We start from the raw sequence: 243793 nt of genomic DNA on the forward strand, positions 1-243793 counted from the left end.
TAGACTGTATTAATCATTTGTCAGCAGCACAATCATCTAATATCCATTAAGTTGAAGCCGGAAGTATAACCTTTATGATCGGCAAAAAAACTTGTCTTGGGTTGCCGCTCTGTGTGACTACGGTTGGAAAGTCGGCGGAAGTGAAAGAACTTTCTAAGAGGTAATAACAAGTTGCGAGTCAAGTTGAGTTTTCACAGCACGCATAGGCGGAACAATTAAGTATTTGTTGGGCATCATGATATCTCACACCATTCACAAGAATCGGCCTTGAAAGGTTGTTTCTTCTATGTTTAGTTCAGCTTTAGAATTCAGTAGAATGGAAATAGGTCGATTGCAAAACCTTACTGCGAAATTATACATAGATGCGAGAGAGAGAGAGAGAGAGAGAGAGAGATGTCAACTTATAAATGCAGTAGTATTAAAAATCTTTGCGGTCTGGCAGATTTTACTTGCACTCTTCTCCCTTGAACTTGCAGAACTGCTAAAAAATTTTTTAAAAAAATTCTTCGTCATTCTTTGAGGAGTAGTTGACTCTCCATGACTAAGCCATCGCATTTACCACTACTTTAATTCCATAATACGTTTGAAATGCCACTAGGATTGTGTAATCCTGAATTGTAGGATCCCATTATTATCGTATTTTTGTGTTCTTTGAAATAAATTTACTCAATTCTTTCAACCAATGTTGAATCCGAATGAGGTTTTTTTATCTGTTGATAATAATTTATGATAATAATTTTCGATTCACATGTTTAATTACCTCGAACACATAAATTTCGCTATTAGGATGACAGTGGACATTTACCTTGTTACAATTTCGTTGTATTATTTATGCATAATATGACAACACGCATTCCAATAATTCTTGTTTTATTAATTAAATGCATTTTTCAATTACCGTTTGACTAAAGCTTTTTTTTTTTTTTTTTAATAAAACTCGAGATTCTGCAGTGAGACATCTAGAAGAGCGAAATCTTGAGATAGCAATCCTTGATCGCTGCTGTTATATATTATTTATTTATCGTGTGCGTATGTGCGTCATCTCCGTCACTTTTATCACCTTTTTTGCATAACATGTAATAATAATGAATAATTAATGGTAATGAATGATTAATAATAAGAATAATCCATTCATCATGGAAAATCAGCTTGGATATTCTAAATACGTTTTAACTTTATTTATTTTTGTTTGTCCACATTCGTTGAGTTGTTCTTCGGCTAGCCATTTCATTTTCCGGCAGGTGCACCCATCCAGAAATAATCTGCTGTCTCCGGGAGGTTGTGAAATGGAGACCAGAAAGCCTGTCAGGGTAATAAAGTCATTGGAAACTAGTTTTCTAAATAGCTTCTTTAACACCTTGAATTTGAATTGGTACGTCGGTCACAAGCTACAGAGAATTTCATGTTTCTCTTAAAATGGCTTCTTAAAGTAAATTAGCGCGATACAAGGTTATTTAAAAGTAGCTTCGCAATTTGCAAGGTAGGTAACACTCTTAGTATTACGTTTGCTAAGTATTACAAAGTAGCATTGAGAGACAGGAAGAAAGTTTCATAGTCCGGTTTTTTATTATTATTATTTTTTTTTATGTGAATCTCACTTACGGAAGGCTAAAAGCCTATAGTACATTAGTACCGGTGATTACCTTCCAATAGAGTGGATGCAACACTGGGCGACGAATTCGTGTTTTACCTAAGGACTTTCGCAAGCATCCATGCGACATTAGGATTCGAACGTAGAGCTTGTTGTTGTTGGAGAGTGGGTGTTCTGTGGACTCAGCCAACCTGGACCGCTAAAGTCGCGATAGGAATTTGAGATTATTAGCATTCATTTGACAGACATTCCAACACACATTGATTTCATGACATATAACTGAAAAACACGTAACTTGAATTGTATTTCAGCATAACATTCGAATGTCTTGGATAATGTAAAGGTAAAACCGTTTTCATTTTTAGTTTCGTAAACTTGTTTTAGAAACATTTGATACTTTCCCAAATGCCAGTATTTTTCGATCACTTTTTCATTCGCATAATATCTGCCCTCATCGTTAATATAATACTTTCACGTTACACGAGAGATCCTCTTTGTATTTAAGAACTAACAGCATTGCATGAAGTCACACATCGTCTCTAATCGTTATTAGTAGCATTTGAGATATTGGCAATTTGTACGACTTTAGATGCAATCCATCTTCAACATTCTAATAGTGAGTACAAAGTTTAATAATATCATTCATTTTTGCTAACTCAGAGTAACTATATTCTCACACTTTTAACTGCTTTGCCACTCACGCGACTCTGAAGGTGACTCAGCTTATCTGATATTGAAGTGGCGGGGTTTTTCCTCTCGGAAATATCGGGTTCTTCATCCCGCAAAAGCAGACATACCGGAACATACAAAAACAGAACGCACGCTGTTTGCAGACATAAGACACTGGCTTCTTAGCCTTAGCTGCTTTCACTGTAATATTTCAAACAACAACAACAACAACAACAAATCACTCGGCCTGCCACTTTCCTTATCTAAGGAACCGTGTGCGAGGCCTGATAATAAAGGGGGAGGGGAGTTGAAGGTGCGTTTTTTGACATTATATTGTAAATGATATTAAAGTACAACTATTTAAAGAATATCATAAATACAATATGAAACCCTCGTTGTCATATATTATCAACGGCTATACTGCCAGGCTATTCATCTGCATATCGTTCTAGAATTTTCTGCCACGCATCGATCTCCCGCGATCCATGCTGACAGAATACTTGTCAATAAGTTATTTACTGTACTGTGTGGAATTGCTGAAAATGCAGATTCAAACATAGATTCCCTAAACCGAACTGCATTCTCTCTCTCTCTCTTTTTTTATTCTCTCTCTCTCTCTCTCTCTCTCTCTTTTCTTTTCTTTCTTTTTCGCTCTGCTTGCATCGCTAAATTTCGCGACAAAAATTTTAAGTTAATGACCTCCAGTCAGTGGTATCATTCCAAGCTAACTGGCGGGATGATGACTGAATCTGTGTCTGTTTTTCAGTATAGTTAAAGTTTCTGCAAAGCATAATGAAGCTATTCTTTGCAGAGACATGTTGAAATTTTAGGTCTAAATAGGTATAGCCTAGAAATTACTTAATCAGTAACCTGCTTTTTCACTTAAGATAAAGTGTATACGCATCTATAAATTCCATTCTTTAAAATATATGTAGTTTTATTCCTTTATCACCATAGCAGTAAACAGCCACTAGTGATCAGAAATGTTTGCATTTCCTGATTGAAAGAGAAATATGGACTAACGGAGTTGTTCTTGGAATACTTTTTCCCCCATTCCTGTTCGGCATGGATTTTATTTCAAACGTTTTATCGATAACTGTAAGGTGCGTATATTTTTGTCAAAAAATTATGCATTTGGTGCCATGATTTTTTTTTTTTTTAAAGAAACAGGCGAAATATATATATATATTTCGCCCTCTGATACAGCAGAGAGTGAAAGAAATGATAGTCGTGGCGGGAACGAATGATTTGAAAGGAGATAAATTTGATATGAGAGAGGACTTGAAGGAATTATTAGAGGCAGCGAAAGAAAAGAGTGACAGAGTTAGGATAGTAAGTCTTTTGCCGCGGTATGGCAGAGAAGAGTTTAGAAGGAGGGCCATAATCACAAATGACTTTATGCGCAGGTTATGCAGACGGTGTGGTGTGGAGTTTGTAGACGTGTGGAGTGAGTTGGATGGGCGAAAGGATTTGTACAAGATGGATGGCTTGCATTTGAATGGATCTGGTGTGCGAAGACTGGAAAAATTGTTGCTGAATGAAATGAAAGTGGATGTGCAAAATCAGGGAAACTAGAACTATTAAGGAGGGAGGGGGGAAGTGGATATTCAGACATCGGTGAAGCAGTTGAGTGTAAGAATATATATAATATGCCCGAGCCAGTAGAAGGACAAGAAATCAGAATGGGATAGTTAGAATAACGCATCAAGATAGGGGTGGGACAAATAGACCTCTGCATTTCATGTATACTAATGCCAGGAGTATTAGGAACAAGGAAGAATTTTTGGCCTTGGTCGGCTTTTCCTAGCCACAGGTTATTGGCATTAGTGAAACATGGCTGACAGAAGATGACACAGCTAGTGGGAATGAATGAGAGGGGTATGATGTGTTCAGGAGTGACAGGGAGAATAAAATGGGGGAGGGGTGTTATTGATGATAGCTGATGACTGCAGCCAAGGAGAATAGAAGTTGTATTGCAGGATAGTGAAAAGAGCTCATTTGAGGCTATTTGGTGTGAGATTCAGAATGGCAGAACAAAATATACAGTTGGGTGCTGCTATAGACCAGGTGATTGAAAATAGATGGTGGAGATAGTATGCATAAACAAATGATGAAATGAGTGGAAGGAGGGTAATTATCATGGGGGATTTCAACTATGGTAATATTGATTGGAAGGAGGACAGGACACATGTGAGGAAGGAACTGGATTTCATTCAGTTATTAAGGGATAACTATCTGAGACAGCATGTAATGGAAAATACTAGGGGGTTAGAGAGTGCTTGACCTGGTAATAGCATCTCAGAATTTGACTGTAATGAATATGACCATGTTGCCACCTATTCGTGAGAATGATCATAAGGTATTGACCTGGGAGGTGGATAATTGTGTGAAATTTTCGATTAAGACAGGGTACATGTGGAATTACCGTGCTGGCAAATATGACAAGCTTAGGAGATTGCTTAGTTCAGTGCCATGGCATGTAAAACTGCAAGGGCTGGATGTTGATAATGCATGGGAAGTGGCCAAGGAGCATTTGCAGGAGGATATGGCTGACTGTATACCTAGAGTCCGAATAGTAAATCAAGTAGGGGTTAAATGGATGAATAACACCATTAAGCTTGAGTTGCAAAAAAAAAGAAACAATTGGAGAGGGAATTAAAGGAGAAAGGTGACCTGCAAGCACATGAACTGTATAAAGCGCAGGTTAGAAGAGTAACGAGTGTGGTAAGAAAAGCAAAAGCGGATTATGAAAGGAAATTAGCCATGCAAGCTAAAGAGAATCCCAAACAGTTCTTTCAATATGCTGCAAGTAAAAGAAAAACAGTACACGGCAGAATGATTTTAAGGAATGCCGATGGTAGGGAGGTCACTGAATCAGTCGATATAGTGGAATTACTTAGTGAACACTTTGCAAGAGTATATCATCCAGGTGGTGACATTGAAGGAATGAAGGAACCATTAGTTTATACGGGAATTGTGGTGAATGAAGTGGAGGTGAATAGTCTATTACAGAACCTTAATGTGAATACATCTGTGAGATTAGATGGTATACCAGCACGGGTCTTACGTGAAGCGGCTAAAGAATTGTCAGTGCCCTTGACCATATTGTTTAATCTGAGTTCTGGTTTAGTCCCGAAGGGGTGGAAAGAGGGGGAAAATAGTTCCACTGCATAAAGGAGGATCCAAGACTACTGTTGCAAATTACCGACCGATCAGCATATCAGGAGTCGTTGTCAAGGTCTTGGAGGAAAGTAATGACGGGAAAAATACAGGAGTGGTTTGATGAAAATGAGATACTGTATGGGGGGGAGCATGGTTTTGTGAAGGGTAGATCATGCCTCAGTAACTTGCTCAGGTTTTATAACACAGTTACGGCTGGACCTGGCTAAGGCGTTTGACAGGATACCACATGGAATTCTAATCCGTAAACTGCAACATATGGGAATGGATATAGGGTTGGTGAGATGGATAGGAGGGTGGTTGATGGAGAGATATCAGAGAGTAGTTACTCAGGAGTAGAGTCCAAAAGACGGCCTGGGACTAGTGGTGCGCCGCATGGTTCTGTTCTTGGACCACTGCTGTTTAATTTGGTCATTAACGAGATAGGGAAGGATCTGAGAAGAACGGTTCATTTGTTCGCTGATGATGCAAAGTTGGGTAGGGCAATAGTGAATGCAGAATATGTCAAAATTTTGCAGGATGATTTGGATAGATTGGAGGTCTGGGCTAAGGAGAATGGATGTCGATTTAATGTGGCAAAATGTAAGGTTATGCATTTTGGGGTGAAAAGATTAGCAGCAGTATACCACATTGGTGGAACTGTGCTCCAGGAGATTGATGAGGCCAGGGATTTGGGAGTGTTGGTGGATAGGGAGTTGAAGTTTAGGGGGCACATTGCAAAAGCGGCTAAATCAGCTCATCAAATCACTTGGATGCTGAAGAATACTTTGACGAGCAGAGACACGCAAGTTATTGTTTCTCTGTATCGAGCCTTGATAAGACCCCATCTCGACTACTGTGTCCAGATTTGGTCACCTAGGTTTCTTCTTGATGGAGAGGAGGAGGTTGAAAGGATCCAGCGACGAGTGACCAAGATGATAGCAGGTCTATGGAATGAACCTTATGAGAACAGGTTGAAGAGTTGTGAGTTGCAAAAATTGGTTGATAAGCGGAAAAGGGGTGATATGATTGATACATTCAAATTACTGAAGGTTTCTATAGGATTAATTCAGAGGATATTTTTGAGAACAGGACTAGTGGTGGGAGGACTAGGGAACATCCTTGGAAGCTGGGCAAGAGTGTGGTTAGGAAGGGTGTTAGAGCTAGGTTTTTTACTCTTGGAGTGGTGAATGAGTGGAATAAGTTGCCAGATCTGTTGTGGGTGCTATGATAGTGAATGAGTTCAAGGCAAAGTATGATAGATACTGTGTGAATGTCGAATAGTTGTGATGGACCTGATGTTTAGGACCTCCCTCGATGAGTCTAAGTACTCCTTGGAGTCGCCTGTGGTAATAATAATAATAATATATTATATGTATTTTGCCAAATATGCGTTATGAACCAAGATTCGAATTTCGCATTATGAAATGTATGTTAATACAATTATTAGATTACTGAAAGTTCACCGTTTTTTTTTTTTCTCCTTAATTTACACTCAAATATGATAAAGCGAAAGCATAATTTCACAGTCTTCCTTTGCCGAGCTATTGTGTATTGTGTGTACTGGTATACAATTCAGTATAGGTATTGTATACGTTTACATTTTGAATTACAAGATAAATATAGATCATTTTAGCATTGTTCAGTCTGCGCGGTTAGCCTAGTGGCTTTGCGCTTCGCAACCATATGCCTGGGGAAGGAGTGTCCTAGGTTCGATTCCCGTCCACGACGTGAGGAGCTTAAGGATCTTCCTCAGCCATAGCCAAGTTAGCCGGTCTTGCTGCGTGGGCAGCAGGGTTTTTTCCGCCAGTTTATCTGGGGTTTTTCATCCCGCAAGCAGGCAAACCGGCCCCGTGGACACACAGGTTACAGTCATAAATACTTACGGCAAGGAAGGCAACGGGAAACCACCTTGCTCATAATCATCTCTCCCTAGAATGGTAGCATATAGCTACCCTCCCGCGGCCGTATGGCAGATGGGAACCAGAAGAAGCATTGTTCACAAAGTATCATTGGTCGTTTTATTATATTTTATTCAAAATTAGAATAAGCCACGTATGTATCGAAAAAACGAATAAACCAGCAAAACGAACAAACAAAAGCAAACATGCAAACTATGTTCACTTGTCAGTGAACATAGTTTGCATAAGTTGCCAGATCATGAATTTACTGTTTAAGAATATTTACCGTTATCATTATTTCGACAATATAACAGTTGTGGAAAATTAATCCCTGAAGTATCTTATTTAATGTGTAACTGTATTGTTCATGGCATGAACTAGCTATTTTATATATTATATACCTTAAATTCTTATTTTTCTTTAATAACAGCTAGGGAATCTTACCTTCCTCCAACGTGTTTTACAACACAGTGCTTATTTTCTTTGGCTATTTAATTGCTGTTTTTGTAGTTTTATTATATCTTAGGCTCCTATCTCATCTCACCTCACCTTAATCTTTTTAATTCGTGTTTTTCAATTCCGGGAAAGCCATTTACTCTCTTATCCTTTTCCACTTTAAAGCAAGAGGTCTCTTATCAAGATCACCAAGCCCTTCTTAAGGGAGACATCGTGGAGTCTCTTCCGCTTCCTAAAGTTTCATTTGTTTTATCTTTGTATTCTAAACTCTTCAACAGACGATGACCTTTTTAGTTACTTCCGTTAGGTTCTCTTCGTCTTATGCAGTAGAGAAAAATAAAACAACTGACTTCTCCTTCACGACACGATATCTCACACAACAGGTGACCGGAAAACACATCATACATTTCTCGGCGGATAAACCTGCTTTTGCACACATTGCAAATGCTTTCTGATGACAAGAAGGTTGATAAGTAGCAAACACTGCATAATCCGCGTTCCCCTGTTCACAGAAAAGGACTTCATTTTTCCTGGCGAGAAGTGATTTCAGCAGAAGCAACAATTTGCATTCACCTTTATTCAACCATGAACAGATTTAAATGTAAACAGCAGGATGTCTGTTTGTAACTAATGCACAAAGAACCTGAGGGTTAAGCTGTAATCTTTAGCCCGGTGAATGGATGCTAACGAGTTCTTCTGAATAATCAAGTATCTAAACGTTTATGAAGAAAAGATTGCATTTTGTTATCCCAATAGCTGAACATTTCATTCTTTTTTTTTTTTTTTCAGTTTGATTAAAATTTGTTTGAAATTATTTTTTTTTTCTGAATTATTCTTGTATTTACATCTTTAACATGTTTTTTTTTATTATCGATAACATATTACATCTATACATGACATGGATAGCATATAACGTGGACCATAAAAAAGAAGAAAAAAAAAAGAATGAAAAGCGAATTCAAACACCAGAAATGAAATTTCTCTGAAAAAACAAACAAACAAACAAAAAAAAAAAACAGTTGGATATACCAAGTGCGCCATAAAGCAAATGAAATTTTACAATATCTTAATTTTTTTTTTTTTTTATGGTCCCACTTGGTATATCCAACTTTTTTTTTTTTTTTTTCAGAGAAATTTCATTTCTAGTATTTGAATTCGCTTTTCATTCTTTTTTTTTTTTTTTTTTTTCATTCGAATGGACAACATCAGACTACCAAAAAATATTATACAAATATAAATTAAGTGGAAAAAGAAGAATTGGAAGATCAAGAAAGAGATGGCATGAGACCGGAACATGCCACCTGATCTAAAATCCATGTTAGGAAGAAGAAGAAGACAATCTCTTAATATAAAACCAATTAACCACTATATAATTAAATATAAACAAAAATGGCTAGAACATCTAAATTGAATGGAAATAGTAGACTGCAAAAAATCCTGTATGGATATAAAATAAATGGGAAAAAAAAGGAGAATTAGAAGACCAAGAAAGCGATGGCATGAAATGGGAACGAGCCACTTGGCCTAAAATCTATGATAGGAAGAAGAAGAAATGTTTTTCCCCTCCTTAATTTCGCATGTTTTCGACTTCACAATGAGTACGATCTAGTCCCAAAAGTAAAGACATTCTGTTTCTATATTCTTTTTATTTAATTTTTTAATTATTATTTTTTTTTTAGTATTTTTTCATGCAAAATAATGCAGTTCAGCGTTAACCTACGTTATTCACTTGGTCTAACTTCTGCTTTCCGTTAAAGATAATGGTGCTTAGTCTTAACATTCTCCATATCTAAAAATACTATCTGACAACATTTTCAGGGTCGTTCAAAGGCGATTTTCTATGTATACTTTTCGCAGATTATGTTTCTTCTACATTGTGTTGATTGTATATACTTTTCCTCCTGTTTTTTTCAGTTTGCATAAAATGAAAATTGCCTCACAACTACTTCACCATATGAAACTGATTGCATAAGATAAGCACGTTCAAAATATTACACTTGAAATTTTATTATGGCCTTTTTTATGTACTTTACCGCTCTTGCATATTCTAAAAAACCAGTATCAGTGCTCTCCCCTTCCCCATGTATCCTTCTCTCTCATGAAGAATTCTACATCTGTACATGATTTTTGCAAAACTTGATGGATTCTCAGTGCAGGTTCTCGGTTTCACACTGGGAACTGCAGTCATTCCTTACGTTTCGATAGAAACGTAGGGAATAAACTACCAAAAAAAATTTTAGCTATGTAATTTACATTTTTTTCAGGTTATAGAATGGTGATGAAGCATTCTATAACCTGACATTGTATCATCTCTCTATGGCTATAACAAGACGGAAAAGAGAGATACGAGTGTATATATATATATATATACACCAGCAGAATATTGGAAGTTCAGAATAGAAGTTTATATCTTGAAGAAGTTTATACTGAAAGAATCTTTTTTTTTTTTTTTTTTCAGTTATTGCATGTTAACGCTTCTCAAGTACAAGACATGAGTGTAGACGGCGATGGTTAATGTTAAAGAAAATACGGTAAGAAAAAAAACTTTTTCACGCATAAGAAAAAATAAATATTACATATCAAGAATATGATAACAAAGAATTGAAATGAAAATAACAGTTATAACCATTACTACAAACATAGCAACACCCGTTTTCATTACTATTTATAATTATTGTGTTATATGCAATAGAGAAAAAAATCCTTCGACCACTCATGGTGCTAATGTACTGTTAGGTTTACAGAGAAACTTTCGTGGGTGGAAGACCCACGAAAATGCATTATATAATAATTAGATAATTTTAACACCTTTTGAATATTTCTGAAATCCTTTCCGATCTTATCATCAATCCATAAATCAAAGCAATTTCTATTCGACAGGTGTTGCTTATTCCTTTCAAAGGCGACTAAATGGAAAACGAACTTGACACAAAACCAGATACTATCATAATTTAAATCTCTGTTGAGTTCCGTTCTTAACCCGTCACGGAATTAAGTGTTTAATTCCGTAAGCTGTTTGCGACCTTTCAGCTTCAGAATACCACGGGGGGGGGGGGGGGGAATCGAAAATAGCCACCAACTGAGTCTTTGTTCCTGCTGCATGGAACATTAATCACTACCATCCATATAAGCAGTGTAATGATTCCCTGTGGACATTTGCAGGAATTCATTGCGTAGTTGACAAGCGTGTGCTTCAATCTGACCTAGCATTATAGGTGCGCAAAATCATACACGGCATGCATTTTAAGGTTTGTTGGCGCCACGTTCTTACGGATGTTGTAATTTGAAGTTTTGAGTCTTCTTCCTTAGGTGAGGTCGAGGTTTCGTTCGAAAACAGTTAAGGAGGAGAGTGGAATGAACTACCGCCGCCGTTCCAAACCCATTCGAAGTAAAGATGATTTAATATTAAAAGGGTGATGTTTTCTTTCCAGATATGCGTACAGTTATTTATAGAAATAAGCAACGATTATTAACAGCACTTTCGTTAAACCAGGAATCAGTAATAGAAAAAATTAAAAAAATATAAACATAAATGGATGGAACACGTTGAAAGAATGAAAACAGATTACCAAAACAAGCCTTAAATTGCAAACCATTAAGGAAAAGAAAACCAGGGCGACCTCTTAAGAAATTCAACGATGACTTCTAAGGCCGGAACAGGCCACTCTAGGCTTAAATCCTTGATGAGCATGATGATGATCGTTAAGACACATTTCTTCTTTCAATAAAAATCTGTTTTCACATCTTGTATTCTTTGCAAACATTTCTGTGTGTATTAGTATTTTGCACACTTTTATATGTTTTTAATATTTTATATATTTTTAAAAAATATAGTTCATATTTTTTTTTAAAGAAAGGAGCAGAAAATCTTAGGCCCTCCGTAAATTAGTTGCAAGGAGATCGCAACGTTTGTCCTTTGATTGGAAATATTCGGTTCGAATCCCGTCGGTGACACGAGAAGCCTTTAAGAGGGCTTTTCACCTAAGCTTTAAACTTTCTCCCAGAACTCGGATTTTTCCTCCGGTAAGCAGACAAACCGTCCATTGAACGCACATCATACCTGCATCGGTTTAATATACCAGTCTGTAGGGAACTGAGGGACTCGATCCATTACGGACGCAGGAGATAGAAGAAGATGGTGATGAAAAAAGCTTTCTATATTTGAAATCAGAACACTTTTAGTATTATCATAATGTATATAGCATTTTGACATCATACTTCCCCTTGCTTAAGAAAAAATAAACACACTTCTAATGTTGCTGTACTGATTCTACTTAACATATTTTTCTATTTGCGCTGTAGATCATACACGGCAGTCAATAATGTAATAATTAATTTATATTAATTTAAATTCTGTTGTTAAAAAATAATCACCAGGGACGTTTTTCATATACATTCTCTGTTAAAGTTTCAGATAGCTGCAAGAATGGTTTACTATGCTTATGATGCTAGTTTTCCGCCATCTTCTTTTGTTGTGATAAATGTCATCCGAATATATGCAATCCAAAAACTGAGCCAGTTTTCTGATATACTGTATTCTTATTATATTATCTTTTTCAGCCCATTTCCGGGTTATTATATATATAGTCACAAATACTGTACTTTATAAACTTGATTGCAAAATCATAATTCTCTCATTTAAAGAAACTGAAGTATATTATGTTTTTGATATATACAGATCTTTCAAAAAATAATAGAGAATGTCATTAACTTCTTCATCACCTAGATACTCCACAATTCAGTATGGATTCCGCCAATAAATAAATAAATAAATTCGACAATGGCGCATACATACGTTTACTTTGTAATTGTATAGACTGTTTCCTTTCCAGTTGTTCGCTGCCTATCACAGTGGGTTATTTCTTTATGTTTCAGATTTCTTCACTAATGCTAGATTATTCCAGGCTCCGTACTTGTTTTTTTTTTTTCATTTATTATTAGTCCCATAAATTTCTTAGTAAATTTCTTATTATAATTTATTATAAATTTCTTAGTCCCGTAAGTATGCGAAAAAATAGGGGTAATCTAGGAACTCCAGAGAACTCTAGAGAGCAAACATAGAACTTCCTTCTTCAAAGCTCCAATAAGTGGATATTTCACAGCGAGCAATCTAACACTTTAAACCGTCTCCTGCCCTCTTTTCTACAGATCTCTCGCTGACCTCTTATCCTAACCATGGTGCACTCTGTTCCTCCTCTTCATTTGCTAATTTCATAGTTCTCAAATATTCCAAGTTTAAAATTCTTCATAAACAAAGCTCTAAATACTGAATTTTTTGTCATTCTTCGATGGGTAAGCACATCTTAGTGAACTTCAATTCTACTAAAACAGTTCTGTTATTTTTTTCTCACAAGAATGAATCACGATTCTCCTCCCTTTCATAATACTCAGGTCAGCTTTTCCGCTTTTGGATTGACAAACACATCATATCTTCCCGAGGCACTGAAAACGTTCTCTCTCGTTTACTGAAGACGACGTTTCTTCTCATCTCTTTCCAGCTGCTAACTTTGTACAAATCCTAAATCTGCTCCATCATAAGATATTGTTCTCGCATTTGGGAAAATGCGCTAGCTAAAATCTTTACTAAAAAAAAATTCCTGATGTAATCTGGAAGAGGACAGGCCGGTTAACACACACACACACACACACACACACACACACACACACACACACACACACACACACACACACACACACACACACACACACACACACACACACACACACACACACACACACACACACACACACACACACACACAATCTCCTTCTCACAAATGCTCTGTTTCTGCATTATGCCTTTCCTATAGGTATTTGCATGAACGCTGTTCTACTGAATTGGCTTCAGCCGTGTTTCCCCCACTTTCTTTTGGGCCCATAATGCGTATCTGTTGTCGCCAACATCCCTTTTATAGAGAAAAGTCTTCCGCACATAGTGTCCCTCGCTGCAACGGCTGCGACCTCCAGGTGTAATTTACACACCATACTACACATACCACTAGATTGGTGTGTGAATTACACTTTCAAAAATAAATTAAAATAGAATAACTAAAATAAAAAAATATCTCCTCTCTTTTTCAAAGTGTAATTCACACACCACACTGGTCCGCTAAGTTCTGCAACCCCTCGTGTGTGTGGGATCAATTAAAAAAAAAAGAAATATAATTGGAAAAAGGATAGAAAAAAAAAGATTTGTCAGTACGCCTAGAAAGAAGAAATGATAGTTAATAAAAACTATTACCCTAGTGTAAAGGAAATTAATCTTATGATAATTCATAAGATTAATTTCCTTTATATTTCCTGGAAGAATGATATTTAAAAATAAAATAAAGGAGAAAGTAAAATTCGTATACTCTGAACAACTTTCTCTTTGTCACGCGCATGCGCGGCCTCCAAAAATCGCAAAAGGGACCCAACTGCCTCTAACTCTCTCAAAGACTGTCGTCTTTGAGAGAGTTAGAGGCGCTAACGAAGTGTGATTTTGTTATCATAGTAGTAGATCAGCAGTATGCGATTTTAAAAGATTTAAGTTGTCAAAGCATGCAGTGCAATATGTAAACATATATTTTAGGTCGAAATATATCTTCATTTGAATAAAAATCTGCAACTTCTAAAATTTTTTCCTATAATTTTGGGAGAGCTTATAAATGCAAAGTATGTTATGCACTTTTTTTTTTTTTTTAATCCTCGTTCCTACCCCAGCCAAGGGTTGTGCAAGAAGATATCTGCTCAGGAGATATCTTGACGCGCATTTGCTTCCCTGGCTCAGAGGGAACATTGACCCTGAAACTGAGATAGAATTCCTAAGTTTAGTAACAACCATCTTGTCAACAAATGTTTGTTATAACTTTCCGAATATGCAGAAATACAATTCTATATATAGCGAATGTTTTCATTCAATTATTTATTTCACCATGCGCATTCTTTATTCTAAATGCTTATTTTAAAAAGCTCGCAGTTATTTGCTTACATAGCTAAATATTAGAATTTTAACTTAGGTCAACCTGACGTTTGCCTCTACCATCTTTTCTCTGCTGGAAAACCCATTAGTAAAATTCTATAGTTTCAAAGATCAGGGTTCGAATCCGTCAAGAACGTGAACATTTATAAGACATTCGAAAATGAAAGTGAGTTTGTTTTGTCTGGGGGATGACAGTCATTTTTTTTTTTAATTTATCGCAAAACCAACTGGTTTGAGAACACCCATTTACAAACATAATACACTCGCTTCATTACTTTATTTGCTATAGCACGTGGAAAGAACTAATCTGACAAGCATCCCATTCGGTTTTGAAGAAAGAAAGAAATATTTCATTTTTATTGCAGAATACTTTGCGTTAAGTCGGTATTAATTGTTACCTAATTATTTATTCTTTTTATCTATTCATTATATGTCATAATGAATGCGAATAAGATAGATTCATCAAGATGAAATCTGGTGTTTACTAAACATAGAATTACATGCAATTATTTCGATATTCTCTATCGAGAGAGAGAGAGAGAGAGAGAGAGAGAGAGAGAAAATAACTAAACCAGTAACACGACTAGAACTGATTAGTGCTACGTCGTGCTGCCATCTATTGACAATGAAACAACTTAACATTATCGTAAATATTAAATAGCTGTATAGTTAGTGGATTTAAATTTTTCTTATGAAATAAATTCATTCACTTTTGATGTATTAACATCTGCTATAAGGCATACATAATTTTCCCCATTAAATTCACATTTAATCCACATTAAATTTAGATATGTATAATCTAATGACTACGTCCGATATGCAGATATTTTAATGAATTAACGTGATAAGGTCTCCAAAATTTTACTTCGAACCTGAAGATTTTACTTATTCAATAGTATAACAAGGGCACATAAGGAAAACTCGAAAAATGCTTCCCCACCTGGAATTATTATAAAACTAATTCCAGTTTTATAAAACAAAATCTGTATTGTAAAAATAATACGGATTTCTTCATAATAAACCAAACAAATATAAACATGGCAAACAAATATGGTTTAATAAAATTAAACCATATTATCTTTCATAATATAATTTGTGTTATCGTTATAATATAATAACGATAATAATATAATATAAAGTGTGTTAATGAAGCAGTAGTTTCATGTAAAGGTTCTTATTCATTTCAGTCACAGAACAAAAAACTAATGTATTGTACTATACCAATGCAGTTAGTATATTACTATAGTACAATTGGTATAGTACCAAAAGGATGCGAATGAGGTAAAAGATGACTTCTGACTAAATAACACTTACTCGCCTATCAGATTAAAAAAGCAACTTTTTGGTTGTGTTATGATATTATCCTCACATGCTGCTGTAGAAAACAGAGGAGTTCTGAGAATTTGCAATAGTCATCGTGACTGATCTGGTGTCAAAATCAAGTTTAAAAGTCATCCTCCTCCCCACCTCCGATCTTCACCAGCTGAAATTTTAACAAACTATTCGGCAGCGGCCAGATCGGTTTCAAAGTACCAGTTTTCATCTGATCACTAAGTTAAACAAACCTGAGTCCACTTAGTACTTGGGAGGACGACACTTGGGACCTTTAGGTATTTCAAATGTCTGGTTTTTAAGTTTATCGTTAGTTAAAGAATACGCCTTCTTTTTCTTTGACTAGACAGAACTGTATTCGCATTTTTCCGCAAAATGCACGGTAAATGCACGCAATTTGAAGACATGATATATTCTCCTTATATGTACGTTAATTGCCGTATTTTTTTCCCTTTTTTTAACAAAAAAAAACTCCATAATAAACGGTTGAGGTGAATACAACACAACTCTCCCGAAGAGTTCTCGAACACATTGCTTAGGCGGTATGTTAAAAAAGAATACGGATTCAATGTACGCACATTTAAAAAAAACTGTATTTCGTGAACAACATGAATAATTTTAATATTTTTTTATATTTTAAAACTAAACCATACCAATACCACAGATATCAATAGATAGAATGGAAAATACTCAATTTTCCATCCTAAATTTCTTGAACAATAGATAGGTCGCAGAGAGTGCTTCTGAACAGCCTCCAAGATCTCCGAATTGCATGCTTTTTGGATTTATTTTGCATAGGGTTACTTGAAAAATCAAGTTTACCGTCGAGCAATAAAGAAAATATGGACAGTACATCAAGAAAAAGTGCTCAAAAGATTTCACCTTACAATCTGCAGAACTGCTTAAAGAGAGAGAGAGAGATGTCGCTCATGTATCCATGTTGAAGGTGGACTTGAACACATTAAACTTATTTATATTATTTAAAATTTCCAACTAACAGATTAGCGTATCCTCTTTCCATTCAACGTACTGCGGGTTTTGAACCTCGTCGTAGGCATGCATATTAGTGAATATCTTTAAGTGGGAGATGAAGTTCATCGCCTGGTGTGAGACCACCTTCATTATTGGAAGCCCGAAGTGGTTCGAAAAAGTCCCATGTTTGGTCCCTAGACCAAGGTTTCCAGATTATGAACACAAAGTTAATAAAACGATATTTCAAAATAATAAAAATGTAAATATATTTTAAGCATAATAATGATATTTATTATGAAACTGTAAACGTTTCGTTAATAAAAAAAACCCATTATGAATGCTCTTTATGCGAAAAAAAATAAAAATAATGACGAGTTTGTTTTGTTTTATTTTCTCACATAAAACAGCTCGTCGTTATGACGGTGCAGAAGTAAGCAATAACATCAAGTCGTTGTTGCATCAGTTCTGTTGATGCAAGCCAATAATATTCAACGTGTTTTGTTTCCTAGTGAATTTTACGATTTATCAAAGGAAAACTTCGTTCTCTTATATTGTGTTTTAAAAGTTACAAAATAGTGAAACCCTCTTTACTGAAAATAGCATCCTGTGTGAAACGTAGGACGACTGTGAGTGACTCCATCGATTTAAAGAGGAAAGAATTTCAAATATAAGCGATCCGCGCTGTGGACAACTATTACCTTCGAAAAATGATTGAACAGTTAACTCCTTAGTTCGAAACATCAACAGTTAATTTTACGTAAATAGTGGAAAAGGCTGGACTTTCGACTGACTCGTGCGACTCAATTTTAATCGCAGATCTGAACACGAAGCTTTTCAGCACGGTTCGGACCCTGTTTGGTTCCATACGATTCTTATTCTTAATGCTTAAAATAAAAATAAAAGCCATAGATCAGTTGTTGTCAAGACCAATAAACAAATTCGATGAAGAGATTGTTAGATAATACCCAGAACATAATTTCGATAACTGTTTCTAGCAGTTTCAGAAACTTTGAAACATGAAAATGAGTTGGCTGCATAAATTTTTGAGGTCTCTTATTTCTTACGTAAGAGAGTTCAAATTTTTGGTCTCCTATTCGGATACTTTTTGAATAAATCATCAAGCCACTAAACTGGATATGTCTTGAGCATGTCTGTGGAGATGGCAAGCAACGCTTCCATCTTTCTTCTTCTTTAAAGAAAAAAAAAAAATGGCGTTACAGAGGAGCAAGCAAAATAATCCCTTTCAGTGTCAATTTTGCAACATACCATTTAAAAAGGATGATAAAGAAAATTTCATTACTGGGTTTTACCATTTCGATAACGTCATAGCTCGTTTATTCAACACAGTAAATATTTAGGTAATCGCTCTATTACTCAACTGTTTATTGTTATGGATTAGAATAAAACCTTACGTTTTTTTTTTTTTTTTACTTTATCTGACTCACTAGTCACTGTCAAAGAACAGCTATCTAATTTTCTAATTTATCCAAAATAAGCTTACCACAAGTTTCAACGTTTCAACATTCTAGAGCCCATCCTTTCGTGTAATAAAAATGTACAGTATTTCACGTATACTAATTTACTTTTTTTTTTTGATGCTTCTTTTATTGGATTTTTAAATAATGTACTAAATTTCACGATAGAACTGCAAAAAAAAAAGTTAATATTATATGTACATCCAGTTAACAAAGTTCACGGTGCAAGAGTATGAAAAAATAAAATAATAATGATAATCACATCTTTGACTGGCAAGTGTGTCCAATTCGGACCTTTTCCGAAGGACTGAGAATTGAATAGATATCTCTGTAAAATGTGACATATCCCTAACAGTGTCACGTCGCTTTCGGGAGTTGAGCTGGAGTTTTGTCGAAGAGGTTCAGTTTTCCTAAGCGGTTCATAAACTGTCTTCATATTTCTGCCAGCGCTTCTCTTCAGATCTATATTTTGTCAATTTTTTATATACCTTTTCTCTAAATGTCAATAAACTATGCAAACACGCTTGTTTTATTAAATTAATGTTCAGCATATTGCATTCTTTTTTTATTGTTTATTCCTATGTTTGCTTGACTTGTAAGACTCCACGTCCTCCACTTTTTTTGAACAGATATAATAAATGTACATCATTGTGTGGTGCAAAACAAAGTTTGGTTCATTGTCATTAATTTTCGTGTTTTTCGGTCAAGTGCGTCCAAATCGGCTCGACTTGTATGTAGTCAATTCAATTATTCCTGTCATATCTGATTATAATGATGATCCAATGTATCATCATCATTATAATCAAATTCCTGATATATATACAGGATATGATAGTACTACATGAAAAATTACATCATTACTAACTTCCTCCAAATCAGTCTGTTAGCTGTCAAGATTCCAACATTATTAGATCTTATATTTCTATCTTCTAAGGCACTTTGTACCGTATCAATCTACCTATATCTTGGTCTTCCTCTTGGTCGTTTTCCTGCCAACCTGGCAGAGAACACTTGTTTGGCTAATCTTTCCTCTCCCATTCTATTTAAGTGACCATACCACCTGAGATTAGCTCTGCTAACGCATTCCTGGATGCTGGCAATGTCAAGTTCTTTCCTAATATCCTCGTTTTTAATATGATATTGCCATTGATGTCATCTGTTCAAACATTTTTAAGATTCAATGATTAAATCTTTTTTTTCTTTTTTTTTTTTCAGAAAGAAAAACTCACCTCTTTCCTGGGTTCTATTAATTCCTCTGCCGCGACATTTCTTTTTTATTTTATTTTATTCTGGGACCAAGATAATTATGTCCTCTTTGAAATCCTACATGCTGTTAACTCAAAAATTGAGCAATTCCTCTTCGCAAAGTTAAAAACATAAAGTTGGACATGCTAATCACCACTTACAAAATTAATTCGCTAATAATATGAGATCAGAAAAGTTTTTTTTTTTTCGTCTTTCTGGTGGACAATACTCTAAAAATATTTCCCACCATTTTTGCCAGGACATGAAACAAATCTGCTGATTTAATAACCTTCGGCGCATATTATTTCTTCAGTAGTGCATAGGACAGCTATCGAAAATATAACTGCTTAGCTCCTGACAATGCAAATGACATTCGTTTGGGGCCCGAGTGTAAAAAATTCTATCATTTGGACCATGGTACAAAAAATAAAAAGCAAAAAAATAAAAGGTTTATATTTCTTATATGTTTTTTTTTTGTTATTTTTTAATATTTTCTTAGAGTGGAATTACCAAGACTAAAAAGCAGATTTAAGATGTAACATAATTATAAAAGAAAAACTTTGTATTTATCAGTTTAATTTTTGGCTTACTATTTTTGAGCTAAGTATTATACTACTTTTTATAGAGTTCATTTCCTCCCCCAAATTTTTTGGAGGAAATGTGTTGGGAGAGATATATTCTTCCGCTATGAAAGTAAAAATGCTAAACACCCATTTTCGAACTACACTGTCGGATGCTCTTGAGATCTAATACTGCTGTTATCTTTTGTTTCACTCTTAGGACTTTCATCCGCCCTTACAAGCATAAACTTTGAACCACTCAGTTAATTCTCGTCACTGTTGGTTTCCCGCTGTATAACCAATCAGGTTTGGTCCTAAGTTCCAGGTTCATTTGCCGAAACATTCCTTTTCAAAATTCCGATATTCTACGTTCTCAATCCATAATCCCGAGAATATTTTTCGATCATAGAATTCATATGATCATGATCATAGATCATAGAATTCGATCATATTTCCGATATTTTCTCAGAATCCAGATCTTGTCCACTAGATCTGTTTCCAGTCATTTAGATTACCCGTAAAACAATATATCTTGTACTGAAGCCTCTTACAGCTTCATTGTTCACTTCAATGTTCTCTGTCTGAATTTCGCTATTTGTTTTGAGGCCGATTTGTTTCTTTGAGGAATTACCCCCCCCCCCCCCCCCCAAGTTTGTTAGGGAAAGCCTTGTCATCTCTTGAGACTAGCTAATTCACCGTTTATTTCAGACAGTTGCTACTCATCTAGTGATTGAATCCCTGTTATGCGGTTTGAACATAATATACTGACCTCATGGCCAGAGTTGCCTTTGTGCCTTTTCAACTTCAAGTCCGATTGCAACTTTGTTGATAACAGCGAAATTTTCATATGTTTTTGATTTTAGCCTTAGAAAACGCATAACTTTATGCTTTAAGTCATTTTATACTATTAAAAGTGCAAATTTTTAGCCTTTTTTTTATTAATATTTTTTTAGTAGTAGCAAATTAGGGTTATGTCTGTTCGTTAGTATTACAATTATTATTTTAAATATAAATAGTATTATAAAGTATAATACATATTTTATTATTATATTTTATTTTACAGTATTGTTATTGTAAAATAATGAACAGTACTTTGGTAAAAGCTTTTTTTTTTTTTTTTTTTTGAAACCTGAAAGATATATCTTATTTTATGATTCTTCTAGTTTTCTAGATCGGTGACCTGGGTAGTAATATTCATCTATTTTTTTTTCCCCATTTTTAGTTTTTTGCACTCTTTATTTTTACGTCATATTCATCAGTCTTCGGGCAGTGATGAATAATTATCCATCAGTGCCTGAAATGACATAAGGAGTTTGGCCCTGTTCAACATTTTAGTCGTGGTTAGGGACTTGTCTCGCCGTACCTCTTTTTATCCAACTTATTATGCCCGTCCGTATACGAAATGCGGTCTCCTCTGTTGATCAAGAGGAGGTAGAGTAACACGAGCAGAACAGATAGAAATTCTGTTGCTTTTAACTTTTGACAAGAATTTTTTTGCAGTCATAATAATCCGTGTCGAGTCAGGTCTTTCTTAAACAAACCGAGTTAGTCAGCCCCTCGCAAATCATTTCAAATAAATAGTTTTAAGATTTTTATGATAATCCATCCATGATAGATTGAGAACCTATGGTATATTAGCAAAGGAAGTTTAGTCTCCAGGAAGAGGAATAAAATTTGTTATTTGCTGATAGTTTTGATATTTATTTATTTTCTCCTTTTTTATTTAACATCAAGATTATCAGTTGTTGTTTTTTTCTCCTCACTGTAGGGGGAATTTCCTTATTTTAAACATTTAAAAAGTTTAGATAACTATTAATTTTGGATTACTAAATTCGTGGTCTTTCGCCATTTGCTACAAACATCCAGTGCCAACTTGTAGGATGCATGTGCTCTCGTGGCCTTCTCTAAAATGATAATAATAATCATATGACTATCCTAAGCTTGATCAAAGCGAGTACGTTTACCGCAGTGAAACTATACTAGCGACCCACCTGCATTGCTTCGGGTATAATTCTTGTTAGTGTTCATTAATTTACTTTATTAATTTATCCATAAAAAAAGGGACGTGAAATTAAGATAATTTATTAACGTTGCAATAAACTGCTTGATTCTTTTTTATTCGCCTCTGAATGCCAGCAGTTTTGAGGAAGCTTCTCTCATCTCCGCTAACTGATCCCCCCCCCCCCTTAGCACTTTTTTTTCTATCCGAACGGGAATGATAAATTGCCGTTATGGTAAATCACTGGATCTGTGTTTCTTCGCATTTATAGTGTGTTCTATTCTGGCATGATTGATTGTCTGTGCGAATTTTATAGTCTTGTGCGGATGAGAAATAGTACAAACAAAAGTGAAACTATTCCTTGGCATTTAGACAACATTGTATCTTCCTCTTGACTTCAAAGATGGATTAGTTTTCAAAGAATTGTTGATAAAAATTGTATTTTATCTTTCTTGGCTAATCGACTGGGAATTCTATGGCACCAGTTGTCAGCAGAAGAATGTAAGTAAGAAGCAGGATTGCGCAATTGGAAGCAAGCATTTTTGCCAGAGTATGTGTCGCCGAAAGATAGTTGTGTGTAATTTACATGCGTCGAGTGTAAGCAGTTATTAATCTTTTTTCGAACAAAGCTGGTCTGTATAATGAAATGCTTTTGTTTCGTTTCGTGCAAATAAGACAACTCCCATGTTCTCACAATAGCAACATGCTCTAAATGACAAAAGCAGTCATCTTTCGTTGTCAATAGAACGAGGTATTGTAGCACGCTTTTACTCTCAAATCTTCTGCGTTCGAGTTCAACTTACCAGAAATATTGCTATATTTGAGATCTTTAAGAAAGCAAAAAGGAACTAAATGAACTGTTTCATCGCATCAAAAAGCTACGTGTACATATGATACAATGCACTCTGAACTAGTCACTCAGCTTTCCCTCCCTTCCTCAAGTGTTACGTAAAATTTATGAATACCCCTTAGATATTAGAAGGGCAAATCAAGGGTTGGATAAAAACGAAAAATCTTTGTAATTTCTCTATCAAATAATGCAGTCACACAACTCAATGAAAATCATCTTATATTCAGTAAATTATTTTTAACAACCTCCTAACGGAGGTTGTTAAGAATAAATAGTTCACAAATAGTTTTATGGCGATAAAATATGAAATTAATGTAATAACTGTAAATAAACCGTCTTTAAACATCAAATATATTTTCAGTTGAATTTATTTTAACCAGTTATCACTTCTTACTGCAATGTGGTTCTAACCGTCCAGCACTGATCCTGCAATACAATAAGAAGTGTTAGTTAACGATTCGTGTTTGGTTACTTGTCATCTCGTTCATTCATAATTTCTTTGAGAATGCATATAAATTAGATATTAGAATATTAGTCACTTAGTAGACGTTTTTGTGGATCTGAATAAAATCGGATCGTCAGCAATGGCGGAGTGTTATTAGAGTTTGTCAACCATTTCACTAAAGTTGTTACTTTAGTTAGAAAAGAGGGAAGTATGGATGCTATGTTTTTCCTGTTTGTCCTCGAAGGAACATTTTGCTTTACCAGAGTCACTACATAATATTCATGCATTAATAATAATTATTTCAATTATAAAATATTATTTCGCAAGAGAAAGAAAATAGCACGCTTCCTTTTTCAGATATGAAAACTAAACCAGAATTCAGCCTACGATAACAATAGCAAACAAATGTGAATCGCTTACTTATTTCTGAAGCATCTCATCTGGAAGTTAAACAGCGTAATCTAATGTTTAAACAGTTTATTTGTCGAGATGAGTTCCGTGTAACGAACTGCTTCTCGATTTACCGAGAAGTGAACTGCTAGTCTGGTAAATATTGGCTTTTTATTGTGTTTAATGAAATGCAACCATTTTTATCTCCTGAGTGAGTATCTTACTTCCTTGCACGATGAGCGATAACCTTTACGTACCCCATTAATTTTCATGTGCAGTTCTTTACTGAAGACCAAATATAAAGTTCAAAATGGTGCACTTATTACTTTATAACCAGTAATATTCAGTGTTGCTTGCTAACATTTTTAATGTGGTCTTCAAGAGCATATCCAGAAATCAGTTTAACCGCCCAAAGAGCCACGCGGATAAAATATATAAAAAATATACGCTTCATAGCCATATTATTTCTATAATATCCAAATGTTATATTCATTTGAATGGATACTTCCCATCCGTGTAATTATGGACGTATGCATGCCAAAGCCGATACAGTAGTTAAAATTAGTTATATATAAAAGTCATACTATCAGTAATAAGTACGCATTCATTCGCGCACCCAGTACTTATGAATTTTATGCAATTTGTTTATTGTTTAAGCTGGGGTAGGTTGAATATGAGCTACTTATATACTGTATATAATACTACTCTTCCATTTAATAATTTCCGGTATAAAAAAGTTACACACCATGAGAATGGTCACGTTATTTGCATTGAGAACATTCGCGAGAAAAGTTTTTCTTTAAAAAACGCAACAAATCTAAAACTAGAATTTGGATATCAGACATACCACTTATTATTGAGAACTGGCGTGAAACCTGCGGAACCTCAGTTTAAAAAATGGAGATGTACAGCTCAGAGTATCTCATTGATATGTGTGTTTTTTGAAATTTTTAATTAAAATTTATTAATAAACCGAAGGACATGCTGATTTCCTGTGTAACTGTTCATTTTTATTACCAGTTGGTAATAAAACTGTTCAGTTTTATTACCATCGGATACGCCTCCTTTACAAGTTTTAGATATATTTAATTCCTTGGGTTTTAAAGCAATCTCTTTTAATAAGTTATAAATATCAAATTATTTCCATGTTAGGTAATCGCCTGATTAAATAATAGGGAATAATTATTTCCATTTTGGGTAATCTGGTTAATGAATATGCTTATCAATTCCTGTATATATTTTGCTATTAGTTTTACATGAACGTTTCTTTAAAAAGCAAGGTTATAAGCAGGTCTCGACAAATTATGCAACATCCTATTCGCCACGTAACAAATGTCCCCATTTTTTAAAAATGATTGTCTCAATAACTTAGTAGACGTTCCAGAAATTTTTATTGCATAAAAATATGTAATATTTTTAATAAATAAATAATCTACTTGAAAGGTGATAATTCATTAATATTTCGTTAGCATGCATGCTTTTAATTATGATAACAATTACCTAATCCCTTCAAGATATTTATAATACTTTTTTTAAAATGACTAATCCTTAGATAATCCTTAAATAATCAAGCTAATTTCCATATTTCATAAGAAAGATGATCTCGCACCACGCAATGAAAATTCATGAACCTCCATTTGCGAATCTCAGTGGCAGTAGGACTCGAATCCAAAACACTGTTGATCCTGCCATTCAGCCAGCGGTTTTAATATTATCATTATAGAGTAAAGAGAACATATTAGTAGCACCATAAAATCTGTATACGGAGTGCTATAAGGAGCTTCTTTCTCACAGTTTATTCAATATACATTAACGACATAGTTCAACTTTTTCTTCAAAGGCTTGTGATTTCGGTAGACTGAAGATGCCGCGTAGTCTCGACCTACGCAGATTCACAACGCCAGCAAATAATGCTCAGCATGATTTCAACCGAATAGTAAAGTAGTTTCGAAAAAAAAACCTGATCTTACTTAATATAGAAAAACACAAATTGATATTAAGTCCCGGAAACACAGCATACCTGCTAAAACACAACCCTGTAATATAACATAGCCAAAAACAACTGATCAATAAATAACTTCTGCAAATCCGCATTTACACAAACCTGTGCGATCCGTCATTGTGTATAGCTCCTTTTCGATCGACAAACTCCACAAAATGAAGTCGTGGACCAGAATATCAATTATGATGTATACGATAGATGATAGAAACACTGACCGCAGTGACAAAAATATTTAGTCAGTATGGTCCAACACACACACACACACACACACACACACTACACGAATTACCCAAAGACAACTTTTAGTCTGAATATAGCATAGGGGCGGAAGTGTATTCTGTATACATGGCTGTCTTGAAAATCTTTGTGGTAGTTGATGAGGGTGTACTCCCATAAACTGCTTTCAAAGTGCATATATTTCACAGACAGCCATCCACCCAAAAAAAGAAAGCCATTTTTGACATAAAGTAATAGTAAGTTTTAGATAACAATGACTGATTAAAAAAATAATAATAATTTAGATGCAAGTAACAGCAGTTTGCTTAGTGCAGAAATAGACTTTAACATTGAACTAGTGAGTTGAACTTAAATTTATTTATTGTCCGCTAAGGTTGGCTTATTTATATCCCTAGCCCGCATTTCTCCAGGCTCTTCTGTATATATATATTCAGTGATCATTTATTGCTGATCAACCTATTCACTTCGCTAGCGGACTCATATATGTAATCCTCTGATTATGAAATTGGGGTAATTAGTAATTTTCAGTTGGAAAACAGAACACAAGAAATTATGTATAACTGTTTTATGATACGAATTAAGAAATTGAAATAAGTGGTATAAGTGAAAAATTGAAGTCAAATAATTTTTAAGGAGAAATAGTAAAATCCTGTATTGATCAAATAAACAAAGGTGTCTCTAAGAATATTTATAACGAAAATCTCTAAATGCCAGTCATCACACAATCTTCGAAAGGAAAAAAAAAATGATGAGAAGATAATCAACAGCTCCTTTCTTCTTTCACTCAAAAAAAAAGTCCTCTCTTGTGACGTCTGATTCCTTTTGCATAAGTTTTCTTATGAAAAGAAAGGAAATTAAAATTCGACGATAATCTCGAAGTATTTTGTAATTCGACATTATCGGCATTTTCACATACACACATAGAATCACTGAAAAAGAATCTCTTCCCTTGCCTCACCTTGTAATTTAATCTGTCTATTCCGTTCAGTGTTGCTCAGGATAACATGTTTGATCATAAAATGAGAAATGGCACCGTAGCGTAAGAGACTTTAGTTTAGCACACTTCACTAAAGCATGAAAACAGCACCAGGTATTACAAAAAAATACATAGACGGATTGTTTTATAGTAAATCCAGCAATTTCATGAATGCAGCACTGACATGTCCGAACAAGTCTGATCTTGTGTAAACAAGACTATATCTTTCCACCAGGCCCTCTCGGTCAATCAGTCAGAATATCGTAGCATCCGATCTCACTGCTTAGCATTACATGAAGAAGGCTTTTGTGAATTACGTTAGTGGCTTCCTCCCCCCTCTCATTTCAACGAAGAACGAATGGCTAGTGCATAGGAAAGCTCTTTTAATGTAAACGAAGTGAGTTCCTGTATTGGCTTCGTATATCGAGTGGTAATAAACTCCTGTTTATTACCAAAAAGGCTATGAAATTTCTCTTCAATTATAGAGTACCTGTGAAAGGATTGTGCGAGTGGCATGCTGTTATCCAGCATAAGATAAGACCATCGTGTTTCTTATAGAAACAACCGGCATAAAAGACATGTTTCATTGTTACATCGAAGGTCCTAGAGAATCTAACACTTGCTTATTCAAAATATTAATCTTCTGTAGGGTTCAAGATTAAACTCTGTAGGTTTCAATAGTGCATCTTTGTTAGTGCAACTAACAAAAAGGTATTATTCCCCCCCCCCCCCATATGTTCTCTCTCATTCAATTCATTAGAGGAAACGTACAATTAGTGAACTAGAATGACAACAGTTCAGCACAGTGAAATCCATTTGTGAGGTTTTTTTTTTGATTTTTTTTCCCTACCAATGTAAAGTCCGGATTTTCACCAAACCGGACTTTGTGTTAGTTTTTTTTTTCTTTTTAATGACAAAAAACGAAATTAAATCTATTGACCTTTAATATACAAAAATAACGGGGGAGAGGGGGTTCTGTTAGAATAGTTGTTAGTAGCGGCATAAAACGAAACAGTCTTACAAAATCAACTTAAATACTGTTAATTTCTCTCCCAACTTCGCACTTTTATCCTTTAACACCTATGAAAAAGCAACAAGAAAACACACCGATTTTTTGGCTAAAGAGGAATGTGTAACGCTCTGGCTCTACTAAGCCGGAAATAATAATGAAATATACCTATATAACACTACATTTATTTACTCAACAGTAACAAAATACATAAAGCATAGAGATGTCAGCAACTCCTTTACAAAGCATTCTTTAGTGCCTTCCAAACTCGACCAACAACTTGATTTTTGTGTTTTCGCTTTGTTTCTCCCTGACTCAATGGAGAGTCTCTCATGCCTCCTCCTTGCTTGTCCTTCGACTTTTTCTTGATACTGTTTTTCTTCAATAAGTAAGCAGATCGCATTCTTTCCCACAAATCGCTCGTTTCAACTCTTCTCAATCCCTTCGGCGTTATAATCCACTTTTCTGGTTCTGAAAGAAAAGGCATCCAATTGAAGCCATAGTCCTTCAGCTTGGCCTTCAACTTGCGACGGCGCTCGTTGTTCCGCTTAATTCTCTTATTTTCTTTGCGTCGTGCCTTTAAAACTTCTTTATCCGACCTGCAATGAAAAAACGACTGTTAAGTCATTCTGCAACATTGAAGACACAAAGTGATTCTCAGATGATTTATCAGAATATTTTTTTGAAGACTGCAACGCATAAATGCTTCTGATTTACTTACTTAAATACGGTTACTTTCTCCACTTCGGTACAAAAATGCACGTTTTCGGAAGCCTCAGAATTTTCTCCGCTGCATCTTACATCTCTTCTTTCGTCCAGAAATATCTCAGCAGACTCTTCGGTTGCTTTCGAATCTCCTTGAAACAAGATCTCTGATGACTCTATTCCTTTAACAGCATTTTCGTTTGATGTGTCTTCAACTAACTGTTTTGTGTCGTCTCTTTTCTTAAAAATATTACGTAGCGCAGTGTGAGGACGGTTGATGGTGAAGACCGACTTTGGTAAAGTTGGGGACGACCCTGCACAAGGACAGATTCCTACAGGAAACAAGAAGGTAAATGCTACAATAAAATTATTGATCTATGAAACATGTTTGGGAGAATATAATTAAAACACATCGTCATCATCATCTACTACCGATAACGAATTAATGACAATAAATCCCTATGTTTAACAGTCTAACAATCTGAGTCACAATATGTTGCCGACATTTTAAGCATTTCACTCATTTCTTTTATGTGACTCCCGCTTGCGAAAGGTTATAAACTTATAATACAGTAGTTGGGATAAGAATTTTTTATTTTATTAATGTTTTATATTTTTTTGTGTTTTGTATTCTTTTTTTTTACCTGGAAACCCTGCTCTAGAGAGAGACTAAACATGGAACTTTTTCAAGACACTTCAGTCCTCTAATAAACAGAGTGATAGTCTCACGCCGAACTACGAAATTCATCTACCACCTAAAGACAATCAGATATATCAGTATCCACGGTGAGATTCTAACCACAGTCTGTTGGTTGGAGAGCGCTTATCATTCGGCCAACGAGACCGGTAATAATTTCGCAAATATTTCTCTATAGGAAAAGCATGCTAGCATTTCAATTAACTTTCAAATAAAGAATATACTTACGTCCAAAAACTCGTATAATTCTTCCCATATTAAAGTTTCTCTTATTTCTTATTATTGTTAAGCTAAGTCCACCATCTCTTGTCAAATTATCTTAATATATATGAAATTATTTAGCAATGCAGCATCAAAAATAGCATCTATATCGCGCACAAGTAGCCAAAGAAACGCCACAGAGGTGTTGCTGCAGACAACAAACAAAAGAGACTTAAATCAAAAATTAAGTATTGATGAAGGTAAAACGAAACAGAAACATTAATAATAGGTTCACTAAATATTATCTGTTCCCAACGGAAAAATGCTGTAATTCTGCAGAGAAATATAATAGTTATATGCATGTTCCAACTTTCCCTCCACAATAGATTGTAAACTTTTCAGCTACAGTTTTTAGTATTTGCATTACAAAATTTTAACGTACTCCCCCCCCCCCCACACACACACATCAGACGGGACTTTCTGAAGCGATTCATCATAAACAAGCAGAAACGTGCACAGACATGTTGGTTAAAACATATCTCGATGTGTTGAAACATGGTTTATCTTCACAGTTATTTCTCACTGGATTGAAAAAAAAAAAAACCTCCAAGAATCTCGGGTCTCTCTCTCTCTCTCTCTCTCTCTCATTACAGAAATACTATCGCTATTTTTTTAAAGCAGTTTTAAAGATGAACTATACTTATACCTTATATATATCATATGGATTTTCATCCAAATAGAAATGGAAACAGCACATTAGAAGAATGGACAATAGTAGAATCACTAAACAAATCCTTGAATACAAACCGTGGGGAAGAGATCAGTTAGAAGACAATATAAAAGATGGAATGAGACCGTAATAATTCCCGAGGCCTAATACAAGATAGGAAGAAGAAGATGATGATGATATCATATGGATAAAGGTGCGATCAAATGAACAAGCTCTTGTGCCGTGAGTGAATAGTTTATTCCTATTTTACACACACGTACACAGAAAGAGTTGATAAATTATGCAAAGGGCTATTCGCTACAGAAAAATGTATGCTCTCCCAAGACTATTTTTTTTTAATTATATGTCCTAGCAGGTCAAAAGGAGTTGACTTACTAGGGCACTCATTAATCAAGTGAATAGTTCTGCTGCATTTGTGTTTTCTTAAAAATATTTTGTTTGGAGTTTTTTATTATTATTAAATAAAAAGCTTATATTTTGCCCAGTCTGACGCTACTCGTCAGGAGTAAGCGTATTTGTCGAACTCTGTGTGTGTGTGTGTGTGTGTGTGTGTGCGCGCGTCTAATACACATATATGCGTGTGACATATGGCATACCCCGATCATACGACACATTAGGTTCTAGAAGACCGTCGTATAATGAATCAGTTTTTTTTCCCACGCTTGTGAACGCATGTAATGATTACATAATTTTTTTAAGCAATCATAAATAATGTAAATAAAGCATTTATTTACGTCAAATACACGAACTAAAAATTTCGAATAATTTTCGTAAACGAAGTTTTTCTGAATAGCTTGGATTAAGGGAAGAACACGCCAACCAGTTTGATCATAAATCTACACCATTAAACGTTTTTACCATTTCGGTTATAAGATTGTCGCGTTTACGTATAACTGTAATGTTAACTAACGTAACCCTTTTCACTTAGCTTAGAATTTTATCTTCTTTTTTAACTTTTTTTTTTTCTTTGTAAGTTTCGCCTGCGGTCTCTCCAAATGTCCGATACACCATCGTCACTAAATTTAATAATGTTATTCGTAGTATCTAATGCAATGGATTCATGCGTCTTCTTTGTATACTGGAGCAACAACAGCACCCCTACTTTAAATTTTATCTGCCATCATTAACAACAAAAAATAAAAAAAGTTTATAATTCACAGCGAAACACCAAAACATCAGTGACGTAGCGAGCAACAACGTCTTAAATAAACGTTTCACGAAAGCTGCGCATAGATTGATTCACGGCAGGCATCATGTCGCTAAAACTGTCATATGAGCGGATGCAGCGTCGTATAAAGGCATTGTTCATAACTAAAAATCGTCGTAAGACGGGGTATTACTGTATATGTACGTACCACACACACACACACACACACACACAGATACACATGTGGTGTGCAGTTCTTTATTTTTAAAAATTATTTAAAGATCATGAAACTATTTCACAGCAAGCCTTTTTAATTTGTGCATCTTATGACAATTTTATTAATTCACAAAAGGTCTCTATAACAAGAATTCACAATGGTTGGCAATTCTGTATCTCGAGGAATTTATAACCGATTATATAGCTGAAACTTACACAGTATTTAATATACCATACGTTAGCAACCTTTTGTTTGGAGAGAGAGCCTAATAAATAAATGAAACGAAAGAAAGAAAAGTGTTAGCCTATTTGTCTGAGAAATACGTGTCACTACTCTAATCAGCATGCAGTGAATTCGTATTCCACTATGGATGATGCGAAAATATTTATGTGGGAATGATTTTCTTCGCCTGGTGTAGAATCAGTCAACCAATATTCTTTTCGTATTGATTGTCGATAACAGAGTATTAAGGTTTCTGTCTCATTTTCTTTTCCTTGTATTTTGGTTTAATTTCTAACGTTTCTTCGTGGTTTTCATTAACAATCGGCAATAATGAGAATCGACATCGCCTTGGATTACTTTTTATCTATTTTGTATGTCTCGTACACATATAGTGAATTCGACATCTTTTGCTCGATGAAATTGTGCATCTCGCCACTACCCACATAGAAACCACAGGGGGGGGGGGGATAGAAGTTCAAACTGCAAATAGAGACGTCCTTGAAAATATACTCTATATAACTCCAAACCAACAAATAATTACTTGAAGCAGACGAATCAAACAGAAGACCTGAACGTCAAGCACGTAGCCTGGACACCCTTAACGACTTTTCTGCAGCCGGGAACGTCATGATTCTAGGACTGCCAGAATCCATGTACGTACAACAACGTCGCAGGACTCCCTGATATCTTTGACTTAGCGATACCACAAAATATCGCTCACCAATATAAAATAAGTGCCATGGACTACCTCAGTTCTGACCACAAGCCAGTTTTGCTCTAAACTGGGCTCACAATACGAACATATCCCAGATCGGCTCCGAACTGTCAACTGGACTCATTGAAGCCCGCTCTACATGGATTGAATCTATTGTCCTAGTTCTTGCGAACGAAGAGGTGCTTAAACACTATTGTAATCAACAATCAACACGGGGTGTTAAAACTTCAGTCCTTAAACATATAGGATCAATCGCTCTGGAAAATGAACAAAGTTCTTTCTCTCTCTCTCTCTCTCTCTCTCTTTCTCTTCACAGTGAACCTGATCACGTTTACCGTGCGCATACAAAGTTAAAGTTTTTTCCAATAGCCTAGAGAAGAGTATGGCACAAACTATACCCATGTGCGGCCTACGAAAATCCATCCAACCGATGTCCCTCCCCCACCTCCGAGGTGCACGAAATCATTATCATCAAACTTAAGAATAAGAAAATACCAGGTCCAGATAGGATTTCTAACAAAAGCATCAAATGCCTGCCGTGATGAACATAGTGATATTAAGTATTAAGATATCACTACTACTCGTCACGATGGAAAGTAGCTGAATCTTAATCCCAGTACCAGGAAAAGCAGCACATTTCCTCTCCCCTTCTCCTAATTATCGCCCCAACAAACAGTTTTGATTCTGAGAGAATGACTGCTCTAACAATTTAGTATATTGAGTTAATAATTAACAATCTAGATGTCGCTGTCTTACATTATCATATTTAAAAATGATTTATCATATCAGTTCTCTTTATGTAGTACAACAACATTTTTCTTATGAAATTTACTTCCTCAGTTTTATCCATTTTGCATTATTATCACCTCCGTTAAACAATGTTTCCCACTTCATACTTTTAATTCTCTCGTCATGCTCTTAAAGTTAGTTATCCTCCTTGAAATTAAATTCAGCTCTTTTAAGCAGAGCTTACTAATAAACATAATATTATCTTCGCCACTTCCTTCGTGATTCATATGATCGGCATAACAATTATCACACGTTGTCAGTCCTGCCCACTCAATCAGTACTCTTCAGCTAATCTTTTTTTATGCGGTAATTTACAAAGTTGAATAATTTGAGCAATTGCGTCCCCTTACTTTCAGACACTTGCATGGTGTCATTTACAGAATTTTTCGTATGTAATAATATAGGTTAGAAATAATAGCGTCCGCGCGGTTAGCGGAGTGGCTGTGTTCTTTGCAACCATATGCCTGGGAAAGGAGTGTCCTGGGTTCGATTCCCGTCGCTGACGTGAGGAGCTTAAAGATCTTACTCAGACATAGTCAAGTGAGCCGGTCTTGGGCGTGGACCGCAGGGTTTTTCTGGGATTTTTCCTCCCGCAAGCAGGCAAACCGAAACTGTGAACACACTCATTTACAGACTTGGACAGGGATCCTCGGGACGGCTTGTAAGGGCTTAAGATAACTCCGTAACAGGCCAATAGGCCTAATAGGAAGAAGAAAAAGTAGAAATAATAATGGTTGCACCTGTTTGGAGAACTCGTTCGCAGAGTATATACAGGGTGTTCGGGATAAATTTGACAGTTTCGTAAGGAAAAAGAAAATCTTCTTTGTATCTATTAAATTTAATGAATTGACAAAAAAACATTACAGGCAGAGTTAATTACAATACTATCAACAAGATTTACTCAAAATAACCACCATTAGCATCGATCACAGCTTCAATTCTGCTTCGGAACCTCGAACAAGCTGATGCTACAGTCTCCCTGGGAAGGGCCGCAAAAACTGTTTTAATTTTATCCATTAACTGGGCTTTTGTATTACTGGAAGTGCGATTGGTGTCTTTTTCAACTGCGCCCCATACAAAATAATCCATGGGGTTAAGGTCTGGGGAGTTTGGAGGCCAAACATTTGGACTGGTGAAGTCGTAGAAATTTTCAGACAACCATTTTTGACTTTTCCCAGAGGTGTGGCAAGGGGCCGAATCCTGCTGCCATACATACGGCCTACCATTGGCTACCCTTGTTATCCAGGGCTTGACTACAGTTAGCAACTCCACGAACAAAGCCCGAATTCCAATGCCAGGGTTCTTCAACACCTGTTCCTGCAGATTTGCGAGGAATTCTGCTGTACGAACGCAATCAGATCGTCTGCTAGGGATCTTTCTTCTTGCTACATCCTCGTAGTCACCATTGCAAGTCTCTAGTTCATGCCTGATTGTCTTTACTGTATTCAGGGAGCATTGGGCAGCAGTCGTAATATCCTTATTTTGATGGCGGGCACGAATCATCATGATACAAGTTATTCTCTTCCATGATTCAGGTGGGTTCCAGCTATCCATCCTTTCTGACATCTTGTATATGAATGAAGAAGGGTCCAAACTTTTAAATGAAGAGAAGTGTGTGTTAATACATGTAACTTACGGAAAAATATAATTAATTATAAATATGTCAAATTTATCCCGAACACCCTGTAAGTTCTTTTCGCTATACACTTTGGTATTATTAGGTCTAGCTACTCACTGATGAAGCCTCAAAAAAGGCTGAAACCGGTCTGGGTAGTGACCTCCCTCCATAATGTAATAACAGCATATATTTCCTAGGAAATGTGTTTTTACATTATGGAAAATACCTAAGAATAGCGATCTGAATTTCTCCACTTTTGCAACGAGCTGCCCGGTATTGTACTACGTACTAGGATCACTTGCATTTGCTAACGTCGCCGATACTTTATAGTTTACTATATTCGCAAGAAACTCTCTGATTCCAATCTTTGAGTTTCTTATTCGGTTTTAAAACTATGTGGGATTTAATATCCCCTTAATTTAAGAAATAATAGCATTTCTAAAGCTATTTCAGGAATCGTGAATATTGTTCTTAAAGCACTTGAGCAAATAGTAGAATAGCATTTAGTAGAAACAAATATTAACTTGTTATATCAGTTGTTGCAATGATTCCATTTGTGTATCTGCCATATTACCTCTAGTAATATGGCAGATATTCAGTCTACATTATTAAAGTCTGGAATGTATATACTTATAGAAGAGCGGAGCAGACCTATATCCAGCTTGTTCCAAAAAAAGTGAGATAAAGAGTCATCGGACCTTCATCCATTGTCCTCGCCTCGGTACTCTGGAGGGCAGCTTCTTCACTACTGGAGACCCATCAATTAGTGATAATCAATATGAATTGCTCTGCTATTGCTCTACAGAGGATCTCCAAATCGGTCTTGGACAATCATTGGATTGTCCAAGCCTTGGAGGAGTTGGGGAAGCCGTATGGTTGCTACTGACATTTCCGAGACATTTGATCAGATTTGGAATGGAGGCCTTCTTATCGAGCTTATGATTTACTTCTGTTTCTTCCAATTACGTTGCGGTTTTCCTCTATAATCGTGACGATGGATGTTTTTCTCACTTTTTCCTTCAATTGCCTGAGTACCACCAGGCCTTTGCGCTTTCATCCACACGCTCCCTCCTGTGCATTGGTAGCCTTCGCTGGTGTCCGAGTCCTATCTATAACTTTACTAATAACTGTACATTCTGTTGTTCTTCATTTCACAAATATTACAATGCTTGAATAATTGAGGCTTCGAAATCTTCTATCGCCCGATAAACACTAATCTTATTTTCGTTTTTCAGTGGAGTGAAGGTTGTTTACAATTACGGCCAAAGCAACTGTTGAGTGTGTGTTTTGCTGGTGCTGGCCAGTTTGTCTATTTTGTTGGATGAAAATCCAGAATTTCGGTAATGAAAGTAAAGTTTTATATATATATATCCCATATGGCTAACTATGAAAAAAAATGTTTAGTTTCTCATAGATAGGATTGATTGGCCTCCTCTTCTAGGGAAAAAAAACAAACAAACTTAGTGTACACTCCCGTACAAGATACACACTACTTTTCATCTGTGCAATTCTTAAAGTTGTGGATCATGAATTTTTCCAGTCTTGGAGTACTATTCTCATTTTTGGACTCTTTTATGTGGATCACATAAAAATGCTTGATGCTATCCAGAATGATTCCTCTCTCACAGACTCAGTCCAACTTTCTTATAGATTTTCCGTTTTTGTATTACGCTTTTTCTATGGATATTTTAACAGGCATAGCTCTGCCGAACTAGCCACCAATATCCTTCCATTTTTCTCTGATAATAAAGTGGCGCGAGTGCTGCTATTCAACATTTATACACAGTTTCGACTTCAAACTTATCCTATTAATCGCGTCCTCTTTCATTCCAGATACGTTTATTGTAACAGCCCATCTTACCACCGTTTTTTTACGGACTACAACCTCCAGCTGTTTAAGAAGCACATCAGCAACTTCTTTTTTTCTTATCCTCGTGAGAAACGTATACCACTATTGTGTTATCAGTTTTGTAACCTCTCGTTGTGGGATTGATACATAAAAGAACTCTTGTCAGACCCTACGCAATGCATTCACAGATGCTATAACTTCTCGAATACAACACTTCAGTTCATTAAGCATTCTGAATAGTAGTGGGGTGTAAATACATTCTTTGATAGATTTTTGCATAAAGTTTGAAATGCAATTCAGAAGCCGAGGAACTGGTCATTTTTCTTGAATATTCCTTTTGCTTATCTCCCGAATGCGGCATTGATCTTCGAGAAGGACAAAAGCTATTTTAGAGTTAAACTTGAAATTTCCCTCTATTGTATGATGTTTGCTTTTTTACAAACAATTAAACTAAGCCATTTTATTATGTGGAGAGAGAATCTTTTTTTTCTTTTTATATGGCTCCCACCAACGAAAGGTTGCAAACCTACAGTACATGAGCACTGTGAGGATGGGCAAATATTTTTTTCTCTATTTTTCATAATTTCATATGTATATATTATTATTTTTATTATTTTTTATTTTTTTTGCCTGGTCCTAGAGATATATTGGAGACCTAAAGTGTGTTGAAAAAGCAACTCATGGTTAGCCGTTAGGAAATACCCTGTCATGTATGTTTATAGAAAAAAATTTTTTTCTCCCACTCAAAATCAGTGGATCACGCGTCTGGTATGTGAGATTTTTTCATTTGCATTCGTTCTATGTATCTCTTATTCTCTTTCTCCCCCCCCTTCCACTTCAGTACTTGAAGTATTGGTACTGATACTTAAATTTCTAAAATGCTGGCTTCGCGGATAAGATGAGAAACAAAACTATAAAAACTATATTTTTTATCTATTTCACTTTAAAGGGTTTCATTAATAATGAAAACCTTTAAATGATTGTGTTTCACTGTATATATTCCGCCTGTAATACAATACTCAGTTGAGTATATATGGATAGGAGGGTGGTTGATGGAGAGATATCAGAGAGTAGTTTATTCAGGGGTAGAGTCCAAAAGACGACATGTGACTAGTGGTGTGCCGCAGGGTTCTGTTCTTGGACCACTACTGTTTAATTTGTTCATTAACGATATAGGAAAGGATCTGAGAGGAACTGTTCATTTGTTTGCTGATGATGCAAAGTTGGGTAGGGCAATAGTGAATGCACATGATGTCAAAATTTTGCAGAATGATTTGGATAGATTGGAGGACTGGACTAAGGAGAATGGATGTCAATTTAATGTGGTAAAGTGTAAGGTTATGCATTTTGGGATGAAAAGATTAGCAGGTATATCACATTGGTGAAACCGTACTCCAGGAGATTGATGAGGTCAGGGATTTGGGAGTGTTGGTGGATAGGGAGTTGAAGTGTAGGGGGCACATTGCAAAAGTGGCTAAATCAGCTCATCAAATCACTTGGTTAGTGAAGAATACTTTGACGAGCAGAGACAAGCCAGTTATTTTTCCGCTGTATTGAGCCTTGATAAGGCCCCATCTTGACTACTGTGCCCAGATCTTGGCGCCAAGGTTTCTTCTTGATGGGGAGGAGGTGGAGAGGATCCAGAGACGAGTGACCAAGATGATAGCAGGTCTATGGAATGAACCTTATGAGAACAGGTTGAAGATTTGTGGGTTGCAGAAATTGGTTGATAGGCGGAAAAGGGGTGATATGATTGAGACATTCAAATTACTGAAGGTTTCTATAGGATTAATTCAGAGGATATTTTTGAGAACAGGACTAGTGGTGGGAGGACTAGGGTTATCCATGGAAACTGGGCAAGAGTGTGGTTAGTAAGGGTGTTAGAACTAGGTTTTTTACTTGGAGAGTGGTGAATGAGTGGAATAAGCTGCCAGAGTCTGTTGTAGGTGCCATGACTATAAATGAGTTCAAGGCAAAGTATGATAGATACTGTGTGGATGTTGAATAGTTGTTTTTGACATGATGTTTAGGACCTCCCTCGATGAGTTTAAGGACTCCTTGGAGTTGCCCGTAATAATAATAATAATAATAATAATAATAATAATAATAATAATAATGTAAATGATCTGTGTTTTCCGTATCATAATACCACAGCTAGCACGCTACGTAAGCTGAATATGTAGTTTGAAAATAAGGCATGTAACATGGTCAAGTCCCAATTTAATGTTACTTTGGAGGACAATTTGTGTGCACTAAATTGCCATCTTGATTTACATTTTCAATTTATTGTCACTTTGCAACGCTAAGTGCCGTTTTGTCCAGTTTCTTATTCTACAATTTTTAACGGTATCTTAAGCGCCTAGAAGATATCCTTGGATTTCGTAACCATGATTCCAGGATAAGTTGCCCTTGCCTATAAGTGTACTTTGTATTTCAATTGCGTGTATTCTTGTATCTCCGATTTGCCTTATGTAGGATGAAAAACCTGAGTCTCCAGAAGAAAAAATCTTGCAGTCCCGTATGAAACCGGATAACTCACCTTCACTTCAAAAGCCCTGATTAAGGTTTTTCGCATCCTAGCCGGGATTTAAACCCAGATCTTTCCAACCGAAGCGCATCGTTGAAATCGACTGAGTGACGAAGGCTCTGTCATGTCCAGTTTAGCTCTGTTAATATGATAACGTTTGTTTATATCCAACATGCAACGCTGTAACGAAAATCACAAGTGTGTGTGTGTGCGGGGGGGGGGGGGGGATCCAATATTTGCGATAAAAAAAAATACCACAGCTTTCCGTTTTTACTCTAATTTTGTAAAATAAGAGCATGTTGCTATGGAACAGTATATAAATGGGGACATCCTATATTCTAGAGCTGGTCCATGTTCAAAAAAAAAAAAAAAACCTCTTCAGACTAATTCAAAAGGATAATCAACATAGTTTTGATTGCAAACTAATACAGGTATAATATATTATATAGAACGGCATGTCAGTCATAGGCTGATGTAACAGACGGATATATTAGTTTATATAATGACCGCACCCGACTTGCTGAGATTACAGAAGTCACATTTTTTTATTTTTATTATTAATTTGCTAACAATAGTAGAACTTTGGCATTCTTATCAGGAATACTATCATGATTTATGTCTCCACAACTTTATTGATAAAGGCCTTCTTTTGTTTTTTAGCTATTGTATTCCGGATAGGCAGCTGTTAATACTTCATATCTCATTTTCAGTCAGTTAAAAAATAAATAATAAAAAAAATAAGCACGCGGAGATTTCGTCTGTGTCAAATACTCGCACTCATGTCTTTTTATCTTCGACTAAAGTCCAGAATGAAACTTCGCTAACTGAACTTTTATATAAAAAAAAATTAATAATAATAAAATATCAGTGATAACAAATCTGTTCATAGTATTCGATTTGACACCTAACTACCATCGGAAAATCGATTAACGCGAGGAATGAACCCTTATCAGCTTACTATAGCTCTCTTAATATTTTTGAAAATTCAATTAGTATTTTTTTCTTTAAGTAATATAAATATTTGTATACAGTATGTTATGAACTGCGTTATTCATATATCGAAACCAAGGATAAAAATATTAGGGAAGGTTGGTACTGTAGCACATTAAGTACCTTTCTCCAGGTGTGTATTCGCGAAAGAGAGAGAACCTTCTATGTAATAGTTATTTTTATTATGTTAGGTTTAATGCTTTTGCACATGCAGTGGATCGACGACAAAGTATTTGTCACTCAAGCAATTGGCTTGACAAATTTCTTGTGTCAGAAATGTTTCCAGAAACAATGCACCAATGTTCAGTTGTTCTTAACAATTTACTGCATAAGTGGCACATTTAACGAGTCGTTTCGATCATAGATTTTGCAGGTTCAGGGTCGTAGGACGATTATATTTTTTTTTATTTATCAAAGAATTACTTTTGTAAAATGCAGGTCATAACTGTTTAATGTTGCGATGTCACTATTTTCATAAAAATCAGATTTAATCGACAGAAATATAAAAGAAGCGGCGTACAGAATTCATGAAATGGAGCTTAACATGAAGTAAAGCTTATCATTCACTAGATCATTTATTACGTTCTAAAATTTTTTCAAACAGAATCAAATAGGCATAAAATAATCATTACATCTGTTATTTTATATGGAGCGGAAACTTGGAGTATAATAGACGAAGATTTAAAAAAAAAAATTGCAAAGCTCTGGAAATAAACCCCTTAGAAAAAAATCTTTCGATTTGTTAAAAAAAAAGCACAATAGAAGAATTGAGTAGAAGCAGTAATCAAAGGTTCTGTCAACTGTATAGATTCTCACTGCTAACTGGCGAAGTCAGAGTTTACAAATTGAGGTGGCTGATACACTTGGAAAGAATGGTTAAGTAGTCATTTAAGATGAGACCTGATGTGTAGGAATGCCACATCGACGCTGGGAGGATAACGTTGGAAAAGAAGGCTGTGATAGGAAGCCTGAAAGAAGAACATGGTATTTGCCGCAAAGAACTTGAGCATTTCATTAAACTAGGAGAAAGGAAGGAAACTATCGACATATTTCAAGTATCAGACAGTGAATTATTGTTTGTCTATCGTGCAGATGATGTATATTATTAAATGGACGAAATTGAGAAAATTCGTGTGGAAGTAACGAATTCCAAAACTTACAGATGATCCTTCGCGCTTAAAAAAAAAAAAATTTTATAAAATATTTCAGCCAAATTTTTAGTTCGAAATAATAATTTTGAGCATAATATATGACATCAAATAATTGGTGAGAAATAACAAGAAACGCGAGTATTCCCTAGAAACAGTCGTAGCATTTTACAGTTACTTGCTAGACTGAAGAGGCGGACATTATTGCAAAATATATTATATATTCAGGCCGAGTGAAGTTGCACACTGCAGTTTCTCTAACATTTATCGAATGCTATTGAAATTAACACAAATGAAATAACTATCAAAAACGGCGTCTTATACAATTTTTTTTTATTTCATTGATGTTGTTGTCGTCCATCGCTTGGATGTGAATTCACATTATGTAGGCTTTTTTTTTTTAGATAATTCCCTTCATACTTTTATGACAAAGTAAGTTGAATATTATTTCTGCGTTGATTCAAGTGTGAAACTTGTTGATAACCGACTTTTCAAATATACTTTATTACTATGAAGTGCTAAGCCTAGATATTGTTATCATTAACTCTCCAGAGATTCAGAGCATTCACTGTTCATCGTAATGCACCCAACTTTATGTGAAGTAATGTAATCATATTTAAATGAGCATTAATATTTTGAATAAATAAAATATTCTCTAATGCTTGCAATATACTGTCAGTTATTAACAGCTATGGAATTTCTGACAAATCTCTGAGAGTAATCAAAGAAATGTATAAAGGAAGTAAAGCTTGTGTTTTTGCACAGCAAACATTAGGATGGTTTGAGATAAGGACTGATGTAACATGTGTAGTGTCTAATTTCATGTTTAGCATACGTCATTGAATGAATTATGAGAAAAGGTACAGATGTAAGAAGAGGAATTAAATGGAATCCTGTGTCACAGTTGGAAGATCAAGATTATGCAGGCGACAGAGTCTTGATATAATCAAAATACGCTGATATACAAGCAAAATCGGAAGCATCATATAAAGCAGCCGAAAATGTTGGTAATAAGATAAATATAACTAAAACAAAAGTTCTTAAATTGAATAGCAAATACCGCAATTAAAATCAACCAACATGGAGTAGAAGTTAAGAATTTCACACACTTGGGAACAAATGTAGATACTGAAGGTGGAACTGACAAAAGCTAATACTGCTTTAGGAATCCTGAATAATATATGGAAATCATCAAAATATCATAATAAAACCGAAGTAAAGATCTCCATTAGGAATGTTAAGACCGTATTATTATATGGATCAGAGGTATGGAAACTGATCAAAAAAAAAAAAAAAAACAGGAAGCTAAATTAAAGTTTTCAAATAAGTTTTCAAATGTCTTCATAAAATATTTTGGTCCAAAATATAACGGCGACTTATATAAACTGATCCAGCAAAAATATTATCAGCAAAATACAAAAAAAGGACTTATGGAAATGATTGAACACGTAATGAGAATAGACAGCAAAAAGTTGCTTCGACATGCATTCCAGAGGAGTGGAAGGCCTAAATTAACTTGGTAGAGAATGACAGAAAGGGAAATAAAAATGTCTGGTTGGGGAAGCTGGAGAGAAGCTGAATTAGTGGAACAAAGTCAGATGGGTCTGGAAGAAGCGGATCTCTCGGCATTATGTGCCATGAGGCAAGAAAAGGATGAGTAAGTAATATACTGTCATGAGCTGCAACATGTCTTATTTTTGATGTGCCAAATATTAAGTTCATAAAACAGCATCGCTCAAGTTTTTCAAAATTTGAGCGATGCTGTTTTATGAACTTCTGTTGGAACAGCATTGTACTATACCTATAATTCTTAGATATGCAATTGCCCTTAAAATTCTAACAGTTGTGGATAGTTATCTTCTTTTTCTGCAGCTTTTCCCACTTAAGTAAGGTCGCTCTTTGTAGTGAGTCCTCCTCCACAACCTCCTGTCTTGGGCTGTAGCCACATCCAAGTTCTTCATCCTCAAGTCCTCCTCCACCATCTCCCTCCATCTCTTCTTTGGCCGCCCGCGCTTCCTCCTCCCCTGCACATCCATCTGCATGACCTTTCTTCCCACATACTCTTCCTCCCTCCTCATCACATGACCAAACCATCCCAACCTTGCCTCCTGTATCTTTGCTGCTAAGTTCGCAACTTTCACCGTTCCTCTTACATAGTCATTTCCCAGACGATCCTTTCTGGTCACACCGCACATCCACCTAAGCATTGTCATCTCCGCTACCTCCATCCTGCTGATGTTATTTTTCCTCAGGGGCACAGTTTCCATAGTATACGTCATGGCTGGTCTCACTGCTATCCTGTTGATTTTGCCTTTTAGATTGATCGGTACCCTCTTATCGCATAGAACTCCAGCCATCTCTCTCTCTCCAGTTCCTCCATCCTGCATCCCACTTCCTTCTCAGCCTCACCATCCTCTTTCATTGTTGAACCTAAGTATCTAAAGTCACTGACCTTCCTGATGGCATTTCCTTCCAGCTCCAGATCTGTCTCCTGGCTGCCATCCACTTTGCAACACATATACTCTGTCTTACTTCTGCTCAGTCTCATACCTCTCTCTCTTCCAGTACTTTCCTCCGACTTTCCAGTTTGGCTGCCACTTCTTCTCTTGATTCTGCACACAGGACAATGTCATCTGCATACAACATAGTCCAAGGCACGTCTTCTCTCATCTCCTCCGTCACCACCTCCATCACAATATTAAACAGGAACGGACTTAATGCTGACCCTTGCTGCAAGCCAACTGTCACTGGAAAACTTTCTGTCTCTCCCAGGCAGATCCGAATTCTTGTCTTCGCATTTCTGTACATCTCCTGCACCAGCCTGACATATTTCTCTGGTACCTTCTTCTCCCTCAGACACCTCCAGACTTCTTGCCTTGGCATTGTATCATACACTTTCTCCAGATCAACAAATACCAGATGTATATCCCTTTGCTTCTCTCGAAACTTTTCCATCATCTGCCTTAACCCAAAGATAACATCTATCGTCGATCGCCCAGGCATGAAGCCAAATTGCTCCTTTGCAATCTCTACCTCCTTCCTCAGTCTTCCATCAAGAACCCTTTCTAGGATTTTCATTGTGTGTGGGGCATCAACTTTATTCCTCTGTAATTCTTACAGTCTTGTGCATCCCCTTTACTCTTGTAGATTGGGACAAGAGTACTTTCCCTCCATTCCTCAGGTATATTTTCCTGTTGACAAACTTTTATTAACAGGTCCCACAACAGGTCAATTCCCTCTTCCTCCAGTGCCTTCCATGCCTCCACTGGGATCCTGTCAGGGCCCACCGATTTTCCATTCTTCATCCTCTTTATGGCCTCCTTCACTTTCACTCTACTAATGTTCTGCACCATCCCCTCATATGGCTCCCCATCTTCTCTGTGAGTCCTTGCATTTTCTTCATTCAGAAGCCCTTCAAAGATTATTCTCCATCTGTTTCTTATATCCACATCCCTCCTTAATAGCCTTCCTCCAGAGTCTTTGATCTGCCTCACATATACGATATCCTTTAATGCCTTATTTCTACATTTTGCCAATCGATAAATCTTTCTCTGTCCTTCCTTTGTTTGTAATTGATCATAAAGGTCTGGATATGCCATGGCCTTCGCCTGTGCAACAACTCTCTTGGCTTCTCGCTTTTTCTCTCTGTACTCTTCCAATCTTGACTCGTCCCACTTCTGCTTTGCCTTCCTCTTAACCGTCACTGCTTCTTGTACATTATTATTCCACTACCAACCCTACTTCTGCTCTCTAATCTTTCTGGATGTTTCACCAAGCACCTCAATTGCACAGCTTAGAATTGCTTTTGGATTATGTCTCCACCAGGGGCAGCTCGTGCATAGGCACTACGGAAGTGCAGCACCCCCAATTTTTCTCGATATATAAATATGTTTATTAATTTATTTATATTTGGTTATAATATTTAATTTTATCACCAACAATCCTATATAATTCTCTTATTTTGTATAAAAAATAATAAAAATCCATCTTGTAGCACTTAGGAGGGCGAAGGACGCTAGCAGCGCTGTGTTTACCACAGTGTCATATTGCTACGCGCGCAAGCATATGCACGTCATAATGTGATGCAAGCGATTAGCGTAATGCGGCACTTCCGTCGCACAAATCTTTCTCACAATGTTTATATGCAGTTTGCGCCAGTAGTAGAGTGTAATTGACTTGTTAAAATTTATAACAGAAAATAATTTAGATTGTGTTCTTAGTGAAATTACTGTATTGATAAAAATTCTCTTGACAATTCCTATGACTACATCAGAGCCTGAACGCTGTTTTTCAACATTAAAGAGAATAAAAACATTTCCGAGGAGCACTATGAATCAGAATAGGTTAAATGCACTTGCGATAATTTCAACGGAGAAAAAAATTCTTCAACAGTCATACAAACATCAAGGAAAAAGTTATTGACCTTTCGCTCGATACAAAACAAGAATGGATTTTATTTTTAAGTAATTTTGAACTATATATTAAACAGAATAATTTTATCGATAATAAACAATATTGTTTGATGTTTAATTTTTTTTAAATTTTTACCATAATTTTGATATTTTATCCAAACACGTATACACCGTACTTACAGTGTGCATGTCTATTTCGAAATTTGCAGGTCACCCCCCCCCCCCCCACAACGATTTCAAGCCACGAGTCGTCACCGGCTCCACCAATCTTGTACATTTTCTAGTCCATCCGAAATCCTCTCTAACACTTTCACCCTAAAACGGTTCCTCACACTCTCTTCTTTTAAGCGAGATCATTTAATTGTCTTCCTCCCATGCCTTCCAAAGGTTCTTATCTTCTACCTTATTTTAGAGTCTGCGCACAGCAGCTGGTATTGCTGCGCCACTTGATCAGTTGGGATTACCTTACAATTTGTTACTGCCTTAAGATGTTTTCTTCTAGTCAAAATGTAGTCAATCTGTGAACTGTTGTTGCCACTTCTAAATGTTATCAAATGCTCTTCCCTCTTACAGAAAAAGGAGTTCACAATTGCTAGATCAAACGCTACTGCGAAGTCCAAAATCCTCTCTCCTTCCTGGTTCATCATTCTCACTCCATGGCCGCCATGCACCCTTTCACGATCCCTATCCTGCCTCCCAATGTGTCCGTTGAAGTCTCCTCCGTCAATCACCATCTCGTTTTCTTCCAGTTCCCTCATTTCTTCATTTAGCACGTTCCAGAATTCATCTTTCTCTTCTGCTGTACAGCCAACTTGCGGGGCGTATACACATAAGACGACCAGTTGCTCTTCTCCAAGACCCAGTTTCATTCGCATGTTCCTATCGTTCCTCCTACCCACTTCCAGTACTTCGCCCTTCATTTTGCCACACACCACAATTCCGACACCATTTCTTCCCTCTTTATTCGCTCCAGAGTAGAACAATTTATACCCGTCTCCTAGTTCCTTCGTCTTGTCCCCCTTTCCACCTTATCTCCTGCACGCATAAAATGCCCAACTTCCTCTTCCTCATCATGTCTGTTACCTCTCTTCCACTTCCAGTCATGCTTCCAACATTCAACGTTCCCACTCGCAACATTCTCTTCACTTGCTGGGCTCGCTTCTTTAACCGCACCCGCCCTTGATGCGGTAGCCCTCGTCCACTTCTCCCAGCTGTAGGGCGATGTGGTTACGCGTCGCTTAAGGGGTACGCCCCAGCCCTTGTATCACTTTCTTTTCGACTCATTTGATCATAGCTAGAGCTGGCAGTGAAGTTTTACGAACGGATGCCCTTCCTGACGTCAACCCTCGCCATTTATCCGATCTTGGAACTGGTACCTATTGGGAGTAGCTTGCCCCCTTCGGTGGCTGCATAAGGCGAAATGACATAGCAAGATAGGAAAGATTCACCCCTAGTCCTCGAATAGCATTGGGGATAAGGAGCAAGAAGAGAAGAAAGAAGCAAAGAAAGAAGGGGAGGGAACAGTCTACAGATAATATAACAGATGCATATTACATGAAGTAAAGGCATGGTCCAGCATCAGGTACCTCGGGTTTGCCATGCCCTTACTCACTAAAGTGAACCCATGAGTTGCTGATAGTTATATTTTATGTAAATCACGTTAGTGTTTAAAGACAAGAATTTCCCCTTATGTACTTATAAAACCTTCTAGAAAAAAAAAGGCTAATTTCACTTACTATTTGTCGATCTTCTTAATATTTCATTATCACAACGAGTGCAGAATTATTTCTTTCGATCTTGTTAATGTAATAAAAAATCCTGTTTGCTATTGTCTCATTTAATAATATCTGCCAACGATATCATGGATTGCCCATGGGTTCTGAAGGTATCCTGTTTCACACCTTCTGAAAATTATATTTTTATTTTCATACAAATTGTATTATCATGAAAAATTATTCCATTGAAGTAACAAAAAGAAAAATTTACGGCCTAAATTTCCTGAAGCTAACAATGACGTGCAAAAAATTAGTAGTGTTTAAAAATATTCCAAACACTTACTAATATTAAAGCATTTCTCCACTACGAATCGTATCATTCACTTTCATTAAAAACAAAATATAACGCGCTATTTACATGATTATCAAAACGAAATTGCAGGTTTATTTAAGAAGCTACCTCCACCCCCATGCGCGCACACACTTAACTTTATGAATGTTAGACAAAGCGAAATTTAAATATAATAGTATGTTCGAAACAATCACTTAATATATATATATATATATACAAGGCAATTCAAAATTCCATGTACAGACTTTGAGGGGAGGTACAGAATATCAAAATCAACCATATTCACATAGGAAAGCATGACCGGAAACGCCACCGGAAGGTACTAACAGGGACACAAAGATGCAGAAATAACACAAGGCAGTAAGTAGTGTAAAAAAAACTTTATTAGGCGAAACTGAACAGTTCAATAGTAGTTGGATACATAACATGGTTTCACATCAGGTGCTCAAAGTTACGACCATTAGCAGTGATGCATGCCTGACACCGACGACGCACTGATTGCCGTACATTTTCGAAAATACCTGGAGTTTCCCGGATATTAGCAGCGGCGATGGCGATACTTGCCACGAGGTCCATGTCAGAGGCAATAGGCGTTTCGTACACCATGTCTTTAAGGGTCCCCCACAGAAGGAAATCAATGCTCGATAAATCAGGTGAGCGTGGGGGGCCATGCGACGGGTCCACCACACCCAATCCATCGAGCCCCAAAGGACCTGTCCAAATACTCCAGCCCATTTTGGCACAGAAATGCCAAAATGGGCTGGAGCCCCGTCGTGTTGGAACTACATCTGCCGACGCACAGTCATTGGAACATTGTTCAGTAAATCCGGCAGAACTTCTTCCAGAAAGGTCTGATACTTCTGGGAGTCCAGTCGGGGTGGGAACAGATATGGACCGACTAAACAGTCAGCGACGATACCTGCCCATACATTAATGGCAAAGCGTTGTTGTAAGTGTAAGTATTGTTCAGCATGTGGTGATTGAAGACCCCTTCGCGGGTAAATGAAGTTTCATCCTTGAACAAAACTCAAATTGGAAAATCCGCGTCTACGGCACTTTTCTGCAGAAACCACTCTGCGAATTCCACACGTCGAGGATAATCTTTTGCCATCAGTGACTGGACCCGTTGTAGATGAAATGGATGTAAGGACTCAGAGTGTAAAACGCACAATACACTGGATCGAGATATTCCTATAGTAGAGGCAACGGCACGTGTGCTTGTCTCTGGATTATTGTCCATCGCATGCAACACCTCCTCTTCCATGGCGGGATTTCGCGTCGATCGTGGCCGCCCACTATCACGCCATCGATCCCTGAATGATCCATAGTCACACAAATTCTGATGCAAATTCGCAAATATTTGGTGATGCGGTACACGTCTGTCTGGGTACCTTTCGCGATACATTCGTACAGCGGCTCGTCCATTACCGTCAGCTAACCCGTAAACGAGGTGCATGTCTGCCATCTCAGTGTTCGTAAAATGACGCATGTTCTTCGTATGACGTCGAAAGCTTGAATGAGGACGTTCCAATTGCTCACCTGGAGTGCTGGCGAACAGCGCCACCTATCACCAGGTGGCATTTCCGGTCATGCTTTCCTATGTGAATATGGTTGATTTTGTTGTTCTCTACCTCCCTTCAAAGTTTGTACGTGAAATTTTGATCCACCCTGTACACACTACTGCTATTAAATTTATATAATTGTACAATAAAGAGCCAAAAGGCTATTTTTTCGGCGACGTAAATTATTTAATTAAGGGGATAAAAAATCCCTCGTTATTTTAAAGCCGAATAAAAAACTCGAAGATCGAAATCTAAGAGTTTCATGCCGAAGAACGTTCGGCAAGTCCAAGCATGAGTCTACGCCTGGTGGTACAACACTAGGGCAACTCGGAGCAAAGGTGGAGCAAGATCCGTCACTATCCTTAATATTTTCTCATAATGTAAAACGCAGCTCCTAGGAGATGTATTACTGTTTTACATTATGAATTAAGGTCACTACCGAGACCGGGTTCGACCTTTATTGAGGTCTCATCAGTGAGTAGGTAAACCTGGATAATACCAAAGTTTTAGTGAACAGAGCTTACATACTTTCTATACTAATTGCCAGAAAGGTGTACCCATCGTGTACAGTACATCGGTGTACTATACTAATTGCCAGAAAGGTGTACCTTACATACAAAAGTATGTAAGCTCTGTTCACTAAAACCTTGGTATTATCCAGATCTACCTACTCACTGATGAGATCTCAATAAAGGTCGAAACCGATCTGGATAGTGACCTTCCCTCATAATGTAAAATAGTAATACATCTCCTAGGAGCTGCGTTTTACATTACGAGAAAATATTAAGGACAATGATAGTAGCTTGCTCCACCTTTGCTCTGATTTGCCCTAGTGTTGTACCACCAGGCGTAGACTCATGCTTGGACTTGCCGAACATTCTTCGGCATGAAACTCTTAGATTTCGATCTTCGAGTTTCTTATTCTGCTTTAAAATAACGAGGGATTTTTTTATCCCCTTAATTAAATAATTTATATAATTTTCTTATATAAATATTACAGATTTTTTTTTTTAATTTCTTCCTAAATATTTTTCTCTTAAATCAAAAAGCACAGACTTGAATTAAACAAAGCGATTGTTTTTTAGTAAAGGCCTTCTCCTTTGCTCGGACGATCTTCAGATCACCCAATCATTTTTTTCATACCATGTCAATTGACAATTGACAATTGACATTTATGTCTTTAAGGGTGAAGCAAGATGCTTTTCATATTCCCCGCTATCTGTCGTGGTTACAGTGAGGGTAAAATTTACGAGCAGTTTGCTCGCCCTGAATGGGCATGGAGATTATGCATCGTTATAGGAGGCTAATATAGTTTTTGGTCTTCTATATTTGAATATGTCCGTTGGCTCATATGCTGCAGCTTGTTGAATCAAATCATTGGGGTGTGTGGACGTCTTTAGAAAAAACTTGGAAGCTAAGGATTGTAGATAAGAGAGAATATATGGAATATTTGTGTCTCTATGGAGCTGGCTGTTTCTAACATACCACGGGGCGTTCAGAATCATTCTCAAGCACTTGTTCTGCACACGCTGAATCTTGATAATGTTAGCGTTAGAGGTGTGGCTCCAGGCTGGAGAGGCATAGGTGATTATGGGACGAATCGTCATCTGGTAAAGTTGCAATTTGATTCTGTTGCTGAGCTTGCTATTTCTATTAATTAGCGGGTAAATCTGAGCTATGGCTTTAGATGCTTTTGCACATGCAGACTTGATATGTTGGTTGAAAGATAGCTTTTTGTCGAGAATTACACCCAGGTAATTTGTTTCTGTCTGCCAGGGAATTTTAGTATTGAATAGTAACACATCTCCTGCAGGAGACATTGGCCTTTTTGAGAAAAGAACCGCTGAGCTTTTCAGGGGGTTGACTTCCAATCTCCACCTAGAGAACCAACCCTCCAGCTTTAGAATGTTTTCTTGAAGCTTTCTAGTAACGAAGTGGGGTCTGAGGGATCTGGTTAGTATTGCCGTATCGTCCGCATACAGCGCTAAAATGGAAGTCATCGGATTGTGAGGGATGTCTGACATGTATACAGAAAACAGCAATGGAGCCAGTAGAGATCCCTGTGGCACTCCAGCAAAGATATGGCGCTGGGACGATATAGAACCGTTAATTTTAACTTGCATTGATCTATTCTGAAGATATGAACGGATTAGATGAACCATTTTTAGTGAGATGCCGGCTGAGATAAGTTTGTGCAGGAGTCCAAAATGCCAGATTTTATCAAATGCTTTAGATAGGTCTAGGAAAACAGCTCCTGTGTACTGGCGCCAGTTGTAGCTGGTGATGATATATTCCACAATTCTATGGATTTGCTGGGTAGTACTATGGTGTTGCCGAAAACCAAACTGTTCTTTAGGGAGGATGTTTAGGTCATTTATTGAGGTTTGGAGTCGTGAGAGGATGACCTTCTCTGCAATCTTACCCAGGTTGGAGATGAGACTGATTGGACGATAATTCTGCGGTAAGTGTGGGTCTTTGCCTGGCTTATGTATAGGAATCACATCAGCCAGTTTCCAGGTGGAAGGAAAATAGTGAAGTCTTAAGATTGCATTTATTATACTGGTCAGATGCACTATAGCTTTTCGAGGCAGCAGCTTGATCACCCTGTTTGAGATGCTGTCTGGTCCAGGAGCTTTATTGTTCTTAAGTTTTTTAATAATATCATATAATTCAACAGGTGATGCGGGTGCAAGATGTTGCTTTTGTATTTATATGGATATATCAGCATTCGTTACCGCAACTAAGATTGTCCATTTCTCTTAAATCACTTCCGAATTCATTTTGCCACATGTAGCAAAAATATCCCCAATATATTTGTAGGTTGAAATGATTCCATTAAAAATAGAATCAAATGCTATAAATGTTAAACTTATTTGTATTTGTATCTTCTCCGATACGCTGACATTGACAAAAGTAAAGTTTCTTATTTTAAATTAAAGCAATCTTTCCTCGTCTTTACCTGCGTGACGGGTAATGGACTGATCTCCTTTACATATCGCATATATGACATGTGTGACGTGACTATGAACAAAGCGAAAAGGCTTTGTTGACTTTACTAGTATTCTATTACTGACTGACGTGTCCCCTTATTTTTCTGTTGAAATGTTTTTTTGACCCTTTAATTTTGAACATTTTTCATCTGTTAATAAGGCTCTTCAAGATTCGTAAAACTTAATTTTTTCTGAAGTATTCAAATCGAATGTCTTTTTATCCCCTTTCAGTTAAGTTAAAATGCAGAAAAAGAAGAGCGGTTAGCAAGAAGTATTCGAATATATTAATAAATCATCTTGTAAAGGCGAGAAAGTCCGAGGTAAGGGATCTCAGCAATGTAATATTTTTCTTGACCGTTTGTCCCCACACCCATAACACTCGTTTCCGGTGTTCACTTAAATGCCACCACTGCATCCTGCAAAAGAGAAAGTTGTAATTTTCATTCACTTATGCACTGAACATAACAATTGTTCACTCGAAACTTTTAAACTTTAACTGATATTTTGCTCTTTTCAGTTTATCAAAAATCGGATTTCAGAGTTATTCAAATTATTGAAAACATGACTTAGAAGTCATGAAAGAATTTTGATACATTTATTTTGAGTTATAGCAGTTCAACTTTGAATATTAATTTGCATCCATATACATTCAGTGTAGATGTATATAAAAATGTAATCATTAAAAACAAACTCTATTTCCTTATTTTCCGTGTATAGTCTGATTAAACCGGAATCGTATTTCCATTTCCTCATTATTCGCAATGTCACTAGCTGTCATTCATTTCTTGGAAACGTTCTCTGTCACAAAATCTGTGTCACGGCTGTAATTTAACTAGTTTTTGTCATCTGTTTGCATTCCATCATCAGAAATATTGTGCGCAAGTCCATTCCCAAAATGAAAACTTGATTCAAAGGCTTTCTGATAGACTATACTGAATCTGTCAACACATCGTTTTTCTTAACGTGTAATCGATTGATATCCCAGTAATCTTTCCACAACATTATATTCATCAGTAAAAGTTGCCGTTTTTACACGTTCTGATTTTTTTTTTTTTTATGGGGTGAATTACTTTAACCTTTTGATAGCTCCTTGCATCACGTTTCATCCTTACTATTTATTTCTTATCCATCTTATCCTTATCGAAAAAGAAAAGTTAAAGTGGATGCTGTATATGGTATTAAGTTCATAGAAAATGTCTTCAAAATTTTATTGTAAGCTTATCGCCAAACATCCGCTGTTGATTTCTTTTATTAAAGATATGAAAATTCATCGAGTTTTTTTTTTTTTTTTAATTTAAAGTTTAACTTAGTGGATTGCTGCAAATGTTATTTCAAACTGCAGACATTAAGGGAATGGTCCCATATGCAGTAGTAGAAACAGTACGAGAGCTGATAATCGCCCTCATCTCGCTTGGATATTTTACATTAGGAAGAGGAACTTTACCTGATCTAAGATCAAGGTCATATCTCCTTAGGCGTTTTGCGAGCCGCTACTTGAATGGCTGTCATCACTTTTATTATTTTTTTTTTATCAGTAGTGACTGATTTTTTTTAAGAAAATTACGATTAATTGCTTTATATCTTATATAACCAAAAGTGACTTTTGTACTTTAAGCAATTCTTTCTGAAGTTACTTAGAATCCAGCGTCCACGATCGCATCCTCAAGTTTGAACAAAACTTATTGCAGTAATAAATTCTTATATTCTGAATAAATTCTTATATTTCTAATAATTTTTATTCATTCCACACTTTTTTGCCGCATTTTAAAAACTCAAATACTGAAGTTCTGTTATTTAACGTTTTTTGTTCATATCAATTTGTCTAGCTTCATAATTTAATGAATTAAGGTGCATATTTTGAAAGCATAAGATGATTGAACACAAACTTGCATTCCACCATTTTTTTTTTTCTGGATTTCTGAATGACTTAGCAGAAGTAAGGTACTGCTTGTTAACTTCTTCGTGACCTGTCTTCTAGCTATCATTTTCCCATCACAAATGGCAATTTACCAACCTCTCTATTTGTACACACCTTATAAGTGTGATATTATGTAAATATAATACTTAAAAAAAAAACTTTTAGAAAGTATCTGCATAAGGGGAAAATTATGGGTATTTCAGGTTGCGATTTTCTCCTCGTTAGGCGTTTGAATGAATAAGTATTACTCTAAAGTTGAAATGATCCCTAGAGAGCGATCAAGTGTGACTTAGCAATAGCTTTTCATGAGTTGAAAGTCGGTCCACAGGTAATTAACCATTTGCTTGAGTGAAAAATATCACACAGAAAATAGATTCTTTGTATACTATAAAAAGCACTCTTTATAAAGATTATTCATATGACACAGATCTACATTTGCATATTTTCTATCTGTGGTGATATAGCAGTAATACCAGAACTTACATGGATTTTCAAATTGAGTATAAGGATGCTTTATTCTTTGCATATTATGTGTATACGTTTTCAAATATTTACATACAGTTCGTGCCTATGAGCGTTTGAATGTCACACTCATATCGTTGATTTTCAATAGTTAAAAACCCGCATCAGTGTACATTCTCGGTGTCTGGATAATTATCATTAGGTAGATCGCAGGTTGGATACCTGATTTTAGATGAGAAAAAATTTAGTGTAAGTTGCGTGTGTATGAGAAATTTTAACGTTAATTGAATATCCTCATTAACTTTAAATTCCTTCTTCTTGGGCCACCAATAGTTTTTCTACTGTTTTAAAAATATAAAGCAATAACCTAACAGGAATACTTCGATTCATTGTCCATAATACATAGCTTTTTAAATCTTAGCAATCAAAAGGGCTTGCTCCATATAATTCGGAGTAATTTATTTAGTTAGCAAATAAAACTCTTGTCAGTAACTCGCAGTTTTCATGGCAGCTGTTGTTGAATTGTTTAGATAAGCATAATGACTGCCGGCTTAACACGGTAAGCAGGCGATGCCACCTTCTTCTAGGGGGACGCTGGAGTGAGTAGAAAAAATAAAATAAAAACATTTCAATATTAGTGCTTATTAAATATGGACGATCAACTTAAAATTGCATCGAGGCGCCACGACCCTTAGAGCTGACAACGACAGTTTCCAAAATAACATCACTAGCTTATATGGTAAAATAAACTGCATTTATCTAAACATAATTGGTTTGTTTTTGAAGTTAAAATTCAATTCTAGATACAAGATTTTTAAATTTCTACTGTTCAAGAGAATTTGGGCTAGTTTCCATTATGTAGATCCAAGTAGTTAGCAGATAAACCGGGAAAGGCCAAATGTACAGACATTACAGTAGCCGAAGTTTGTCCAGAGGAAAGTCCTTTATTTCACAACTAAAGGCAACCTAATATTTACTCCTCAAACGAAGATTCAGTCATTGGTTGACTTTCCCACACCCCTTCCATTTGCTTTAGTAGATGCACTGAAGGTTTTCGATGTCATCATGAGAGCGCTTATCATCGACTGCAGGTCTACTTTAGAGTATGGTTGTTCCCTTCCCCCTAGTAAAAATAAACCAGATTAAGCCATTCAAGTGATCAGGTATTTCCTTTCTGAGAGATAATGTTTTTCTGCGAAATAATGGTATAACACGATGATGTCAAATAAGTAAATTAATACCATTTATTGAAACTTTTATAATCTGCATTATAAGTACCACTACGTGTGCCAAAGAGCTGAAAGGCAACAAAGCGATTCTCTCGCTAAAATACGATGAGAAACGCTAACGCTGCACGAGCCATATCATTCAATATTACAAACAACGTAATATATATATTTTTTCTCTCTCAATTAATTTGTTCTCGTTTGTGGCTTTTATTTACGTTTTAAATTAACTTTCTAATTATTCTGTTTCTTGAGTGGTCTCAAGACTTCATTATTACAATTCCAGTAATCTGTATCAGTACTTTCAAAAATGGTGGGTAGAATCAATAATTACTGACTACCTCTTCCCTATTTGTTCAATGCTACTTGAGTGGAAATGTATATGCCGTGCAAACCCCCCCCCCCCACTGATTTCTTGCAGGGAAGAGCATTTATCTTCTATTCGGAGATCCCCAAATTTGGGAATGACAGCGAACGATTTTCATGCAGGCAGTTTTTTTTTTTTTTCTGTTCTGAGATTCGAACTATTTAAACATTGAAATATTAATAATGGTAGATATGTAATACATTTAATATGAAACATGTATGCTACTTTGATCAAAGCATTCGGTTTTGTTTATACATGTGCTATGTAAATTCACCCCCCGTTCCAAACTCGTAAAGAGGGAAATTTCAATAGTGTATATGTATACATTCTCATTCTTTCAAGAATGAGAACAGTGATAAACCAAGCAATGAAAGTCTGTCTCCGTTTCTGTCTGGCGCTCTATCTCAGAACATCGAAGTGCGACAGTACATGTTACCCTAGCAACAGTGACACCTGACGTCACCAGACAGCTGCCAAAATATCCCATTATCCTCTTGTATCTGTTTGTAGCTATCAGCCGTACGGGAGTTACGTCATTGGGCTGACTCAGTGTGTGGTTATAGCACAGCTCACTCACCTTGCAGGATGTGAGTAGCGTAAAGCTCATTGCGAATCTTATGTGGGTGCAGGAACGTTTTCTATCTTCTCAGGCCACCAGGAAAACGTTCGATTTATCAGGGCAGTGAAATATTAAACGCTGGTGTTGATGTACTTACAGAGCATGCCGTATTCGTTTAGACAACTACGTCACTAACAAGCTGGTTAAGCTGATATATTCAATCGGGGTTTTCTGTCAATCACTTTTGAACAGTGTCAATATTTCGACACAGTCGCTTTCTCCCACTTAATGGAAATCTAGATGCGCGTATCGGAGTTGCTAACGAATTGAGGTCAAATATACGTGTATATAATTTGAACGCTAGTTTTTCTCCGCATGGTCTTTGCTTTTGATCCCCGGATTCTTACAATGATATCGAAAGACGATTTTCAGTCTAGCGAAAATCTGGACCAGATTAGTTGTCATATTATGCCCACCGAAACTTGTGTAGATAACAATCCATCCATCGCTTCCAGCACACTTTCTTTTCGCTACCAGCCCAGCGTTGATGGCAGTCACCCTGAAATAATGGAGATGGCTAATTGGACTAAAACTGAGGGTAAGTAACGTTATTTGAGATGCATTATTTTGATGTAAATATCACTTACGAAAATTTGAAATTGTAGAATATTAGTTTGTACATACTTAGAATACTTAAAGTGTGTTATGGCATAGGAAAAAATGTCCAGTATTTTCCGGTTTGTCTTGTCTTAGATTTTAGTCTTTCTCTTATCTTCAATTTTTTTTTTTCTGATTAGAGATTAGATTATATGATGGAGTTTGAACTATGCTTTATCTTTTAAGTGGTTCGTACTTCATTACATAATCCAGTGTTGGATTCTCTTTGAGATATCAGTGTTATGCATATTGATGAAGTAAGATCAATACACATAAAATGATCACTTTAAAACCAGATGGGATTTATCATTTCTTTTTCCAGGTTCGCATTATTACCTTATTGAACACTTTAAGTATGGAACTTCGTTCCAAGGAATGCTTTTAGTATGTTCTTTGGAAATGGATAACATATATTCGCAAATAGCATTGTTTTTTAGGATATCCAAGTTGATTAAAGAATTTCCCACACAGACTATACTGTACATACAACGTGCAAAACAGTACAGTGTATATTTGTTCTTTTTTTTTCTTTAGTAAACGAAGTATACGAAAAATGTCCTTATTTATGCTGTATAAGTATTAATATCATTACATAAACAAATCACTACGTACGTGCATATTGGAAGATGTTCATTCTGCCAACACGTGCAACTTTGGCGTCATGGCAACACTCGACATGTGATCCTGTCGCAGTTTAGTTCTCTATATCTTATGTAATTCCTGTCCGTTTATGAGAATTTCTGAAGTCTTTGAGTAGTCAACTAGTATATAAAAAAATTAGCTATTTTTCTCAATATAAAAATTAAAACCAAGTTATAAAACTTGATTTTTTTTGTGTGTGTTATAAAAAGCTGTCGACTTTCTTGTTCCCTTTCAGTTGTTTAGTAATTTTTACGTACAACTAATTCAGCACTTTTGGATGGAAATCGGTCGCTAAATAAAAACAATTTATTGGTTTCCGAAAGCAGCGTTATATATACCCTGATATACAACAAGTATAATCTGTAAATGAGTTAAACTCTTTCTACATTCACGTAAGAATACAATTTTGAAGGGGGTGGGAAAGATGCGACGTCCCCAATTTTTTTTTTTTTTTTTTTTTTTCAATAATAAAAATACTCCCCCTCCCTCGTTGGAGTACATCATTAATTTTATATTGTTATTAAAAAGGACGGATTCATCAACACTTGTAGAACACTAGATCCTGAAGGGGGGGGGGGGGGAAGAAATCTGCTGCGTAGTAGGAGCAGGCTGACTTATGCATACCTGCCGAGGTCGAGCTTAAATTTAGTTACGTTTATGCCAATAGAAAACAATCCAGCTTTTCACATATGGGCATAACATTACAGCTACGTGATAATCTTATTTCCATCATTCTCCACAGGCTTAAGTGGTATTTCATATGATAGGTTAACTTACTATGGAGTGCAGGTTCACCTGCAACGCGTGAAATCTTTTGAAGACTTTTCAGCTGAAAGTGAATTATCTGGCCTTTCTAAGGAGATGACAGGGTTATCCTGACAAATGGCCTCATAGCTTCATTGGCTGGAAGTATGGCCTCATAAGCCATACTTCCAGCCAAGCAAACTGGTCTTTAGATAACTTCTGTATTTATCGAATATAATACTGTACTTGATTCAAGGGTTTAGTTCTTTTTTTTTAGTAGTAATACTAACCGAGCATATCTGTGGCTGTTTTAAGTCTAATCCTCTGTGATTCATATAAGTCAAAAGTCATCAAGTTTGATAAGCAAGATGCCTTTTTATTTTGGTCAGATGTTGAAAAATTAGACTGCCAAATAGTGAACTTAAAGATATACCCGGTAAGATCGGGATTTTTATTCTTTTGTAAACATTGTGAAAATTTTTTTTTAGCATTTAATGTCCATTATCTAAAGTATAAGCATATTGCAGTTAAGATTTTTAGTTAAAAAAAAAAATTGCCCCAGACGCGAATTTCCTTCCACAAACAGATAAAACGACTAGTTGTTTGCACGAGATATCGAAGAACATTTTATAGTCACAGGAGGAGCGATCTCTGAGTAAACCTGCTAAATAAGGGATAAAATAATTACTGTATGAAAATAAATAGTGAATGTAACACTTCCCCAATGAAATGAAGATTTTTTTTTCCCATTTATTTACGTAGTTAGCTAATCTCCTAAATAATTTATCTTTTGTGCACATTTTGATGTGCTTATTTATCATATTTGATATTATTGTTCGACCAATGATTTAATAATAAGCGATTCTGCTCTAGAGATCGAATACAGTTTTTTTTCCCCCCCAAGCATCGTGATCTTAAAATAGTCTATCAGTGTACACACCAACCAATATAGCCAGTTGTTTGATTTCATTGTTATTTGAAAAATAGTCTTATCAAAGTCGAATTTTTCATACAGCATTACTAATATTAATAGATAATTCTACTGGTGTCATTATCGAATGTACAGACTGTTTCGAAAGGAAAACAAAAAAATAAACGCGAACATAAAATATTTTGTTTAAAATCTCATTTATCAAACATGGCACAGACCCTCGAAACTTCATTAAAAGATAAATTCCACTAACTTTGAGTTTTGATCATGGGAAAGGTGGTGTAAGCAAAAACAAAACTCCGCTTTGAGATACTAGGTTAGATAAGTGCACGGTGTTATTAATAGATTCGTGTGTTCCTTTGGTGGTTTTACAAGCGTTAGCAGTAATTTGAGTAGTCAAAACAGGAAGATGCAAGCAATCGCTCCTGAAAAAAAATTTTAAAGTCGTTTTTTTTTTTTTCCCCTAGGCATTTCTCTGCACATGACAAGACAACATGCATTCTTTCTATAGACACTGCCTGAAAGAATTTTTCCCCAAATCCAATAAAGTAAGTTGTCAAATAGCTTCCTTTAACAATAGAGGGAGATTAACTAACAGATATATATATATATATATATATATATATACACACACACACACACACACACACACACACAGTACTTACTACTTTTAGCGCTCCAGCACCCACCTATTAGTAACCCGTTGTCAGTCGGTAATAAGTCTGTGCTGTGTGCATCAGCCGTATCTCACAGAGAAATTTAAAACTTGGCAGCAGTTTTAGATTGATTAGAAGTGTAATATATTATGAAAGACTGTATGTATATAGATATTATTACGAGAATTCTTGAAGGAAAATCTCAAACTAGTTATGAAGGTTAGCGGTGAATTTATTCTGAAGATAAGACTCGCATAATTGGCGACGCCCAATTTTGCAGCTCTATAGTTATGTAATTTTATTTTTTATTAATGAAAACCTTAAACCTTCTTTAAGTAAGAACCCGAGCAATGATGGATGGGGTAATTCAACACGAAATTTATATCTAGCTTGATACTGAAATGTGTTATAACTTTACTAGTCTATTTGGCTTCGAAATTGTCCTTAATGGAGTCGTGCTAACTATCCGATTTCCAAAATGGGTGGCATTTCGGAAAATATTATATTTGAAGAAAAGCTCAAATTTAAGAAATCTAAATATTTTTAAGAATTTCAAGAAAAATCTTAAAAGGAAGCAGACATTTGCACCTGAAAGTAGACACTTTTATTAAATAATTGTTTTTGTCAGTTTATTTCATCATGTGATAATACTTATTCCAAATTTAAGTCCATAAACACCATTTAGAATAATATTCTAGGATATGAATTATTTCCCCTTTTACTTACCACTCAGTTTATTACTTTATATACTAATCCGTTCAGAGAAAAACATCAGCAGCGTTTTTTATAGCTCAGTTGTATTAGTGTAGATTCTGGTAATATTTTAAAGCAAATAATTTCTTAATGCTGTTGACAGCTGGCTACTTAAAATAGTACCCTCTCCTGTTTCATACCACATGTATTTGTCAATAGCTTTTAAACAGATCATCGTTCATAACTTGTGGGCGTCATTATCAGTGATAGCAGATATTTAAAAATATCCTAGCTCGTATAGAAGTTCGCAGGTTCCCTGTTAAGTAGATTGTACAGCAATTCGTGCTTGGCAAATTCCAAAACGTTATCATACAGTATTTCATATTCCCCGCCTCGAAATTTATTTTGTAGTGTTCTTTGGGTTTTTATTATCACATTGTTAACTTCAGCGCAGCAGTTCACTTAATATTGGAAAGGGGAAAAAAAAAAAAAAAAAAAAAAAAATATATATATATATATATATATATATATATAAAATACACACACACGTCGCGGGGGGGGGAGTGCATTAATATCAGGTCGAACTTCTTTCGTTAATTACTGAATCCTGTAAGGTAAGGCGAGACAGGCATCTGTAGTGATTTGTGCGTCAAACACTATCATATAGATATAGAAAATTATTTAAAAGATTGACAACTTCACTGATAGTGAAGTTTTAGATGATAGCAAACATTCTTGGTCAGAGGAACAAGAATAGGATATCGTCAGAACTGTTGGAGCCCCTAATATTAGTCCTGAACCACAATTCGTTGGCCTGTATGTATGGATCGGTTCCAGAGTATAACGTTGCTGAGTAATTATAAAATAGGTTACATTTAATGAGTAATATTTTCAGCTTCATTCCTCAGGAGGATAAGAAATAATTCTTCTTGAACAAAACATAGAATTTTGATATGCTGGAATTTGATTCGGGTCCTTTTTATTCTGATTTTTTCTGGACGCATTTCCGAACCCTCTTCTGCTGTACCTTTCTTACTGGAGTTTGTAGTCAGGTACAAGTTATCTAAATACGCAAATATGAAAGGCTGTTTTGACCAAATCTGAATAGTCTGTGCAGCAGTACTTGTGTAACTTAGAAGACCATGATTACTAAGACCCATATCCAGTTCTTCTCTGTTCATTCAGAAATGAATATTAAATTAGCTTGATGAATGCATACTTCGTAGACTATATGCAACATTCCTTTTATGTCGAGATAAGACATATTTACCACTAAAGGATAATACATACTATTATGCTCTTTTTCTTCAATAATGAGATTCTTTATTACACTGAACAACAAATTTTTTCCGCTGTAACTTTCTAAAATGAATTTAGTTCAGTAATATTGCGATGTGCTGAATCCAAATCCAGAAAAATACAACCCTGACAATTCTCTCAAGTAGGGAGTTATTTTTATCATTAATAATCATACTAAGTGTTTCACTTATTGTTACTTAATGTGTTGTTTTGTAACTGCTGTAACTCAAAGGCACGTCAGCTGTAGTTCAAAAATAGAGGAATGATTTGAACACTTCCTTTTTTCTTCTGATTTGATACGCAGTCATCGTCAACAAGTTACACCACTTTTTTAAGCTATCAACAACTTAATCTGACTTGAACAGAAGGAATTAAGCGAACGTTAGAAATTTGACTTTGGACAGCTTGGAACTCATCTTGAATTTTCTCTTTATTTTCAACAAAATGTTTTCTAATTGATTTTTTAAATTATTTAACCATAATTAAATTATGTTCTGGCATACTGATGTGCTGGATAAATTCCATTTTTAAATTCTAAATCCTAAAATACAGAATCCACTTGTTTCAATCCTAATTAGAAAATTATTGTTGAACTACATTAAACAGTTTTGCATATGGCAGCTAACTATTTCGAAGAGAGCCCAGCCAACCGACTTACATCTGATTGAATTACTTTTTTGTTGACAATGCTGAATTGTCATGAAACTTGGTCGTTCTTCAAAGATGGCATTACGGTTTGCAGCAATTATTCCATTTGACTGTGAAAGTGCTATTTTAATAACATTTCTATAACGGCTGTACATGGTATACTACCATCACCTTGCGATCATAGTACAAAGTGATTGGGGTAATGCTAGATAACGCGTTTGTCATTTGTAGTTTTCCATGACGTCATCTTGTTATCCTTCCATGTATATATGCCATATCGCGAAAGAAAATTACGCGTACCAGTATTTTTATAGGTGTATATTCCTATACTTAATTTTCAGTATGTATGATTGCAACTTTTGATTTTTTTTTTGAATGGTCTTTTTGCGATAGACAGGACGACAAATAAAACGGTATTAAATCAACGATCTCCACTCAACATCCCTACTCACATCACCTTTATCTTGCAAACAGCATTCGGTTAGAGTCGACTTATGCTTCGTGAGAGGTATAAGATAATAGCTAGAGGGATCTTCCTTTCAACCTTTGAGCTCTGTACACAAATTGAAGGATCGTTTTGGAAACCTTTTGAAGAATTCTGTGTAAAACATTATCTGTTCGAGTTATGTGATCGTAGTTCGGTCGCCTGCATCTTGTTTATCATTTCGAAATTTAGGACGTCCGGTCGACCTGATCCAAATAACTTGTACTGTCTGCAGAAACGTAAACACTATTTCGGAATATCGGATAATTGCAACAATCTGATTATGTAAACGTTAATTTCTGAGTGAAGACAGTTATGAATGATAGTTGTAATGTATGACATCGATCATACTATGCATATTTTTAATAGTATTATGTCTGGTGAGCATTACAGAATATTGCATCAGTGCTGACTTCAATGTGCGTTGCAGAACATTTCAAGTAAAATATGTCTTAAAGTGAATTTTGTTTCCCAGAAACAAAATTCACTTCAAGTAATGCCCCTCCTTCCTTCAAAGAATGTAGCCAACATTCATTCAGCCTGTTTTAAAAATCTATAGGCAACTAGCTCCACTTTTCACCATCGAAGTTGAATGCATTCCCACGGCGTGATAGATAAAAGCGATGTTCATAATTAGTATTTATATCTGTGTGCTTTTGTTGAGTTAATCCCGTAACTCAACAAATTCTGTTTCCCGAAACCAGTTCTTCCGGAGGACAAATCTACTTTACTTCCCAAAAATAATATAAAATCACAATTAAAAACATTATTATTAAGATATCAGTGGTGGTTCTACGGTCTTGATCTGCATCCAGACCGTAGACATGGTCTTGGACTGCAGGCAATTGGATGCAGTCCTCATAGAAAGTGGCACCTTCTGGACCAGCATGAGTGAGGAAGAAGATCCATTTCCAGCTCCTTCATTCTTTTATAACTTGCTTCCATAATTTTGTGATTCCGACATTTTTGTGAAAGTGTCATCGTATTGAGCGAGCACATGCTTTTAATAAACATTCATTTTCATTGTCCAAAACACAGAGGTTGGTGTTTATGTATTTTGGAAAACGAGATGAAAATTGAATATGCCCTCGCAATTACACTAAAACATTACGTTTCAACAAATCTCTTATCTGTCAAATACTACTTTACTTGGGTTGATCCATTAATTTTTTGTGTCCATATTGAACTAGATTTGCGTTTCCTTACAAAAAAAAAACAATTCGTTTGAATTGTTAATTTTGTGAAATTTCTTTAGGCGTATATAAATACAGTATGTCTGTATTAGCGAGTAATAGAACTATAACGAAACTCAATACATTACTTGCAATAGCAGTATACCCTATTACGGAAGAAAATCTTTAAAAGATTATATTGTTGATTTGATTGTTTTTAAATCCAGATTAACACATCTTTAGCAGGCGAACTGATGTTTGCTCTGAGGAATTTGAAATGAAGTTGCGAAAGTGAGATAATTATGACACTTTCGTGATATCTTCGATTAGTATTGCACTATTTAAGACAAGTCTGTAAAGAGTCCATGTATTATCTTTTTATCAGTACTTTCGTTCTGGTCGCGGGGAAGAATCAGAGGACTCGAAACAGTATCGGGTCAGTGGAGTGTTATAATCAAAAAATTAATAAAAAGGCGACATTACCAACTCTTCGAAGATCGTGTTTTTCTTAAATACTATAATACCAAGAATCATAATTTCTGTAACTGTCGCTTGTTTTCGAAAATTGTTTGTAATTACGTCCTAAGGAATTAAGGCTGAGGATGGTGTATTATCTGTTACGGTTTAATCGCATTTTCTTCTGATCGGGTCCCAGTTTTGGGGGGATGAAGTTTAAAAAGGGGGTTAGTATCTTGATTACCACACGCGCATTAAACGGTTCAGGGAGCGGGCAATTGCAGAAAAAACAAAATGATCCTGTTTCTCCGATAGCAGCAGTGGAATGGGCTCTTCCTCTAAACTGAAATAAAATCTGATTTCTTTCCTCGTGTTTATTGGTTTACTTAGTATTTCAGAGTTTCTCCTTGAGACGACATTCAGGAAAGATTGTTTTCAGCTTGAGTGAGAATACAAGCAACTGACCGCTCAAAAATTTCCAAGTGCTCAGTAGTTTAATTCAACAAGCATACGTAACGACGGTTTTTGTTAAAATATGGTGACTTTTGCGTTCGCTTCCTCAAAGATTAGAATGAAATGAAACCAAATAGTTTTCCTTATTAAACATGCCATATCGATAATAATGGAATTCCATCTTCTTAATTATTTTTTATGATCGTAGCTTTCTTTCCCGAAAGAGGGGGGGGGGGAAGCTTATTTGCCTGATGCCATGGCATCTGATAATTTCTCCATCGGTTGTGAGATCATGCTAGTCGTGTACTGTTCAGTGACCGAATTTCACAATTATAGCGGCTGAAGTCCAAACTTACTATTCTAAGCGTTAATGATTTTATTTTTTCTTTTGCTTTGGGTAGTTTGTTTTATTTCTAGTTTATTGTGCTGTAAAAAAATTATAGTTCTATTAATAACTTTTTTTTTTATCTAAAGTGGTTTTCAATTTCATTGAAAGTTTTATATATATATATATATATATATATATTTTTTTTTTTTATCGTGAATAACGTGTACTCGTGTTAGACTACACTCGCCTTATGGATTGCTTTTTGATGTTAGTTGTTTACTTATTAATAATGCACTAGTAGTTCGGTCTGCGCATGTATGAATTGGATAAGAATGGGAAGAATCATTTCAGTTAGAAATCACTTTGTTTGCAGTTGACTTGAATTTGTGTTTTGCTACTTTAGGCCTCCACCAAACAAGTTAATGTTAGAATTGAAAATCGCTTATCACTTATGTACTGTAATAAAATTTCCATCCTAGTACGGGGGATTGAAATATATATTCCATCTAGTAATAAAACATCCATTCCCAGTAATTAAAATACTGTTGCATGTAGTTTTTGTACTAATAATCATCTTTCCTTTGACAAGTTAATTCAAATTAGCTAAGTTTCCACTGAATAACAGAATATTTGAGAAATTGCATGTTTCCCTACTTATTCGTGGATCATGAAAAATTAAGCTCACTGAAATATTGCCCATTTCAATCCCCTGTCCTTTCACAAGAACCAGACCTTATTCTGCCATGGCGGAATTGTCACATCACCTTTAAAGCAAAATATTTCATACATAACGAGAGAGAGGCTTCATAGTAAAGCGATAAATATTTTTTGGCAGATTAATAATTTTTGTTTTGTTTGGTACTCTTTGCTATGAACTGTCGACTGACTTGTATATACTTGAGAACTGATATATTTAAGATAATAGAAAAGTATATTACTAGAGCATCAAGGAGAGGAGAGAGAGAGATTTTGATTGCGTTTCACTTTTTTCATTATCAGGCTACTCAAAGAACGGCTAGATAAGTCGGCATTTTTTCACAATTTTCATAGATATACTGGTAACATACACTTGTAAAAAAAAAAAAAAAAAAGAAATGCTAAACCGCTCTGTTTCCGCATTTTTTTTATTTTAATGCCTTGATGACAAAGTAATACCGCGATGCGCTGTATGCATGCACTTAGATTGGTGTATAGTAAGTCACAGTAATCGCCCTCAAGTATGCTTGCGAGACGTTAGTTACTCCGAATTTCACGAATCCTTACATCTAAAATTCGATAAATTCTGTTTTAAGTTGAAAAATATCGATCTGCTGCTTTTATTCAACACAGGCCATTCAATGGGATACGGCCTACCTTATTCGAAGCATTAAGTTCAATTAATTAAAAATCGCTTTGAATATCAATTAGCCACAAAGCAGTTTTCTTGTTTGCCCGTAGATCGCATCGTTCTGTTGATCTCGAACAAATTCGGAATATATCGGGGCAAGGTTATAAAAGCAGAACAAGAATGGAAACATACCTATATATAGGTAGCATCCTTCAATAAAGAAGCGACAATTTTATTAAGATTGTAATTGGAGAGAATGAATTCCCTTAAGAAATTCGAGCAATATTTACAAGAATATTGATAATTAATTTTAAGTCATTAAAGTCGCTCTTAAATTGCAGCTAACTTCCAATTTACTCCATTGTAATTTTCATATACGAGATAAAATTGTTACACAACCCGCATACCTTTTTTTTTTTTTTTTATTACTGGTATTAGATGTCTCAATCATGTTTTTCATTACGTGGAATCAAGTGTTTTTATCATTTTGGAAGACTATTTATTTCTTTACTATGTTTATACGTACTGATTCTACAGTTTAAAAAAAAAAAATCGTATATTTATCAGTCTTCAAGTTTTAAGATATCTGTTTTGAAGGTTAGAACTTAGTTCTTTTACTATCGTTTACTTGAACTAAATATTTGTATTCTGTTAAGAATTAGGCCATGCCGTCGGGAGATCTCAATTCCCGCATTCCAAGTACCAGTAGCAATGAGTTATTACCATGAAGGTTAACCTACCCATAAGCATTACTCAAGCCCAGTATTTCTAAAATAAATTGGGTAATCGATTTTAGGGAAGGTGTTTTCATATGTGAAATTCCTAAACAAAATGATAGATGCATTAACTAATCCAAAATGCACGTCTCATTTAAAAAAGAAATTTTTTTTTAACCTCCTCCGATATGTTTTATTCAATCTTTTTCTAAATGGGCAGAAGTTTGACACATCGAAGATGGTCATTGAATATGCAATCAGTGGGAGAGGGAAAAAAAAAAAAAAAAAAAAAAAAAAACCAAGGATGTTCCAGAACACAGCTATCTGTTATTTGTTATATTCAAGAAATATCTCGAGTGTGACAGCATTTCTTTTGATCTCAATACAACAAAAGCTTAAAAAAAAAACTTCGGAAAACATGATATCAGGATTATTACTTTGTGTGGTCTACACACACACACACACACACACGCATTCTTCCACGCGTGGACGCCAGCAAGTTTGACTCAGTCAATAGACGTGCTCGTTTCCCTGGCTTTTTTTATGAATTTTAATTGGAGCTCCCCATTATTAAGAAAAAAAGTAGGGTGATACTTGGGATACACGTGCACACCTGTTGGTGTTTCGCGTAGGATAGGAGACCATCTCGCTATTTTATCAGCACTTACTCTTCCTAGAAATGGATAATGGATGGTTTACTGTCATAAAGATACTCCATTCCGTTTTGGAAGGGAGTTGGAAAAAAAAAAAAAAAAAACTCGTTCAGGTATAGTGTTCAATTGGAATAGGCATAAGTTCGATTCTCGTCGCGATGGGAGGAATCTTTATCTGGACGATTTCAATCGAAGGTGAGTTAGCCGATCTCATACGGAGGTAGCGGGTTTTTTTTCTCCCGCATACAGACGAATCGGCCCTCCAGAACACACGCAATTTACAGACAAAAAACACTAGTTGTGGAGGTGGGCGGTAGATGGCGTTGATGGAGATGATCCGTAGTAGTAGAAGTTCGGTGTAGTGGTTGAGACAGTTGTAGGTGTCCTCCCGCGATGAGTCTTCGGACTCCTTGGAGGTATCAGGAATAATAATAATTTTCTGCTATTCGAATTTGACTTCTTGCAGTGATAATTCGTAACTTTCGAGTGTCACATGCTTTCTGCTGACTAAACGAAAATTAAGTAGTAATAATAATGTATAATAAAAAGAAAAACGCTTTGTTTGACAAATACTTAAAAAAATATATGTATATTTAAAAAAAAAAACTAGTGTTTTATTATTATGTATAATATGCGTCGAGTGCCATGTCGTTTGGTTGGGAAGTGGGTAAAACAAGAGAGAGATGATTGCTAAAATACTGCACTTCAAAAAAATTCACCACCTTCCATTTCTGTGAAGAAATGTCATTTCATGTCTTATCTGTTGAGGGAAGGATAGACTTGAGAAAAACATGTTCTACCAGGAATAGTTCGCAGAAGTAGATAGCAATCACTTCGCTGCCGCTACAGTTTTTCAATTAGAAAACCCAAGGAACAATCACTTAATGTGAAGCTTTAAGCAGTGATTTTTATCTTTCCCTTCACATTTCCTCAGCGTCACCGGAAGAGGCTGAAATAAGTAATAAAATGAATGTCATAGAAGTCAACGTGGCCATTGAGTAATTCTGGATATGTATCCAGGAACGAAATTTTGAAAAGAAATCCAGTCTAAACCCTTTTTTTTTTTACATGCGATTGCGTTTTCTGATTATTTCGGGGATATGAAGCGACAAATATGAACAGAATTCGCAAACTAATTAGCATCAGTTAATGATAGACTACTGCGAGAAGTGCATTGTATTCGGTTTCGTGCCCATCCAACTGAGCGCCGCCCTGTTGAGGGCACCTAAATTTCAGTCTAGAATGTAATTCTAAATTGTCTCGCTAGGATACGACGATGTCCTTTAAAAGTATTTAATTATGATACTTCTTACCGCAAAATCTAAAATGAATTACCCACTTCAAAATGTATTCCACAAGCAGTAGCAAATAATTTACTTTCTAAAGTACTTGCTAACCCAAATATATTTAAATTCAAAAGGTTTACATCAGAGGAGTAACTTAATATTCATAAACATATGTTCATATCTGAAGTGATCAACATAGAGGAACTTGAACTGGACTTTTCAACACGAACTGCTATTCATACATAAAAATGTCAGTTCACAAAATCGATGCATCTTGTGTAAATAGCTGGTAGCATATTTGTCAAAAAAAGTTTATTTTTATAAGTTAGAGGGAGTTTATTAATTCGTATCGGTCCCCCTCTTTCGTTCCTCCCTTTTTTGGGGGAGCAGGGGGGATGGCGGGTTGAGCCCACCTAATGTGGGATTAAGTATATGCATCTTATGACTAAGTCCATGTGTGTTCACGGGGCTGGTTTTCCTGTTCTGAGGGATGAAAAACCTATTTCCGGGTGGGGGGGGGAACCCTCTATCCCTCGTATGAGACTGGCCAACTCACCTTTAGTCAAAAGAGACCAGATAAAGGTTACTGACGTCATTGACGGGAATCGAAACCAGGTATTTCCGAACAAAAGGCTTCGTCTATACCGACTGAACTACGGATGTTCTAGTTTATTAATAATGACCATGGAATAAAACGACGTGGTCATTATAATGGTTATCCAAACATGTATGCTGGAGTTGACAGCTCGATATACGAGGCAGAACTTAATGGAACAGTAACAATTGTGCGAGTCAACGACTCGCATTACAAATCAATAGTTTAGAGAATTAATTAAAAGGAAAATGAAGAACAAGCTCAAACTATTTAAACATTTTAGGATAAAAATAAAAAAAATCCCACCGAAGTTTAAATTCAACATTTTTAATGTGTTTTTTATACTTTTACAAATAACTTTATTCCAGTATACATTAGAAGTGTGCTGAAAGCAATAAAATATAAAACTTTTTTTTTTTTCTAGTTTTTCTCCCCCTCAAATTCATTTTTCGGAACAAGTACTAGCCTTTAGATTATTATTACCCCAAGACCTCATGGAATCCAAGACTCATCTGGGAGGTCCTAATTGATGGCATTATCTGCTTCAACATAAACTATCAAGTCAGGCGGATCAAAACTTTCAATTTCTTTATAAACCCATACTGTTTTTTTTTTTTTATGAACATTGTTCAAGTTCAAGTTGCCTCTTTTCTATATCTTATCTGGTTTCTCCGCGTTTTCCGTAGTCGTCCTCCTTCCCCCTCAGTTTTCATATATTCTTAATGGATTCTTTGCTAGTCTTTCACACAAATATAATACAATGTTACTCGAGTTGGAAGCTCTTACACAAGCGCATTTACAATAATTGGATGTTCGTTTTATTTTCCTAATGTTGCAAAAGCTTGGTCTGCTCCCAACCCTTGCTGTAGTTGTTGAGAATGCATGTCGGCATTCTTTCTGGAACCAACTCCAGTAGGATTAAGTCCTCTAATTTCCACCAATGCTAAGTGTCCTACTTCTGGAACCGACCTGTTATCAGGACTACAAATTTTATGGAGGGACACAAACAACAAAATAAAGACTATCTCGGTTGGGCGGGGGGGTGAGCATCTTCTACCGACAGTATAGCTATACCTAGCTTGCCTTAGTATTGGTTCATGCTCGAACATTTTGACAGCTTCTTTTGACTTATCAACGCGGTGATGACGTAGCATAATTTACTTTGTCATCCAAGTTAGGCGACAAGTTAAGTGTTTTGACCAGTTCGTCTTCGACGGGACAACGCAGTATTGCTGAATCGATAGTGGACAATGTGAATGAGGTCCGTCTTCGAGAATGATATCGCCGGCCTTGAACTTTTTGAACCAGTCTGATGCAGTGATTTTCTTTAGGTACTCTGGCCTTTTGTTTTGCTGATGTTATTGGATTGCTTCGGCTGCAGTATGTCAAAGTTCAAACTTGTAAAGTTCTCTAATCAACTGCGTTGGCCACTCATTCTAAACAAAAGTATCACTTAAGCCTTCTTCATTACTCTGACTGCATTCCGCTAAATATTTTCTGCATTAGCTCTGTGGTAGAAAATATGTATGGAGGAATGCAATCATATGTAATATTAGAAAATTTTTATATTTTAAAGTAATCACTAAAGAGATTCAGGATATCCTTATTTTTACCTTCTCGGTATTTGTCTCATTTCAAAGTTTTTTTTTTTTTTTTTTTTTCAATAGCCTTCAGAAGATGAATATAATGAATGATCTTCGTTTTACCACATTCATAATATTTATCTTCTATAGCGAATTTCTTTTAGTGATACATCATCACTTTTCTGAACCGAAATTCAGCAGGCTCTTACTTTAATATTTAGTCCCACCATATTTCTATGTTTGTGATTAATTTTCTACTTAGTTCTAGTCTCTAACAAGAACAATATCTTCACTCTTTGTAAGCAGGTACATTCGCTGGGAATCAATCGTATTTTCCAATTTCTCATCTTGAAATCTGCCCACACCATGTGGCTTCTTTGCATGACAAGAAATTTTATTTTCGTGTTCAGCAGGCGATAACTATTGCCTGAATCAGTAGCGCATTCAGGATTTAATGTTGGGGGGGGGGGGTGAGTTGAGTAGACGATTTGAGAAACACACTAATGCATCGCATACGACCTATGATTGAGCATCTGTGATGATCGCTAATTCATAAGTAGTATAAAAATAGAAGACACAACAAAACATTAAAAAAAAGAATTTTTTAATTAGGAAAAGATTATTGGAAAATTTGAAAATTGGAGGATAGTCTTTAGACTATTTTGAGGTCTCTTCCCAGTTATATAACGTTGAAGCCTTAAATAACCCCCAACCAGATTCCTGTAATTAATATTTTTAAAATGGAATACTAAATTTTTAATTTTAAAACAATTAATTTTTAAATTGCTTTAAATTAATTAAAGCTTTATTTTTTATTATTTAATTAATTTATTAAAGATTAATTAAATAACATAAATTTTTGATAGTTTATTGTGAAATAACAAAACATTTCCAAAAGCATCCGCTTTACATTTATACGAAAATATATCCCAAAAATTGAAACTAAAAACACGGAACTTATTGATTGCATTGCAATAACTCTGTTCTAGCTGGATGGTATTTAATTAAATTTGGTATCTAAGATTTCTATTAAATTAATGTACATTTTGGTTTTTCTGTCAAATCAACAGCAATGGAAAATTAGGCACATAAAAATATTGGAGAAAAGAGTGGTCCCACAGATCCAGAAAGACAAAGAACTTGCTTCCAACAGGCTCTCACTTCATGCCACACTTCAAAAAAAAAAAAAAAAAGCGAGTTCCTCAAAAATCGCCACATCCAATTGCTTTAGCAGCCAGGTGACTCTCCTGACATTAGCACAATAGAAAATCTGTGGGTCATAGTGAAAAAGAGACTTGGAAAATTTAAATTGTGATACCAAGGATAATTTAATACAATCCATTATAAAAGTATGGATTCAAGATGCAGAAATAAATTTAATACAATCCATTATAAAAGTATGGATTCAAGATGCAGAAATAAATTTAATACAATCCATTATAAAAGTATGGATTCAAGATGCAGAAATAAATTTAATACAATCCATTATAAAAGTATGGATTCAAGATGCAGAAATAAATTTAATACAATCCATTATAAAAGTATGGATTCAAGATGCAGAAATAAATTTAATACAATCCATTATAAAAGTATGGATTCAAGATGCAGAAATAAATTTAAAAAGAAAGTGTTCTACATTGGTAGAGCCCATGCCTAAGTGAATTAATGAACTTTTCAGGAACAGAGGAGCACATGTAAATTATTAGGTAAAACTGGAGTTTTGTACTTATTTTCTTGCAAAATTAAAATTTTTCTTTTAAAATGTGTCTGGATTAATTTGTTTGCTACTATATTATGTAAATTTTGATAGTAGTTTCAATAACGTTAATTGTCACAGACATTGTGATTGTTCAAAATAGTAAAAATATCATAATCAGACTTCAATCGTGAATAATTTCGAATGATTTTTGTTATAATTTTTTCTGTTAATTCAGTTTTTATTGGCAAAAATATTGGACTATTTTAACAGCAAAATTATACAAAACAAGTATGTATGGTACCTATGTCCAAAATAGCTGTACATTCAGCTGATGTGATAATGTTACTATACAAGAATGTTTCTACAAAATACCTTTTTCTATGATTGTGATCATTTACTTACTTGTTGATACTTTTCTGTTATTGGCATTTGTTTAAGAAAATATATCATTGTACATTATCAATAGTAAATCTTTTAGATTTCTACAGACAAATCCTTTTTTTTAAATTTATTTAGTTCATGAAAGTGATGAAAATCTTCGCTATGTGGACCATATTGAACATGTAAAACAAGCTTTATTTCCTGGGGCATCAGCTCCACAAACTCTACCTTCTAGACTTCGGCTTTGTGTTAGATATGTGCAAAAGGAGTTGCTAGAACTGCAATTTCAGAAGAATCGCATTTTGCGACGTCAAAGTGAATTACTCTATATGTAAGTACTAATAGTCATATTTTCTTTTGGACTTCATAAGAGTTTGTTTCCAATTGATTAAATTATCATTATCAGTTGATACTCCCATGAAATATTACAGAAGCCACTTCAGTCCTCCAAATAAAGGTGATAGTGGTCTCATATCAGGCAGTGAAATTAATTTCCCACTTGAAGACAATTGCAAACATCCAAGCTTGCAGCAGCCTGAGCAGTTAACATACCTGCTTTTCAACCCATTGGTTTGAGAGTGGATATGGTAACTGCTCAGCCAGACCAGGCTGATAATCTTTTATGTAGCTTCCACAAACTTGTAAGCACATCCATATTTGTGAGCTAAGGATTTTTTTTTAATTTTTTTTATTACAACCAAACCAAATTTTTTTTTTTTTTCTTCACTTCAAAAATATTGGCATTACAGTACTCTATTGGACACATTTATCTTTGTGAAATATAACCACTATATAAGGTGCGTCAAAATTTGATGGGCTTGGAGGGGGGGGAATTGAATGCACATTCTGTTTAATATCTGTCACAGGTATAACATTGTGGGTTCACTACTTTACTCTTGAGTACAAATAGGTGGTATGAAATTTTGCTCCTTTAAACCAGTTTTTTTTTTTTTTTGCATGCTACAGGAAATTGCATTAAACTGGATTTGACTGAGGTGTTTTTAAGAAAAATCATTGTATTACAGTGAGTGGTATCATGGTCTAACTAATCAAGTGAAAAAAGAAATGGTAGAAAAAAAAGGAGAGGAAGAAAGGATGGGTTGACAATGGATGAAATCATAGCTGAATTTCAGCTACAAGAAGAAATAAGCTATAGGAAATGATTGTAGACAACTATCCGAATCATAAATTTCAGTAAGTTCTATATACTCGATATGGAATTATTAAGCAGTTAGAATAACCTTGCCAAAAAGAATAATGATAAATTAACTGAACTTCAAAGACATTTGAGGGTTTTTTTTAATATAAATCTCCTCGTGAATGGTAAATCTAAATATTGGATGAGCTGAGGATTAGATCATGTTGGGGAACTTTGCTCTGGAGACCAAACATGACTTTTCAAATGACTTCAGGCCTGTAATAAATAGAATTATGTTCTTGCACTAAACAGTAAAATTCATCTGCGACCTAAGATATTCACACACACACACACAACCATGCCCACAGAGGGATTCAAACTTGTATGTTGGTTGGAGAGGATACTTTCTACTTGGTCAGCCACATTTCAAAACAAGTAACCTTAAAAAAAAAAAAAAAAAAAAAAAAAAAAAAAAAAAATTGCCATCTTTATGTGTATATCATAAATGCTAATTTGTATTAAATTCCATTAGTATATAATTTCAGTGTTGTAACTTATTGTGCTTCTGTGAATGATGTGATGGAAGGAAAAACTTTAGATATATATTTTGACAGATTTTAGGGATTTCAAATATCAAATTTCTGTGAAATCCAGCCAGCCAGACTCCTTGAATAACCTGAATAATGTCCTTGCATGTAGAAGAATAAATTTACTAGGTGCTCGCATGTTACAAAGTATACTTGGCGGGGAAATTTTGGAGGAAGTTGAGGATACAAGTGATCTTAGAAGGGTTGTGGACAAGGACCTGAGGTTCAGAGGTCACATCACACAAGTTGTGGAGATGGCAGTGATTATATGGATTATGGCAGTGATATAGATGACCTCAATATGCAGAAATACAGGTTATGTTTCAATTGTATGAGGCCTTGATCATGCTTCATATCATGCACAATTTGGTCCCCTGGTTTTTCATGGCAATGAGGATATGTTCAAAAGGGTGCAGAGAAGACTAAGGTTGTAAAGAGAAGACTGGTCTTTGGGATGTGAGATATGAAGACACATTGAGGGAATGTGATTTTCCAAGCCTTGTTGAATAGGAGGAAGAGAAAGGGTGTGATTAAGACATTTATCTTGGTAAAAGGTTATTACAGAGTTAATGTGGAAGAAATTTTTCACAGAATGAGAGGGAAGTAGAACAAGGGAACATTCCTGAAAACTGTAAGGACTGTGCAAGCAAGGGCATCAGGAGCAGATTCTATGCATGGAGAGTGGAATGCATTACTTGACATTGTGGTGAATGTAGATACACTGAATGAGTTTAAAGCGCATTTGATGGGCTTTGTGTGTGCCTTTTGTGATGATTCTTTTGACTGTGTGTGTGTCGTGGGGGGGGGGGGTCTGGTGCTAATAAGTTATTTGAAGTTTCCTGGGATGGAGGTGGGGAATAATAGCTTAATTATCAGTGTAGTTCTGGTCATTACAGTTTTGCTGGGAATTTATTTCAGCCAGGGCGATTTTCCTATGATGACAACCTTGATTATCTTGGTGGTGGTGGTTGCTGGGAGAAACATTTTCTTCTTTTTTTCATGGATAAATGATTTGAAGTAGATTTTAAAGACATCTTTTATATTTTGGTATGAGGAGACTGCATATGAATGAATGCTTGGATTCTGTAGAACCCAAAATGCTCAACACACAAAAAAAGGCCACCTGCATTAATCGGATGCAAACAGACTGTACTGCAATTCTTCTGGCATTCATTTCTGTGTATTATTGTAATGAAGATTAAGTTTTAACTAAGGCAGTTGATCCACTACATGTTATAAAGGTTATTTAAAGGTTCTAGTTTTGGACAGAAAATGCTGCATCATTGTGGCTTCTGATTGCGTTTATTTTGAATAAATGTATGAGTACTAAGATTTTGTACCTGGTTCTTGAAAGCAAGTCCTTTTGTTGGAATGACCTGGGTTCAGATTAAATCAATGATGGGAAGAACCTTCAATGATGTTTTTACAATTAAAGGTGGGTTGGCCAGTCTCATATGAAGTAGTACATTTTCCTTCTCAGAAATGTTTTTTTGATTCTATAAAACAAGAAAACTGGCCAAAGAAGATATGTAGTTAAAAGACATAATATATTGGCCTCAGTTGTTTTAGCCATAATCCCACCCAAACCAAAATTGGGTAATGTCTCATTTTTTAATGAAATCTCGCCCACAAAAGGTAAATCTATACTATACTGATAACATGGTCTTATGTAATTTCCAGAGATGGCTTCTCATTCTTTTCCTTCATGTCCTTTTGAAAATCTTTTCATTATCCATCTAATAAATCTTTCAAAAACATTGCAAATGGTACTACAAAACTACTAAAACATAATCCTGTATAATTTCCTGGAAGAAAATCTCCTCTTATTTCTCTTTATATTTCAACACTTACATATCAAAACATGGTGAGGATTCTCTTCTTGGGACGACTTGTACCTCCAGCCTTACTTGGTGTGTGTACGTACACACACACACACACACACCATTTCAGCTGAAATTTGTTGACTAGGTGTACTTTATTTTTTTTGGGGGGGGGGGGGGGAAAACTTTTCACCTATAACTACTAACACTATAAATCCTAAATCTGTCCAAATATCAAATACTACTTGCATATTGATGGTGCACACAAAGCCTCACTAACACTGCTTGCTGCTATTCAGAATAGGATATCGGATTAATTGACACTTCTTTCTTCTTCATTCTCTATCGCAATCATTTGAATCCTTCTCTGTCATAGACATTGTTTCTGCCTTATGCTTCTTTTATAGGTACTTTCACGGTCAACTTTGCTGAATTCTTTATTTCTGCACTTTCTTCCAAAAATTGTAAGAATAAGAGTAGCTGCTAGTCAACAATTTATCTCCAAACTTATTACTTTATGCGACTCCTAAGAAAGGTTATAAACCTATGGTACATTAGTGTCATGGGAGGGCTAAGAATTTTTATTTTATTTTATTCATTTATCTGACCTGGAAAGCCTGCTCTAGAGACCAAACATGCAACTTTTTCATGCTATTTCAGGCTTCCAATGAGTAGGGCAGTGGTCTCACACAAGGCAATGAAATTCATCCACCACCTCAAGACAATTGCACACATCTATGCTTGCAGCAGGATTTTAACCTGCATCCTGTATTTTGAATATCAAATAAGCTAACTACTCGTTAGCCAGGCCAGTGAATTAACTTCTCCTTTTTTATTCTATTTACCTCTGTTTTCTGGAATTACTACTCTCTTACTGTCATTCACAAAGACTGCAACCTTCAACTAATCAAAAAAACATGTCAACAAATTTCTTCCTTCTTATCCTTTTACCCACACTCAGCACTGATTTGCTTTAGATCTTGCGACCTTTTGTCATCATCAACAGGAGTGGCGCTAGTACAAGTGCTGTGGACGTGTCTAAAAAGAGCTCCTGATTGAGATAAGTTATTCTAGGAATAATTAAGTATATATTAAGTATTATATAGTATTGTTTCCTTTAGTAGTTTAACATGTCTGGGTGATTTTGTGTGTTTATGAATATTTTAACAGTAAACAGATTATCTGTGCTCATGGCTCCCATAAAGAGGAACATAAAGATGGCGTCTAAGTCACCATATTTGTCTGATAATGTTAATTTAAAAGACTTGATTCAGTGTTCCGTTTGCGAAATATATGCATCGAGGAGAGCGGTTGGAGTCTGGTTAAACAAAGATTGTGGAGTGAATGTTTGCAAAAAGTGTAAAGAACGTGAGGATTTGAAGAATGTTTCGGGTCGTGTGAGTGATACTGTCGAAAGTGAGAATCTAAATAACAGCGATATTCAAGGTATGAACAAGGATATTTGTGAGGTAGTACCTGATAGCTGTGAGAGTGGTGTTGATAGAGTGAATGAAGTTAAGCATACAGAATGAGTGAATGAATCATCGGAAAATAAAAATGACCACACTGATGCAATGAGTGAAATAGCTTTATTATGCGAAATGATACATAGTGTAAACCAGCAACTGGAACGTTGGCAAAAATCTTTAACAAGCGTACCGACGAATAATCAGCAAAAGTATGATAGAAAAAATAAGGGTATGATAGTGAGTGTAAACAAAATGAAAGAGTGTGTATTGTATGGAGATTCCCTAGTAAGAGGTCTGTTAGTTGAGAGTTTAACAAAATTGTACCAACCCGGTGTGACAGTAAAGAATGCAAGTCGATTAGGATGCAAAAACAGCAGGTGAAGGAATTGGTAGTGGGTACAAATGATTTGAAAGGAAATAAAAAGGCTATGAGTGAGGATGTGAAGGAATTGCTTGAGGTAGCAAAAGAAAAGAGTAAGAGAGTTAAGATGGTGAGTCTGTTGCCACGGCATGACAGTGAAGAGTATAGAAGGAGGGCCATAATTGCTAATGACTTTATGCGTGAATTATGTTTGAGTGGTGTGGAATTTGTGGATGTGTGGAATGAGTTCGATGGGCGAAAGGATTTATATAAAATGAATGGATTAGATGTGCGGAGACTTGAAAAGGTGTTGTCGAATGTGGTGGAAGTGAAGTTACAGAACCAGGGAAACTAGAGTTATTAAGGGGGGGAAGTAGATTCAGATTTTAGGGAGACAGTTGAGTGTGTGAATGTGTGTAATATGCCCACGCGAGTAGGAAGGACCACGAAGCAGAATATGATAGTTAGTATAAGGCATCAAAATAGGGATGGGATAAATCGGCTTCTTCAATTCATGTATACAAATGCCATAAGTATTACAAACAAGAGGGAAGAATTTTGGGCTTTGGTTGGCACTTCCAGACCACAGGTTATTGGCATTAGTGAAACATAGCTGACAGAAGATGACACAGCTAGTGGGATTGAATGTGAGGGGTATGGTGTGTTCAGGAGTGATAGGGAGAATAAAATGGGGGGGGGATGTTATTGATGATAGCTGATGAGCTTCAGCCAAGAAGAATAGAAGTGGAACTGCAGGATAGAGAAAAGAGCACATTTGAGGCTATTTGGTATGAGATTGAAATTAGCAGAACTAAATATACAATTGGGTGCTGCTATAGACCAGGTGATGGAATAGATGGTGGAGATAGTATGCATAAGCAAATAGAAGAAACGAGTGGAAGAAGGGTAATTATTATGGGAGGTTTCAACTATGGTAACATTGATTGGAAGGAGGAGAGGACACATGGAAGGAAGGAATTGGATTTTATGCAGTAATTAAGGGATAACTATCTGCGACAGCATGTAATGGATAATACTAGGAGGTCAGAAAGTGCTTGACCTGGTAATTGCATCTGAGAATTTGACTGTAACAAATATATGACCACATTCCCACCAATTGGTGAGAGTGATCATAGGGTCTTGACTTGGGAGGTGGCTAAAGGTATGGAATTTACAATTAAGACGGGGTACATGTGGAATTATCGGGCTGGTGAGTATAACAAGCTTAGGAGATTGATTGGTTCAGTGCCATGCATGTACAACTGCAAGGGCTAGAAGTTGATAGTGCATGGGAGGCAGTAAAGAAGTGTTTGCATGAAGCAATGGCTGACTGTATACCTAGAGTCTGAATAATAAATCAATTAGGGGTTAAATGGATGAATAACACCATTAAGCTTGAGCTGCAAAAAAAGAAACACCTATGTAGGGAATTTAAAGAGAAAGGTGACCTGCAGCCACATGAACGGTATAAAGTGCAGGCCAGAAGGGCAATGAGTGTGGTAAGAAAAGCAAAAAAGGATTAAGAAAGAACATTGGCCATGCAGGCTAAAGAGAATCCTAAACAGTTTTTTCGATATGTTGCTAGTAAAAGAAAAAATGTATATGGCAGAATGATTTTAAAGAATGCCAATGGTAGGGAGGTAACCAAATCAGCTGATATAGTTGAATTACTGAGCAAGCACTTAGCAAGAATATATCTTCCAGGTGGTGACATTGCAGAAATGAATGAACCAATAGATTATACGGGAATTGTGGTGAATGAAGTGTAGGTGAGTAGTCTATTGCACAGTGACGGTTGAACTGGATAAGGGTAATGGGTTTACAGTGATTCTACTGGACCTTGCCAAGGCCTTTGACAGGATACCACATGTTACTCTAATCAGTAAACTGAAGCAGATGGGGATGGATATAGGGTTGGTGAGATGGATAGGAGGGTGGTTGATGGTAAAATACCAGAGAGTGGTTTATTCAGGAGTGGAGTCCAAAAGACGGCTCGTGACTAGTGGTGTGCTGCAGGGTTCTGTTCTTGGACCACTACTTTTCAATTCGTTCATTAACGATATAGGAAAGGATCTGAGAGGAAGTGTTCACTTGTTTGCTGATGATGCAAAGTTGGGTAGAGCAATTGTGAGTACACAGGATGTCAAAATTTTGCAGGATGATTTGGATAGTTTGGAGGACTGGGTTAGGGAAAATGGATGTCAATTTAATGTGGCAAAGTGTAAGGTTATGCATTTTGGAGTGAAAAGATTATCAGCAGTATATCACGTTGGTGGAACTGCACTCCAGGAGATTGAGGCCAGGGATGCGGGAGTATTGGTGGATAGGGAGTTGAAGTTTAGGGGGCACATTGCAAAAGTGGCCAAAACAGCTCATCAAATCACTTGGTTGCTGAAAAATACTTTAATATGCAGAGACAAATTATGTTCCTCTATATCGAGCCTTGAAAAGACCCCATCTAGACTATTGTGCCCAGATATGGGCACCAGGGTTTCTTCTTGATGGGGAGGGAAGTGGAGAGGATCCAGAGATGATTGACCAAGATGATAGCAGGTCTGTGGAATGAGCCTTATGAGAACAGGTTGAAGATTTGTGGGTTGCAAAAGTTGGTTGATAGGTAAAAAAGGGGTGATGTGATTGAGACATTGAAATTACTGAAGGGTTTCTATAGGATTAATCCAGAAGATATTTTTGAAAATAGGATTAGTGGTGGGAGACAGACTAGGTGCCATACATGGAAGCTGGGCAAGAGTGTGGTTAGCAGGAGTATTAGAACTAGGTTTTTTACTTGGAGAGTGGTGAATGAGAGGAATAAGCTTCCAGAGAAATGAAGAAATCATAATTTTTGTTTCTTTTGTGATCAAATAGGGTATACTTTTTCTTTTATTATTATTTTATTTTTACTCTGCTGTTATTAATCTTTTTGTTTTTATTGTCCAGATTTTGCTTCCATACATTAAGACTGGTAAGGTAATGTATTGTATACTTTTAGTCTGGTTTGTTTTTGAACTAGGTTTGGTTTAAATATAGAGTTGATTACACCTGTTATTTTTAAATATTCTGTAATTTTTACATTTATATATTTTTCATTTTCATATGTGATCATACATCCTAGGTAGTTAAATGAATTCACCTGTTCTAAGATCTTGTTATCTATTACTATTTTAGTTCTTGCTGGATCTTGTCCTTTAAAGGCCATCGTTTTTTATTTTTCTGTTGATATTATCATAGCATAGTCTTTGGATATCTCATTTAGATCTAAAATAGCTTTCTGTAAGTTATCTTCAGAATTTGTAATTATTTGGTCATCGGCAAAGAGGAGTGTGTTTAAGTTTACTGTAGGAGAAAGTGTAATTCCTTTTTGTTTGTAAGGCAGATATGTTTTAAAAAAAAAATGTGAAATAGGCAAGTTTTTTTAAAATTAAATATTGAATATCACGTATTTATTTTTGTACTAATGATATTTGGACAGCATTGCTTCTTTCTTTTTAATAGAACTTTAAGTTCTGCTTAGCTTCTTTGCTTTATTAGTATTCATAAATAAGACTGTCATCATAAGCCAAGAAGTGTGTGTGTGTGTGTGTATTCAGCCATAATAAAATTTATATAATTTTGAGGACTGACCTCTTCTCTTGTAAGCTAAAGAAATATATCGAATAAAATATTTTTGGATTAGGGGAAAAAGTTAGGCATTTTCAGGTTGTGTAATTCCTGCTTAGCTTATGTCACTTGGAAAATTTGGAAACAAATCACAGATAAGAAAGGGACATTCATCCATCTTGACTGTTAACTTCAACTCGAGCAGAAGCAAATTTTTGAAATGAGCTCATGCAAGCCTTTTTTCTTACTCTAATAATTTTAATTACAAAATAATCATAACATTATGATAATTATAAGATTATTATAATACACATACCGGCCATTGAATTAGAAACCTTTATGCAGATGTACACAAATATTACTTATATAGCTTGTATGCCAAATATTTGGTCATATGGTGACCCATGTGACCAAGTATTGATAAAGGGCTTATTGTGGGAGTCCGTATGGTTCCTATGATAAGCCCTTTATCGATTGAAAACAGCAGAACTGAATGGTTTCTCAAAAGGCAAGATATATCCTTGTGTTTAATGGAAAAATAAACCACATTACTTGTCTAAAAGGGCATGACTGGCCTAAGACAGGCTGCCAAAAACAAGATTGCCATTGTCTAAGAAGGCTTGTGTGGACAAACAGACAACTTGACCACACAAGTTGACTGAAGCATTTAATGAAGGCTGTTCCCGACCCATATCTCACTGAACTAACTTCATGGAATTGAAGAGAACGATATTGACATTTTGATGCCTATACAGAAACCACTGATTTCTGCAACGAACCAGAAAGTTTGCATACAGCGGTGTCAGGAACACTGACTGGACACTGGAAAAAAGTCATGGTCGGAAGAGTCACAGTACACGTTGTTCTCTACTGACGTTTGGCAGGAGTCTCATGAAGCAATGAACCCAACTCTCCTTATATACACAAATCAAAATTCTGGAGGTGGTGTCGGCATGTTCTCTTGGTATGGAACAGGTCTCCTAATATTGTTGGAAGGTCAGGTGTCCTCCAAGGAATATCTGAACATTGTTGCAGATCAAGTCCATCCTGCAGTGTTGACTTTTATCCAGCAGGCAATGGTTGTTTCATGGACAACGGTGGTATTGTCCATTGTCATGCAAGAATAATTCAGCAGTTTTTCAGTGAGCATGATAGACTTTCACCATGTTTTTCACATGTTCCCTGGCCACCCATAATACCTGGATCTGAACCTTATAGAGAATGTATGGATATTTTAGGAAAAGAGATCTATGAGCAGAGCCCTCTTCCATCAAATCTGAGCAAAATAAAGGACTGTTTGGTGGATGCTTGATATGCCGTAGAGACATGGATGCAATCCAACACATTGTATAATCTATACCAAATCATGTATGTGCTGTAATTCGGGCTAAAGTAGATCCAACACTGTATTAAATAAGTTTCTAATTAAAGCGGCCGATATGCATATAAGATAAAATTTAGAGCTTAAGATGTTCTCTTTCTTATTTTTAAATAGGCTAGAAGAAGCTTTACTGCAAGAGGAATGTGAGAGATTAAGAAATGAGGTTGATTATCTTTCGCAAATTCCAGGTGATAATTTATATATATATATATCATGACATGATTAAAAAATTTAATGACTAAAAGCCAAGAGATACCAAAATAGAAAAAATACTAATTATTATTTGAGCCACAACTAATTTCATCTTCTTAGAAGACATCACTGGGTGCATAACATGAAAAGAGAAATACAAAAAATATGATAGGGTACATCATATTACCAGCTATAAATTAACTTGCAAACATATTGCTGACATTTGAAGCCATTCTAAATGCAGTAGTAATTGGTGTGTGTGTGTGTGTGTGTGTGTGTGTGTGTGTGTGTGTATCAACATATAATTTATTCATTTATTTAAATACTTAAGAAGTGATGTTATAGCAGGCCTATGTCAGGGTAAACACCATACTACCACCATGGTATAAAGAATATCACCACTATGAAATCTGGAGAGAGAAAAACATATTATTGATTTAAAAAAAAAAAAAAAGAGGATGGTCTGAAAAGTTCTTGGCCTCAACAGAGATGGCAACATTATTGGCATGATTTTTTTCTCTGAGTTGTACATCTCTTATAAGCATCCATATGAAATTGCAAGTCATTCTATCAAGTAGTTTGTTTTATGCAGCTGTCTGAAGCAAAAGTATTATCTGTATCCCTTGAAATGGAAAAAATTGAGTATAGTGCAGTTATAAAATTCTTTGTAAAAGAAGGTTTAATGCCAAAAGAAATTCATTCGAAGTTCATAAAAGTTTATGGGCATTCTTCTCCTTTGTTTTTGACAATTAAGAAATCGACTGCAGAGTTTAAACGTGGCTGTACCAACCTTGAAGATGATCCATGTGAAGGATGTCCAAAAAGTGTAACACCAGAAATCATTGATCAAGTGCACGATATAGTACTGGATGACTGGCGAGTCAAAGTGCGTGAAATTGCTGAGACTATAGGCATTTCAAAAGAACGTGTAGGATATACTTTGCATGAAGAATTGCAAATGAAAAAGCTTTGCTCAAGATGGGTGTTGCGCTTGCTCACAGCAGATCAAAAACGCACTCGCATGAAAATCTCTGAATGGTGCTTGGAGCGTTTTTAACAAGAATAAATCTGATTTTGTGTGTCAACTTATTACTATGGATGAGACTTTGATTCACCATTACACATCAGAATCCAAACAGCAGTCAAAACAGTGGACAGAAGCCAGTTATGCAGCACCAAAGAAGACAGTCGGTTCCATCAGCAGGAAAGGTCATGGCATCGGTATTTTGGGATGCTAAAGGCATTTTGTTTATTAATTATCTTGAAAATGGTGAAACAATACCCAGGGAATATTATTCCAATCTTTTAACCAGACCAGACAAAAAAGTTTGTGAATAAAGACCCTGTTTGCAGAAGAAAAAAAAAAATCATTCTTTCATCAGGACAGTGCACCTGCTCACAAAGGTGTTTTTGCAATGGGAAAATTAAGGGATCTGCACTATGAATTGTTGGAACATCCACCCTGTTCCCCAGATTTGTCTCCCTCTGACTTCTATCTCTTCCCAAAACTAAAACTCTTGTTGCTGGTCAGCATTTTTCTTCGAATCAAGAGAGTATTTTGCAGATCTTGCTGAGAACCACTACAGGGACAGGATAATGGCAGTGGAGCATCTCTGGAATAAATGTATTAGTCTTAAGGGAGATTATGATGTAAAATAAAAATAATTTTGAAATTATAAATTCGTTTTTTCATTGTTAGGCCAAGAACCTTTCAGATCACCCTCGTGTTATTGTGTGTGTGTGTGTGTGTGTGTGTGTGTGTGTGTGTGTATAAACTTCAACTGTTATGAATGTGTGTAGAAGACCAATGTATAAAGCATAAATAGAAACATATGTTGTGTACATTTTGTTTTTGGAGGACTTCAGCTAGGGCAGCCAAAGTACTCATCAAATATAATCTTCATGCTGCTTTCAAACTGCACATTCAGCTAACTACATTAACCATTTTCCTAAGGATCAGCTTCATCCTCTTGCACATCTTGGAGTGTAAAGTTTCTTGTATCCTCAGTTTAGCCTCAACTTCACTATTAGTATTAGCAAATTCCAGCGAATGCACTGCTGGGGCATTTGTTCCTTCTTGGTTAGTTTGAATGCCATATTATTATGCAAGACCCCATGGAGTCAAAGACTCATCTGGGAGGTCTTTTTATCATACACACAGTCATCATACAGTGCTTTAAACACACTCAAATTCTCTGCAGACACCACACTCTCAGGGAAGGCATTCCAATCATTCACAACTCTGCATGAAAAAAAACCTGCTTCTCACTCTCCTACTCACACCCTCTTTATACAGTTTCCAGGGATGACCTCTGGTTCTCCCCTAATCTCCTACTATTTTCTGTAGAACTTCTCCAGCATTGATCCTATAACAACCACTTACTGTAGGTCTCCATCATATCTCCCCTCTTCCTCATGTCCATCAGACTGCAATTTGCATCTTCTCAATCTTTCCTCATACTCAACATTTCAGAGGTTAGAAACTACCTTAGTCAATCGCCTCTAGACCCTTTCCAACATCTCTTCGTCCTTCTGAAAACCAGGTGACCAAATCTGGGTGCAGCAGTCCATGTGTGACCTAATCAAAGCCTTATACAATGGAACAAGAATCGCCCTACTTCTACAAGTCAGTGTCCTATGCATCATTCCCAGAAGCCTTTCTGTTGTCTTCACGGTTTCGGTTATGTGTTCCCTAAATTTCAGATCATTATCCACTATCACAACCCCATCTGCTCTAGTTTGACTGTCAACTTATCATGAGGTACTCTATCAAAAGCCTTTGCGAAATCCAAGTATATTACTGTGTGTCCTTCTCCTCTGTCCAAGGAAGCACCCACTTTATTGTAGTAAGTAGATTACTAAAACATGACCTCCCTTTAGCAAATCCATGCTGTCCATCAAAGATAATACCATTGTTATCAACCCAACTCTGTATCCTAGTTCTCACAAGCTTCTCCAACAACTTAACCACAACACCTAACACAGATAAGCCTATAGTTTGATGCTTGAGTTCTATCACCTCCTTTATGAAGTGGCACAAGCTTGCCCTCCTTCCACTCCTTAGGAACTTGACCCAGTGCAAGACTTGTATTAAAAAATATGTTAAGGCCAGCATCAACTCCCTAGCACATTCCTTCAGAATACATGGAGATATATTATCAAGTCCCACAGACTTATTTACATCTAGTTTGCTCAACTCCCCATACACCTCTTGCTCACTTACAGTCAGTCTCTCAGCTTCTCTCAATCTCTGCATGAAGTCACGTTCACAAGATTGAAAGACCTTTATGAATTGTTCATTAAGTATCTCCACCACACCTTCTGCAACAGCTGTCTTTATAACATTTTCTCCAATCAATGTCATTTTTCCATAATCATTCTTTCTTTTCCTAGCTACATATTGAAAGAACTCCTTAGGATTCTTTTTGGCTTCATTAGCTAACTGCTGTTCATGCCTCACTTTAGCTACCTTCAAACCAAGTCACTCGCTTTGCCTGGTTTTTGTAGTCCTCGTGGAATTGGTTATTTCCGCTTCTCTTATGCTGCCTACATAATGCCTTTTTCTTTGTATTATGTGCTTAATCTCTTTATTCATCCATTTTACACCTACCTTATTTAACCTTCTCATCTTTGGAATACATTTAGACATTGCGTCTACTAGATAGTTTTGAAAATCCCCCAAGCTGCATTGATCTCTTATTCTGTGCATGGACAACTCCTCAATTCCATGCTACACCCGCAAGTTGTCTCCTGAGCCCTTCATAATTCCCCCCCCCCTCCATGTAGTTCCACATGCACTCGTTTCTCACAGAGGTCCTCACATTGCTGGCAACCACCCAGGTAATCACCTCATGGTCACTCTCACCAATTGGTGGATGATTTGACACCTCATTTATAATTATATCCTCTGATGAGATGACCAAATCCAAGGCCCTCAATCCTCATGTGCCCTCTGTTACATACTGTCTGAAGTAGATATTCCTCATAAACTCGCTCATTTTCTTTACTTCCAGTTGCTATCTCATTGTTCCAGTCTATATTGCCATAATTAAAATCTCCCATAATGATCACTCTTTTCTTATTTGCTTAGCTAATTTGATTATGCATTTCATAGTCACTACCATCCACATTACCTGGTCTATAACAACATCCAACTAAGTATTTCATTTCATTCACCTCTATCTCACACCATACTACCACAAAACCACTGGCACTATTTCCCTCTTGCACCTCTACTTTGTGTGGACATAACTCTTTTTCTATCATCAATAACATTTCCCCTTCCCTTTTTACCTCTTCTATCCTCAGGAAACACATCATACCCTTACATCTCTATTCCTGTCAGGATGTCATCCTCATCTAACCATGTCTCACTTATTCCAACAATTTTTGAGTCGACAGACTCAATTAGTGCAACCATTTCATCTGACTTGTTTCTTGCACTTCTAGCATTTGTATACAAACACAACAGCTCATTCTGGATCTACAGCTAGTTCCACTGATACCACTCATTCGATACGATCTCTCCATGCTCGACTGGGGGCCATTTCCCTTTCTGCTTATTCATTTTAGAACCCCTCTTCAAATCCACCTGTTTCCTCTTGATCCCAGGTCATCCCATTCCTTTCCTGTCTATACATGCTCTCGCATCCTCTTGGGGCATCCACCTTTCTCACGCTGTGTACCTGTCCACCCTGAGCCTTCCCGTTTCCCTGTTCCTCTTGCACACCCATTCTGTCATTTTCGATACTCATACCACTCACTTCCTCATTCATAACCACCTCTTCAATCTCTCCTGCTATTCCACATCACTACCCACTGGATCTGATTCATTCTCTGTACTCACTTCTCTACCTTCCAGCGGTAGTCTCTCCAAGTGATTCGCACTATAACCACTGAAATGCAGTCCATCTCTCTTATATAGTTCACTTTGTCCTTCACGCACATTAACAAACTGTATTCCACTCTCTTCACACATTTCAGCCAACATATCATTCGTAATCCTTGTGTTGGATTCTGAATATATAGAGATTGGAGTAATTATTATTTGCTTCAGAATCCAAAATGATCTTCCATCATAAAGGCTAGACTTGTAAATATTATTTAATGTAAACAACTTATTTTACAATTTAATATTCATATAACTACCTTAATTTTGTCTAATATTTAATTAATTAATCAAAGATATATGTATTAATAATGAAAAGACTGTATTAAATATTAAGCTATTTTATTTATTACTATATTAATATCATAAGAGTTTGTATTTGATAATTTAACTGCGCATTAATTGAAATGTAAATATTCTCTATTTATTCCTATTTGTAGAAGTTTAACGTTATGCAATAGTTCAATTTTATTATTTTGTTTTGTTGTCACGGAGACGCATGTAAGTAAGCGAGTGCGAGTTTTGGAACACCACGTGAGAAGGTTTATTGAAAAGAGTTTTGGAAAGAAATCACGAGAATAATTTAGGTGGGAAGAATGGATACAAAAAGGGAAGAACGCTGAAAATATAGAGAGATTAGATAGATTAAAAGAGAGAGAGAGAAAGGAGAGGATTGGCATTAGGTTGGAATCGGAGTATTCGGGAATCGCAGTGCGATAATAGCGAGTCGGCAAGTCACTCAAACAGCTAATAAAGTCTACTAGTCGAGAAGCAGTTAGCTAATAAGTTGTAGAATAACAATTATAGCTACGGAAAGCAGCTGAGAGACTATTAATTAGACTAGCGATACTTGAATTGAGATATAATTTCAGCGCTGACCTTTCAAGGACATAAAGAACCTTGAAGTAAGGCACAAAATTACTAGAGAATAGTAGAAGCTGTAAAGTTGAAGTTTACCGTTAGCTGTGTTTAGAATTATAGTGCCTAAAGAATTAATTGAATGCTGGAGGAATGAACAACTGTGTATATAAAACTTAAAGTTAAGGAATTATTGTGTTACTTTAATTCATGAGTGATTAGTGGTGCTTCATGTAAGAACGTCTGATTATGTGTATTGTGACCGTGAATTAATTCAGTTAATGCTTTGAAGATTTATTTTAATGAGTGCCGATTATTGTTAAAAGTGTTTACGGTTATAAAAAGTGTTTGTGTATAAGTTGATGAAGATAGAAGATTATCGGTAAGATTATTCCAACCATTAATATTCCTATACAGAGAAGTGTGAGAGTTTCATCCTAGAATTTCCTTGTTAACAGTAACTATTATGAAGATTAGCTGAAGTGTAAATTTAAAAGTGTTTGCTTGTAAAGTGGTGTTACTGCGATTTTATTGTATTTGGAACTTAAGGAACTGTGAGAAGAGTGTATTATAGAGATAACAGATTTACCATTGTCTGAGTTTGTATGATTGTACTTATCAGAGAAGCTAAAATCTTTTGTGATATCTTAATTACTGAATTGAAGTTAAGTGTAAAATTTGTGATTTTAAAATTAAATGTTTTTTTTTGTTAATCAAAAGTTGTATTTTGCCTGAATCTCTTTTACTGTACCATCCATAAAATATTCGAACCAAAGCAGGTGAATTAAGTTAGTTAAATATACTCGGCCAGTATATATATATATATATATATATATATATATAGGGTGTTCGGGATAAATTTGACATATTTATAATTAATTATATTTTTCCGTAAGTTACATGTATTAACACACACTTCTCTTCATTTAAAAGTTTGGACCCTTCTTCATTCATATACAAGATGTCAGAAAGGATGGATAGCTGGAACCCACCTGAATCATGGAAGAGAATAACTTGTATCATGATGATTCGTGCCCGCCATCAAAATAAGGATATTACGACTGCTGCCCAATGCTCCCTGAATACAGTAAAAACAATCAGGCATGAACTAGAGACTTGCAATGGTGACTACGAGGATGTAGCAAGAAGAAAGATCCCTAGCAGACGATCTGATTGCGTTCGTACAGCAGAATTCCTCGCAAATCTGCAGGAACAGGTGTTGAAGAACCCTGGCATTGGAATTCGGGCTTTGTTCGTGGAGTTGCTAACTGTAGTCAAGCCCTGGATAACAAGGGTAGCCAATGGTAGGCCGTATGTATGGCAGCAGGATTCGGCCCCTTGCCACACCTCTGGGAAAAGTCAAAAATGGTTGTCTGAAAATTTCTACGACTTCACCAGTCCAAATGTTTGGCCTCCAAACTCCCCAGACCTTAACCCCATGGATTATTTTGTATGGGGCGCAGTTGAAAAAGACACCAATCGCACTTCCAGTAATACAAAAGCCCAGTTAATGGATAAAATTAAAACAGTTTTTGCGGCCCTTCCCAGGGAGACTGTAGCATCAGCTTGTTCGAGGTTCCGAAGCAGAATTGAAGCTGTGATCGATGCTAATGGTGGTTATTTTGAGTAAATCTTGTTGATAGTATTGTAATTAACTCTGCCTGTAATGTTTTTTTGTCAATTCATTAAATTTAATAGATACAAAGAAGATTTTCTTTTTCCTTACGAAACTGTCAAATTTATCCCGAACACCCTGTGTGTGTGTGTGTATGTGTATATATATATATCTATATCAAGGAGAAATAGTTGAGGGTTGATTTATCTTCAATTCTTGAACTAATTCAGATATAGAGTGGCACAGTCTATAAATATAAATTTTCTCTATATTTGCATTAGAAATCAACTAGCAACTATTTTCTTAGTTATTACGATGTTCTTAACCTAAATGTCGGATCCAAAGTATAGATTGAGACGAAGTAGGATCCAACACTTGCTCTCTGCCTCATCTCACCAAGTCATACCTAGGCAACATGCTTACTACCCTTCCTGTCACACTATTCTCTTTTATTTGTCTAAGCAGCCTCCTGATATCCATTCTGACGTGCTCTTTGGCCTCTGTCAAGTCATTCGTACCGATTAAAACCAACTCCATTTGCTTGCTCCCTCCTAATATCCAATGTCTCGCTCTACTCATTTTACTGCCTAGAAAACACCTTGTGAACCCTCTCATCCAGCACATCTTTAATAATGGAGTCGGCATACAATGCTACTCGTCTTTCATACCTACTTGATTTGTTTTAATCATTTTCACCCGAATTTTCTTAATTTCACTCCACATCTATTTAATTTCTTGTCTCATCCAACCGAACTCAACTTTTGAATCTCGTGTCACATTCTCTCTATCATTCAATCTTTCTAATTTTCGAACTCTCGACCCCCCCCCCCCACTTCACTGTTTACCAGTTTTAATTTGTTTTCTGATACTATGGTTAAAACTAGCAACTACTATTACACCCTGATACCTTCACTATGTGGAATTTTCAGTTATCATGATGTAACATGAAGAGAAAATTAAATAAAACCCCTGTATAAGAGCTAATACATAAATTACTTGGATGCAAGAATATTTTTCTTTCTTTAAGTAAAATATATAACAAAGTATTTGTTGAACTAAATAATAAAAGAAGGAATATATTACATTTGTGATATAAAAAAAAAATTAGCTAAGTAAAACAGAAAAGATTAGTCATAATGAATTGTATGTGAGAGGCTAGAGATTAAAATATTAAGTAAATTCTTAGAAAATTTGGAAGAGGGATTAATTTAGAGGCTAGCAAAAGAAAAACAATAGACTACCGCTCGGGGTCAATTCCCGGATTTAGACATTGTCACGTGCTCGCCAACCTCAGGATGTTTGGCAGAAAAACGCCACCCTAATTGGTTGTTGAAGTCGAATCCAGTGAAGGGTGGAGAAAAGAAATTAAAGAAGGTGCTGGTAGGGGTCAAGGTATAAAAGGGTTAGAACCCCCTCCCCACACACACACGTGAGGCTTTTTCCCGAAGAGTTTTTCGTATAGGTTTCACATGGTTTTCCTGAGTGTCGGGATCGGAGTTATCTCCGTCACAACAAGGAAACAAAATTGAGCGGGATTTTGATTCTGTATTTCCTATGGTAAAAAACAAGGAATGCCATTTAGCTAAAGGAAAGAAGGTATTATTAATGTGTTTCATCATCCAGTGACAACTATGAGAAAAGGAAATCTGTAAAGAAGTCGGTGTCCATGTGGTGAGTTTTGCAGCCATTGTATAGATGATTCTAAGTGTGTCCTTAATTCAAGTACGAAAAGTTAAGATCAGCAAAGCTGGTATCGTGGGAAGTCAATTGAATAAATTCATATGGAATAAGAAAGAAATTAGTCGGAACACTAAATTAGCTGTATACAAGACTGTGTTCAAACCAATTTTAACTTATGGATCTGAGAGCTGGGTCAGAAGTAAAACACTTGACCAAAGACTAGAGACCGCAGATATGAGAGTCCTGAGAAAGATTAGAAGCGTGAACAGATGGCATCAATGGCAATATCATATTAAAAATGAGGATATTAGGAAAGAACTTGACATTGTCAGCATCCAGGAATGCGTTAGCAGAGCTAATCTCAGATGGTATGGTCACTTAAATAGAATGGGAGAGGAAAGATTAGCAAAACAAGTGTTCTCTGCCAGGTTGGCAGGAAGACGACCCAGAGGAAGACCAAGATATAGGTGGATTGATACGGTACAAAGTGCCTTAGACGATAGAAATATAAGATCTGATAATGTTGGAGTCTTGACAAGTAACAGACTGATTTGGAGGAAAATTGTAGATAGGAAGTTAGTAATGATGTAATTTTTTCATGTAGTACTGTCATATCCTGTACACCCCTTGAGGGTACATGGCAGGAATTTGATGATGATGATGAAAGTTAAGATCGCATAAGCACACTTTAATGCCAAAAGAACTTAGGAGTGACAGATTTTAGGAGAGATCGTACCAGGATAGTACAATAGGGAAAAAGGTAGAGGCCAATATAGAAAACTCAAGAGAAAAAGGTACTGTAAATATCTTATGTTAACTGAAAATCATCTGCAATTGCAATCATTATTCTATTACTGAACTGTCGAAGAGACTAAGGAAAATTATACTAGGACTTTAGTACATGACTGATTATAATGAAAGTATGCTTGTTAATATTATATAAGTAATTATGTGTCCTGAGATTTATGCATGTGTATTGTAACTTATAGGAAAGTTTTAAATGTCAAAGTTAAGTGTTAACACAGTGAAAGGATAATTTAATCTACATAGTTTTAGATAGTTAAATAGAGTGAGTTGATCACATATGTCCAGGTGCTACAGCATATATACGTGTTCAGACTAATATAGGGTTAACTAATGTGTTAATTAGATCTGGGATTATACATATGATTGTGAGTTGAATTTGTTATGGCGGCATGATTGCAATACCCATATAGGATCATAGCCAAATTACTTGTGATAAGCTAATGTTATTTTGTAAATGTTTTCTTAGTATTGAGTTGAATTATATTAGAAATTGAATTGTACCATGCTAATGAGGTTAATAAACCTTTGTGCATTGATAAAACAGTTGTCTGAAATTGTTGCCCAATGCACCACTTGAAAACGTACGAACCTAATCATGCGGGAGGGGAGAATATTTAAATGAGTAACGAGATAAAGTGTCACGACTGCAATATTGTTTCGCATTCAGACATTTTAGTAATTGCTCCTTGTTTTTGTATTTAATATCTCAAACTAAATGTCCCAAAAGGTGCAGTATAATATAAATATTAGGGACACTAAGGGGAGAAATAGCTTAAATATTTGTATTTTGGGGTGATATCTCGTACATGGATAAAAGTTGAATATAGATAAGCAGAATTTCACTAGAAAGAATAATAATCATAAATTGGGACACAACACTACTAAGTTTTTATTTTTATTTTTTTGCTGGTGTTTGTTTATACTGTGAAGATGTTACCACTCATTAAGGTTATCCTTCTCCTTCCATACACATAGTGCAAGAACTCTTTAAGATTTCCTCTCTTAATCTGATCTTGTCTTCTTACTATTCTGGTCACCTTTATTGGGTGTGCCTTGCACTGCTTGTGAGCTTGCTGATCACCTTTTTCCATATATACTCTCCCCAAGATTTTCTTTCTTTGCCGGTCCTGCTTAGTGATACTACTCATCTAACTCTACCCGATTTTTTTCTTCTTGACCTTGGATGTAGAGTTTGATATTGCTTCCTTCATACATCCCTTAACTCTCTCACATGCACTGCTAACCTCCTTCCCTTGCTGATTCTTATGCCATGGTACTGCTGCAAGCCGTCTCCTAAGCTTGTCATAATCATCTACCATGTAGTTCCACATGTCTCTTCTTAACTGATAAATTTCTCATGTTTGGCTACCTCCCAAGTCAATATTGCACAATACCAGCTAGGAGGCATTGTAGCTACTTTAGTTATGAATGGATCCTCTAATGCTATCACCAAATGCAGTGCATATTTGAACTCTGAGTCCCACTCCCTCACATGCCAAGTAATCATCTCTTAGAAAGTGAGGAAATTCTATTTCCTTCCTGCCATGTGATCATCTTTCATCTTCTAATCTGTGTCCATAGTTCTGCAAAATAACTACTCAGCATTGCACTTATTGTGCTAATGCATATTGTCTACATCTTCCCTTGGCCTGTAGGCTGCATGTGTATATTTTATCCTTTAGCTTCTATTTAACAGAAGATCCCCACTACCCTTGTGTGGGGACACCTGTAACCCCATCGGGCGCGTCCCCTGGTGGCGGATCGGGGAAGGCTCGTCATAGTTTACTATGAAGGGTAGGAGGGAAATAAAATACCTCCTGCAGACCAACAGGATAGCACTTCCCTCATAGGCCCGTCTGGGGGCCTCGAAGATGGCAGCTCCACCACCAGACTCAGGTGCTGAAGGCTAATCCCCTGCACACTTTAAAATTTCACTCATTAAAAGAAATAACAAAGAGATAGCCGAACTGCCTAAATGGTTAACGACAAAGCAAGGAAAAAGGTACATGAGATATGGAACATGGAACGTTAAAAGTCTACATGGAAAAGAAAACGAATTAATAGATGAATTTATAAAATCAAGATTGGATTTGCTAGCAGTCACAGAAACAAAAAAGAAAGGTCAAGGTTGCCAGAAAATGAAAGATGGGTATATACTTTTCTATTCAGGGGAAACCCAAGAGAGTGGGGAAAACAAGGGGTAGCTTGCATAATTAAACCAGATCTCAAAGAATATATTATTAAATGGCAACTAATAAACAAAAGGTTGTTGACAATTACTATAGATTTTAAATCAGACAACCAAGTATTCACTGTAATTGTTGCATATGGCCCAAACGATAATGCCAAGAAAGAAATTAAAGATGAATTCTTCGAACTCTTACAAAAAACTAAAAAACTACTGTTGAAAATTACCGGCCAATCAGCATAACAGGAATCATTATCAAGGTCTTAGAGAAAATAGTCAAGAGGAAAATACAAGATTGGACAGAAGAAAATGGGATACTGTATCGGGAACAGCATGGTTTTGTGAAGGGTAGGTCATGCCTCAGTAACTTGCTCACGTATTATAACACGGTGACGGCTGAACTGGATAAGGGTAATTGGTTTACAGTGATTCTACTGGACCTTGCCAAGGCCTTTGACAGGATACCACATGGCATTCTAATCAGTAAATTGCAGCATATGGGAATGGACATAGGATTGGTGAGATGGATAGGAGGGTGGTTGACGGAGAGATATCAGAGAGTGGTTTACTCAGGAATAGAGTCCACACGACGGCCTGTGACTAGTGGTGTGCCACAAGGATCTGTTCTTGGACCACTGCTGTTTAATTTGTTCATAAATGATATAGGAAAGGATCTGAAAGGAACAGTTCATTTGTTTGCAGATGATGCGAAGTTGGGTAGGGCAATAGTGAATGCAGATGACGTCAAAATTTTGCAGGATGATTTGGATAGATTGGAGGTCTGGGCTAAGGAGAATGGATGTCAGTTTAATGTGGCAAAATGTAAGGTTATGCATTTTGGGGTGAAAAGATTGGTGGCAGTTTACTGCATTGGTGGAACTGTGCTCCAGGAAATTGATGAGGCACGAGATTTAGGAGTGTTGGTGGATAAGGAATTGAAATTTAGGGGACACATTGCAAAAGTGGCCAAATCAGCTCATCAAATCACTTGGTTGCTGAAGAATACATTGACAAGCAGGTTATTGTTCCTCTGTATCGAGCCTTGATAAGACCCCATCTAGACTACTGTGCTCAGATTTGGTCACCTAGGTTTCTTCTTGATGGGGAGGAGGTGGAGAGGATCCAGAGGTGAGTGACCAAGATGATAGCAGGTCTGTGGAATGAACCGTATGAGAACAGGTTGAGGATTTGTGGGTTGCAAAAATTGGTTGATAGGCGGAGGAGGGGAGATATGATTGAGACATTCAAATTACTGAAGGGTCTCTATAAAATTAATTCAGAAGATATTTTTGAGAACAGGGCTGGTTGTGGGAGGACTAGGGGAACTGGGCAAAAGTGTGGTTAGTAAAGGCGTTAGAGCTGGGTTCTTTACTTTTAGAGTAGTGAATGAGTGGAATGCACTCCCTGAGTCTGTGGTGGATGCTGTGACAGTGAATGAGTTTAAGGCGAGGTATGATAGATACTGTATGAATGTCATAGTTGTGATGAATATGATTTGGGGCCTCCCTCGATGAGTCTAATGACTCCCTGGAGTTGCCCGTAATAATAGTAATAAAACAATTGAAGTTCAAGGGCATATCATACTACTAGGAGACCTTAATGGCCGGGTAGGGAATCAAGTAGATGAAGAAACGAAACAAGTGTTGGGATCACAAGGAGAAATAACCCGTAATAATAATGGAGAAAGAATAATAAATCTTTGCCTTACAAATAATTTAGTAATAGCGAATACTATGTTCAAGCATAAAGAAATCCATAAGTTTACCAGGGAAGAGCCCAATGGAAACGAAAAATCTATAATCGACTACGCCATCATAAGCAGATCGTACTGGAAGTATACAAAAAATGCAAGAGTCTACAGAGGTCCTGAAATAGGCAGTGACCACTACTTATTGGTATTGGAAACAATCCATAAAATAAAAGTTGAAAAATGTAGAAAAAGTAGCAAGGAAATAAATGTTAAGATAAAGAACTACAAACTAAAGAAAGAAGAAACAGCCATTGAGTATAAAAGTAAAGTAGAAGAGAAGATGAAAGTAGAAAAAGAGATATATGAAGACCAAGATGTAGAAAACCTATGGTACAGGATCAAAACACTTCTTCTAGAAACAAGCAAAGAAATTTGTGGTGTATCATTAAATAATAAACAGAAGAAACATAAAACACCCTGGTGGACTGAAGAACTAAAAGAAGAAATTAAAAAGAAAAAGCAATTATGGAAGAGATATATAACATCAAAGCTGCAGATTGATAGAGAACTATACAACAACCAAAGAAATAAAGTTAAAACCTTTGTGAAAGCAGAGAAAAGAAAATGCTGGGAAGACTTCAGACATACTTTAGAACAAAATTTTAAAGGAAACCAAAAACTCTTCTATAACGTTTTAAGAAGAATGAGGTCAGAGAAAGAATGCCCCATAAAGTTTATCAAAAATAAGGATGGAAAGTTACTCACAAATTCCGAACACATCATGGAAAGATAGAAACAGTACTTTCAAGAATTATTGGAAGATGCAGGATACGGAAAAAATAGCACCCTAAGAGCAAGACACAAAAGCAAAATAGAAGATCAGAGTGAAGAAATTCATGCAAATGAACTGTTAGCAGCAATAAATAAAATAAAACTGGGCAAATCAGCAGGCCATGACCAAATAACACCAGAAATTGTAAAGAATTTAGGAACGAAAGCCATAAAATTTCTTTTACACCTATTCAATGTTGTATGGAAAAAGAAAATTATTCCCAAAGACAACTGGGAAGTAGCTATAATAATCCCTATATTTAAGAAAGGAGACAACCGCAAATGTGAAAACCATAGAGGAATTTCGCTTTTAAGCGTTCCAGGAAAATTATATACCCGCATTTTAGAAGCGAGGCTTAGGAATCAAATAGAGGACACACTGGATGAAATGCAATATGGCTTTCGAAAAAATAGAAGCACACAGGATCTTATCTTCAGTCTTAGACAAATATCAGAGAAAACATTAGAATATGGAAAAGAACTACATTCATTTTTTATAGAATTTGAAAAGGCCTTCGACCGAGTTCCCAGACACTTAATATGGCAAACATTAAAGAAAAACAAGATACAAGATAACTTAATAGCAGCCATACAAAGCCTCTACAAAAGTAATAGAAATTATGTAAGAACCAGTAATAATAGATCAAAAGAATATGAAACAAATGTAGGAGTGAGGCAAGGCTGTATCCTCAGCCCTCTTCTCTTCATTTAAAGGCATGCCAAACAAAAACAAAAAAAAATTCCACTTAGGATACAGGAAACTGAAAGAAACCAGGATTTCACATATGGCTTTTGCAGATGATGTAGTGATTCTAGCAAATACAGCTGAAGATCTGCAGTACAATATCAATATTTGGTATGAAGAAACAAAGAAAAGGAATATGACCATAAATATAAACAAAACTAAAACAATGATCATATCTAGAAACCAACAAAAACACATAATAAAAATAGAGAATCGCCAACTGGAGCAAGTCCACTCCTTTAAATACTTGGGATCATATATACAAGAAGATGGTAGACTAGACACAGAAATTAACAACAGGATAAGAGGGGGAACAAAGCTATTCTATGCAATGAAAGGCCCACTCCTAGATAAGAAAGAAGTCACCCAAAATACCAAAATGGCAGTGTACCGTTCAGTGTTTCTACCAACATTAACATACAGTTGTGAGTCTTGGTGTTTAACAACAGGAAACGGAAATAAACTACAAACAATTGAAATGAAATATCTCGGGAAAGTGGCACAAAAAACAAGACTAGACCGAATAAGAAATCAAACCATAAGAGACAGCCTTCAAGTTGCACCTCTGAATCAATTCATGACACAAGCCCAAATGAGATGGTTTGGACATCTCAATCGAATGGAAGAATAGCAAAAACTGTACATGAAAGCCAGAAAATAGGAAAAAGAAACATAGGCAGACTCAGGAAAGGTTGGCAAAAAGAAATTAAAGAAAACTTGGAAAAGAAGGAAATTAACTGGAAAGAAGCTAAACAACAAACCTTGGACAGGATGGCATGGAAATCTCTTTGGCAAAATCTTGACACTTAAAAGCATAAGAGATCATAGACGAAGAAGAAGATTACCACTACCTTCCATATCTGTCTTCGTGGTGGTCTACTCTATTGGTTCTGGTTCATCTGCTGTCACCATCAGTATTATCTTCCCTTTCCTATTCTATGTTTTTCCCTGAAAATAATATACTCTTCTATGTTTTTCCCTGAAAATAATATACTCTTCTATGTTTTTCCCTGAAAATAATATACTCTTCTATTATATTATACTATTTTCCCTGAAAATAATATACTCTTCACATTCTCTCTCTTTAACTACATCACTTTAACTACAACTACATCCACTATCAACCAAGTCTCACTAATGCCTGTACACTTGGTGAGGTTGTACCAACCAATGACAAAATTCTCCCTCATATTGTCATTGCTGCTGGCATTAGTATACAAATGCTAGCAGCATCCTTTTAGGTCCACGACCGCCTTTACACCTTGTATTGACTATCCCGTTCAATTTTATTCTGAGAAACTAGATTCTGCATTTCTTGGTCATTATTGCATTTGCTTCTTCACTTACTCTCTCTTCATAGCATGCCCCCCCCTCCCCCACCAACTCAGCTGCATCCATCTCCAATAGCTCCTAGCATCTCTAATTTTGCATTTTCATTCTCTCTTGATGAACGATGCTTTTTTGAGATGCCTACATTCGAATCCATTTAAGTGATTTCCATCAGTATTAGTAAGTCCTTTCATTATCAGATAATCTTTATTTCATTATTATTGAAAGTTTTTATAGCCCATTTTATTAATGATAGATCAAAACAAAGCTCTGGTATTCTGCATGAGCTGAGAAAACAGTAAAAAATATTATATACTTCTAATGTTGTACGTTAATGATTTCTAGATGTAATTATGAGGAGGGTTAGTTTATTGAATCATTTGCTGAATATTGGAAAGAGGATTTCAGAGAACTTCATTATATGACTGTAAAATTATATATCATCTATTCACAATTAATTCAGATTATTGCATGTGGCAGTTTAGATGATTATTAAGAGAGACCACCAAGAAGTTAAGGACTCATCAAGGGAGGCCACATATCACACTACCTACATTCACCAGAGGAATCCATTACAATCATGCACCACTCAAAGAAATCTAGCTCTCACTCTATTCATTCTCAACTTTCACAGATGCTCCCTTGTCCTTTCCTTCACTCTCCTTAAAATGAAATTCCATTTACTGTTATCTGGTATGACCTTTTCAGAAGTTTAAGTCTTAATCATATCATCCCTCTTTGTTCTATTGGATAATGTCTGCAGTTTCACAAATTTTCAATCAGTCTTCATAACTTGTATTCTACAATTTGGGTATCTTCTTTAACACTCTTTTGTACTCCCTCTGCTGTATCAACATCACCATGGAAATCAGACCTGCACATAATAGCCCAAGTGAGGTGGTATCAAGGCCTTGTAAAGAGGAAAAATAACCTCATTATCTTTACATGCCAAAGTTTGTTTCAGCATTGTAGTTATCCTCAGTTCTAGTTGCAATCTTTGATATATGGCCCTTGAACTTCAGCTTCCTATCTACTAAAATTCCAAGATCCCTAGCCAGTTTCCACAAGCATAGTCCTGCCAATACAATGCGACATTTGATATTCAATTACCTTAAGTGCATGACATTTATACAATGTACTAGTATTGAACTAATAGTCATTTTCATATGCTCACAATTCTGGCCTATTCAATTATTCTACAAATACTGCATTCCTGCATACCCTGCCTATCTTTGCATCATCAACAGATGTATATCACCTGTCATATCCTTCCCAATGGCTTTATGTAAAGATTGAATAACAATTAACCAAGGACTGATCCTTATGGCACACCACTGGTCACTTTAAATGTTGCAGACTTGCATTCCCAATATATCACTTCTTTGATATCTATCAGTCAGTCATCCTCTTATCCATGCTAATATTTTTTAATACAATCTCATATTCTCTCAATTTATACAAATCTTCCCTGCTGCGTCCTTTCAAGTCTCACCAGAGTCTAAAACTATCATGGTGTATCCATTCCTCTTATCTAACTCAGTGGTAACATTATTATAAAATGCAATGAAATTGCTGAAATACGACTTTCCTTAGTAAACCCATGTTCATTGCTAAGTATAGATTCTCTGTCAACTCATTTCTGTATACAAGCTCATGCTAACTTTTCTGAAAATTTCACCACCACTCCAGACACATGAGGGGGAGGCCGAAAAGTTCTGATAATACCTCGAGCAAATTTGATATTAAAAAAGCAACTGATATAACCACAACAAAGAACATATCTTAAAACCCTTTAACCCCCCATGTTTCATCAAATTGTAATAATTTGTATCCTTTCTTTTAGGCTAAACTATGATCTGAATGCATTTTTGAAAATTATGGAGACAACTACTGTGTTTGAATAAAAACTTTAGTTTAATATAACTAAAATCTACATTCGACCTTTATGTCAATGTCATCTTCTGGAGCATACAACTATACACAGAAAACAAGCTACAATACAATCAAACTGGTTTGTTAAAGACACTGACCAATCGCTACAACAATTGTTGGCCTGACCTCTGGTGGAAAAAAAAAAATTATACATCAACGCTAGTCCTATTATTAGTGTTATCTGTTGGTTGTAAAAATACATTGGGCACAACAGGTATATCTATATACATATATTAACATAATGTACATTCCAGCCAGTTGGTATGGAACGATTTCTAATATTAGCTGAAGATTGGCTAGAGTCCTGACTTATGCTGGATCTTATATATTAGGTAGGCTGAATGTGTGCCATCCAGATCCTTGGAATTTACATGCCATCTTTGTTGTTGATATTTGGGTGGTTAATTAGGATTTCGCAGGCTTCCTTAAATTTTCTTTCATACCAGGTTTTTGTGCGGTGTAAAGAGCAGGTGCTTTTCCAGTTGATTTGGTGTAAGGTGTTGAGTGTGTGGTCTGAGAGGCCTTCTTCACCATAATGGTTATATTTAATGTGTCTAATGTGTTCTTTCTTGCGTATAGGGATTGTCCGTCCTGTTTCACCAATGTATGGTAAGTTACAGGTGCAGCAGATGCAACAGACTCCAGGATGTGCTAATGGGAGGAGAGGATCCTTAGAGGAGTTGAATATGTTTTAAGTTTAGTGGGTGGTTTAAAGGTGGCATTGAGGTTATAATGTTGTAGGATTCTGTTGATTTTATCTAATAATCCTTTAATGTATGGGATGGCTACAGTTTTACTGTAATCTAGATTTGTTTTTGTTGTAGTTTTATGGAGTATTTTATTAATAGTATTTTTGTTATAGCCATTATTTATGAGTGTGTTGCTGATGATTTTTAGTTCTTGTTTCAGGGCTTGCCAGTTAGAGCAAATTATTGTAGCTCTGTTTTTAAGGGTGTTAATGACCCCATATTAATGACCCCATATTTTTGTGTGGTGGTAAGAATTTTTGTGTATGTTTTGGCTTGTATGTGTAGGTTTGCAGTAAACTGAGAAGGAGAGACAGCTAGAGGAAGATGTGTGTCTAGGAAAGGAAGAGTTGTTTTTTTCCATTTCAATGGCGAATTGGATGCGTTTGTGTTGTTTGTTTAGGTGGCTAAGGAATGCATTTAAAGCTTCGCGGCTGTGGGGCCAAATGGCCAAAATATCGTAGACGTATCTGAGCCAAATTTTGGGCTTTAGACATACTGTTTCTAGAGCACGTTGCTCAAAGTCATCCATATAAAAGTTAGCTATTGGGGGGGGGGGGGGGAAGCGGTGAGCCCATTGCTGTACCTTCTTTTTGAAGGTAAAAATTGTTTTGCCACACGAAATATCTAGAGCGGAGTATGTGGGCAAAGAGGGCTGTGATGTTGTGTGGAAATATGTTCTCTAGGAGCAAGATAGTGTCATTGATTGGGACATTGGTGAAAAGGGAAGTTATGTCAAAGCTGACTAATAAATCTTGGTCGTTGAGTGTAATGTTTTTAATTTTATTAATGAAATGTGTATTTTTTATGTAGAAAGGGACCTGACCTACCAATTCCTTGAATGTGGCTGCTAATTTTTTGGCTAAGTAATAATTTGAGCTGTCAATTCTTTCAAACAATAGGACGTAGTGGTGTGCCTGGTTTGTGTATTTTTGGCAGGGCAGGCCATAAATTCTGGGCGCACGGGCATAATGAGGTATCAATTTTTTTGTTTCTTCAGGCCATGTGTGGACGGATTTGATTGATCCAGTTCCTAAGTCATTAAAGCAAGAACTTGGAACTCTCTCATCTCCAGTCTCTGATCAAATGTTTTATTTCTGATCAAGCTCTTGGATCCATAAGTTAAAATTGGTTTGAACACTGTCTTGTACACAGGATAGTTTAGTGTTTTGACTAATTTCTCTCTTATTCCATATAAACTTATTCAGTTGACTTCTTACCATACCAGCTTTGCAATTTCTGTCTATTTCCATACTTAATATGCCATTTTCACTAAAAACTATGCCTAAATAGCTGAAATAGCTGAAATATTCTAGAGGTTCTCCATTCAGGATGCAGTTGATGTTTTCAATGTTTGTCTATTTTCATTATTGCTGATTTTTATAGCAAATTTATCACAGTAGTCATTCAATTTAGTCAGAGAATCCTGCAGATTGTATTAGATTTACTTAGCAATATAACATCTGCATAAAGTAAAGAGCTGAGATTAATATTTTCAATTCTGATATCATGTTTAATGCAGCTTTTGTTTGTATTGTAATCCATATAGATGATAAATAACAGTGGAGATAATATATATTCTTGTCTTGCACCTGACATAGTCTTGTCTTTTACTGAAACTCTCCTTCAATTCTAACTGCTGTCTTACAACTCAAATATAGTCTAAGTACTGGTTGATATAATCTGTTTACACCACATAACTGTAGCATCTTGAATAGCTTTTCTTTTGACACCTTGTTATATGCCTTTTCCAGATATGCAACATTTAACCACCTAGTCAGCCATATAAATGAAATACATATTCTCATAGGCTTTGTATCCATCATATATTTCAATGTAATATTCAATGGTATTACAATTTTAATATGCACTTCACATCCATGATAACCTGGACGTCTATAGATGTCGTGGCTGGTTAAATACAGATGCAAAATGATGGTACAATATGATTATCTTGTCTATCCTTTCTTCCTAAAAATACTGTACCTTTTTTGTTCTTGATAAAAGTTAGTATATTTGCTTCTGATAGCCTGGTCTAATGCCTACAATCAGTGGCCCCAACATGTTCACAAAATCCACCCTTTCAGATTTTGATGTTTCTGGAGTTAGTATACAGATACAAGTTACCTGCATGCTTTTTTGTACACTTGCTTCTGTAGTCTGAGTGACCCAGTTGGACAACTTACAGAACTATATTCTAATCTAATGCTTTGTTTATGCTGACATTCTTGCACTTGATGTCTGAACACAGTAGTTTTTCCACATGGTGGGAGCAGAGAAGTGAGGAGTAGGTCTTTTGTGTGGCGAGTGGAATGCATTGAATGTTGTGAATGTAGACACACATTGAATCAGTTTAAAGCATGGTTGGATGAGCGTTGTGTGCAATAGTGTGTACCTCCCACAATGAATCTCCAACTCCATGGAGGTCAGATCTTAAAAAAATAATAACCTGGTACCATAAGCCAAGCATTTGCATCTTCTTGAACTTGTGAGGAATTCCTGTGTTTTAAACTCTACAGGTATAACCTGTAACTGCTTTTTGAATCATGATGACGTACATCAGGCCTTGCGTGATTTTCAGAAGAATTTGCAATGCAGGAGAGTAGAATAGTCATGCTTGCCATTTTTAGCAACAAATTACTGCATGGATAATGTGAATATTGGAAGCATTGTTATGGTATAGAAATTAATATCCATACAGTGTGTGTGCTTGCTATTATTAGGCTGAGCAGTGTAGTATTTAAATCTTTCACTTTGAGAATGAAAAACTGGTTCAGAATGAGATCTTAATGCATAATTCTGTGAAGCCAAAAAAATTATCCCAAATGTATGGGGTACATCTGTAAAGATAGGTGAAGTACTAAATAAATATAACTTTCACACAAAGTTCAAAACCACACTAAAAACTAGTGACTCTGATCTGCACACTAAAGGACATGCTCTGTCCACTATCACATCCAGGAATGTATGAAGTGTCCTATGACTAATGCTGTTTACTATTGATAGACAACAAGATCCACCTTAGAGCACAAGAAATCCATTCGCTATCATCATCATTATGGTAAGTCACGACTGGCAAGCTATGCTTTACACCTCTTCAAGCAGGATTAGATGGAAAAAAACTAACATGTTGTATAGAGAAGTCATTACAATTTTGAAAGGATGATTTTTAGTTTGCAGTGGCAATGAAATATTCTAACAAATATAGCTGTGTTAATCTGTCTAAAATTTGAGTCATTTTATGATATATCCAAAAGATGTAAGCATTTCTATTTATACAATGTTAGCAGATGTTAAGTAGAGCTTTATATCTCTTATTTAAAATCTGAATTGTTTCTTATGTTCAATGTTGCTTCTATATCATGGCAGCTGTGGCCTGATGATGCTGGTTAAAATAAGATATCTATTAACTAGTTGATATATCACTTTGTTTTGGGTATTAGATAGTACTATTAAAGTATAATGAACAAGAAGTAATTAGGTGTACAATCTATTTAATATATAGCCAAGTACAAAGTTGTTACTAACATTAAATTTCATCCAACTAGAAATATTTTGTGCATCAAATCATGGTCTTACAGATTATATATTTTTTATAAATTCCTAAAGAAAAATAATGATAATAGATACCCACTGCATAATTAATTTAAGAAAAATCATTTTGAGAGAGTTCTACAGGACACCTGAGAACTTAGGCTGTCCATTTCCTAAACAGTTGTATAGAAAGTCCAAATTCATGACCACTATATAGTTCTGACCTTATACTTAAAAAAATTTTCTCCCTAAGGAATTATTTATGGGATAAAGTGTACACATAAAAGTGACTTCACTGCAAAAGTTAAGACAAAATTAGAAACTTTGCACATACTGTGTTGGGAGTACACATGGCAAGAGATGAATTCCATGTTAGATGTATGCTAAGAGTTAATGTTAAAAGTGCTTACTATCTGAAAAACTTTGCATTGCAAACTCATTCATAATCCTTGTTACTGCTACATTATTTATGAATATTTCCTTTTTTTTTTTTAGTGTTGTATTTCTAAAAAATTTAAATTGTCCACATAAGAAATAAACCAATGTTAGAAAATTTATAATTAACATTTACTTGGACAGAGGAAGATCAAACACCTGATCATGCAGAGAAAGAAAGATATCTTGTTGAACAGATAATGAACACTGTGCTTAAAAGAAGCTGTATGCTTGAAGATTTACATTTTGAGAAGCTCAGGTAACCAATTAGTAAAAGTCCTAATTAGGCTGTATGATTTTTTAATTTTTATAATTTTATGAAATCATTTTTAAACCATAAATTCAAATATAAACAATACTAATGCATTTAGAGCTGGTAAGGCTAAATTAGATGAGAAAAATTGCTAAATTGAGATTTTTTTTGTAGTTTTATAAATCACTAGGGGGGCTACCCCACCTCCCTGGTGCCTACCCCCCCAATTTTTGGGCTGGTAGGTCATGACTGATTATATGCAGTTGCCCTTGTGTTGCACTACCTTTAGGGGAGAGAGCCACTTACCCAATGGTAGCGCAACACAAGGTTGACTCGCAGCAAAGGTGGAGGAAGCATCACACATTTCGTAGCCTTCCAAAAGTCATGACCAACCAAGGTGACGTCACATCTGTTTCGAATTTTATATCACATCCGTGGCATAAAAATGTTTCAAATTTCTGCTTATTTTAAATTCCTGGACGTCTCTAATTAAAGGAACTTTAATGGAAGATAGATAAATAAATACAGTAAGAAAAAATAAAGAGAAAAAATAATTTCATGAATATGTAGAGTAGATATTTATAATCCTGCATAATCATAAATAAACTATATAAACCCTCTATCACCTTTTTATTTTATATAGAGTAGATAACAAATAACGTGACATATAAAAACATTTCAAATTTCGTCTTATCTTTTTATAGATACAGAATAGATTTATAAAGAGAATAGCAGAGACTCATTAAGGAAGGCTATGTACTATACACACCGGCTATCATACTTATTCTTGAATTCATTCAAGATTGCACTCGCAACATTTAATGGTAATCCATTCCATTCATGCACTACCCTATGAGAGTAAAATCTAGCCCTCACCCCCTTCTTAGCGGCATTCATTCTCAGCTTCCAAGGACGCCCTCTTGTCCTTTCCCCACCTTCCATAAATTGAAATCCTGTATGACCCTTTCAGAAGTTTGTAAGTCTTAATAATATCATCTCTCTTTCTCCTGTTTGCTAGTGTCTGCAGTTTACAAATTCTCAATCTGTCTTCATAATCAATATTCCACAATCCTGAAATCATCGTTAACACTCTCCTTTGCACTCTTTCCAATATATATCAGAATCACAATGGAAACCAGGGGACCAGACCTGTGCACAATAGGTGTGAGGTCTATTGTGCAATAGTGCACAATAGACCTCGCCTCATCAAGTGAGGTCTTATCAAGGCCTTGTGAAGAGGCAAAATGACATCCTTATCTTTACACGTGAATGTTCATTTCAGCATTGCAATTATCTTCTGAGTTGTATTTGTTTGCAATCTTTGCTATATGGTCCCTGAATCTCAACTTCCTGTCTATTAACAGGAATTGACAGGAAAAGTGCAGTATAATCAGAAATTCAGGCCAAAAATTCAAGATCCATAGCCTCGGTTTCTTCTAGCATAATCCCACCAATATAATAAGACATTGGATATCTAATCACGCTGAAGTGAATAACTTTACATTTACTGACATCCATTTTCCCTTGCCCACAATTCCAGTCTATTCAAATCATTCTGCAAGTGTACTGCATATAAACAGCATTCCTGATTATCCTACCTAACTTTGCATCATCAGCAAATAGCTGTATATTGCTTGTCAAATCCTTCTCAATATGATTAATGTACAGATATGACAGTGGACCAAGTGTTAAATTGTGAATGAATAAAATTTACTAAGGAATGTTTCATTCATAATTTGACAAGTTAAAACCCTTGAAAAGGATATGCTTGTATTTTAGTATAAGTTGTATATAGCCTGACAAATATTGGATACCATAATTAGTGTAAAATACCTACTAAACTGTATGTTAGACAATGAATTTATATACATATTTTCTGTTAGAATTGATATAAAAGAATTGCCATGTAAATTGCATATAACCAACTGAGATTCTAAGGTCAAAGTACGTGGGCAAGACACCGGATTAGTAAGTTGCCTCAAGCGGTCACACGTGCATACAGCATGTGGAGACCTAAGTTTTCGGGGAAGACGCTATGAAAAGGCAAGACTCACGATTGCAAAGGAATAACGTGTCAGGTGAAAATTTAGGGTTACAAGGAGTCCTGGTAGGGGCTGATATAAAAGGGCTAGACCCCCCCCCCCATAAAACTTTCTGTCTGGAGTCTGTTCTCTCTCTTTCTCTCGGTGGCAGAAGTTGGAGGTGTCGGCTCGTGATTAGAGGGATCACGATTCCAAGCTCTATGATGAACGAATAGTGGATTTTTGAAGCAACGGGCAACTCACGGAAGAGATAGTGGTCAGATAGCATGCCTTATGGATGCAGAATCGCCTCGTGCTAAGAATATTCTAGGCATAGATGATCGGTATGCAGACTCCATGAGGACCAACCTAAGCTGACAGGAATTTTAGCCTTAACATAGAGGGAAGAAAATGTTTGGAAGGAAAGGAATCCAAGAATCGAAAGGACAAGCATGCAGAATCCTCGAGTTCAGTATAGTAAACCTTTAATCAAGTAATGTGAGAGAGGAAGGTAATTGTGACTTAAGAATTGAGACTCTATCTAAAATTAAGACAGAACTGTGATATTTTAATCATAGTCGGTGAGCAATATGTGCTATGTATTATATTATAATTGTACTTGTGTTGATTGCTAGCTATGTATAAGAGCTGTAGAGATGTCTAATCCAGACAGTTTGATTAACACCCAAAAGTCATTATTGATTTTATAATCTAAGAATGCTTTGAATCTTTGAACATAATGTTTTTGTAGTATCAATTACTGTGTGATGTATATTGATTAATTTAACTTTGTAATCTAGTAGTACAGAGATAATTGAGAGTTCTTTATTCTGTATGATGATTATTATATTAAATAAACCTTTTGCTCTTATTAATTTGGTTGCCTGTGTCTAAGAATCCGATGCACCGCTCTTAAATTATTCGGATCTAAGCGGGAGGTAATTGTTAATTAAGACCACGACTGAAAACATGGTTGAATTAAAGAAGGTATTGATAATTGTTAACTTAGTATAGAAATAGATTAGATTAACCACGTGCATATCTGAAGGTTCACTTCTTGACTGAGAAGTTTTTCCAATCTAAGGGTTCTGGGTAGCACAGCGGAACAAATAAATTTTCCCAGAACCTTAAGAGAAGTTAACTTCAGAAGCTTTGTTACTAAGAAGTTGGCTTAACCTTGAGACAATCTCTTTGTAGATCAGACTAGCGCATGTGATAATCTGAGGGGATGAAGGTATATAATAGTATTTTTATATATAGGTGCTGCTGAGATTGGACAAATTATTCAAGAGATAGTTAAGTAAAGGAGGTAAACCATAATAAGTAAATTTTACCTGCTACGACGACACATAACACAAACACTGATCCTTGTGGTACAACACTGGTTACCTTTTTTAAATCTTGCAGACTCGTATGCTCTGTATACCACTTTCTGATTCCTGTCAGTCAGCCATCCTCTTATCCATGCTAATATTCTATAGCCCAAATCCTTTTCTCCAGTTTATGCAACAGTCTACCATGCTATAATCTGTCAAAAGCCTTAGCAAAATCCAGAAGTATCATGGTGTATTACATTCCCCTTGTCTAGTTCAATTGTAACATTGTTATAGTAAGTTGCTAAAACATGACCTTCCCTTAGTAAACCCATGTTAGTCATTGCAAAGTGGAGATTCACTGTCAACCCATTTCTGAATTGATTGACAGTGAATCATTTTTTTTTTGCCTGAATTTCTGATTATACTGCACTTTTCCTGTCAACCCAACTGAATCAACTTCCTTTCTATCTTTACACTCCTCATGCAACTGATTGTTACAATTATTCATCTTTATGCTGCTTCCACAGTGCTTTCTTCCAAATTTCATGTTTAATTCATCCATTCACTACTTGACCTTATTCACCTTGCTGACCTTTTGGAATAAGTACGTTCACACATTGATGCTGTTAAATGTCTTGGTTAGTTCCCAAGCAACATTTTTCTCCTTCCTGCTTAGCTCTTCATTCCATGATGTAGCTCTAAGCTATCTGCTAAGCTTCTCATAATCAGTGGCTTTATAGTTCCATATATCACAGTAATCTTCACATTGTTGATCACCTGATGGTCACTCTTACCAACTGGGGTAGGAAATGTAACGCTCCATTTGCAATCACATCCTTTGATGAAATAATTAAATCTAACTCTACTGATCATCACATGTCTTCCCTTACATACTGCTTAAGATAGTTCTCTCTCGAGAATAATATTCTTTATATCCAAAAGCTATCTCTTCATTGTAATCTATATTACCATGATTAAAATCATGCATAACAATCATTCTTCCCTTATACATTTCTTCATCACTATCCTCCACATTCCCTGAACTGTAGCAACATGATTAAATATCTCTTCCCGCCATTCTTTACCTCCACCCTATACTGACTCGGAACTATTTGCCACTGTGTGCAGACATTCCCATGCCATCATCAACAGCACTCCCACTTTCTTCCTGTCCTTTCTATTCTAACAAAAATCATCCTTATCCAACCACGTTTCACTTATTTCAATAATTTTTAGGTGAATAAACTCAATCAGCAAAATCATTTCATCTCACTTTTGTTCCAACCACCACCACTAACTCTCTTGCTGAGCTGCTTCTCATATCCAACATATCAGTTATCCTGCCTCCTGGAAAACTGACCTTGTAGACCCTCTTATTTACCACAATCTAATAATGGAATATTCAAACATGGCTATTGTAGTTATTGGTCACCTCTGTTTTCTGCTTTCCTATATTCTATCTTTTGCACTCTTTCATTCCTATTCACCAAACTTCTAACCTCACTGTGCATCATTTTCATCTCATTCTGATTGACTTGTTTTTCAAGTCTTGCACTCTGACAGTCACACTGTTGCTCCTTCTCAATCTGTCTTTTTTTCATTTCATCATTTACTTTCCTTCGCTTCAGTCCTTTTTTTTTTTTGCACAACAGGTATGTTCTCTTTTCAGTGTTGCATTTACCAATAACAATGTCACTGACATACAATTTCCAACTCCCGTTCAGTCCCTCCACAATCTGCTATGTATATGTGCTGCACTCACAACAACGAACCATTCTCTAAAAAAAAACTGTGCTGCTAATTACATCTGATTTTTGTGCTGTGTGGCATGCAGATCTTGTTTGTACTGCTATTTTATTATTCACCACAAGCTTAAAAATTAGTAAAAGAAACATCTGTATCATACACACACAAAGCTCTATAATCTTGTAGTTACGCTAAGCCAGTGTTTCTAAAAGTGTGGTACACGAAAGGTCTTCAGGGGGTACGTGGCAATTTTTGGCTATGCATCATTAACTCATGGAATCATTATATTTCTCAACAAATAGTACAATTAGAGACAACTGGGATAAAAACTACACTAATGAATCACATCTCCCCTCTAACAGAAACTGCCATATAGACTTGAGCAAAAACCATATGTTGCACTGGCAACATATATTTTTGCTTGACACCACCCCGTCATGAACGTGTTAAAACTAAGAAATACATAGTGAATGTGTTTCAGATATTATGGAATTCAGTTGAAGAGAATTAGTTTTCAACTCAACTGTTGAAATGTTAATTTGTCTTTGGTTCGCACGATCTTTTGTTAATACCGCACCAATCATATGCACTTCTTCATAGCTACTCTATGTATCTCAAGTCAAGCAAAAGTCTTCTTTCCCATTATTTCAAACAAAAATTACTTGTAAATTACTGGTAATTTTTGCTTGAAATAATGGGAAAGAAGATGAAGCTATTTGGGTAGATGACTTTGACGATGCACACAAGGAAACTGTTCTTGATGCCTAAAGTAGCGATAGTGAGTAGGAGCTTCTTGGTAAGTCACACCATTTGCAGTTTTTTTTCTAAAAACTTTAGTTTCCGAAAATCCCCACGTATATCTTGCACCACGATTTTTTAGCTTTAATTTTTGGAAAAAAGCGAGTTATATTCAAGTAGATAAATTTACGATAATTTTTTTAGCTTTCAAATTCTTAAGCATAGATCATTGGTTAAAGATTGGATTTATAAACCACAAAAGAGAGCAATATAGCAAATACAAGTAGGTGCAAGCAACAAGAAAACGTTGATATTGTATCTGGATCAAATGAAATTGATAAGGGTGTGTCGTCTGACATCTGTAGAGAACCAACTAGGAAGAAGATGAAAATCTTCGTAAGTATGATATGAATTACATGAAATGTGGATTTTCATGGACCGGAAAAAAAATAAACCATTCTCATTCCTACAGAAATCTACTTTTTGATAGTAGATTCAACAGCCTGACACTAAGCAGCCCTCTAATAGTTTATTGATGAGTAAACACGTTAATCCTGGTTGGTGCTCAGGGATGTCAAGGGGAAGAGAGGATGACTTCATTTCATTCCCTCTGAAACAAATTTAAAATAAGGTAATGCCACTCTATATTACAGATTGATCTTGGCTAAGTAGAAAATGTCAATTGTTGGAAAGCAAATGATGACAACCTACAAGTTCTTAAAATTCAGTCAGTATCTGTTCATATTCTGTGATTTATCTAGCCACTTTTTATGAACTTTGGTTATGGCAGTCATATAAAATCCCATGGGTGGATAATTTGTTATGGATTCTCTTTTGTTGGCACTGACATAAGGTTTTCCTGGAAGTCTAGAGAAAGCTTTGTCCATCTCAAAGTCTCAAGTAATATTTTCTGCTGCTGTTTTTTAAGATCTTAAAGATACATGTTGCCATCTTGGATGAGCTTGTTACTTATATAATTTCTTTCAAAACATGAATGCAAATAGACTAGTACTGCATTGATTAGAAATATAAAAATGTCATGCTGTGTAACATCAAAGCTGCTTGCTGCTTGGATCAGATTTATAGAAATCTGGTAACACCATTGTAGCTGCACAAGTTATGGGAATTAAAAATATTTCCGACTATCCAGAGTGAATGCAACTGCATGGTGAACATGGCTAATTTTGAAGGAGAAAAAAAATTCTAAGGAGATTAAGCTTCTGCAGATAGTAGTACTGTATTTACCTTATTATCTTTACTGTATGTAGATAAGGCTTTATTTGAGTTTTTTTTTTTCCCCCCATCTAGGGTCCTTTCTAATTATTGTGAGGATTCTTCCTTCCTTTTGATATCAATTGCTAGGAGAATGGTATGTGAATGTGGTGTACCAACTGTGAAGGTTGGTGTAGGAGGTATTGCTGTTTTTCATGGTTTTGGATGGGTGGAATCTTAATACATTAATACATAATATTGCTTACAACTTTCTAGGAAATTCTTTGCTTCCAACTTTATGGCAACAGTTTAGTGAAGAAAATATACTTCCAAGCCTTTTCAGAAGATTGAAGGCTGCTATAGCAGCAAAGGGTGAACCAACTCCATATTAATACCTTTCATATTAGTGAGGGTTGGAATGAGCAGGAATCTGCATATTTTGAACAGATAGTGTACGTTTATTGGTTTAAATGCATAAAGACATTCTCAGTAATTATTCAGACAGGATTTTCATTGCTTTTCTCTTACTTTATTTAGTGGGGGAGGAATAAACCATCCTATTATGGATACTGCTGATTATCTCTTGTGGTTTAATAGATTACAGCATACATTTGTAGAATGGGTTAAAAGGTATTGTACCAATATTTTACTTTCGTAATAAAGGCATTTTTTTTTTGAGCCAGGAAATATAGTGGGAAAACAGTAAAGAGATACTGTTCGCTAAGTCCTTGGAGATCATCTGATTGAATAGCTAACTGATATTTGGAGACTAGTATGATCATGTTTAAGTTGAGGAAGCTTAAAACCATCCTCTTTTGTTTAGTGGTCACTGTCTTCTACTGTGTACAGTGCTAACAATCATAGTGAAGATTCATGTAATTTTTATATTCTACTCATTCCTATATATTAGTTGTTCTAATTATGTATAAGTTACTCATTATCCACTCAACCAAAATGTCTTTGGTTGAGTAGATAATGGCTTCTAGTTCAGTGATGTCTAAAAGAAGCCTGAAGGTCGTATCTTTAAGAATCTAATTTTTCAGTGACATGTTAGAAATGTTACGTGATTTAGTTCAATGGTGAAAAAGTAGTTAGGGTAGATAGTTCTAGCTCTACTAAGTAGTATTTTAAGCATGCTGAGTTGTTGGGAAGAATGTTGATGAGGTAGTGTAGATAATTCACAAGAAAGATAGGATTCCATCTGGTTGTCAATGAAGGAGAGAACAGTTGATTTTTCCATATGGATGATTCACATCCATATTGCCAGCTTGGTTGCTTGAATGGATAGCATGTCCTCCAACCTACATGATATAGGTTCAAATTGCTTTGTGACATTGCTAGTCTTAAGTCATAGGATATTTTCATTGCCCAGTATAAGACCATCACCTTGCTTATTGGATAAAATAGCTTTAAAGGTTGTCAGTGTCTTTTTAAAAATTTATTCAAAGGGTAGTAATTTCAAATGTTTGCAGCACATATTTTTAATATATAAGCAACAGAAAAAAAGTGAATACTGAATTTGTAGACATTTTCAGAAGAAATTTAGTTATTTTGAGATAAAAAGAAATATCTTGGTAAGAGAATTTCATAATCAGCAAACCAGCCCCCCCCCCATCCTCAAAATGTTAATTTAGGACACACAGCTGTAAATTACTTTGAATTTATGAAACAAATTTTTTATTTATTTATTTTTTTTGAAATCTGCTCAAAAAATTAAATACACACTCCTAGACATACATAAGTAGACTGTTTAGTAACTCCTTATGCAATAGACATTTTTGTGTAAGGAGTTGAAACAAATTTACAAACCAGAAACAATTTATGTAAGCTGCATCCCCCATTCTCCTTTCATATAACTTTGTTGTGTCAAACAGTTATGCAAAAAGTAAACATGTAATGCAATGCAGAAATACTAAATAGTAAAAAAATAAAATAAAATAAACATCCTATTTTAAATAACAGATACATTTTGCATTCATATTTGCATCAAGTATGAAAACTTTTGAACACTGAACACACCAAATACAGTATAATTTACAATTTGGCCACACATTATCTGCATATTACTGTTCATGTCATTCTATAAGTTCCTCCACATCATGTTCATGGATCTCTATTTCCGACTTTCATTTCAGACAAATTATGGAGACTACAACCATGTTAGAAATAATTACTTTAATTTCCCAACATTTCTACCTTCATATTTTAAGGTCATCACCTGGAGTATACACATGTATACAGAGACAAGCTATATTATATTTCAAACAGTATACCGAAGAGAGTGATTTATTCTACTGGCCTAATCTTTAATGAAAAAAACTACGTCAAAGCTATATGCTACTTATAACATTTTCAGAGAATGTAGTTTTATTACAGCAACTGTTGCTGTAGTAAAATTATCTATGAATTTGTGCTCTGATAATGTTATAAATAGTATAACTGATGTAGTTTTTTTTTTCTTTTTCTTTTTTTTTTTTTCAGTTATCAAAAACATCTAGTGTGTGTAATAATTGTTAATAGGTTTTTGTTGTGGTAAAACTTGGGTACCAGTACCTCTGATTATGTAAACTGTACGACTTACAAAACTTGTCAGGTTTTAATTGATTATTTTTATTTTTATTGAGACTGCAGTACATAATACTGCAGTCTCAATACTGAAAACTTCCCACAGATTACCACGTAATTATAAATTGTGGTAGACTGCTGTGTTTAATCCATATCTATCTGTGTGGTTCAACAAACACTCTGCACTCAGAAAGACATGTGAGGGACTTTCGCTATAGAGAAAGTTGGTTTTATTGGATCAGTCATTGCTTATTTTTGGAAGGAGAAAGCCAAGTAAATTTATCACTCTTCTGTTGTAAATACTGACAGTTAAACAAAAAAAAAAAAAAAAAAACCTAATCTAGAAGGGATAGATTCTTGACCACAGGAAGAAGTGAGTTATGTTCTTAAAGAATCTGTACCAGATTGTGACCATCTGTTTGATCTTAAAGATTTATTACTTTTCCATGCTATTGACAATTTGACTCATTTCCCCATGCTTTGTCACTGTTAGATGCAGCATTTCTTATGCTATACCTCTTTAAAGTTCATTTTAACATGGTTTTAATCAATGAGAGCTTTCCTTGCTAGACAAGGAAGGCTCTCAAGAAAGCAACTTTTTGTTGCTTTGGATCCTGGCAGCTTCTGTTTATCTTTCATATCCTCTTGAAAATCTTTTCCAGAAGAGATTGATGTTGTTGAAGTTAAACATTTGGGAAGATAAATAACCTTGGTAAATTCTTCATGATTTCTCATGAATTAATTGTAGCCTTATCTGCTGATCTTACAATTGTCATGTGTGATTTTATATATCTGGTTGTCAAGTAAGGATGTGGCTAGAAGGGTTCCTTCTTATCATTCTCTGAATGAGTCCATGCTTACTCTCTGTAGCCAATCCTACATAATATAGCTCATTAGTTCTCACGACAAATAGTTGAGAAAGCATGGGAATATAAATACAAAGATTTGTATTTAAGTTTTGTCGATCTGGAAAAGGCATATGACAAGGTGCCAAGAGAGAAGCTATTCAATACGCTACAGTTATATGGTTCAATGGGGCATTATATCAAGCAATACTTAGTCTTTATTTGAGTTGCAAGTCAGCAGTTAGAATTGAAGGATGTACATTATCCCCTCTGTTATTCATTATCTATATGGATCACATTATGAAGGAAAGTAGTATTAAAAATGATATCAGAATTGGAGATGTTAATGTATGCTCTTTGCTTTATGTGGACGATGTTATACTTCTAAATAAATTCCCTACAAGTTTGTAAGATTCCCTGACTAAATTGAATAACTGTTGTAATAGATATGGTTTGAAGGTCAGCAATAAAAAGACAGAGAATGAAAATACGTAGAATTGTTGAAAATGTCAATTGTGTTGTGAATGGAGAACCTGCGGAACAAGCAAAACATTTCAGCTACTTAGGCACGATTTTTAGTGAAGATGGTAAATTAAATATGGAAATAGACAACAGAATCAACAAAGCTGGTATGGTAGGAAGTGAACTGAATAAATTCATATGGAATAAGAGAGAAATTAGTCGGAACACTAAATTAGCTGTATACAAGAGTGTTCAAACCAGTTTTAACTTATGGATCTGAGAGCTGGGTCAGAAGTAAAACACTTGACCAAAGAATAGAGCCTGCAGATGAACAGATGGCATCAATGCAATATCATATTAAAAACGAGGATATTAGGAAAGAACTTGACGTTGTCAGCATCCAGGAATGTGTTAGCAGAGCTAATCTCAGGTGGTATGGTCACTTAAACAGAATGGGCGAGGAAAGAAAGGTTGGCAGGAAAACGACCCAGAGGAAGACCAAAATATAGGTGGATTGATATGGTACAGAGTGCCTTAGACGATAGAAATATAAGATCTGATAATGTTGGGGTCTCGACAAGTAACAGATTGATTTCGAGGAAAATTGTAGATAGGAAGTTAGTAATGATGCGAGTTTGTCATGTAGTACTATCATATCCTGTACACCCCCTTTGAGGGTACATGTCAGGAATTTGATTATCTGCTGATGCTACATAGTTGGTTTGATCCTAATTCTTTAATTAAAATGACTAAAGCACCCATAACCTGTTTTAAATCCAGTGTGCAACTTGAATCTTTAGATCAGAATATAATGATCTGCACCTTCTTACAAATTATTTGTGACATATGTTATTTAATGTTGCAAGAGTTGGAGAATGAGGGACATAGCTAATAAGAATGCAAGCTGATTTGAATAGGCAAATGAGTGAACACCAGTTCACTATGGTCAAGTGCAAGGTTATGCAAGGACACTGGCAGGCAAAGTATTATATTACAAGTATCTAAAAAGACCACATTTATTCAGTATGAGGAAATAGTCTTTTTAGTTTGAGAAATAGCAGATATGATAGACTTACAAGTTGGTAAGGGGATTTTACAATTATCATGTGTGATTTTATATCTCTTGTTGTCAAGTAAGGATGTGGTTAGAAGGGTTCCTTCTTATCACTCTATGAATGAGTCCATGCCTACACTCTCACTAGCCAATCCTACATAATGTAGCTCATGCAAAATATTGTTGATTAGTTCTCATGAAATGTTGCTGCTTTAAAATGATCTTATAGGAAACAAGTATCTATTGTGATATCTTGTGATTACTTTTTTTTTTCTTGTTATTAGGGAACAAGAAGAAGATAAAGAGCTAAACATGAAATATTATCATCACATGCAAGGTGAGTATATAAAACATTGAAATATTCTATTAATACACATTGCTTAGATACGCTGTTGGCCACTGAAATGCAATGCAACGAAACACTTGAGGATTTAAACATTGAGTTTTATAGTTAAGTTAGTATAACTCTTACGGGTAAATACAATGTGGAACTGTTTCAAGTTTCATTTATTTTAAGATTAGTGCAACATATCTTGACTAAACACATGAACCACTTCAGAAACAATGCATATTTTTTATACTGTCTGGGGTACTGATGTTCTAAAATAAAAAAAAAAATTCAAGCAATGCCTGCCAACAATATTTATTCTCTTATAATAGAGAAAATAACTTAATTGTTATTAAATATAATGATAAACTTCATTGGAGAGAAAATGTTGAAATGGATAATGATTGTGGGAGATATTTCATCATCAGGTGTGAGAACACCCTCCTACTTATAGGAGGCATGAAGCACTTGAAAAGTTCCATGTTTGGTCTAGAGCAGGATTTCCAGACTATATATAAAAAAGAAATAAAATAATAATGATCCTTCGCCTACCCACAATACAAATGTACTGTAAGCCGTTGAAAGTTTATTTTTCACTTGGTTAGAGTATAATAAATTTAGTTTAATCCTTTATCCAAGTGTGAGCAAACAAAGTTTGTGCCTGAAAGTATCTTCAGGACTGGGTTAAGGTGGTACAACACTAGGGCAACTCATTGCAAAGGTGGAGCAAGCTACCAACACTCCTATCTCAGTATCTCCTATAATGCAAAACACATCTCCTTGCGGATATGTCTAATGTTATGCATTAAGGGAAGGGCCACTACCCAGACTAGTTTAGACCTTTATTGAGGTCTCTTCAGAGGGAGCCAGGCCCAAGTGGAGATATCAGGCAGAAGCATTAGCAGGTCATCTCTACCTATAGGAATTGCCAATTGGTGTGCAACCCTTCGCAACGAGTTGCCCTAGTGGTGTACCACCTTAACCCAGTCCTGAAGATACTTTCAGGCGCAAACTTTGTTTGCTCACACTTCGATAAAGGATTAAACTAAATTTATTGTACTGTAAGCCATGTCACAAATCAACTGGTACTACTACTTCTGGCATAAGTTAAAAAAGAAAAATTATAAGATACTATGGTGATGAATCGTGCATTTCACTCTCCCACTTACTTATTTGCTAACTACATCTTTCATGATTATTGAATCAAAAGTTGGAAATGCAAACAAAAAATATCCTGTTAAGTTATATGAAATTAATTTAAGATATACACACACACGTATATATAATGATATAAAATTTATTTACTGTTATAGAATGGAACACTGCTGTAACAAAAGCAGGAAAATCAAAGATACGTCTGTTGGAAGAAACAATTGTCAAAAGTAAAGGTGGAAAAATTAAGGGCAAGCTACAAGGCTTATCAGAAATGTGTACCATAATTTAACAGTTCTGTTTGTGTATTTAAAAACTTCTTAGCCCACCAAACTACTAAGTGTATTAAATACACATTTGTTGGAGTTACTTGCAGGCCAAGAAACTCTGTACTTCATTAGTGAGAAACTTTTTGTCACAATATAGTATTAACTTCTTAATCATTTGTAAATATCATTAGAACAATAAAGTGTTGCACTAGTTTTGTAATAATTGAATTTCATAAGTATATTTACATTAGACATGAATCTTCTTCTAGTCAATAATTTAAGCTTTTCTCTTTCATTGTAATAATCTGTATCTCAAGAATAAGTCCTCCATCACTCAATCCTTCAAATGACCACTACTACACCAATGCCATTTACTGCTGACAACCACTAGTATTTCCACAGACAATCGCAAACATCCATGCCCATGGCAGCATTCGAACCCGCATCCTTTTGACTGGAGAGCAGATATGCACAACATTATTAAGAAAAGGGATATTCAAATAACTAAGATTAATAAGTTTTACTGCAGATGATTCTTAAATCAACAAAATGAAATATGAAAATAGGCAGGAATCAGAAAACAGTTTATCTAGAGAATAAATTTTGGCTACACTGGTATCGAAAACCTAAGGATGAACACTATTTCTAAAGATTACAACTGCAAATTCACACGAATCACGACGTGACTTTTCAAATCACACCCAAAGGGAGTGAAAAGTCACATGGTAGCAATCAACAGGATAAAAGGCAAAATGCTGTTTTAAGCAAAATGTATTTAAAGGAAGCTCTTTTCCTGAAGGAATAAAGTTGCAAACTTGGATGTCTTGTAATGTCTCAAAGCCATGAGCTAGATGATTTCATGCTGAGAAAAATTATTGGAAAACTTAGAGAAAGTTTGCAGCAATATTGATATTGCCGAAGAGTTTGGAATCTTGCATAGCATTGTATCCACGATCTGAGCAGCATTTCAAACCAATGGAATGTCCAGATGTTTGTTAAGATGCTGCTGTCTTTCTACCAGAGAGCATGAAGACAGATTTTTGGTTATAATAGCAAAACATACTCAACGCAACATGACAGATCAGCTTGCAAGTCAACTCCATTGTCGAAGCTGATATCTCAACAAACTGTAACAAGTAGGTCTATATGACTGAAGGCTTGTAGTTGGCAGCCCTTTATTCACAGTTCATCGTAGAGCACATTTTCAGTGGCAGTATTGTATTCATAAAAATTGGACAAGATACTAACTGGCTAATGTACTCTTTACAGACAACTTGTCTTACTCATCTGATTCTAGACAACACTTGATCTGGTGTGAAAGTGGTACTGTTTATCATCGCAAAAATGTTCTTGAAAGGGATAGATATGGCTGTGCTGGGGTCATGGTGTGGGGAAGGCATTATACTTGATGGATGCACTGAGCTACAAGTGCTGGAAAAAAAAAAAGACTGGCTAGTGAACAATATTATTATGTGACACCTCCAGGGAGTCCAAAGACTCAGAGGGAGAGTGTGCCAACAGCAATGAACGACTGCGCTCAAACTTGCTTAACTTTTTGCTGAGCCATTAGTAGCAGAGGTTTTACCAATCGACCAACTTTGCTGGCAATATTGCATTGAAATTGTTCAATATCATGTTCATTTGTGTGCTGTAAGGCAAAGAATTCATCTTTATGGATGAACTACTGTACCACATCTTACATGAGCAGTGGAGATACTGATGAAGACCAAGGATATTAATCGAATTGAGTGATCAGCACACTCCCAAGATCTCAACCCCATAGAACATGCTTTAGATGCAATGGAGAAATGCATTGCTGCTTGAAATTCTCCTCCAGAAAACAAATGCCTTCTCCTTTCTCTTAAGTAGAAGTGGGCCAGTTTACCTCAAGAACTCCTGAATCACTTGGTGCAAAGTATGGTATGACATTGTGAGAGCTGCATCACAGTTGAGGGTGGACATATTCCATACTGAAATGTCTCTCTACATAACATCCTTAGGAAATTTGTAACTTTTGCCAAAAACATACTGAATTTAATTTATACGAAATTTATAACACATTTTTGTGTAATATAATTTATTAGTATACTGGCAATAAATTTGTCTGCATTTGGCTGTAGTCGTGAAATTTTTTTCATATATAGGTAAAAATGTAGTTTGTTCTTAACTTTTGGATACCAGTGTATTTTAGTAAATAGGCTAAAATGATTTATTTTTTAGTGCAGATGACAGATTACATATAGGAAAAGATAACAGAACAAGAAAGTGTATGATTGGAAATCAGCTGAATACGTTTATATGGAACAAGATGTAAATTAAACAAAACATGGCTATATATAAGACTGTACAAACCACCTTTAAGTTGAATCTGAGAATTACATTAAAAATGAAACTGAAGACTTGGACCAGATGATAGTTCTGAAGTGATAACATTCAAAATAGACACCACTTTTATGATACAAAACTCTTTCAAAAGGTTGGACAGTATAGAACACTTATTGTAGAAAACTCAATTCAACTACCAGGTGAAAAATTATAATTTATAAACTATGATAAACTCATTTCAGCTGCTGCATCACCAATATCATACATATAAATTATGGTGTATAACATCTGCTTAACGATGCCATTGATACTGACTACAGAATTTAAATGCAAGGAACCTGCCATTTGTTCTGGTTAAATGAAACTAAAAAAAAAGTACCCAAATAGTATCTCTCAATATGCATTAAGAGATGCTATTTGGCCAGCAAATGCCAACTCAATATTCCACCAATGAACATATATAATTCAGTAAAGTCTTTTCTGAACAGTTTTGGAATTTAGGTTTACTAGTGCCCCTCTTTGCCAGTTCCTTAACTTGTCACTAATCAATAAACTCTAGACCTAAACTTCCAACAGCATTTGGGAATGTAGTCATCCTCAACCAATACAAGCATGACTCTTGAAATTAAATCAAAACTTTGACTGATATAACTTTTTAAAATTCTCACTAGGAGATGGGTGTGACTTACTCATGACATTTGTGTTTTGGCTGTATATATTTTCCTGAAGACTGCCTCAACTTGGAAGGTGAAACAATTTATTGTAGCCAATAAATTTTTATTTTCTATCTCCAAGTCTTACGATTTCAAAATATGAAGTCAGGAATTATCCGCATCTTATGTAAATATCTCACAAGTTAACTGGCTTAATTTCTCAAAATTTTACTGAGAATGATTAAAGAAATTCTGTATGGATAAACTCAGAATTAGGAGATTCTCATATAAAGACATTTGCAAGCATAATACAATTTTAAATGAAACAACAATTTAAAAATTAATTTTTATTTAAGAAATGCATGTACAGTAAAATCTATGTATAAAATTTACAGTGAATCAAATTTCATTTAAGTGTGACTCAAGCACTTAAATATATTTTTACAAAATACATCAGTAGTATTAGTCTAGCATATAGATTATTTTAGTGAAGATGGAAAATCACCTGGATTAGCAATATTAACAATACTAGGATCAAAGTCTTGGCCCTTGAAAGGAGATCCTTCTTTATTCCATGCTTCCTTCAGTATGTTATGAATTTTCTACATATATATATTTAAAAAAAAAAGTTAGCCCAAAAAGCTAGTAACAATTTGTCTTAATAAATTGTAAATCAATAGCTGAACTAGACATCAAATTAGTCACAAAAATATCACTGACTGGTATGGTAACTTTATAAAATATAATATAGATAATGTGCTAAATGGCATTATGTTTAAAATATTCTGTAGTAAAATTTGCTAATGGATATAAGACTTACGTCCATTAGCATTTTGAGACTCAACATTATTTCATCTTAGCTGCTGGTAAATCACACTGGAGTAACATTTCTAAGATAATTACTTTTTTAACTGACCAAATATAGTAGGGGGTTAGCAAGATTACTGTAATCCATTTTGAATACAGTAGTTTTGTGTGTGCATGCATACACATATCCTTTAATTGGCATAATAATGTCAAAGCAATGGTTGGCATTTATTAACAATACTTTTTTTGTGAAAATTTAAGACAAAGTGGCAGGAGTAACATTACTGGTGAGTTTAAGCGTTTGCCTAGATTTTGACACATTAGTTTCATCACTACCAGACAGCAATTGATCAATCACACATGTGCATAAACCAATATAGAAAGAATATGCATGAAGCTATCAGGTAGTGCTGACAGTTCGTCTTCAGACTGGTTTAAGATTACAGTAAACCATAAGTATTCACTCCCTACCCTCCCAAAGCCACTGTATGTGAATTTCATGATTAAGGAGCAACAGAAGTTGCACCTTATCCCATAGTTACTTGAATCATTTATTGCAATTATAAACATGAAGACCGCTTTAATAAAGAACATGTAAAAGCGTTCAATATCTTTCCTTTTTCAAGAAGATATGTAAAAATAAACTTAAAATGCATTTTTCATTGAAATATAATTTATATAAAAATTGCTTGAAATGAAAGTTCAGGTGTTTTCAGAGGTGATGTAACTCAATTATACAAGAACTACTTCAGAGAAAAATTAGTTTGAAAGCAAGAACCATACTTTAGAGTATCAGTAATCCAAACCAGAAGAAAACACAAATTCACTGAGACATGTGGTGAGATTATTAGCAAGGACAGTAAAATAATAAAAAAAAAAAAGCATATTGAGAGTTAATATCAAAGATATGGCTAAACAAAAGGGGAAGACTTTGGTGAGAAAATGTAAAAGTTGCCAGACAGTGCAATCAGGAATGCCACTAATGCCTAGCACTTGGAGAATTGAATAGGCTGGAACTGTGGGATTATTATTACACAACACCTCCAGGGAGTCCAAGACTCAGTGAGGGAGGGCACCTACTCTACAACTCTTCATTAATGTTAATGCCATCTACTGCCTACCACCACCACTAGTATTTCCACAGATAATCACAAACATCCATGCCACAGCCTTTTGGCTGGAGAGCAGATATGCTAACCGCTCAACTCAGCCAACCAGGCTGGCAAAAGCCTCTCTAAAAATTAGGTTATCCCCCCCCCTTATATTTATTATAGTTCAAAAAACGGATGAGTCTATGGATCTTGAAGTTATGGTGGATAACAATTTGAAGATCAAATTGTAAATACAAACAACTCGGAGGATAATGGTGATGCCGAAACAAACATCAAAATAATGAAATTATTTAGCCTCTCTAGATTCTGAGGGGATAAAAAAACATATAGGAGTGCAAAGAATCATCATCAAATTCTTGCCATGTACCCTCAAGGGGTGTGCAGGATATGACAGTACTACATGAAAAAATTACATCATTACTAACTTCCTATCTACAATTTTCCTCCAAATCAATCTGTTACTTGTCAAGACTCCAACATCATCAGATCTTATATTTCTATCGTCTAAGGCACTTTGTACCGTATCAATCCACCTATATCTTGGTCTTCCTCTGGGTCATTTTCCTGCCAACCGGCAAAGAACACTTGTTTTGCTAATCTTTTCTCTCCCATTCTATTTAAGTGACCATACCACCTGAGATTAGCTCTGCTAATGCATTCCTGGATGCTGACAATGTCAAGTTCTTTCCTAATATCTTCATTTTTAATATGATATTGCCATTGATGCCATCTGTTCACGCCTTTAATCTTTCTCACGACTCTCATATCGGCGGTCTCTAGTCTTTGGTCAAGTGTTTTACTTCTGACCCAGCTCTCAGATCCATAAGTTAAAACTTGTTTGAACACTGTCTTGTATACAGCTAATTTAGTGTTCCAACTAATTTCTCTCTTATTCCATATGAATTTATTCAATTGACTTCCCACAATACCAGCTTTGCTGATTCTGTTGTCTATTTCTATATTTAATTTACCATCTTCAGTAAAAATTGTGCCTAAGTAGCTGAAATGTTTTACTTGTTCCTCAGGTTCTCCATTCACAACACAGTTGACATTTTCAATGATTCTGCCTATTTTCATTGTCTTTGTCTTTTTATTGCTGACTTTCATACCATATCTATTACAACAGCTATTCAATTTAGCAGATAATCTTGCAGACTTATTTAGAAGTATAACATCATCCGCATAAAGCAAAGAGCTGACATTAACATCTCCAATTTTGATATCATGTTTAATACCACTTTCCTTCAAAATGTGATCCATATAGATAATGAATAACAGAGGGGATAATGTACATCCTTGTCTCACACCAGATTTAACATTAAACCATCTTCCTGTACTTCCTTCAATTCTAACTGCTGACTTATAACTCAAATAAAGACTAAGTATTGCTTGATATAATGCCCCATTGACACCGTATAACTGCAGCGTATTGAATAGCTTCTCTCTTGGCACCTTGTCATATGCCTTTTCCAAATTGACAAAACTTAAATACAGATCTTTGTTATATTCCCATGCTTTCTCGACTATTTGTCGTAAAGTGAAGATCTTATCCTGACAGCCTCTATTTGGCCTGAATCCAGCTTGTTCTTCACCAAGCTTCTCTTCCACAATTATTCTCAACCGTTTCTCAAGTATACTTGCATAGATCTTGCCAGGAACACTCAGTAGGGAAATACCTCTGTAATTCTCACATTCAGTTTTATTTCCCTTTTTATATATGGGTACTATGAGAGCTCTACTCCAATCATTGGGAATTCGTCCCTCTGTCCAGGCTTTCTGAACTATGCAATGCAGCCGCTGTAAGACTTTTATACCACCGTACTTCAGCATTTCTGGTCGAATATCATCTACTCCTGCTGCCTTTCCACATTTCAAGCCTTTGGCTTTTTCTACTTCAAGTATGGATATATATGTATTCCTGACTGCATGCCTGGTCAGTATTTTTTATCACTGTGCTGTCATCACTGCTTTTTTCATTTAAAAGTTTTTCAAAGTAATTACTCCATACTTCAAGGATATCTTTTTCTCCTGTTTTCATGTCACCCTTTATCATCTCTAACTCCTTTTACAGCACTCTTTCCTCCATTCATAAGCTTCAACAACCTGCAGAATATTTTGCCACCTTCTTGATATTTATTTTCTATATTCTTGCCAAAGTCCTCCCATGACTTTTGTTTAGCTAGTTTTACACTGTTTAGCTTTCTTACATTTGTCTCTGTATTCTGTAAGAGTAAAAGCTGACTTATTTGCCAGGAACTTTTGATATGCTTTCTTCTTTTCCTTCACTGCCTCTTTAACTTCCTGTGTCAACCAGGGAGTTCTGATTTTTTTATCCTTGCACACAACCTCACCACATGCCTCTCTGGCAGAATCAATTAATGTTTTCTTCAGAGTTTGCCACTGTATCTCCAAGGTTTGATTCCTGTTTTCAAACTCTTTCATTTTCTTTTCAATAATCTTTCTATATTTTAGTCTACAGTTAACATCTGAGAGCTGCTTAACTTATTTGCTTTAAAACTTTCTTACATGTTATTCTTTTCAATATGAAATTCAATTTTATCCTGCTCAAGACTAAATAGTGATCACTTCCAATGTCAAATCCTCTGTACACTCTGGTGTCCTGCACCAGGGAGAAAACATCACTATCAACAATAACATAGTCAATGTGACTTTTCTTATTTCTAGCCTCTTCTCTTCATGTGAATTTGTGCACATTTCCATGTTGGAACATGGTGTTAGTAATAACCAGTCCATGTCCTGAGCAGAAATCCAACAGATATTTGCCATTATTATTAGCTTTGTTCTTTTCTCCAAATTTTCCCAAAATATTTTTGTATGTCTGACAATCATTTCCTACTCTGCTATTTAGATCCCCCACAAGGACCAACTTTTCCTTTTTCGTTGTCAGTTGCTTTTTCTAGAGCGTCAAAAAATTCCTCCACTTCTACCTTAGTAGAACCTTCTGTGGGACCATAGGCACAAATAAGTCTCATTGTCCAGTTCCCCATTCTCATATTTGCCCACATTACTCTACTTGAGACTGATTGCCATTCAAGAAGATTAGCCTCGTATTTTGTGTTGAATACTATGGCTACTCCTTCTTTTCCTTGATTGTCATTGCCTGAATATAACATTTTGTATTTATTGCTCAGAAAGATCTCACCAGTTTCGGTCTTTTTTTTTGTTTCAGTCACCCCTATTATGTCGATCTGGTACTTATCTAATTCCTCAGCTAGCTCCATTTCTTTGCCATTCAGGCTTCTTATGTTGATAGTACCGATCTTTAACTCTGGTAATGTAGAGTTGGTGTTTGTTTTCAGATTTGTTCCCGTAGTTGACTTTTCGCTATTCACCCCGGTTCCCTGGCGAAAACAACGGGGGCCTTGTTTAACCGGGCGACGCCCCAGCCGGCATGAAATTTTGTCATGTTGTACCATCATTTTTTATTTTGGTTTAACCAATAAGAATACAATTTGGTCGGCTAAATCACAAATTGCCAGCCCATCCTTGTTCGTTCAATATCAAAGTAGATACCCAACAGGGTGCACCACGAGAAGGTGAGGATTGGACATTAGGTCAGAAGCCCTGGTCGGTTCTCTGCATTCCTTTAAAGGCTATGTGGAGGTCTCCTCTCAGTTATACAGCTTTGACCCTTAAGCACCCCAAAGAAGAGTTACAAAAATGTCACTGGGATTAGAGAAGATAACACGATGAGGACATATAAAAATATGTGGATTGCAGACACTGATAAAGAGGTGATATAATAATGGCCTATGAACTTCTGAAAGGGTGTTACAAGATATCAGCTGAATTTTTTTCATTATATGGAGGGGATCAGGGAGTGTCTCTGTGGCAGTTAAGTTTGTGTACAATTAAAGAAGTGAGAGCTAGATTTTGTTCATAGAAATCTAGCTGCTCTGTGAGAAACTAGTTGCCAGTTGAAGTAGTGGATGCATCTTGTGTGAATGAGTTTGAGAAGGTATGACAGCTGGTGTGGGTGATGGTCTCCCTGAAAGTCTAATGATAATATAAGAGGTTATTGAAAAAATATTAGAAATGGAGGAATAAGTGCTATAAAAATCTATCGGAGATCATATAAAAATTGAAGATAACTGGATGTCTGCAGTAATTCTTTTGAAAGATTGTTAAATGAAATGGGTAGTAATGGAAATTACTACCCATTTCATTTAACAATCTTAGTTGAAAATACATGTTGAAAAGCAGAACAAGATGATATTCAATTAGAAATACTCAAAGATGGAGGTAAATTCCAGTGGCTGCACTAGAAAGCACCATGTGAAGGTACAATAACAGATGGAGTAATGCACTCCTAGTACCCATCTATATAAAAAGAAAATGTGAGAATTAAGAGGAATTTCCTTGCTGAATGTTTCAGCTAAAATTTATGCAAGCAGACTTTAGAAGAACCTATTGTAGAAAAAAAAACTTGAAGAACATGCTGATTTGAGCAAAATAGGGGTAAGATCAGATTTTCACTTTAAGATAGTTTAAAATCATTGAAATATAACGAGATCTGTATTTCATTGGTCTGTAGTTTCGTAGATCTGCTAACAGCATGTAACAAGGTTCAGTCAGAGCAAAACCATATAAACCCATTTACCATATAAATTGTTTAAAACAATTTATATGGTAAATGGGGCATTATATCGAGCAATACATATTTAAGTTGCAAGTTAAAAATGAAATGAAGATGGGTAGATGTAAAATCGAGAGTAATAGGATACATGCGATTTCCACTCAGATTCATCATCTATATGGATTACATTATGAAAGAAAGAGTGGCATCACACCTGATATCAAAATTGGAAATATTCAACTTAGTTCTTTACTTTATGCTTGTAGTGTTAATACATTATAAGATATACTAGATCCAGTGCAAGTTTTCAGCATTTTCTATGAGTAGAATGAATAACTACTCTAACATACTGTTTATAAAAATCACAAAAATAGACAGGAACCTGGAAAATATATCAAAAACTACATCCTCAATAGAGAACCTACAGAAAAATAAAATATCTGCTATTTAGGCACATGAAGAATACAGAACAGCCACACATTCACTCCTTTTCAACGACGCGAAGTTTCATGCTCAATCTATTGTGAACTTAGTTTTCGTGGGTTTGCTTTTGTATGAAACATTCACTAATGAAGTTTTTCATTTTTTTTTCTTCAATACCTTATGATGAGGTTAGCAATTCAGATTAATCATACTGAATAAATTCATTTTTACTAATAAAAATTGCTCACAGACAAAGTATGCACATTTGTATGTATTTAGTTCAAGTAGTTGATTGAATGTAAGCAGAGAATTTATTTTTGTTTGTTTGCATAGCTTTTCATTTCTATGTTGCTGAAACAATATATTTTGCTATCATCACAAGATGAGATGATTAAAAGATTTGTTATTTAAGTGGAAACAAATATGCCAAATGTGGTGGACTTGGAAAAAAAAAAAAACACCATGCATTTCTATTTAACACATTCACTGCCAACTATGAGTACCTGTAGTTGGCAGTCTATACCAGGACACCCACTAAATGTAATCTCTTACAGTATGTTTTGTACTGATAATATATTGCTTTGAAATACATTTATTTCAAATGAGATAGGGCATACATAGTAACTAGTAAAATCACATTAAATACTTTTTGTAAGTGAATAAATGAATTTAAAAATTGCAATAGCAGGGCTGTACTAACATGATTGCAGAGGTTGGGTGTTTATTGTGTTATAAATGGTTATAAAATCCATAATTTCAAAAATGAACATCAACAGACAGTTGACAAATTTTTTTTAGATATAAATTAGTCAAAATACATCTCAGCATGAGATATCTCATAGATGGTATATATAAATGGTATTTATCCATATATCATGGATAAAGAAAAGTACCAAGAAATTATATACTTGGTTTAATCCTTTATCCAAGTGTAAGCAAACAAAGTTTGCATCTGAAATATAATCAGGACTAGGGCAACTCATATATAAAAGCTAATGACTTCACATTACTTGCCTTAGTATCCCATTATGCAAAGCACATATCCTTATGGGTATGTATAATGCTCTAGTCCTGCCTATATTTCAAGTGCAAACTTTGTGTGTTTACATTTGGATAAAGGATTAAACCAAGTATATAATTTCTTGATATCTTTAATTTATCCATATATCAATTATGAAATAATTCTATGCTTGTTCCTTAACCAGCAATACAATCACTTCACTAAAGAAAGTGTTCTAGTTACAGTGAAAAACAAAGTATCAACAATGATATATATATTTTTGAAGAGAATATACTAACAACCTACTGCCATAGTAACAAGTTTACACATTAAGTCAATGTGTTTATTTATTTTATGGCATGTAGAATCGGTGTTTTACATCAAAATACTTGTAATTAAATTTAACTTAGTTTTAACGTAAAAACCATGCCTCTGTCATTCTGAATGATTCTTTTTAAGGCATTCCATTCCAAAAGAAAAATTGCAATGATGCATATATAATAAATGAACACCCACTATATTTGAAAGAGAAAGTAACTATTACTTAGTCTAGAGCAAGATGAAAATGATGATCCTATTTAAACAAAAAAATGTAATGAACGCTCTAAGCTGATAATTGAGTTTTAAAACAAATAATTGACCCAGATATTGAAACATGCAGTCTAGATGTGTACACTTCGACATATCATTAGCTTTTTGCTATCTTTTTTAATGTTGTAATAGCCATAAATTTCTTCTAAAATTTATTTCTGTGGACTACTACTGTAACTCCACACTGAACACACGAAGTCAAGTAGCAAGCAGTCTATGAAAAAAAAAAAAGGAAAATTCTTGAGTAAGCATATATTCTTAGACAATATATAAAAGAGGAAAGTTTTGCACATGGATAGATAGAATCATGGGAAGGAGAGAATACCACAAAAGAAATTGATCATAACAGTGATACAAAATCAGGTTAAGAAGTTGACAAAACACTTATCCATTCAGGAATTATATCAGTTTAGAGATAGAAAAGCCAGCAGAAACCTAAAAATGTATAAGGTACCTGGAGAATAACATTCAAACTGAATTGCATAAATATATAGTGTATAAAAGTTTTACAGCAGTTTTAAGGTTTGGTCAGACGGTTGAATCCCCAATGACAAGAGTGGAGCTTTTGTTATTTATCCATTTATGATGGATAAATAATCCATCATAAATGGATGGGAGGCAGAATAATGTGAAAATTAAGGAAGAATTTAAAAATGAATGTTCCAGGAACTGATTTATGTAAGCACATGCATCCAGTAATAACAATATAAAGGTAAACATGGTGTAGCTACTTTTGCATAATTCAAATTCCTGATAACTGGAATAGAGCTCTCAGGGTACCCATTTATCAAAAAAGGGAATAAAGCTGAATGTGAGAATTACAGGAGTTTCTCTACTATGTGTTCCAGTTAAGAATCATGCATGCATACTTGAAAAGAGGTTGAGAAAAATTATGGAAGAGAAACAGAGAAGAACAAGTTAAGTTCAGGCCAAATACAGGCTGTCAAGATCTGATCTGATCAGATTTTCACTTTAAGACATAGAGCTGAAAAATCTTGGGAATAATAACAAGGATCTATACTTAAGTTTTGTAGATCATGACAAGGTATCCAGAGAAAAGCTCTTCTAATCACTGCAATTATATGGAACGCTATACATTGTCTCTAAGTAAGCTGTCATTCAGCAGTTAGAATTGAAGGAAATCCAGGAAGATGATTTGATGTAAAATCAGAGATAACACAAGGATGCACAATTATGTCCACTCTTATTCTGGCATGAAAATCAAGTAAAAGATTAAAACTGTGAAAATAGGCAGGAGCACAAAAAACTTCAGCTGCATTCAGAATGGAGATCCTAAAGAACAAATAAAATATATCAGCTATTTAGGCACAGTTTTTTAGTGAAGATAGCAAGTTAAATCTGCATAAATTTATATGGAATTGAGAAATTAGCAATAAACACCCTCTGCCCAAAAAGAAACTGAACTTTTCAAAAATAGAAGAAACTAGTAGCGTCTTTCTCCACGTAATGGAGAAACCCGACATTTCTTTTTCAGAGGTACAGCTGTTCCACAGACTGGCCAGTAAACAGCATACTGGAACAAACGCAACGGTTATGCTTTAGGAGACTTTCAGGTAAGCTAGAAAATAATCTTGCTGCCATGCTAGTATGCATGAACAAGATCTAGTAGTGGTATATGAAGAACATTTGTATCTGTATACTTGCTTGTATACCATGTAACAGAATTTCTAAGAATCTCCTTTTTTTTTTTTCAAATGTGATTTGGCTAAAAATCTCAGTCCTAATCTGCCATATTTATTTGTTCTTACCATTCTCTTAATGGCATCAACCATTCTGAACTTTTTTTGATATCCTTTCTTAAAACAATGACTTTTCTAGTCCAACTTTCCTAATAGTCAGGAAAGTTAGAGATCATCTTCTGTGGAGATTTTAACATTTACAACTCCAATTGGCTCTTCTTTTCAAACTACACAGATCACTTCCTCTCTAGTGACCCCCCCCCCTCAAGTATACTGTGGATGCTGTTTAATACAAACCACAATCTGGTGGTGATTTCTTCTCTCATTGTCCAAATACTTCCTCACTGGTGTGTTCCTGCTAAGCATAATAAGTATACTGTTGTCATCAAGGCAATTCAGATCACCAAGTGTTTATTTCTGCTCCCAAGAAACAGCACCCATGCAGTCAGTCATGTTTACCTACATCCTGTCAGCCAAGTGAGATGGCTTTGACTTCCATGTCTCATTTTCTTGATTGGATTATTCTTTCAAGTTTTCTAATCCAAACATAACAGTGAAGTAATTCTTCTTAGTGATGAAATATTTATTTCCCATTTCACTTTAAATTCTTATCCCTTAATTTAAGTTTTGACTGCAATTGATTTACATCAAAATCTCCCTCTTCTGTTTAAAAGTCTGAAATAGTTACAATCAAATTACCACCACATCCAAACTAAGGGCTAAAACCAGGAAAATTTCATCATGTTCAAAATAGTAATTATGCTTATCTGGTCTCTTGCCAGAGCTACTGGCAACAACTTGTGTGACCACAGTTCCATCTCTTTCATTTGAATGGTTCTATTGCATCATTATCAAACAAACCTGATCTCCTGACTCCATATTTTTTCTCTGATTCTTAGATAGACAAAAGAGTAAGTGTATTTACCAAGATTCATCTAATTTACAGATGATCTTGGTAAAAACCCTTGCAACATTCAATGTCCACTTTGATTTTTTTTTCCCCCAGAATGAGGTCAGGAGAATCTTGTCCAAACAGAATACCAAAAGTCTTCAGGTCCTGATGGCATTTCTTGAACTGTACTGAAATACTGTTCTCATCTTTGGGATGCTACCATCCCAAAGATGAGAACATAACTTAAGAGCTCCATAAAAATACTTGTTAGTATAAAAGAAAGTAATTAGGCTGAATCAGAAATCAGTAATTAATTACTCATATCTCACTATTTCACTCTACTCTCTTTTACATGGACATTGAGTTTCTGCTGTTTGCATTTTTTACAAATATTTCCATGAACAGTGTTAATCAGAATTGGCATCAATAATTTTCCACTCCCTTCTAAATCTATTAAAACATCCACAGCAACTATTCCACACTTCTTCACAGAACAAATTTTTTTCTTCATCTTCAATCGTTTTTTTTGGAAGTCTTCCTTCTTATCTACACTTCTTCTTTCTTCCCATCCATGGTACATACTATAGACTGAGCAACCTCTAGCACACAGAATTAACAAAAAAAAAAAAAAATTTTAACCTTCTGCCAGGAGATGTAAGGTTTACCAAGAATAGCAACAGCATTAATTACTTTAAAGTATTCCACAATGAATTCACGATTTTCAGGAAAAAACTGCAGCACCCAGAGGAAAACCAACCTTTTGAACCACATTTGGCCATTACCATTGCAGCAGCTGACCCATGCGATTCCACTTCCTGAATTTTTCAATCTAACAGGATAGCACGTGCTTCCTCACATTTATAACATCTCTCTATTTAAAAAAACATCAATCTTTACACACAACATTGTTACTTCTTGCATACTTATATTCACATATTATAAAACAACTCATTAAAATTTAGTAGTAATAATTAATATTCATAATGTCTATAAAGAGCTCATTAATTTTTGATTACTTAACTGACCTAATTACATGGTAGGAGACATTTTCCAAGAATAATCCACCTTGCCGCTGATACGATCAAAACATTTTTTTTAATTACTTACATACACCGACACTATTTTTTTTAACTTATCCTCTCCATAAAATTTCTATTTCATTCTTAAAGCTATTCGCACTACCTGCTTCTACAACAGCTGAGGAAGGTCATTTCATAAATTTTCCCCCTAAAACCATTAAAAAGAGCCTATTTAGAATTACTTTTCTTCTTCATTGTTTCTTACCATATCTCCACCAGCTCAGACTCAGACAATTGTAACAAAGACTGTGTGTCAACATTATAAATGATATTGAACTAATTTACTGACTTAGTCCCCTCTCCTTCCATTTTTAGTTTAACACAAGAAAATGAAGTTAGCCAATAAAGTCTCAACATTCTTCCTAATTAAATCTCCCACCATACTAAGTGAACCAACTGTGTATGACTTCAATTCTTTCAGTTATATCCACTTGAAAGGTGAGAGTCATAATCCAAGACTAGCCCCATCAAACTTCTATAAAAAATCACAACTTCTTGCCTCCAGCAAGTGATTTTTTTAAAATTAAACAAAAATCCACCATGCATTTCTAGTTGTCTTAGCAATATGATTTATATTTCTTACGCATCCCATTCAGTTTGTGACCATTTATGTAACTCCCACGCACAGAAGTCTGCAGTATATATAATAATAGTATTCTGAGGTAACTAATGGTTAAATACTCTGGAAATCCTAGTCTAGACACCATGTTAGAAGCTTAATGGAGTAAAACAGCACTGAGAAAGGAGTAAAAATAATATTTAACCACCCAACCAGCCATTATGGATAAAATACGCATCCTCGTATACTTCATATCCATCATATATTTCAATGTAATATTAATGGTATTAGAATTTTAATATGCACTTTGCATCCATGATAACCTTGATGTCTATAGACGTCTTGGCGAGTAGCGTGGTTAATTCTTCTAGTATTTCATCTTGGGCACTGAAACATCATCAGGGAGTACAATATGAGATTTGTCACACACGTATACAGGCAACACAAAACTAAGTGAAACACATGGATGAAAGAATTGAGTCCTAACTAGGTGAGGTGCTCTCTGTGAGGCTTGTTGGCAACCTAGGAAGTAAACTGAGATTTTGAAGTATTAGTGTTTCCCATATTTTGGGAAGTTTTATGCAGCCATATTTATTCAAATTAGGCTGCTTTTTGAGAGCAGCTACAGATTCTAAAAACAGTCTTTCTCCAATTGATTTTATCAGATGTATCCAAAGCATGGCCCGCAAGGCACAATTGACCATAGTCACGACGACAGATGTAGTTTTTATGTTCATCCATGCAGATGGTGGGTGATCTTCCTGTCTGTCCATAGTAGGCCAACTTGTAGGAATGGCAAACTCTCTATACAGCAGGAAGAGAGAGAGAGAGAGAGGAAGGAAGGATTAGGTCCATAGCAGAACAGATAAAGGTGGTAATTCAAGTAGGGACTTGAAGGCTGTGCAGAGGTTGTATTTCTTTAAGATTTAGCTATTTTTTGTGCAATGCTTTGGACAGAGGGGACGATGATAGCATTACTAAAATCCCTCTGAAGAGAAGGACAAGAATTAGAGGAAGGATTGATCATTTGATACTGTGGGAACTTCAACTATTAGATAAGGTGTGGTGTAAGTTCTGCTGCAAGAGAGGCCTCATTGGAACAAAGGTTATAGGCTCTGCTGGTTAGTATTTTAATGATATCATATGGTTACGAAGGAGTGGCGAGAAGAGTTTGCGAATGTATCGACTTGTTTGAGTCATTAACATATAATCAATGAATACAACAGAAAAAGGGATATCATTCTGATCAAAAAATTAAGAAGTGTGCTTAAAAAGTTTCTTTCTGGCCTGAAATCACACACAAAAAAACTAAAACCCTTCACTCCCAACCCCCCAGATATATGATTTACCAAACATCCACAGACCTATAGTAAATGCTACTGATCTTCACATTTATTTTTTTATTTCTTACATCTGTGTTTTTTCTACATATCATGCTTATCAGCCACCTTTCCAGATCGCTGTTCTTTCTGAACTTTTTTCTTATGGCTAATTTATTTAAAAACGTGGTGTTTAATCCAACCAACTCTGGCTATATTTTTGCATTGGATTCCTGTTATAAATTTAAACATTTGATTATGAAAAATCCTTCATGTCTTATCTTTCCAGATATGCTAAAAAACTTGTGCTCCCAAATTAACACCCATCCTGCATTGCCTATATAAGCTGCCATGCTCATCTAACATCTACCCAATAGTACAGAAGTGAAACTTTATCCGATCTATCTCCAAAAAAGGAAATAAAAGTAAACCATCAAACTTTTGCCAAATTGTCCTCACTTCAAACTCCCAAAAGTGATGGAGGAGGTCAGTTATCAACACCAGCTTGTTTACTATGTGGAATCCAATCAGATAATTAGTAACAATATGGGTTCCATCAGTCTTGTTCAATAGCAGACCTGCTCAATAACCTTACAAAACCTATGGACACAAGCCAAAGAAAGATTTAGAGTAACTCATGCATGATTAATCTTGACACTTTCAGGACATGGTCTTCCCCTTGCTTGTTTTGACTGGACTGCTAACTTCCTTTCATTAGATTTCATTAATAGATTAACAATACTGAACCCCTTGATTTTACCCCTTATTCACGCTCTTCCTCGTGATCATCAACGGTGCTCTCTCTCTCACTTCAAATCCAATTTATAGCTTTGCTGATAACAATACTCTCCATCCATTTTCTTCATTCCAGAAACTGGCAGTACTCAAATGACTGAAGCTTCAAGATCTTAACCAATGTTTTAAAAAAAACCTGATCTCTTCGCCAGTCTCAAGTGGGGTGAAGATAATCTAGCTAATTTCAATGCTACTGAAACATAATCCTCTTATTACCCAGAAGAAAGATACTTCACTCTCCCCCCTCTTACTTATGATAATGTTTTGATCTCTAGTAAAGATCACTTTTCTCCTCTTAGGTTGACTTTCACATCTAGTTTATCCTGGCATAAACATAATACCCATAACTTCCTCAAGCCTCAAAAAAAAACCCGATTTTTTTTTCCCATTCAAAACAACACTTCTCTGCTGTTCAATTCCTAACACGTCATAAATCCCAAATCTGACCAACCTTAGAGAATATTCTTAGTGAGATTTTTGGGTATACCACCCCAAATGTGGATTATAGAGAAGAGTGTAACCTGCTTAATAAACGATCCCTCTCTCAGAGACTCCCTCCAGCCACTTGCTCATATGTACTTTGTTTCTAGCATTATCCTTTATTTTATTTTATTTTTTAAAATAGATACTTCCAAGGGCACTGCTCCACCAAACTGGTCATTACTATTCATCTGATTTTCTCATGTAAAAACACGAGCACTCGTTGGTCAATATCCATACATAGTTCAACTCCAAACTCATAGAATCCACTATCTTTCTTCATTTCACCTGCCTGTGCTTTGAAACAGTCTTCCCTGTACTCTTTTCTCAAGCAATACATCCATCCCCAAGTTTCTAAGCAACACATTAATAGATTCCTTTTTCTCTTTAATCAGATGTCCTCACACATTATAGAGGTTTTGTGACTAGGATTAATATTAAAAAAAGTAATTGCTATGACTAATTCTTAATTCTTCTGATTTCAGGTATTTACTCTGACTATATGCTTGTAAAAATAATCATAATTTTAAATTATGAATATTTTTACAAATTGTTTTTGTTAGTATATTATTAGTTTTGGTTTCATAACATGTATATCGGCACTTGCAATGTGCCCATTATTATTATTGTTTCAAAAGGAAATGTAAAGCATTTGAGAAATTGATGTACTTACTAGATTTTGATAGTTGTATTACTTTAAATTTTTTCATTGTAATTTAAAATTATTAAGTGTGTTTTGAAAAGACATTCTCATTACGCTAACAGAGACAACGTGTCTGCCATTACATGTAGTGCACATGCTCGCCTAAGAGTTTGATGCGTGATTGACAGCTGACAGAGAGCACGTCGAAAAAAAACATTAGCTCTCTAATGGAAGTTTAAGACTTCCATTAGAGAGCTAATGGAAGTTTAAGAATGCACACTGGAGAAATTTTGTTCACAGGAAGTTTTTAAGTTTTACATGACAGTCGGAAGAATATTAATACAAGATTCCAAAAAGGAATTGTAGAACTGTCAGTCTTTAAACTGAAGGAGTTGAAACTATCAATAAGTATTTAGCAAATAAAAGACGATACTGCAGTCGACGTTCTAACTGAATGTTCGAGGAAACGCTGATTGGAAAGTTTCATCCATCTTAAGTATGCCGAATCTATTTGTTATTTTTACAGGAAAAGGCAATGGAATTAGCTCAACTTAGATATACTGTTTATGAGGCAGTAGAAGAAACTTTTTTTTTCCTCTGGTACAGTAAATTGTGCATCAAATAGAACTACAAGAGGTAAGAATATTTATGTCAGTGAGATGGGAGGAATAATATTGTGTGCTGTAATAAGGGGGAAACAAAAAGGATCCTATGAAAAAGATGACAAAAATTTTATATTTTTGTCTTCAAAGAAACTGACTATGAACATTTTGTTATTGTGAAAACAAGGTGTTTAGTCTGGTCGACGTGATTAAGTATATGTTAAACAATTCAGTAACAGAATAAGTCAGAGAATGGGTGATTTTAATATTTCTGGATAAGAAAATTTCTAAAGTGTAGATTTATTTTAGAAGGCCTTGGACAGTATTTTGTAGTTATGTAATTTTATTTAAAATGTATATATTGTTTTAGTTTCATTAAATGTATGTATTTTTCTTATTTTGTCTCGAGTCAGTGATTTTCCCATATTCTAAAAGAAATAGTTAAAAGTCATTGCACCAATCGGAATTGAACCCTTGTGCAATAATAAACACTCCGAGTATTAAAAATTCTTTACAGAGATTAATAACTAAAAAAATCTCTTTACACACTCTCTAGTGGATTCATGAATGTTCCTTCAAAAACTGCTACCTATTCTATTTACTGCTCACTTACCTAGTCAATACCAGCACATTATAACTGTCTGTTATTAATTAATACCTTACATAATAATCCCATCACAAGTTTTTCCACTCTGGTCCTCCAAGTTAGGGATTTTGCATAAGGCTGGTTACCTTATCAAGTAAAAAAAATTTATATAACTCAGACACTAAAACTAGAAAATTCATCGGATCGAAACAACGGAAAACTACCAAGTAAGAATAAAGATAAAATCTCAGACATTTTAAAAATAACTACATGGAAAGTGTGAAGTATAATAACAAAGGAATTAGAATTAGTAAAACAACTAAAAACATTAATATAGTCAAGATAACAAAAACAAAAAACAAATTAAAGGGAACAAAAGCTATTAATGGTTTTACTACTATATAGCGGAGTGGACCAACATATCAGAGCTTCTAGTGGTGTGGCCATTTTAATCAATAAGAAATGGAAAAACAGAATACGAAAGTACAATTTTGTAAATGATTGAATTATAACAGTTAACTTAAAAATAAATAGAAGCTACTTAAATATAATAGGAGTATATTCTCCTGAAAAAGGTAGGAAAGAGGATTTCAAACAATTTTATGATGAACTACAAAAACAGTTAAATAAATGTAATAAAAATGACTATATATTAATAAAAAAAATTCCAAATGTCTTGGGAAAATATGGAGAAATTTGCATGAATAACAATGGTCAAGAACTGTTAGATTCCTGTACTTTCAATAATTTAAAAATAGCCAATACTTTCTTTCAAAAAAAGAATATAAATAAATATACTTGGAATGGCAGAGGAACAAGATCTATAATTGATTATATCATTACTAATCAGAAACCAGCTCCACGTGTGAGAGAAGTACATGTTTACATTATTTAATCATTATTCATTATTTAATAGTCTCCAAAATATAGAAATATTAGCAAAATGGAGAAGGAAGTAAATAAGAAAAAAACAAGAAATAGAACTAGTATGCAAAGTATATCTATTACAAGAAGAAAGCATTAGAATGCTATATCAATCATAATTAACAGATTATCCAAGAGAAGCCCAAATCAGTATAGAAGAAGAATGGAAACTTTAATAAAGATAATCCATAAAGCAGCCTCTGAAGTACTTGGAAAGAAAAAAATCAAATATTAAAAATCTGGAACACGGATATAGAAAACCCAATAAAAGAAAAACAAATAGCATACAAATCATTCCTTCAAAAACATACAAAGGAAACAGAAAAAATATCCCCAAAAAAAGAAAGAAATATTGCTAAAACCATAGTACAGAAAGCTCACCAAGACTCTTGGGTCAGATTTATTCATAAAATAGAAGACTAGCAAAAACAACAAGCCTAGTTGTCTCAAATTGGCAGTTCCACCACTAGGGACACCTTGTGCTTTGGCTAGTAACCAGTTCACAAGTATTCTAATTACTTTCAAGTCTCAAAGACTTGAAAGTAATTAGAATACTTTCTAATTACTTTTAAGTCTTTGAGAAACGTAAAGAATTCAAGTTTATCTCCAGAAAAAATTCAATAGATGAAATTCTATATCAAAAGAAAATCAAAATTGCAGTATTGATCGAAACAAAGAAGAAAAATCTGGGAACCAAAGACACCTACAACTACACATATATCTATAGTAGAGTACAGGAGGACCAGAGAGCAAGAGTAGAAGTATCAATCATGATTCACAAATCCCTTAAAGACAATATCAATAACTATAAATACTGGAACAAAAGAATATTGCAACTCAGATTGAAAGTTAATAGAGGATATCTCACAGTTCTCAGATTATATCCTGAGAACTATATCCGCAAGGGAGAGAAGAAGAAAGTTTGGACTTATATAACCAACTCCAAAATATAACAGAAAATAAACAAAAATGACATGTTATTACCACTGGGTGATTTAAATGCTTGCATAGGTAATATATGAAAATCCAAAATCAACTTTTGGAAAATTAGTAAAAAATAGAAACAGCCAAAGATTAATCAATTTCTCTATCTACAATAATCTAAGAATAATGAATATAATTATTTAAATGAAGGGGATATTAAATCCCACATTTCAAAGCTGAATAAGAAACTCAAAGATCGGAATCAAAGAGTTTCATGCTGAATATAGTAAACTATAAAAGTATCGGCAGATACTAGCGTAAGCTAAAGCATGTAGTACAAACTAGGACAACTCATGGCAAAGGTGGATAAAGCTCTGATCACTATTCTTAGTATTTCCCATAATGTAAAACACATCTCCTAGGAGATGTATGATGTTATAATTATGGTGGAAGGTCACTACCCAGACCAGTTTCAACCCTCATTGAGGTCTCATCGGTGAGTAGGTAGACCACGAGTTGCCCTAGTTTGTTTGTACTATGTGCTTTAGCTTATGCTAGTATCCGCCGATACTTTTATAGTTTACTATATTCGGCATGAAACTCTTTGATAGGTAGATTCATTCTTGATGTTAAGAGTCTTCCGAGGTTTTGAAATTGAATCAGATCATTTATCTATGTGTAACATCAATATGGTTCCTCCCAAGATGGATAAAGTACCAGTATTCATTGGACCGAGAACTTAGGTTCAAAGTCAGCTCATTATCTGACTCTGATAAAAGAAAACTACATCAGCAAAAAATAAATGAAAAATTACAGCGACTACTCTCAGATGAATCTATTAATGAAGAGTGGAATCATCTCTGCAATATTTTATGATTCAGCCTGAGAAATTTTAGGAATGAAAACATAATGGAAGAGAAAAAAAAAGTCTTCATAAATTGGGACCCAGAAATCAGGAAAATCATAGATGAAAAAAGAAAGCCCTATAAAAAATGGTTAAGCACAAACAAAATAGAGGATGAAATTGAATATAAATACAAAAGAGCAATAGCAAAAAGAGAAACACGCAAAAGACAGAGTTCAATGGAACAATTTCGTTACCAATTTAGAAAACAATATTGATAAACCTCAAACACAAACATATAAATTTATAAGACACATAAATAATAACCTTAGAGAATCGATCAAGATCAATGCCATACATTTGGATGACTAGCTTAAATGCTATAAAGAAATATGGACAATTGATGACAACCCATTCTTAGAACCATTATCTGCAAATAATTCTAGACTCCTTTACCCTTGAAGATTTAGAGTCAATACTTAAACAATGCAAAAACCATAGAAGCCCAGGAGAAGATGGTATCAATATGGAACTTTTCAAATGCTCTGGAGACAACTTCAGATACAAAGAATTCATAAATAAGATCTTAAATGGCCAATTATTACCACCAGAAAACTGGCAAAATGCTATGATCGTCCCCATCTTCAAAAAATGAAATATAAATTAATGTCAAAGCTATAGAGGCATTAGTCTTTTAAACACTGGATATAAAATATATTCAAGTCTCTTAAAGATTAAATTAACCAAATATTATGCAAATATTTTTGGAGAGGAACAAAACGGTTTCTGTAAAGGCAGATCCTGCACTGATGCCTTTTTCACTCGCAAGCGCCTGATAGAAAAAAGAAGAAATTCAATTTAGAGATTCATATGTCATTCATCGATTATAAAAAGGCTTTTGATAAAGTCATTCATAAGCTACTGGAAATTTTAAGATATGACAACATTCCTAACCAGTTAAAGCTAGGAATGTTATCATATAGGAAGCCTGGACCATAACTCAAGCAGATAGAAACAGGCTGATAAACTTCAAAATGAGATTCATATGCAAAACAGGCTGGATATAATAAACTAGACTTCAAAAGAAATAGCGATCTTAAAGGAACTTGAGGTGATATCTGTTCTAGACTACATCAATCTTTATAGAATGAGATGAAGGAAGACTCCCCAGAGAGATAGAGACAGGCCATGTATGTTTATAAACTATAGGCATACATGGCCTACAAGAAGACATAACCTATAAAATATTAAGGAAATTAAACAACGAAGAAAAAGATACAGCACAAATCACAAGAGAAACATTATAGAACATAGGAATTTATGGTATGACCCAAATTTAATAACAGAAAATAATAATGAAGAAATCAGCACTGATATAGAACCAATAAAATTGGAAGAACTAAAAGAAGCACTAAAGGTATCAAAAAAAAAGATAATCAACTAGATTAGATGGCATAAATACAGAGCTTTGGAAATATGGTGGAGAATATTTACATTACAGATTCTTAAAATGAATAAATAACTGTTGGAAGAAATGTGAGATTCTATCAGATTAAAAGCTAAAAGAAAGGAGACAGAAATAATTGTGGAAATTACAGAGGAATAACTTTATTAAATATAGATTACAAAATTTACAGTAAATCCTGAATAAAAGACTTAGAAATATTACAAATAATCTAATCTCAGAAGAACAAAATGGTTTCAGACATGGAAGACAATGTATAATATATAGACAACATTTATGTTCTAAAACAAATTATCGAAAAAAAGACGAGACTTATATGGCCTTCATAGATTATGAGAAAGCTTTTGATAAAATACACAGAGAAAAACTATGGAATATAATGAAAAAAAACAAGGATATCAATTACATTTAGTACAAGTTACAAAGTTTATATAAAGATGCAAAAATACAGTTAGGTAATAAATTAACAAAAGAAATTGAAATAAATCAGGGTGTCAGACAGGGAATAGCTTATTTCCAACTGTATTCCATATGTATACATTGATCAGATTATTAAAATATGGAAAACAACAATAAAACAAGGTATCCAGTTAACCAGAACTGCTATCAATACAATGCTGTATGCAGATGATCAGATTATATTACAAGACAATGAAGATGACCTTCAAAAACCAGTTTACAAATTAAACAAAATAAGCCAACAAAACTATTTAAAAATTTCACAAAAGAAAACAAAAGTCATGGCATTTAAAAGTCGGGATCTCATGTTAGATCAAAAATAGTTATAGAAAATAAAATAATAAAACAGATGACACAGTTTAATTATTTAGGCTGCATAATAACATATCTTAAAGATAAAGATACAGATGAAAAAATAAAGAAATTTCAGAAAATGTGTGGAACAATTAAAAGGACACTGAATAAAAAAGCAAAATGAGAAACTCATCTAAGATTTTATAAAGTAATGGCTGCTCCCACTCTGTTACATGGTTCAGAAACATGGATGGTTAAAAAGAAAGATGAAAGTAAAATACAAGCTGTAGAGATGAGCTTTTTAAGAACAATTCAAGGATGTACAAAATTCGACCATGTAAGAAATGAAGACATCAGAAAAGAACTAGATATTTGTAACATAAATGAAAAGATCAAGGAATATATAGAGAGAAATATATTTGGGATGGAAAGATATCAGCTACCAAAAGAAGAAAGTTTTCCACTTATATAACTTACTTCCAACTTTCCCTACTCTTCTACTTAGTTTTTCTTTATAATTACCCTTATGTAATTCTTCACTAGGAACTTCTGCATTAAGTCAAGTTTCATAACTGCTATTAGATGCAGATAATTTTCACAAAGTACTATTTAAACCAGAGGATATATATATATTTTAAACAACATGCATCAGTGTAAACAAACTCCCTCAAATCTCCCTTTAAAGATGCAGTTTTCTTTATACGCTATTGCACCCAATGTCTTGGCTGACCTTTGATCTCTTTCTCTCTTCCAGTCAAGTGCAATTATATTTTAATTTCTCCTTCATGAACCTGATACTGTTTATGATAGGGCAGTCAATCTAATCTTCATTGTCTGCCATGGAGACAATGAAGATTAGATTAACTGTGTTCTTCATGTAAACTGTGTTCTTCTAGCTGGTTTGCCTGTTTAGAGGATGAAAAACCCAGCCACCTCTGCATAAGACTGGCTAACTTACTTTCACTTGAAAGCCCTGTCCGTGTCCGATAAGGGATTCAAACCCAGGTCCTTTTCTACTGACTGAGCTAAGGAGGCTCACTTCGGTAGGATAAATACATTGGAATTTCTTTCATTTTCCTTATAAATACATATTTCAGATTCCAAACCTTTGCCCCAGGCAAACAGGCTCATGCAACTTTCTTTCATCAAGTCTACTTAATATATCTCCATAAACTGTAATACCGGTCAGTTTTAACTTCTAGCATATTATTAATATCAAAATCAAATTATTGATAGGTAGGTACCCTTCAGGGGTGTACAGGATACTGATAGTACTACATTAAAAGCTTATATTATTATTAACTTTCCCACCAAATTATCTGTCAGCACTCCAATATTGTCTTATATTGTGGTCTTCTAAGGCATTTCTCATTGCAGCAATCCACCTAGATCTTTTTTCCTGCTATCCTGCAAGAAAACTTTACTAACCTTGCCTTTCTTCTCTTTCTCCTTTGTATGATAACTAATAATTAAGGAATTGACAGCGTACACTAGAAATATAAATTAAATAAACTTTAATATATACTTTTCGATATTTCAGCAAACGTCACATTGCCATCTTCTTGGGAACTTAATACAAAGACAAGTGCACACAAGTACTACATAACAGCAAATGAGAGCCGAAGCTAGGAAGCTAACGTTTTCCTAAAGTCCTGATGGTGCCCCCTGGCAGGCTATATTGGTAGTTTTTGGCCTTTGGGCTGAAGTTCTTCTGATAAATGTTTCCCAAATTTGGGGCAGTCTCATGCATCCAAATTTGTTGAGGTTTGGCATGTTCCTAAGGGCTGAGGCTGATTCCATGAATAGTCTTTCATATTTGAACTTGCTGCAGTGTATTACTGTGGCTTTCTTCCATCTTATTCTGTGGCGAGTATCCAGAGCATGGTCTGCAAGCCCAGAGTGGCTGTACTGGTGAAATCGGATGTAATCCTTGTGTTCTGAAATTCTGCTATTTGCTGTCCTGCCTGTTTGGCCAAAGTAGGACAATTTACAGCTAAAGGGACCTGGTATACACCAGGTAGGTCTAGGGGAAGTGGTTGGTCTTTAGTGGAGCAGATAAGGGATGCCAATTTTCCATGTGGTCTGTAACAAGTGGTCAAGTCATGTTTTTTTTAAGATTTTGTTGATTTTTTCCGAGGTGCCTCAGATGTAGGGAATGGTGATGGATTTAGAGTAATCTTTTTTGTGAGGGGGGGGGGGATAACTGGTTTAAGTATTTTTTTGATTCTTGTTGGGGGGGTAGCCATTGGCTGAGAAAGTGTCATGGATGCGATTTAGTTCAGTGGTTAGGGCTTGATCATTTGAACAAATTATTTTTGCCCTGTTGAATAGTGTCTTAATAACTCCATATTGTTGTGAGGGGGGGTGATGGGATTGTTGGTGAATGTATCTGCTTCTGCCTGTATGGGTGAGTTTTCTATAAACTGAGAAAACCAAGGTTCCATCAGGTTGGCAAGTGACTAGAGTGTTAGGAAGGGGAGGTTATTGTTTTCCTCTTTTTCCAGGGTGAACTTGATTCTAGGGTGTTGGTTGTTTAAGCGTGTTAGGAAGGAGAGGAGTGAATCCGGGCCATGTGGCCAAATAGCAAACACATCATCAACGCAGCTAAGCCATATGTTAGGTTTTTGTGGGGCTGAGTTTAAGGCTTTCTCTTCAAAAGTCTCCATAAAGAAATTGGCCAAGGGTGGGGAAAGTGGTGAACTCATGGCTGTCCCCTCTATCTGTTTGTAAAATTTTTCCTGCCAAACGAAATAGCCTGAGCTCATTGTAAACTTAAATAGGGCTGAGATATCGGGAGGCAATTTAGCTTGGATTAGTTCTAAGGTTTCTTAGAGGGGGACATTCGTGAATAAGGAGGAGACGTCAAAACTGACCATTATGTCATTATGTTGGAGCGTAAGGTTTTCTATACTGGCTTTGAAGTGGGCTGAGTTTTTTTTGTGTATGATCATGTGTTGTCAGTATAGTGTGAGAGCACTTTGGTTAATGCTTGGCTAGTTTGTAAGTGGGGGAATCAATGCCATCCACTATGGGACGTAATGGCACATTTTCTTTATGTATTTTTGGGAGCCCATATATGCGGGGGGGGATCTAGAGTTATATGGTTTCAGTCTGTTGGTATAGCCCCAATATAGCCCGCCAGGGGGCACCATTAGGACTTTAGGAAAACGTTAGCTTCCTAGCTTCAGTTCTCACTTGCTGTTATGTAGTACTTGTGTGCACTTGTCTTTGTATTAAGTTCCCGAGAAGATGGCAACGTGGCGTTTGCTGAAATATCGGAAAGTATATATTAAAGTTTATTTAATTTATATTTCTAGTGTACGCTGTCAATTCCTTAATTATTAGTTATCTCCTTTGTATGAATGTTCACTGCAATTTCAGGTTTACCAGTTTCTTCGCCAATAATTTCCCTTCTTTGTAAAAGAATTTATATTTGAGCAAATTATTGTGAAAACTAATCCTAACTTACCTCCTGTACCTGCTTCCCAAAGAAGTTCACAGCTACATCACACATGCTACAAAAAATATATAAAATTCCAAGAAAATTTTGAGCTATTTTGAAATATCAATATTCTTGATATTCCATTCTGCTGCTAAATTTGTAGCGGCAGAATGACGAATAATAAAAGAGGGGTGAAGTGAACAACAATATAGTTTTATTGCTTCTGCCTTCTTGCTGTTTTGTCAGATTTGAAGTGAACATGTATTATCCACATTTCAACCAATTGCTTGTTGTTTATTGATATTTTTATTATTGAAGGTTTCCTTCCTTCATCCAAGGATCAGTATATCTTGAGAAGTGCTAAGTGATACTTGGACAAAGTGTGTCCTGAGTTAACCCTAGTATTTATATTTTTCAGAAACGTTTTTTAATAATAGAAGAGTGGCTTAGAACTAGGACTTTGAAAAAAAGAGCAAACAGGTGATGCTAATCCTAATTGTGATACATGTGTTGTAATGGCAAGTAAATCTGGTACTATTAAAGTAGAAGAAACAAGCAGTTCAGAGAAAAAATACAGTAGGAAATATAACAGTTCATATTTGGAATTTAGGTTTACTTGGTGTGGAGAAGAAAGTGAACAGAAATCTCAATGTGTTTTGTGTTATCAAGTGTTGTCGAAGCAAAACCGTGACATTTGGCAACTAAACATTGTGATGTGAAAAATAAGCCAATTGAATTTTTTCAGCGATGCTTAGGGACATTAAATGATGGGAAAGATATAGTTTCAGCCATGGGTTCCATTAATAGTAAGGCACTGGAAGCATCCTATCTCTTAAGTTTGTGCATAGCAAAAACAGGGAAAACTCATTCTATCAAGGAAAATTTGCTACTTCCAGCTATAAAAGATGTGGTAAAAACTATGTTTGGCAACAAGTTACTAAAAGATGTTGATTTCATTCCTCTTTCAAATGACACTGTCGGTTGCAGAATTAACGATATGGTAGGTGACGTAGAATCTCAGTTAATCGAAAGAGTTAAAGAAGAGCCCTTATTATGTGTTAAAAATTTACAAGATGTTACAAATGATGTGCAATTAATATGCTACGTAAGATACGTGCATGATAACAACATTCATGATGATATTCTGTTTTGTAGAACTTTGCTATCTTGAACAACTGGAGAAGAAATATTTCACACTCTCAATAATTACATAATACATAAAGGATCCAGTGGGAAAAATGTATAGGCTTCTGTTCGGATGGAGCTCGCTCCCTTACAGGCAGGCTTAGTGGGGTTGTTTCTATGGTCCGGATATGAATTGGGTACCACACATAGGGAAGCATTAGCCTCCAAAGGAATGCCACCAGAATTTAAAACTGTGCTATACAACGCTGTAAAGATAGTTAATTTTATTAAAGCTCGTCCATTAATTAAGAGGTTATTTTCAGTACTCTGCGATGAAATGGGCAGTGAATATATACAACTTTTGCTTCATTCTGAAATTCACTGGCTTTCCAGGGGCAAAGTACTAACAAGGCTATTTCACTTAAGGCACGGAGTTTTATTGTTAGTAAATGAACATAATTCTGATTTTGCATTACTCCTTGTTGATGAAGCATGGTCATCAACATTATCCTATCTTTCAGCATTTTTTCGAAATTAAATGAACTCAATCTCTCCCTTCATGGAAATTCTTTAACTGTTCTTGATGCTTACGATAAAATAAAGGCATTCGAGATTTTCCACTTAAAAGGATTCCCAACATTGGAATCCTTTTAAGTGGAAAATGATAATTTTGTTGATTCTGAGTTTCTGGAAAGGGTTTGTGACCACCTCAAAAATCTGAAACGGAATTTTGAAACATATTTTTCGAATAACTTTTATAATAAATTTCTGTGGGTTTGCGATCCATTTCACATCTTGCAGTCACGAGAACGACCTTTCGTTATCGAAAAAAAAAAGAACAGTTAATTGAACTTTCAAGTGACAGTGGACTTAAAATGCAACTCAGTAATCATGGTTTGGCTCGATTTTGGATCTGGTCTTCAGTGAGAAGTAAATTTCCAGAATTATCTGAAGAAGCATTGAAAATCGTCATGCAGATTTCTACAACCTATCTTTGTGAGAAAGGATTTTCGTCACTCCTTCAAATAAAAACAAAATACAGACTTTGTCTAAGTGTGTGCCTATCTTCGACTGAAGTTGACCAATATTGAGCCAGATATCCAACAACTCTGCAAAGGCCGAGAAGCTCAACCATCTGATTAAAAGTAAGTAGTAACATCTTCTTCTTCCTTTCCAGGCTTATAGGCCAAGTGGCCTGTTCCGGACTCAATTCCATCTTTTTAAGGGTCTTCCTCTGCATTGAGTACCTTTTGGGTGGTAATTTAGAATTTGTTTAGGTATTCTGCTTCTATTCATTCTTAGCATGTGTTCTTTCCATTTTTCTCATTTAAGCAAATTCTTTCCATTTTTCTCATTTAAGCAAATTCTTTCCATTTTTCTCATTATAGCAAATAACTGTTTCATTTAGGGAGGTTGTAATTCCAAGTTTTTTTTCTGATTTCGCTGCTTTTCATTTTGTCCATTATTGTGAATCCTTCAGTTCTGCACAGAAATTTCATTTCGGATGATTCAATTCTTCTTTCATCTGCTTTTTTTATTGTCCATATCTCACTGCCATGAAGTAAGGTTGGTTTAGCTACTGTATTGTAGATTTTTATTTGTGTGTGTTTTTGTACATAACTGGGTTTAAAAATTTTATTTATAATGCCTGTTACTTTTAAAAAGTTTGATATCTTTGATTCTGCATCAGCTTCACTTCATTTTCAAATGACATTGTGCAACCTAAATATTTGAATGTATTTACTTGCTCCATTATTTTGTTGTTTATTACTATTTTGCTTCTTATTTGCACCTTTGAAGGCCATGACTTTTGTTTTGTCGGTTGATATTTCCATACCATATGTTTTTATCAGATTATTTAGACTCCATAATGATTTCTGTAGTTAAGTAGTAACATAATTATATTATATTATTTATTTGATACACTTTTAATCATTTACTTCCAATTTAATTAATTATGTTTCCATATGTATTCAAAACATGAATTTAGATTTATTATGTTATACAGTGGAACCTCGGTTGTCGAATGTCTCTGATCTCGAACAATTCGGTTCCCAAACAAAAAACGTCCTGTTTCTGAACAGGCAAACGGCAACCACGTGCTACGTTGTAAGGCGGGAAAGCATCAGTTACATGGCAGCCTTTGTTCAGTGCAGGCACCTGCTCGAATTTGCAGTCAGTTTGCTTGATTTTCTTTATGTTTTGTTGTTTTTTTTTCATAAATTATTATTAATTAAGCAACCATGGGGCCGCAGAAGAATAGTAATAGCAGCAAAGCAAAAAGCAAAGTTGTTAGCGCCACGATAGAGATGAAAAAAGAAATCATATCCAAACATGAAAATGTTCGTGTCTTGAATCTTGCTATGCAGTTTGGTATGGCGAAATCAACGATATGTACAATACTCAAAAATAAAGAGGCGATCAAGAGAGCTGATGTTGCAAGAGGAGTGAAAGTTCTTACTAAACAAAGATCGCAGACAACTGAAGAAGTGGAAAAATTGTTGATGATTTGGATAAACAAGAAACAGTTAGCCGGTGATAGTGTTTCTGAGGCTATAATTTGTGATAAAGAGAGGCAATTACATAATGACCTGTTAAAGAAAAACCCTGGTACAAGTGCTGATACTGATGTGTTCAAAGCTAGTAGAGGATGGTTTGAGAAATTTAAGAGGAAAAGCGGCATACATAGTGGGGTTAGGCATGGGGAGGGGCTGCGAGTTCGAACCGAGAAGCTCCTGAGAAATATGTGCAAGAATTTAATACTAAGTAAAGGCTGAGGGTTTTCTTATGCAACAAGTGTTCAACTGTGAAGAAACTGGCTATTTTGGAAAAAATTGCCAATGCAGACCTACATCACTCAGGAGGAAAAAGCATTGCCAGGACACAAGCCAATGAAGGACAGGCTGTTTTGCTATGTGGAAATGCTAGTGAGGACTTCAAGGTCAAACCATTGCTTGTGTACTACTCTGAGAATCAGAGGGTGTTTAAGAAAAATAACATGATGAAAAGTAAATTGCCTGTTACGTGGAGGGCTAATAGTAGGGCTTGGGTAACCAGGCAATTGTTTATTGAGTGGATCCATGAAGTCTTTCCCCCAAGTATAATAAAATACCTTCAAGAAAAAAATTTGCAAATTTGCAAAAATCCTGCCCCCTAACACCTGAATTAGAGAAGTTTAATTCCTTAAAGAAATTAAACTTCTCTAATTCAGCCTATGGACCAGCATAGGCTGAATTAGAGAAGTTTAAGAAACTTCGAACTTTAAGAAACTCTACACCAAAGCACTGTTTCAAAGGTGTTTTGAAGTGACCTGGAAATTCTGGAAAAATCACTTCAACATCCTCCATTACTTAAGTATCCTTGACAAAGCCTGGGCGCAAGTGACTTACAGGATGATGAACTAGGCCTAGAGGAAATTGTGGCCAGATTATGTAGCAGACAGAGACATTGAGGCTGAGCATGTTGCTCTTGTCGACGATATTGTGTCTCTGGGCAAAAGCATGGGCTTGGAAGTTGACAATGCTGATGTGGAGGAACACAGGAATGAGCTCACAACAGAAGAACTGGAACACCTTCAGAAGGAGCAGCAAAAGACGGAGGTGGAGGAAATGTCTTTAGACACAGAGGAAGAGATTGGGGATGTTCCTAGTTCTTTGATCAAAGAAATGTGCATGCGAAATGGGGTCAGGTGCAAAGTTTTGTGGCAGGATATCACCCTCACAAAGCTGTAGCAAACCGCATCATAAACCATTTCAATGACAGTGCCATGTCTCACTTCAGAAACATTTTAAAACGCAGGCAAGATCAAATGTCATTGGACAGGTTTTTAGTGAGAGAGAGAGGCCCAGTGTGTCTCAAGCAGAGTTGAGTTGTGCTAAGAGACAGAAAAGAGAAAGAGAAAAAAACCCCAGAAGGACAGTAACCTGATGTTTTTATGGAAGGGGACTCCCCTCCTTCCACTTACGCCATCAACTCTCCTCCGTATGTGTAGTTAAAGTGAAGTTAAATTTTCGTTTTTATTTTATCTATTTATTGTGTTTATTCTTTTTATGTAAGATTTTATGCATTTTCATTATGTTTGTATACGATCTTATGTATGAAGTACTGTTGTAAAGGTTTAAATAAACAATCATCTGGGGTCTGGGAATGGATTAATTCATTTTACATTAATTCTTATGGGAAAATGGTTTCAGTTTTCGAACAGCCTTCGGGAACGAATTAAGTTCGGCAACCAAGGTTCCACTGTAAATGGCACAGTTTTTCCAAAATGTTGTTAATTCCCATTGTTTTTTAAAAAAATTACAAAAAGTCAAAACAATCTATAGGAAAATAAATTAAAAACACTATGTTTATTTATAAGTAAAACTTTAATTCCAACATCCTAAAATGTTATTTTTCTTGCTTTTCTGTTTGTAAAATCGTCTATAACATTGTCGAAGTGCATTTTTTCATCACTCAGTTGCTGTTTTATAGACAGTATGGCAAGATTTCTTAAACACCAAAAAAGTGCTACCATGGGCATATCCCCCCCCCCCCAGCTATGCCCCTGTAACTTAGTGGTCCGTAGAATTATTTTAGAACAATGAGGTAGTATATTGCATTTTTGGGAGAAAGTAAAGTATATGCTTCAGTTTATCTTGCTATACTATTTCGGAGATATCCTGTAGATTTGATATTTCTTAAGTTTCATAAGTAGCTGAATTTTGGAGGATGAAGCTGATGAGAAAGAACAATTTGGAGATACATAACATTCTACAGCTGACTCAAATATACAAAGGCTGCAGGGACCACAGGGATGGTTATTATAGTGGATTATTTGCAATAACGAATTTTCTTTTTTAAAAAAATATGGAAAAAACTAATGTGCTATAGAAAAACTTTAGTTTAATTTCTACCAAAATGATCACTTGACATTTCAACCTCATATCAAGGTCATCATCATCACCTGGAGTATACACATATATACAAAGAAACAAGCTACACGGTATGCTAAAGTGACAGTAATTTGACCATTAACTGGCCTGACCTCTGGTGAAAAAAATAAATAAAAACCTTACTACAACAGAGCCAGAGTCCTGTTGTTATTATTACCTATTTGGTTACACGTCATTACAGGACATGTTGCTTAAAGTACGGGTTTGCTGGAAAATTAGAGCAGTTGAATATTTAAAAAAAATACCACCTATAAAATTAAAAAACATACTCAACTCCACCCATCATGAAGTATACCATTTCCACTGCACCTGTAATTTAAATTATATTGTGAAATTGGATGCACAACTCCTGTCCGTAAAAAAGAATACAAACGACACATTAAATTTAACAATTTTGATAACAGCTTTTAACACTCTACTCCAAAGTGATTGGAAAAGCACCTGTTCCTTACATCATACAAAAACCTGCTATGAACAGAAATTTAAAGAAGCCTGTGAAATTTTGATCGACCATCATAAGGTAAGCTGGTATCTTAACAATAATGGTAGCATAAAAATCTCAATGGCACACATTCAGCCCACTTAAGTTCTTCAATTTTTCCAGCCTGACCTCTAGTGAAAAAAAAAAACTTACTACAACAAAGCCAGAAATCAGAACAAAACAGTATAGATGATGACCAATAAGAGTTTGTTCTAATTTCTGGCTTTGTTGTAGTAAGTTTTTTTTTCACTAGAGGTCAAGCTAGTAGTTCTAATGGTTGACCAAATTACTGTGACTTTAGCATACCATGTAGTTTGTAATAGCTAGCTTCTTTGTGTGTGTGTATATATATATACTCCAGATGATTTTGATATGGTCAAAATGTCGAGTGATTATTTTGGTTTAAATTAAACTGAAGTTTTACCATGACATGGTAGTTGTTTCCATAATTTTTAATAATGAATGCTAATCACTATGTAATCATGAAGGAAAGAATAATGAATTTTCTTTAGAACAGCATTATGACAATCTAACTTGGGTGAGGAATTTCTTTTTTCTTTTTTTTTTGAAACAGCATTTGATATAGTGAGAACCAACTGTACATTACAATCATTGAATATATTATTAATGGACCTTACTTACAGTCTCTTGTGCTGTTGGTTTTCCAAGTTTTTTCATATTTTCATTATACATAAGTTCTTCAATTTTACTTTGTGAATCATTATCCAATTCTTCATAAGGTAAGCTGGCATCAATGCTACGGATATCTATTTGAGGTTCTCCTTTCAACAATGCATCCCACCATCTCTCTTGGACTTTTTCTAAGCTCACCTAATTTGAAAAATGTTAAGTTTCATGATGAAATTTAGAGTACTGTAATACTAAAGTCTTAATATTTCATGAATACTTTGTATTTAAAGCAAAAAATTTAAGGATAGATTCAAATACTTATACAACTAAAAGAGAATCTAATGCAGAAGATTATAAAAGGGAAGCCTCACTCATTCTACAGAAGTACACATCTGTAGAATGAGTGAGGACTGGAAGATAAAGACATTTATGTTTGGTATTTTGGATGGTTTAAACAGAAGAGGTAGACCATACAGAGAATGGATAGACGATATAAAGGACTGGTGTGGAATGGGCGTAGACATTGTGCACTGGACAAGGAAAGGTGGAAGAAGGTAGTGAAGGAGGCATCGGACACCAACGGGTAGTGAGCCCATGGTTCATGATGATGCCTCTGGCAGTGTTTGAAAGTACAGTCTATTGGTTGGAAAGTAGATACATTAACCACTCAGCCAACCTGACTGGCAAGTCAAGTAATTGTGGGAAAATGCAAAAATTGGGAATTAGACAACAAGAGTTATTTGTGTCTAAGATGTTACAGAAGGTTCTACTAAGAAAGAAATGGAGGAATTTTTCACGTCATTAGAGAAGGCAGCTGACAAAGAAAAATCAAAACCATCATTGTTCAAGATCTAAACAACAGAGTAAGAAATTAATACTAGGCAGATAATGTCTTGAGAAAATCTGGAACAAGTTCAATGCTAATAATAATAATGATAATAATAATGGTAATAGGTTTAATGGAATGAATACAGCACTGAAAAGTAGTTAAAAATGCAAGTTTAATCATTCATGTATTTCGTCTTTCACAGAGAAATACACGAAATCATTCATGTATTTCGTCTTTCACCAATATTAAAATTGTAATAACACACACAGAAATAATAAGCAGATAAATTAGACTATAATACTAAAGTCCTATGAGGAGCACTCTTTATGGGTGCTGTTGGGCAGAAAGCCTAAGAATTAATGTTCCCCAAATCTTGGGAAGTTCAAAAAAAACTATATTTATGGACTAAGTTTGCAGCCAGAAACAGTTAAGATAGAGACCTGTTCTGGCAGCTCAAATTTTTGGTGCAAGATCTTTGAAATAAATATGATGTAATGCTTCATTAGCTGATATCCTATAGTGAGACTGAAATTCTTGATTTTCTCAGCAGCTTATTAAAATCTGTTTCATCCTATCACAGATGTGCTAGCATTGTATTTTGGTAGCTACTTTTATCACAGATTTTGTCTGGTTGTTTGTTTCTGGACTAAGTTTGCAGCCAGGAACAGTAAAGATAGAGACCTGTTCTGGCAGCTCATAAATTTTTGGTGCAAGATCTTTGAAATAAATATATGTAATGCTTCATTAGCTGATATCCTATAGTGAAACTAATATTCTTGATTTTCTCAGCAGCTTATTAAAATCTGTTTCATCCTATTACAGGAGATGTGCTAGCGTCATATTTTGGTAGCTGCTTTTATCACAGATTTTGTCTGGTTGAAATCTTATTGCAAAGAACTATATTTATTTAGATTAAAAATAAAAGTTTGTATTTTCTGCAGTGAAGATAGTAGATTTTTTCATCTGATCTGGTGTGAGGTATCCAAAGCATGGTCAGCAATCTGCCATAGTTGTGGTAGATCTCCCAGTTTGACCATAATACGATAAGTTGCAAGAACACTGAACCTTGTAAATACTTGAAAGAGAGAGAGAGAGAGAGAGGAGGGAGTGGATTCTTACCCTCAGCCAGTTTCAAATGAGGTCTGAAAGCAGTGTAAAGATTATATTGCTTAAGAATTCTGGCTGTTCTTTTTGACATGCCCCAGATATATAGGGAACAGTAGTAGCATTATTGTAATCTGTATGTTGAGGGGAATGGGAGGAAGAGCACATTTGTTAATCTTTTTGGCACAGCCATTAGACAAAACGGTCTGGTGAATTAAAGAGAGTACACCTGTGAGAGAAGCCTGGTTGAAACATACAGATTACAGTTATGCTATTATTATTCCCTATATCTGGGACACATCAGAAAAAATAATTTATAGGCATAAAAATTTTCTCCATGTTTCATTGGCATCGTCATAATGAAATGAATGGAATGCATACATAACAGAAAACATTTAGCAATGCAACAGTAACATTTTATTGAGGTACCAACAATCATTATACCTAGAATCTGAATTAAAATAAATAAATATTAAAAAATATATATATATATATAGGAAAAATCAGCAAAAACAACGAGTGCTATTTTCCATCAGGGAGATAAATGTAAATCATCCATATGTGCTATGGAGATTCAAGTGATTTAATAAAACTTTAAAGCTTTCTTTGCAAAACCTTTATAAGAAACCCATTCTTGTGTAGGAATATTTTTTTTCCTGTGTTTAGAGGAGACAGCATGTACAAAATTTCACAAAAACTTTCTAATTTTTATGTTCTTCACAATGAACAGCAGCAGATCTTCTGAAGCAAAATATGATAAATCACAAGGGCAAAGAATCTGGTATACACCCGAAAAGGCCAATGGGGTAAGCCAATCTGGTGATTAAAGAAAACAGAAAATTTTGAGAACAGAATGAAACACTTCTTGAATTTAAATGACCTGAGAATATGAGATTAAAATATTAATTTCTTCTTATTCTTCATAGGAAGAAGAGAATTATACAGTCTTTTTGTAAATACTGTTAAAACTTCTGCACCCCCTCCCACAGACTTCAGGCATGCATGGAGGCAAAAGGGGAACATTTCAAACACTGAGTGCTGCTATATGCACATTATACATATGGTTTGTATGTGCTGTTCAAGTTGTAACAGTATTAATGGTTAGACTTGGTAGAAGTCTGCAATTATTGACTGCTTTGGTGATAAAAACCTAATTCACTGTGCACATGTCCCGTATGCTACTGAGTCTTTCCTATAAGAATTATATCATATTTAGTCTACCTTCTTAGATGTAGATTTAAATGAGTCCTTTATCAACAAAGCAATTGAAATACAGGGCTCCACCTCCTTTCTCTCAAGGAAGAAATTAATTGTATTTCCATTCCATATGTCAATGGAGTGTTCGAATATATCTCCTAAAATTCAGACCACTCAGGATTTTGCTCTTTCTACAAATCCTCTTTTCTTTCATCACCCAAAGACCAACTTTTCCCAGTTGAATTTTCTACAAATCTAACAGATTCCTTGCTATTGCGATTTTTATCATATTTGTTCAATCCATATCTGCATCTCTTCATTATGAGCAAATAGCAAACATTATCTCAAGTTTTGTGAACCTGAACTATTTGGCTTTGCAAAACATGCTAACTCCTCTAAACAGAGGTGTCCTTTTTGGATAAAAACTAGTCATTCACAGGAGAAGATTTTTTATGGACGGACTTAACAAAGAAAGTAATGAAGCATTATCATAGGTCAGATGGTTTATATTTCTCTCTCTTAAAGGAAATAGTATTTCTCAATTCTGCTCATTGTTCCTGATTTTTATTTATTGATTGCAATTTAGACTTTGTAAGGAACAACAGTCAAATATTCCTGAAGCATCATTATTCCTAAAGCAGTGTTGAATTTTCTGTTATGGCCACATGTCATTTTGTTCCATTTATTTCATACCAAAAGTGCCTATGAAACATCTACAAAAATTTTATAACAATAAATGGTTCCTTTTTTTAAATTATTTTTTAGTTCAGATATCAAGGTAGGAAAGTATCAAAATACTTTTCCACCTTTATATTTTTCGACTAACTGATGACTATGGATTCTATCATGGTTCATTTATGTGAACTTCATTTACTGACAATATGCAGGGAAAATTTTACATTAATCCAGACTGTTACTCTTGACTCAAAGATGTCTAACTGAGATGAACATAACAGCATTTCATTATTTTAATAATCTGTTGCCTTTTGGAATTGGATGGGCAATTTTCTTTGTAACAGTAACTCTTTAGAAACAATCATCATAACAAAAAACTCTCTTTTCGGCTATCCTTATCTATTTATACAGCAATCTACCATTTGCTTTAAATGTCAATCTTTTTTCTTTAAAAAGAATATACTCAATATTCTTCTATAGGAAAAAAAAAAAAAAAAAGAGTTAATTTCAATTTCACTAAAACTAAAATAAAATTCTGTTATATATGCTGGTTTAGCTTCTCAAGTAAATATCTTTAGATGACATTCATCATCCATTGTGAACCATGACACTCCTTACTGGAGTATCATGTCCAAATAGAATGGAGAAAAAAAAATACAACACTTGGCTTTCATATCATTTAACCCTTTGCCCACCCGTGGAAGTCATGTACTATTAATTTGCACTCTTTCTTGAATGTTGATTTGATTTATCTAGGCGCTGTCAGCCCGGGGGGACTTTTGGCCTCAAGCATCATATGATGCCACTGGGCACGGTCCTCTACAACTATCCCCCACGTTCCAATCTCTAGCCCGACAGCTGCAGATCTTCCTCCTCCTGATCTGCCCATCTCCTTCTCGGTTCTCCCTGATCGGGGTCGGGCCTCCCACACTTGTCTCACAGTCCTTTCGGGGCCCATATGGTACAGGTGCCCGGCCACTGAAGACGCCAGGCTTGCAGCTCTGTCAAGACATCTGCCGAGTTGTACAAAGTGTGTATGGCAGCGTTAGACCACCTCCTCCAAACTCCGTCTGCCGTGACCCCCCTCTCCATAGATACGTCGTAGCATCTTATTCTTGAATACTCTCAGGTGGTTGGCTTGCTTCACCGTGAGAGTCCATGCTTCGGCACCATAGAGGAGAACAGGTCTGATGAAAGTCTTGTACAGTCCCACCTTTGTAGTCCAAGACAGTAAACGTGAGGCGAAAAGGGGATGCACTTGGTAATAGGCCACATTTGCAGCATTCACCTCTCAAACTGAGCAGCTCCCTCTAGATTTTGAGCAGCATGGTGACTGATGAAAAGGTACTTCGTCTTCTCGGCATTTATCTCCAAGCCAACGTCCTCCGCAGCTTCCTCAATAGTAGTAACCAGTGCCACTGTATCGTCCTGTTGGTGTGCCATGACATTCAGGTCGTCTGTGTAGCCAAGAATCCTAACCTGCAGCCCCATGTCGACTCTGCCCGCCATTTGCTGTATGTTTCTAATTACTTTTTCCAGCACTAGATTGAAGAGAATCGGAGAAAGGCCATCACCTTACTTCACACCAGTCTGTACTTGAAACGGGCCCGACAAGTCACCTTCTGCTTTCACTCTTGCTCTCGAACCAGCTACACACACCTGCACTATTTTTCAGAGTTTTTGAGGAATTCCCAGCTCTTCTAACACCTGCCACATTTTAGGGCATATAATTGAGTCATAGGCTTTAGAAAAGTCTATGAAGATATTATGGACTTCCTGGTTATATTCCCAGCACTTTTCAAAAACTTGGCACAGCGTGAAGAGTTGGTCTATTGTAGAACGATTCCTCCTGAAGCCCATCTGATAGTCACCAATACACTCTTCTGCATATGGTGAGGCGCATTAGCATGATGTTAGACAGCATCATGTAGCCAGTCATCAGCAGTGAGATGCCCCTTTTGTTGCCACATTGAGACTTATCTCCTTTCTTATATACAGGGATGATCAGTGCCTCCTTCCACTTGTCCAGCAGACGTTCTTCCTGCCATAGCAGCTGCTCCATCAGGACATCCCCGCCATTCTTCAGAAGCTCCGCCAGAATGCAGTCCACTCCTGGAGCCTTGTTATTTTTCAGCGTGCGGACAGCACGAGTAATCTCACTAAACGTCGGCTCTTCAATATATGGTTCAGCAGTTTGATAAGGAGTATGGTTCTCTGGGTGTTACTGTGATAAAATATGTGTTTTTATTTTTTAAATAATACTGAGATAACTATACAAGTCTGTACTTTTATATTAGAAAATCTTTCATGCATCCTAGATGGGATTGTACCCTTGATATCCCCAACCACAGGACACGATCAATACCAAGTAGCTACAAAGGTTTTGATTACTGAATTAGACAAAAGTTTATATTATCAGATGAAATACATTTAATGTACATATCACAAAAAGAAAAAAGGGACATATGTTGGAGCAAAAAAAGTGAGTACAAGTAAATATCATAAATCAGTGCAGAGATTATGCACTAGCATCCTGAGAATGCTACAATGAGTCAGTGTGAAGGAATTTAAAAAAGTAATTGTATTGAAATCACTCTTTTAAACTCTTTCTTGACTGATTCTACTAAATAGAGGGGAGTTGAAGCTAGAGCTAAAGTAGCAGCAACAGAGAGACAGTAGGGAAGGGATATTTCAGGCAGATTATAGGAAACCTACAGGTGAGACTGGATTAAGAGTGATTAATTATGAACAATGATCTCTCACCTTCACTTCCCCTAAATAAGTCAGCGTCAAATGACTTGATCATAGAACCATGTATTTGTATCATCAGTTAAAATTTGGACCAATCCCTCAATTATCCAACCTGCAAATTGCTCTTCCACTGAGGTTGGATAATTGAAGAATTACTGCAATTACATGCAAAGTTGATGTGCTTCTAATAGGAAGGGGTGACACTACAGAATGGCAAGGGGAAGAAATGAATTATGTGATCCATTTGCTTTCCTTTAGTCAAGCATCTTTAGCTATTTTTAAATGTATTTGTGAACTAGTCTGTGTCATCTAAGATCACTTATTAAAAACATAATGATTTCAGATGACTGCCAAAAATCCAATAACTATGTATGTAAAAAGATGATAAATCTATAAGGACAGCTAGTTCAGGATTGATCAGGTCATCCCAAATAGCCTCAATTTCAAAACCTACATATTGTTTTGTTTACCATATTGTTTTGCATTAATGAAATGTTGCAAACTTCAAAATAAGGTAACCTTGCACTTTCAGATGTTAAGTGCTGAAGGATGTAGAAGCTTTTCCCAGCCGAGTTCCTCAATCTTGATGCAGGTGATTCTTGCACTATGAGAATGTGTGTTATCATGGTGATCAACACCTTTTTGATTGACCACAGAACACCTCTTTTCTTTCAGTTTTTCATTCAATCGATCGAGTTGTTCACAGTATACTTCAGCTGTGAAAAGAGTTCAAAGTGTATAATAACAGTCATATCTCACCAAAAGCTTAACAAAACCTTCTGAGAGTGAAGGTCTTGTTTTAGTTGAAGTTTAGCATATTCCCCTGAATGAACCTACTTCCTTCAGTTTACATTCTTGTAAAGTATTCATTCACTTAACATTCTTGTAAAGTATCCACTTTTCATCACCAGTTTTCATAAATTGTAGGGTGACTTATACGACTCGAAAATGGAGATTGAGCAGTGCAGATGCTGAAGCACTCTCTTCGACTGTTGTTCATCAGTTCGGGAGGAATCCACTTGCCGAGCTTAGACACTATTCCAAGTTCTTAAAAATGGCGATGGATTATTAAGATATTTTGCTAAATTTTCAACAGTTAAATTGGCATTTCTTGCAAGCAGCAGCTTCCTGTATATCATTATTGAGAGACAGGGTGCCAGAGCGAGGGGGGGGGGTTGCCTTTCAAGCTAAAGTCCCAGTGTCAAATTTTTTGAAACCACTGCTAGCACATTCCCATGTTTAAAACATTATCACCCATACACTTCTTGCACATCTTTTAGTGTTAGCAGCATTGTTGCCTTTTTTTTTTTTGAACTCATAAAGCATGAAGATACTCTTCAGTGAATTCCAGAATAATAAAAGGTTATTTAAACAATAGCTTATGTATGATGTTCTTGCAAGGTGGAATTCCTTAGAATGAGGCCACCTCAGCTTAGATGTACTTATAAAGCTTTATATATTCATGTTTAGACAAGTTGAGACATGTTTAAACAAGTATAGTATAAAAAAAGGCATTACATTTAGGATGGCCCTATATATATATAGGGGTGCTTAAGGGTCAAAGCTGTATAACTGAGAGAAGACCTCCACATAGCCTTTAAAAGGAATGCGGAGAACCAACCAGGTTTTCTGACCTAATGTCCAATCCTCACCTTCTCGTGGTGCACCCTGTTGGGTATCTACTTTGATACTGAACGAACGAGGATGGGCTAGCAATTTGGGATTTAGCCGACCAAATTGTATTCTTATTGGTTAAACCAAAATAAAAAATGATGGTACAACATGACAAAATTTCATGCCGGCTGGGACGTCGCCCGGTTAAACAAGGCCCCCGTTGTTTTCGCCAGGGAACCAGGGCGAACAGCGAAAAGTCAGCTACTGGAACAAATCTGAAAACAAACCCCAACTCAACATCACCAGAGTTAAAGATCGGTACTATCAACGTAAGAAGCCTGAATGGCAAAGAAATGGAGCTAGCTGAGGAATTAGATAAGTACCAGATCGACATAATAGGGGTGACTGAAACAAAAAAGACCAAAACTGGTGAGATCTTTCTGAGCAATAAATACAAAATGTTATATTCAGGCAATGACAATCAAGGAAACGAAGGAGTAGCCATAGTATTCAACACAAAATACGAGGCTAATCTTCTTGAATGGCAATCAGTCTCGAGTAGAGTAATGTGGGCAAATATGAGAATGGGGAACTGGACAATGAGACTTATTTGTGCCTATGGTCCCACAGAAGGTTCTACTAAGGTAGAAGTGGAGGAATTTTTTGAGGCTTTAGAAAAAGCAACTGACACAATTAAAAAGGAAAAGTTGGTCCTTGTTGGGGATCTAAATAGTAGAGTAGGAAATGATTGTGAGACATACAAAAATATTTTGGGAAAATTTGGAGAAAAGAGCAAAGCTAATAATAATGGCAAATATCTGTTGGATTTCTGCTCAGGACATGGACTGGTTATTACTAACACCATGTTCCAACATAAAAATGTGCACAAATTCACATGGAGAGAAGAGGCTAGGAATAAGAAAAGTCTCATTGACTATGTTATTGTTGATAGTGATGTTTTCTCCCTGGTGCAGGACACCAGAGTGTACAGAGGATTTGAAATTGGAAGTGATCACTATTTAGTCTTCAGCAGGATAAAATTGAATTTCATATTGAAAAGAATAACATGTAAGAAAGTTTTAAAGCGAATAAAAGTTGAGCAGCTCTCAGATGTGAACTGTAGACTAAAATACAGAAAGATTATTGAAAAGAAAATGAAAGAGTTTGAGAACAGGAATCAAACCTTGGAGATTCAGTGGCAAACTCTGAAGGAAACATTGATTGATTCTGCCAGAGAGGCATGTAGTGAGGTTATCTGTAAGGATAAAAAAATCAGAACTCCCTGGTGGACACAGGAAGTTAAAGAGGCAGTGAAGGAAAAGAAGAAAGCATACCAAAAGTTCCTGTCAAATAAGTCAGCTTGTGCTCTTAGAGAATATAGAGACAAATGCAAGAATGCTAAACACTGTGTAAAACTAGCTAAACAAAAGTCATGGGAGGACTTTGGCAAGAATATAGAAAATAAATACCAAGAAGGTGGCAAAATATTCTGGAGGTTGTTGAAGAAGCTTAGGAATGGAGGAAAGAGTGCTGTAAAAGGAATTAGAGATGATAAAGGTGAAATGAAAACAGGAGAAAAAGATATCCTTGAAGTATGGAGTAATTACTTTGAAAAACTGCTAAATGAAACAAGCAGTGATGACAGCACAGTGATAAAAAACACTGACCAGGCATGCAGTCAGGAATACATATCCATACTTGAAGTAGAAAAAGCCATCAAAGGCTTGAAATGTGGAAAGGCAGCAGGAGTAGATGATATTCGACCAGAAATGCTGAAGTATGGTGGTATAAGAGTCTTACAGTGGCTGCACTGCATAGTTCAGAAAGCCTGGACAGAGGGACGAATTCCCGATGATTGGAGTAGAGCTCTCATAGTACCCATATATAAAAAGGGAAATAAAACTGAATGTGAGAATTACAGAGGTATTTCCCTACTGAGTGTTCCTGGCAAGATCTATGCAAGTATACTTGAGAAACGGTTGAGAAGAATTGTGGAAGAAAAGCTTGGTGAAGAACAAGCTGGATTCAGGCCAAATAGAGGCTGTCAGGATCAGATCTTCACTTTACGACAAATAGTCGAGAAAACATGGGAATATAACAAAGATCTGTATTTAAGTTTTGTAGATTTGGAAAAGGCATATGACAAGGTGCCAAGAGAGAAGCTATTCAATACGCTGCAGTTATATGGTGTCAATGGGGCATTATATCAAGCAATACTTAGTCTTTATTTGAGTTGTAAGTCAGCAGTTAGAATTGAAGGAAGTACAGGAAGATGGTTTAATGTTAAATCTGGTGTGAGACAAGGATGTACATTATCCCCTCTGTTATTCATTATCTATATGGATCACATTATGAAGGAATGTGGTATTAAACCTGATATCAAAATTGGAGATGTTAATGTCAGCTCTTTGCTTTATGCGGATGATGTTATACTTCTAAATAAGTCTGCAAGATTCTCTGACTAAATTGAATAGCTGTTGTAATAGATATGGTATGAAGGTCAGCAATAAAAAGACAAAGACAATGAAAATAGGCAGAATCATTGAAAATGTCAACTGTGTTGTGAATGGAGAACCTGTGGAACAAGTAAACCATTTCAGCTACTCAGGCACAATTTTTACTGAAGATGGTAAACTAAATATAGAAATAGACAACAGAATCAGCAAAGCTGGTATGGTGGGAAGCCAATTGAATAAATTCATATGGAATAAGAAAGAAATTAGTCGGAACACTAAATTAGCTGTATACAAGACTGTGTTCAAACCAATTTTAACTTATGGATCTGAGAGCTGGGTCAGAAGTAAAACACTTGACCAAAGACTAGAGACTGCAGATATGAGAGTCCTGAGAAAGATTAAAGGCGTGAACAGATGGCATCAATGGCAATATCATATTAAAAATGAGGATATTAGGAAAGAACTTGACATTGTCAGCCTCCAGGAATGCGTTAGCAGAGCTAATCTCAGATGGTATGGTCACTTAAATAGAATGGGAGAGGAAAGATTAGCAAAACAAGTGTTCTCTGCCAGGTTGGCAGGAAAACGACCCAGAGGAAGACCAAGATATAGGTGGATTGATATGGTACAAAGTGCCTTAGACGATAGAAATATAAGATCTGATAACGTTGGAGTCTTGACAAGTAACAGACTGATTTGGAGGAAAATTGTAGATAGGAAGTTAGTAATGATGTAATTTTTTCATGTAGTACTGTCATATCCTGTACACCCCTTGAGGGTACATGGCAGGAAATTGATGATGATGATATATATATATATATATATATATATATATATATATATATATTGAAGAAGTGTAACACAGTACACCTGTTGTATTTAATGCAGTGTAGGGATAGAATTCTTTGAAGATGCTGTAGACTGTTCAGATTACAACACAGTAACTGATTATGAGATGGGTGTATTATAAGTTGCTTACAGTCTATGGATGTTTACAAATACATGGAATTAAAACCATCCCATATAAATGGATCCCAAAAGAAATTAAATGAAATGTACTAATTATAAACTGTAGGGTAAGAAACTAAAAATTGCACCTCTACTACAAAATAAAACCTAACACATACTAATAATATAATAATAATAGATAAAAATTAATATTTAATGTGAGTTTTCTGACATTTGTGATACTGAAATTATGTCCAAAGTATCAAAAGATGATATTCAAATGCACTTCCTAATCTACTCTCACCAATTTACATATTAAACTGGTAAGAGTAATTTATTTTGTTTGTATGGGAATATAATTATACATAATAACAATGCCAACTTACATGCACATGTTCATTTGGTACCAGAGTCCAGGTAGAATCTTCAACATTGATTTTCCAAACTAAATCACCATCTACCACACTTTGCCATTGTCCATCTTCCAACACAGAAACATTTAAATGCATGTGCTCAATGTTCACTTTCACAAATTTCCCAGATACAATTCCAGAAGGTACCTGAAAAAGCATAATTAGTCATTTTTGAAGAATTTCAAACAAAAATGAGTGAAGTTCTTCAAATTATTAACTAAGCAAAAACAACTGCAAGTATAAAGCAAAAGAAAATGTTCTTCAGTCAAGACTTCTAAAACTCAAAATGCTAAGAATTTAGTTAACTTCATAATCCAATTCAATTCTTGCACTGAAAATTTTAACCTTATTTTATAATTTATACATGATTGCAAACCTTATAACTTGAGAAATTGAGAGATTAATAGATTCCAAAACTAAAAATTAGGAGTTATTATTATTATTCACTTCTGAACCTCCAATTACATGTGCATGTTTCACTCATTTCCACACAAGGAAAGAACAGAATAAGCTATTTTCTTTCTACTAGATGGCAAAAAACCAAAAGGCCAACGCTTGATTTGGGCTGTAAGAGCCACAGGAAAAAGAAGAAGATAACAAAAAAGGAGAGGAGTGAATTCCATAAAAAATCTAATTTTGATTCAGAAAATAATGAGAACAATACATGAAATATCTCAAATAACAAAAAAACAGCAGCAGTCATTAGAATCCTCATAATGAACACAAGCCATCAATACTAATGATAACAGGTTTATGAATCAATGAACTAGAAACAGAATACACTTCATTTATTTATTTTTTTAAATCCCTTTCTAGGGACCAGTGCAAAGACATTTAAACATCTTTGCATTTTGTTTATGAAAGACATCGTCATCATCTTCTTCAGGTTACAATGAGAGCACCAAATGATTAAGTTTACATCATTATTAATCTCCTATCAACAATTTTCCTCCAAATCAGTCCATTACTTGTAAGCACTCCAATATTGTCATATCTAATATTTCATTCTTCTAAGACAGTTCTGACTGAATCAATCCACCTAGACCTTGGTCTTGCTCTGGGCCTCTTTGGCATCATACACCTCAGAACTCTCATATCTATGGTCTCTAGTCTTTGATCACAATATGAGTACAATTTGGTCAGCTAAAATCCCAAATTGCCAGCCCATCCTCGTTTGTTCAGTACCCAGTAGATACCTACTAATGGGAGTACACCACATGAAGGTGAGGATTGGACATTATATGACCATTAGGTCAGAAGCCCCAATCGGTTCTCTGTATTCCTAAAAGGCAATGTGGATGTCTTCTACCAGTTACTTGGCTTTGACCCCTAAGCAACCCCTTTTTCTGTTGTATGAAGATAAATACAGTAGCAGTGTTTGTAGATTTGTTATTAAGAGATGCCCACAGAGGCTGTTAAGCTTAATCATGTCTCATGGTTAAGATCACTGATGGAAAGTTTTTCATTTAGCAGCAACAAGAGAATCAGCAATATGTCATACCTTTCTACATTGTTGGAAGAATTAAAATACATTCGTAGACAGGCTTATACACTGGCTATTCATAACTATTTTTTCAGGAAATAACCTATAATAACTTTAATGCTTTACTATATTTCGGTAATGTTACATTGACATCATCAGGGATCACAAAGCAATGATATGTGCATGCAGGTACTAACGCTGGGCAAATGAAGCTGAAGAAAAACAACCAATCAGGCCTAGAGTCCTAAATGGCATCCCCTAGTGGGTGAAATTGAGTGGCATTGGCTGTTGAGGTGAAGATCTGATGATGAGTGCTTCTCAATTTAGGCTGTTTCATGCACCCATATTTGTTGAGGTTTGGGAAGTTTCTCAGGACTGAGACAGATTCAAGGAAGCCTTTCGATATACGTGTTTACTGTGGTGCAACAGAATAGCCTTCTTCCAGAATATCCTGCGGTGAGTGTTCAAAGCATAGTGAACAAGTCCAGAGTGGCCACAAAGATGGAAATGGGTATAGTCCTTGTGTTCAGAAATTCTGATATTAGCTGTCCTGCTTGTTTAGTTATAACAGGATAGTTTCCAACAGCAAGGGACCTGGTAGACATCTCGTAGGTCTAGGGAATGTGGCAGGTCTTTGGTGGTGCAGATAAGGAGTGGTTGTGAAGTTGTATTTCATCAAGATTTTTGTTAATTTTTCAGATGTGTGTCACCATTCCATATATCTGGCACACATCTGAAAAATTAACAAAAATCTTGATGAAATACAACTTCACAACCACTCCTGACAGATTTTGTGTAATCGCTGCTCTGAAGGGGAAGAGGAGGGATGGTTACAGTTACAGGGTTTTAATTTTTTTTTTTTTTTTTAGATTGTGTGAGGGTTGTAGCCATTGGCTAAGAAAGCGATGAAAATATGATAAAGTTCACTAGTTAGGGAACTGCTCTCAGAAATGATTAATTTTGCACTGTTATATAGGGTTTTTATAATCCTATATTTTCGACGGCAGGTAGTGTGACTGCTGGTGAATGCCAAGGATCCATCAGGTTAGTGTGTAATCAGTGTGCAGGAATGGAAGACAGTTGTTTTTCCTTTTCTAAAATCAACTGGAACCTGGGATGTTGAGCGTATTGAGACAATGTGGCCAAGTGGAGAATACATTAATTATCTACACAGCATAGTCAGACAGTAGGTTTATGTGAGACAGAATTTAAGGCATTTTCTTCAAAGGTCTCTATGAAGAAGTTGACCAGAGGTGGAGAAAGCAGAGAACTTATGGCTGTCCCCTCTATTTGTTTGCAGAATTTTCCGTGCAAAATGAAACAGCCCAAGTTCATTTTGCAAGGAAAATTCTACAAACAAACAGTTCTAAGGTGTCTTTGAGTGGGACATTAGTGAACAGAGAAGAAACATCAAAATTGACCATTATGTTAGTGTGTTGGAGTTTGAGTCTGTACCGGCTTTAAAGTGAGATGAGATTTTTGTGTGTGAAGGTATGTTGCCAGTATATTATGAGACTTTGGCTAATTTGTATGCAAGTAAATCAATGCCATCCACAATGGGATGTAATGGCACATTTTGTTTATGAATTCTTGTTAGCCCATATTCCCTGGGGTGTGGGGATCTAGAGTTATATGGTTTTGGTTTGTTGGCGAATTCCACAGGCTAAGAGGTGATCTTTTTAAGGATCATGTAAAGTGTTCTGATCTGTGTATTCAGATCAGATACAGTATACTGGCAACACACTTTCACCCATAAAAAACTCGCCACACGTTAAAGCCAATACAGAAAAGCTAACATTCCAACACACTGACATAATGATCAGTTTTGATGTCCCCCTCTTGTATTCACTAATGCCCCACTCAAAGACAACTTAAGACTTCACTCAAGCTATATTTACTCCTGCCATCTCAGCCCTGTATCAGTTCACAATTAACTTGGGTTCTCAACTTTCTCCATTCGCTGCTCAAATTCTTCATGAAGACCTTTGAAGAAAATGCCTTAAACTCTGCTCCACATAAATCTACTGCCTGGCTGTTGACGTGTTTTCCATTTGGCCAAATGGCCTGGATATGCTCAACATTTTCTTAACACATCTAAACAATAAACATCCCAGGATCCAGTTTACCTTAGAAAAGGAAAACAACAACTTTCTCCCATTTCTAGAGACTGATCACAAGCCAGACTGATGGCGCCTTAGCATTCTCCATTTAAAACCAACACATACTAGATCATCAAGGGAGGAATGGGAAAAATATGTGTGAAAGTTAAGCTATGGTATGCAAATATGATAAAGATATGAATGTCTTCGAACATGGCTGTGTACGAGGGTAGTCTGAAAAGTTCTCGGCCTAACAATGAAAAAACAAATTTATAATTTCAAAATCTTAAGACTAATACATTTATTCCAGAGATGCTTCAGCACCATTATCCTGTCCCTGTAGTGGTTCTCAGTAAGATCTGCAAAATACCATTCTACAGCTGCAATCACCTCTTGATTCGAAGAAAAATGCTGACCAGCAAGGAAGAGTTTCAGTTTTGGGAAGAGACAGAAGTCAGAGGGAGCCAAATCAGGGGAATAGAATGGATGTTCCAACAATTCATAGTGCAGATCCTTAATTTTCCCATTAACAAAACACCTTTGTAGGCAGGTACATTGTCCTGATGAAATATGATTTTTTTCTTCTGCAAATCGGGTCTTTTCTCACAATTTTTTTCAAGATAATTAATAAACACAATGCCTTTAGTATCCCAAAACACCGATGCCATGACCTTTCCTGCTGATGGAACCGACTTTGTCTTCTTTGGCACTGAACAACCAGCTTCTGTCCACTGTTTTGAGTGCTGTTTGGATTCTGGTGTGTAATGGTGAATCCAAGTCTCATCCATAGTAATAAATCGACGCACAAGATCAGATTTATTCTTATTAAAACGCTCCAAGCACTGTTCAGAGATTTTCATGCAAGTGCATTTTTGATCTGCTGTGAGCAAGTGCGGCATCGATCTTGTGCAAAGCTTTTCCATTTGCAATTCTTCATGCAAAATATATCCTACATGTTCTTTTGAAATACCTACAGTCTCAGCAATTTCACATGCTTTGACTTGCCAGTCATTCAATATCATATCGTGCACTTGATCAATGATTGGACACTTTTTGGACATCCTTCACGTGGATCATCTTCAAAATGAAAGGCCATGTTTAAACTCAGCAGTTCATTTTTTAATTGTTTAACATAAAGGAGAAAAGTGCCCATAAACTTTTATAAACTTCAAATAAATTTCTTTTACAAAGAATTTTATAACCGCACGATACTCAATTTTATCCATTTTGAGGGATACAGACAACACTTTTGCTTCAGACAGCTGTATAAAACAAACTACTTGATAGAATGACTTGCAATTTCACATGGATGCTTATGACAAATGTACCAACTTAGAAAAAAAAATCTTGCCGATAGTGTTGCCATCTATGGCCGAGAACTTTTCAGACCACCCTCGTATGTGGTGAAGGGGTGGAAAAATATGCTTTAGGTTCAGATGTATTAAGTATGTCTGGGGAGGTAAAAGAGAAAATTCTAGAACAATACCAAATAGACTGCATATCTAATTATAAGAATAGGCTAGGTGGTAATTTATTATATCTATATAGAAATGGCAGGAACATTAGAAATAAAGGAGTCGAGTTCGTTGCTTTATTGAATACGATGTGGCCTAAGATTGTTGGCATTAGTGAAACCTGGTTATCAGAATCAGATGGTAAGTGAGATGGAGTTTAATGGATATATTATTTTTAGAAATGACAGAAGAGATAGGAGAGGAGGAGGAGTGCTACTAATGATATCAGATGACTTAAATCTAGTTAGGATAGAAACACAAGAAAACAATGATGGTGACAATGTCCCATGTAGCAGTGAATTTGAGTCTATCTGGTGTGAAGTAATGGTTAACAGAATGAAATATATGGTGGGGTGTTGCTACAGATGGTGGCTCAGTTGCAGGGAAAGAAGAAATGCATCGCCAATTTAGCCTTATGGGTACAAAATGATCATTATGGGTGACATTAATTTTCCAAACATGGATTGGGTAGAAGAGAAATCTCATGATAAGAAAGAAGAGGAATTTATTGAATTGTTGCAAGATAACTTTCTCAAGCAGCATGTGAAAGAAGAAACTCGAGGTCAAAGAGTGTTGGATTTGCACATAGCATCAGAAGGGGTCTCTGTCAAGAATATGGCTATTTTACTGCTAATTGGTGACAGTGATCATTCTGTACTTTCTTGAGAAGTATCTAATTGTATTGATGCTCCAATTAAAGCAGGTTACATGCTGAACTACAAAGCTGCAAATTATCATTAACTTAAGATAATACTTTGGTCCCATGGTATCAGTTACTAAATGGGAAAAGTGTCAGTAATGCATGGGAATCTTTGAAAAAGTGCTTAAATGAGGCGGTATCCACATGTATCCCTAGTGTTCAAAGAATAAATAGGTCGGGAGTGAAATGGATGTCCAACCTTATTAAGCAAGAAATCCACAAGAAGATGATGTGGAAAGAATATTGTGAGAATAAGAGTGAGAGGAGTTATGAAATATATAAAGCTCAGGCCAGAAAAGTAACGAATATTGTGAGGAAAGCTAAATCAGAGTATGAAAAGAAATTGGTCATGAAAGCTAAAGGTAATCCAAAAGAATTTTATTGTTATACTGCAAGTAAAAGAAAGAATAAATGTGGAAGAATAACTTTATTGAATGCAGATGGTAATCGAGTGTCGGAAGCTAACGAAATTATTCAGTTAATGAGTGCTCACTTTGCTAAGATATATCAACCAGGCACACAGTGCTACTGCTACATTTGATGAAGAGTTAGAGATTCATGAAAATGAGGTCGAAGAGCTGTTGCATAATCTGGATAAGAATTTGTCTATAAGGACAGATGGAATATCAGCCTGTTTGCTAAAAGAATGTTCAGCCAAACTGGCTATGCCTTTCACATGTTTGTATAATTTGAGTCTCAGCTCAGGAATGATACCCCAGGAATGTATGATAGTTCCATTGTACAAGGGTGGTGCAAAAACTGATATGTCTAACAAATGACCTATCAGTATCTCTGGTGTGGTAGTGAAGATTTTAGAGAAGTTGGTAAGAACCCACCTACAAAAATGGGTAGACAAACATGTCTACCCATTTCTGTATGCGATTCTGTATTTCTGTTCCTATACTCTTCAAGGAACAGCATGGGTTTACTAAAGGAAAATGAGGTCGAATGTTCATATTTTACAACAATGTTATGGCCAAGTTGGGAATAAAGGGAATGGAAACACTATGATAATGTTGGATTTTGCTGATAGGACACCACCCGAAAGGCTGTTGCATAAACTGGAGAATATGGGATTGGAATATAAATTGTTGACTTGGATCAGGGGATGGTTGACAGACAGATATCAAAAAGTGGTATACAGTGGGTGTGAATCTGCCAGATTTAAGGTGTACCTCAAGGTTCAGTCCTTGGGCCATTATTGTTCAATCTATACATAAATGACATCAGGAAGGATCTAACATCAGATGTGCAATTGTTTGCAGACGATGATGCGAAGATAGGCAGGGCAATCAGGGATGCTACTGATATTCAGCAATTACAAAATGATTGTCAATTTAATGTTAGTAAGTGTAAAGTTATGCACTTTGGCATGATTAGAGTTCCAGTGGCATATTATATTAGCAGGGTTATGCTACAAGAAACTGAAGTGGCAAGGATTTTGGCATATTGGTGGATAGGAATTTAAAGTTCAAAGGTCACATAGCAAAAGTTGCAAATACAACTCAGAGGATAACCGATGTTGGAGCAAATCTTGACATGTAAGGATAAGGAAGTCATTTTGCCTCTTTACAAAGCTTTGATAAGACCATACCTGGATTATTTTGTGGAGATTTGATCTCCCAGGTTCCAAGGGGATAAAGACGCTGTGAAACGGGTGCGAAGAAGAATTACAAAGATTATATCTGAATTATGTGATTTAGATTATGACAACAGATTGCAAGTATGTGGATTGCAGACTCTGGTTAACATTAGAAGATGGGTGATATTATAGAGCTTTATAAACTTTTGAATAGGTGTTATAGGATATCAACTGATGAAATTTTTTGTTATATGGAAGGTGGGGAGAGAACTTGGGGCATCCATGGAAGTTAAGTTTATTTGTAGTCAAAAAAGGGGAAAGGGCTAGGTTTTTTCTCCCAGAGAGCAGTGAGTGAGTGGAATAATTTGCCCTTAAGAGTAGTGAGTGCATCTAGTGTGAATGAATTTAAAGGAATTTAAGCCTTGCAGAAAGATTTATACGCTGGTTAAACATGATTATTAAATACTTAAGAAATTGACAGCGTATACTAGAAATATAAATTAAATCAAACTTTAATATATACTTTCCAATATTTCGGCAATGTCACGTTGTCACCTTCATGGGAACTTAAGATAAAGACACGTGCACGCAAGTACTACACAACAGCAAATGAGAAATGAAGAGAAGAAGCTACAGTTTTCCTAAAGTCCTGATGGTGCCCCCTAGCGGGCTATATTAGGTGTTCTTAGCCTTTGGGCTGAAGTTCTGATGTATGTTTCCGAAATTTGGGGCAGTCTAATGCATCTAAATTTATTGAGGTTTGGCATGTTCCTAAGGGCTGAGGCAGATTCCATATTTGAACTTGCTGTGGTGTATTACTGTGGCTTTCTTCCACCTTTATCTGTGGCGAGTATCCAGAGAATGGTCTGCAAGCCTAGAGTGGCTGTACTGGTGAAATCAGATGTAGTCCTTGTGTTCTGAGATTCTGATATTTGCTGTCCTGCCTGTTTGGCCAAAATAGGACAATTTACAGCTGTAAGGGACCTGGTATACACCAGGCAGGTCTAGGGGAAGTGGTTGGTCTTTAGTGAAGCGGATAAGGGATGCCAATTTTCTATATGATCTGTAACAAGAGGTCAAGTGATGTTTTTTTTTAGGATTTTGGAGATTTTTTCCGAGGTGCCTCGGATGTAGGGAATGGTGATGGATTTAGAGTAATCTTTTTTGTGAAGGGGCTGGGTTGTGGATAACTGGTTTTAGTATTTTTTGGATTTTTTTTTTTTTTTGGGGAGGGGATAGCCATTGGCTGAGAAAGTGTTAAAGATTGATTTAGTTCAATGGTAAGGGCTTTGTCATTTGAAGAGATTAGCTTAGCCCTGTTGAATAGTGTCTTAATAACTCCATATTGTTGTGAGGGGGGGGGGGATTGTTGGTGAATGTATCTGCCTGTACGGGTGGGTTTTCTATAAACTGAGAAAACCAAGGTTCCATTGATTTGGGGGTGTTGATTGTTTAAGTGTGTTAAGAAGGAGAGGAGTATCTGAGCCATGTGGCCAAATAGCGAACGCATCATCAATGTAGCGAAGCTATATGGTAGGTTTTTGTGGGGCAGAGTTTAAGGCTTTCTCTTCAAAAGTCTCCATAAAGAAGTTGGCCAAGGGTGGGGAAAGTGGTGAACTCATGGCTGTCCCCTCTATCTGTTTGTAAAATTTTTCCTGCCAAACGAAATAGATTGAGTTCATTGTGAACTGAAATAGGGCTGAGATATCGGGAGAATATTTACCTTGGATTAGCTCTAAGGTTTCTTTTAGGGGGGACATTTGTGAATAAGGAGGAGACATCAAAACTGACCATTATGTCATTATGTTGTAGTGTAAGGTTTTCTACACTGGCTTTGAAGTGGGCTCTGTTTTTTTATGGTGTGTGTTGCCAGTATAGTGTGAGAGCACTTTTGGTTAAATATTTAGCTAGTTTGTACGTAGGGAGGAATCAATGCCATCCACTATGGGACGTAATGGCACATTTTCTTTATGTATTTTTGGGAGCCCATATATATGGTGGGGATCTAGAGTTATATGGTTTTAGTTTGTTAGTAATCTCCACAGGCCAAGAAGTGACCTTAAGGAGCCTATGGAGTTTCTAATTTGTGAGTTGGTGGGATTGTATTCAATAGGGAGGTACGTAACCTGGTCTAATAGTAAAGCATTAAGCTTACCTGTGTAGTCACAGTATGATTGAGTACCACAGTTGCATTCCCCGATAACTATTTCTTTGTTTTTCTTCATTTCCTGTAGAGACTTGTATGCGCTATTGGATATGTTGGTTTTTGGTGGTCTTGCTTTTGTGAGAACCAGGTGCGTGCTGGCCATGTGTGCAATGCACACAGGTGCCAGGATAGTAAAGGCGCCAAAGAGGAGGAAATACTTAAAAAAAAAAAAAAAAAGTTTTTTTAAGTGATTTTTTTATTGGAGGGTGGTGGGGGGGGGGGTGCCAATTAAAGTTTTGCACACAGGCGCCAGAGACTACTGGCATGCCAATGGTGAGAACACAAACCACATCCAATCTAATATCGTTGGCAATGTGGTTTGGAAGGTGGCGAAGCTCGCGTTCAATCTGGATCATTAATTCTTCGGCCGGTATTTTCCTAGGAGCAATGGCGAAGTTGTGACCACGTGACAGAGCGTTGAGTGCTTCACGCTTCAAAATAACTGAAGAAAGGTTAACTACAGTGTTGGTTTGGACTTCGAGTTCATTTTTAATTTATCAAACTTGTTGATATGTCGACTCCATATTTTTTCGAATTCTTTATTTGCCGCAGTGCACGAGACATGCATTGTGTCAATTGTTCACAAATCCTCCTTATTCACAAATGTCCCCCTCAAAGAAAAATTAGAGCTAATCCAAGGTAAATTTCATCCTGATATCTCAGCCCTATTTCAGTTCACAATGAACTCAGGCTATTTCGTTTGGCAGGAAAAATTCTACAAACAGATAGAGGGGGACAGCCATGAGTTCACCACTTTTCCCACCCTTGGCCAACTTCTTTATGGAGACTTTTGAAGAGAAAGCCTTAAACTCTGCCCCACAAGAATCTACCGATATGTCTTCGCTACGATGATGATGTGTTCGCTATTTGACCACATGGCTCGGATACACTCCTCTCCTTCTTAACACTTAAACAACCAACACTCCAGAATCAAGTTCACCCTGCAAAAAGAGTAAAACAATAGCCTCCCCTTCCTAGACTCACTAGTCACCTGCTAACTTAATGGAACCTTGGTTTTCTCAGTTTATAGAAAACTCACCCATACAGATAGATACATTCACCAACAATCCCCCCTCCCCCTCACAATAATATGGAGTTATTAAGACACTATTCAACAGGGCTAAACTAATCTGTTCAAATGCCCTAACCACTGAACTAAATCACATCCTTAACACTTTCTCAGCCAATGACTACCCCCCCCCCAAAAAAAAAAAAAAATCCAAAAAATACTAAAACCAGTTATCCACAATCCCAAAAAAAATTACTCTAAATGCATCACCATTCCCTATATCGAAGGCAACTCAGAAAAAAATCACCAAAATCCTACAAAATCATGACTTGACCTCTTGTTACAGACCATATAGAAAATTGGCATCTCTTATCCATTCCACTAAAGACCAACCGCTTTCCCTAGACCTACTTGGTGTATACCAGGTTCCTTGCAGCTGTAAATTGTCCTATTTTGGCCAAACAGGCAGGACAGCAAATATCAGAATCTCAGAACACAAGGACTACATTCGATTTCACCAGTACAGCCACTCTGGGCTTGCAGACCATGCTCTGGATACTCACCACAGAATAAGGTGGAAGAAAGCCACAGTAATACACTGCAGCAAGATATGAAAGACTATTCATGGAATCAGCCTTACCCCTCAGGAACATGCCAAACCTCAACAAATTTGAATGCATGAGACTGCCCCAAATTTGGGAAACATACATCAGAAGAACTTCAGTCCAAAGGCCAGGAACACCTAATATAGCCTGCTAGGGGGTACCATCAGGACTTTAGGAAAACTGCAGCTTCCTTGTTTTGTTTCTCATTTGCTGCTGTGTAGTACTTGCATGCACATGTCTTTATCTTAAGTTCCCATGAAGATAGCAACATGATGCCGAAATATTGGAAAGTATATATTAAAGTTTGATTTAATTTATATTTCTAGTATATGCTGTCAATTCCTTAAGTATTTAGTAATCGAATTTAAGGGAAAATATGTTGGCTGGTTCAGGTGATTTATAGCCTCCCCCAATGAGTTCTTGACTCCCTATAAGTCTCAGATAATAATAATTCCAAGGAGTCAGGTACTAATTGAAGGAGGCCATACCATAGCACCAGCTGTCATACTATTCTCAACTTTCATGGATGCCCTCACATCCTTTCCCCACCCTCCATAAAATGAAAAATTCCATTTACTGAAATTCTGTATAACCCTTTCAGAAGTCTGTAAATCTCAATCATATCAATCCTCTTTCTTCTGTTGCCAGTGTCTGCAGTCTAGAAATTCTCAATCTGTAGTCCACAATACTAATATCATTTTTAACACTCTCCTTTTCACTCTCTTCACAGTATCAGAATCACCACAGAAACCAGGAGATCAGACCTGCATGCAATAGTCAAAGTGAGGTCTTATCAAGGTCTTGTAAAGAGGCAAAATGACTTCCTTATCTTTACATGTGAAGGTTTGTTTCAGCATTGCCATTATTCTCTCAGTTGTATTTACGATTTTTGCTATATAGCCCTTGAACTTCAACTTTCCGTCTACTAACACTCCAAGATCCCCTAGCCAGAATAGTTTCTTCAACCATAATCCCACCAATATAATACGACATTGGATATCTAATCACACCAAAGTGCATGACTTTATATTTATTAACATTGTAATGATGACCATTTTAACATGCCCACAATTCCAGCCTATTCAAATCATTCTACAAGTACTGCAATATCAGCAGCACTCCTGAATACTATCTTTGCATCATCAACAAATAGTTGTATGTCATGTGTCAAATCCTTCCCAATGTCATTAATGTATAGATTGAATAACAATGGACTAAGGACTGATCCTTGAGGCACACACTACTGGTTACCTTGGATGTTGCAGATATCCCCACATATGACTTTTTTTGATATATGTCAACCATCTTCTCACCCATGACAATAGTCCATAATCCAATCCATGCAACAATATTTCATGCTCTATTCTGTCAAAAGTCTTAGCAAAATCCAAACGTATCATAGTGTATCCAGTCCTCTTGTCTAATTCAATGGTAGCATTATTATAGAATATGAACAAGTTGCTAAACCATGACCTTTCCTTAGTAAACTCATGCTGTTCATTGCTAAGTAGATTCTCAGTCAATTCATTTCTGAATGTGAGCCCTAACCAAGATCTTCACCACTCCTGAGATACTGATTGGTTAATAGTTGGATACATCGGTCTTTGCACCACCCTTGTGCAATGGCATTACCATATATTATTTCCACATTTGTGGAATCTTAATTAGCCTGGTCAAGGGAATAGCCAGTTCAGCTGAACATGCTTTTAGCATCTGTGCTGTTATCCCATCAGTTTCTATTGCAGAATTCTTATTCAGTTTGTGCAACAGCTCTAGTACTTGCTCATCCACACCTTTTGACTACTTATATATGGAAAGATGACTTCTGCATTACTTTGGTTTCACTTCTGGGTCTGGCTCCCACTGATGAGACCTCAATGAAGGTCAAAACTGGTCTGGGCAGTGACCCTTTCCATAATGCACAGCATTACACGTCTATAAGGATATGTGCTTTGCATTATGGGATACTAATGCAATTAATGTGAAGTCATCAGCCTCTATACATAAGTGGCCCAGTTGTGCAAACTTTGTTTGCTTACACTTAGATAAAGGATGAAACCAAGAATATAATTTCTCTTGGCGTCTTTAATTTATAGTATAACCAAGTGAAAAAAACTTTCAACTCATCCACAAGTTTCCTCATATGGTGAAGAGGTAGCACTGAGTTCATTGTTACATATATATCTGGTGGATTAGCAAAATGGCTGCTCATTAGTTGAACAATCACTTCTGCATCAGTCACCAGCATGCAATCTGCATTCAGTAGAGTTATTCTTTCAAATTCATTATTTCTTTTACTTGCATCATAGCCATAGAATTCTTTTGGGTTGTCTTTAACTTGCAGAGCCAGTTTCTTTTCATACTCTGACTTAGCTTTCTGTACAACACTTGCGACTCTTCTGGCCTGCTGCTTATAATTATCATAACTGACATCCTTATGCACATGATATTTCTTCCACATCATCTTCTTCTTACGATTCTCTTGCTTAATTACATTACACATCCATTTCACTCCTACTCTATTTATTCTTCAAACTCTAGGGACACATTCTGATATTTAAGTATTTTTTAAACACGTCCCATGTACTGTCGATATCCTTCCAATCCAATAGGTGATAGCATGGCACAGAACCCAGCGAAGCTCTCAGGTGGTCATAATTTCCTGCTTTGTAGTTCAGCATGTAACCTTTTCTGAATGGAACACTCATAAACTTAGCCACTTACCAAGTGAGTACTGCATGATCACTGTCACCATCATAACAGTCAACTTCTTCACTACTTAGGGGCTCATACATATATACAGTTAATCAATAACCACCAGTATAAATACTGCCACTCTATATTTACAGTGGTTCTCTAGGCCTACATCTCACACACCACTCAATGCTTTGGAAAGGTTTGGAGAAACATGCTGTTACTCCTGACATTTCTAGAGCATTTGATCATGGGCCTAAGGGTTCCATCCTGTTGCCTACACTCTTTTTCCTATATATAAATGCCCTCTCATTCAACAATACTCCTGCCCAGGTTTGCTGATGAGAGTATACTTCACTGCTACTTGTTCAACAAAACCAACAGTACTCCAACATCTCAAGCTTAAAGATCTTCTACAACTAGTACTTGAAACAATAATTACCATACATCCTTCAATGGGATAAGGATAACCTGCTTACCTTCAATGATATCAAAATGCAGTCTGGCTTTTATTCTTGCATAAGGGGAAGGATCAACCTACTCTTACCTTCAGTAATACAAAAAAAAAAAAAGATCTCTCTCTCTCTCCTTGGACTAACATTTACCTCTGGCCTTTCCTGGCATGAAACACTATGTCAGCAGCTTCTCTTCCTCAGTCTCTACAAGACTAGGCATTCTTTTTTGCTCAATATACAATTTTTCACTTAATTCTGTACAAATCCTAAATCTGCCTATCTTTTAAAATACTGTTCATATATTTGGATGATGCAACAAAAACATCCCTAAAAACTTCAATGGTATACAGAGGAAAGCAACAGCTGAAAGATTATCTTTCTTTCACTAATTTACTTCAACCACTATCTCATAGATGGTTTCTTTCAGCTCTATGTCTTTTCTACAGGTGTGCATCCATGGACACTGCTCCAACTAAACCGATCTCCATAATTTCTTGGGGGCTGTTAAAACATGAGCACAAAAACTATCCAACATCCCTTTATTGTCCAATTGCAAATGCACCCAACCTGCTTCTCCTTTTCTTCTTTTATTCCATCTGCCTCTGTTCACTGGAACAAAACTTCCTCACGAACTTTTCTCCAACAGCTACAACCTTTAACTTTTCAAGAAGAATATCAACAGATGCTTTCTTTCTTTCCCAACCTTTACCTGTACCCAGGGGTGCGCCAGTAGTGTCCGGCACCTGTGTGCAAAACTTTAGTTGGTGCCCCTATATTCCCCCCCCCAATAAAAAAATCACTTATTAAAAACGTATTAGTGAGTAAAAATGAAATAGGAAATATATTAATTATAAGTTTATTCAATAAAAAGCAGAAATTACAAATATATATATATATATAAAACAATAAACATACAAGAAGGGTACAAAAAGAACAAAAATAATTTGGAAAAAAATAAAATAATAAAATAAATAAATAATAGTAACTTACAAGTATATAAAATGGGAACATATTAAACATTATTGGGTAAAGAAATGGTTAAATAAAAATCACTTAGTGAATTGAACTTTTCTAGTTTTCCTTAATGAAAATTCTTGAATAATATCATGTATATCAAGTTGATCCAAAATATCTGACTCTATTGATATAATGGCAAGATTTGAAAGTCTGTCTTGTACCATTGTGGAGCACAAGTAGTTTTTAATAATTTAAAGTTTAGAAAAGGACCGTTCTGCAGATGCTACAGATACTGATGTTGAAAGTTTATTTTTCACTTGGTTAGAATATAATAAATTTAGTTTAATCCTTTATCCAAGTGTGAGCAAACAAAGTTTGCGCCTGAAAGTATCTTCAGGACTGGGGTAAGGTGGTGCAACACCAGGCGACTCCTTGCAAAGGTGGAGCAAGATACCAACACTCCTATCTCAGTATCTCCCATAATGCAAAACCCATCCCCTTGCAGATATGTCTAATGTTATGCATTTGGTATTGGCCCTTCCCTTAATGCATAACATTAGACATATCTGCAAGGAGATGGATTTTGCATTATGGGAGATACTGAGATAGGAGTGTTGGTATCTTGCTCCACCTTTGCAAGGAGTCGCCCTGATGTTGCACCACCTTACCCCAGTCCTGAAGATACTTTCAGGCACAAACTTTGCTTGTTCACACTTGGATAAAGGATTAAACTAAATTTATTATAGCTACAGATACTGGTAATGACAAAAGAATCCAAAGAGCAATTGTAAAGTTTGGATAAACTGTGATTAAGTCGTTTGAATAAATATACTGAATTATCTGATATATATCGTTTTTAAAATTAAAAATAAATGGTTGACAGTGTAAAATTTCTTCCCATAAATCATCTGTGTCAATGTCTGAATGATTCTCGTGTGTTAATTTTTGTCATAACTTTTTACAAGATAATAAATATTCTTTATTTTATAAAGTACTTAACAAATACAAAAACTGAAATGAATTCATATGTTCTTTTAATAAAGTAAATCTTTCCTGCAAAGATTGTAATGTTTGATCTATTATGCAAAGAAAAAAAATTACTTTAAATGAAATTTTAGGATCTACTATATTTTCGTTTTCGTAATCAAATTGTGTTGTCTTTTTATGTCGCCTTAGTGGTCTACTACTACAAAATACAGATTCTGCGTCAAGTTTTGCTGCAATTAATTTTGAGCTTTCTACAATTTCTTTGAAAGTTTCACCAGATCTATAATCATTTAAAAATTGATTTAGATCATTCAATGCATCTAAAGCAAGTTGGAGATTCACAGATGAAGACTGCAGTATTTTGCTGACAAAATTCACTTTATTTAAAATATCATAGCAAATCTTTGGTTCCTTTACTATCCTGGTGCCTGTGTGTGTGCATCGGACACATTGCACATATGGCCAGCGCGCCCCTGCCTGTACCCTACATGTGAAAATGATGTGTTACAGGTTCTTCAATAAATGGAATGCCTACATGTTAGCCTGTAAGACTATGTTCATAATAAGTGAAATGAAGTCAATAATCATTTATTTACCTGGAGTAAGAGAATCACTGAAACTGACTTCTCAAATCAAACTAGATGAAAATGAGAACATTTCTGAATGGCTGGAGTAAGTCCTATTAAAATATTCTTTATATATATATATTTTTTTTTTTTTTTGTTTTGTACATAGTAAAAATCCATTCTCTCACCCCCCCCACCCCACTTTTATGCAAACAAACATAATTGGGTCATTTAACCTGTGGTAAAAGGATGGATCTTATCTGAATAATGAAACTGGGGTTTTGATGATGTTCATTAAATTTCTAGTCAAATGACCATCTAACATGATGAATCATAAAATACTTTATTCAATTTAGAAATCACTACTAATTTTGAGTGACGACAGGTATGCTTCGTCAAGAGCTTATTTATGTTATAAGAAGTTAAACATATAATACTATGTGATGATGAAATATCATGGATGAAAATTAAACTTTGCACCTGTACTTCAGTAAAGGCCGAAGCTGGTCTAGATAGTGACCCTTCTCATAATGCAAAAGAATATACATGTTGGAAAAGAAGTGTGTTTTATATTATGGGATACTGAGGCACATTTGTATATACAAGTAGATTAGTCATGAAGATACTTGATGTATAAACTTTGTTATTTATGCCTGTTTCAAGAATTAAAACAAGAATATCTAGTATGTTTATTTTTTTGGATGTTCAAGTTTTACTATTTCATTTGTTCATGTTGCATCACTGTAACGATATGTGAGAGTCATTCTTTTCAATGGACCAATTCTCTGTTCTCTTGCTATTGGAGAAATTATGCTGTATGTAATGAATATTTGTTATAACATTTTTTTTCAAGCCATTGTGAATTTTTATTCTAATGGATCCTTTTAATATTACTAAAATTAAAATATTATTAAAATTACCAATGATATCAGAAGCATAATCCAAATGGAGAAGAAAACATGACATCATGGATACTGCTCCATAATCAAAAAATGTTGTTTCATATTTTGTATATTACACTGGCAATGTGACATACAATTTAATAATATCATTGATTATATTTAGAGTAGTTCTATGATGCTAACTGGAGAGATTGCTGAAAAATCAAAACAACAATTTGAACAATCTGTCTTGTTCAAATGATGGAAACATGATGTGGTAAGAAACAGTGGCTAGCAAAAAAAAGTAAATAAAGGATATAAAGTAGTGTGACTGTAGATGTAAACAGTATAACTTGAATAAATGGCACATCTGATTAACCTGCATTACCAAGTCCTGTACCTCCCAGATAGCAAAGTTTTTAACATATGAAGCAAATTACTAATATAATGAAATATGTGATTTTAATACATACAAAATTCCTTACCTTAACCCTAACATCAAGATCACCAAGTGTCTGGGACCAACAATAATTGTCTCTTACTGCACCATTGTAACTTTCAGAACGGTTCTGAAAATCCTTCTGTGTCCTATAACAGAATTATAAACTTCTTCAGCAAACAAGTAATATAGTAATGCAAACCTATAATTATTCTTATTATCATTTTCATCTTGAGTATCAATCTACAGGAGTGATTCCCAAACTTTTTTTTCCAGTGATGAAATCCTAAAACCTTTCATCATATATCCTCTTGATATTTCAAAGTGCCACCTATTATATTTACATGCTTGAACATGTACTCTTATATTTGAATACATGATGATGCACTAGTAGAATATACAAATTTTAGGAATGTCATGGTATATATCATAAATAAGTGCACGAACTCTCATCCCCACCAATGAGGCCAATTTGAAAAATTAATCTGGCCTAGCAACTGAGAAAATACAAAAAACATAAAAAAAAAGCTCTCATTAATTCAAAATGTCCTACATCAAGTAATAAAAATATACATAAATTTTTGTTTCATAAACCCATATGAAATAACACTGATAATATTTTCATAAATGTAACTTTTCTTACTAGCAACCAATGCAAATTTTTATTTGTTAATTATTATTATAGGACACCTTCAGGGAGTCCAAGGACTCATCAAGGGAGGGTACCTACTCTACAACTACAATGAGCCGCAACTACACCAATGCCATCTACCGCCCACCATCACCACTAGTATTTCCACAGACAATCACAAACATCTAAGCCCATGGCAGGATTCGAACCCACAGCCTTTTGGCTGGAGAGCAGATACACTAACCACTCGGCCAACCAGTCTCTTGGAAAAACTAGTGGGCATACAACTATTAACTGTCAGGTCCTCTATCAGTAAAATTTACCTGGCAGTTATTCATGCACTTGTTTATGACTCACAAAATTCCCAGAAATTTCATTTAATCCATAAGAGAAAAAACAGAGGAAAGAGGTAAAAAGATATTTTTACAAACAAAATGATAAATTTTTTTTTTAAAAAAACCCTTCAATTTGGGCATGAAACCTGATTAAAAGGGAGGATAATATATATATAAAATTTTGGAAATCCCATAAATGAGAGGTTGTCCAACTTACTGCCATTAGTAACTGTGAATGAGCAGAAAGTTGAGGAGAAATAAGAAACCTGTTAATATTGAATTTGAATACCTGTGAATCAGAAATATATATATATATATATATATATACAGGGTGTTCGGGATAAATTTGACATATTTATAATTAATTATATTTTTCCGTAAGTTACATGTATTAACACACACTTCTCTTCATTTAAAAGTTTGGACCCTTCTTCATTCATATACAAGATGTCAGAAAGGATGGATAGCTGGAACCCACCTGAATCATGGAAGAGAATAACTTGTATCATGATGATTCGTGCCCGCCATCAAAATAAGGATATTACGACTGCTGCCCAATGCTCCCTGAATACAGTAAAAACAATCAGGCATGAACTAGAGACTTGCAATGGTGACTACGAGGATGTAGCAAGAAGAAAGATCCCTAGCAGACGATCTGATTGCGTTCGTACAGCAGAATTCCTCGCAAATCTGCAGGAACAGGTGTTGAAGAAACCTGGTGGAATTCGGGCTTTGTTCGTGGAGTTGCTAACTGTAGTCAAGCCCTGGATAACAAGGGTAGCCAATGGTAGGCCGTATGTATGGCAGCAGGATTCGGCCCCTTGCCACACCTCTGGGAAAAGTCAAAAATGGTTGTCTGAAAATTTCTACGACTTCACCAGTCCAAATGTTTGGCCTCCAAACTCCCCAGACCTTAACCCCATGGATTATTTTGTATGGGGCGCAGTTGAAAAAGACACCAATCGCACTTCCAGTAATACAAAAGCCCAGTTAATGGATAAAATTAAAACAGTTTTTGCGGCCCTTCCCAGGGAGACTGTAGCATCAGCTTGTTCGAGGTTCCGAAGCAGAATTGAAGCTGTGATCGATGCTAATGGTGGTTATTTTGAGTAAATCTTGTTGATAGTATTGTAATTAACTCTGCCTGTAATGTTTTTTTGTCAATTCATTAAATTTAATAGATACAAAGAAGATTTTCTTTTTCCTTACGAAACTGTCAAATTTATCCCGAACACCCTGTATATATATATATATACGAGAGAAACTGTTCCAAAAAGACAAAAGCAGAATTAATGAATGAAGAGAAGAAAACTTTATTTTGTGGGTTAAAAGCTTAACTGTGAAGGAGTGCTGGATTAGTTGTTACACATAGTGGGGAATCATAAATGCTAATTCTGATCAACACTGATCATGGAAATATCTGTGGAAAATGTAAGTTGCGGAAACTGAATATCTATGTGAGAGTGGAATGACTTGCTGAGAGAGAGAGAAATCATTAAACAACCTAACTGCTTCTGTAATGAAAGAAGTATTTTTAGGGAACTCTTATGGGTTCATTCACAAAGTTTAGAACAGTATTCATTAGCTGTTCAGTAGTAAAATTAAACCTTGAGCAAAAGAAAAAACATAATTTTAGAACTATTCCCAGATGATAAATCTTAACTTATTCACACATTTGGATATTGTCAATAATAAGAAAGGAAGAATAAGGTTAATTTTTAAGAAACAAAACAGGCCTCTTATCAGCACTGAAATTAACAAGGTTATCAGAAATCCACTGAAGAATAATTTGGAGATCAGAATTTAGGGTTGTTACTGATATGCTTGAAGTTTGAGCTTTCTGTAATGTAAGGTTTTTTGTTAAATTAGAAAGAGCAGTGCAGTGTAGTGTCATCAGCAACATACTGCATACCTGAATGGCACCTGGTGAAGGGTTGCTGATATACAGAATGAGCAGGTGAAAGAATAGAGCTTGTGTGGACTGCCAGCTTTAGTTGCAAAGTTAGAGGATAAAGATCAATCTACTATCACACAATGTGCAAAAGAGAAAGTTTGCAATTTATTTCAAGAATTCAAAAGAATGAGACCTACTACACAGTCCTTCATGCTAAATTCTGTACCTTAGAAATATCAACAACAACCACTCCATAAACTTTTTCATGGCATTTGTCCAAAGTCAGGTGACATACAATCAAGATTACATGTTGAACGAAAGTGGTGAAATTCATACTGGTGATCACTTATTAGTCAAGTCTTCAAGATAGCATAGAAATCAAGTGTTAATGGTTTTCTCCATTAATTCCAAATGAACTGATGTGAGAGAGACTGGAGTCGTAATCTGACAAATATCTTTGTCCTTTCGAACTGACTGAATATTGACTAATTTACAGCTGCTGGATGGAATCAGAGCAAATAAAAAGTTAACAAAGAACAGGAGTCAACCCTGGAGCACCAAAATTTCAGAAGAGTTGGATCAGGAGGTTTATTTGGTGTCCAGTTTGGACAAGATTTTTCTAATCACTTTCTCATGAAAATTCAAAGTAGGCATTGCATTTTGCATGTTTGGAATGGTAGGATATTTACCAAGATTTTCTATGCAAAAATTTGACAAAAAGTAAAAAGGCAGGCATTTGGCTCTTCTATGGGTAATAATTTGAATAGAATCATCCAGGTACAATAGAGATAAAAGTAGGCTTTTACATAATCACTTTTGACACGTGACCAAAAAGCAAGTTATGACGCAAGCTTCCTACTTTTAGCCCTTCATATTTTGGATTCATCAATAATTACTTTGCAGCTATGTTGAACTTTGGTATAAACAGAAAAGGAAGATGGATTTCAATGAAATCCAACTGTGATATGGTTCTCTTATACAGTGCTGGTCCACTTTTTGGAACAAAGGCTACATGGGGGATCATTCAAACTGCAATGGAGAATGAATGTTCTCTGGTAAGAATTGCTTCAGTGATACATTTAGTGCAAATGGTATTTTCAAAATCATAAAAACTGAAATTGCATTCAAACTTAAACTTGTATAAACAAGTTTCTCCTTTCCCAACCCACTACCCATATACAGTACCAATGTACTATAGGTTGATCAACCAACCTCTTGTGTATGGACGCAACATAAAAAAAAAACTAAAAAAAAAAAAAAAAAAAAATATTAGCCCACGCGGTTAGCCTAGTGACTGCACGCTTCGCAACCATATGCGTGGGGAAGGGGTGTCCTAGGTTCGATTCCCGTCGGTGACGTGAGGAGCTGAAGGATCTTCCTCAGCCATAGCCAAGTTAGCCGGTCTTGGGGGTGGACAGTAGGGTTTTTTCCCCCAGTTTATCCTGGGGTTTTTTCATCCTGCAAAGCAGGCAAACTGGCCTTGAGAACTCTACAGGACATAGGATACACCGGAGCGCAGGGCTGACCACCTTATTCTGTGAACAGTTTGAGGTCCGATGATTAATAAACCCTTGATACCGCAAGGTAAAAGAGGGTAAAAAGATGAGATGAGATGAGATGAGAAAAAATATTATACTGAGATGTGCTACTGTCTATAGTAGTTTTTAACTGAAAAAAAAAGTTTGGTTTAGGTAACTGTCAAGTAGTGCCTTTTATTCACTAGTTATATTACCCTCTTTAACTGACATAATTATCAAGAAAAAGATTCTGGACTAGATTTAGTATTTGCATCATCTGTACTTTCCTTTTCATCCAAAATAACTATTTTTTTCCCTTCATTAGATGTCATATTAATACTATTGATTAGCTAAACATCTATACTGCAATAATAAATATCAGAAAGCTAAATTCTTGCATGCCAGTTTTAACTGTTTAAAAAGTTGTCCATTAACTAAACTGTTCCGTATGCTATAATCTCCACACATTTAACATTAAGTTGTTAATATGTATATGAACTATATACATGTGTGCCCCCACATCACAACTTATATATGTATGTACACATAGCTAAGTCAAAGACTAGAATTCAAATTGCTTATCCACAGGGATAATAAGTTGAAATTTTGCATGGAGATAGCTTCTGGCATGTGAACCAACAAGAAAAATTTAAAAAATGCAAATATATATTTTTTAAAATTTAAATAGAGTAAAATTTTTCTTGAATTTGTTCCAAATACGACTTTTTCCTTTTATGTAGGATTTTTGTAGGACTCAAAAAAACTTTTAATTACTGAAATTCTTGAAAGAGGGTTTCTTGATTTCCTGTGAAACCTTCTGTAGAGACAGGGAGCAAAGATCACAGGGCAGAGGTAATCTCCAAATGAATTTAATTACTCAATTCAACTTACTGTTGCATTAAAAGATTCATGTGGAATCTATATATTTTTACTAATCAGTAGCAGTAATAATAATCATAATATTAAAACAGTATAATAATCACATTATCATGCTTGATGTTTATGGAAATTATCTTTGTGTTGGTAGAAGACGATCTTCATCACTCAGGCGAGACCTGCCATCCTGCAAACTGGAAGCCAGAGGCAGTTTAAATAAGTGGTACGTTTAATCACAAGAGCAGGATTCCAACATTATAAGTTGGCTCTAAATCTAGCAAATTCATAAGAACCAGAATAATAGTTTTTTAATAGTGGTATAACACAAGAGAACCACAGTTCCATGCTAACTACGGCCTTTTGGTAGTTTGTAATAAGGATTGTTTGCGAGAGAGAGATCCCTGTATAACTACAGTATTAATGTGATATAATTTTCAACCTGCTATGAATATTAAAACAACAAAAATCATTATCACTGAGCTCCAATGGAGCTCAGTGATAAATCTCTATAACTAAAATAATCTGGATTATTTTAGTTATAGAGAGCTGTATGTTCTGATATTCTCAAACAGGGATGACCCATATGTTATTTAATGGGTAAGATGTGATTTTCTCTAGCATTCACTACTAAAATGTTAGCACACTACACTGATGAAATATTTTGCTAAATGACAGTGCATCAATCTAGATCAATCCACCTAGATTTTGATCTTTTTCTGTCATTGTGACATTGAATGCATTTATTTGCTTAACTTTTCACTCCTATGCTATTAAAGTGACTGTATTACCTTATATTAGTGCTCTCTCTCTCTCACACACACATTAATTTTTAATACAATTCTGCCATTGATGCCACATCTTCACTAACTTCATTTTTCTCAGAACTTACTTATCTGTGGTCTCTAGTATTTGATTAACTCATCTGTTTCTACCCTATTTCTCATACCCATAAATTAAAATTGATTTAAACACTGTCTTATATTCACCAATCAAGTGTTTGGTGAATCTCTTATTAGATATAAATTTATCTGACTCCCAATCATATACTAGCATTGCTTATTCTATTTGCTTATTTAATTTTCATCTTCACTAAAAATTGTACTTAAACATTTGAAATATTTTACTTGTTCAACAAGTTCTCCATTTAGAATAAAGTTGATATTTTCATGTTCCTGCCTTTGAAATTAGTTACAGAATCCTGAAGACTTATATAAGATATAAAACTCTTAAATAATTCAGAGTATATTGATCTGCATAAAGTAATAAGCCAAGATTAACATCTCTGATTTGATGACCAGTCAATACCAATGATCACTTATCATTGTTTTACATCGAATTTGACATCAAACCATTTTCCTTTTTCAATTCAAACTGATGACTTACAACTTAAATATAGACTTATACTGCTTGACATAATGCCCATTTGCTTTGAAAGCTATAGTCTTTGTCAAATTCTCATGGTTTCTCATCTATTTCTCTTAAAGTCAAGCCACAGTTATTATTTGTCCTGAACCCAGGCTGCTTTGCCTCAAATTTCTCTTAAAAAATTTTTCTTAGTCTCTTTTCAAATATGCTTGCATAAATCTCACCTCGATACTCAGTAGGAAAATTTCTCTGTAATTCTTATCCCCCCCCTCCCCTTCTTTTATAGATGAGAGTTCTACTCCAATCGGCAAGAATTTGACTATTCTACTGCTCTTTCAGAATTATGCAGTGTAATCATTGCAAAACTTTTCAACCTCCATAGTTTAATAATAGAAAATACTTGTATAAGATGGAAGTCCTGCACTTGAATGGATTCAACATCAGGAGCCTGGAGAAATAACTTATTGAGATGAAACCTAATGCAGCAAGTCAGGGAAAGAAGACTATCTCAGAGGAATGCTGAGAATTTGAAGTTTAGCTGAGGTATGCCAAAGAAATTATAGGAAAAATATTCTGAGTGACAATGAAACTGACTTACTGTTTTGACAATAGGTCAGTTACACTGCTCAGCACCATTATTAATCTTAAAAAGGAAAAAAAGAAAAGGTTACAAATCAAAGCACTGTGTCCTTGTAAGTTATTTGTATATATATGCATACTTAATAAAATAACTTATGAACATATATTTACATAGAGATGTTACTTACATTTCTGATATAGGTTTTGTATGTGATGGATTAACAAATTTAGCTGGTTCCTTAGATATATGCTTATCATCATCTTTAAAATTACATTCATTTTCTGTAGCATTATTGCTTTCATGTTCCTTAACCTTGGAGGAAGCTTCTGGACTTGTTTCTACCTCTACTATATTTGCTACAGGAGGAACTAAGTTATAAGAAAAGTAATTTTTTGAAACAGAAAGTGATTTAAAAAAAAATATATCATTTCATGTTTTTCAACTCACCCCTGACAGATATAATCAAAATGTGACAATGAAATATTTTCATAAAACTGCACTATGTGATTTTAATAAAAATTCCATGACACCATAACTCAAAATTAGTCTATATCAATGTGTCTCGTTACTTATAAAGTTCTCAGTATCAGTCATTTAAAATAATTTATAATATATATATATATATATATATATATATATATATATACATATATGTAATATATATACAGTAAAACCCCAAAATTATGCAGTAGGTGGGACCAACAAAAAGCGCGTAAGTTGAATTCTCATAACTCGGGGTAGAATTTTGCATGTAATTTATATATACAAACATACAATGGACCAAAGGTTTACAAAAACACCTATATTTTTTAAGAAATATAATCATAATCGTAGTTTTTCGTACATAAAAAAAAGAAAGTTATTTCAATGTCGACGATTTCATAAAATCTAATAGATTCGTCTGACGGCATAATGTCTTTTTCTTGTCACGCAAAATTTCTTCATAGCAAGCTAATGATTTTTTTATTCCTTGCCTTGTGGCTACAATTCATTCCTCGTTAGAATCTATGTCCTCCAAAATCTGTAAACCTTTCTTTTATGATTGTTCTTACTGTGGATTCCTGTAGATCGAACTTCTTTGCTAGCTCACAAATTTTCATTCCGCCTTCAAAATCTTAATAATGTTGAGTTTTGTTTCCAAAGTCAATGTTTTTCTCTTCTTGCTAGCAGTAGAAGAATCGGACTTGCTTCTTTTGGATGACACTATTATTTTTTATGTGATAAAATTTTTATCAAGAACATAACATTAAACAATCGCAAGGTTTGTAGACTATAAAAATCGTGTACGAATGGAGACCGCACGAAACATGTCAGTGCTTGTTCACAGCATGTGCGACACTGGTGAATGTGGCTGGCGCCTGAAAGATACAACTAGTGGTGAGGCGTGAAGCGGGACGGGAATACATACATATAAGAAACCGCGTAACTTCGGATTCACGTAAGTCGGGGTATGACTGTATATATATTACATACATTATTAATAGATAGTATTATTAATAGATTACAGAATTATTCATAATTCAAGAATTAATAGCTCAGTGGATGTGACATTTGCACACCACAGCGCTTGACCGCATGAAGGAAGACTTGCTTTCGAATCTAGTCGGTGACTAGAGGAAATTTTTCTAAGCCTTTTTTTGACCGGTTCCCGAGTTAGTCAATCTCTGGCACGGGAAAGCGGGTTTTTTCTCCCTGAAACTTGGGTTTTTCATCCCATAAACTCAATTGACCGTAGAACCCACATTATTTCGGACATTAAATATATTGTGTCAAAGTTAGGGACCACGAGATGGTGGTACTTGTTGAGCCGTCTCTTTTCACTGTGTGCCGCTTAATTAGTGATAGCCTTGGGCCAGCTATATCTGATTGGCTGCCAGTGGAGATTGAACTGCCCACCCAGTCTCCAAAAGTTAGACAGGGCTAAGTGGCCTCATCTACTCCCTATATGGGAATAAAAAGGCGTTATTTTTATAATAATTATGTCTTTCACACCAAAAACATTGGAAATAATTTATATGATTTTTAAATTATTAATGATTAGTCATTCTATGAGTCTGAGGACTACAATTATTGGAGTTGGCATCTGCTATGAGGCATTGACCTCAATGGGTATGGTTGCATTAATCTGTTAGGAAGGCAGTCATTCAACCAATTCCAGTAACAGCAGTCCCGTGGACTCATAGCAGTTTTGATGTAAAGCTGATGTCTTCATACATTTTTTGACAGTCATTCTGAAACCAGATAGCCCAACTTCTCCAAATTAACTTTACAGTTAACTGGCCCCCATAAAGAGCATTTAGGACATTAGTTCTTTGATGGTTACAAATTGAACTTCTTCTGTTGTAGTGTAGTGCCTGTGTGCTTGTCAGAAGTTCCAAATTTGTGCTCTTAAGGTGTTGGGTAGAAAACAGCAAAATATTAGTAAGTGCAATAATTTTTTTTTCCCCTTCTTGGTGTTGTTTATACCATGAAGTAACAGGATGCAAGTTTGAATTGTGGGCATAGATTGTGATTGCCATTAGGTGGAAGATGAATTTTATTGCACAGTGCAAGACCACTGCTTGCTTACTGGAAGCCTAAAGTTGCTTAAAAAAAGTTCCATGTTTGGTTTTTAGATTCTGTAAAACAAATAAAAATAGAAAAAAAAAAACTCAGTCCACCCAGAGTACTAATGTATTATATAAGTTCACAAAATTTTGTGGGAGCTACTAGTACCCACAAAAATAAAAAATTCAATATTCAATGCAAAGTGTGTAGGAAAAATGGTAAGAGCAAAATGGTGATCTTTGAAGTGATTTTGATGGTCAAAAGGATGACCATCAAAAAACAATAGGTTTACAACCTTTTTGTAGGCAGGAAGCATGTAAAATGAAATGCATATCATTTTGATGATGCTGAGTACATAGTTATGCATTCTGGACTGAGTATTACTAACAATAATTTGTTAGAAGTAGTCAATGATGGAAAAGATCTAGGACGATGGCAGCCAGGGAGCTAAAATTTAGGAACTTATATGGATAAGGTTATGGTCATTACACTGGACAACTGCAATGTGGAAGATAACACTAACTTGTAGGAATAAGAAAGTCATTCTTTCATAATAAGGGGCTTTAATAAGGCCATGTCTTAACTAATGCTCAGATAGATATGGTTACCTGAGTTAATTTAGAGGAGATGGGAAGACAGTTGAAAACATCCTGTGTAAGTTAACCAAGAGATATTGTACTTATGGAATTGCATTTGTAAATAAACTGAAGGTATGTGGTCTTCAAAGTATGGGGAAGACAGAAGAGAGATTTGATAAAACATTTCAGTTGATAAAGGGATCTTTTAGAGCAATGTTTCCCAAACTTCTGGATGTCAGGGGCCCCCTTTGGAAAAATTAAAATATTTCACGGGGCTGTGAAATATTTTTATATTTCATGGCCCCCGTAATATAGACATATATTATTATAATATTTATTGTATTTATATTCAATACAAAAAATTCAATATTTATATTTATTGATATTCATACAGCGAATATTGCAAAAATCAAATGAAATATTACCTTTTTAGCATCTTACATACACATTTGACATGGCACATTATCTCATATTTTTATATAGATAGATAGATATATTGTGATTGTACATTTGCAGTATAAGCACATGAAACGTAAAACGATTAGTAATAAAGAAAGAATTAAAAACATAAAAGAAGTTTAATAACAATTTAACGTGATGGATGTGTTTCAATATTGCTACACAAAAAGTCAATATCAGGTGAAATATTTGAAACTGCAATTCTTAGATTTCTGCTTTGAAATGAAACTTATATGAATAAGCATATATTTACTAATATTCATTACGCGCCAAAATACGCAGGTAGCAAAATTTGTGAACCCACACTAATGTGTGATATTTTCCCATTAAAATATAAAAAAATAACAAATAATAAAAATTAAATACGTTTGTTTTAAGATAAAAAAAATCTACTTAGTCTTAAAACATTTTCAATTTGTTTTCGTTATTTCACAGGCTCCCTCCTCGACAAAACCCACGGCCCCCAGTTTGGGAAGCGCTGTTTTAGAGTATAGACACAAGTGAGATTTTTACAGCTTATGGAAGGTTGGGGATAGAACTTGGGGTCATCCCTGGAAACTGAGTAATAATGAATCTTTTAAAAAGGGGATATGATAGGTATTTAGGCACTGTGTGATCTCAAAAATCCCCCACTGATTCCTTGACTCTTGAAGGAGCCCATATAATAATAATAATAATACTGGTGGTTACTGATAAAGGTAGTGAGGAAGTTGACTTTCTCCATTAATTTAGAAAGGACCTGAGATGAGGACAATGTATCATTAGTTATGTAGCAAACTTTTATCATCTTCCCTCCCTCCCTTGCCCCTTTTTTGTAATAAGATCTATGTAGGGCTTGCTCTTACTTCCATGTAATAGAACAAATGCTGGGTGAGTATAAAAAAAATACAGAGACAATATAAGATAGGTTTTAATTCTGTGCTATATTGTTTGTATGTATGAATGAAACTTCTGAATACAAATGGGGAGAATAAAGAAGACCTGAGGATTTGTTATGTAGGTTACTTAAGATTAATAAATAACGTAAAATGGATTTATCTTATGTATATATTTTTATTAGTATAAAATTTCACCCTAGTATCAAGGGCATATTCTTTTGTATGACTTTCAAATTAAACAGCAAGAACAGAAACCAGTATGTTCAACAATAACACACATGAACTGCACGTACATGATATACAGACTATAGATGAGCATTATGGTCTAATTATATTAAGGTTCAAGCAAAAATAACTTTAACAAGATTAAAAAAAAAAACAATAAAAAATATATAAATACAAATAAAATAATATATGTTTATAGGAAAATTTACCCGGTTTGGGAATATGTTAAAAGTATTAAATGACTAAAGACAGAGATTAACATAAAAGGTTTTAATCGCACAACTAGTTTCATCCTACATAAGACTTCTTTAGGTGTTAAAAAACATAAGAATTCCAGTAAGAAGGGGAACTGGATCTGAACAGTATTAAAAAAACACTATAGAGGCTAAAGCCTAGATGAGTTTAAAAAGAAGAACAATCTCCAACTATATTATTAGGCACATGCGTGTGTCCATGTTCTCTCATCCCAATATTGAATACCAGAGCTGTGGCAGTCTGATAAGTTGTAGCTTAAATTACTATTAATATGAACAGGGTTTAGGATTATTTCTTTTGACTCCAAAATTTTTCTTTCTGTCTCATCATAACAATGGTAAAGATTTAGACTTTTCCCAGAGTACTGGATGTGGGAGACCCTTCTCGTTCTAATTTGCTGAAAACAGGACATGGCTAGATAAGTTTCTGTTTGGTGTTCTTTGATACGGAGTTTGATTGATTTTTCCATCTGTCCAAAGTAAGGTTTGCCACAATTGCATAAAATTTGATAAATGCCAGGATATTTAAGACTGTTATTATTAGTCTTTGGTCGACTGAGAAGGAAACATAGCTTAGGCTGTATTGTGAAGGTCTGAATGTTAAATTTTCTTAGGATTTCTGCTAATTTTGGAGAGATAGAGCTGATGTAAGGAATAGAAATACTGCCCTTAGAAACTGTAGTATCTTCATTACGGCATGGGGGGGTGGTCATGATTTCTCTGTCTCATCAAACTTAACATAGTCTAAATGTTCATCAGGATGCATGGCTGCAGATCTACCTATTTTGTCTAAATATGATAAACAACACTGGCAACTAATTTGATACATTCCAGGGATGTCTAAAGGCAGATGTTTATCTTTAGCTGAGTCTAGAAAAATAGATATCTTGTTGATTGGACAGGACACTTGGCCTACAAGTGTAATATAAATTTCACTCATGAAATGTTGAAAACCCAGAGTACGTAAGTACTATGGCTGGTTAAGGTTAAATAATCTGGAAACCTTGTCATAGATATCAAGTACTGAACTTCTTAAAGTCACACATTGAGTGATGATTCATTCACCATCATCACCTAAAGACATTCCCAAACCTCTATGTCCCTGGTGAGATTTGAACTTGTAGCCTATTGTGCAGATAATTAATATGCTATTTATTCTCCACCTAGCAACCAGTTGACAAATTATGGAAACAGTACCAACTCAATACCAACTATATGAAATGAAAATAAGCCAAGTATCACTGCAATAGAAGCTAGAACTAGAATATCCTGGCTACAGTGAAATAGTAGAACTGAAGTAAATTACAGTTATAAAAAAGGACACTATATATCCATTTACATTTTTATAGCCAGATTCGAATTTACCAGAGAGCTTATGAGAAAATAGCCCAATGGAGTTGCCCTGGTTTACACTACTTAAGACATGATCTCTGTCCAGGAGACCATATTTTAACTGTTGGTTCTCAGCAGAAACCTTAAGAGGCACAAACACTCTATACAACTCTATTTCCCCCCCTCCAGGATATACAAATTGTCAATAAACAATAAACCTAATTACCCTCTTTGTCCCACAGTAGATGCTACTGATTCCCTCTCATTTAAATTAGCAAATTCTTTAATTCCACTTACTGGCCACACTACAACTTCTATAAAAAAAAATTCAACTCATTTCAAATCTTAAATCTAAAATTAGTTTTGAATAATCTTTATTGTTTAAAGATTAAACATAGTCCAGTTCACCCCCATAGTGAGCTTTGATGTCACATAGTTATTTAAATATTCCCCTTTCTGACAATTTAAATTTACTGAAAACATGCCCCCCCCCCCACCAACATTACTGATTTCTTTAATTCTACCATCCATACTGGTTACTTCTCTTGGAAGGACACCTTATATAAAAAGATTAAAGGTCTCTTCCCTCATTTGGACAATTATGGGATATTTTGAAAAACAAGCTCTTGATACTAACATTTACAAATCTTCTATTTGTTCACATGGCTGAAACATATTAGATTCTTTCCTCTTTCACTTCAACAGCCAACCCCCCCCCATAGTCCAGTTCATTAAGGAAAAGAAAATAACAATAGCATGCCTTTTCTATATAGTCTAATCACACATCTGCCCAATGGCACTCACAAAGGTAGAGACATACATAAACTTTCCCATCATTCCCACTCTCAACAATATAGTATCATCAAAACCCTTGTCAACAGAGCCACCAACTTCTATTCTACCTAGGCTTCTCTTACAGATGAACTCTTCTTCATTTGTCAATGGTTACAATGCAAAAAAGATCAACAAATTAGCTTTTCCTCCCATCTCACATCCTGATCAATATCCAGATTACAGTAATGCTATTTCCTATATCCAGGCACTTTAGAATAAATAGCTAGAATTTCAAAGAAATATAATTTCTCCATTGTTTTCAAACCTCATTTGAAGCTGGCTGTCCTTCTCCACTCTCCTAAGGATCCACTTCCTCCCCTCTGTTTCAAGTGTTTACTTATTCTTGTAACAGGTTATGGTCAAACTAGGAGATATATAACATCTGCCTAAAAAACACAAGAAATACAGCTGCTGTTATAACTATGGTCTGTTGGGTCTAGCTGACAATACCTTTGATTCCTTGAACAGGATATATATATATATATATATATATATATATATATATATATATAAAAATAATAATAATAAAAATTATTATTATTATTATTATTTTTTAATAATAATAATATTAAAAAGGGAGAGTGTGCCAACAGCATCGAATGATTGATCCATTCCAACTACTAACTATGCTCAAACTTGCTTAACTTTTTTGCTTGAGCCATTAGCAGCAGAGGCTCTACCAATTGACCAACCTCTGCTGGCAAAGGTTCGTTGATTATATTATATAAAAAAATAAAATAATAAAAATAATCTTAACAAATATGGCTGTGTTAAGCTTTCTAAGATTTGGCAAACTTTAATTCTTAGGCATCTCACCCATAGAGGCTGCCCCTCATAGGAGTAGGTTTGAAACAGCCTAGTTTCTTCCATTTATTGTTGTTGTTGTTGTTGTGTGTATCATTACAATTTTAATATTGTATTCCTGTAGACATCTTTGTGACAGCAACAAAATAACAGGATGATTAAACCCATTGTTTAATTATTTCTCTGTGCTGTATTCATCAATTAAATTTAATCATGACTTCTATTTGACTGCAGCAATTCCATGTCAGAAAGTGACATTTTCATAAAATTCATAAGTGAACTCCTGATAGGTCAGTATACAAGGTTTCTGACTGGTCTCTGATGAGAACCAATAATGTGAAACAGCTCAAGCTAGTGAAACCTAAAAGCACTAATAAAAGGTGAATATATGAACTTCTGAACAGAATTCATGTCTTAAGTAGTGTAAACCAAGGCAACTCCAATGCTGAAGGTTCTCATAAGTTCTCTGGTAACTTTGAATCTGACTCTAAAAAATAAGCAGATATATAACTTCCTTTACAAAAACTTAATTATGCCAGAATGAAGTCTTTTAGGCTCTTCATTACAGTATTCTAAAATAGCTATATTTCTCATCCGTAATGCAATTTACCATTCATTGTTTCAGTAAAGCTGCAATTTTTATATACAGTGAACTCACAAGAATAAAAATAATAGTTATAATAGATTTGCTACAGTGAATTTCCTTTAAAACAATGATGTTATGGCATTCTGTCTGCAACTGTTTAGTGAATCAGTTTAACATAATGGTGAGAGTTGATTGGATTGCATATAGCAGTATAAACTCCAATCAACAATGGCGGCATTCCATGGTTCTCTTATGAACTTTATTTCCTCTTGCCACCCAAACATCCTTAACTGGACTTTTAAGCTCAGGATGTATGCTGAAGAAATAAGAGTTGCATGGTGTGGTAGGTAGGTGACTGGGTATTTGCATATATATATGTATGATGATTCATTGACTCGGTTGAAATACATATTGTAAAATGAGTTGAATGACTTAAACCGAGAGTTAGGTAAAAAAAGGGGGTTTAATAGTAAATCATGACTAGTTTCGGCTTATAACAGCCTTCATCAGGTGACATTATGAAAGAAAAGAAAAAACACTAAACACTAAAGGGGGGGGGGGAACTATGAACAACATAAAGAGTCTCTATACATAATTAGCATGAAAACGTTGTAGTTGTATTTAAAGCTGTTCTTTCATTTGTTGCATTGTTGGGAGAGAGTGCGTGCTTGCAGCATCATGTGAACGCCAGTACATGATTACAGCTGAATGACTATCTGGGAGGGTGTAGCTCAAGTTATTATTTAGATGTTCAGGGTTGAGGATGATTTCCCTAGATTCTACGATTTTTCTCTCCAATTCATCATGGCAATGAAAGATGTCAGTAGATCTGTCCCAGTGGACTTGGGTTTTCATCATTAGGATCAGCTGAGAAAAGGATATGGCTTGATAAGGCACTGACTCGCTGTCTCTTGTAAGCAATGTCCTTCATGTGTTCCTCCATACATAATTCAATAGATTTGTCCATCTGGCCAAAATAAGGAATATCACAATCACACCATATTTTGTACACACGAGGATATTTAAGATGATGATGACATGGTTTTGGGTGGCTTATTAAGGAGTGGATTTTTGGAAGCGGAGTGAACAAAGTTCTGATATTATATTTTTTTAGAACCTTGGCTAATTTTTGTGAAACTGAACTTATGTAAAGAATAGATATATTGCCTTTAAATGTATTTATTTCTTCTGTGTGATGACTAGGAGGATTAAGAAGGAATTTTTTCAATAATTCTTTCAGAATATCTATTAAGTACGAAAGTAGTTTTGAGATAGTTGATTTCTTTTTGAAGTTCATTTGGGTCATCAAGAAGAGAGCGAGCGCTATGTCCCAAGGTAGAAATTATTCCAAGTTTTTGGGGAGGGAAGTGATGGGACTGACCATGAAGATATCTGTTGGTATGTGTAGGCTTTCTATACATCGAAATTTTAAGTTTAGCAGAAGAGTGGGTCAGTTTTACATCTAGAAAAGGCAGGGAACTATCAGCTTAGTAAGCAATGTATACACACACACACACACACACACACACACACACACACACACACACACACACACATCTTACAAGAGAACACGTGCCAGTGCTTTATCCAGCCATGTCCTATTTTCGTCCGATTCTGATGATGAAAACCATGGTCATACAATTCTTTGGGATAGATCTAACAACATTTTCTATTGCCATGACGAATTGGAGAGAAAAATTGTAGAATCTAAAGAAATCATCCTCAACCCTGTACATTTAAATAATAATTTAAGCTATAACCTCCCAGACTGTCATTCTGTTGTGATCAAATACTGGCGCTCACGAGATGACATACACACGGACTCACCAAACAATGTGACCAACGAAGGAACTACTTTGAATATGTTAACTACAATGTTTTCACGTTAAATTTGTATAGTGACTTTCCTGTGCTATTCACAGTTTTTTTTATCTTCAATGTTTAAGGTTTTTTCTTTTATAAAAACACCTGAAGAAGGATGTAAAAAGCCGAAACTAGTCGTGTGATACTATTAAACCTTTTTCCTTTTTTTCGGTTTTTGTCATTCAATTCTTTTTGAATTTCAAATATATCCATATTTGAATCAAAACTGATGGATATATATATATATATATATATATATATATATATATCCATCCATCAGTGGCTTTAACAGGCACTTAAGTGCCCATGGCTTTTCAAGTATCCTTGGATTTCCTAACCTTAATACGAGGATAGGGGGCAGTTACTTGGAGGCATAGGGTTACCCCTATGCCTCTAAATATTCTTGTCTGTAAACTGCATGCATTCTACTGGCTGGTTTGTCTGTTTTGACAAACCAGCCAGTATCTCCATTGTAATAATGAAGATATCTCCATTATTGCAATATACCAGATAAAGGTTCCTGACATCACTGAAAGGAATCAAACCCAGGTCTTTCTGACAAAGGGCTTCGTCTATACTGACTGAGCTATGGAGGACGGACGGTTGGACAGACAGAGGCTGACCTTGACTGAAGCGATTAATTTGTCCTGCAGTTGCATTGCAGAGCAACACATTAATCAAATATAATAATCAACAGGAAAAATTATACTAGTCCATAAAGAATTTTAAAAATACCTTTTAAATAACCTTGTACTTGTATGCCATATAAAAGTTAATGAAAATACACTGTAATCATAGAATTAAATGTTTATTTCATAGTAGACACAATGAAGAAATTATTTGTTACAGAAATATTTGAACAATGTTAGCTTTCCTTTTTTTTTTTTTCATCATACAATTTACAATAGCTGATAACAAGCTTCTCTAAGTGAAATAGCATGCTTCTTTCAATGTTAGGATCAACATCCGTTACCTTTTGTTTGAAGTTCTAGGTGATACATAAATCATATATCAATGCACACCATTTTCTTTGTGGTAATATCTTCATCTCGTTCTTCAGCTTCTTTGCTGTTCCTATATTTGTTGTCACTTAGCTATTCTGAATGCAAATTCAGTAATTCTCAAATGTTATCCACATCCATGTCTTTAAAATAACGATCATTACCAATATTAGTTATGTCTTCAACAACTTTCTCAACTGCACCTTTTGAAGCCAGTAAAATCATTGTGCAATGGAGTAAAAGATGCTTCTAAACTGTTCTCATATTGCTGCCTGTCACTTCCCATGCTGCATGAATGTTTTCAATGGCCATTTATATGGTATATTTTTTCCAAATTTCTGGAACCGAAATTGTATTGTCTCCTGTTGTAGCTTCAAGTGCTTGTGCAAATGTTCTATGGAGATAGTAAGCCTTGAAAGTTGCAAATATCCCAGTCCATGGGTTGCGATAACAGTCATATTTGCTGGTAAAAACTTTCACATTTTCATTTGAGTTGCTAAGTGCAAAATGATGCCCAGGTCATTATCTAAAAGAAATAGAGCTTTAAACATAAGATTATTATTATTATCATTTTTTGCAGTAGGCTTCAACTGTTGGACAGAAATAAGAAGTAAATCAGTCTTCATAGAGGACTTTGGTCATCCCTTCTTGTTTATTCGACCACAAAACAATGGAAGAGTTTGGTGCCTGTATCTTTTTTAAAGCCTTAGGATTTTGTGTATGGTACACAAGCATAGGCTTCAATTTAAAATGACCTTCAGAGTTATTACCTCTTAAAAATCATTAGTTGGTCTTTTGAGACTTTATACCGTTATGATGCTTCAATTGCAGCCAAATTAGTTTTAGCTGGCATCCATTTCCAAAACAGGCCCATTTCATCTATATCAAATATGTCATATTGACTATCCTGAATGACTTTTTGCAATTCTACAGGAGTTTGGCTGCAGCATCTTCATCAGCACTACCAGCTTAACCTGTTACCTTAACATTATGCAGTCCTGCTTGATTTTTGCAACAAACATTTCAGTCTCCTTGATATTTTATATCTTTGAGCATAGTAAAAATGTTAATAGCTTCACTCTCTGAATATTGTCCTCAAGTAATGGAATTCTTTTTTGATTGCAGTACTCTATCCAAATTAATAAAAGAATTCCATTACTTGAGGACAATATTCAGAGCAAAGCTATTAACATTTTTACTAAGTTCAAAGAAATAAAATATCAAGGAGACTAAAATGTTTGTTGCAAAAATCAAACTGAAGTGCTCTTTTTTGGTATGTTGCAAACCAAAAGAAGTTGATGAAACGTTACCTTTCTCTTTATATTAATCCTTATGGATCTAAGTAGTTCATACTGTAGGTTCAATGTATCCTAGATCTCTTATGATTTTCGCATGGCTTTAGCCACTTTCATGTTTTAGAATAACTTCAAGTTTTTCAGATAAAATAATTCTTTTTTATTACAGTCACTTTTTTTGCTACTCTTTCTTTTATCCATAATTAATGAAATTTTTAATGCAAGTCCACACATGACTTTGATGGAACACACTGAGATGGACAGCAGGATAATGCTCGTTCATTGCCCACTTGATGCATGATAAACTTAATGCATGGCTCAAATCTTTTTCAACTGTGACATAAAAAGGATCATGTTAATTGGAAATTCGCATTGCACGAAGTAAAAAAGTGGTATAATTTATTCAAATAGTTCTAACTGAAAAATGGGTTTGAAATTTACATCATTACTAACTTCCTATCTACAATTTTCCTCCAAATCAGTCTGTTACTTGTCGAGACTCCAATATTATCATTATCAGATGTTACATTTCTATCGTCTAAGGCATCTTGTACCGTATCAACCCACCTATATCTTGGTCTTCCTCTCAGTTGTTTTCCCGCCAACCTTGTTTTGCTAATCTTTCCTCGCCCATTCTGTTTAAGTGACCATACCACCTGAGATTAGTTCTGCTAACGCATTCCTGGATGCTGACAATGTCAAGTTCTTTCCTAATATCCTCATTTTTAATATGATATTGCCATTGATGCCATCTGTTCACACATCTAATCTTTCTCAGGACTCTCATATCTGCGGTCAAGGGTTTTACTTCTGACCCATTTCTCAGATCCATAAGTTAAAACTGGTTTGAACACTGTCTTGTATATAGCTAATTTAGTGTTCCGACTAATTTCTGTCTTATTCCATATGAATTTATTCAATTGACTGCCTACCATACCAGCTTTGTTGATTCTGTTGTATATTTCCATATTTAATTTACCATCTTCACTAAAAACCGTGTCTAAGTAGCTCAAATGTTTTACTTGTTCCACAGGTTCTCCGTTCACAACACAGTTGACATTTTCAATGATTCTACCTATTTTCATTGTCTTTGTCTTTTTATTGCTGACCTTCATACCATATCTATTACAACAGTTATTCAATTTAGTCAGGGAATCTTGCAAAACTTGTAGCTGATTTATTTAGAAGTATAACATCGTCCACATAAAGCAAAAAGCTGACATTAACATCTCCAATTCTGATATCAGGTTTAATACCACTTTCCTTCATAATGTGATCCATATAGATAATGAATAACAGAGGGGATAATGTACATCCTTGTCTGACATCAGATTTAACATTAAACACTCTTCCTGTACTTCCTTCAATTCTAACTGCTGACTTGCAACTCAAATAAAGACTAAGTATTGCTTGATATAATGCCCCATTGACACCATATAACTGTAGTGTATAGTATAGCTTCTGTCTCTCTCTTGGCACCTTGTCGCATGCCTTTTCCAGATCGAAAACTTAAATACAGATCTTTGTTATATTCCCATGCTTTCTCAACTAACTGTCGTAAAGTGAAGATCTGATCCTGACAGCCTCTATTTGGCCTGAATCCAGCTTGTTCTTCACCAAGCTTTTCTTCCAAAATTCTTCTCAACCGTTTCTCAAGTATACTAGCATAAATCTTGCCCGGAACACTCAGTAGGGAAATACCTCTGTAATTCTCACATTCAGTTTTATTTCCCTTTTTCTATATGGGTACTATTCTTTATTATTATTATTAAAACACTTAAGGAATAGAACAACGTAGTTAAGGAAATAAATTAAATTAAACTTTAATAAATATTTTCCGATATTTTGGCAACGTCACGTTGCCATTTTCTAAAGGAACTTACAAAAAAGTTACGTGCACATAGGCACTACAACACAGAAACTGGGAATGAAGAGGTGAAGCTATTGTTCTCCTAACAGTCCTGATGGTGCCATCTAGCGGGCTAAGTAGGTGTTCTTGGCCGTTGGGCTGAAGGTCTGCAGATGTAGGCCTTCCAAATTTGGGGCAGTCGCATACAACCAAATTTGTTGAGGTTTGGAGAATTTCTTAGGGCTGAGGCTGATTCCATAAAGAGTCTTTCAAATTTGTATTTGCTACGGTGTATCACTGTAGCTTTCTTCCACCGTATTCTGTGGCGTGTATCCAGAGCATGGTCCGCAAGCCCAGAATGACTGTATTTGTGAAAACGGATGTAGTCCTTGTGTTTCGAAATTCTGATATTCGCTGTCCTGCCTGTTTGGCCAAAGTAAGACAGTTTACAACTGCAAGGGACCTGGTAAACACCAGGTAGGTTTAGGGGAAGTGGTTGGTCTTTAGTGGAGCGGATAAGGGATGCCAATTTTCTGTAAGGTTTGTAACAGGAGGTCAGGTCATGTTTTTTTAAGATTTTGGTAATCTTTTCCGAGGTGCCTCGGATGTAGGGAATGATGATGGATTTAGAGTAATCCTTGTTGTGTGTGTGTGTGTGGGTGGGATCTGTGGTTTGTAGGTTCTAATATTTTTTGGATTTTTTTTTTTGGGGGGGGGGTAGCCATTGGCTGAGAAAGTGTTGAGGATGTGATTTAGTTCAGTGTTTAGGGCCAAGTCGTTTGAACAGATTAGTTTAGCCCTGTTGTATAGTGTTTTCACTACTCCATATTGTTGTGAGTGGGGGGGGGGGGATTGTCGGTGAATGTATCTGACTGTATGGGTGGGTTTTCTGTAAACTGAGAAAACCAAGGATCCATATCCGGATCCGGATAAGGGATGCCAATTTTCTGTAAGGTTTGTAACAGGAGGTCAGGTCATGTTTTTTTAAGATTTTGGTAATCTTTTCCGAGGTGCCTCGGATGTAGGGAATGGCGATGGATTTAGAGTAATCCTTGTTGTGTGTGTGTGGGGGGGATCTGTGGTTTGTAGGTTCTAATATTTTTTGGATTTTTTTTTTTTTTGGGGGGGGGGAGCCATTGGCTGAGAAAGTGTTGAGGATGTGATTTAGTTCAGTGTTTAGGGCCAAGCTGTTTGAACAGATTAGTTTAGCCCTGTTGTATAGTGTTTTCACTACTCCATATTGTTGTGAGTGGGGGGGGGGATTGTCGGTGAATGTATCTGCCTGTATGGGTGGGTTTTCTGTAAACTGAGAAAACCAAGGATCCATATCCGGATAAGGGATGCCAATTTTCTGTAAGGTTTGTAACAGGAGGTCAGGTCATGTTTTTTTAAGATTTTGGTAATCTTTTCCGAGGTGCCTCGGATGTAGGGAATGGTGATGGATTTAGAGTAATCCTTGTTGTGTGTGTGTGTGGGGGGGGATCTGTGGTTTGTAGGTTCTAATATTTTTTGGATTTTTTTTTTTTTTTTTTTTTTGGGGGGGGGGGGGGGGGTAGCCATTGGCTGAGAAAGTGTGGCCAAGTCGTTTGAACAGATTAGTTTAGCCCTGTTGTATAGTGTTTTCACTACTCCATATTGTTGTGAGTGGAGGGGGATTGTCGGTGAATGTATCTGCCTGTATGGGTGGGTTTTCTGTAAACTGAGAAAACCAAGGATCCATTAGGCTGGCATGTGACTAGTCTAGGAAAGGGAGGCTGTTGTTTTCCTCTTTTTCCAGAGTGAATTTGATTCTGGGGTGTTGGTTGTTTAAGTGTGTTAAGAAGGAGAGAAGTGTTTCAGAGCCATGTGGCCAAATAGTGAACACATCATCAACGTAGTGAAGCCATATGGTTGGTTTTTGTGGGGCAGAGGCTAAGGCTTTTTCTTCAAAGGTCTCCATAAAGAAATTGGGCAAGGGTGGGGAGAGTGGTGAACCCATGGCTGTCCCCTCTATTTGTTTGTAGAATTTTCCCTGCCAAACGAAATAGCCTGAGTTCATTGTGAACTGAAATAAGGCTGAGATATCAGGAGAAAATTTAGCTTGGATTAGCTCTAAAGTTTCCTTGAGTGGGTTATTTGTAAATAAAGAGGACATCAAAGCTGACCATTATGTCAGTATGTTGGAGTATAAGGTTTTCTATGCTGGCTTTGAAATGGGCCGAGTTTTTTATGTGTGATGGTGTGTGAGCTCTTTGGCCAAATGTTTAGCTAATTTGTATGTGGGGGAATCAATGCCATCTACTATGGGACGTAATGGCACATTTTCTTTATGTATTTTTGGGAATCCGTAAATACGAGGGGGGGGGGGTATAGAGTTAAACGGCTTTAATCTGTTGGTAACTTCTACAGGCCAAGAAGTGACTCTCTTAAGGAGCCTGTGAAGTTTTCTAATTTGAGAGTTGGTGGGATTGTAACTGATAGGGAGGTAAGTGGCCCGATCTAATAGAAGAGCATTCAGCTTACCCGTGTAGTCCTTGGTTAAGAACTACAGTTGCATTTCCCTTATCCGCTTTGGTGATAACTAATTCTTTATTATTCTTCATTTCCTGTAGAGCTTTATATTCCTTGTTTGATATGTTGGTTTTTGGTGATCTTGCTTTGGAAAGGACACAGGCTACATCCAGTCTTACACTGTTGGCTACTTGATGTGAATGTGGCGGATTCCGCGCTCGATCTGGATCATAATATCCTCACTAGGTATTTTATTGGGAGCAATGGTGAAGTTGTGTCCACGTGACAGCGCGTTGAGTGCTTCAGGCTCCAGGGTGACTGAAGAAAGGTTGATTACCGTGTTGGTAGCAGGTTTTGGAAAGACGGTAGAGTTCTTTTTTAATTTTTCAAACTTTTTCATCTGTCGGCCTAGTATTTTTTTAAATTCTTTTTCGGCAGCGGTACATGAGACGTCATGTAAAATCGACCAAAATTCGTGGTTCAAAGTGCGCGAAAGCTCATCTTCGACGGCTGAATAGCTTCGTTAATGTCCGCTAAGAGTGACCACGTGGCGGTGATTTGTTCGCATAGCAATGCGTAGCTAGCGTGGTTATATATTCGGAGAGCTTTTTGTGACACAAACCGGTGTTTAAATTTTACACAGTTCAGGATTACTTTATTATCCCAGCAGCATTTCAGGAACGCTAGACGATTTAATTGTCTAGACAGCTTCAATTTCAATTTACCGTATTGGCGGGCCTTCCGTGCGATTGTAACTCCGTGGATGATGTTGATTCTCGTAGACAGGCTTATACGTTGGTTTGTTGTTTCATTTAGCAATTTTCGACGTAATTACTCCATACTTCAAGGATATCTTTTTCTCCCATTTTCATGTCACCTTTATCATCTCTAACTCCTTTTACAGCACTCTTTCCTCCATTTCTAAGCTTCTTCAACAACATCCATAATATCTTACCACCTTCTTGATATTTATTTTCTACATTCTTGCCAAAGTCCTCCCATGACTTTTGTTTAGCTAGTTTTACACAGTGTTTAGCTTTCTTAGATTTGTCTCTGTATTCTCTCAGAGTACAAGCTGATTACTATTACTGCTCTACTCCAATCATCAGGAATTTGTCCCCTCTATCCAGGCCTTCTGAACTATGCAGTGCAGCCACTGTAAGACTTTGATACCACCATACTTCAGCATTTCTAGTCGAATATCATCCACTCCTGCTGCCTTTCCACATTTCAAGCCTTTGATGGCTTTTTCTACTTCAAGTATTGATATTTATTCCTGACTGTATGCCTGTTAAGTGTTTTTTACCACTGTGCTATCACTGCTTGTTTCATTTAGCAATTTTCGACGTAATTACTCCATACTTCAAGGATATCTTTTTCTCCCATTTTCATGTCACCTTTATCATCTCTAACTCCTTTTACAGCACTCTTTCCTCCATTTCTAAGCTTCTTCAACATCCTCCAGAATATCTTACCACCTTCTTGATATTTATTTTCTATATTCTTGCCAAAGTCCTCCCATGACTTTTGTTTAGCTAGTTTTACACAGTGTTTAGCTTTCTTAGATTTGTCTCTGTATTCTCTCAGAGTACAAGCCGATTTATTTGCCAGGAACTTTTGATAGGCTTTCTTCTTTTCCTTCACTGCCTCTTTAACTTCCTGTGTCCACCATGGAGTTCTGATTATTCTATCCTTGCAGACAACCTCACCATATGCCTCTCTGGCTGAATCAATCAGGGTTTTCTTCAAGGCTTGCCACTGAATCTCCAAGGTTTGGTTCTTGTTCTCAAACTCTTTCATTTTTTTTCCAATAATCTTTGTGTATTTTAGCCCACAGTTCACATCTGAGAGCGGCTCAACTTTTATTCGCTTTAAAACTTTCTTACGTTATTCTTTTCAATATGAAATTCAATTTCATCCTGCTCAAGACTAAATAGTGATCGCTTCCAATTTCAAATCCTCTGTACACTCTGGTGTTCTGCACCAGGAAGAAAACATAACGATGAACAATAACATAGTCAATGAGACTTTTCTTATTCCTTGCCTCTTCTCTCCATGTGAATTTGTACACATTTTTGTTGGAACATTGTGGTAGTAATAACCAGTCCATGTCCTGAGCAGAAATCCAACAGGTATTTGCCATTATTAGTTTTGCTCTTTTCTCCAAATTTTCCCAAAACATTTTAGTATATCTGACAATCACTTCATACTCTGCTATTTAAATCCCCAACATGGAGCAACTTTTCCTTTTTCCTTGTGTCAGTTGCTTTCTCTAGAGCCTCAAAAAATTCCTTCACTTCTACCTTAGTAGAGCCTTCTGTGGGACCAAAGGCACAAATAAATCTCATTGTCCAATTCCCCATTCTGATATTTGCCCACATCACTCTACTTGAGACTGCCTGCCATTCAAGAAGATTAGCCTCGTATTTAGTGTTGAATACTATGGCTACCCCTTCTTTTCCTTGATTGTCATTGCCTGAATATAATATTTTGTATTTATTGCTCAGAAAGATCTCACCAGTTTTTGTCTTTTTTGTTTCAGTCAACCCTATTATGTCAATCTGGTATTTATCTAATTCCTCAGCTAGCTCCATTTCTTTGCCATTCAGGCTTCTTATGTACCGATCTTTAACTCTGGTGATGTTGAGTTGGGGCATGTTTCCAGATTTGTTCCAGTAGCTGACTTTTCGCTGTTCACCCTGGTTCAAATTCTCATTGGGGTTAAATCTGGTGAGTTTACCAGCCAAGGAATTACATTGATTTGCCTTTCTTTGAGCCATCTAGTAGTGGTCTTGGAAGTGTCAAGAAGCTGAACCTTCTGATGCTGATAACACAAAATCTCCAGAATTTCTTTGTATACTTTGGAAATGCCTCTTTCGTACACAATACAGCCATCCTGGATCATACAAGCCCATACCATGACAGAGGTTGGAAATTTCACTGAACATTTCATGCATTTTTTATCAAATGCATCTTGCTTAAGATATCAAACATGTATCTTCCCTTGATGACCATGGGATACCTAGTTCTTTCCATCTCCTGTGAAAATACCTTACACTTCGGAAGTGGCTTTTCTTCATGATATTGTTCAATCTCCTCTCATCCCTTGATGTAGTTATTACCTTTCAACTGCTATTGCAGTGATTATTTTGAAAATTCCAGTTATTAGAATACTGTCTCAATATTCTACTTACGCTTGCTTGAGAACATTTCAATTCCTTAGCTAGAAACTGTTGAGTTTGGCCTTCTTTGTATAGAAACACCATACAAAAATTCTCAGCTTCTGCTTTGTCACTTGTTTGATCCATGTTTAGCAAATGATTAATTGAAATCCATGCACCAACTATTCCTCACACACAAGTTAGTCACTCAACTACTGAAATATATGCTATTTCTATGCTCTTCTCAAAACCAATCAGAAAAATTTTGAATATTCTAATACTTTGAACAACATTAACAATTATTCTAATTTTGTTAATGTTTTCAAATAAAAGTTTTCTTATAATTTATATTAAATTTTTATGTGTTTACATGGTTATATAATCTACAAAGTACATAGATTTAGAATGATGCTAATTCACATCTGGTAATAATTATTTTCTATGCAATAAATTAGAACTGCAAATCATTCAATACATTTTCTTTGATTATTCCAATTTTTTGATTCAGAGGTGCATAATAAATTAGATGCATTTTCTGTTTCACATTTGTAAATTTATGAACTCAATTCTTGAGCTGTTTTTTTCTGAGACTCAAGACAAGAAAGATCAGGAAAATTCTGAAGAATTTCCTCCCAGAAAAGAAATCTAATTGTATGTTATGTGATGATAGTAATTTCAGCTGAAGTAATTACATAGAGCCTCTGTAGCTCAGTTGGTATAGACGAAGCCCTTTGGTTGGAAAGACCTGGTTCGATTCCCATTCATGATGTGAGAAATATATACTGGTCTCTTTTATCTAAAGGTGAGTTAGCCAGTCTCATACGGAGGTGGAGAGTTTCCCCTTCCTGGAAACCTGGGATTTTTCATCCCTCAGAACAGGGCAAACCAGCCTTGTGAACAAACACATCTACAGACAAAAATACCCCCCCCCCCCAACGCCAGGCTCTGCGACAAATCCGTTGGGATCACATATATTAAGTAAAAAAGCTGACCCCCAATAGATGGGATAAGGCACAACTTTGTGTAGAAACACCATACAAAAATTCTTAGTTTCCGATATGTCACCTGTTTGATCCATGTACCAACGATTCCTCACATGATTCCTTGCACAAGAGGAAGAAGAAGAGCTGAAATGATTACATAATTTATGTTACTACACACACACACACACACACACACGACTGGATAACACACATTTACTTACCAACAATGCCCTATGAAAGGATATCGCTGGTACTGTCTACATACACAGCAAGAACAGCTGCTGGTTGACATTCATTATGTTTCAGCTTCAAATTTATAGAATCAACTTCTCATTCTCATCTTTCATTCCAGCTGTTCAAGAAACATGGATTCTTCCTTTCTCCTTAACTACGATCTATACACGGATTTCTGTACTACAGGTTTTGCAACTTGTCATGTGTGGGATTAACACACACACACACACACACACACACACACACACACACACACACACACACACACACACACACAAAAAAAAAAAAATGTTCAGCAACTAAAATTATAAAATAAAAAATAATAATTGCCTGGAAAGAGATCACGGATCAGGAATAGGGAAGATTAAAATACAGGTATCCCTTGATTAACGCAGTTAATTAATTTCTCGATGTTACCGCATATATCAAATCTAATAATGAATGGTAAAAATTACAATTCGTCCATGATCGATTACTGTATTAATAATTCATTTTATATGGTACTCTTTTAGGAAAGATAAAAAATGAATGCAAAGTAAATGTTTAATAAATACTTGTACCTACATTATTTACTGCAATTTTTTTTATCAAAAGAAGTTATCAAGAGTAGTCTGAACAGTTTTAGTTTTTTTTCTTATCGGTATAAATTCTACGATAACAAGCAAAATGACCTCGGCAAACAAGCAATAAAACATAAAGAAAAAATATTGCAAATATAATACATGATGGTGCAAATTAAGTGGATATTGAATCCAACATTATTTCATAGCCAAATATAGAAACTACAAGCGTTTCGTGCCGAATATATAGAAACTAAAAGTTTCGGTGGATGCAAGCATAAGCAACCTTATGGGCACCTCGTAGTAAAGGTGGAGTAAACTCCAGATCACTTTCCTTAGTATTTTCCATAATGTAAAGCACATATCCTAGGAGACATGTATGATAAATAAGCCTTTGGCTCTCTATTTCAGTAATATATGATGGTCGATTTATTTTCTGTTACAATCTAGAAATTATTGAACAAAGAATAAAAAATAACAACAACTAAACCATACTACACTGACATTGGAGGTTGCGGTATCTCTCACATACAATTTACTGTCAAATATCACAAACCTTTACATACCATGTGTTAAACCAAACTGACAGCAAAAAACAGTGTAGAATATCACTCGTAACATATGAATGCGCAGCTACTCATGACCTCCAAACTATACATTGAATTGTGTAGGAATATTTATATTAAACATTTTGCATGTATCTGTCAGATGAACTGTGAGCTTCTTAGGATTAAAGGCACGTTAATCAAAACGTTTGCCGCGTATATCAAGGAATTGCCGCGATTAATTTCACTGCGTTAATCAAATCCTGCATTAAGCAAGGGGTACCTGTACTATAAGATATTTTAATACAAATGTTATATGTGAAATAATAATGATACCAATCTATAGCTAAAAAAACACGCAGATCTTTCTTTTGGCTACTTACCTAAAGATAACATACATCCCATAGGTAATACTTCATAATAAATTATATGGTGTAGTCACTTAAAAAATCATCATCATCATGCGTGTCAAGGATTTTTAGGCCTAGAGTGGCCTGTTCTGGCCTTAGAAGTCATTATTAAATCTCTCTTAAGAAGACAACCTGGTTTTCATTTCCCTAATGGTTTGTAATTTAAGGCTCGTTTTGGTAATCTTTCTGTTTTCATGCTTTCAACGTGTTTCATCCATTTATGTTTATATTTTTTACTATTACTGATTCCTGGTTTAATTCTTTCATAATTTCCTCATTTCTTTTGACTTAAAAAATAATGTTTGCAAAGAACTTAAACAACCTGAGTTAATTCATAAAAATGTGAATTACTTGGTCAATTAGGATTGTTGAAATAGTTTTAGTAGTACCATTGATATAGAGGCTCTCGTAACAACTCATTATACTTACCCTGAATATCTTCATCTTGAATTTCACTACATTTCCTTTGGTAAATCTCTTCATTTTTGAGGGCGATTTGATAGAACTTTGTGAATGCCTAGAAAAAAAAAAAAAAAAAAAAAATTAAGAATCATATATGTACAAAACAACCGCGTGGTTAGCCTAGTGGCTTTGCGCTTCGCAACCATATGCTTGGGGAAGGAGTGTCCCAGGTTCGATTCCCGTTGTAGATGTGAGGAATTTGAGGATCTTCCTCAGGCATAGCCAAGTTAGCCGGTCTTGGGCGCGGTCAGTAGGGTTTTTTCCGCCAGTTTATCTGGCATTTTTCATCCCGCAAACAGGAAAACCGGCCCGTGAACATATGCCTCTACAGTCAAAAATATGTCCCCCCCAGCGGCAGACCAGGCAACGGGTCAGTTGGGAGTAGTACTAACAAGAAGTCGCATCTAAAGTAACACGCGGACCCTGCATGGAAAGCGGGAATAACGCGTTGAAGAAGAAGCTATGTACAAAACAGAACTGCTATATAAGCATACATATATATATATATATATTCTAGGGGGCTCCGTCCCTGATGCCTATGCCCCCCCCCCCCGAGTTCCAGACTGGGAGGCCGGTTCTCCTTGAATTCTGATGACTCGAAAAAGGGGGTTCCCACAGGCGCTTATGGCACCCAATCCCTTCACAGTACTGGACTTGTAGGCCAGTTCTCCACGAATTCTGATGACTCGAATTTTGAAAACTCAAAAGGGGTCCCCCCTCCCCACAAAGAAATAAACTCTGGGGGAAGAAACAGAAATTGAAAATGAACTCCTTTTTCTTAAAAAAGACTTTTATTAATAATGGTTTCTCTCCTAATAAGATTGATAAATTTCTTTCTCTCCATCACTCAACTGTTTCTGAAGATCTCTCTTCCCCCAGAGCCTTTATTTCTTTCCTTACATCAGCTCTCTTTCATCAAAACTAGCTAAAATTCTCAAGAAATTTAACTCCAGAACTTGCTTCTCTACGCTCCCAAAACTTCACTGCATACTTAGTAAACCTAAAGAGAAACATCTTCCCACTCAGTTTCCAGGAGTCTACAAGATTTTATGTGATTGTGGAAAGCCATACTACGGCCAAACTGCTAAATCCATCCTTTTACGTATGGAAGAACACCACAGAGATATTTCCTACAACAGGACTAGAGCCAGCGCTCTCTCTAACCACGTTCTTTTTTCTGTTAACTCAGATGAAGGCCGCCAACACATTGTGGACTGGACACAAACTTCTAATATCCATGTGAGCTATGATGAACTTGAAAGAAAGATTGTCGAATCTAGAGAAATTACCTTAGATTCTTCCCATATCAATAACAGCCTAAGTTTCAATCTCTCTGATGCACACATTGCCTCTGTTCAATACTCGCAGACTTGTGACAGCATGTAGAACTTTTATTTGGAACTCAAGGCTCGCATTACTGTTTTCAAAATGTACTACTGTCTTTTGTACTAGTTCTGTTAATGCAATTTTTAAGTCTCTGTTATTTTTTGTATATTTCTTTTATTGTGATACCTGAAGAAGTTGATCCATTCAACGAAACTAGTAGTATCTTTATATATATATTTATATTTTTTATTAATGATGGTTTTCGATATATATATATATATCGAAAAAATATATTAAAAAAAAATATATACATATATATCACCTTCTATGGCATATAAATACACAAAAAAATTGGGAGTTGGTAAGAAATTGCAACACCTCCCTGCAAATCTCAAACAGACATAAATTTATAACTTTTCTACGGTAATTAAATTTGACGAACACACGTCAATACTGTTTTTGAGATAGTAGCATGGTGACAAATATACTCTGCTCAAAGAGTTAAGGATACTTCTTATGTAATTTCATCATGGTAACTGCCCATGATCAGGTGGATCTGCTATATCAGAAAGTCTAGCAGCTGTCAGAATTGAATACAACTTCATTTCATTTTAAAATATTGCCTAAATTCACTTTTAGGATAATCTTAATCAATCTCTCCTTGGCTTGCCAGTATGATTCATTATGTACATAAGTAGATTGAGTGGAGGGTAACATGCTTGCTATATGTAAGAAAATTGAGAAAAACACCTAGAAATATTTCTCAAGTTTTCTTGTGAAATATTACTAACACTTTTAATTTATATTTGATTTATGTGAATTTTTTAAATTTAATATACAAAATAAAGTTACATCACTTCTAAACCAATCACCTACTTTTCATCTTTCTCTTCTATGATTTTAATGAACATTTTCTCAGAATTAAGAAATATTCCCCCCCCCCCTTAAAATATTGTAAAATACCTCGAACAATTAATATATTTCAAATCTAAAATAAGAGCATTTCTTCCAAAAACAAAAAAAAAAAGCAGTGCAAGGAAGATTAACTAAGAAAATCTAGACAGATCATCAAAACTTAAGTAGTTTCCAGATCTTTAAAAATCTGCACATGAGAATGATACTTTGGTCTGTTTAGCAATGCACACTGAAGAATCTACATCTTTATCTTTCACCTTTTGGAACATGGATTCCAGTTCTTTTGATGATGATAAAATATATTAGTTTATAAATATGACATAGTTTTATTCTTTCATACACTAGCTTCTTCTTTATATCAATGATTTTGTTTTCACTTATTTCTGATCCACTTCAATTTTATAAGACATGGATTCTAATGTATATAAGCAATTTGAAAACCCTCTACTCATTTACTCCTACTTACAATAACTGCTGCAAGTTGTTCAGCGATGAGAGTAACAGACTGATTACATACATTGTTCTTATGCATCTTCAAGCTTTTCAATTTTTAAGGGATGCTAAGTGATTTCCCCCATACTAGTGAGAGCATAATGGGTAAGGAAACTATTACCTTGACAGTAGGTATTGTTTTTAGGATAGCAATGTAACATTTTAGAATGTGGGTGATCTGATATACTGTTTAAATGGTAGCAGAATTTTATCATTTTTGGCTATTTAGGCACAGTATTTTGTGAAGATGGCAAGCAAGTTAAATCTAGAAATAGACAATAGAATAAAGCAAAGCTGGTATGGAGAGGAGCCAATCGAATAAATTTATATGGAATAAGAGAGAAATTAGTCTAACCACCAAATTAGCAGTGTACAAGGCACTGTTAAAACCACTTTTAAGTTACGGATTGGAGAGAGTTGAGATAGAAATAAAACTTTGATCAAAGACCACAGATAAATTAGGAACAGACGGCATTAATGGAAGAATCATATTAAAAATGAAGACATTAGAAAGGAACTTGGCATTGTTTGCATTCAAGAATGTGTGAGCAGGGCTAATCTAAGGTGGTATGGTCACTTAAATAGAACAGGAGAGAGGAAAGGTTTAGCAAAACAGGTGTTTGATGTCAAGATGGCAGGAAAGAGATCCAGAAGAAGATAAAGCTCTAGGTGGATTGATTCAAAAGAACAAAATGTTAGATATGACAATATTGGACAAGTAAAAGACTAATTGGAGGAAAATTATATATATATATATATATATATATATATATATAAAAAAGGATTTAAATGACTCCATACTGAGAAAGAAAAGTTTAATGTTAAGATACGACTAGTTTCGTTGAGATTTAACTTCTTCAGGTATCAAAGGCAAAGAATTACAAAAAAATAACAGACATGATAAAATATATTAACAGATATAGTAAAAAACACACAAGTACACACTAGATCTGTTAATGTATTTTATAATGTCTCTGGTATTTTTCTGTAATTCTTTGCCTCTGATACCTGAAGAAGTTGAATCTCAACGAAACTAGTCGTATCTTAACATTAAAATTTTCTTTCTCGGTATAGAGTCATTTAAATCCTTTTTTATATACATTTATATAAAATAATATAAATTCAATAATACACACACACAGTAGGGTCTCTTTTTATGCGGTAGATACGTTCCACAGAAAACTGCATATAAAAAAATCACACAAAAAAGACCTAACTTACATTTAAATATTAGGGATATGTTCCATAATTTTCTAAAACCGCATAAAACAAACAATGAATTAAAATAAACCTAAAATCTCATTAAAAGTTTATAAAAATTCCGAAAAATAAGAATGCCTAAGTTTGTTTTGAAACTTTATTCATTTAATTTTATTGAAAAGCAACAATTTTTTTTTTTTACATTTTTTCATCAGAATTATCGTCGGTATTAGACAATATTCAGCAGCGTTTGCTAACTGGTGCGAAATCACTTTCATCACCAGAAGAGATAGTCAGAACATCACATCTGTATGGTAAAGGAAATATTTCTTCACAAACAGAATTAGGTTCACCCTCATTCTGCTCTGATTTTTTTCTTCTGACAATGTAATCAGTGATGAAACTTTGCGATGATGATTTTACTAATTTTTTATACAGCTCGTGGTGTCTAGACATACAGTTCTTCAGCTCATGGAATTTAAAGGCTCATTCAGAATTTGTGTCATTAACAAGAAAATGATTTTCCAATTTATTGCACAGTTCAAGACCTCCTTGAATTATATTTGCAGTGAGGGGGACAGGTTTTTCTTCTGCTTCACTATTGTTTTCTAGATCTCAGACGATATCTAAAGTTAATTGATATCCAATAATATCATCCTCACTTAAGGCATTATCCACAAGCAATTTGTCTACGTCGTTCTGGCTAATTGTATCAAAACCTTCTCCACCAATTTCATGCCCAAGTAATGATTTCAGCTGATAATGTAGATGACTGAATGGTTGCGCTGTTTGCAACACATCCAGACCAAGCTGCTTTCCAGCAGACATTTAAAGTTTGTGGTCTTAATTCAGCGATAGCAGATGCAACATGATTAAAAGAGTCCAAAATGGAAAATTTTTTTCCAAAAGTCAGTCACTGTTAATGATTCATTTTCTAGTTTATCCGATATAAATTGAAAAGTGTGCTTAACATAATATTTTTAAAAGTAGCAATTATGCTTTGATCTAATGGCTGAATAACGGTTGTTGTACTGGGTGGAAAAAACACTACCTGCATATTTGGATGTTCTAAATGCAGATGACTTAGTGCATTGTCAACAATTAATAAAACTTTAAAATCGAGAGCTTTTTGCTTCATATTTTTTTCCACTTCTGGTACAAAGCAATTATTGAACCATTTAGTAAATACAGCAATTGTAACCTAGGCCTTTGTATTAGCCATCCAATGTACCGGCAATTGTTTTAGATCTTTGCCTTTTAGAGCACGTGATCTTAGAGATCGAGTTACTAGGAGTGGTTTCAACATTTGATCCCCTGATGCATTGCTACAAAGTAACAATATTACTCGATCTTTGCTTTCTTTAAACCCACTTGCTTTTTTCTCAGACTTTGCAATGAAAGTTCGACTAGACATTTTCTTCTAAAACAATCCTGTTTCGTCAGCGTTAAATACTTGATCAGGACAATATCCGCTATCTTCAATAATTTTGGCTAACTTCTCTTGAAACTTGTTGGCTGCTTCGTCTGCTGCTGGTGCAACCTCGCCTGTAATCTTCAGGCGTTATGAAGCGTGTTCCTTTTTAAAAACCCGGTTAGCCATCCTTTGCTAGCCGAAAATTCTTTATCAGCTATAAGATATGCATAAAAAGAGACCCAAGTGTATATAATTTAACATGGTAAAAACAATAAATTAAATACTCATCTCTTTAAAAGTATGCCTAAATGCAAGAAGTCAATATGGAATCAGCTTTGCTCAGATTTGGATAGTGTAGAAAGTCTTCACAGTATTCTTTGAATAATCTTGCTAATTTAAAAGAACTGTCATGAAGTGCTATTTCCAGTCATCTGATATGGTGGTCAGTGGTTACATCATGGTTCACTCAATTTTAGACAGATAATGTAAAATACAGCAAATAAATGATTGGCTCCAACAATGGAAAAATCATGTAGAAAGAATGAAGGATAAAAATTGGCAAATAGAGGAAGATCAATTTCAAAATGGAAGCAATACAAGCATTCATGCTTAGTACTGAAAAAAGGAAAAAAAATAATACAAAATCACATTACACCTGTACATGTATACACCTGTTAATTTTTTTATATTTTTTTTTTATAATGAATTGCATTTCTAACTGTTTTATTTTTCATTAAAATTATGTTATAGCAACATGCAAGCTTAAAGTGTGACAAAAACTACCAAACATTTTGTTTGGTAGTTTTGTCTGTATATGTTTCAGGTGTGTTCCCTCCCCTCCCCCACACCAACCAACGGTATTTTGTTATTATTATTACCCTAAGACCCTATGGAGTCAAAGCATCAAGGAGGTCCCTTTGTCATACACACAGCTCATCATACTATGCCTTAAACACATTCAAATTCTCTGCAGACACTGCACTCTAAGGCAAAGCATTCCAATCATTCAAAACTCCGCATGCAAAAAAAAACCTGCTTCTCACGTTCGAAATTTCATAGATCAGAAACTACCTTAGTCAGTTGCCTCTGGACCCTTTCAACATTTCTTCATCCTTTTGAAAACCAGGTAACCAAATCTGTGCACAGAAGTCCATGTGTAGCCTAATCACAGCCTTATACAATGAAAGAAGAATCTCCTTACTTCTACAAGTCAGTGTCCTCTGCATCATTACCAGGATTTTGGCAATGTGTCCTCCAAATTTTATATCCTTATCCACCATCACCCCAAGATCTCTTACATCCTCCGCACCTTCAACAATATATTACCACTAAGCATAAATTATACATCCCATCCTTGTTTCCCAAATTTTAAAACCTTAGATTTTCAACACTGAACTGGTATCCCCACTCCCATGTGCATTCACTCAATCTATTCAAGTCTTTTTGTAAGGCCACAACATCTGCTCTACTCCTCGTAGTTCATCCTAACTTTGCACAATCCGCAAACAACTGAATACCCCAATATCATTAATATACAAGTTAAACAGTTAAATGTTAATAGGGTATGTTGACTTATCACACTGTTTTTAGGAAATGTTTCAAGAAGTAAACAAAATAGACCCCCGAGGAACACCACTAGTCACTTTTCATTTCCAGGATATTGCTCCCCCCATACACAACTTGCTGATACCTATCAGATAGCCAATCTCCAATCCAATACACTTGTCTAATATCCAACCCCATCCACTCTAGTTTGACTATCAATTTATCGTGAAGTAATCTATCAAAAGCCTTTGCAAAATTTAAGTATACTCTGTGTATCCATCTCCTTTGTCCGATGAAGTCATCACATTTTTGTAATAAATAAGTAGACGACTAAAACATGACTTTCTCTCCTTTTTTTTTTTTTTTTTTTTTTTTGTCGCATTATCCAACTACAAATTAATGTGTCATCTCCTCTGTTTTTTTTTTTTTTTTTTTTTTTTTTTTTTTGTATTTATACTGTGAGGTAGGGTAGCCCATCCACTGATATTTTTTCCATAGTTCTTTCTGTTATAATAAAACGTTTCTACAGGTCTAATAGCTACATCTTAAATCATCTTATAGTAATGTCTATGTATGCTCAATTTTAAGATCACAGAGACAATACCAGATGATCTAATATACATATATTTCTTATGGAACATTTTGACATAGTCAGAAAAAGAATGACTTTCTAATTTGTAACCAGACAGTGTATGTACATAAAGGCACAAGAAAAAAAGGTAAAAACGTAGCTGTTTTCAAATTACATGCATTTGCGTTACTTACTGCATTGACCAGTTTCTGGGAAACTCCTGGGGGAAATCCTGCTTTTTCGGATGGGTCATGTTGTATTTTATAGAAATCAGTCCTAAAAAATTAATGAAAGATAAAAACAATGGTTTTATATATATATCATACAGCAACATAACAATGATTATATATATACACATCATACAGCAACATAACAATGATTTTATATATATATATATATATATATATATATATATATATATATATATATATACATATATATATATACATACATACATACATACATATGATGTCAGAAGTGCTCTAAAAGTTAGAAATAAGATGACCATTAGCACTGATAAGTCACAAACTAATTTGGAAGAAAACTGTTGATAAGAGATTAGTAATAATGTAGTATCGTCATTGTATCCTGTCCACCCCATTGGGAAACATGAGGAAGTGATTATATTTACTAATCATAATTTACATTTATGATTAGTCATGCTTACAATGACTAATCATAACTGCATTATGAAGCTAAATATCAAAAAGTAGAACTTTCAGCTGATAACTGAACATGAAAACGTACCAGTTAAAAGATGAAAAGAATGATGAGAAAAATTGGATTGTGTGTAATTCACTATATTTTGAGTGTGTGCATGCATGTATGGTCTCATGTGTTTGTGTGAGGAGTGGGAGAGAAAGAAACAAAGTGTGATATCATAAAACATTTGAGTAAGAAATGGAATGGTGTACGAGGGAAGAGTAATAAATGAGCAGGAGTATATGAGGGATTAAGTTTATGTTAATAGGTTATGTTGACTTATCACACTGTTTTTAGGAAATGTTTCAAGAAGCAAACAATGTCACTGAAATGTTTATTTAGCAAGTCTGACAAAAAGAAGTCCTAATAAAATGGAAGGATGGAAACTGGCAAATAAACAGCTGGTCTATATATTTTGTGGTTCAAATCTTTTCAGAGATGAGGAGAGAGAAATAACAGTGGAGTTTAACGATCTTGAAAATGGTCCTTTAATACTAAAAGAAAATATTAAAAATTTATAAAGTAAATGAAGTAATTGAAGTTCTTCCTAATATTTTGATATTGAAGATACCTTCTGTTCCTTTCTCGTTCCTCTGTTTTTCATAAATTCACTTTGTATATACTTTATTTCATTTACTGTTTTTGATTTCATTCTTTCTGGTATACTTCAAAGAGTAATTTTATTACATGGTTCATTAGGTCTTATTGGTCCACTAGCTAAGATCACATTCATACAGAAATGATAAAAGACACTTTCTTAAGTGGAAAAAAAAGAGCTAAGGAAACTATTTAACCACATATATTATATATGAAAGTGGTTATACTCCTGATCAATTCAGAAGTTCTATTTTTTAAACATTCTGAAAAAGAGTGGGGCAGTGGAATACAAAGATTACAGACCAATAAGACCTAATGAACCATGTAATAAAATTACTCTTTGAAGTATACCAGAAAGAATGAAATCAAAAACAGTAAATGAAATAAAGTATATCCAAAGTGAATTTATGAAAAACAGAGGAACGAGAAAGGGACAGAAGGTATCTTCTTCAATATCAAAATATTAGGAAGAACTTCAAAATGCAGAAAAGATTATCTGTTTTATAATTATAATACAGCATTTCAGTCAGCATAGTTAGCCTAGTAGCTAACCATCGACGACGTGAGGAGCTCAAGGATCTTCCTCAGCCATACCCAAGTTAGTCACTCTTGGGCATGGACAGCAGGGTTCCCCCCCAGTTTATCTGGGGGTTTTTCATCTCGCAAGCAGGCAAACCAGTCTTGTGAACACACGGATTACAGTCATGAATATCGCCCTTAGGGGATGCAGCAGAGTAGCGAACTGGCTGCATTAATGCACCAGCAACCCCTCATTACGATGGGACTCAACCCATCCTAGGACAGACGAGAATAGGATAGGATAGGAGGATACAGCATGTCAATGTTCGCTGTTAGAAATTAACAGAAAGATTAATAAAGAAAAAAACAGCCAGAAACAGAATAAGACTGATATATCCTATATATATTTGAACCAAACTGCAAACATTAAAATCAACAAAGAACTGTTGGAAAGAAATTTCCAAAAAAAAAAAAAAAAGTGTTATACAGATTGTGTGCTTTATCCTCATCTGTTCATTCTCTATGATGAAGAATTTTTTTTTTTTTTTTTAAGTATGATTTAAGAGACAACTTGGAGATGCATGGAAAGGAAACAGATGCTGCTTGGGCACTGATCAAGAGATATTTCACATCAACAATATCTGAGTGACAAACAGAAGAAAGAATCACTATGAGAGGATGAAGTTAGCAAATGACCAGGGTAGCTTGGTAATTGTTGCCTCCATCATAGTGGAAGTATTCAGTGAACAGTTTATCAATGTATTTCATCCTCATGAATGTGACATCACCAGAAGCTTGAATATAGATGGTGGCAGAGGGATTAATACTGAGGGAGCAGGAGATGCATGAGAAATTAAGCAAACTTGATGTTAATAAGGCAGTAGAATCTGACAATATATCATTGCATGTCTTAAGAATGCTCAGGGAATTAATGGCCCCCTTGACACACCTGCTTTTAATGTCTTGCAACATGGTAAGTCTCAAATCCCAAAGATTTAGAAAGAGGGTAAATTTTTTTTCCCTCTTGGGGAGGGGAGGAGAATAGGATTGAGGATACCAATTTTGGGTTAATCTGTGTGTCTGGGGTCGTGCAGTAGAGAGGTTGGTGAGGAAGAGGATTCAGAATTGGACATATAATAACAGTATTCTTTATGTTGGCCAGCATGGATTTGTTAAGGGGAAGCCATGCTTTAGTCATCTGCTTATGTATTACAAAGTGACAAATTCAATGGATAGTGGAGATATATGTATTACAAAGTGACAAATTCAATGGATAGTGGAGATATATATACAATGGTATACTTCAAAGATTTTCAAAGGTTTTGAAATCCAAGGATGCATACCAAAGTATGTCAAGCCCTTATTCCCTCGAATAAGGGCTTGACCAGCCCACATAGGACTACTGAGCACAGATCTGGTCTGGTTTTCAAGGGGATCCAAAGAAGATTCACTAAATTGGAGTTGGGTGTAAGGAATGGGATATAAAGACAGATTGAAGGAATGCAATTTCTTCTACAGAAGAAGAAGAGAGGAATATCTCCTATGTCTGAATCATGTTCTCCTCTTCTTCTGTATATGAGGCCTTGTTATTACCAGATTCATGTGGAGAGGGTTTTTCACAGAGTAGATGGAGACAAGGGTAGAACACAAGGCCATCCTTGGAAGCTGTACAAAGAAAGTATGAATAAGGGAATGATGAGGTTCTTTGCATGGTGACTGGAATGAATTGCTGGAGAAGTGTGAAAAATATGAATGGATTTAAGGCACAGTTTAATGATCTTTTAGTGTGAGAGTGTGGATCTCCCATGATGAGGCTTGTGACTCCATAGAAGTCTGAAGTTAATAATAGTGATGATGTTAAAAATGATATGTTGCAATGGTTACAATCCCACTTCAGTTTGTCAAAATCTTCATAACTATGTTCCTCAATTTATGCAACCAAAAGAAAGGTCTCAATCTGCAATCCCATTCTTCAGTTATTTTTATGGTTGAGGTTGCTGGTTTTGGAGCAATCCTCTGTGCTTTTCTGTTGCTGATCCAAGCTCTTCATATCTCTCTTCCTCTCAAGAGGATTTTCAATATTCTAGTCACTAATTCAAGTCTCTAGCCAATTCCTCATCAGGAATAGGAACCAATACTCTACATTTAGGCTGCCTGAGGTGAGCACATCATACATTTGCAGTTTTCATGATCATCTGCTTGTAAAATAAAATATATGACTTACTTTTAGGCTCAAATCCAAGTGTTTCAAACCGAATATGATCACACCACTGAGGTAAGTACCTCCTTTTTCCTTAAATCAGCAGTTGTAAGTAAACATCTTTAAATATCTAGGATTCTTATGAATTCTTATTATTCTCAATTTCTGTATACTGAGAAGCATGCATTTTTTTCATATCAACATATTAATATTATACTTAAAAAGAAACCGTATTCTTGTTTTTATCATATTTCCCCAGTAAGAAAATCAAAACTTTATATGTGAAATATCACAACTAAGCCACAAGCATATAGAATGCAGTTATTATTATTAACATCCAACCTTCATGGAGTAAGAGACTCATCATGTGAGGTACACGCTATCATACACACAAAGCTCATCCAACTGTGCCTTAAATTGATTCAATGTCATTACATTCACAACAATCAGGCAATGCATTCCACTCACCAACCACTCTCCATGTAAAGAACCTGCTACTCACTCCTATGTTCACATCCTTATACAGTTTCCAGTGATGGTCTCTTGTTCCATCCACCCCCTCACCCATTCTATGACAAATCTCTTCCATGTCAACTTGATAATAGCCCCTGAATAGCTTATATGTCTCAATCATATCTCTCTCCTTCTATTTACGAGGCTTTGCAATTTACATTCTCTCCTTGTACTCCACATTCCAAAGACCACTGAACATTTGTGAATCTTCTCTCGTCTCTTTCTAATATATCCTCATCATCATGAAAACCCAGTATCCAAATCTGAGCATAATAATCTATATCCATATCTATATGGATAATATAATAATCCATCTAGAAAGATTGGAGAAAAACAAGCTGGATTCAGACCGAATAGAGGTTATCAGGATCAAATTTTCACTTTAAGACATACAGTTGAGAAATCATGAAATATAACAACATTCTGGAATGACTTTTAATGGGATTATATTGATCAAGTGCATATAATAAACAACTATGTTATACCAACTAGTTTCACCAACTAAGGCTGTTGGCATCTTCAGGGTACGTAACTGGTGTAAGGCACTAAAAAGTAAAAAAAACTGTTACAAACTATAATCAACCGATTCCAATTATATTAAACAAAGAACAGAGCGCATACAATACATGCATAGAGCGTGCATGATCTCACTTGTTGTTATTTAGGAACGTCCTATAGTTGGCACTGTAATTCAGTTCTGGCGAGTTGAGAGATCTAATAAGGGTCTTCCAGATCACGGGTAAGATTAGTCCTTGGTTCTTGTTAAGGTTTTGTATATAGCGAGCAACAGTTGTGGCCTCTTTAAAAATTCGGGAGCAGAAGTACTCCTCTATGTAAGGAATTGTGCTTCTATCCCACTCTATGGTATGGTTCGTTCTCGAGAAATGAAAAGCTAACCCCGAATTTTCTTCTCTGTTATTATTGACATCACCTATGTGTTCTTTTTGGCTAATTTCAAGGCTCCTTGAAGTTTGGTCGATGTAATTCAAGCCACACGAGCATGGTATGTTATAAATTCCAGCATATTTGGAGAAAGGGTGGCTATCTTTTGGAGATCTTAAGAATTGTTTAATCGTTTATTTTATGTGGTCTAAGGAGTCTTGCAATCTTATTGGAAACCGTCCCTAAGTATGGGATAACGATGGTAGAAATATAACGTATATCATCTCATTGTCTTTGTCGGGGTTCAGAGAAAAGTATCTTGTGGACGAGTCTTTGAGGAAATCCATTCATGGTAAGGTTGGAAGATATCAGGGATAGTTCTTCCTGGAGGTCTTGTTGATCTGTTGTAAAAGGAGAGACACGGTTATTCAGCATGTGTACAATACTAAGTTTCTGAGTAATGTGGTGGCAGGAAGTGAAATGTAAATAACGTCCTGTATTGGTAGGTTTGCGGGAAACTGAGAGGTTGATACCACCATTCGGAAGCTTCTTAATTAAAGTGTCCAGAAATGATAATTGGTTATCTTTTTCAAGTTCTAGAGTGAATTTGATTGTGTGGTGTAGAGAGTTGATTTTGTTAAGAAAGTCGAATAGGTCCTTTTTTTGTGTGGTGCCAAACAATAAAGATATAGTCCACATATCTCCACCATACTGTGGGTTTAGGGTTTGTTTGAGATAAGATTTTACTTTCAAAATCCTCCATAAAGAGATCAGCACAAGATGGAGAGAGAGAGGGGGGAGGGGAATACCCATTGCAAGGCCAGCCAATTGCTGATATATGGTTTTATTCCATAAGAAAAAGTTTGATGTTAAACAGTGACGGAACAGAGAAGTAATGTCTTGTGGGAGCAAACTTCCTAAAATGTTGATCACTTCCTTCACAGGGATGTTAGTGAATAGAGATGTAACATGCAGGCTGGCGAGTAGATCCGTACTGGAGATAAAGATGTTGTTCAGTTTCTCAACGGAATGTTGCAAATTTCATATATAAGTATCCTAATTATGGATGTGTGGTTTGAGGAGGCCTGCCAGGTTTAGATAACAGATAAGTTGGCGAATTGATTCCATCTACAATCGAGCGTAGTGGTATTCCTCTTTCTTTTAAGGTTACATGGTGATCAGCATTCATATTTATGAATGTAGGGACACAAAACACATGTCGAAAAGATTATTTTACTGATTAATAATAAAATAATAATACGTTTCGACCCCTATATTGAGGTCATCATCAGAAGGATACATGTGTATAAGAACCAAGCTACATGCTGTTGCACTCTATGCAGGTAAATTACATCTATGTTGTTAACTAATCTTTTTTCTTAGCCTGCCCTCTAGTGATTTAAAAAAAAAAAAAAAAACCTCTGATAAAGTTCTCACGTACTAGGATTCTTCTGGAATTACACAGTTCATATTGTTATATTACGATTATCTCTTCTGGATTTGTACAGTAAGGTTGCTATTGGACCTATTCAGGAGAAGGGGAAAAAAAAAAACACTTCACCACGTCTTCTTGTATTGAGATTTTTCTTTGTGGTTGCTATGAAGGTTGCAGATGGGTTCCTCCACATTCTTGGAATGGTTAGACCATCATTTTTATTCAGATTCAGATCATGTTTGAGCATTTCACATGCTTCCTTGAATTTCCACTCGAACCAGGTTTTGGTGCGGTGTAGGGACTTGGTACCTTTCCAATCAATTCTGTAGTATGTTTGGAGTGCATGGTCAGAAAGGCCGGTTTTTCCAAAATGGAGGTATTTTATGTGTCATTTGTGTTCATCCTTCCTGATTGGGATGGTTCGCCCTGTTTCCCCTATGTATGGTATGTTACATGTGCATTGTATTTTGTAAACCCTTGGGTGGGCTAGGTATGGCAGTGGATCCTTGGAAGAGCTGAGTAGGTGTCTTAATTTTGTTGGGGGGTTTAAAGGTGGTTTTGATGTTGTATTTGTGTAGTGTTCTGTCTATTTTCTCGGAAATGCTTCTAACATATGGTATAGCAATAGCATTCTTTAAATCTTTTTTGTTATTAGTGGTATCTTTGTGGAGGATCTTGTGAGTGGTTTTTATACTGTATCCATTTTTTATAAAGGTATGTTTGATTTGTTCATTTGAACAAATAGTTTGAGCTCTGTGTTTAAGGGTGCTTATGACCCCTAGTTTTTGTGCTGGGTGGTGATAAGAAGTTTTGTGTATGTACTGGCCTGTGTGTGTAGGTTTGCGGTAAACTGAGAAGGAGAGACAGCCTGAAGGAAGACGTGTATCCAGGAACGGAAAGAGTTGTTTTTTTCAATTTCAATGGTGAATTGGATGTGTTTGTGTTGTTTGTTCAGGTGGCTAAGAAATGTATTTAGTGCTTTGCAGCCGTAGGGCCAAATAACGAAAATATCGTCGCCGTATCTGAGCCAAATTTTGGGTTTTGTTTCCCTGAACATTCAATAGCAACCTTACTGTACAAATCCAGAAGGTAATCGTAATATAACAATATGAACTGTATAATTGCAGAAGCCTACTATGTGAGGACTTTAGCAGAGTTTATTGTAGGTTATTTTTTTTTTTTTAATCACTAGAGGGCAGGCTAAGAAAAAAGATTAGTTAACAACGTAGATGTAATTTACCTGTATACAGTGCAACAGCATGTAGCTTGGTTCTTATACACATGTATCCTTCTGATGATGACCTCAATACAGGGGTCGAAATGTAAAGTTATTATTTTATTATTAATCAGTAAAATAATCTTTTTAACATGTGCGTTTTGTGTCTCTAAATTCATAAATATGAGAGTAGTGGTATTCCATTTTTGTGTACCTTAGGAGCACCATATAGTCTTGGTGTTACTGGATGCATGGATTTCAATCTTCGTTTTAAGTCTGTAGACCAGTTCACCATGATATATTAAAACGTTGGTGTCATTGTGATTCTTTAGTGTTGGATCTGTGACTAGGACACAGTAGGTTGATGTATCCGACAGTAAGCTGTTAATCTTATCTTTGTAATCACTGGTGTTTAAAATCACTGTTGAATTTCCCTTATCGGCCTTCAATATGATAATGTCTTTCTTTTTCTTCAAACTATACAATGTTCTTTTTTCCAGAGTAGTGACATTTTTGTTAGGAGTTCTGGAAGATGAGAGGATGATACTACTTTTTAATCTAATATCATTAGCTATGGGTTCTGGTAACGACGAGACTGCCTTTTCTATATTACAAATGACAACCACATTAGGGACATGATCAGGTGTTATCGCAAAATTGAAACCTTTTTTAAGTATATTGATCTCTGGTTTTGTTAATACGTGATCTGATAAATTAAAAATAACTTTGCTGTCTGGTAGAGAAGGTTTTGACTTAAAACGTTTTGTATAAAGATCGTTACATTTTTTGACTTGGTTTCGTTTGCGTGTAGTGACCATTCTATCCAAATGTGACCATATATCTTGGTCTAAGATATATGGTCGTATTTATATATTGACCATATATTCTTAAGATTTCCAAAAGATAGTCATCCTTTCTCCAAATATGCTGGAGTTTATAACATACCCTGCTCATGCAGCTTGAATTACATCGGCTAAACTTCAAGGAGCCTTGAAATTAGGGAAAAAGAACACATAGGTGACGTCAATAATAACAGAGAAGAAAAATCGGGGTTAGCTTTTCATTTCTCAAGAACGAACCATACCATAGAGTGGGATAGAAGCACAATTCCTCACATAGAGGAGGTACTTCTGCTCCTGAATTTTTAAAGAGGCCACAACAGTTGCTCGCTGTATACAAAACCTTAACAAGAACCAAGGACTAATCTTACCCATGATCTGGAAGACCCTTATTAGAGCTCTCAACTCGCCAAAACTGAATTACAGTGCCAACTATAGTACGTCCCTAAATAACAACAAGTGAGATCATGCACGCTCTATGCATGTATCGTATGCGCTCTGTTCTTTGTTTAATATAATTGGAATCGGTTGATTATAGTTTGTAACAGTTTTTTTTACTTTTTAGTGCCTTACACCAGTTATGTACCCTGAAGATGCCAACAGCCTTAGTTGGTGAAACTAGTTGGTATAACATAGTTGTTTATTATATGCACTTGATCAATATAATCCCATTAAAAGTCATTCCAGAGCTTTTTGGTCAAGAAAATTAAACGTTTTTTTAATAACAACATTCTGTATTTAAGTTTTGCAGACATTACATCAAGCAATATTTTCGTTCAATATTTGAATTGTAAGTGAACAGTGAGAATTGAAGGAGATACAGGAAGATAGTTTGGTGTTAAATCATATGTAAGACAATTCCTCCAGTGTTGTTCATTATCTATATCATCACATTATGAAGGAAAGTGGTATGCAAACTGATGTCAAAATTGGAGATTAATCTCAGCTCTTTACTTTATGCAGATGATGTTATACTTCTAAATAAATCAAGTAGAAGTCTGCAGAACTCCCTGTCTCTACTGAATTCCACTTATGGAATTTGGTATGTGAAAAAAAGTTGGTATAAAAAACCCAAACCACCCAGTTTAGCACACTATAGGAGTGACAGCATTCAGGACTCTAGGCCCAACTTCGGTTACCTTTCTACAGCCTCATTTACCCAGTGTGCCTATATGCACATATCAGGGATCACATTGTTTTGTGATCCCTAATAATGGCAACATAACCACTTACAGACCACACAAAATATCGGCATCCCTTATCCAGTCTGCTAAAGACCAGACACACTGCCTAGACCTACCAGGTCCCTTGCAGTTGCAAACTGTCCTATGAGGATGGTCTGAAAACTTCTCGGCCACAGATGGCAACACTATCGGCAAGATTTTTTTTTCTAAGTTGGTACCCCTGTCATAAGCATCCATGTGAAATTGCAAGTCATTCTATGAAGTAGTTTGTTTTATACAGCTATCTGAAGCAAAAGTGTTGTCTGTATCCCTTGAAATAGATAAAATTGAGTATCATGCAGTTATAAAATTCTTTGTAAAAGAAGGTTTAATGGCAAAAGAAAGTCATTCAGAGTTCATAAAAGTTTATGAGCACTCTTCTCCTTTGTTTTCAATGATTAAGAAATGGCTGTCGAGTTTAAATATAGTCATACCAGCCTCGAAGATGATCCATGTGAAGGACGTCCAAAAACTGTAACAACACCAGAAATCATTGATCAAATGCATGATATGGTATTGGATGACTGCCGAGTCAAAGTGCGTAAAATTGCTGAAACTATAGGCATTTCAAAAGAACGTGTAGGATATATTTTGCATGAAGAATTGCAAATGAAAAAGCTTTGTGCAAGATGGGTGCAGCACTTGCTCACACCAGATCAAAAACGCACTCACATGAAAATCTCTGAACACTGCTTGGAACATTTTAACAAGAATTACACTGATTTTGTGCATCGATTTATTATTATGGATGAGACGTGGATTCACCATTACACACCAGAATCCAAACAGCAGCCAAAACAGTGGACAGAAGCTGGTTGTTCAGCACCAAAGAAGAAAGTCGGTTCCATCAGCAGGAAAGGTCATTGCATCGGTGTTTTGGGATGCTAAAGGCATTTTGTTTATTAATTATCTTGAAAAGGGTAAAACAATAACTGGGGAATATTATTTTGATCTTTTAACCAGACCATACGAAAAAATTTGTGAGAAAAGATCCGGTTTACAGAAGGAAAAAATCATCTTTCATCAGGACAATGCACCTGCCCACAAAGGTGTTTTGGCAATGGGAAAATTAAGGGATCTGCACTATGAATCTTTGGAACATCCACCCTATTCCCCAGATTTGTCTCCCTCTGACTTCTATCTCTTCCCAAAACTAAAACTCCTCCTCGCTGGTCAGCATTTCTTCGAATCAAGAGGTGATTGTAGCTGTAGAGGGGTATTTTGCAGATCTTACTGAGAACCACTACAGGGATGGAATAATAGTGCTGGAGAATCACTGGAATAAATGTATTAGTCTTATGAGAGATTATATTGAAAAAAAAAAAAATTTTGAAATTATAAATTTGTTTTTCATTGTCAGGCTGAGAACTTTTCAGACCACCCTTGTACTACTGGCAAACAGGCAGGACAGTCAATATCGATATTTCTTAACAGATACACTACACCTGTTTCCACCATTACAGCCACTCCGGACTTGCTGACCATGCTTTGGTCAGCAAGTCCAGGGTCAAGATAACTCACCGCTGGAAGAAGAAGGCCACTTCACTGCACTGCAGCAAATACAAATATGAGAGGCTATTCATGAGATCAATGGTCCTGAGCACCTAATTCTCTTGATAAGTAAGCTATATGACAACAAAGAAGCTTCAATAAAACAGTCTTTGGAGAAATAGACAGTGCTCGAGTAAAAAAATGGGTGCAGCCAGGTTGTGTACTGTAATTTATAAATTAATCTTTAATTCATAGTATAATCAAGTGAAAAACTTTCAACAACAATAACAAGGAAGAAACTGTTTTGACAATTATTTTAAGAGTGGAGGTAAAATAAGAAACATCCTGTTCTATGTATGTTTTATTGAAGAGTGATATTATTCAGTAATATTACTGAACTAGCTATTAAATCCATAATACATATGTAGTATTTCTATTAATCAAGGACTCACTCAACCAGTAGTATATGTAATGCAATCATATTTCTGGCATTCACAATACACATGCTGGCAATGCATTCCATGCTTTTTTTCTTCAGTAATCTTTGAAAATCTGGTAATTTCAATATCTTCTTATATTTTCTCCTTCTTTTGTCTGTCAGGCCCTATAAGGCCTTTCTGGAAATCAGCTCTCTATCTACCAATACCTCAAATACCTTCATCAGTTTCCTGGAGTAAAATTCCATCAATGTGGTACACAGCTTGTAATATTTTTATACCAAAATGCATAACTGCATACTTTTCTGCATTAATTAAACTGTCTCCCATTATCTTTTGCCCATACTATCAGCCTATTTAAAACATCCTGCAAGCTTTCTATATTACTTTCATTAACAATTACATTACCTGATTTTTCAACATCAGCAAAGAACTGAATATTTCCTTTATCATTTATGTACAAATTAAACAGCAATGGTCCAAGCACAGAGCCCCACAACATGCTGCTAGTTACCTGATTTCTCCTGGACTCTGGAGAAAATCAACAATTTTCCAGCACCCTTGGTTCCAGAGCCTTTCTGGATTAACCATTCTGCGAGATTAACTGAGGTCATGTAATAGTAATTCTTCAATACACCACTGACCAGCTAATTATAATTCTTCAGTGTCTCTAAACCATTATGGACTTAGAAACTAAAATATTAAATATAAATTAAATATGATTTAAGTGATCAAATGATATACATTAGTATAAATGATACTAAATGTATTTCATTAGTATGCTAATGATAAACAAAATTCTTTCATTGTTTTTATCCAGATTCAAACAATATCTATAATTTCAACATCAGTATAGTGATGAACAACAAGTATCTCTTCATCACTGTTCATTCACACATCCAAATTTTCTTCAATAAACCTGCTTTCTACCCTTGGAAACATCATATAACTTCTTTACATACTCAAGCAACTCAAGAACAACTTCTTTGTTCCTTTTCTTTGATTACATTAAATCCTGTAAAGTCACTGCCAATATTTTCATCAGAAGAATTATAAAATGTCAACACAGACCACAACTTATGCCAGAATTTCTTTAGTAATGACACTCATACCTTCCCCCAGTCACTAACAAGGAATCAAGGAACCAAATTCGTTAATAAATGTCTCTCTAGGCTGGCAACATTTACACCTAACAAATGTTTCATAAAAAATGAGTAATGCTTAGCTTTCATAGAGCATAATACAAAGTGTGACAACTTAAATCCCAAAATGGCTGTGAAGTGTCACCCATGTGGTGATTTGGTTGGAGTCAAGCGAGTAATCATCTTTGTACATATTTTAACTAATTTGTGCATAAACCTCAAGCCAATAGAGCCATTTGCTAGCTGGTTATTGCAAAAACAATAGAGATCCGCATGTAAACTTTGCCTTAAAAATGTGTGATCGAAATTTGGAGTAGCGTGCTAACATAAAATTTTGTGAAAATCAGCAAAACTGCTACTAAACATTGGAGCTATTGAAAGTTGAAGTTTCAGAGGTCGGCGAGATGTGAACAACGACCCCAGACGTGAGCAGCCAAAATCAAAAACGATAGACACAAATGTGAACAGAGAAGATTTGGTAGGTCTGACAGATGATTAAGTGTGCAATTAATGGCTGATGAAATGCAAATAAATCGAGAAAAAGTTAGAGTAATTTTAACTGAAGAACTGGGTATGCGAAAGATTTCTGCAAAGTTTGTGCCTCGAATCTTGACGAACGAACAGAAGCAGCGTGGGTTCAAGATGCGACTGATCTTTCTGCAAATAGGCACATGTTTCCGAGAGTTGCTTATTCACTTAGCTCCCTGTAATTTCTGATTATTTTGAAAATTAAAGACTGCGCTAAAAGGACAAAGATTTTCTGACATTGCTGATATCCAGCATAATGTGATAAGAGTATTCTAGAAAAAAAGTTCCAGGCCTGTTTCCAAGAATGGGAAAACCATCTAAAGCAGTGTATAAATGCACAATGGAACTACTTCGAAGGTGACAGTAGCCACTAATGTAGGTTTTTTACAGGTGCATTTCAGGAATTAAATTGTCACAACTCATATTCCTTGGTTTATTCATACTCATTTATTACACTAGGAGTTCATCTCCAGGATGAGCTGAACAGTTGTCAGAAATGAGAAGATTTTTGCAATCTTCTAGTGGTCCTATAGATGTGCCTCAGGTTTTTTTGAACCATTCTAACATAATTTTAGTGGTAATCAGCCATTTTTATTTGCATGTTATCTTAGGTTAAACTGTAATTCCTTTCAAAGCTCCAGGGCATTTAGTTTTTCCTGTTACCAGAAACTTACATCTGTGCTTGCCACTGCGTTTGAGCATCCTAGGATTGTAACTCTATCCATAGATATGCTTTGCATTACAGGATACTAAGGCAATTGATGTGAAGTCATCAGCCTCTATATACAAGTAGCCCAGTTGTGAAGTGACTTCACATGCAAACTTTGTTTGCTTACACTTGGATAAAAGATGAAACCAAGAATATAATTTCTTGGCATCTTTAACTGCTGATTTAATATTCGACTGACATTGTCCCATGTGCTGAATTAATTTTGCAAAAAATTTATAAATAAAATCAATTAAAATTCTTACAAGTAAGAAGTCCGGACAGCATCATACTTTCTTGATATACACTTGTTCACTTACAAAAATGGCAATAATAGTGTTTTATAAAATTTACATAATCTAAAAGGGGTGTTCGCTTGATGGCGCCATTTTTTTTTTTTTTTTGCACTCGAGTTAACTCGACCTTAGCAGTTAATACTTTCCTTCGATTATCTGAATCTGTAAGACTTTCTTCTGCAATGCACATCACCAACATAATGCAGTTTCATCAGCATTATACACTTGCCTGGGACTGAGATGCTCATTAGCTAGAAGTTTGCTAAATTCATCCACATATTTGACAGTACCTTCATAGTTTGTGGACAATTTTTAACCACAAATTTCATAGATAAAAATTCCATGGCACTTCTTAAACCTTTGAAGCCATCCTTCACCACAGTCACACTCATACTAATTAAATGGACATGTGCTAAATTATTTAAGTGCATCTGTGGAGGCCCAATAACAAGTTGAGTAATCACAAAAATTTCAAGTGTGCTATCATAATTTTGTCTCGATTAAAGAAGGTGCCAAACCATCCATTTCTGTAAAATCAGTAGTGTACCTGTGCTACTTATTTTGGTATGTGTCCATCAGCTACTTTCATATCCATCCTCGTTTGTTCCAATTTGTGTAACAGTATTTTCCATATTGTATCCTGTCAAATGCATTTGAAAAATCCAGTGGTATCACCATGTAGCCATTTCTTTTATCCAACTCAGTTGTCACTGTATTGTAAAAAGTTAATAAACAACTAAGGCGGGAACAATCTTAATAGATCCAAACTGTTGTCTCCTATTGAATGTCATATTCTTATCTGTCCAACTCCCGAATTTTGTCTCTGACCAAATTTACCAATATTTTTACCACCACTCCAACGATTAGTCTTTGAGTATCCTTTATGCAAGGGAAGTATTCTAACCTCCTTCCACTCCCTTGGGGCTTTACTTGTACTGAGACTTAAAGAGCTTACAGGCAATGTCAGTTACTTTGTACATTGTTGTAATACTCGCCATGATACCCCATCCAATCCCACGGTGGTTTTTGCATTAAGATTCTGAAATATCCTAAGTATTTCCAATTCATTAAACTCTATTCTCATATCAGTCCCTATCACATCAGACACAGAAAGATCCTCACTTGGATGACAGATCTCTGAAAAGTGATCAGTATCTCCATTATTTCACCTGCTTCTGTCCCCTCACAACTACATCCTTGAAACTTATCCGTAAACAGTCATTCTTCCTTTTACATGTCACATAGCGAAAGAACTCTTTATTTCTAAAAAGACTATTCTTCCTCGCGAACGGTTTTTAAGCTCGTATTTAATTCAAACGATATCAAATTAAAAAGTTGTCTTTCGTAATATTAAATCACGAACGACAGCATGTAAGCTGTTTTAATAATATATTTAAATAATATAGATTTTAAACGCATCTTACCGTCTATAGAGAAATCCAAATATTGCATTCAGAAATGGAAGAATCTGTCCCTCGTTTTGTAATATACTTAGCAAAACATCGTCATACTTCGAATGGTGCGGCATTTTATACTCTATATATTTAAATAGGGTGAGGAAAGATAGCTAATCGAAAAAACTAGCCAAATATGTTCGAAGAACATCTTACAGAAAAAAAGCACGAACGGAACGTGACAAAAGCATACAGAGTCGTCATGTTACCATAATAACGTGTTTTCATTTAGCAGCCCTCTAGTATAACTGATACTCAATCAGCTAAATGATTAAAGGTTGGCGGTTTCGAGTTTTAGTACTATGAATAAATATATCCGTCAACTGATCTTCAGAGACAATCATGAGCTTTTTGTTTGTACCAAGAAATATTATTATTATTAGCAGTAGTAGTAATAGTAGTCCTGTGGAAATGGTATTTGCATCCGATTCGAAGCCATTCTTAGACAGGTTCTAAGTTAGTCGATCTCTACCACGAGCAAGTATGTTCTTCTTTTCTTTCTCCTGAAAATTCAGGTTTTTAGTGTCAGAACATATAGGGCCCACGAGATGTCGGTCGTCCACTGTCACTTCCCCAGTTACCAATTAAAATCACCGATAGCGTTAGAACACTTATCCGTTATTGGCCACTCGCTCAGTTTCCAAAGGTTAGGTAAGGCTAAAAAAGCCTCACACACTACCTATGCAGAATAAAACTCGTCAGCATATAATAATAATAATAATAATAATAATAATAATAATAATAATAATAATAATAATAATAATAATAATAATAATTTTCAAAAAGTAAAAGAACGAGAGCTTCTTTTACTTTTGACAAATGGATATTATATATAGCAAGAGCCTGTGTAGCTCAGTGGATATGGAGTAATTGGAGTAATGAGTAGAAGTTGGACTTTGACCAGAGCAGACGAGTTTTTGTGTGCTCCTTAGGGTTCGCGATAGTTCGAACGTGAGAGGATTAGTGCGGTTTAAGCCTTTACCAGTGCGGGCACGCTGCCCTTAACGTCTGCTTTCATACAGCATGTCATCGATCGCGGGAAAACCTTCAACTGCTATTACAACCTCACCTATTAAGGCTACTAGCTTTCAACAACTACCGGAAGGAAATGTTTCATCTGGCAATACCTCTTCAAGTACCAAGGCTACTGGATCTCTGAAGGATACATCTCCAGTCTCTACAGTAACAAGTCTACTTAACACAATGGAACAGGCAT

The 243793-nt window shown here is 35.5% G+C and overlaps 3 protein-coding genes across 4 annotated transcripts; 1 reads left to right on the forward strand and 2 right to left on the reverse strand.

The window, feature by feature from the left end:
* Positions 1-28467: 28467 nt before the first annotated feature.
* Positions 28468-36327, reverse strand: LOC150103078 (uncharacterized). Its single transcript, XM_090398089.1, has 3 exons — positions 36237-36327; positions 28951-29266; positions 28468-28828 (listed from the first exon to the last, which is right to left on the reverse strand). The coding sequence occupies exons 1-3, from the start codon at positions 36325-36327 to the stop codon at positions 28468-28470; spliced, it is 768 nt and encodes a 255-aa protein (XP_090254215.1).
* A 21026-nt stretch (positions 36328-57353) lies between these two features.
* LOC150103079 (uncharacterized) lies at positions 57354-122760 on the forward strand. Its single transcript, XM_090398152.1, has 6 exons — positions 57354-57945; positions 74886-75081; positions 85221-85294; positions 108721-108835; positions 121073-121125; positions 122430-122760. Exons 1-6 carry the CDS (start codon positions 57723-57725, stop codon positions 122558-122560), a joined length of 792 nt encoding a protein of 263 aa, XP_090254278.1. The 5' UTR covers positions 57354-57722; the 3' UTR covers positions 122561-122760.
* A 3087-nt stretch (positions 122761-125847) lies between these two features.
* On the reverse strand, positions 125848-242815 carry LOC150103080 (nudC domain-containing protein 3). 2 transcript variants are annotated; one of them, XM_090397910.1, is made up of 8 exons: positions 242548-242815; positions 226592-226673; positions 218902-218989; positions 195772-195940; positions 188433-188535; positions 170183-170356; positions 158235-158423; positions 125848-126117 (listed from the first exon to the last, which is right to left on the reverse strand). In XM_090397910.1, exons 1-8 carry the CDS (start codon positions 242649-242651, stop codon positions 125995-125997), a joined length of 1032 nt encoding a protein of 343 aa, XP_090254036.1. In that variant the 5' UTR covers positions 242652-242815; the 3' UTR covers positions 125848-125994. The 2 variants fall into 2 exon arrangements, with proteins under 2 accessions (XP_090254036.1, XP_090254035.1); XM_090397909.1 differs by having other exon boundaries at positions 195772-195952; positions 242548-242814.
* Positions 242816-243793: the final 978 nt, after the last annotated feature.

Source organism: Typopeltis vanoorti, chromosome 9 (assembly GCF_054136105.1).
Source record: "Typopeltis vanoorti isolate ZY-2024b chromosome 9, IOZ_Tvanoo_1.0, whole genome shotgun sequence".
Taxonomy (NCBI): domain Eukaryota; kingdom Metazoa; phylum Arthropoda; class Arachnida; order Uropygi; family Thelyphonidae; genus Typopeltis; species Typopeltis vanoorti.

Coding starts and splice junctions, on each gene's coding strand:
- LOC150103078 (XM_090398089.1), bottom strand. CDS start 36,327: ATGAAAGCGCAAAGGCCTGGTGGTACTCAGGCAATTGAAGGAAAAAGT. Junction 29,267..36,236: donor TTATAGAGGAAAACCGCAAC/GTAATTGGAAGA, acceptor TGTTTCCTGTAG/GAATCTGTCCTTGTGCAGGG. Junction 28,829..28,950: donor GAGAAAGTAACCGTATTTAA/GTAAGTAAATCA, acceptor TTTTCATTGCAG/GTCGGATAAAGAAGTTTTAA.
- LOC150103079 (XM_090398152.1), top strand. CDS start 57,723: ATGGTCTTTGCTTTTGATCCCCGGATTCTTACAATGATATCGAAAGAC. Junction 85,295..108,720: donor TTATCTTTCGCAAATTCCAG/GTGATAATTTAT, acceptor TTACTTGGACAG/AGGAAGATCAAACACCTGAT. Junction 108,836..121,072: donor TTACATTTTGAGAAGCTCAG/GTAACCAATTAG, acceptor TCTTGTTATTAG/GGAACAAGAAGAAGATAAAG.
- LOC150103080 (XM_090397909.1), bottom strand. CDS start 242,651: ATGCCGCACCATTCGAAGTATGACGATGTTTTGCTAAGTATATTACAA. Junction 195,953..218,901: donor TCAAGATGAAGATATTCAGG/GTAAGTATAATG, acceptor CTTATAACTTAG/TTCCTCCTGTAGCAAATATA. Junction 188,536..195,771: donor ACAAAACCTATATCAGAAAT/GTAAGTAACATC, acceptor ATTCTGTTATAG/GACACAGAAGGATTTTCAGA.